The following is a 287,394-nucleotide window of genomic DNA, read 5'->3' on the forward strand; positions in this document are numbered from 1 at the left end:
GTATCAGAGTGACCGCTGTCTGCTGGTGGCCTTACGTCATGTAAGTCTATTTCTCACTCATGTGAAGTTCAGAATGAATGACCCTGATGAACAGGGGGTGTCCGCCTGAGCGGGATTTGGGGACCCCAGGTCCTTCCGTTTCCACTTCGGTTCCAAGGTCCCCTCGCCTGTCTGCTTCCAGCCGCGGAGGGAAGGGTGTGTGGACACGGGGGCTGTTGCACTGGGCCAGGCCCGGGCGCGTCGCCCAACACGTCCCTGCCCGTCCTGCGGGCACAGGCCACACGGAGGAGCAAAGGACGCCGGGAAGTGTCACGTGGCCACGGGCTGTGGGGAAGAGGGGAGGGCAGGGGAGGACCACAGCTGCACTGGCGACTCAGGGTGGCTCCTGAGGGCAGGTCCTCCCACACGGAATTTTCCTTCCGCTCCTTCCCTGTGTTCTTCTCTCCACTTTTGGAAGCACGGCTGGCCTCTAGTCAGAGTTCGAGTCTCCCTACTCTGTAGGACTAGCCCCTCGGACCCCAAGAGGCAAAGAGCAAAGGAGCACCTCCCTTGTGAAGGGGGCTCTGAATGGATCAAACCCTAAAGGAACATGTTGTGGACACGGCCTGAGTGGCTCTGGACAGCCCAGACCGGCAGAGGCACCTGTGGGCCTGGAGATGATCGTCATGTCCTTCACGGTGGCTCTGCCACCAGGGCCCACTGGGAGCTCCGGGACCCTGCGCCTCCGGTGTTGCAGGGAGAAGCTGGTGTGAGGGAGCCGGGGCCCAGGTAACCCAGACAGAGTGCTCAGGACCGCAGCTGGGCAGGGCTGCTCCGAGTAAACTGACTCTCTCACTTGCCTTGCTGGCGGACTTCAAACTGCCACGCAAGGCCAAGTTGAAACCAGCCCTTAAAAATGGAACGAAATAGAACCGAATAGGAAAATACTAGGGTGCGTAGAACATAGTACAAGAACGCATTGTTTCAGGAAACTTCTGTACATATCCATTCCAGGTCGTGATGTAAAACGTTTCTTACCAGGTGTTGCAGTCAAAACCATTTGAAAGCCTGGGGTCTGTGTAGAAGAATTTGAAAGTAGATGATGAAAACACACACCAGGGATGTAATAATGATTTTGTGGGCTTTAGAAATGCTTTGTGCGGCCCGGCAGGAGGGGTGGCGTGATGTGGAGGAAGAGCCTGGCCTGGTTTGAACTGTGGCAGGACCAGTCCCCCACCAGGAGGTGCTTGTGAGGGTTACTTCATTTCCCTGAGCCTCCATCTTCTCATCTGTAAAATGGGCCAAATGACTACCTTGATGAGGAAGAGGAGGTGAATGAAATAACTGCTCACGTTTATTGAGTGCTTCCTGTCCCAGGCCTTGCTCTGAGCATCTTATGTGCGTAACCTCAGCCCTTCTTTACAACAGTCCTCTGATTAAGTGCTGGTACCGTGAGGGCTGTTGGTACAGACAAGGAAACTGCGGCACAGACAGGCCAAGTACCTTGCCCGAATGAGTTGCTGTACATAAAAATGCCTGATACAGTGGTTTGCACGTGGTAATGAACAAATTTTAATCTCCTTACTGTTAATTTTGTTCTAAATGCTTTAAGGGATCCTTAAATATAGTCAGATGGACAAGCTGGTGGAAGGCAGTGTGAGATACTGGCTAGAAACTGCCAGAAAGCCGCTCTCAGAGGGCCCTGGAGGTGTGAGGTTAGACCTCCCTCTCCGTGAGGCATTTGAAACTTCGGCTGCTGGGGCAAGAGGGCAGAGGGTCCCTGCCGCCCTGTTGGGAAACCTGACTTCTCATCATCAGAGGAACCTGATGGAGAATTGGGAGGAGGGGGCCTCCCTTCTGCCCCTTAGGGGAAGACTCAGCAGTGACTCCCAGAAGGAAAGATAATGATGAGCATGGTTGCCAATAAACGCTTTATTACAGGCTTTGAAAGATTAGAGACCCAGGAACCCCCGGCCCTACTCCGTACCCATCACCTGAAATCCACACTGCCTCTAAGAAAAAGCTTGTGATACCAACGCAGCTGCAGAAGGCCCCGCCTCCCGCCCACATGGCCACCCCCTGCCCCTCCAGGGGACAGGAGAGTTGAGTCCCTCCACGGGAGTCAGACAAGTCATTAGACCAAACTGCAAGAGGCAATTACATCTTTGTTTCTCAGAATCTGTGACAGAGAGCAGCAGAGGGTAGCATCACACCACCCTGGGGGCGCTGGGACATTTGCTCTGAACGCAAAAGCAGGGTGTATTAAGTTGGAGTGGAAATGCTTCATCCACGGTTACTGGTGGCGGTCGCGAAGAAGCCTCGCCCAGAGAGATGCTTCCACTCAGACTGGCCCCTCCTGGCCCTGGTCCAACATAGGCTTGTACCGAACAATCTTTCTACATCATCTTTTTTTTTTTTTTTTTTTTTTGCGGTACGTGGGTTGTGGCCTCTCCCATTGCGGAGCACAGCCTCCGGACGCGCAGGCTCAGCGGCCGTGGCTCATGGGCCCAGCCGCTCCGCCGCACGTGGGATCTTCCCGGACCGGGGCACGAACCCATGTGCCCTGCATCGGCAGGCGGACTCTCAACCACTGCGCCACCGGGGAAGCCCTCTACATCATCTTAGTGACATAAGGTACTCATGCCGTTTTTTAGCATAGTTGTTTTTACAGACACCACGACTTGTTTTGATTTCATCAACAAAACGCAATCATTTACCCCTTGCACAGTGCCCGACACATACTGGGTGTGAAATGAACATGGGATAAAACGATAACTTTAATAACATATGCAATTATATAATAATAAAAATAATAAGGTCAGAGCTAACTTGTTAGAGAACTTTCTTCCGCTGCCTGTTGTAACCGTGGAAACAGCCAGTGGGCACTCCTGTCTTTTTTGGGGGGGTTATTATTATTATTATTATTTTTTTGGCTGCACACAGGCTTTCTCTAGCTGTGGCGAGTGGGGGCTACACTTTGTTGTGGTCTGCGTGCTTCTCATTGTTGTGGTTTCTCTTGTTGTGGAGCACAGCCTCTAGGCACTTTAGTAGTTGTGGCACACGGGCTCAGTAGTTGTGGCTCACGGGCTCCAGAGCACAGGCTTAGTAGTTGTGGCGCATGGACTTAGCTGCTCCATGGCATGTGGGATCCTCCCAGACTAGGGCTCGAACCCGTGTCCTCTGCATTGGCAGGCGGACTCTTAACCACTGCGCCACCAGGGAAGCCCGGTGCTCCTGTCTTGAGAGGGCTGCCTCCCCAGTTGACCTGGAAAGAGTATCACCGCAAAGATTACACTCTGGTCCTCAGGGCAGGTGGGGGCAGAGGCTGGGTCAGAGGAGGAGAAATCAAGGACCCTCCTGCATGCACCCTGAGCCTGCATCCCAGGGAAGGGATGCTCCAAGGTGCTGGACCCTGGACCCCCATCTTCTCCCCACCCCAGCCGGAGCAGGTTTGCTCCTAGCCCAAGTGCCCCGCTGGACTCAGCTGCAGCAGAACTGGAGCTCCAGCGCTCGTGGGTGGGTTTGGGGTCCAGAGTCCCCAGAATGTGGGGTGTCAGTGGACACACTTGTCTCTGAGGGGAGTGGGCAGGTCAGAGGGGCCCAGGCTGGGCTGAGGTTGCAGGGGAATCAGCTCTCCCTGACTGCACACTGGGCGTGACACCCCCGTTCTGGCTGTGACTGTCCCCCCGCCTCAGCCTCATCTACCGTCAGATGGGAGCAGAGCCTGAGTGCAAAGAGCTCTTCCCACGGCCTCACTCCCTGTTGAGAAGCCTGTGCGACAGGAGGCCCCGTGTCTGGATGCAGATGGCTTCTCACATCCTATGGGCAGCGTTGCCGCAAAGGCAGTTCCCTAGATCCTCAGGGAGCAGGGGGAGAACAGAGAATGAGGCTATGGGCCCAAGTGATAGTTGGGAACTGTCTTTCTATCCATTGCAGGAGGCATTTTAGTTTGCTCGGGCAAACTAAATACCACAGACTGGGGAGTTTAAACAACAGAAATTTACTTCGCACAGTCTGGAGGCTGGAAGTCCAAGGTCAAGGTGTTGGCAGGGTTGGTTTCTCCGAAGGACTCTCTCCTTCACTTGCAGATGGCCACCTTCTCTCTGTGTCCTCAGGTGACCTTTCCTCCGTGCATGTGTATCCCTGGTGTCTCTTCGCCTTCTTAAAAAGATTTTAGTCATGTTGGATTAGGGCCCCATCTTTATGACCTCATTTAATCTGAATTACTTCCTTAAAGGCCCCATCTTCAAATGCAGTCCCATTGGTTTTAGGGCTTCAACACATGAATTTTGGGGGCACACAATTCAGTCCATAATGAGAGGAAAACAACTTCCAGGTGGCTCCCAAAGGCTTTGGGGCTGTCTTTTGGGTAAAATGTCCAAACTCCATCGCATGCTACGTGGCACATGCATTTAAAGCAGCATGTATGGCTGGAGCACATCTTTCACCAGTTCAGGCCTTTAGGAACCAAGAAAACTTCACTCGTGGCACTGCTGCTTTCTTTACCAAATCAGCCTCTGCCTCACCCTGGGCTGGGGCTAGAGCTCCGGGAGGTGGGTGCTGTGCCTGATGTCCAGGGGCTCGCTGCCAGGCCAGGCATGGTCCGTGCCTCTCTTCCACCCGGGAGGGCTCTAGACAGGAGTGCAGTGGAAGGCTGTGGCCCCTGCATGCTGCTAACAAGCCCCCGCTCCGCCCTTCCCCCTCCGTTCTTTCATACGGATAATTCCTGTGTAAAGTGCTGTGCAGTCTCAGTTGCCAGCTTCTTCCAAAGGGGCCACTGCGTTGGGGGTAGTCCCCAAGTCCACCCTTAGGTTCAGTATTCTCTAGAAGGACTCACAGGACTAAGAAAAGCTATTGTATTTATGCTTGTGGCTTACTACAGTGAAAACACAGATTAAAATCAGCAAAGGGAAAAGGCACATAGGACAGAATCCAGGAGAGAGCAGGGACGAGCTTCCAGCCATCCTGTCCCTTGGATTTACATGCACGGTGCTTAATTCCCCCAGCAATGAAGTGTGACAACGCTCACCAAGCGTTGTCAACCAGAGAAGCTCACCTGAGCCTTGGGGTCTTGGGTTTTTATTGGGGTCAGTCACGTAGGCATGCTGTGCTCCATGACTGACCCAGCTCCTCAAACTCCAGCCCACCAGAGGTTAAACTGATAACAGCATAGCCCACAGCCTCAGGCATAAAATAACAGGTGTTCACCGTAAGGCTCGCCGTTAGCACAAATCATTTGGCAGGGCCCAGGGCCTCCGACGTACCAAGGCGCTGTTATTGGGAAGGATATTCTGAGGGCCCAGAGGTCATCTCCCAGGAGCCAAGCAGGAACCACGTGCAGGGTTTGGGCAAGCCGGGTCTGCTGAGTCACTCCTTTCCTGCAGGGCTCCCCAGCCCCGGGGCCGTGGACCATTACCGGTCCGCAGCCTGTCAGGAACGGGGCTGCCCAGCCGGAGGTGAGCGGCGGACGAGCAAGTGAAGCTTCATGTGCCCGTTCCCCGTCGCTCGCACTTCCCCCTGGACACCCTCTCCTCCCTGCGTCCGTGGAAAAGGTGTCTTCCGCGAAACCGGAACCTGGTGCCAAAAATGTTGGGGACCGCTGCTTTACTGCACAGCCAGCATCCCTGAACCCCTCTGGCTGGGAGATTTAGTACCGTCAGTGCCAGAGGTTATCAATCTGATTCATTTTTGCCGTTATGATCTGGGAAAAATTATATGTTTTTATCCTAATTTTAATTTGTTTGATTATCAGTGAATCAGGTCAACTCTCTACGCATTTCATTGCCACCTGGATTTCTTCTGTACTTTGCTTAGTTAGTTAATTATTTATGTATATGATGGGTCATTTATATTTTTTCTTTATAGGAGCCCCGATGCATTGTGCATATTAGCTTTTTGTCACACGTTGAAAATAGTTTTGTTTTAACTTGTTTTGGGTGAACTACATGGAAATATATAATTTTTAGGTAGTCAGTTGGTCAATCTTTTCTTTCATAATTTTAGACTTTAGTGGTAGGTTGAGAAGGGCTTTCTTCTCCCTGCACTATTCACTCTCCATCATTTCTTCTCATGCTTTATTTTTAAACACTTAAAATATTTGACCTTTTGGAATATTTTAGTGTATATGATGTTAATTTCCTAGGGCTGCTGTAATAAATTACCACAAACTGGTTGGCTCAAAACAGTAACAAATTTATTCTTTCACAGTTCTGGATGCTAGGAGGGTGACTCAAGGGCTTGGTCGACAGGGCTGTGCTTTTTCTGAAGGCTCTGGGGGAGAATCTATTCCACGCCGCTTTCCCAGCTCCCGCATTGTGGGCAATCCTTGGCCTCCCTTGGCTTGTAGACCATCACCCCAATCTTTGCCTCCATCTTCCTGTGTGTTTCTGTCTGTGTCTCTTCTCTTCTTACAAGGACATTGGTCCTCTTGGATTAGAGCTCACCCTAGTGATCTCATCTTAACTTGATAACATCTGCAGAGACACTATTCCCAAATAAGATCGCACTCACAAGTTCCAGGAGTTAGGACTTCAAGGTATGTTTTTAGGAAACACAATTCAAACCATAATACGGTGTCATATCAGGATCTAGGTTCATTTCTTTTCCCAACACTTACCTAATTGCCCCAATGCCATTCATTGAACAATACATCCTTTCTCCATGGATCTATTTCAAGCGCCTTTATTCTGCTCTAGCAATGTATTGCTCAATTTCTACTGAGGTCTTATACTGCTTAACAAGGCATTCGTGTATAACTACCCAGGATAGAGGATTTTAATTGTAAATAGGTTTAAAAAAAAAGCAGCAGTTAACCTCCCATTGTTATTATATTGGGCTATCTTAGTCATTCAATCTGTAATGGAATATCTGTCTGAAGATACTTTCGCTTCTTCCAATTTTCACACCCTTGTTTGGCCTTGGACCCCTGTAGCTCCTGCTTTATAGCTGGTTGTGTTTGACACACACACACAAAAAGCAACTTTTTTTTTTTTTACCTCTTAGCCACTACACTAATAGGATTTGAGTATTAAAAATATATTAATAAAAAAATCTCCATAATGCATTCCTCCAACGCAGGAGTTTATAAATTCTGACACAACACTCCAGAGCTATAAGGAATCAGACCAATACAAGGACTTAATGGCCGAGAGATGCTCATTCAGTCAGTCAACATCTATTTACTGAGTGCCAGGCACTGTTCTAGGCACAGGTGCTACAGCAACAAACAAGACAGACAGACTCTCTGTTTCCATTAAGCTTGTATTTCAGTGGGGAGTGAGAGTGGGGAGGCAACAATTAGACAAGCAAACCTAAAGAGGTACAGAATGCCCCCTCTAAAAACAAAGGAAAGGATCACCGACTTGAATTTCAGGGCAGAATCAAACACTCTGCTAAGCTTTATCTTTCTTGGTGAAAAATAGATTATTGGTGACATCCTCATTTTTCAGATAAGAAAACAGTCACAGAAGTGAAAAACATGTGCAAAATGGAACATACCAATAGTAGCAGAGCTGATACTTGAGTCAATAGACCTACTTAACAACAATCTCCCATTGACAGCTTAGTTCATTAGTTTAAAAAATAGCTTCAGGGACTTCCCTGGTGGCAGAGTGGTTAAGAATCCGCCTGCCAGTGCACGGGACATGGGTTCGAGCCCTGGTCCGGGAAGATCCCACATGCCATGGAGCAACTAAGCCCATGCATCACAACCACTGAGCCTGTGCTCTGGAGCCTGCGTGCCACAACTACCGAGCCCACGTGCCACAACTACTGAAGCCTGCACGCCTAGAGCCCGTGCTCTGCAAGAAGCCACCAAAATGAGAAGCCTGCACACCACAACAAAGAGTAGCCCCTGCTCGCCGCAACTAGAGAAAGCCCATGCACAGCAATGAAGACCCAATGCAGCCAAAAATAAATAAAAAATAAATAAATTTCTAAAAAAAAAAAGGCTTCGTTCCCATTTGTAAGAAGGAGAAACCGAGGCTCAGAAAGAGTACCTGATTATTTGGTTGTCTGCAAGGATAATGCTTATGTAGCAGTTCCTCAAGAAAGCCATCAGAGTCCTCAATATACAACAGATGCACAGTAAATGCTGAATTATGCTGTAAACACCTGAGTTGGTATCAATAATCGGTTGGGTCCCTCTGCATGGGACTGTGAGGTGAAGGAGCTGGATACACACAGGTAACATATTTTCTGATTTGTTTCATTATTTGTGCCAAGAAATCTACATTCCCATGGATATTTTTAACATTTTATTTCAAAATAATTTTAGACAGCGAAATTTGCAAAAAATAATACCCTTCACTACTTCACATAATGTCGTGAGTTTACATACTATGGTACAGTGCCCAACCCCAAGGAAATCAACCTTGGTACAAGACTATTAACTAAGCTACAGACTTATTTGAATTTCACCTGGTTTTTCCCCTGCATAGTAGAGGGTTAGCTCCGCAGGCTTGGAGGTGTTCATGTCCGGAATATTCTGGAGAAGGGATGGGTGCTTGACCAGGATAACATGGTCTTCAGTAGCCCCCATCCCACCCCTCTCACACACACCAAATCTTCCTACAAGCTAGTCCCCCACTTCCCCAGGCTCCTCTTGGAGGACCAGCTCTTCATCCCTCTTCACTACTCAGCTGGGCGGTCAAATCCTGGATGAAACCTTCTGGGTAGCCACTTGGGAGAGAGAAGCACTCATGCTTCCCATTAACAGAGGGCCTTGTGCACGTGGCTGTCATGGCACCCCTCACGTTGCATCCAACTCTCTCCCGAGGTAGGCTGAGAGGTTCCTGGAGCAGGGCTGTGGTGGGCATTGCTCTTGGTCTGCTGAGGGTAGCATCCAACCTTCTTCTGGGATGTGTGCTTTCTCTCCACTGTAACCCCCAGGTGCCATGATCTTACAGACCCCACCCACATGACCACCACTGATTGGTTGGAATTGGGCACCCGACCCCAGCTGGGCCAATCAGAGCCCTTCCCTGAGATTCGTGAACTTGGGAGGGAGCAACAGATGCAGTCACCTTCTGGTGGTGAGCACCCAGCATCCTTGCTGGAGGAAGAGCCTGCCTTGGCGTAGGAGAAAGTGAAGTCAGAGGCTGAGATAAACCCTGGAGAGAGTCAGCTTAGTCCCAGACACCTCGGAGGCCCTATGCCTTCCCTGGATGACATAAGCCTTCCCTCAGGTTTCTTTTACATTCAGCCCAAAGCGTTCGCTAATGTAAAGACCATATTTCATCCTTTCCGCATCGCCAACCGGTGGCAAAAGGCCAGGCGCCCACTACATCTCACATGATTATTGAGTGAATGAAATAGAGGAGTTCCAAGGCCTATGTTGGCTACATCGCAGTGTTCCTCAGGGCCATTGCCGCCTTTCTGTTGCCATATATGGAACTCGATGGACCAGACGCAACTCCAGGCTCTTCCTCGTGGGTCCTTAAACAAACATGTTGAACAGCATTCATTTTACAGGCACCTTCAAGAGACTGTCTAGGTGATTTGCAAAAACAGTCTGCCGGCCTAATGCAATCAGAAGAGCCAGTGTTTTCCATCCTACACTTGGGGATTAGGAGGAAAAGCCGGTGTAAGCAGGGCGTAGGGGTTAGCACAGCTGTGGAGGCGTGGAAAGCAGATTGCACAGCTCAGCATGGCCTGCGTCAGGGAAAGTCAGCCAGGACGCAACCCCAGGTGACAAAAAAAGAAGAAAAGGAAGTCCAGATTTTATTTCCCAAACTCATCTTAATTTTATTCCCTAGCTCATCTTAAAATCGGTGAATAATTCAAGACAGAATGATCTGGTTAGACAACAGCAATATTTCTACTCGGTGGCTACGTCCACAGTAGAAAAAGGAAACTGGTGCATATTTTGGGTAAATAAGAATGTCTTCTCTGTTCATTTGAAGTAAAACTTTTTTCGTCTGCTTATAAAGCAGACAAGTCCGTTTGCAGAAGAGTATAAAGTGCCCAGGGCTGGGGCAGGGGGGGAGGGTCAGGCTCACCTGGCACCCAGCCCTGTGAGGGCCTGTTCAAGGGGCCTGGAAGCCCGGGAAGGAACACGCCCCAGGGAAGAGAGAGCCTCATACAAGATCCTGGTCCTTAATTTCTCTGCCTCTGGAGCAGGAGGCTGGCCGAGGCTGCAGAGCACAGGGCAGCCAGACACCCCTCCTGGGAGGCGCTTTCCGCTCTGGGTGGTGGAGGGCGCTCTGCTGGGACGTGCTCTGCTTTGGTGTGAGCCCGGGCTGCCCTCATGGCGGCAGTGGCCTCGGCGGAGAGAGCTGGGGCGGGGGTTGTTCTCGATGATCACCCGGCTTTGATACCCTGAGGCTCTGGCCTTGACTTGCACAGCATCGGCCTTGGGGTCCCAGACTCTGGTGGCTCCGAAAGGCAGGGTCTGTCCCAGGGGCTGGTTCTGTGGGGACACGGGAGGCGGTGGCTTTGGTGGGGCAGCTCCACGCTGTGTGAAGCCCTCTGTTGGTTGCCAAGGCTTGATACTGTCACTGTCATTCTTGTCAGACTTACAAAAAACAATTCCGTTTAGTTTGCATTTATATACATTTATGTAGACCTTTGTGACTTGCCTCCTTATATCCTGCCCATTATTTTCACTTTTTTTTAAAAACTTGACTTTAGGAACTCTGTATGTATTCTGGATAGTAATCTTTGTCAGTAATGTAAGGTGCAAATTTTTTCCCAGCACTATGTTGCAATTTTAACTTTATTTATGATTTATTTCGTTTTAGGGAGGCTTTAGTTTGTATGAAATAAAACCTGTCGGTCTTTTCCTTTGGAAAAAAAAAACCACACAAAACCCTCTGTTGGATGCCTCACAGCTCTGACAATTCAAAAGCGTAATTAACTGTGAAGTTCATTGTTTAGTATCTGTCTCAGCAATAGGGTGACCAGGTGTCTGCTAAATAGGGTGACCAACCTGTCTAGTTTGTCCAGGATTTCCTCAACGTTAGCACTGAAAACGCTGCGTGCCAGGACCCCCCACCCCCAGTCCTTTGCAAACCAGGACAGTTGGTCACCCTACTTAGCAGACAGATGGAAATCTCCACCAGCAGGGCCCCCGAGTCTGTAATCCACTGTATCTCCTATATTCCTACTCGGACCCGGTGCCTCGCACAGAATGTGCATCCTGTCAACAATCACCGAACAAAAAGGATTATTATTCCTGGAAATGCTCTGCAAATATTTGCTGACGAATGCCCCCCGCTAGTAAACGAATTCTTTTCAATACTATAATATTACCAGTAAATGGGACACACTGGGTTTACAAACTTGTTTAAAAAGGAATAGAGATTTTTGTACACGTAGAGAGTGCCAAGGGGGGGTAAGTTTAGCAGAGCTAAATCCTCTAAAAACAGTTCAGCAAATGACCTCTAGAGGCTTGATTTCTTGAATCAGTCTTAAGTGCAGATTATGGATTTCCAGATCCTCTCAGTTATGAGGGCCCAAAGCAGGAAAGATAGATGCTGGACAAATGTGACAGTTATGCAGAAGAAGAACTTATTACGTGGAAGGTCACCTAACGTAGCAATTTCACAAACATTGCCTTGGATGGGACGCATAGGACTGTGGGCCTGGAGATGTGACACGATTTGAAATCAGGCTGTCTGGTTTTACAGCACATTCTCCCACTTCACCTTGGCCGGGGACGCAGTGACGGAGCCAATGGCCCCGTGGTTTCCTGAGGCTGTCCAAGCCCCAAGCCTCTAGACGCATCTGTAACTGTAGGCTGATGACCACGTGACAGTGTTAAAATGTCGGAAAGACACAGCACAACCACCGCTGGTTGCTTGTTCTTTGCATGTCTCCAAGGCAACCTGGGGCCATGACCAATCCTTGGCCCATCCTTGAGAACAAGGCTCTTGGGAGGTCTGTGATGTCAGTGATTGATGAAGCTGTGTACACCTGGCACGGGGGACCGTGTCCTGCCAGCGTGTCAGGATGGCTTTGCACAAACACCAAGACTAATAACGCACACCTGGTTTCACGGTTGGAGTCCTGAGTTCTGGTTGCTGTGGCTGGCTGATAGCAGGATGTTTCTATGGGACCGACCCCCCCCATTGGCACCTGGACCCTGAGACGTGCGTGGGCTTCCACGCGTGACCCCGTCGTCCTCTGCTGGAGAAAAAGCACATCCCGAGTGGGCGCAGAGGAGGCATGGCCGGGGAGCCTGTGCCGGGCTTCTGGGGATTCCAGCAACACCTAGCTTTCCCTGCCACTTCTGCTCTGCGCCCTCTGCTGTAATAAATCTCAGCCCTGAGTACAGGTCACACTGTGGAGTCCTGTCAGTCTCTCTAGCAAGTCGTCAGCCATAAGGAGGTGTAGGCCCCCCAGCACGGAACAGGAAACAGTGGAGCCCCGTTCCTCTTTATTCTGCTGGATGCTGCCCAGCCCTGAGATCCAGGCCATGCACCTCTCACCCAGCCCTACCCCTTCCAGCTTTGAATGCGGGTGGCGAGAAACAAGGGGCAGAAGAGCTACAGGCCGAGCAGGAGCTCCAACCATAATCCCCCTGGAGGGGTCCTCTGAGGCTCAGAGCCCCAGCGTGCACCCGCCTGGGAAGTGCAGGAGGAAACGTAAGGCCCAGGCAGAAGGGGTACGGAGGGGGGAGGTCCCTGGGAGGCAGATTTCAAGGTTCGTTGCCTTTCGGAATCTCCGGGATTTTTGGACTGCAGTTAATTTACCTAACTGGAGTCAAAGCCACAAGGGCTGCCCTGGGACCTCTGTTATTTATTACGGTTCAGCCAGGCAAGCACTTTGGGTCAAAGTATCCTCCAGCCCTGCAGATCCCCCTCCATGTGTGCATATCTCTGTTTCACGGTCCAGAAGCACATAGCAAATCCATTCTCTCTCTCCTTTTATCCATCTATATCTATCTATCTATCTTTAGTATTTTTATATGTATAAGCTGAAGAAGCACATTTCAAATCCATTCTCTTTTTATCTGTTTATTTACCTATATCTATTTGTCTGCTTGTTTACCTATAATATGTTTATATATATAAACTAAGGAGCACAATCACAGGTGCAAATATCAATTAAACACTTAAAGAGTAAGATAGCTGAACAATTACAAAATACACTTGCTAGTCAAAATATCCCAGCATTTATTTTGCATCCAAAATGAATGCTAATCCAGAATAGCCAAAATAACCTTGTAAAAGCAGAACAAAGTAGGAGGGCTTATACTTCCTGATTACAAAACATACTTCAAAGCAATGGTAATCAAGACAGTGGTACTTGCATAGGAAAAATGTAGAGACCAATAAAATAGAATTATAGAGTTCAGAAATAGACCCATATGTCAAATAATTTTCAACAAGGGTGCCAAGAGCATTCAATGGGAGAAAGAATGTCTTTTCAGCAACTGGAACAGCCACATGCAAAAGAATGAATTTTGACCTTTACCTCAGACCTATACAAAAATTAACTTAAAATGGACCAAAGATTTATATGTAAGGGCTAAAACTATAAAACTTAGAAGAAAACATATAAGAAAACCTTTATGATACTGGATTTGACAACAGTTTCTTAGATATGACACCAAATGTACAAGCAACAAAGGAAAAACATAGGTAAGCTACACTTGATCATGATGAAAACGACATCATCAAAAAAAAAGTGAAAAGACAACCCACAGAATCGGAGAAAATATTTACAAACCATATATCAGAGAAGAGTCCAGTATCCAGAATATATGAAGAACTCTTACAACTCAACAAGAAGACAAACAACCCAATTTAAAAATGAGCAAAGCACTTGCATACACATTTTCTCAAAGACATAGGTATAAATAGCCAACAAGCACATTAAAAAATGAGGCTTAAACTTAAGTCAACATAATCAGTAAAGGGACAAAATTTACATCATGTGCCTCCAGTTGGGAGGCACTGAGAAGGTCCCTTAAGTATATATTCTAACCAAAAATACATCTGAAACCTCAGATAAACCCAAATTTCAGGGCATCTCGGTGAAGGGTATATGAGAGTTTTTTATACTAATCTCTTACAACTCTCCAGGAACAACTTTTATGTCCTTCAGAAATACCATTGTCATTCAAAACAAAAAGAAGGCTAACAAAAGATGTCAGATTAAAAGAGAACAAAGAGAATTGGCAACTAAATATAATGTGTGATCCTGGTTTGGATCCTGGACTGGGAGGAAAATGCTGTAGAGACATCATTGGGGCACTTGGTGATTAGGAATAGTATTCTATCAGTGATGAATTTCCCCACTCTGATAACTGCACTGTGGGTACATGAGAGAATGTAATTGTTTCTAGGAGATATATGTGGGGATATTTAGGGGAGAAGGGGCATGATGTCTGCAACCTACTCTTAAATAGATCAGGGAAAAATTACATATATATTTATCTACAAAAAGAGGGGTGATGTGGGAAAACTGGGCAAAATGTGAATAATGGTTGTGCATCCAGGTGAAGGGTGTGTGGGAATTTTTTGTACTGTTCTTGCAACTCCTCTGTAAGCTGGCAATTATCTAAAGACAAAAAGTTAAAATAAGTTAATATATTAGAGTAAAAATAAAAATCTTATCCGAAAAATATTTATAAGGACTCCCCTGGTGGCGCAGTGGTTAAGAATCTACCTGCCAATTCAGGGGACGCGGGTTCGAGCCCTGGTCCGGGAAGATCCCACATGCCACGGAGCAGCTAAGCCCGTGCGCCACAACTACAGAGCCTGCGCTCTAGAGCCCGCGAACCACAACTACTGACCCCACGCGCCACAACTACTGAAAACCACCTGCCTAGAGCCCGTGCTCTGCAACAAGAGAAGCCACCGCAATGAGAAGCCCGCACACCGCAACGAAGAGTAGTAGCCCCCGCTCGCCGCAACTAGAGAAAGCCCCTGCGCAGCAACGGAGACCCAACGCGGCCAAAAACAAATAGATAAATTTATTTTAAAAAATATATACATTTATAATACAAAGTTAGAAAAACAAGCGTCTCTGCCGTAAAATCTCAGGGGATGAAATCACCTCCAGCCCCCAGGAGGCAGTGCAGCCCCCGTTGTCTCTCAGCCCGGGCGGGTGGGCTGCAAAAGGAGCAAACTTCCAACTTGGCACGGACACCAACGGAGAGTCCCGGAAGCCTGGAGTTTGCCCTCGAGAGAAGAGCATCATTTCCTGGCAGAAGATGAGGAGGAGGAGAAAATCACTTCTGAGACTACAGGAGCTTCTAGAAGAATCCGAGAGTCCAGAGGCTTCACATTGTCCTCAGCGTTAGAGGCCGGGTGCGACTCTCCAAGGCTGCTCCTTCCTGCCGCAGGCGATCAGAGTCACATTACCTCGAGCCAAGGAGCACGGGCTGAGCACCTACTGTGCGTGGAAGCCTGTGAGAGTGAGGCCACCAGGGGCGGCGTGTGTGTGTGTGCGTGCCTGTGTGCGTGTGTGTCTGTGTGCGTGTGTGTCTGTGTCTGTGCGCATGTGTGTCTCTCTCTGTGTGTGTGTTTGTGTGTGCGTGTGTGTCTGTGCGCGTGTGTCTGTGTGTGTCTCTGTGTGTGTGTCTGTGTGTGCGTGTGTGTCTCTGTGTGTGCGTGTGTGCGCGCGCGTGTGTCTGTGTGCGTGTGTGTCTGTGTGCGTGTGTGTCTGTGTGCGTGTGTCTGTGTCTGTGTGCGTGTGTGTCTGTGCGCGTGTGTGTCTCTGTGTGTGTGCGTGTGTGTCTGTGCGCGTGTCTGTGTGTGCGTGTGTGTCTGTGCGCGTGTCTGTGTGTGCGTGTGTGTGTGTGCATGTGTGTCTGTATCTGTCTCTGTGTGTGTGCGTGCGTGTGTCTGTGTGTGTGTGCGTGTGCGTCTGCGTCTGCGTCTGTGCGCGTGTGTCTGTGTCTGTGTGCGCGCATGTGTGTGTGTGGAAACCGGCAGAGCTTTGCAGCAGTGCTGCGTATGGGTTATGACTAATCTGGGGTGCTGTGCTCGCAGACTCATCCCACTGAGGAAGCCATGTCCCGGCCGTGACCATCGCACCACAGCGGGGGGGGGGGGGGGATGCTGAGCACTTCACAGCGCTCACTCCGTGCCAGGGAATGTGTGACTATTTCACCTGCGTTAACTCCTAACCCTCGCAGCAACCCCGGGGGGCAAGGGTCACTATTGTCTCTTATTTTACAGATGAGAGGTCAAGTAACTTGCCCAAGGCCACTCCACCAGGGACAGCTGCTACCAAGACCTGAGGTTCTTAATCAAAACTGAGGTGGCCTTGGGACTTCCCAGGTAGTCCAGTGGCTAAGACTCCAAGTTCCCAATGCAGGGGGCCTGGGTTCGATCCCTGGTCGGAGAACTAGATCTCGCATGCGGCAACTAAGGATCCCTCGTGCCACAACAAAGATCCTACATGCCACAACTAAGATCTGGCTCAGCTACACAACTAAGTAAAAATTTTTTAAAAATACAGAAAACTGAGGAGGCCTCCCTAGCACAGGAACACACATCTCACTCTCTTTTGATCCCGTCCTGGGACGTAAGTTGAAGTGCCTCTAGGAAGCAGCTCTAAGGGAACATGAGGACATTCTTCTTGCTCTGGGAGACAAGTCCACAGTTTTGCAATATGGCGCGTTTGTACACAGAAGGAGTCATTGCCCTAATCCCACTCGGGCAATGGGCTTCTCTTGGCATGGTTTTATGAATAAATTGCTTAAACTGACCTTTGTGAGTTTCACACCAAATTGGAAAAGAAAAAGATTGGTTCAGCCAGTTGGCATTTTAGGAGTATGCAAAATATTTCAGAGCACTGGCTCAAGCTTTTGTGCATTCCCATTAAAAAAAAAAGTTTCCTGGCAAACATTTTGAGCATCATTTGTGAAGTTACCCTGTCCACACTGCCCCAGGCCAGGGAAAGGCAAGTTTATAGGGAGCCTCCTTCTGTCTCCCACTGGAGGGTCATTTTTAAAGGCAAGTAGTCCTTTGGGAAATGCTCTTGGCCCCTGCTCTTGAGTTACGATAAAGAATTAGAGCCACACAGTGAGCCTGCATCTCAGTTCTTTGTCACCACAAAGGAACACAGTAGCGAAACAAGTTGAATCTGCACCATTGTTTTTTCAGCACAGATAGTAATGTGTCCTTGGTCAATGGGCAGGTGACAACCCGGGCACCCAGATTCTTTAAAAAGAGTACGTTGTGTCTAGCAGCCAGTGAAGCTATCACGTACCCACTTGGCTTCTGGAGGTGGAAGGTGGTCTAGCCCAGAGGTCACAGAGGTCTTCATCTAATGCAGGTGTTTTCAGACTCTGGTGCACAACGGCCTTCCCCGGGGACCCTGTAAAAAAACCACCAATGCTACCTGATCCCAGACTGTTTCAACCAGGTCCTGTGGGTGGGCTCCTGGGTGGGAACTGTGTCCTCAACAAGCTCCTCAAGCAACAGAAGTTGGAGGATGGACTTGGGTCAGAGTTGATGAACCAGTAGTACTGTTGCTTTCTGCCACCCAACTCTCAGGAAAGACCCCAGGACACCACAAACAAGAGGCCGCCGTCAGGAGCAGTTGGGTCTCCCTGATCGGGTCTCGCTTTTGTTCCCAGCATTTCCCCTAGATAACCTAGTCCACCAAGAGATGCTCGTATGCTACCCATCACTGCTGGTTTCCCATTCACAAGGACAACAAGGACACAGAAGTGGGAAGTTAGTAGCTTGGGACCAGAGGGTGAATTATAATTGGGACAAAAAAGATTTTGGAGGAGGGAGGCCTGGGCTGGGCAGGCGTGTGGCAGGCTGTGTCTTCCAAAGATGGCCCCAGCGTTCTCTCGCATCTCTCACGTTCTTCTGCAACGTGACCTTGGCACTCTCCCATCAGGAAGCGGAGTCTCCTTCTCCATCCCCTGGGACCTGGGCTGCCTGTGGCAGAATTGATGCTGTGCGACGCCAAGGCTGGGTCAGAACAGGCCCCAAGCTCCTGCCCAGCTCCCTGGGAAAGTCCTTCCTGGGGGGGCTCCTGCTCAGGTCCTAGCCACCACGCTACAAGAAGCCCAAGCGTCACACAGAAGCGCCGTGCAGAAGCGGCTTGCGGGTGCCCCTCAGCTGTCTCAGCTGAACCCGCTCCCAAGTCATCCCACCTCAGGCACTAAGTGTAAAGAAGCCTCCGGGGGAGCCCAGCCCCAAACCATTCGTGCCTTCCCTGCTGAGGCTTCAAACCATCCCTGCTCCACCTGTCCCAATTCCTGACCCACGGAATCCCTGAGCATGATAAAAATGGTTCTCGTCTGATGCCATTATATTGGGAATGCTTGTTACACAGCACGGATCACTGGAAGAGCAGGGCGTATCTGGTGTCCGGGCACGACTGCGTGATGGAGGCCTGAGGATGGGGAACCTGGCTGAGGCAAGGCCCTCCAGGCTCCGGTTAAGAGAGTGGGCTCTAGGGCTGTCTGGGTTTGAATCCAGTTCCTGCCGCTCACCAGCTCTGTGACCTCAAGAAATTTACGTAACCTCTCTGGGGGGGGTGGAGCTAGTAATAGTCCCCAAGTGAGCATGTTGCTCTGTGGATGAGACGTGTTACTGTATGAACAGCGCCTGGCTCACGGGAACGCCCTGTTAGGTGTTGGCAGTCGTTTCCAATTTGCACAGGCCTCGGTCCAAAAGCCATCACGGGAGGATGTAGTTCTGGTCTAGGAGGCACTTATGCTTGGAAAGCAATACTATCTCTGTCTCAGAGTCTGATGGGGGAAGAAAGACAGGCTAGCTGCTCTCATTGTCTGTGTTCTGGGAACTCGAGGCATAAAGAAAGATGCTGTGTTCTGAGGGGGAGGGCCTGGCGGGGTCCTGGGGCAAAGCACGCTAGAACTGAGGATAAAGTCAGGCAGGAGAGAGGCAGGTGAAGAAACTGGAGAGAGAGAGAGCTGGGCCCGGGCCAGTGGGTGGTGGTGTTTTAGTGGTGTGTGCGTGTGCATGTGCGTGTGTGTGCGCGTGTGTGTGTAGGGGGGTCACCCCAGGGAACAGTGGGAGAAGGCCCCAGGGATGTGACCCAAGCTGAGACAGTGAAGGGCCATGTAGAGCAAGCTGCATGTTAGGGGCGACCTCTGGAGCTGAGGCATAAGGGGATTTTAAGTGAGGCTGTGGCTGGAATTATGAGGCGAAGTCCCGCTAGGGAGGGTCTCTGGCAGCGGGGCCGGGGAGACCCGGGAAGGGCCTAGAACCCAGCAGAGGCAGGACACCCCAGCTGGCTCCACATCTTCTGCCGCCACCGGGAGAACCGTCTCCCACGTCCTCTAAGGTGGAGCGACAGAATCCAGTTCTCTGCACCTGAATATACACAGACGCGCGTCCCAGTTCCCGGGTTAATTTTTCTCTTGGCCTCTCTCCTCCTTGGTGAGCGAGCCAGCTTCACTTTTCCTGGCTCCCTCTAGCCAGGTCCCCCTTTAACACCTGCTGAGAGCTAACTGCATTGGACAGAAAGCACCTGTTATTCAGCGTGTGCAGCGCTGCCCCCAGGGGAGCTGTTACAATAGTTTTAAAGACCTTGAAATTACTTTGATGAAAGTGATACTTAAACTCCTATCACGCCCGCAAGTCTGTGTGTGCCATCTGCCTTTATTAAAGACGATGATTTGACGGTTCTCCCGTAAAGGATCCCAGACGCTGCTCTTGGGCTCCGCCAAAGAAGGAGATTTATGTTACAATCACTTCGGGTTCCCGAACGGTTGAGAGTCATTGTATCAGTAGTTGGCACATAGTGGGTACTTCATAAATGTTTGTGGGATGAGAGGGAATGCGTCACTGAATGAAAGACACTGGCAGTGATGATGACCTAATTAAAATCTTGCTAATTTAAAAACCCCAGCCCGGAGCAGCTGTGGTTGCTAATACCACCCGTGCGAGGGGCATGCTTGCTCCGTGCCTGGATTTTGCAAACAGGACGGAGAAATCCAGAACGAGGGGCAGAGGACTGCCTCCTGTGCCCTCAGCAACGGGGCCAGCGTGTCCCGGCAGCACCTGCCACCCGGGCCCGGCTAGCGTCCTTACTGCCAGGTCCCCCACGGGTGGGCCAGGGGCTCCCACGTCTCAGAATGTGATAGTGGAACAACTCGTTCCCCCGGAAACAGCACAAAAGTGGCTGAGTTGGCCTGTTGGGGACAGTTCTGAGGTTGACGTTACCCTGGCAGCTCCCGACACCAGATGTGCCCCGGCGCCCCGCCGGGGAGGGCTTGTCCAGTTTAGCGGGTCAGTACGTCATCCTCCACCTCAACGCGTTCCAGGACCCAGCCAGCCCCTCACTCCTTTCGATTTGCATTTGGGAATTCTTTTGAGCCTCAAGACACCGGCTCGTCCTCTGCGTGCTCCTCCCGTGGGAGTGCAGACTCCACAGGATGGCCAGCCCCGGGCAGGTGCATAGAGTCTCCTCCGCAGCCCGGGAGGATGCATCATGGTCACGCAGCAGATTCCTCCCCCCGTGCAGAATCAGGTACCTCAACAGGAGTCACCTTGAGAAGCGACAGGCATATCTCAGTGTCTCTAACACTTGAACCGCTTTCAAATCTTGTGGCAAATTGTCTAAAATACATTGTTATTGAAAACAACCACACAGGGCTTCCCTGGCGGCGCGGTGGTTGAGAGTCCGCCTGCCGATGCAGGGGACGCGGGTTCGTGCCCCGGTCCGGGAGGATCCCACGTGCCGCGGAGCGGCTGGGCCCGTGAGCCATGGCCGCTGAGCCTGCGCGTCCGGAGCCTGTGCTCCGCAACGGGAGAGGCCACAACAGTGAGAGGCCCGCGTACCACAAAAAAAAAAACAAACAAAAAAATACCCACACAACTTCAAATGCTGAGGGTTGATCTGAATTCTAGAAAAAGGCGAGTCATTCAGAGCAGAGCCTGGGGAGTGATCAAATTTGGGTAAACAAGGCATTTTTAGGTGAAAAATGAGGACTGCTTTTAAAGCGATCAAAGTGGTTTTTCATCTGTGACTCTTAACCTGGATTTTGTAAGCATCAGGTAGATGTCTTGTCAAAGGCAGCTGTATTATTTAAAAGTAACATGGAGCCCATGACAACCGCCATTTAGATGGGCAAATCTAGGCATGTTTCTCAAAAGCTAGTCTAATTCATTTATTGGGACAAGCACTGTTTACAAAACAGATCTGAATATACCAGAATGATCAAGGCAATGCCTCCCTGCAAAACGTTAGACCATATTGTAAAAATGTCCTTGCTTTAAAAATAGATTTTAGTGTGTATGTATATGCTGATCATTTCCCACTTTCTTTTCTTTCCGTCTTCGCAAAAATAACAGAGGCCCCCGAGTAACAAGGCTTCTAATACGGGACTAGCCTTAGTTCCTGTCATTCCAGAAAGGCACCCAGTTAGGTTGTTTACCAGCCTCTCTCCTAAATGGCTGCACTCAGAACATTCTGAGTTTCTATGGCAGACCCATTAACAATCCATCCAAAATCCAACCCTCCCCTCTGCCTTGTTAGCAAAGAACCACCGCTTGGCCCAGCTAAATACATGCCCTTGCAGGGGGAGGGCCACTGAACAAGAGCAGAAGTCACCTGGCTTTTGCAGAATCTTTGGCTTTCCTGATAAAAGACACAGACATGGCCAGAGCCTCCTCTTCTCCTGCTTCTTGCTGTCTTGAAGGAAGACGTGATGTCTAGAGCTGCAGCAGCCCTTTTGAAACCAAGAGGCAACAAGACTGAGGATGAAAAGCCAACCAGGCAAGACAAGGGTAAGCCTGGGTGTCTGATGGCCTTGGCCGATAGCAGGAGAAAGGCCAGCAGTCTTAGACATCTGGGCTTCTCAGCACACGGGAACAAGGCCGTCTGCTCTGGTGGTCAGGCTCTCTGCTCTCAGCAGCAGACACAGCCCGATCTCCACACCGGCCACTCCTTTACTTAAGGAACACATGGCAAGCGCAGCTGTGCGGCCGGCAGGGAGGTAGGAAGGCATGGACATCAGAAGCATTGCCAAACCTGAGCTGAGTCTGTTTGTTTATAGGAAGGGTGAGAAGAACCACAGATCTTCAAGGCTGATAATTCTTGTCTTGACAGAATTCTGGAATCAATAGTTCTAACATAATTATGAGGTTCTCATTTAAAATGCATTATAGAGGTTACACATTAACATTTTATATTTGCAGGTGACTCATGTGCTTGGGAGGCCATACTTTTCTTGTGGGTAACAGGGAGGGGATCGGATGCTGGTTAAGACCCCTGCTCAGGGGAGGGGCAAACAAAAGGGATCTGGTGTTTAGAGTGTGCCTGTTTTCTGCCCACAGTGCCATGCAAGAGACCCCACCTATACCACTTCATTTAATTCCCACATCCACCATGACAAGGAGGTCTTATTCCCTCTTTTTTATACATGTTGAACACAAGTCTCAGAGAGGTTGAGTAATTTGCCCAAAGTCACACAGCTGGTGGAACAGATCTCTCCCACAGCCCCAACCTCATGCCTCATGCCCAGCTAGATTTGAGTCACGAGTTTTTGATGGAAATGTATCAGAGGAGAGCCCAGTCCCAACCTCAGAAGCATAGGATTTCTCTTGCGGGGGGGCGGGGGGGCGGTGGGGAGCAGGGGGCAAAACTGATAACTTTAGAGGCTCCTGAATTTCTCCTTTGGTGTATTAGCTTAAGAAAATTACTGTGTTGCTCTCTGGAATATTTATGGAGAATGTGAATTAGGAACTGTTGAAAGAGACATTAATAGATGTGAGATTTTTATCATGATTAAACTAATGCTATGTTCATAAGGAACAGACTGAAGGGGCCATCTGTCTAATCCTCCTCTCTTCTTGAGAGGATTTAGCAGAATTAGGATTAAGTAACCCCAAAGACAGTTACAGTATAGTCTTTCTCATGTCAGATGTGCAGAAAGATAGCTCAAGGTTGGAGTCTCAAGTATGGTATAGAAATATCCATTACCTTAAAGTTTGTTAAATTAGCTTCATTTCTACCAAAAGAATCATGAAAGGGCTTCCCTGGTGGCGCAGTGGTTGGGAATCTGCCTGCCAATGCAGGGGACATGGGTTCGAGCCCTGGTCTGGGAGGATCCCACATGCTGTGGAGCAACTAAGCCCGTGCACCACAACTACTGAGCCTGCATATTACCACTACTGAGGCCCGCGAGCCTAGAGCCTGTGCCCCACAACTGAGAGAAGCCACCGCAATGAGAGGCCCACACGCTGCAGCGAGGAGTGGCCCCCGCTCGCTGCAACTAGAGAGAGCTGACATGCAGCAACGAAGACCCAACGCAGCCAAACGGGAAAAAAAAAGAATCATGAAAGCTGTATTGTGGCCCAGTGAATGGATTTTTAGGGTGTTTGTAGGAAAGTTGGTGAACAGAGAAGAGGTGAGCAAGTCTACACAGGTGTCTTCTGTGTCATTGTCTCAAATGGCCCAGCCAGGAGGGAACAGCAGAGGAGAAAGAAGGTGAGATGCTCCATGCTATGGGCTGAATTGTGTCCCCCGTCCCACATTCATACGTTGAAGTCCTAACCTCCAGTACCTGAGAATGTGACTTTATTCAGAGATAGGGCTGTTGCAGATGTGATTAGTTAAGATGAGGTGATACTGGAGTAGGGTGTGTCCCTAATCCAATAAGACCAGTGCCCTTATGAAAAGGGAAATCTGGACACAGACACACACATGGGGAGAATGCCATGTGAACGTGAAGACAGATATTGGGGCAAAGTGTCTACAAGCCCAGGAACACCAAAATGGCCAGCAAACCTCCAGAAGCCAGGAGAGAGACATGGACCAGATTCTCCCTCACAGCCTAAGAAGGAACCAACCCTGCCCACTGCTGGATCTTGGACTTCTGCCTCCAGACCTGGAAGATATTACATTTCTGTCGTTCAAGTCATCCGGTCTCTGGTGTTTTGTTACAGCAGCACGAGTTAACTAACACACCCCACGAGGAAACAGGTCTTGGTAACTAAGATGTCACAAGGGGTTTTCTAGGTCTGAGATATGTTTGCTCATTTCTTCACCTTCATCGAAGAACAGCCACTGGGCCCTTTGTGCAAGTCGGGCACCTTGCTGAGAACTTTAGGGAACTGATCACAGCTTCCCTGCCCCCAGAAGTCCTTATTCTTGGGGAGAGAAAGAGCCCCCAAACCCGATGTGCCATCAGGGCTGCCTCCATGCTGAGCGTTGGTTGATTGGAGAAGTGTGTGCGTGTGTGTGTGTGTGTGTGTGTGTGTACATGTGCGAGTGTGTATGGGGGAGCAGGTGAGTATATGCAGGTGTATGTGTGTGTCCGTTTGTGTGTGTGTGTGTGCGCACATACGTGTGACTGTGTGTGAGCAGTGAGAATGGTGAGTGTGCCTGTGTTTGTGAGTGCGTGTGCATATGTGTGTTAGCACGAGAGTGTCACGTGTGCGAATTTGTATGCCCATGCGAATGTGTATGTGTGTGTGTGGGGGGGGGAATGTGTGCCAGTGAGTCGAGTGGCAGCTCTCACAGTGAATGTGTCGCAGGTTTTGTCCCTGTCACTCTAGAGCTAGAGGCTGAATTCACCATTGGAGGAAAAGAAACTCGCACAAGGGTCTCTGGGCTACGCTCAGCCGGGGCTGGGGTCTTGTTCTCTCTGGAGAAGGTCTGGGTCTGCAGAGGGGTGGAGTGTTCCTGAGGCCTCTGCAGCCTGACCCCAGGGGCCTGCTGACGAGGGTGGTTCTTGGGGACGGACCCCCCAGGCCATGTGCCGTGAAGGAAGGAGAGAGGCTGGTTAGTGCATTTCTGGAAGAAAAACATCGAAAATGACCTCATTGTTCCATAACTGGGGATAGTTTAATTAACTTCTGTATGTCCACATGATGGAATATTATGCAGCCACTGGAGTTTCCATTCTGAGGAAGTTTTAACGCCCGGGGAAGCCGCCTGTGGTGGGTGGGAGACACCAGGTGCAAACAGTGGCTGTGGTGTCGTGAGGCTTGGCCGCCCTTCTTGGGGTTAAATTCAGGCTCACCATTTGCTGGCTGTGTGACCTTGGCCGGCACCCCGGCTTCTTCCCGTGTAACACGGGAACAGCAGGTCACCAACCCCACCGGCAGCCGCGTGCGGTGAGGGGGCTCTTGATACCAGGAGCCCTGACCTGTGGCACTTGCTGATTCCCATGCAGGTAGATACTTCTGTGATGACCGATTTCACGCTCCCGATGCTTTAATAACTGACACAAAATTCCTGAGACCTTAATGATCGCCCTGACGAGCCAGTCGGTGTGACGGGGTGCTGGTCAGGCACACCACGGCCGGGGTCACCGTGGGGCTGGCGTGAATGTGTGTACGAAACACCTGGAGCAATGCCCAGCACAAAAGACAAACGTTAGCCATCATTGCCATGCTGTTATGTTTTGTGACACATGGCAAAAATGAAGTAGCAAAAACAACACATGATGGTGATGTGGGATGAACCAAGGGTGATGATTAACTCGACTCTGTACATTCGAGGTCCAAAAACTAATTTTTTGTTTTTAATTTTGATATTTTATTGAAGTATAGTTGATTTATAATGTCCTGTTCATTTCTGCTGTACAGCAATGTGATTCCGTTATACATATATATATTTTTTGATTTATTTATTTTTGGCCGCGTTGGGTCTTCGTTGCCGCTCGCGGCCTTTCTCTGGTTGCGGCGAGCCGGGGTTACTCTTTCTTGCGGTGCGCGGGCTTCTCATTGCGGTGGCTTCTCTTGTTGTGGAGTGTGGGCTCTAGGTGCACAGGCTTCCGTAGTTGTGGCGCACGGGCTCAGCAGTTGGGGTGCACGGGCTCAGCAGCTGTGGAGCGTGGGCTCTAGAGCGCAGCCTCTGTCCGTAGCTGTGGCGCACGGGCTTAGCTGCTCCGCGGCACGTGGGATCTTCCCGGACCAGGGCTCGAACCCGTGTCCCCTGCATTGGCAGGCGGACTCTCAACAACTGCACCACCAGGGAAGCCCCCATATATATATTCTTTTTCATGTTCTTTTCCATTATGGCTTATCTCAGGATATTGAATATAGTTTCTGGTGCTATACAGTAGGACCTTGTCGTTTGTCCGTTCTATGTATATGAGTTTGCATCTGCTAATCCCAAACTCCCACTCCTTCCCTCCCCTCCCCCCCTTGGCAGCCACAAGTCTGTCTTCTATGTCTGTGAGTCTGTTTCTGTTTTGTAGATAGGTTCGTTTGTGTCGTACCAAAAAATAATTTTAAACTATGTATGTGGCTAAAATGGAGCTCACCAAAATGCTGAGTGGTGGGGTTGCAGGCTATGTGTGGAGGTTTGAGAATTTCTCCAAGCTTTGCCCAATGACCACATAGAATGATGCAATCATTTCACTTAATTTAAAGGTGGGAGGAGTTCTGAAGATTCGGATGCCATCTCTTGGGAGGGGGGGACAGGGAATAGAGCCCCGAGGGTGTTGGGGAGGCCCGGTCAGAGGAGGGAGGGCTGCCCAGGGTGTGGGACCTTGGCGGCTGGAGCGCCCAGCCCCTGACACTGGCCTTTAGGCAGCTCAGCTTTCATGACACCTCCCTCTCCTCGGATCTCAAGGGGAGACTTTCTCTGGGCACGTCCTGCCTCTGGGACACATCCTGCAAAAGGAAACCAGCCACCTTTCTGTCTGGGGCGATGGGTGTTCTGTTGGGTGTATGGAGTTGAATCATGTCCTCCCTACCCGAATTCATGTCCACTTGGAACCTCAGAATGTTACCTTATTTGGAAATAGAGTCTTTGCAGATGTAATTAAGTTGAGATCGTCGGAGGTCATGTTGAATTAGGGAGGGCCCCTCACCCAATATGACCGGTGTCTTTGTAAGAAGATGGCCATGTGAAGACAGAGCCACGCAGAAGAGAAGGCCATGTGACGACGGAGGCCGAGATCGGGGTGATGCAGCTGCAAGCCCGGGAACCCCAAGGATTGCCGGCAGCCACCAGAGGCCGGGAAAGAGTCAGGGAACAGGCTCTCCCTCAGAGCCTCCGAAGGGAATCAACCCTGCCGACATCTTCATCTTGGGCTTCTGGCCTCCAGAACTATGAGAAGTCACTTCTGTTCGTTTAAGCCACCCAGTTTGTGGCACTTTGTTACAGCGCTCGGGAAACGTATACACTGGGCCAAGGCCGAGGAAGCTCCCTTGTGGGTGCTGGTCCTGGCCTGGCCCCCAGGGCGGCGCTGGAGAGCAGCGGCCCCAGCTCAAGGCTGCCCTGAAGCAGCCCTATGAGTGCACCCGAGGCCCGGGCAGGGGTGGACCACAGCTTTCTGCGAACATTATCACCGTCTTCAGAAACCTTCTGATTTGCATGGAAAATGAATCGTTGCTGACCAACGCGATGCCCTGCCTGCTTGATCCTAGGTGATCCGCCAACGATGCACAAAAGAGAAAGAGAGGAAGGAAAGATGCCTGAGCGTGAGGACCACGGTGCTGACTCAGCGGGTCTTTCCCTGGGACAGCGAGGGCATGGGGTGCAGGGTGCTCTGGAGCCCAGGCTGGTGGCTGGCAGCGCCTGGCCCGGGTCGCGCCCTTCAGCTGCGCCTTTCCGGCTCCCCCGGGCTCCTCAGAGGCTGGGTGGCACCTCCCTAGGCTCCGGCCCGTACCCCACCCCTCCCCTTCCTCCCCCCTGCCCATCGGGGACTGTCGTCCTCACACAGCAGCTTAATAGTCACTTCAGAACTAGACCAGCGGAAGAGTAAGGGTTGCTAAGTTGGAACCAGGGACTGATGTTCTATAAAAAGCAGAGGCTTTGGGATCTGTTTAGTTTTTTAAAAGTAAGCCATTTTAGAAACTCTTCCTACACAAAAATGATGAAGTCAGTGGAATTTGTCCCTTTCCACACCCGCTTCCTCTGTGCACCCGCCTCTTTTGCAGCTTCTGCAACCCCTTTACATCCCCCCTAGGCCCCTGCCCCAAGCCCTGCCCTCCACACACACCCAGGCCCCTCCAAACAGGGTCAGCGCCTTTGAAGAGAGGCGTCACGTCCTTCCAGGAGTCTAGGGTCAGAGAGTCAGAGAGGGGAGGAGGGGACCCCCGACCGTGCTGGGGTGGGGGGACAGTTGACAGAGGGGGTGACTGTCCCAAGGGCGGTGTGACTCACGGAGGCCCTACCAGGGGTGGCTGCATTTCAGAAACGCGCCGCAGGGAGAGGAACGCTCGGGAAGGAGTCGCTCCTGTTGCGCCCAGGTGAACAGTGCAGGGACGCCGAGGCCTTCCCGGACCCCTTGGATTAGCTGTGGGTCCTGGGAAACAGCCCTGAGTGCTTGCTCAGGGCGGGCACGAGTCATGTCCTTCTCCACGCTGATGCCGGGGTGAGCGGGGCCGGGGTGAGCGGGGACGGGGAGCCGTCACGGCCTCTTGCCTCTCTGCCTGCCGCCCGCATCTAAAGACCAGGCGGCTCTGTGTTGCAAAAATGAAGAATGTGGAAGCTGGCTAGGGAAGGGAACTTGACTTACTTTTCTATGTCTATGCATTAGGGAGCAACTGGGCGAGCAAAGAAACTGCAAAGCAGCTGTGTGAACACACACCCACCCACACGCACACACCCGCACACACCCACGCGTGCGCGCACACCCACCCACACCCGCACACCCGCACACACCCACGCACACCGCACACACCCACACACCCGCACACACCCACCCACACCTGCACACCCGCACACACCCACGCACGCGCACACACACACATCCCCCCCACCCCCCGAACAGAAAATTTCTGGTTTTCTCAGCTCCACAGTGAGCAAGTTATGTAGAATCTGGGAGCCTTGAGTGAACCAATTTCAGCTCCACTCCGGGAGCAGAAAATATGTAGTTCTTTTTTTTTCTTTTTTTTCAGCTGTGCCATGTGACATACAGGATCTTAGTGGACCTTAGTTCCCCAGAGAAGGATCGACCCCACGCCCCCTGCAGTGGAAGCTCGGAGTCTTAACCACTGGACTACCAGGGAAGACCGGCTTTTTATTTTTGAGATTCACCCCCAACTTGTTTTTCTGCCCCATCATAAGCCTTTTAATGCATCAGCCAAGCTGGTCCTCCCTGGAAAGCTCACTCACTGCCAGGAGGCCTCCACTTTCTCCGTGGTAAATTCCAGGACATTCGTTTGGGGGCATAGCATCTGCTGTGTAGCTACTGAGTAAAATTATGATGTTATGAAAAGCCCTTAGGGCAGGAGGAAACCGTGACAGAGCGAGGGAAGCAGAGGTACAGAATTGCCCACAGGTCTGGTAGGGATTAGACGTCCACTGCGTAATTAGGAGCTGGGACTTGTGGGCTGGGGGAGCCTCTTTGCCTGCAGACCTCCTTATGGAGGAAACACAGCCTCGGGACAGCCCTGCCCTGGTCGGCAGAGACTTGAGGCCTCTCTGTCCTCTCAGACACAGGCCTGGGAGGGTCCCCAGCCGGGGGGGGAACAGGAGGGGACAGACCACATGGACACCTTGGCCAGGGAGACACTTGAGGGTATGGTTTTACTCCAACATCCTTTTATTCCAACTGTGGGGGGTCAAGTTGTCCAGAGGCAAGTCCAGGGCTAACGCAGATCGTGTGGGTGGGTAGATGGGCAGCAGCTCCACCTTAAGCGATCCTGCCTCCGCTTCTTTTTCTAAGGCAGTTCGTTGGAGGGTAAAACCATTTCTACTTTACAGAACATAATTTATAGAATTATATAATACTATAATTGTTTTGTCTGTGCTGTCATAATTATCCAGTATAATTTATAAATCCATACTACATATTTATATATAGTATTTTACAGAGTAAAATGTAATTTATAATATTAGGTCATTTATACCACATACTGGTCGATGATTTTGGACAAATGTGTAAAATTATGTAACGACCATCACAGTTAAGATACAGCACAGACCCATCACTCCCTGCATAATGATGCCCCTTTAGAGGGTGGCCTTCCCTGACCCTCAGGACCTCACAACCCCCACCTGTCTTCTGCCCCATCCCGACGTCCTCCCAAGCCTGGCTTCCCTCGGAGCCATTGTTGCAGGCGCTGAGTCACTGGAACTCCGTGTGCAGGTTTCTCAGGGATCCTATCACCCCCCTCCACTGTTGGTTTTTGAAGCTTAAATATATTATTTATACCCAAACCAGACTTTATTTTAACTTTGCTTTCCAGACTTTAAGGGAAGCAAATGCAGCCATAATATTTGAAAATATACTTAGCTTATCTCGTTTCCAGCTGGGAGAATTGCCATGTTTGAAACCCAGTCAAGACCCACTGATGATCTTGAATCGTTTTTAATTCACTTCAGCTTTCTGAAATGTGCTTTGCAGGCCCTCGCTGTGGCTGGCATGATTAAAAACAAAACAAACACAAAATAAATGAATAAATACAACATGAAACAAAACAAAACAAAAATATCGACGTCCACTTCCAAATATAGACCCGATCACCCTAAGCAAAATTCCTGCAGTGTCGACTGCCTTTTCATCCTACAGCTGACCTGGAACCAGCACCGTCGTTACTGAACGGCTGGCTCCCCTCCCCGGAGAAGGGCCCGCGGGCCCCTCAACCACGTGGCCGATGCTCGGCGTCGGAAAGGAATGAGGCTCTCATTACTGCTAATTAAAGATCTCACATGTTCCACCAAACTGTAGCCGGAAAGACTGCACATCCATCCCTGCTGGTGTCTCTCTCTCCTTGACTTTTTTAAGCAAACGCTTACATAACGCAGCGCTGGCTCTGTGCCGGCTCTTCTCACACACAGCCCCCATCAGAGGAGCCGGCTGACGGCTCCCTGGGGCTCCACGAGTGACAGAGGAAGGCAAACGTCTCTGGAAGGACGCCTGGCCACCAGCTACTGCGGTCCCCTACAACGGTCCCAGCAGGAAGTTCTCCTTTCAGTCCAGGGGAAGTCTCCTCCTGGGCGCCCCCCTCCCGCGGCCCCAAGGCCTGGGGGAGTTAACAGTTTTAGGGTGAAGCCAAGTGCCTCCCCTTAGGAGGGCCCAGCCCGGGCTATATTTGCAGGGGTCCTGGAGCCGGCAGGGTGCAGAGGGGGGGGTCCTGGGGGACCCCGGTCTCCGGCTCTGTGCTGCCGCTCTAGGTGAGGACAGCCGCATCCTGGGGACTGTCCCTGAGGCCCTCCCACAGCACCACCCCCATCCCGCCTAGAGGTCCTACTGTCCTTTGCACTGAAACACGTGCAAAGCTGGGCTCAGCTTCCTGTGTCCCCTCGGCGCCCGCCCTGGGCGGTGTGCTCCGGGCTCAGAGGAGGGTGGGATTGGGGGCAGCCAAGCCGAGAAGGAGGAAATTCAAGGTGAGAGGAAGGGCGCCCACCGGGGCAGGAAGAAGAGAGACACGAGCTGTTCAGATGCTTGTGACTCAGGAAACTTGGTTGCGGCGGCACCAGCAGCATCGTGAGGAGATGGAAGGGAGAACAGTTGGGGGTGGGGGTGGGGGCGAGGGAGTGAGGGGAGAGGTGGGGAGAGGAGGGAGGGGAGGGGCGGTGGCCTGGTAGCTGGGCCAGGTTGGAGGAGGTCTGAGGCCCAGCTGAGGCGCTGGGGGGTGACCACGTGTGTCCCAGCCTCCCGTCCCTTCCTTGCATCCTGGCCTGGCCGCCGGAGGACTAGATGAAGATTTCAGGCGGGGGCGGGGTAAGGGGAGGGGGAGGGGGGAGGGAGTACGGACTCCCAGCCCCGCCCGCGAGGAAGCACTGGTTCTAAGACAGGCATAAAGTACTTTCTCGAAGAACGCGCTGTGCGAGTGGAAAGGAGCAAAGCGGCGCTCCCACGCGGCCGCCCGCGCCCCGGGGTGCTGGCAGCGAAAGGGGCTGAGGCGCCGCCGCCGGGGCCGAGGCCGGCTGGGGAAGCCGGTCCGCAGGGCCCTGCACGCTCTTCGTCAGCGTGGCTGCTTGTTACTGTTTACGTCGTGCTGGTTCCAAGGAGTCTCTGTAAACATTAGCTTCAGGATTGCTTGTGTGCCCCGCTCCCCCCCTTAACACACACAAACATGCCAAGCGGCTCCTTTGAAAACAGACTGCGAAGATCCCGTCTGGAGGAGCAGCCGGCTGACAGCTTAGGTGGATTGTATAAAAGCAGATTCTGGTGAAGCAGGTTGAACCCAGGCTAACTCTGCACGGGGAGAGTGAGGGGGGATGGTGCCCAGAGTGGAGGCGTTTGTGGGCAGGGCCTCCTCCTGGACTGGTTGCCCCCCGACCCTTCCAGCTTCTCTGGATGAGTCTGAAACCTTCCTGGTTTCAGCTGCAAATTAGGCCGGGCTGTTTCCAGGTCTTTGGAGGACGTGTGAGCCCCCAGCCCTTTCTTGGGGAACTTGCCCACCTCCCAAGCCCGGCTGGCCGCCGCCTGGGCCTCAGCTGAGCTGGCCACGGATGAGAGGTCTGCTGAGCCGAGAGGAATCCCTATGGCGGCCTGCAAAAGGCCTGGCACGGAGGGCCTGGACAGGGAGGGGAGCCCTGGGCCCATCAGCTCCCTGGTTTCCGGAATCCACCGGGCAGGAGCTAAAGGTCAAGCTAAAGGCATCGCGGGCTGGCGGAGCAGGGGCCATGGTGCCATCAGCGTGCTGTGCTGTGAGTGGGGTGTCGGGGTGACCAGAGAAGGATATGGGGTGCAGGGTGAGGAAGCCAGCACTGCAGACAGCGACGGGGAGACGGGACAGAGGTGGCCTGACCTGTGGCAGACACCCCCCAAGTCCAGTGTCAGTGAAGCCAAGGCCCAGCCCAGCACAGGTCCTGGCCTTGGACTTTCAGAAGATCCTATTGACATAGAACCTCTATGACAATAAACTCCAACCCCTGACTTGAGGGGCCTGAGAGAGCCTCCACCTTGGGGAAAGAAAATAAGTAAATCCCATGTACCTAAATCAGCCTCTTCCAGGTAGGTTGTTTGAATGCAGAATGGAGCGGGGCCAGTCAAGATCAGAGCCCCGTCCCCTGGCCACTCCTGTGCGTGCGTACTCACCAGCCAAGCCGGTCTCAGCTCCTGCAGCTGTTACCCTCACACGCCTGCCAGCACCCCCCGAGTGGTTTTTCTTAACTCTCAGGTGAAACCCAATTCTATTCCAAGCCTTGAAAGATTCATCAAGCGCCTACTGTGTGCAGGGCACTGGGCGGCGCCTGTGAGGGCTGCACGGGTGACGGAGCTATGGTGCTAACCTTCCATCTGGAGAAGCGCAGGAAGGAGGCGGCGGGGGACACAGGCAGCAGGGGGGTTGCTGGAGGCTGTGTTCGCCATCACGGCACGTTATCACTGACAGTTCTCTATCTCTGGAAACAGACTGAATAAGAACCCCGTGGTGCAGAGTGGAGAGGGGGACAGGGGAAGAGTAACATTACAGTAGAAAGACTTGACAGAGGCTTCCTTGGCCGAACAACCAAGGTCCACATCAACAGGGATAAATCATGTTGAGAGTGTGGACCTCTGGATGTAATGAAAATGGAATTTACCTCTATGGCTTTCTTCCCCGAACCCGTCCTCCCTGTCTAATCATGATGAAAACATCAGGCAAATTCTGATAGGAGAGCCTCCTACAGCATGCCTGATGATTCCTCAGAACTGTCAAGGTCATCAAGAACAGCGAAAGTCTGAGAAACCGTCAGAGCCAAGAGGAGCCTGAGGAGACATGACAACTCATTTAAATTTTATTTATTTTTTGACTGCATTGGGTCTTCCTCGCTGTGCGCGGGCTTTCTCTAGTTGCAGCAAGCCGGAGCTACTCTTTGTTGCGGTGGGCGGGCTTCTCATCATGGTGGTTTCTCTTGCTGTGGAGCATGGGCTGTAGGCGCATGGGCTTCAGCAGTGGCAGCACGTGGGCTCACTAGTTGTGGCGCACGGGCTTAGTTGCTCTACGGCATGTGGGATCTTCCTGGACCAGGGATCGAACCCGTGTCCCCTACATTGGCAGGCGGATTCTTAATCACTGTGCCAACAGAAAGTGAATATTAGGTAAAAACTTCAGAAATCTGAATAATCTACAGTCATCAGTTAATAATAATCTACAGTCATCAGTTATCAATATCGGTTCATTATTTGTAACAAATGTACCAGATTAACGTTAGATTTTATTAATAGGGGAAATGGTGCGGGGCTTATCGGAACTCTATACTTTCTGCTCAGCATTTCTATAGATCTAAAACTGTTCTAAAAAATAAAGTCTATTAAAAAGAACCCTGCAGGAATGAGGTTTGGGAGGGCCGGTCTGTGAACCAGGGTCTCTGCTGTCCAGGCATTTTGGTGAGCTATTCAGTATCTTTTAATAAAGCCCTTTTCTGCTTAAACTAGCTGCAGTGGGAGTTGGGTTGTTTGCAACCAACAACCTAGAATAATACACGTTTACCTACTTAACGGCATTTAAGCTGCAGGGAGTTTGACAGTCATTTTACAAAGGCAGGTTAATGTGCATAAAGTGTCTGGGGATAGAATCGGGACTAATGAGATCATATTTGCAAGATGCTTTGAGCTCCCTGGAGCCACTGAAAGGCAAGGTACAGGTATTATCATCGTGAGGGAAAAGGAAGCTTTGAGAACGTTGGCAGGGAGGTGGCTACAAGTGGAAATCAGTTTAGTTACTTTCTCCTTTGAAAATAGACAAGTTCTATAAAAGTTAAAGATAAGTGATTTTTTTTTTTTTTTTTTTTTTTGGTAAATCAAATTCTTCCTGACTTCTTCAGTCAAACATTGCTGCCTGTTCTATGATCTTTCAATTGTTTTTGGTTTGGGGCTCTCTCTGACAATATATGCAAGCAGCTTGAGTTTCTCTGCGTCTAGATTCTCCAGTAGAATATTCTCAAACTTCAAAACCTAGCTCCGTTTTGAGGGGAAAAAAATCATATGCTTTCCTTTAATGGTATTGGAAATTTCAAGACAAATAACATTCTAAAAAAAAAAAAAAAAAACCAACCAATACCAATGGCAATAGTAGAAGAAAATGATATATTTTTTAAAATTTATTTTTATTTATTTATTTTTGGCTGCATTGGGTCTTTGTTGCTGCACGTAGGCTTTCTCTAGTTGTGGTGAGTGGTGGCTTCTCGTTGCAGAGCACGGGCTGTAGGCGCGTGGGCTTCAGTAATTGTGGCACGCAGGCTCATTAGTTGTGGCTCATGGGCTCTAGAGCACGGGCTTAGTTGCTCCGCGGCATGTGGAATCTTCCCAGACCAGGGCTCGAACCCCTGTCCCCTGCGTTGGCAGGCGGATTCTTAACCACTGCGTCCCCAGGGAAGCCGAAAATGATATTTTTGTCTCTAAAGATACATTTAAAAAATTGTCAGCTCTTATAAAACATTGCAGTTTTTGTGCCTCCTACAGAAGAGGAGTCCAGGGGTCAGCATGGCCCTTTCGATATCAGGTCTGTTGTGTTGTTTTGTTTTTAAAGTCCATAGTAAGGAAAAAAATCAGATACGTGCGGGTAAAAAATGAGATCTCAATAGGAATGTTTTCTCCCTTTTTTTAAGGAGAGGTATTTTACCTCCAAATGTTCAAAGTCATCATGTCAGTGCAGACTGTCATGATTAACAGGGATTATTGGCTCTCATTCCTCCTCGGCCACCTTCAACCCAAGTTGTGTTTCTTGTTTTTGTTTTTCCTTCTAAAACCTTACAAGAGGCTACGAAAATTGGCCAACACATTCCAGAACATTCCCTACCAAGTCCCCTGATACTATCTTGGTGGACACATGGCCTGTTTCCCAAGATGTAAATGAGGACAGTTTAACCAGTTTGCAAACATGTAGCAAGAGCTGCTAGTTTCAAAACTGGGCAAAAGACCGCTGCACCCTTCTCCAGGCAGTTTTGGTGTCTTAGGGTTTCTTGATTTACCACACCTCCTGGCACGAGATTCAGATTTAGCAAAGATTCCTTATGTGACAAGTAATTAGAAATCCAACTCAGGCGACAGAGGGGATGCTGTGGCTCCGATAAGGGAAGTCCGGAGATGGACAGATTTCCCAGAAGGTTAATACGGTGACTCAGGTACGTGATGTGGGAACCCCAGCTGTCTTCCTCTCGTAGAGACAGTTTTATCCTGAGGCCTGTCCCCCTTGTGGACCTGTAGAAGTCAAAGCCAGATACTTTCTCCTTCATGTCCAGTAGGAGACAGAGTGGGTCTGTCTGCAAACCCCCAAGAAGTCAGAGGGTCACGTGATTGGACAGTTTCCATTCTATGATCATTGATGGACCCATGATGTGGCCAGGATGCTGTGCTGTGCTGATTGGCAAAAGTCCACCACAGCCCAACCCCTGGAACTAGAAATGGTCCCCACACCCCACTCCCCAACACTGAGCCTCCCCAGGGCAGAGGACGTGCACCCGAATGAAATCTGTTGCCCTTAGAAAGGAGGAAAGGTCAACGGCTGCTCTCAGCAAGCCCCCTGCAAGGACCTCTGTTGTGATTTTCTGGAAATTACCTTTGGCAAAAGCCGGAACTTCAAAATTTCTTCTTGGAGGTGTTTTCCAGCACAGATGGTATATTAGGGGAAAAGGGAGTTTCTTGATAAGCTCTGAAATGAGATTTTTCAGCCATGACATCTAGAAAGTAGATCCTGAATTCAGCATATATACGTACTAGAGACACATTTATTTTGTTCATGGAATACTTTTCAATAACCTTGTCTTTGGAAGTTTTAGGATGAAAAACTATACAAAGACAGTTTTGGCAATGATTCTCAACGTCTATGACTTGGTTTGGCGCTAAGTGTTTTCATAAGGGGAAGTTTACATTCAAGCTTTCAAGTATAATTGTCAAATAGGACAAGATTTGCTGAAAGATAATCATTTTAAGAAGTTTACAGCTGTATGTTTTTACCCTAGTATTCCACAAATACGACACCTCCCCCTCCGGCATGTAAAAATGTTTATTTCCCTTTGCTAATCATCAAACCCCGGTGGAGAACTTTCTGACTGACATTCAGATCTTCATACAGAGCAAAGTGAATCATCTGAGGCAACCCTCAGATGCATAGCTTTCCATGTAGTTGATGACCGTTGGTTGAGGTTTTCTTATCAACTCCTGGGCAGAATTTTGAAAGGTAACACTGATGATGCATGATACAGCACATTCCAGAAATGATGAGTGTTTTCCTTTGAGTTTTGCTCGGTATCTGCAAATCCCAGCATTTCAGGAGCGTCACCAGGGCAGAACGCCATTAATGTTCTTTTTCTGTTTGACTGATTTACTTTGAAGAATTTTCACATGGCTTCAAAACTGTCATCAGCTTTCACGACGATCTGTAAGACCTGGAAAGCCACATTTCTTTTCCAACAGTATCTTGAGCCATGTGCCTAATGAAATCATTAAGCTCAATTTCCTCTATTGGTTTATTCAACACACATAGGGAAAAGAGGGGCATTAAATCAGTCTTTTGCAAAGCTTGAAGTTTGATGTCCTAAGCTAATTCAGTTAATGATTATTTGATTGAAAAATTGGACTGGCTTGAACAGCAATCTGAATTATTTTCTTAGATTCTTCTCCAAAGGAAACTTGGGCAGCTGTCAGAATGCAAATTTTCACATGGGTTTCTCCACTATGAAAGGTTGGCTTTTGTTGTTATTTTAATCTTAGTAATGGAAAAAAACTGAATCATACAAAACCTTCCTCACTTTGTTGATTCCTGATATTATGTTCTAGTTCTGTCCAATCTTATGTGCAGCCGAAAATTCTCCTTTGCAGGAAAAGCAAATGTGTAAACATAAATGTCCTCTTAAAATATTTTGGCTGAAATATCATTTAAATCAATAATTTCTGTCAGGGACTTTCCTTATGGCACAGTGGTTAAGAATCTGCCTGCCAATGCAGAGGACGCGGTTTCAAGCCCTGGTCTGGGGAGATCCCACATGCCGCGGAGCAACTAAGCCCATGAACTACTGAGCCTGCGCTCTAGAGCCCGCGTGCCACAACTACTGAAGCCCACGCGCCTAAAGCCCATGCTCTGCAACAAGAGAAGCCACAGCAATGAGAAGCCCACACACCGCAACGAAGAGCAGCCCCCGCTCACCACAACTAGAGAAAGCCCGCGTGCAGCAACAAAGACCCAGCGCAGCCAAAAATAAATAAATTAAATAAATAAAATTTAAAAATATTAAATGTGTTGGCATCTCTTAAAAAAAAAGAAGAATTTCTGTCATAGTTACACAACAATTCTGGAACTCCAACATACTGGAAAAAAAGTACTCCATTCTGTGTGAATCCATATATGACAATAAACATTGCCACAAATTGTTGATGTCATCTTCAGCCACCCAAAGAAAAAAGAAGAGTAAGCAAAAATGAAAGGTTTTGATGGAAATGCCTGGTCCCATATTTGTAGAGTGATGAGGGGTGTCCAATGGTGGCGGGTCCAGACACCCAGGCATGTCTGAAGTTTGGAATGCCGAGACCACTTTCAGGTTCCAAGACTGTGTCCTTGGTCTAAGGCCACCACATTTAATGGCTCCATGGCAAGATTTAAATAATCCTTCTGGACAGTAGTCTAACGTTGCCAACTCAAGTTCAAGGATAAGCGCTAACTTATACAAACAAAAGACGGTCCCAGAATCTACTTTTATACCTTATTACAGTATCTATAAAATCCAATGTTATTTTAAAAATATATGCATGCTTATATTTAAACAGCAAGCTCACATACTGTGCAGTAGGAAGCAGCAGAAAAAATTGGATTTTATAATCCAGGTGAATAGGACACATTGTGTTAACACGTGAGCTTCCTCTAAAGCCTTTCTTGCTTTATTTTCTGCCTATATGCACCTTTCAGGGGACTTATTTGTTCTCTGTAGTTTGTATTATAAAATAAATATGTGTTTTTGATATTCCAAGTATAACATTAAAATGCTTAATATGTTCCCCCACATTTCCCATACCTGCTGGCCATCTTCTGCCGGACCCCACTCCTACTAAATACTTCCAAAGAAAGAGTGCTTGGGAATTCCCTGGCGATCCAGTGGCTAGGACTCTGTGCCTCCATTGCCGGGGGCCGGGTTCGATCCCTGGTCCGGGAGCTAAGATCCCACGAGCCCTGTGGCGAAGCCAAGAAAAAGAGTGCTTAACATGGAATGACCCGGCAATGAATCCCAGAGAAGCAAGAGTGATTTTGTGAATCTCAACTACTCTGATTTTTTTATATGGACATAAAACCCAATTTTAAAGTAGGCAGCCCTCAGGTTGGGAACAGAGATGTGTATTAGAATGCTATCTGTCAGGCAGGTTTTTTTGGCATATGGAGAATTATGTCTCCATTAAACAAAATGTTATACAGGATGCCTCACCAGTGTCCCATATCTATGTGAAATGAATTATAAGAATCAAGGACTTAGGACATATATGGACTCGGGTAGATTGAAAGCGGGCCCTCCACAGGTTTGGATGCTGAGAGCAAGGAGATTTAATGAGGTGTAGGAAAACATCGTCTACTAACAGTACAACCTTCCAGGTTGTCTGATTCTAGCCTTTCATTGTCTTTTTTTTTTTTTTTTTTTTTTAACATCTTTATTTGAGTATAACTGTTTTACAATAGTGTGTTAGTTTCTCCTTTACAACAAAGTGAATCAGTTATACATATACATATGTTCCCATATCTCTTCCCTCTTGCATCTCCCTCCCTCCCACCCTCCCTATCCCACCCCTCTAGGTGGTCACAAAGCACCGAGCTGATCTCCCCGTGCTATGCGGCAGCTTCCCACTAGCTATCTAGTTTACATTTGGTAGTGTATATATGTCCCTGCCACTCTCTCACTTTGTCACAGCTTACCCTCCCCCCTCCCCATATCCTCAAGTCCATGCTCTAGTAGGTCTGTGTTTTATTCCCGTCCTACCACTAATCTCTTCATGACATTTTTTTTTCTTAGATTCCATATATATGTGTTAGCATACAGTATTTGTTTTTCTCCTTCTGACTTAACTTCACTCTGTATGACAGACTCCAGGTCTATCCACCTCATTACAAATAACTCAGTTTCATTTCTTTTTATGGCTGAGTATGTCTTTGAGCTGTTTTCTGTCTCAGTAAGTTGTAGGTACCTGTGTTAGTGTATTAGGGCTATCGTAACACAGTGCCGCCAGCTAAGTGGTTTAGAACAGAAATGGATTGTTTCACAGCTCTGGAGGCTAGAAGTCTGAAGTCAAGGTGTCAGCAGGTCCATTCTCTCTCTGAAGGCTCTGGGGGATCCCTCCCCACCTCTTCCAGCTTCTCATTCCTGCTGCTAGCCTCACTTGGGCTTCTTGGTTCATAGATGCATCGCTACAATCTCCACTTTTGTCTTCGTGTGATGTTCTCCCCGTGCGTGTGTGTCCGTCCAAACTTCCATCTTCTTCTAAGGACATCAGTCGTATTGGATCTGGGGCTTACCCTCATCCAGGATGACCTCATCTTAACTTGATTACATTGCAAAGGCCAAGGTCCCATTCACAGGTTCTCGGATGGATGTGAATTTTCGGCGGGCGTTATTCAACCAGGTACAGTAACTAATAGCAACGCAAAGATTCATGTTTATAGACATGCACAGTCTGTCCTGTTCAGGAGAGGTGTAATCGCCTTCTCTCTCTCCTGGCACCTGGAACAACCAGTGTTTCCTTCATTTGCACATTCATTTAAATATTCCTGATCTGTAAGTGGGTCTGCTCTCTGGAGTCTCTTTTAAACAGATTGGCATGTGTGCCTGGTTCCTTCATTTGTTGAATAAAATCTTTAACAAGCATTTATTTTTATATGTATGTGAGAGTCATGATTTTACCTTTTTTAAAAAAACTACTTTTTAACAGTGAGACGAGGAGGAAAAAGCAAGGACAAGGGGATTCCCTTCCCCTTCCATGGACCCCTAGCCCTGAGCCAAACGCTGAAGTAGGTCAAGGCTGCCTTGAACACCCTCTATCTTCCACTCAGCACCTGCTGCAGCCTCCCAGAGACATCTCCTCAGGTTCTCTGTCCTGCATCCCAAGTGGGTGGAGCCCTCACCTGGAGCCCGAGCACCTGGTACCAATGCTTCCTCCTGAATCCAACCCACCTCGCCCCATCCAAAGGCCCTGTCCTCAGCGGCTCCCTTGTGCATTGCAACTGGGAGAAGCTGACCCCCTTTCCCCACTGAACTCCCACCTTTTAAAGAGACAGTGCTGGGCTCCCCTGGTGGCACAGCGGTTGAGAGTCCGCCTGCCGATGCAGGGGACGCGGGTTCGTGCCCCGGTCCGGGAAGATCCCACGTGCCGCGGAGCGGCTGGGCCCGTGAGCCGTGGCCGCTGAGCCTGCGCGTCCGGAGCCTGTGCTCCGCAACGGGAGAGGCCACAGCAGTGAGAGGCCCGCGTACCGCAAAAAAAAAAAAAGAAAAAGACAGTGCTTGTTGACCCATTTTCACCAATATTCAGCCTGATTTCAAAGAACGTAATTGAGATTCTGATCCTACTTTTCCCAGTTTCTTCTTTTTTTGCCTCCGAATTCACAAAACGTCTAAATCTGCTTCTTTTTTAAATTTACAATTGCATCCTATGGCATAGCAATGTGTAGATAGCTAGCAAATCAGCTGTTATAAATTGAAGAAGTTTTCAGATACGTTTATTTTTATTTTTAAATTGTTATTTTGGGGGAAATGGACAGTTTGTTCAGAATTGTTCTTATTTATACATTTTTCTGTTTACCTCTTTGGGAGGTGATCTGGTCTAAATATATTTATGGTTGGAGCCAGAGAGGTGGATTTGGGGTCTGGAAGGTTTCTCTCTCACTAGAGACTGGGGAATATCTGTGGTTGTACCTTGGGTAGCTTTTCCATCTTCAGGGTTGGGAAGCAGCCCCTCTGGCGGGAAAGATGAGGTCTGCCCCAGGAAGGGATTGGCGGGGTGTGGAGGAAGGTTCTAGGAGACCAACGTGCCCCACTAAAAGCCAAGAGCAAGAATTCAGTGGGACTTCCGGGTTTCACGGTTGAAGGGAGCTGGTAACTCCAGATCAGTCCTGTGGTTGCAGAAGTCTGTAAGGTTCTGGAAGCTTTTCCATGTTATTTCTGTGCTCCTGTCCTGGGCCGCAAGGAGAGAAGGCAGGTAGACTAGAGGTGACTGCGTCCCACTGCACAGCTGTGGAAGGGCAACTAGGGTTGTGTTAAAGAGGGAACTGCTTAAAGAAGGTGACGCTGCTGCCACAGATGCTGGGTGGTGGCCACGGGCTCCCTGGAGATAAAATAGGGAAGAACTTTTGGATTTTTTTTTGGCTGCTCCACACAGCTTGTGGTATCTTAGTTCCCCAACCAAGGATTGAACCCATGCCTTCGGCAGTGAAAGCCTGGAGTCCTAACCACTGGACCACCAGGGAATTCCTGGGAAGAACCTTTGTTTTCTATTACAAGTTAATCACTAAACGGATATTACCTGTAAGCTTAAGTTATACATAATGGCCTATCTCTGGGAACCCTGCCTCCCAGGTAATTCGTGTTAAGCTACAATACCTTTGTTTAGCTCACAGGAAACAACATGACCAGGCCCACCTGTGAATGACTGCAGGAAGGAAGAAATGAACACATCCCCTCTGGAGGCTGACCGGACCCAGGAAATGTTTGACTTTGTTCCCCCCCCTTTTAGCATAAAAGAAGCCTGAATTCTGACTCAGGGAAGATGGTTCTTTGGGACATAAGTCCACCGTCTTCTTGGTTTCCTAGCTTTCTGAATAAAGTCACTATTCCTTGCCCCAGTGACTTGTCTCCCGGTTTCCTGGCCTGTTGTGCAGCAGGCAGTAGGATCTTGGACTCGGTAACAGAGATGGCCCAAGGTGGGTCCACCTCGGTTTTGTGGCACCTGATGGCACTGGAGGTTTGGAGAGTATGACAATGACATCCCTGCCTAATCTGTTTACCATCTTTCACTGCTTCCGTTTTCAATCTTCCCTAATTATACGTGGGTCTCAGGCGGCTGGAACCCTCGGCGAGCTCCCCTCTGCTTCTCCAACTCCTTCTTCTGGAAGCTGGTATAACTGGAGGTATTGGGAGCAGAGGAAGACCGCAGCTCTCCCTTCAAGACCGTTAAACTGGAGGAACCATGTTCTTGTGTTCTAAAGAACAACAACAGTAATCCCAGTACTAATATATGTAAAGCTTATTATGTGCCAGGTACTGTTTTAAGCATTTTACATAAATTAGCTCCTTTAATGCTCATTAACAAAGCTGTGAAGAAGATGTTCTTACTATTCCCATCTTTACAGACAGAGAGACTGAAGCAGAAAGAGCTTAAACAGTAGCTGAAAGACTATCCTACTTGCCAAGGGAAGCTCATTGCTTTCTTAGGTGGGGTGTTAATAATATCCCCCTGACAAGGCTGATCTTGCAGAACAGTGTTTATTTCTAGTGGGCGTGTTGGGGATTGGTAGCTACTGGGCACATTCTTCACCCTCAGTGTTATCTGGGGGTTAAAATGAGCAGGAGTAGGTCCAAGGGACACACAGGGTGAGCGTCCCCCCATCGCTGATCTGGCCATGGGGAGCTGGGGGTAAACAATGATATGAGTAATGGTTAAGCTTCCAAGCCAAAGAGAAATGCCTGAACCATGAGTAGTACTAGAAACAGTCCTGAATTCCAGATCCCCGAAGATCTGGAGCTGGGAGAGCCCCTCCTCACACCACGGAGTGCGGTGGAAGCAGGAATTCCATTCTCAGCGGGGGGCTAGAGGCGGGTGGGCTCTACCCCAGAGGGTTCCTAGGAGGACTTCTGTAGGGGCACAGCCTCCAGCTACAGGGATAAAAGGAATTTCTGGGGTGGGGAGAGAGCTGGGGCTCTGGGTTCATCCTTCCTTTCACAAACCTTTACTGAGTGCTAATAAGAAGAATATTAGCTAATATTAATGCAGTGCTCACTCAGTTGCACTTTCCACGTTAAACCTTTCCCCTGTATTGCTTTTCTCAATCTTCTCTTACAGCCTTGTAAGGGAGGTGTTACTACCTGTAGAGAGGGATATGTAGCCCCACAGCGATTAAATAACTTGCCCAAGCCAAAAAGAGCTGAGCTTTTAGAAAATTTATTGAGGTATAGCATACATTTGGAAAAACCCTAAGTGGATGAATTATCTCAAAGTGAACTCATCTGTGCAAGCACCTCTCAGGATCACAAATAGGACATGACATTCCAAGGGCCCCAAACACCTCTCTGTACCCTTCCCAGCCACTACCCCCCCTCCTCCCCAAAGGTAAACACTATCCACATTTCATACAACAGAGATTAGTTTTGCCTGATTTTAAGCTTTCTATAAGTGGAATCATATGGCACGTGCTCTTTTTTGTGTTTGCCTTCTTTTGGCCAACATTGTGTTGGTGATATTCACCCACGTTGTTGAGAGCAGCAGAGTTCATCCGTGTTCACTGCAGTATAGTGTTCCATTGTGTGAATACACCCCAACAGATTTATCCAGTCTCCTGTGGGTGAACACTTGTTTTCTTCTAGTTCTTGTTGTTTTGTTTCTCGCCTCCTTCTCCTCCTCCCTCCTCTTTCCCGTGATGAAGGAAGCTACCGTGAAGAGCCCAGTCCTTGTCTTATTGGAAACATATACACCTTTGTGCTGGGTACGTAACCAGGAGTGGAATTACCGAGTCACGGGGTTGATGTTAAGTAGGATTTTGAACACTGACGTGCCAAATCTCAACTTAACAACCATGCCATATGCCCCCACGTGCAGTGGACAGGACCAGGCTGGGGATATGGACCCAAACACCTCAGACAGGCGTCCTGAGGAGACATCTGATGTGGCAGGGGACACAGCCAGAGGGGTGGGGAGCACAAGCAATGCTAGGGGAGGTCTGGAGGTCAGGAGGAGGGCTGAGGCTCGGCCTTGGGTTTCTGGGCAGGTGGTGGTGTCATAACGCATAAGAAGGGAAGGGGAGCCAATCTGTGGGAGAAGAGTGAGAGCTCCGTGTGGTCCAGGAAGAGTCCTAAGATGCCTAAGGGACCTCCAGGAGGCGCTACCCAGAGTACATCAGGCTCTGTGTGTTCGTAAAGCTTACCCCAGGAGCCCTGTGTATGGGGGAAAGCCAGGGAGAAGGTGCGATTGCCCCGGGGAAGATGGGCACGGAGTGAAGAGCTTTGTGGACCGCTGACGCTGGAGAGTCAGGGTGCCTGGTAAGACCAAGCGGGGGCAGAACGTGGTGAGTGTCTAGAGTGGCAGGAACCAAGAATGCACACAGGATTGTTGAGGGGCTCGAAGACTGGCCCCCACTCAGTGTGCTGACCGCACCCACATTGTCAGGAGCCCTGATGGGTGCGGTACTCAACAGCCTCGGTGATGTTCCAGCAGGGGGGTGGTAGGCATGACCCCAGGGAAGGGGTTCTCTTGTTGTGGGTGGTGGAAGGTCAAGGGTGCGTTCTGGAGGCAGAGTCTGATATGAGGAGAATTTAGGTGAGACCTCGCAGAATTAACCTGCAACAGGGAAGGAAGAAAGAGCAGGAGAGAGGGTGCGGTGCTGAGTGGTGGAAGAAGGGGTTGGAGGGTTCTGGGATGTGGCAAGGCCTAGCAACAAGGTCAAGTGAGGCACTGAGAGTCGGGTTAGAGGCGGGGTGGGAAGTGAGGCCGCCAGAGGGTCCGCAGCTAGAACAAAACAAAGGCAGTCTCTCCCAGGTTCGCAGAAAATGCATTCCACTCGATGTGTAGAATTCTACCATCTCAGTGTCAAGGGTCACTTACACAACATTTTAACTCTACTCTCTAGTGTCTGCTTGCGCTGAGGAGCAAGTGTTCACAGATGACCCCAGGGCAGAACTAGTGGAAGTAAATGTTACTAGAAGTATTTGCAAGGGGGCGATCCCGCTTCACTTGAGAGCTCTGAGACCCGAGCATACGTTGGCTGCGGTGGGCGACACGTTTTGATTTTCCGTTGTGTGGGTACCGCCCTGCTTCCTGCTGCCAAGAGGGATCCCGGGCCGTGTGGTGGGGTTCAGTGGATGCTTCATCAGCAGTGTCCCGGTGAGCACACCCGAAGTCTGGAGAGTCAGAGACATAAAGAGCAGGGCCACCGAGCGGCTGCCCAGAGCAAAGAGCCCGAGGAGGGCTGGTGTGGGACAGAAAGACACAAAGTTCAGTTTGAGAAATTTGGGAGATCTTAGGGAAAACATTGTTAAAAATAGACTGGGGGCTTCCCTGGCGGTCCAGTGGTTAGGACTCTGCGCTTTCACTGCAGGGGGCACGGGTTCAGTCCCTGGTTGGGGAACTAAGATCCCACAAGGTGCGCGGTGCAGCCCCAAATAAAGATAAATTTAAATTTAAAAATAGACTGATACAGTTCAGACATCTTCAAAGGCTAGACTATCTGAGATTCTCCAGATGGAGAGCAATTTGGTTTCATTCCTCTGACAATCTAGTGCAGGGCAATCTGGGTCCAAGAAGTGGGGCTCAGAGAGAGAGTGGAGATTGACATGATGAGCAGTGAAAAATCATCCACAATACAGAGCAAGAGAAGCGTTGAGTCAAAACCGCTGTGATCTCTGTCCTCTACGGTGCGTGTGTTCCCTCCAGTTCAGCCCCAGAGCTCTTCTGGTTGAGACTGGAGGGTTTGGGGCAGGGAGTGCGGGCACAGCCGGAGCCCGTCAGCCTACAAAACGAGGAGCCAGGTTCCCTTCAGCGCACCCGGCACCCAGACACACGCACGGTAAGGCTCCACTGAGGTTGAAGTGAGATGAAGTATTGACTTCTTTACATGATCCCGGGTCTAATGCCTGCACATTCAGTCAACTGGTAAGGCAGCCACTGTCTGTCTTCTCTGCCTCTGGCTGGGGTCACAAAGACTCTGGTCGGGCTGCTCCCCTCGAGACAAGTATCCACTGGGCTCCCCTGTCGGAATCCAAGACAGCCTGCGGGAGATTTGCCTTGGTGTCCTTCTTCAGTAGTACTTGCAGCATCTGGCCCTCCTCCCCAACCCCAGCCGGCCCCTCGGAGCCAGATCTCCACCACCTGCTCCCCGGGCCCTCAGACCCCCCAGGCCCCGCTGCCACCTCCAGGACACCTGCATCCCTCCGGCAAAGCCAGCAGGACTCCGGGCAGCCATCAACCTCCAGGTCAACCTGGAGCTCTGTGCCTCGACCTGTCCCTGCCTCGACGACCTTGACCCGACGATGTTGCTTTGAAGAACTTTGCAAAGTCGTTTCTTCACTGATCTCGTGAGGAGAGTGAGAAACTGATGAAGTTGCAGAACCAACGAGGTGGCCGAATCTTCCCTGAGGAGATCAAGAAACCGGGCCGTGACACCTGGGAGAACAGGCTGAATCTGCCAGAGTGTGCATTTTACTTGGAAAAAAGCATGAATCTGTTATTACCAGAACCGCAGCAACTGGCCACTGACAAAATGACCCCCATTTGGGTGACTTCATTGAGAGTCATGACCTGAATGAGCAGGTGAAATCCATCACAGAACTGGGCGACCACAGAACCAACTCGTGCAAGATGGGGGTGCCACTCTGACAAGCGCGTCCTGGGGGACGGTGACGTCAAGAGCTAAGCCTCAGGCTGGCTTCCATAGCCACGGGGGGGACGTCCTGGTCACCGAGGAAGGGCAGGCATGTTGGGGTTACCTTTACCTTTTTCTAGAAGTTGCACCAAAACATCTTCTTAAGTTCCTTTCTTATACCATTCCTTCACATAAAGTAATTTGATACCTCCCCCTGCCCAAAAATAATAAATTCGAGAACTTTATTAAGGTCCTGCTCTCTTTGTGACATTGTTCAGCCCTTCCAATCTGAGTCATCTACAGCCCCAGCGGGTTGGTAGCCGTCAGGGGGACCCTAGCTGCCTATGCCGCGAGCACACGGGCAGGCACAGGCATCTCACCGTCGGGAGCAATTGCCAGCTTGCAGAGCAGTACCGCGCCGAGATGTTTTCTCTTCCACCCATTCCATCAATGCTTACCTCAGAAATTCCGTCAAGGAGAATGTTTGGGAGGGGTGGGAGGGGAAGAGAGAGAGAGGTCTGTGCTAACAGAGAAGAAACCAGAAACCAGGTCTCAAAAGCAAAACCAGATCCCTGAAGCATCCTTGCAGTCTGGTAAGGCGGACTCAGAAGCCAACTGCTGCTGCGGAGACTGTGGGCGTGAGGCGCCAGCAGGGAGGATTCTGGGGAGGGATCTGTGGTACAATGTGCACGTTGAGATGCTGACGGCGCATCTGCTTCCTCCAGGAAACCAAGTGACCGAATAACTGCAGATTAGGGGAGGGAAGAACAGAATTGGGGGGGTTTTTATCATCGTAAACTGGGGACATTTGCGGTCCAAGAATAAAACGCCAAAATGTTCCGGTGAATTCTTGAGAGACAATCTATACCGTGGGACCAGAGGCAATCGTAGTCAGGTGTAAAAATGTGCCAAAGAAACAGTCATACCTGTCGGCTCCACCACAGTTAATGTTGTCAGGGGTGGGTGTAGATCCCGCAATCTCTGTACCCGGGTTGTTTGTCTCTGGAGTTGATGAGCTCATGTCTTGCGGGTCGGGCAGGGTGAGTGAGTTGCTTGAGGTTTAGGATCTTGAGAAAGCTGGGGTTGCTCAGCCATCTCTTTTATGTATTCAACCAGGAACGTTTCCCGAGCATCGTCTGGGCCACGTGCTGCTTTAGGATAGAGCTGGACTGGTCGCTGTTCTTGAAATTCACAAGGTGGTTCACACCCCTTGAGCCCCGCCCCCTCTGCAGTCCTACAAGGGCAAAACTCCCACCTCCCTCCCGTTCCCGGAGCCTCAGGAAGGACAGGGGTTTTGGAAGATGGTGCGGGGGAGGCTTCTCACTTCCCAGCTTTGGACTGGAGAGCTGCGTGACGAGGACGCTGCGAGCAGCCGGAGGGAGTCCAAGCGACGGCGTCTGTGTCTCTGCTCTAGATGGTCACTGTTCAGCAGAGCATGGGGCTCGCGCTGATGTCGGATTTGGGTCAGGCTGGGAACGTCCATTGAATTTAAAAGAAAAGAAGCCCCTGCAGGACCCTTGGAAAAGGAGAGGCGGGGGGGCGGGGCAGAAGCACATGACAGTGATTCAAATAGTAACAGGGAGCACAGAGACGGGAGACATTGTCTTTACTTTATACACTCAGAGTGTTGGGGGTGGAGGCATGGCGTGTTTCCAAAAAGCACATACTACTTTTGCAATTTGCAAAGAAACGTATATATATATTAATGAGTAAATAAAAGATGGAAAGTGGAGCTTGTTGAAGGAGATCTTTCTTGCAGAAGGTTTGGCTGGGACGGTGAGGCAGGTGGGGCTGAGGGGGGCGGAGAAGGGTTGGGGGAAGAAGCAGAGTCTGGTTTAAGATGCAGAGCCGAGCGGGGTTGCGGCTCGCAGAGGACGGTTGTTGCCACAGGATGACATGAGGACCGTTGGGGGTGGGTGGTGGTAGTATGCAGAATCCCCAGGGAGGAAGGCTCCAGGTTTAGCTGTGGGGGAGAGGTCTTTTCCACCGGAAACTGAGAAGTGACAAAGGTCAGGCATGCAGATAAATCTCAGCTGGGAGAGGGGGGTCTGGGGCGCTCCGTCTGGAAGAGATTGCTCCCGTCTCTCTGTAGAGCAGGAGGTGAGAGCTTTGGAGGAAGGTCATGGCTTAGGCCTGGGGGAAGTCGGGGAAGATCTGAGGCCGGATAGGGTGGAGGGCCCAGCACCCTGGGGGGCCCGGATTGCTGGAGCCCGGATTGGGGCAGGGAGAGGACGAGGCTCGAAGCTCCTGGAGCGGGTAGGACAGGGATTACAGGGCCCTCCCCGAGGGGAGGGACATGCAGACAGGAGGCAGGGGTGCATGGGGACCCCACCACCTGCATGGCGCACTCCCCCACTTCCTTTAAGTCTTGGTTCCGAAGCCCCTTCCTCAGCGGGACCTTCTCTAGCCCCCTCAGCTAAAGCTCTAACCCCGGGATCCTTCCCATTCCCTGCTTTATGTTTGTTTCTTGGCACGTAATACTACTTCACGTGCAGTGCATTTCATGTATTTAGGTTGTTTCTCATATGTGTCCCCAATAGAATGGAAGCCCTCCAAGGGCAGGGCTTATGGATTGAAATGTGTACCCCTAAAATTCATATGTTGAAGTCCTAGTCGCCCAGAAGCTCAGACTGTGACCTGACTTAAAAATACTGTTGTGGCAGGTGTAACTAGTTAAGAGGAGGTCATTAGGGTGGGCCCTAATCCAGTGTGGCTGGTGTCCTAAACAAAGGGGGAGATTTGGATACAGAGACACACACAGATGGAGGTAGCGATGGGGTGGTGCTTCTACAAGCCAAAGAAAGCCAAAGATGTCCAGCAAATCAACAGAAGACAGGGGAAGGAGCACCGACCGGATTCTTTCTGAACAGCCTCAAAAGAAACTAACCCTGCTGACACCTTGATCTCAGACCTCTCGCCTCCTGAATCGTGAGGGAACACATTCCTAGTGTTTAAGCCACCCACTTTGTGACGTTTTGTTACAGCGGTACCAGTAAACTAATACGGCAGGGAATTAATTTTTACTTCATTTAAAAAATATTTGCCCAGTGATTCTCTCATCACGAACAGCATGTTCAGCCCCAGTTCCCTCTGCCCTTAGCTTTGACCCCCTGAGCACATTTTGGCATGAAATCCAGCCAAGAGAATTAGGTCAAGGACAGGTGTAAGCCAAACTGAATGATTCATCGTACTAATTTAAAAATTCTGATGTAGTCTTTGCTTTGATTACTGAATTTATGCTCAGGGAGAGCGATGGGGCCTGAAGGCCCTGCCCTAAGGACACGTGGGTCCAGGCTCAGAGCCGTGTGTGTCGCCCCCTCCATCCTGTTGCACAAGGTGCCCCTCTAGAAGCAGGACCACCAGCACTGGGTGAGACCCGAGTCCCCTTAGTGTGTGCCCCCAGCAGTCTCATTGGTGGTTACACACGGCGAGATGTTAATCCGGCTTCATAGGGAGCCACTGATGGTCAGGAGCTGCTACAGAATGCAGGGTCCTGTGTCTTCCTACCTTTGATAATGTGTTTTTTTTTTTTCCTTTTCTTTTGTTTGCTTTTAATTCCTGAAGATCCAAAGACTTAGACGTGCAAGTGGCTAAAGGAAGTTCAGTTTCCTGATCTGTGCTTGATCTTGTCTAAACTCAGAAGGTCCTGAGAGACAGCTGGGGCCTAGTTTAGGATGCCATATCTTCTCTTTCATTTAATAGGGACCTACTGAGCATCAGTCAAGATGGTGAGACACCCTCTTAGATGCTGGAGATTAAATAAATTAATAATAAGCAACAAGGTCCTACTGTAGAGCACAGGGAACTATATTCAATATGCTGTGATAAACCATAATGGAAAAGTATATGAAAAATAATGTATATATATTTGTGTATAACGGAATCACTTTGTAGTACAGTAGAAATTAACACAACACTGCAAATCAACTATACCTCAGTTTAAAAAAATAACCCCCAAACCAATAAGACCTGGTCCTTGAATTTGGTGAATTCTTAGTTTATGAGAAGGAAAATAGTTTTGCAAAAATTTGTTGGAAAACAGGGTAATAGGAACTATTGCAGGTGCATGAACAAAGGGGCGGTGGTGGGGAAAAAGAGCGTTTGCCCTGTACCAGGGTGGGAGGCCGGGGTGGGTCGTGGAGAAGCCTTCTGTTTAGTAGGTCCTTTAATAGCTTTTCACATCACATGTGACTTCCTAAATTGGCCTTAAAAATCCAACCACTTTTATTCAGATGAGGATCCAAGGCCTTTTGTCCTTGGAGTAAACATGGCTTCCCTAGTGATACCCTTTTATCACTAATTCCCATCAAGGGCAGGAAAAAGGCAGAAGAACTGGCACTTAGGTGCACACATGCCTATGCTTCTTCCAAATAGTTAACCACAAAGGCAGAAATCCTCCCTAGAAGACAATGAAGTTCTTAAATGGTTACGCCAATCCAGATTATAATGGGGGGCGGGAATCTCGTAGCTGTCCACTGAATGGAGTTAGCACCAAAGGGCAGCTAATCTCTTTAGCAGGGAGACCCAGAAATACACAGGAGACTTTCCCTTGTATTTCTAAGTAGGTCAGAAGGGGAATCTGGCCCAGCCATTCTGTAGATGGACTTCAGGACGCTCTTAACTGACTTCTATTTACTACAAAAAACTCAAGGAAATTTGCAAAAATTCCCAATCAAATAAGTTTGATTTGCTTAAATTGTTCTTTTAAAAGAGAGGGACTGGGCTTCCCTGGTGGCGCAGCGGTTGAGAGTCCGCCTGCCGATGCAGGGGACACGGGTTCGTGCCCCGGTCCGGGAAGATCCCACGTGCCGCGGAGCGGCTGGGCCCGTGAGCCGTGGCCGCTGAGCCTGCGCGTCCGGAGCCTGTGCTCCGCAACGGGAGAGGCTACGACGGTGAGAGGCCCGTGTACAGCAAAAAAAACAACAACCTGAGACCAGGTAATTAGAGGAGGGCAAGCCCTACACACACCTGAATCTTATCAGCAACCCCACCCTTGAACCTTTGCTATAAAACTCCTCATCAAATCCTTCTGGGTTGGGACACATAGTTTTTTCGGGGCAGGAGCCCGCTGTGTCCTCCTTTGCCTGGCAAAGCTCTTCTTTTCTACTTCAGCCCAAATTCTGTCTCTGGGATTTGATTCGGCACCAGTTCACAAGAGGCCCAGCTTTCAGCATCACCACCCAAAGCAAGAAGCAGCCTTTTGCATTTTGGCGAAAGCTACGTTGCCACTCACCAGAGGACAACAGGGTTAGCAAACCGGATAGGTGTGCCCAGTGCTTTCTTCTCGATCCGCAGGCAATCTCCCTGTACTCCAGCCAGCAACCACTTGTAACACGTGGCACAATGAATGTTTTTCCTACAGTTAATTTTTTCCCCCATTTGGCGTTTTTTGTTGTTTTGTTTATTTTTTTAAATTGAAGTACAGTTGATTTATAGTATTGTGTTAATTTCAGGTGTACAGCAAAGTGATTCAGTTCTACATACATGTATATCTATTCTTTTTCAGATTCTTTTCCCTCATAGGTTATTACAAAATATTGAGCAGAGTTCCCTGTGCTCTACAGTAGGTCCTTGTTGGTTACCTATTTTATATATAGTCGTGTGTATATGTCAGTCCCAAACTCCTAGTTTATCCCTCACCCCTGTTGTTGTTTCTAAATATGCTTTATTTATTTATTTTTGCAGAATTAAAGTGCTTTTAGTTGCTGTTGTGGAAACCAGCTCTGGAAGCTTAAAGAACAACAAAGGAAGTTATTAGATGTGTACTATTTCATGAGAGCTGCTTTAATTTTGTTGTGTCTGCACCACCCCCAGCCCATGAATTTCCACCGTAATTTGGTCGTTTCTAGAACAGTGGGAGACAAGCAGGTTCTGAAGCCAAGCAGGACCCTGTGCAGCTCCCAGGCACAAATCCTATCTGTGTCCCCCATTTCTTGTTTGTACGAAATAGGCTTCATTCAGCCTCCTTGACCTTCCCTGAGTCCCAAAGGGTGGGTTCAGACAGTTGCTAATGAGGGAAGGGAGGGGATGCAGAAACAAAGGAGGAGCGGTCAAGAAACGACAGTGCAGCTTTGGAGCAGGGTCCTAGGAACTCCTCAAGGAATACATGTAACAACACCTCTGAGTTCTTCTGCAGAACAAGGCCCTCACCCAGGTGCAGGATGGCAACTTCAGGCTGAGTGCAAGATTCATGGATAACTGCTCTGTTACCTCACCACCAGCTGATCAGAGAAAGTCACATACCCTTCAGCCCTCACCCCAAGTTTTGCCTATAAAAACTTTTCCCCCCAAACCATCAGGCAGTTCAGGTTTTCTGAGCATGTGCCACCCGTTCTCCTTGCTTGGCCCTGCCGTAAACCTCTCTCTGCTCCAAACTCTGACATTTCGGTTTACTTGGCCTCACTCTGTGCTGGGCACACGAACTTTGTTCAGTAACAATTTTCTTTTCATTCGAGATTTCCCATCTAAGATCATGGTATGGCTCTCCATTGAGTCATGTCTCTTTCCTTGATAACAGTTTTCATACATTTCTTGAATTTTTTTCCCAGTAGCCTAGACTTTGGGTTACCGTTTTGAACACAGCAGTTAAGAAAATATTGAAGTTCAAGATGCTCAAGCCACCTGACGTGGGAGGTTGTCTCAAGAAAATACCAAGTAAGGATGCATTTGGATGTGTTGACTGAAATAAAAACACAGAACATAAAAGTTGCAAGTGAAGTTTTTTATTTTATTTTATTTTTTTGTGGTACGCGGGCCTCTCACTGCTGTGGCCTCTCCCGTTGCGGAGCACAGGCTCCGGACGCGCAGGCTCAGCGGCCACGGCTCACGGGCCCAGCCGCTCCGCGGCACGTGGGATCCTCCCGGACCGGGGCACGAACCCGCGTCCCCTGCATCGGCAGGCGGACTCTCAACCACTGCGCCACCAGGGAAGCCCCGCAAGTGAAGTTTTATTCGGGGATCTTACTGAGGACTACAGTCTGGGAAACAGCCGCTCAGATAACTCCAAGGTACTGCTTTGAAAGAGGTTAAGGGGGGAGCCAGAATATATACGAATTTTTTGCTGGAAAAAAAATGGAGTCGAACACCAAAAGATCAATGCTAATTACAAAGAACAGCCTCCTCAAATTAATGATTTTAGTGCTTTTCTCTGTATGGGAAGGTGCAAGGATCTGGGATCATTGAAATTTTTCCTTAGATGTGTATTTTAACCATCTAGGGGCAGGTATCCAAAGCACAGAATGCTTCCTCTTTTTTTTTTTTTCCCCTCATCCTGAATTTCCCTGTCAGTGGGTGACTGCAGTGGCTTATGACTTGATTTTTGTAGAACTGGAATGGCAGGCAACATTTTTTTTCTTTACAGATACAGTAAGAAAATGCTGGGAATGTCCTAAATATCAAGACTAGGAGATTGGTCAAATACACACTGGTATACCCAGTAATAGTCAAAATTTAGAACGATTATGGTTGCAACTCAGCAGTGGAGGAGACGGAATTGGAAGACAGTTCTGTCTGATATCACAATCTGCTCTTTATCCCCAGCTACACTGCCTTCCAAAAGAAAAAATAAAAAGCATTTCTCATTCACCTCACGTGAGCTAGTTCTCTGGCAAATAGGGCAACACATTTGGAGAAGCAGCTCCTGCAGAGAAGTATATATGATAAGTCGAATGGATACCTTAAATTTAATAATGAAAGTTAACAGTCTTTTGTGTGCTAAATTCCAGACAATGTGAAGTGTTTAAAATCACTCTGCCATTGGATCCGGGGGTGGGGTGTTATTTGGGGAGCAGTGGGGAGGGTTTGAGTTTGCTCCGCCGTTAGGTCCCCCATCTTGCCCCCCCAGCACTTCTAAACATAGTTGCGGGAGGAGGCCATTACAGGTGCATTTGGTTTTCAAGCTTTAAATACACTGCTTGTAATTCTGAAAGATCTTCCTGGTGTTACAGGTGTTACAGTTAGGTGGCCTCTTTGAGAACTATAACTAAAATAGTGAATCTTTTTTTTAATGGCTCAAAGACAAATTATTCAACTAATCAATAAGTTGCTTAATTGCCATACTTATACAACACTTAAAATATCATAAATTAAAATAGTTCATTGAAATTGAACAGTTCTGGATAAAATACAGTTTTGCACAATGTTACTCATTTAAGAGTTATTCTAAAAAAAAAAAAAGTTATCCTGTGTTGGCAGTTTTGATGAGCTACTTTCACCTTATGTAGATTCTGTACATATAATATGCAACGTTGACTTTACAAAAAAATATAAATGCCTAATTTATGTTCTTTTACAACACTGAGAATCTCTTGTCTTTGTGGTAAAAGGGGTGCATTAAAAAATTTATTTATTTTTGGCTGCATTGGGTCTTCGTTGCTGCGCACGAGCTTTCTCCAGTTGTGAGGAGCGGGGGCTTCTCTTTGTCGTGGTGCACGGGCTTCTCATTGCGGTGGCTTCTTGTTGTGGGGCACACGCGGGCTTCAGTTGTGGCATGCGGGCTCGGTAGTTGTGGCTCACGGGCTCTAGAGAGCAGGCTCAGTAGCTGTGGCACAAGGGCTTAGTTGCTCCGCGGCATGTGAGATCGTCCCGGACCGGGGCACGAACCCGCGTCCCCTGCATCGGCAAGCGGATTCTCAACCGCTGCGCCACCAGGGAAGCCCCAAGGGGTGCATTTTTGAAAGAGAAAATAATCCGTGTAGATTTGGAGTCTAATCACTCACAAACGACAGAGTCCTTATTTGGAGCAGGCTGTTTCAGAAGTTTACCTTTAAAGGCTAAACCATTTCGTGCTATTTGCACCCAAGTTTCTGAGGAAGGAAAGGAGGAAGTGGTAAACTCTAAAGATGGAGCTTGAATTTTGTTGCTAAGTGACCAGGGATGAGGGGCTAGGGGCTGCCCGCTCCAGAAGAGGGGGCCCAGTGCCACGCTCCAGGACTGCAGCCAGGAAGGCCACTGCCCCAGCTCCACCGGGGCCCTGTCACAGGCCGCTGGGGTTCTTTCTTTAATATCACACGGTACCCCGCGCCGGCTGCGGGGAGAGGAGGGCCAGCAAACCCAGCCCGCCTTGGGGGTGAGGGGGTGTTGGTCACTTCAACTTGTAAACCCCCTGACTTCATTTAACGGGCCTCTGGAAACACCAAAGCAGCCGTCAACTTTGAAAGGGGGAAATTCCGAGTGGGAATGTACGAAAATACGGCTAGTTACAGAAAAAGGTAAAAAGCAAACAACGATCTGGGGTATTTTGGGCTTCGGAGAGAAAGCCCCGGACTACAGAAGGAGGCCAGTGCACGCAAGTTCACTTCTGGCGCAGGGCTCGCTCAGGCGTCCATCTGTCTTTACCAGAAGTCGCTGTCCTCCGGCTGCGGCCCTCCCTGCCTCGGGAAGCCACGTTCCGAGCCCGCCCCGAGGACACTGGAGGCCGGCGTGATCACCACCGCAGTTCCGGCCCAGCGCAGGGTGACGCCAGGGGCTCAAGATCAAGCGGCCTTCGGCAAGAAGTTCAAAGTTCGCTCTGGCCTCCACCGCCCACCCCGGGTATTTCTGACCGCGTTCTCCACTGTGGCCCTCAGCTTGCCCGCCCGGGGCCTGGGGTCTTCTCGTTTGTCCCCAGTGCCTGCGGCGGCCCGGTTTGCTTCACCTTGGCACCCCGAGGGCCTCTCAGGCGCTGGCACCTGGCAGGCACGCTGTCAAGAGCGGTGGAAAGAAAAGAAGGAAAGGAGGGAGAGGGGGCAGAGAGAAAGAGATGGTGTTTGCCTTGTGGTCTCCGCATCCGCCCCTGGATCTGCGATGCTTTCTGTGAAAGATGCAACACCGCCAACCCAGGACCGGCGCGCCCTCACACCGCGCCTCCACGCAAAGCCTTTTCCACGAGGATTTGGCTCACGGTGCATCCTCCTCCAGGAGGTCAGGGGCTCCCCGCAGCTAATCCTCAACCCCTGCACCGGGACCGATGGGGAGAGGCCAAGCGCCGGCCAGGGAGAGTCCGGGGATGGGACCGCGGGCGTCGCCTGCGGGCCTGCTCTCTGGGGTTGGCGGCCAGTCAGCGCCCCGTCTCGGCTTCACGCGGTTAATCCGTCTCGACTCCGCAGATCCAGGGCATGGTGACATTGGCCAGGGGTGAAGGAGGAGGGAATCCTTCTGGCCTGGAGCCGCCCTGTCCCACCCAAATGTTACCCCCAGAGGCTCCTGGACACCTGCCCAGGGACTCTCTTTTAGGAGTAACGTGAAAGCCACAGCTGGTCCGGGTTCTGAGTGACCTGGGGACTCCGCGAATCCTCCCCCCGCGCCCCACGCCCCGCCCCGGGTTGGGACAACCCCGTGGCAGCACGGAGCTCCAGTTCAAAGGGACACCGGCGTGGACACCACCTCCCACGCATCCACTTGTCCTCCGTGCCCAGTGCGCCCCAGGGATGCCCGGGTCTGAAGCCGGGAGTGAAGTTGGCCCCGGAGCCCAGACTCCTGGGAAGATGCAAAAAAACGGGCTCGGTGCCTCGGACGCTGAGAAACTTACCCCACCCCAGCCCGGAGGCCTGACGCCCAGGGCGGCTCCGGGCCTCGGGGATCTGGGCGTTCCCGACGCCAGAGCAGCCTCAGCCCGCGGCGTCCTCCGACCCCTGCCTTCGTGCTCATCCCCGGGGCCGCCGGAGGGGAGGGGCGGGGCCGCCCGCCACAAGGGCGTTCGGGTTCTGTAGTTACTGCTTCTGGCTCTCCCGCGCGTGCACTTCTCCGGGGTGCGCTGTCCCCGCGGGGCCGAGGAGCCCCTGCTTCGCTCTTAACTTTTGCCAGGATCGGGCCTGCGGGCGCGGGACCCGGGGCGCGCGCCTCCTCCAGCGCGGCCGCCCCGCCCGCCCCCCGCCCCGCGCCGGGTCCCCGCCCCCCCCCTCCCCCCGCCGCCAGCCGGCCGCGCTCGGAAAGCCCCTGCGGCTCCGCCCACCCCTTAGGGGCTTTCTCCAGCCTCCTGCGACTGGAGTCCTGGAGCGCAGCCGCCGGGCGCGCGTTGCCGCCGAGCTGGGGCGCGCAGAGCATTGCTCTTCTGGGGCCGCAAGAGACAAGAGGCAGTGACCTCGGTGCGCGCTCCGCGTCCCCGGCTCCCGGCCAGCTCCCCGGCCCCCGGCCCGCGCCCCGGCCGCCAGCATGGTGCTGCTGGCCGGGCCCGGGCCGGAGGGCGGCGGGGCGCGCCGCGTGTCCCCGCAGTCGCCGTCCCCACCCCGGGACGCGCAGGCCGGGGAGGACCCAGCTGACTTCGAGGAGTACGAGGACTTCTCGAGTCTGCCCGACACCCGCAGCATCGCCTCGGACGACTCCTTCTACCCTTTTGGAGGCGAGGAGGAGTACAGCTCCGTGAGCGCGGAGAGCGTCCCGGAGGCCGTCCCGGAGGCGGCGACCCTCCTGCGCGCCGCCTGCGCCAACGATGTGGGGCTGCTGAGGGCGCTGATACGGCGGGGGCCCAGCGCCGAGGAGGTGCAGGAGACCGACCGCAACGGCCGGGTAAGCGGGCGTCGCCGCAGGTTTCGGGTGCCCTCCGCGTTCCTCCTATTTCCCGCGCCACCCGGATCCTGACTCTGTCCAGCGCCCGCGGTGAACCCTCTTCCTCGCTCTCTGGGCGTGGGGCACGTGTGGAGCCCTGGGTGGCCTGCTCGCCCTGCGCTGGGTGGGGCGGCGCGACCGATCTGCCCGAGGTCACAGCGCCGCGGGGGCCGCCGCTAGTCCCGCGTGCTCACCGCAGCCCCCTCTCGTTTCCCGCCCCCGGCGTCCTTATTCCCGCCTGGGACGGGAGACGCTGTGACCTCTCGCCGGTTCCCTTCACCCTGGGTCCCCTCTGCCCGTCACCCTTGCTCGCCTGCCGGGGAGAGCCCTTCTGCCCAGAGCCCCACTTGCGCCCAGTCCTCGGCCCTCGCGCTGCCCCTGCACTTTGCCTTCCACGCCCGAGCGCGGATCGGCTTGTTCCCGCCCCCCGGGTTCGGAGTTTCCTCCGGGACCCCCGGCTTACCCGTACCCCTCCCCCCTCCCACGCCCGGCCGCTCCTGGTGACCCACGCGGTGACCTGCCAGCGTGATGTCCGACTTGGCCGTCTGCACGGTCACCGCGGAGAGCCAGGCCCCGGGGAGGGCCGCGGAGGGGCGCGCGCCCAGCAGGTAAGGCAGGCGGGCGTGGAGGCGGGAAGAGGCACGGGGTACGCATCAGGCAGGGCGAGACGATGAGAAACACTTAGAAAAAGTTGGCTTGAGAGGAACTGGCTCTCAGAGCACAACCCACCGAAGCAGCTGGAGGGAGAAACCGCAGGGTGACCACGGCGGCCAAGTGCCCGTGGCCTGTGCCGTGTGCACAGCGGCAGAGATCTCACCTGATTGTCACATTCCCCGGTCCCCGGGGGATCCGCAGAATCAGCCTGGCACAGATCGGGAGGGAAAGTGCTTTTGCTCGGGAGCCCAAGCCCACGGCTGATAAGAAAGATGTGCATTTCCTTAGGAACTGGTGGGACCCTGTGCCTTTGGTTTATCTCAGGGGGCCGGCTGGTTCGCCCCTGACTGTGGTCTGGGCCTGCCTTAGGCAGACAGGAGCCGGGGGAGGGTCATTTTCTGCTGCTACACGTATGGTCTAACTTGACACAGCATTTGAACTCGGGGAAGGTTCTACACCTGGTGTGATGTGTCAGGTGGTGTGGGCCCAGAGGCCCCTAGAGCTGGGGGAGCTAACCTGGGGTCCTCGTGGGCAGATCACCCCGGTGGCGCTGGGACACCCGGCAATGACTGCACCTCAGCCCTCCCTCTGGTGGCCAGGCACTGGGTGCTGTTTCTGCAGGCTGTGCTTTCACTTTCACTAAGGTGACTTTTCACAAACAGATGCTTGTGTGAGACCTCACTTTCCTGAAGCAGGTAACCAGGGCTGCTTTAAAGGAAGCCCGAGAAGCATCAGGAAGAACACGGGTAGGGTAGGTCTCTCCCGGTTTCGGGCAGCCTGGGGCCTCCAGTGGGCAGGGGTGGGCCTGGCTCACCCAGCCCCCACTCTGAGGCTCCACTGGGCTGGGCTTTGTTGTTTCCTTTGGGGCCAAAAAAAAAAAAAAAAAAAAAAGTTGGGAAACAGCTGCAGTGGAGACCACTGAGAATAACGTAAACCATCCCCAAGGGGCTTGGGTCTGACGGACTGAGTTTCTGGGCCACTTTGAAAGCCCCTCTCTCAGTGCAGAGTCAGAGGAGGCTGGTCCATCCTCTGAGCGGCCCTCTGCCTCAGTTTACCCGTTGTGATGTTGGGCTGACAGCAGCTCCAACCTCCCGGGATTGTGAGCATGAGATGGCCTAACACACAGCACTCTGACATGGCCGTGTTTACTGTCTTGTCCTGTTTTTCACTCACCTACCTTCTCCTTGCTCGGAAGAACCATCCTCCAGCTTTTTACCTTTTTTCCTTCGGCCAGGCAAAGCTCTTGTTCTCTCTGCTTCCGCCCTTGATTAAAGAGACTCCCTTTGTTTTTGTGCTTTGAGTCTCCTTTCTGCTCCCCGCCAAATCAGGATGGAGAAATGGCGCTCAGCCCACCACCAGCAAGACCCCCGGTTCTTTCATCTTCTGATCAGAAAGAGGGCGTCCTGGCTTCTGGGCTTTGAAGGGGTGAGGCGAGAGCTTCTGTTCTTCCCAGTGGCTTCTTGATGCTATTATCAAACAGCCTCTGTCTATTCTGAAACACTTCGAAAGAATAAAGTGTCTTAAGGTCCAAAACACGACCCTGTAGCGAATGGGAAAATGACTCAACGTCAGTGGTTATTGCAGACCTACTGTGTACAAAGCGCGGTTTGGCGCTGCGGGAGACTGCAAGGTGAATCCAACAGTCTCTGCCTTTTAGTTGAGGAAGAACTCCGAGTAACAACAGTACCCAGTGCTTAGAGAGTAATAGTACTCAGTGCTTATAGCCAGAGGCGGGATGTGAGAGGGGCCCTATAAAAATGCAGAGCAAATGTCTTGGAAGCAGGGAGCTGAGGACAATTCTGGAAGCCCAGCAAGGGGAGCCTTTTGGAGATGGTGGTGGGAGGACATTCTAGCCAGACAGATGGAACGACGGGCCGTGGTGGCAGGTGCCGCGTGGCTGGTCGCAGTGCGCGACGTCGTGGGTGCCAGAGCCCGAGAGGCGTCCCGGGGCTATGGCTGATGAGAGGCTGGCCTGGAGCAGCCGGCTAAGAAACAGGAAGTCGGGAAACAATGTGGTTTCAGCGCTCAGCGCGCCAGGGTCCGGCCTTGGGACTGTGGTGTGCCTCCCCAGATGTCCATTCAACTCATTCACTCACTGCCTTCAGGTTCTGGTCTTAAGGGCATCTCCTCAGGGGGACCTTCCCTCCCATGCCTAGCTCAGCCAGTGGCACTGGAGCTGGGGAGGACGATCCAGGTGTTCAGAGACTAAGGGCTGAAATTGTATACAGGTAGGGGGGTCGTCTGAGAGGACAGGTGACATTCAAGTAAAGGGGTAGAGGAGATAACTGGGGAAGAGCACTCCAGACAGAGGGCACAGCATGTGCAAAGGCCCTGAGGCAGGAGCCCTTTGGGACTGGTCTATGATTAGTAGCAGTAAAAAAGCTTACAGAGAGCCCAAGAGCTTTTGCTGGAGGAGCGAGGTAATTGCATTAACTATAGAATTACAGGTGCTGCCGGCAGCAGCTTCAGCGAAGAAAAATGTCTCTAAAGGTTTTTTTTTGGGGGGGGTGTTTTTGTTGAGCTGTTGATCTCTGGTCAGTTAAGAAGAGAGTTTGCCTGAGCTGACAGAGGTTTCATTTGGTTGGAGTTAACTAGGGATCTTGTTTGTTTTAAGGTGTGTTCTTTCCTGGCTCCTGAGGGTCGTAGAATTTCAGGTGTGGCTCAGCACAGTCTTCTAAAACAGTCATTGCTCTAAAAGGATGGCATAGTTGACTATGCAACCTGTAAATATCTGTCAAACCGTTCTTCAGCAATACTCAAAGTGTGCTCTGCTGTCTCGTACATTTATGCGTGTATTTTCCCCACTGACTCTGGGACAGTGGAAGCTACCACACTTCTTCTCAATTCTTCACTTCTCTCTCCAGGTTCAGCCTTACAGCCCTGACAGCTCTGCAGACGGTACTGATACCAAAGGAAGTGTTTGTGCTGTGTTCACTGTTACAGAATGGCAGTTTGAATGTCAGACAGCTCTTGAACCAAATGAGGCCCAATTATGCTAAATTTAAAATATTGTACTCCTTTCTTTTCTTTTTATTTATTTATTTTTATTTTTGGCCATGCCCCGCGGCTTGCAGGATTTTAGTTTCCCGACCAGGGGTTGAACCCTGGCCCCCGACAGTGGAAGCGCGGAGTCCTAACCACTGGACCGCCAGGGAATTCCCACTCCTTTCTTGATATAATTCTTCTCATGCATGTTTAAATTGCAGGGCCTCTTGCTGAAGTTTTTCAAAGGCCTCTCCAGCCATTTGCTCTATAGCTTAGGAAAGCCCACACTGCATACCCAGTATGGGGGTGTCTCCCTTTGCTCCTGGGGGGCTTAAATGTTTCATAGATTTGTAGCAGTGATTGGGACCTTTATCTTGACATATACATGAGAAATGTTTTTTTTTTTTTTAACATCTGTATTGGTGTTGGGTTTTTTTTGAATGCCATAGTAAGATTTATAAACCTTGGAATCACCGTTCCCTAAAATGAGAGTCAAGTTTGAACTCACACCCCCTTCTGCATTTACCAGGCCTCAGTACTCATGGGCCTGCATGCACTTAGAACTGGCGAGTTGGTACAGAAAGTGAATTCTGGCCTCAGGCCTCCATACGTCTGTCCAGGGTCATGCAGCAGAGAAGGAGTCTGGCTTTGCTGTTTGGGGATGTATCAGCATGTTAGTGTGTTAACTGCACATTCTGAAGTGTGGGAAAGGGAGTGAGAAGGGAGGATGAGCAGATTACACCGGGAGCCCAGGGGGCCAGACCAGAGAAGCTGAAGTGAGCCTGGGAAAGCCTGGGCTTGGCACGGGCAGGCTGACAGGTGTTGGCCTCTTCCTTCTCCACTGACCAAGGCAGGGGCCGCTCTGGGCCCAGAAGCAGTTGAGAGGCTCATTTGTTTTGTTTTTTTCCTTTTTTTAAAAAAAGGACACCATTTTTTAAAGAGCCGTTTTAGGTTCACCGCAAAATTGAGGGGAGGGTACAGAGATATACCCCCTACCCAGCCCCCCGACACATCCTGCCCCGTGCCCCCGTTGTCAACATCCCCCTTCAGTGGTACATTTGTTATAACTGGTGAACCTACACTGACACATCCTAATCAGCCAAAGTCCACAGTTTACATTAGGGTTCACCTCTGGTGCTGGACATTCTGTGGGTTCGAACAAATGTGTAATGATGCTGATCCATCCGTGTGTTCTTCATGTGAGTGTATCAGTTATCTATGGCCACAGCAATGCTGCATAACAAATAACTGTGAAACCTCATGGGGGTGTACAGCAGTCACATTTTGCTAAGGGTGGCCCAGCTCAGCCAGTCTCAGCGGGATTTGCTTTTAGCTGGGGTTGGCTGCAGATGGCAGGACTGGGAAGGTCTCGGCTGGGGTGGCTGGTCTCTGCTCCATGTGGTTTCTTGTCCTCCAGCAGGCTGGCGCAGGCTTGTTCTCCAGGGCAGGGACAGGGCTCCCAGGAAACAAACAGAGCAAATAAGATTCAGCCTCAATTCTGCTGAAGGAAGTTACAAAGCCGAGCCCAGATTTACCCTCTAAGTGTGAATTTGCTTTTGTTTGTACTGAATGCTATTCACTAACCCTAAGCATTTCTATCTAAAATTTATTTTTATTGAAAAACATTTCAGATAGGTGCCCAAGAAGAGGGTATCAAGACCCTCCCATGTCCTAATCATTCAGCGTCAACAAGCGCCAGCCCCTGAAGGCCGGTCTTAATTTTGATGGAAAGGATTATAGGATTTAATGCCGCTTTTGGGGTGTGTGTGTGTGTGTGTGTGTGTGTGTGTGTGTGTGTGTGTGAAGGTTTCAGAAACCTAGGAGGACCATTGTGAGGGGGTTTTGAAGCTGGAATGGATTTTAGTGGTCACCATCATTTTGTAGTAGAAGAAAGTGGGGCTCAGAGAAGAGGGCAGCTAGATGTATCAGGAGAGCTGGGTTCTAGAATGACCCAGAAGCTGTTCATGATCCTCCTTTTGACCCCCCCATGGGCCTCTCCAAGGGGCTTCTGAACCTCCCCCCTTTGCCTCCTGGCTGTCCATGAGGAATGGGCTACCTAGAAATCCTGTGGGGTGGTTTGGGTGATTTTGCATATTTGATTTCTTTTCCAACCTATGCTTGTAAAGGAAGACTAAGGCAGGTGTTATAAAAATCTAAAACAGTAAGAGAGCTGAGGGACTCTTTTGGAATCTCATTTATTCATCTAACATTCAAATCGATATAATATGTGAGCTATTATTCATAGCTATTTTGAATGACAACTTCTAGTAGATATGGCTACAGTATAGGAGAAGCTTTAAATGTTATTTAGCTAATTGTAAGTTACTAAAATTCAATTCCTCCAATCAGACCTTTAGGTCAGTAACTAATGGTTATAGGATTGTTCAGATTTTCTCTTTCTTCCTGAATCCACTATGGTAACCTCTATTTTTCTAGGAAACTGTTCCATTTTTTTTCCCCCTAAGTTTTAAAGGTTAATAATATGAAGTTTTTACAGAGTTCTCTTTTTAATCTCTGCTGTAACATTATTATATCCTGTTTTTCTACATTTTTGAATTTACGCTGTTTCTCTTTTGTGACATATTGTCAAAAATATTTTATTAGTCTTTTCAGAGAATCAACTTTTGTTCTGGATCTGTTTCCTTCCTCACTATTTCGTCAATTTCCGCTTTTCTTTTTATTCCTTCCTTCAGGTTTGTTCTACATATAACTTTCAAAGTATCACTTTCGTTTTTTTCCCCACAAGTTTTGATATGTAATATTTTATTATTGTTGTGTTCTCATTTATGTTATGATTTCCCCTTTTTCTGACCTAGAAGTTATTTAGAATGGTGTTTAAATTTTTAAAATACATATTGTTAAGCTTTATTAAAATATTTATTTATTTATTATTTTGGCTGTGTTGGGTCTTCATTGCTGCACGCAGGCTTCCTCTAGTTGTGTCGAGCGGGGGCTACTCTTTGTTGCGGTGCGCGGGCTTCTCATCGTGGTGGCATCTCTTGTGGAGCACGGGCTCTAGGCGTGCGGGCTTCAGTAGTTGTGGTGTGCGGGCTCAGTAGTTGTGGCTCGTGGGCTCAGTAGTTTTGGCTCGTGGGCCCTAGGGCGCAGGCTCAGTAGCTGTGGCGCACGGGCTTAGTTGCTCCCTGGCATGTGGGATCTTCCCGGACCAGGGATCGAACCCGTGTCCCCTGCAATGGCAGGCGGATTCTTAACCACTGCGCCACCAGGGAAGTCCCTAAAATAATTTTTCAAACCTGATTCAGAGACTATGGTCTGCATGATATTTTTTAATTTCTTGAGACTGGCTTTACAGCCTATTGGGCCAGTAATTCTAAATCATAACCATGTGACATTTTACGATTTCTCCAGATTAACTCAAAACAGTTCCATATGTAAAACAATATGTACTTTTCTTTAATTAAAGGAAATAAGAAGGGCGTAGAGAAGTTGTTAAAATATGCGAACAAAGGAAATGTGTTTCATTCCAGACGGTTGGGAGGTAATTCTTTTAGACAGCCGGTCGAATGAAGGTGTATATGAGGCTCTGTGTGTGTGTGTGTGTGTGTGTGTGTGTGTGTGCTTATGAGGTCAGATTTTATGATGAAGTGGAATGTTAAGAATCCTCGATGTCACTCATTGTGTGTGCACAAGAAGAATAGCGACTGTTTTTAATGGTGTTCCAGAATTTGAAAGACAGTTGAAGGTGGCATTTGCTTATTTATTTCTTCTAAGTCAGGGACACAGAAATTCAGGTAGACGTGAAATGCCGAGTGACAGTTGGCTTGGTGGCAAAATTGGATTGGAGTGGTGGGATTTGAGAGCAATTTCAAAGGAACAGAAAAGCAACGTATGCTTGCAAAGGCACATCTATGTCAGCTCCGAGGAAGTTCACATGCAAAGTAGGCATGTGATACGGCGGAGAGCCAAGCATTTCCCTCTGGCTTCTGCTTCTGAAATTTAACTGACTCTTGGGTTAGAGGCCACCCCTGATGAGGGACATCCAGCGGAGGGGGGTGTGGAGGTGAGGCTGCCGAAGAGACACGAGCCCTGCTCAGGGGCAGTGCCTGCCCAGTAAAGGGTGTTAAATTCACAGTAACACATTTTCCGGAACAAGGGAAGACACGTGAAGTCAGTTTAAAAATAAAGGAAGATGGAGAAATTAGGCTGAGTGAAAAAAAAGTCCATCTCTAAGGATTATATGCTGTATGGTTCCATTTATGTAACCTTCGCAAAGTAATGCAGTTGGAGGGATGGAGAACAGGTTAGAGGTTGCTGAGGTCAGAGCTTTTGGGAGAGGAGTGGGTGGTGCTCTAACTGGGACAGGCCTGCTTCTAGATTGTGTTGGTAGTGGTTATGGGGAGCTGCACGAGGGTTAAAATGGCAGAGATCCCCCCTCCACACACACACACGTGACTGGAGACACCTGAACAAGCTCTGTGTTTTGCAGCCACGGCCATTTCGTGATGTTCGTTTACTTCAGTTATGCAAGGTGTTGGTATCGGGGAAGAACGCCCAAGGGGGCAACTTCCTGCCAGTCTATCACTATTTCAAAATCAAAAGTTTAGTAAAAATGAAGGAAGGCATGCATTACCTTTAACCTGCAGCCCTGTCGCATGAATAGACTGGATTTTGGAAACTCAAGCAGGATCAGAGCTGGTTAGTACGGGGGAAGTGGGACCGACTGGGAATGTTGGGTGTTTGAACCAGTGCTACTCGAGTGTGGTAAAACGAGTTAGCAGCATGGCTTCCTCTGGGCGTTCTCCCCAAACGCAGGATCCCAGGCCCTCCCTAGACGTACAGAACCAGAATCGCCACTCACTTTAAGCTGGTCTTGGTGATTGGTATGTACGCTTGTTGGAAGAGCTCTAGAGCTTTATTCTGAGAGTAGAAAACAAGTATGGTGGCCAAAGATAGCAGGCCTAGGTTGGTCACATGTTCCTGGACAAGTCACATGATCTTTCCATCCTCAATTCCCTCTAGATCCCCATCTAGAAAACGGGGATGCTTTTTATGAGGCCAACAACACCTCACAGAGGTTCTAGGGCCTAAAAAAGTGACTTCCACGTCCAGTGGGTACCACATCATAGGCGCCTAGTGAGTGCGGCTGTTGTTTCTATGGGGGAGTTAACCTCAAGATGGGTTTCCAGTCCTGCTGTTTCAATTTCAGCCAAGGGAAGAGATGGGAGCAAATTAAGCGTCTAACCAAAGAGGAGTGGTCAAGAAAATGGTGTGTCCGCTTGCTAAGGACCCTTTTGTAAATGTAAACATTAGCTAAGAGGGTCCATCTCCTGTTAGGTGTTCATACCGCAAGGAAAATGGCAATCGGAGCCGTGGGTGCAGGCGAAGCAGGGAGGGAGGGGGAGGAGGGGCAGGGCAGGGGCTGGGGCCCCATCTGGGCACATCTGGAGAGCACCTTTGATTATGGGTGGGTGGAGGCAGAGGCTCGGAGGAGAATGAGCGGGGTCCAGACCGCTGACCAACGAGGAAGGAGAGCATCCCAAGGAGGGCAGAGAGAACCTTTGTGCCCGGGCCGCTCACAAGCCCTTTTCCTTTCTTCAGCATCTCCCGTGAGTTCAAGTTAGGGCAGAGCCCCTGACGGGAGCCCTCGTGCCTCCCGGGACCTTCAGGGCCCGATTCTGTCGTGATGTCCTGCCGTGAGCAAGCAGCTGCTGTGGGTTCCCAAAGTTTCCTTCCATTTCTGTTTCTCCTCCACTTTGTCAAGCCAGGCGTCCCCCAGGGGCTGGCCCTGACCACTCCGATCAGGAGGGTCAGGCGGCATCGCTTCCTTCTAGACCTTCCAGCTCTTGTATTTGGAAACACAGTAGCCGTGCGCTAAAAACAGCAGTGGCGACACAGCTGCCGGGAAGGTTTTGCGGAGCTGTGAGTCAGGCCTTCTTTCCTTGGTCATAGGAAATGGGTGGGTTTCTAGGAAATGAATTCCATGTACAGCGGCGCCGGGATGGCCCGATGGCCAGATGGGGGTGCGGAGTCCTTGTGTCACCTGCTGACGCTTCTCCCTGCTGACCGTCGTGCTTCAGATGATCCAGTTCTTTGGGGGGGGGGGCAGTTCATCCGCAGTGAAAAGGGACACAGGAGACACTGTGGAGCAGGGGAAAGAGTGACTCTGGTGTGTCTTGTCACCTACACATCCTCCTCTTTCTTTTGTTTTTTTTTTTTGCGGTATGCGGGCCTCTCACTGTCACGGCCTCTCCCGTTGCAGAGCACAGGCTCCGGACGCGCAGGCTCAGCGGCCACGGCTCACGGGCCCAGCCGCTCCGCGGCATGTGGGATCCTCCCAGACCGGGGCGCGAACCCGCGTCCCCTGCATCGGTGGGCGGACTCCCGACCACTGCGCCACCAGGGAAGCCCCATCCTCCTCCTTTGAGGTCCCCAGGCCCACCCTCCCTGTGCTGTGGCTTGTGGGAGGCATCCACTGGCCCTACAGAGGGATCAACTTGCTCTGGGCCGCCCAGGATTTTCTCATGTTGGCACAGAAAGTCCCACATCCTGGGAAACCCCTGTGCCCCTGGCCAACTGGGGTGGTTGGTCACCCTACCTAGGAAAGCCACTCCCGTGTTGGGGTCACACACAGTGTCACCTCGGAGAAGCTGAAAGGCCCACTGACTGCAGAACTCCTCCTTTAGTGGAATCTGGAAACCCTGCTTTGGAGGAAAGCTGCTGCATTAAGTTATGGTATCTAGGGCACACCCACTGGGAGGGAAGCTTTTGCCTAAACGCCGTGGCTTAGACTGGGTTCTTTGATCACAGGATAGAGCTATCTCCCAAGGGGGACATTATCTTGGGAGGCTTTTGGGAGACAGCAGAGCGCTTGATCGGGGTGGCGGGGGGGGGGGGGGCCCGTGGCGGGAGGGCCTGGAGCGGGGTTAAGTCTCCACTGCTGTACATGAAAAATAGAATAAATACATTTTTCTAAGAAATTCGGCTACTTAAAATGCACCAGGGACTCTCTGGTGAATTTGTTTTTAATAGAAATAATTATTTAAAAATGTTGTTTGGTGTAAACAAATCTAAATCCTTCGGGTTTGTTTAGACTGAGGTACAAGTGTATGGAGTTAACTCATTTCATTTGTGAAAGGCAGTGACTTCCAGTGATTCTGCTAATGATACGATTGGATCCAAGAATACTTACTTAAGATACTGTTACATTGTTATTTAAAAATAACCTAAGGTTAATTTGGTTGAGGGGCCTTTGAAAATAACTGAAAACTCGTCCACATTCTGTTTGCATCTGGCAAGTTCCATCTATCAATCTGCAAATGGCTTGATTTCAGCATAAGTGTTTTAGCAAATGCGTGGAGTCTGTCTTTCCTTATCAATAGCATGCGTACTTTAGAAAAAAGTCAAAGTAAGAAGAAAAAAGACTTGTTTTTCAAAGAAGTGGATATTCCTGAATGTTGAGTATTAAAACAGGTTTTAGTCCATTTGGGCTGCTGTGACAGAACACCACAGACCAGTGGGCTTATGAAAATCAAACATTTATTTCTCACACTTCTGGAGGCCGAAGTCAAAGAGCAGGGCCCTGCGGATTCGGTGTCTGGTGAGGGCCCGTTTCCTGGTTGGTAGACGGCCATCTTCTCTCTGTGTCCTCACCGGACAGAGTGGGGGAAGGAGGTCTGTGGGGTCTCTCTAGGGACAGTCATCCACCCTCATGACCTAATCACCCCCCAAAGGCCCCATCTCCTAGGACCATCACACCTGGGGGTTAGGATTTCAGCATATGAATTTGGGGGGGGGGGAAGCATTTAAAGTGTCTTTCCACTTGCAGAAGAGGTACATAATTTTTCAAAATTTGATATGTGTATGACTTTCATTCAGAAAATTCCAGAGTCTCTATGTGGAAAATTGGATGGGTTTACATGTAGAGAATCTCCATATCTAAAAATAGGGAATCCTGCTATTCTGTGATTTAAAACAAAAGTTCAGATGAATAAAATGAAATCATTGAAAATTAAGTAGTCACAAGATGCTTAGAGATAGAAAAAAAAATCCTCAAAGAAAACAGAGCCTTTGAAGTTCTGCGTGATGGGAAATCCCCAAAATGCAAGATAAAAGGAAGTAATCTAAAAAGGAAAGCGAAGAAAATGGATTGTTTTTTAAAAAGCAGTATTGATATATAATTCACATACTATACAGTTCACCCATTTAAAACCGTACAATTCAGTGATTTTTTTAGTGTATTCACAGATACGGGCAGGCACCACTGTAGTTCATTTTAGGACATTTTCATCACCTCAAAAAGAAACCTTGTACCCTTTGGCTGTCACTCCTCTATTCCCCATTACCTCCAGCCCTAAGCAACCACGAGCTCCTTTCTTTGTTTACATTACTCATAAAAGGGCTTTTATGAAAGATGAACTCTATGCCAACATATCCTGAGAGTTTTCTCAGCAAAGGAGTACAACGCACTTCACCGCAAGAGGTGCCTTACCAGACAGAGTGACGTATGTGGGTTCTGCCTTCAGGGTCTTAACTGTAAGTTTCCTATAAATTACGCTGTATGATAAAAAATTACGTTTTTTACAAAGTCTGCAAAGCCCCCAACTTGAACCATTTCACGGTGAGCCTTGGGCCGAGCTGTCCTTTCGTTCACCTCTGCTTGGGCTTGCTGACCTGTCGCTGAGGTCCTCAAAGTGTGGCCTCCGCTCAGCAGGTGTCGGTGGCACCTGGGGCCTCGTGACTCGGGAACTCTCTGTTCAGCAGCCTCCCCGGGGATTCTGAGGCGCACTTTGGGTACCCCTGGTCGACTGCATTTCCATCTTCTGTTTAATGTTTCTGCCAGCTCCGCCTAGGAGGCTCTCTCTCCACCTGGGCACGGCCTGGCTGTCTATCTAGTTTGAAGAGAGGATGGAGGGCCAGCCTGGCTTTGCCCTTGACCGGGTTTCCGGGGCAGGGGACTTGGGAAGTGCCCAGTGAAGGCCGTGGATGGACTGTCACCGCCGTCCCTGCCCCTCTGAAGTGCAAACCCCTCCCCCAGTGGGCTTGGTCTCCACTTGCCCCTGACCCGGCCGCTGCCCACCGCCGCCTCTCACGGCCTCTCCCATCTCTTTCCCTTCTTACATCTTTGGATCTATCTCTTCTGTCATAAAAAAGAACACACACGCCCAAACTCCAAATCAGGCAAGGCCAAGACTCACTTGCCTGCAGGCTCCTGAAGTCCTCTGCTTCCCAAGGCCAAGGGTGTGCGGGGCTGGCGGGGGCCTGCCCGCTGCCCAGCCTTGACCCGGGGGCTGGGGGCTCTCCTGCCCCAGCTTGCTCTGTTCCGGCACCTTCTCTGGCTGCCCCTGCAGCTCAGTCTTCAGCTGCATTGTTGGGTGTTGTGAGAGCGTCCCTACCTGGGTCCCAGCCTCACCCTCTTGAGCTCTAATTTCTTCCCTCCCAACCCACCCCCGGAACTGCTCATGGCCGTGGCAGGGCTGCCTGCCTCCCCCCCCCCCGCCCCCCACCGTTTGGGGCACTGTTGTCTGCATGATCTTGACTGTGGCTTGCCCGGGGGTGAAAGCATCCATTCCCTGCAGCTGGGATCACGCCCCCAGAAGCCACTTCCTGGGACTCCATAGGCCTCCCGCACATTGCCCACTTCCGGTTTCCCCTGGGCCTTCTGGTTGCCACTTCTTTGCCCTGAGGCTCTCTTAGCTTCTCTGTGTCCTCCCCGTGGTGGTTATATTTAAGTGTCAGCTGGGTCGGGCTATAACACCTAGTTATTCAACCACACTAGTGCCATGGAAGTGTTCTGTGCGTGTGGTTTGCAGCCATTCTCAGTAGACCTGAACTCAAGATGACCACGGACAGCCTGGATGGGCCTCATCCAATCAGTTGAGGGCCTCAAGAGCAAAAGCAGGTTTCTTGGGGAGAAGGAATTCTGCCTCCAGACAGCGGCATCAGCTCCTGCCCGAGTTTCCAGCCTGCCAACCCCTCCATCGTGTGAGCCGGTTCCTTAAGTGTCTGTATCCCCTGTTGGTTCTGTCTCTGCAGAGCCCTGACTCGCGTATTCCTTGGGAATCTCACGTGCTTGGCAGAGCCCCCGGGCTTGTACAGCTGACGCCAGCTCTCAGCCCTCGACTGCCCTCCCAAGAGTCGCACTTGCATTCAAGGTCAGCTGCAGCGTTTCTCCCGCCAACCTCCCAGCATCTTGTACTTTTCTGTGAACTCATCCCAACGCCCCGGCCCCAACTTTTGGGCACCCTTTCTGTTGCCGAGACTTTGTGGGGTTGTAACCTGTGCATCTCCAGCGCTCTGTGTTTGAGAGGGCCTGTGTTTGGTGAGCTGCTCTGCTGTTGCTGTCTTGAAATTCTTAATGATTTTGAACCTGGGGTCCCTTGGTTTCATTTGGCACTGGGGCTACAAATTGCATAGCTGACTCTGATGGCCCCATGCTGCTGGCTGCTCATATTTTCAACCCTGGAGGTGACCCAGCCTCGCTCAGCTCCTATTTCCAGTGGTGTTCTAAGCACTGCACAGTCTCCAGTGACGGTCTCCACTTTTCACTGGAGTCTCACCACCTCTCTCACTTGAGGCTTTGAGACATCTCACTTTAACAAATGTGGTACTTCCTCTCCGGTCTCCCCACTGCATCTCACCACTCTCCGGTCTGTTCTGCGACTACTGGATTTATTTTCACTTGTGTGGCTCGTGTTACAACAGCATCATCTTCAGGAGCCCTTCCTTGAAGGCCCCTGACAATAGTGTTTCAAATGCCTGCCTGCTTTTCCACGGTTTCCTTTTGTGTCACAGAAGCGGGTGGCTTTCTGTCCCCACAGCCATGGTAGATCCTTATTCTCCCTGGGACACACATCGTTCCCTTCTCTCTACTGCAAGACAGTGTCACCTTCCCCGTGAACTCCCGTGCCCCTTGCCGGATGGTTTCTCTCTGACTTTGGAATCTCATCACAATTTGCAATTTGTTTATGAAACTCCTTTCTTTCTTATCAACAAATATAACTATTTGTTGATAATTACTGTCTCTGAGCTTGATGAGCTCCATAAGGGAAAGTCCTCAGCATCATTCATTCAGCTTGTGATCTCTTCAGTCAAACAGAGTTTGTTGCACATAGTAGGTGATTTGTATCTGCTTATCGGATAAAATTGGACTACTGTGTCTTGCTGCCAGTTATATAACCTTGATTTGAAAATACTTAAAACGATAGTTTCAGGTCTTACATTTAAGCCATTAATCATTTTGAGTTGATTTTTGTGGTTGGTGTAAGACAAGGGTCCAATTTCATTCTTTTGCAAATGGATACAGTTTTTCCAATACCATTTACTGAAGAGATTATCCTTTTTCCATTGTGTATTCTTGGTGTCTCTGTCTAAAATTAGTTGACCATACATGGTTGGGTTTATTTCTGGGCTCTCTCTTCTGTTCCATTGATCTATGTGTCTGTTTTTGTGCTAATACTATACTGTTTTGGTTACTATAGATTTGTAATGTAATTTGAAATCAGGAAGTGTGATGCTTTCAACTTTGTTCTTCTTTCTCAAGATTGCTTTGGCTAGTTGGGGTCTTTTGTGGTTCCATATGGATTTTAGGATTCTTTTTCCTATTTCTGTGAAAAATGCCATTAGAATTTTGATAGGGATTGTGTTGAATCTGTATACCTCTTTGGATAGCATGGACATTTTAACAATATTAATTCTTCTATATCTTTCCATTTATTTGTGTCTTCTTCAATTTCTTTCACCAATGTTTTATAGTTTTCAGTGTAAAGATCTTCACCACCTTGGTTAAATTTATTCCTAGGTATTTTATTCTTTTTGATGCCATTGTAAATGGGATTGTTTTCTTGATGTCCTTTTTTGGATAGATCTTGGTTGGTGTAAAGAAATGCAATTGATTTTTGCATGTAGATTTTGTATCCTGCAACTTTACTGGACTTGTTTATTCTAACAGTTTCTTTTTTGGTGGAGTCTTTAGAGGTTTCTCTATATAGGATCATACCATTTGCAAGCAGATAATTTTACTTCTTCCTTTCTTATTTGGATGCCTTTTATTTCTTTTTCTTGTCTGATGGCTCTGGCTAGTACTTCCAGTACTGTGTTGAATAGATATGGTGAGAATGGTCATCCTTGCCTTGTATCAGAAGTTAGAGGAAAGACTTTCAGTTTTACCCCATTGATTATGATGTTAGCTGTGGGCTTGCTATAAATGGCCTTTATTGTGTTGAGACTTCTCAACCTTGGCACTACTGACATTTGGGGCTAAATAATTCTTTGTTGTGGGAGCTGTCCCGTCCACTGTAGGATGTTGAGCAGCTGCCTTGGCCTCCACCCACTAGCTGCCAGTAGCACACCCTCCCTGCCCCAGTGTGACAACCAAAAATGTCCCCAGACATTGCCAAATGTCCCTGAGTGGGTGGGTGGGGGGGGAACAAAACCACCCGCTGCTTGAAAATTACTGAAATAGAGAATAAAGGCAGCAAAATTGTTTGAGTTGTGGACAAGAGTGCCTTTTTACATGGAGAAATTCCCGAGGTTGTAGAAGGATCTAGAGTTTTTGTCAAGCCTGGTTGCTCTCTCCTCCCTCTTCTCAGTGAAAGTTTGGTCAGGTGTTTTTTAAAGTGAAAGAATTTACGTGGCTTAGCAGAAAAATTATTTCCACCAGCTCCTCCAAGTCCACAAAATGAGAGAAACCTATGATTAGAATTCCCAGCACTTGTAAACACTCCTCAGTTTCTTATTTGGAGTATTTCTGGTTAGAATCTTAACATTTGACCGTATTTTCCTTTGGAAAAATACTCATAATTGGACAGGTTGTGCTTTTAAAAATGTAATACGAGGAGATTAGCCCCAGGAGGCATGACACATCCACCCCAAATTTCATTGAGTCTGCCTTTCACGACGATCGCTCCATCTTTATCCAGACCCGGGAGGACCTTGGAGGTGGCCACCACATGCTCAGTGGACATTTAATTGATAATGAAGCTTATGAGGAGCCGGAGATGACCATTTCATGCCTAGCAAGATGGTGTGTGGTGCCTTCTGCCAGGAAAACCATCAAACGCTGTGCAGCGGTTCCTCCTTTGAAAAGAAATATCACAGAAAAGTGTGTGCCCTGCACCAGGCACTGTTGTAGGGAACAGAGGGCTGAGCAAAGGGGTAAATTCCCATTCAAATGGGGCTCACATGCCTTTGGGGAGGAGGAGAGGTAGGCCAGGCAGGGCACAGGCTATGCAGTGTTGGGGAGTTGCCGAAATTCTCCCTGAGGAGAGAATCTTCGAGTAAAGACACCGTGGAGGGGAGAGTCTCCCTGCCTGGTTGTAGAGGAAGATTGGTCCAGGCAGATGGAGCAGCAAGAACAAAGGCTATGAGGTGGAGGACCCAGGATGTTCTGTAACAACCAGGAGGCCAGAGGGGCTAGTGCAGAAAGGAGTGGGGGATCCGGCAGGAGCAGTGGTCTGGTGATACTACTCAGAGACAGACTTGGGCAACCAGTCAGAGCAGAAGGAAAAAGACCCACTTCCACTCAGATGTGAAAGTTTCAGTAATGTCTCGCTGAGATTTGGTGCTCTTTCAGGAGGACAGAGTGTTCCAGGCCAGAGGTATTTTAGGACTGGTGTGGTGAGCTTGCCTCTTGCATCGTACCTAACTGGACTGATGCCTTTTCAATATTCATGTAATTCGATCATCAACTACTTCACGGATGCCCATGGCATTGGAAACTGGGCTCCCCAAACACTGTCCTTAGATGGACAGATCTGTTTTGGGGCTTGTCATCCAGTGTCCTTAAGCTTTGGCTTTTTATTATTTGTTTGTTTGTTTGTTTATATTTTTGGGCCATGCCGCGCAGCATGCAGGATCTTAGTTCCCGGACCAGGGATTGAACCTGCGCTCCTTACAATGGAAGTGCAGTGTCTTAACCACCGGACCTCCAGTGAAGTCCCAGGCTTTGGCTTTTTATTTTTATTTTTATTTTTTTTTTATTTTTTTTTTGCGGTACGCGGGCCTCTCACTGCCGTGGCCTCTCCCGTTGCGGAGCACAGGCTCCGGACACGCAGGCTCAGCGGCCATGGCTCACGGGCCCCGCCGCTCCGCGGCACGTGGGATCTTCGCGGATCGGGGCACGAACCCGTGTCCCCTGCATCGGCAGGCGGACTCTCAACCACTGCGCCACCAGGAAGCCCCGGCTTTGGCGTTTTAGATCCGACTTCAAGTCTGGGGGATCATTTCTTGCACAGGAAATTTAAGAATGTGATTATGTGAGTCTGGAGCACGAGGCTTCCCTCTTAATGAAAGGAAAGCCCGAGAAAAACCCCTAAAGCTAGAAAGCACTTCCTGGGGGCTTGTGGCTTTCCCTGTTGGTCTGTGGCTGGGCTGCCCAGAAGCCTGTCTGTCTGAGAGGTGTGCTGGGTGCCCGGTCGGAAGAGGAGGTGCTGGGCCATGGGGTTTGACAAGTTTCCACCCGGGTTTGACAACACCACACGGGGCGTGCATCAAACAGAGAGATGCGAGGCTCTGGGGTCGGAGATTCAGGACGGCACCTCTGAGCCCTGCTAGGCCCCTCCCACCTCCTTCCTCACCTGCACGGAGGCACCCATCCATCCTCCACCCTTTCCAGATCTTCCCTGATGCCTTCTCAGTGCCCAGGGATGATGCCTTCTGCGTGCCAGGCTCTGCGCCGGAGCCTGGAGGCCCAGAGAGCTACAAGTCCTGGGGCCCCGCCCTCAAGGAACCGACAAATGGCAACATGGTCTTGAGAGTTTCTCCATGAGCTCAGTGCCACGCTGAGTAAGTAGTACAGTAGACCGTTGAACAATGGGGGGTTAGCTGCTCCACCCTCCTGTGCAGTGGAAAATCCACACAACTGCCATCTCTGCCTCATAAGCAAAGGAACTGATAAGTGACTCACCCAAGGGCAAGAAGCGGAAGCAGTTTGGCCAGTCTCGACTCAAACCCTAGTTGTTTTGCTTTCATATGTTGTGATCTCTAATCGGACAGAAACTTTCCCTCACACTTAGTTGATTTCAAGATCTGTAAAATGAAAATACATACTATATTTCTTGAAAAAAGTACATGTGTAAGTAAGTGGACCTGTTCAGACCCATGGTGTTAGAGGGCCGGCTGTATTTCTTTTTTCCATTATGTGATAGTAGGAAAACATGCAACTCTACAGGAAGGAGAAAGAGCCAGGGCGTCTTGACTTGGTTGGAAGTCATTGTTTGAATCTGATACACTGTGAAAACACCATGTGCGTGGGTTCCTGTAATTCACTGTGTTTGTGTGTGTGTGTTTACATATGTGTATAATGTTTTCTTATCTCTATTTTCCATCTAGTTCATTACAACATTAGACAACAGAATGGTTCTTGTCTGGTCTTTTCATGCTTAATTTTTTGGTGTGCTCTCTTTTGTGTGTGTGTGTGTGTGTCTGTGCTCTCTTAATGCATAATTGAGGAAATTGCTGTTGGTCTCCTGTAGTCAGAGCTGATTCAAACGGGAAAAGATTTTTCCAGTGCACATGTGAGCCTTTTCCAATACATTTCTATTTCTCTGGTTATTATCATGTGTTTTCTGGCTCTCAACAGCAGTATGTGCTTGGCTAAGAGGTTGGGAGACTCTTTTGCTTGCTGAATTTCAAGGGGCAATGAAGTTGGGGTACGTGAAGGTTTCATTGGGCAGACGTTTCTGATGTTAGTGATTTGTGAAACTCCTTCTGGATAGAGCTTGATTTTTTGCTGAGAATGAATGATCATACCACCCTCTGATCCTTGCTCCTTTACTCTGACATTTAACAGTCATATTGATTAGATATCTCTTTCTGCTTCCAATAGAAATATTTAGGTGTGGAAAATGGAAAAAAAAAAAAAGTACAAAGGAGAAAATAAAAACAAGTGACCAGTACCTGGAGGTAATGAAGTTAACATTTGATATGATCTGTTCATCTGTTTATCTATCTCTAAAGTTTATCTTATAAATACAATTTTGGATCCTGCTTTTTTCACTTATAAGTATACTCTGACTCATTTCTATATTAAAAGTGCTTTAGAATCTTGATTTGTTCAAAACCCATTTCTGTACACATCATAGTGTAGTTAATCATTTTTGGGCATTTTGGTTGTTTCTGAGATTTTGCTCTGTGAATAATGCTCTGATGAATGGGTGTCTTAGTATATCTTTTATTGGCACTTGGAGCATTCCTTTTCAGATCAATTCTTAGAACGTATATTATTAGCTTTACGAGTATGAGCCTTTTAAAGGCCATTTTACTTTCTAGGAAGATTGTACTAATTTCTCCTTCCACCAGCAGGCAATAAAACTGCCTGTTTTGCTGTATCATGCAGCACATTAATTATTAAAAATGTGGAAATGGCTTATTGGTCTTTGCAACATTAAAAATCATACATGCTTATTGTAAATATTCAGATAACATAGGTAAAATGGCAAATATGAAAATTGTTGATCTAGAGATAATTAAATTTTTTTGATATAAGTTGAGTCGTTTCTTATGCTACATGTAATCTACTTTTTTCCTTAGCAACTTATTGAGGCAATGTTTCCATTTCTGCACACACACATCATTATTTTTAATTACTGCAATATAATTCTGTATTTTGGATATTTTCATTTTTGAAACTTCTGACTTCCTGATGGACACAGGTTATTTCGAGTTTGTCATTTATGAGCACTACAGCAGTTTGCATAGATCTTTGCACATTGATCTAATGATTTTTAAGGAACTGTTGGGTCTTGAGTGCGGATCCACGTGGTGGGTCCTATTATTTTCACAAAGACTTCTGCCTCTCCCCGGAGGAGTAGACTTCTCTCTCTGTAGCGTCATGTTTGGCTGGGCGTCTTGCTCTGGCAGATTCAGTGTGAGAAGTGACTTGAGTAACTTTGCTCGTGATTTTTAAGTCCCAGCATGTGATCTGCCATATACCCTCTTTTCCCTCACTGATGAAACTCATGATATTCCAGGCAGAGGGAAAACAACATGGGAAAGAGCTGCAGCCCACTTACAGTGGACATGTCATGTGGGAAAGTAGACTCGTGTCATAAGCCATTGAAATTTGGGGGTTGCTTGTTACTGCCACGTGACCTACTTATCCTGACTGACTATAATACATGGTAACAAATTGCCCTTTAGGAAGAGTGAACCTGCTTGCGCTTACCAGCAAGATAAGAGAGTGCCTTTCCTTCCACTTTGCCACAGCTAGTTATTTTAACTCTTTTTAATCTTTTCTAACTCATGGTCAAAAAACGATAACTCACTTTTTAACATGTGTGTCTTTGATGACTAGTGAGGTTAAAACATGTTTCCTGTAACATGTTTACTAGCCGTTTAGCTTTCTTCTTTCTTTGATTTACTTCTTCATATCCCTTGCTCTCTTTTTTTTGGGGGGGGGGGTTAATCTGTCTTTTCTTCCTGAGTTCTAAGAACTTAAAAAATATACTTAAGATATTATTCTTTGTCTAGCACATGTTCCACATTGTTTTTCCAGTTGGCATGTATTTTTTAAATCTTATTTGGGGTTTGTAGAATTTCTTGAATTTTTGGCTTGATATCTTCTGTCAGTGTGGGAATATTCTTTGCCCCAATCTTGTCAAATATTGTTTTGTCTCATTCTCCGGCCCCCCATTCTATGCACCACATTCCCATATATTAGACCTTTCTACCATGCTCCATGTATCTCTTAAGGGTTTTTTTTTCCCCCCCTATCTTTTCCATCCTTTTTTTCCCCTGTCTGGGCATTTGTGGTTAACTCATCTTTCAGTTTACTAATTCTCTCTTTAGCTTAATCAGCTTCTTAATTCCTTTTAAAATTCTTAGTTTTAGTTATTATATACTTTATTTCTAAAACTTTTATTTGATTCTTCTTTAGATTTCAGTTCTCTGCTAAAATTCTCCTTTTGTCATTACACGTAAATTATGGTCTCATAACTTCAGTATCTGTGTCTCCTGGAGATGTTTTCTATTGTCTGTTTTTCTCTTGATCCTTTCTCCTGATATCTCTGGTAATTTCTTTTTTTAATGATAGACACTGTATATGAAAAATTGAAGTAGTTCTAGATAGTGTTATCTTTCACTGGAGAAGATTTAATTTGCTTCTGGCAGCCAGAGTGGGGCAGATGATAGTAGGCTACATAGGTCTTTGTAAGGTCTGTCCTGTCTCTGGCTTGCCTTACTTGTGGGCCTAGCCCTTTGGGCTTCCCACAGAAAACGTGGGGTGTTCAACAGGCCTGTCACCCTTGACAAGGCATGAACTCCCATGCTGTCTCCTTAACCCTTGAGACTGTGATCGACTCTGCCTGAGGCCTCTGATCATTGCTGCTGCTCTCTGCTTGGCTTCTCAGTCTCTTAGCCTTTATGAATCAGCAAATACCATGATGGGAAAAGGGATGAGAGTGGAAGCTTATCTCAGGGTGTTCACCTTCTTTCTTGGACATTGGGCCCTCAAGTCCTGGTTGTCTGGGAAGTCTGACGCCTCCAAATAGATTTAAAGACAAATTGTTCAGTCTTACAGTTCTCAGTAGGATAATGGATCAATCAAAGCTGGGTTTTCATGGCTGAACATGGACGTTCCTATCATTTGCCATTTTACTTTCTTTATACTACTTTGCTGAGAAGGAGTAGATTTTTGTTTAGTCAGATTTATCTGTCTTTTTCTTTATGGTTTCTGGCTTTGCTATCATGCTTCGAAATGCTTTTTTAAAGCAAATTTAATAGTTATCTAAATTTTCTTGCAGCATTTTTATGGTTGTAAGTTATTTAATGATTCATTTTGGCATAAGACGTGAGGTAAAGATTCAACCTTATTGTTTCCCAAATGGCTAGGGCATTTGTCCAACACCATTAATTGAGTAATCCATCTTCTGTGAATATCTGAAATACAATCTTTTTTGTTAAGTATGTGGTGTCTCATTACCATTTTAATTTGCTTACTAGTGATTTTTCTGTTATTTATCCATTAAAAATATTGTACTCTTAGTATATTTATACTGATATTTAATATATTTCTGTGATTACTTAAATAATCCTGTATATGTCATTAATTTTGGTTGCTGCTTTTAAATTTCCTTTTAATTTTGCTTATGATTTTTTATATAAATGGAAATTATGTATTCATGTACAGTAAAATTTTTATTTGTTATTTTATTCATTATTATTATGCTATTGAAACCCTTCCTTGTCTCATGATCAGTTAACTATTTTAGGATGTAAATATGTATGTATATATTTATTTTTGCTTATCATTTTCTTTGATCTGTATTTTGATATATGGAATGTGTGTGTGTGTATTTCTCCTGCATAATTGTCAACTTTTCAACAATGTTGGTTAAATAACCCATCCGTTTTCCAGATTCGTCCTTAAACACACCTTGACCTTTAATGACAAGGGTCTTATTTTGGGCCATTTGCTTAATTTTTTCCCATTTAATATACTTTTTTATCCTTCTTTTTTTTGGCGGTACACGGGCCTCTCACTGCCGTGGCCTCTCCTGTTGTGGAGCACAGGCTCCGGACACGCAGGCTCAGTGGCCATGGCTCACGGGCCCAGCCGCTCCGCGGCATGTGAGATCCTCCCAGACCGGGGCACAAACCTGTATCCCCTGCATCGGCAGGTGGACTCTCAATCACTGCGCCACCAGGGAAGCCCCTTTTTTATCCTTCTTAGTATTTTGCTCTCCTCCTCCCATTTTAAAAAAACTGAGGTATAATTGACATATAACATTATATTAGTTTCAGGTGTACAAGATAATGATTAAATATTTGTATATACAGTCGCCCTTCTGTATCCACGGGTTCAGCACCTGCAGATCTGCATCCATAGATCAAAAATATTTGGAAAAAAAAATTCCGGAAAGTTCCCCAAAGTAAAACTTGAACTTGTTGCCAGCTGGCAGCTATTTACATAGCATTTACATTGTATTTATAGCTATTAACATAGCATTTACATTGTGTTAGGTATTATAAGGAATCTAGAGATGATTTAAAGTATATAGGACAATGTGTGTGGGTTACGTGTGAATACCATGCCATTTTATATAAGGGACTTGAGAGTCTGCTGATTTTAGTATCTGTGGGTGTCTTAGAACCGATTCCCTGGGGATACCAGGGGCCGACTGTCTTGTGAAATGACCACCACAGGAAGTCCAGTTAACATCCATCACCACACATTAGCGCATTTTTTTTCCTTCTGATGATAATGTTTAAGATCTTCTCTCTTAGCAACTTTCAAATATAAAATACAGTATCGTTAACTATAGTAAGCGTGCTATACATTACATCCTCACAGCTCATTTATTTCATAACCGGACGTTTGTAGCTTTTGAAACTCTTCCTCCTTTTCAGTTAAAGCCATGCACATACATGGTAGAAAAGAGGCTCTTGAGGGTGGGCTCGTACAAACAGCCGCAGCTACTGACTCCAGCCTGTCCCCTCTCCTGTCTGCTTCCCAGAACTGATAACCTTCCCCACTTCCATTTCTTCTGGCAGCCACTCCCTGCTGATGTACAGCTCGCTCGTAATGGGCATCTTGATGTATCCATTTGGGAGAATACCTTTGACTCCCTGCAGTGACAGATGGAGTTTTTGCTGGACTGCACTCCTATCTCCCCCTCTCTCTAATCAGACACACCCGCCCAGAATTCTTCACATTTATGGTTCTAATGCCGTGTTGTTGTGTGTGTGTTCAGCCTGTTGACAGTGATGCTGTAGGCTAGGCCCGCCGGGGGCACTCACCTGGACCCACTCTACCTGTGGCAGCCTCCACAGGCATTTCCCCACCACAGCCAGGGTCATGCCTGGACCAGCCCTTGTGGTTCTTAATAGGACTGCAAGGTACACGTCAGCCAGAAGCAGCAGCAAACTTTGAAAGAACAAGTTTTATTACTTTCAGGACCCGTAGGGCACGCGGCATGCTTGGGGCCACACAGCAGAGGGGGTGAGGGTCGTGGGGGGGGGGTGTGCGGGGGGGGGGGGAGAGAGAGAGAGAGGGAAAACGAACACCTGGGGTTCCGCCTTTATTGTCAGGGTGAGGGCCTAGGGTTCACTCTTTATGGGTGAATTTAAAACAAAAGAGTGGGAGTTCAAGTGCAGGAAGGGAAGCTGTCCATCCACAGCTATCTAGATCACCTGGAGGTTTCTAAAAAGAGGAACATTATGTGTGGGGCCCGCCCGCCTCTTTTTTGTAGTCGAATAGCTGGCGATGTGGATGTGTTTAATCGAGATGGGTGTCTTTGAAGTGGATGCCTCAGCAATCAAAAGCTTAATGTCAGGCACTTACATTACAAATCACAAAAGCTAACCGTCCGGCACCTACACATGTCTTTTATTTCACCCTTGATTTCCTTTCCATCAGCTCTAGTCAGTATTTCTGGATTTCTCCTTTAGGGAAGGACATTCCTGGCCTTTCCCTACCTCCCCTGCCCCCATCCCCTCTTGTTGTGTCCTCCTTATCTTTCTGCTGACAAGATTAATAACATTTTTTAACCTTTAATCTGTAGTTAAGCTTACGTACACCTCGATTTTATCCGTTGATTGGTTCTAGCAGTTGGAAACAAGTCACATTTATATTACTATTATAACAATGAAACTCTTGTTAATTGAAGAATTGCGTATGCTCAACCACCTTTCCTTTTCTATGCAATCACCCATTTTAAACTACGGCATGTATTTATATTTCTTTTTCATTTCTTTTTCGTAAAGCTTTAGGGTTAACCTGTTATGCTCTTAAAAATATATAATAATAAAATAAATAAAAGGTCAGTCTTAGCTTTTATAGCTGCACTGTTGAAATTTGAATGTAGCATAGGACTTCCGTTGCTCTGAACATCATTTCAGGTATCAAAGCCTTATAGCCAGGGAGGGCTTCCCTGGTGGCGCAGTGGTTGAGAATCCGCCTGCCGATGCAGGGGACAGGGGTTCGAGCCCTGGTCTGGGAGGATCCCACATGCCGCAGAGCGGCTGGGCCCGTGAGCCACAGCTACTGAGCCCGCGCACCTAGAGCCTGTGCTCTGAAGCAGGAGAAGCTACCGCAACGGGAGGCCCGCGCACCGCAATGAAGAGTAGCCCCTGCTCCCCGCAACTGGAGGGAGCCCGCGTGCAGCAGCGAAGACCCAATGCAGTTAAAAATGAATAAATCAAATAAATAAATTTGTTTGAAAAACCAACCAAACAAAAAACAAACGTTATAGACAGGGAAATCTTTGCACCTTCCATTCGGTTTTGCTGTGAACCTAAAACTGCTCTATTTTTATTTTTTTGGCCATGCGGCATGGCCTGTGGGATTTTAGTTCCCTCACCAGAGATGGAACCCGGGCCCTTGGCAGTGAGAGCACAGAGTCCTAACCATTGGGCTGCCAGGGAATTCCCTAAAACTGCTCTAAGAAATAAAGTCTGTTGCAACAACAGCGGCAAAATGTTGAGGGGGTGTGTTTGGAGCGTTTGATCAACTTACATGCTGATGTTGGAAGGACCCGAGGCACATGTCACTCTAAGTAAGAGACCGGGAACCAGAATGAATTAGAGGCGGCAGGGGAGCATCAGTGTTATCTGTTCATTAGTCTGTGACTTACAGGCGTGTTCCACGCCAGGGCACCATCTTCCCGTGGGTAAATAATCCTTGGGAATGTAAAATTCTCCTTAGTTGGGAATTAGGAACTTGGTGGAGTGAGTGGGCCGAAAGCTGGCGGGCTCTGCTCGGAACTCGTGTTCCAGAGAACCGTAAGCTCAGGCAAGGCCTGGGCTCTCCCTGCTGTCGACGTGGGATGATGTGCTTTGATGGTGCCAGTGGCCCAGGTGGTTTCTTTTCTTTGCATTCAGCCACTTTGAAGGAACAGCATTCATGCCACAGGGCTCTAGTTACAGAGTATCCGTGCATTTCCCTAATCAGCCATATGTTTCCGTTTATTACAAGTTGAGGTTACCAGTGGCTGGAGGAATAAAACAACTAAGCAAATTACCAGGCGTTTTGAGTATTTTACTGCACAGCGCGGTTGGATCTTATTTTTTGCAAATGCACCCAACAATACTTGCCTCTACCACAAAGGTGTCTCCGACATTCATGGTACCCTTTCAGGCTGGCGACGGGGGCAGGGCCCAACCTGGGCTTTTCTTCCTGAGGGTAACCAGGGATTTGCAGGAACGGACTCTTCTGAGCTGGGAGAACACAGGAGTGTAGAGGGTGCAGGAGACTGAGGCAGGTGATCTGATGGGGGCTTCTGGCTGCCATTGCGGGCGGGTGAGGCTGGACCCACGGGTGCCATCCTGAGAGGGAGAGGAGGGGAAGGTCCGGAGGAAGAGATGCTCCGAGGATGCAGGCTGGTTGTGGTGCTGGAGCATCCATGTATCAGTTTCCTAGGGCTGTTGTAACAGCTTACCACAAATTGGGTGCTTTAAACAACAGAAATTCATCCTCTCCTAGATCCGAAGGCTAGAAATCCAGAATCAAAGTGACAGCAGGTCCGTGCTCCCTCCGAAGACTCCAGGGGAGGATCCTTCCTCGCCTCTTCCAGCCTCTGACGGCCCCCTGGCATTCTTGGCCTGTATCTGCATCACTCCTGTGTCTGGCCGTCTTCACATGGCCTCTCTCTTCTGTGTGTCTGTGTCTCAAATCTCCAGAATGATCTCATCTCAAGATTCTTAATCTAATTCCATCTGTAAAGACTCTATTTCCAAATGAGGTCACATTCGCAGGTCCCAGGGGATATACTTGGGACCTGTGCTGTACTTGGTATATCTTGGGTATGCTTGGGTATATCTTTTCGGGGGGACACAGTTAACCCCAGGGCAGGCGGTTAGTGAGTAGGTGAGGGGGAGGGAGGCGTCTCAGAAGAGGGCTCTGGGAGGCAGGATGCGCCAAGGGCGGGGGCGTCCTGACGGCCCCTCCGCAGGTGAAAGGGCTCCTCAGAGGTTCGTCATTGCCTGCGATGCTACCTTTCTGGGCCGGTCCCTGTACCGCCAGTGGATATTTTGTCCCGTGTTTTCTAGCTGCCACCATCCAGATGGTTATGACGCTGGAAATATGCCCATTGTTCATTTTTCCCCCTTACTGGGCGGGCAGGTATGAGGTATGAAACGAGGACGGAAGCGGTGGAGGATGCCCGGGCAGGGGAGGAGGGCCCCGAGATCTGTTCCTTGGTACAAAAGAAACTGTGTTCACTGACTCATGGGAGAGTTTGCGGTGATCCTATTTCGCATGTATCTGGGGAACACATTGTTTTCGGCATAAGTCAGGCCACTGGTTTCTGGGCAGAAAAAAACAAATTGAAACACGCCAACAAAACGACTTCATATGCACCAGTACCCTTGGAAATTATACTTTCTACTATGAACCTCTGATTCAAGTTGAATGTATCTTTTTTTTTTTTTCCCCCGGTACGTGGACCCCTCACTGCTGTGGCCTCTCCCATTGCGGAGCACAGCCTCCTGACGCGCAGGTGCAGCGGCCACGGCTCACGGGCCCAGCCGCTCCGCGGCACGTGGGATCTTCCCTGACCGGGGCACGAACCCGCGTCCCCTGTATCGGCAGGCGGACTCTCAACCACTGCGCCACCAGGGAAGCCCAAGTTGAATGTATCTTGTGTGTCCCTGTGATAGTTCTTTTAGTTGGCTGCAGATTTCTGGGCCTTCATTTGTTTACCAAGATTCCTGGATTTTCTTGCTATGTTTCTGTTCTTGGCAGATGACTGATATTTTCTTAGGGCCGCAAGTCAGAAGCCATTCCCCTGTCCTTTCGTCCCCTCCCACATCCATGTATCTATTCTGCCTCATGAGTTCGGGGTTGGCTTCCCTCTCGGCCTCCCGAGGCCCTCACCTTACTCAGTGGAGTCCTGTCTACCTGGGGGACTGAGGGGACGCTTGCAGTTGGTTTCCCACCTCTGGCCGTGCTTTTCCCTCGCCACAGCCTTCCCAGCGCTATCAGTGCCTTCTTGCTTTTTAACCATATTTTGTGGTCATAGCTGTTTAGTGAGGTACCATTTGCATACGGTAAAGCACATAATCGATTCTAAATGGACACCTGGATGATTATTGACAAATTCGTGCACTTGTGCATCATCCCCCAGCTCAAGATAAAAAGCATTTGTGGGCTTCCCTGGTGGCGCAGTGGTTGAGAGTCCGCCTGCCGATGCAGGGGACGCGGGTTCGTGCCCCGGTCCGGGAGGATCCCACGTGCCGCGGAGCGGCTGGGCCCGTGAGCCGTGGCCGCTGCGCCTGCGCGTCCGGAGCCTGTGCTCCGCAACGGGAGAGGCCGCGGCAGTGAGAGGCCCGCGTACCACAAAAAAAAAAAAAAAAAAAGCATTTGTATCACCATGGTTGTTTCCTCTTAGTCCTTTCTCCCCAGGCCCCGCCCTTTAGATTTCTATCACCATGAACTAGTTTAATATGTAAAATATACAACGTAACATCCCTGTTTTAACCATTGTAACCCGCTTACAATTCAGTGGCATGAATTACATTCATGACCTTGTACAATCGTCACTGCTGTCTATTTCCCAAACTTGGTTATCACCCCAAGCAGAAACTCTATAACCATTAAGCAGGATCTCCCATGCCCTCCTCCCCCTAGTTTTGGTAGCCTCTAATCTACTTTCTGTCTATGAATTTTCCTAATCTAGGTATTTCACACAAATGGACCGATACAATATTCGTCCTTTCATGTCTGACTTCTTTCACTTAGCATAATGTCTTCAGGGTTCATCCGTGTTGTAGCCTGTTTCACAATTTCATTACTTAATTGAAAGGAATAATAGTCCCTTATATGGATGTGCTACGTGTCGTTTATCCGCTCATCTGTTAGTGGACACTTGGGTTGTTTCTGACTTTTGGCCATTGTGAATAATGTTGCCACGAACACAGGTGTACAAATATCTGTTTGAGCCCCTGCTTTAAATTCCTTTGGGTGTACACCTAGGAGTGGAGTTGCTGGATCATATGATAATTCTATGTTTAGCTCTCTGAGTAGTGACTGAACTGTTTTTCACGGTGGCTGCACTATTTTACATTCCTATCAGCAGTGCCCAGGGGTTCCGATTTCTCCACGGCTTTCCCTGTGGAGAAATAACACTTGTCATTTTCTGTTTGTTGTTGTTTTATTTTTAATTGTGGCCATCCTAGTAGGCTTCTAAAGTGGTAAAGTGGTATCTCATGGTGGTTTTGACCATTTGTATATCTTTGGCTAAGTTGTGTTTTATGAGGTACAGTTTACGCACGGAGAAATGCGTAACTCTTAAGGGTTCGGCTCAGTGAATTTTGACAGGTGAATATAAACATATAAATATCACCCAGATCAACAGATACGATGTTTCCATTACCCTAGAAATTTCTCACCTATAGTAACCCCCTTCACTGTTTTTTTTTCTGTCGCCATAGATCAATTTTGTCCATCACTGGATTTCATTAAATGGAATCAAATAGCATGTACTTTTTTGTGTCTGGCTTATTTTGTTCCATGTAATAAGTTTGAGATCTGTTTGTATTGTTGTCTGTATCAGGATTTTGTTCTTTTTGGTTGCTGAGTGGTATTTCTAAGTTTGAATACAGCAGAGTTTGCTTATCCAGTCTCTCGATGACGAATATTTGGGTTGTTTGCAATTTAAAGCTTCCCTAAACATTCTTGTACACGCCTTTATGTGGATACAGACTTTATCTGTCTTGGGAATATACCTGTGAGTGGAATTGCTGGATCGTAAGGTAGGCGCGTGGTGCGTTTTATTAGAAACTGCCAGTTTTCCAATATGGTTGTCCCGCTTTACACTCCCACCTGCGGGGAGCCCCTGCCCATCACCAGCATTGGGTATTGTCAGTCTTTTTAATTTTAGTCATTTTGGTGGGTGTATCTCAGTGTGGGTTTAACTTGCATCTCCCTGATGACTAATGATATCAAGAACCTTCACATTTGGAAAGGTTATAATTTAAATTTTTACATTAGAAAGAAAATCAAGTTGCAAGACATTAAGGAACACCTGGATCACAGACATCCCTAAGCCCAGAATGTTCTGCTGAAGCTGTCCGCCCTGACAGCCATGAGTCAGACAGACAGATGTCAGTTTCAATTGCATCTTAAATCACGAAGGAGTTGCCACATCAGTTTAAAAAGGCGAGTGGGGAGGGCACATATTTAATGACTATTTTGGAAATAGAAAGAAGAAAATGGGGAGGCTCCCCCCTCCCACCTCTCCTCTCACCCTAGAAGCAGGATTTTAGAAGGAACATCTGCTCATGACACATCTTGCTTAAGACCTTGAGTGGTTCTCCATTAGCTTCAGGTGCAATTCAGACTCCTTAGCCCATGTCAACCCTTAGGACTTCATGAGCTATCTTCCCCCTCCTGTGTGGGCAGCGGGTGAATCTACTTGTAACTTCCCCAATTCCCCACGAGCGGTCAGCTCCCAGCCTTTGCTTGTCTGACACTTGGACCACCGTCTCCGTCCTCCCTGGCACCCTGGGATTCCTGCCTTTGTTTGGCTAACCAGGCCCAGCTGGGTGGGTGCCTTGCCCCAGCCTGGACCTGTTTCCAATCTTCTGTCCTCTGTCCCCTGGGGCAACGCTTGTCATCACTGTTGACTTTCCTGTCTCTTTCCTCAGGCTGAATTTCCCAAGGGGTAGGACTGTCTGATTCCAAAGTTCATGTTTGTCGGGCTTCCCTGGTGGCACAGTGGTTGAGAGCCCGCCTGCCGATGCAGGGGACGTGGGTTCGTGCCCCGGTCCGGGAAGATCCCACATGCCATGGAGCGGCTGGGCCTGTGAGCCATGGCCGCCGAGCCTGTGCGTCCGGAGCCTGTGCTCCGCAGCGGGAGAGGCCACAACAGTGAGAGGCCCACGTACCGCAAAAAAAATAAAAAAAAAAAAAAAAAAAAAAAAAAGTTCATCTTTGTCTTCTCAACACCCAGCCCAGGTACCTGTGGACCATCAGTACCAGCTTGTTGGATGGGAACCGAATGCCCCTGGTTGGGGGAGAGGGAGTTCTCCCCTGGGAACCTGCTCTCCATTGCGTTTGTTCTATTACATACATTGTAGGGCTAAGAGTCAATCTACAAGGCAAATTACAAACCACAAAACCTTGCTGTCTCACATTCTCTCTGTGACTTCTCCATCCCAGCCCGGACAAGAGGATGCGATTTGCCCTGGTGAGACCAGGGACGACTCAAGGTGAGGCATCCGGGAGCAGGTGGCAGACAAGACCGCTCGGGGGGCATTTGAGAGGGTACTGGTGGCACCTGGGCCGGGACCAGGTGAGAATTTGATACATGTATGACAGGGACTGGGCATGACAAGGAAGTGGACACGCCTCCCCATGAAAAGAAGAACCAATCAAAATTAAAATCAACAGGAAAAGCAAGCTGAGCTCTGTTTCTGAGATCCCGGAAGACGTGACGGGGAAGTCTGTACCCTAGGCTCCCAGGTGTACTGATAGCAACCCTCACTGTCCGTCTGAGAGCCCCAGCCTGTGCCCCGGGGGCCCTCATACTTTATGTCCTGTAGACCAGCTGAGGGCTTGTGAAAATGTAGCCTCTGATTCACTAGGTCTGGGCTGGGGCCCAAGGGTCTGCATTCCTAACAGGCTCCCAGGCGATGCTGCTACTGCTGGTCCAGGGACCCCCGCTTTGAGTGGCCAGGGTCGACCCCGAACCAATCAGAACTCGGTAGGTAGATTGTTTGGGGGAAGAATTACCCAGGTTGTCTATCCTCCGTCGATTGGATAGGATTGCACTAAGTGATGCCACCTTCTGTGGGACCCAACCCAGTATCTGTGCGTTACAGACCTAATATCGGAGCAAGAAATGGCCTTGAAAAACAGTGGTAGAGTTTTATTGCCATGAGTAGAACGTACCGTTGTCTGAGAGCCTGCAGCAGAGCGGCTGGATGGGGCCTTTGAAGTGAGAAGCGCTTGGAGTAAGTTAAACATCAACAAGGACTTCAGTTCTTTGAGGCCAACATAATAGACAACTTGGATTTCTTTTTTTCTTTTTCTTTTTTCTTTTTTTGCGGTACGCGGGCCTCTCACTGTTGTGGCCTCTCCCGTTGCGGAGCGCAGGCTCCGGACGCGCAGGCGCAGCGGCCACGGCTCACGGGCCCAGCCGCTCCGCGGCACGTGGGATCTTCCCGGACCGGGGCACGAACCCGCGTCCCCTGCATCGGCAGGCGGACTCGCAACCACTGCGCCACCAGGGAAGCCTGGATTTCTTTCTTGAAACTTTATGGAGGGTTTTTGTAAGAAATTCATAAAGCTGATCATAATCTACAGATCCTCAAAGGTCCAACTTGTTTTTCATTTATTGATTGCTTGCTGGACGGTCAATTTATTTAAACCCTCCCCAATTCTTTCCGGAATAGGATAAGCAGCAGCTTTCTCTTGTTTGTACTGTTTCCTCCCAGCCTAGGAACTTGCCATTTACTGCAAGCAGGCGATTGGGAAGCTTTATCAGAACTTTTCTTCCTTAAAAAATTAAAATTTTCTGATTATTAAATAGAAGTAAGTTCATGATAGGAAAAATGGGACGTTTTACTACAGAAAAGTATAAAGAAAAAGATGTCACCTATATGTCATCAGCCAAAATCAATCACTACTGAAATCTTGGTGCATTTCTTATTAGCTTTTTTTTTTTTTTTCTCTCTTTTTTTTTTTTTTGTGGTATGCGGGCCTCTCACTGTCGTGGCCTCTCCCGTTGCGGAGCACAGGCTCCGGACACGCAGGCTCAGCGGCCATGGCTCACGGGCCCAGCCTCTCCGCTGCATGTGGGATCCTCCGAACCCGTGTCCCCTGCATGGGCAGGCGGACTCTCCACCACTGCGCCACCAGGGAAGCCCTCTCATGCATTGTTGATGCAGAATTTTGCAGGCTAGTTTATTTAAGTATATGTATTTTTCATTTTTTAAGTTAAGCCTTTCCTCATGACTGAAATTCTTTATATACCTCATTTTTACTAACGTTTGATAACATATAAGATTATATGATAAAAACATGTTCTTTAACTCTTTGAAATTTCAAAATGAGAACATTTTTGAAAGAAGGAAAAAATAGCATTGTTCTCATGTCTTCTGAGAATGTAATGAGTCTTGATTTAAGCCCCAAAGGAAAATTTTCTTAGCTGGTTTGTAGCACTAATTATATCTCTCTTGTAACTAGCATAATATCTAGTAGTAGCTCTTCAATGGCTAATTGTTAATGAAATACTAGTACATTTTATTTAATTATGTATTTCTTTATATAAGCATATATTCAACCTGAATCCAAGGATCCAGTTCTCAGGATGAATTTATTAACATAAATTGTCACAGACCTACTAGAGAATGGGCTTGAGGATACGGGGAGCGGGGAAGGGTAAACTGGGACGAAGTGAGAGAGTGGCATGGACATATATACGCTACCAAACGTAGGATGGATAGCTAGTGGGAAGCAGCCGCATAGCACAGGGAGATCAGCTCTGTGCTCTGTGGCCACCTAGAGGGGTGGGATAGGGAGGGTGGGAGGGAGATGCAAGAGGGAAGAGATACGGGAACATATGTATATGTATAACTGATTCACTTTGTTGTGAAGCAGAAACTAACACACCACTGTAAAGCAATTATACTCCAATAAAGATGCACATCAATCAATCAATCAATCAATCAATAAATAGTCTTAGTGCCTGTGGGCTTCAGAAGACTGTGATTGGATTTTGGATAGTCCCTCCTTAGGACTTGCTGGTGTTTGTATTACTTATCTAATGCGGCATGGCATCACCCCCAAATATAGTGGCTTAAAAGAACAGTTAGCATTTATTTTCACTTACACTTCCCGAGGCTCCGGAATTCAGGGGCAGCTTGGCTGGGCAGTTTTGACCCAGGGTCTCTACGTGAGGTTGCTGTCAGACGTTGGCTGCGGCTGTATGAGCTGAAGGCTTGGCTAGGGTTGGAAGACAGCCAATAACAGCCCAATGACAGGCCCCTGGTGTGTGGACAGGTGCTAGGACGGCACATCCTGTCGGAGCTCGTTCTCACTGGGGAGGGTGGTTTCTGCTCCATTTGGTTTTCTATCTCTTGCTCTTCCAACTCTTCTCTCTCTTTAAAGGTCTCTGTTGAGCTTTGTACATCCATTGTAAAAATTCCAAGGCTAACTTCAAAAAGATTAAGTTAATCAATGGTGAGAGGAGCATGTTATTATTGATGACAATTGACCTGCCTTCAGGTCAGCTGTTAGTGAACAGGTGTGGTTTTCCAACCCTGAACACTTGTAAGAGGACTATCCGAAACTCACCGTCATTATTGGGAAAATTAGACAGTCTTCTGAGATATGTACCCTTTGCATTAGGAGTATATAAATGAATTAGAATTAGAAGTATTTAGAGGGGTGTGTGTGTATAAAAAACTGGATTTGAAAAGAGACTCTAAGCAAAGTAGTTTCCTAAAATCACTAACAATCTAAGATTATAAATCCAGTGATAGTAAAATTCACATTTTATGCAAAATTTAATCCATAGGGAAATGATTTTGCATTATGACAACCTTGAATTTATCCACTTCTAATCTAAAGATAAGCCCTGCTGCTGAAAGAATTCTGCTGATATAATTTTATATGTTTTATCTTTAGTAATGTTTGTTATTTCTTTATTTAAAACAGTTTATTAGGCATCTCTTTATTTAAAGCAGGAAAGCATGAATAAAAATTAAATATCCCCGGTAACCTCACTGCCAGTATTACTTTATTTGTATAATGAAAAAAAGTGGGTGCCTCGAAAGGACATTGAAACAGGTCCCAAATACAGAATACAACTTTGAAGGCTCCTCTCTCACAGTTTGTGGATTGAAGGTGGCCATGTAAATTTCTTATATCCTCTTTCAGAAAAATAAAAGATCTTTTATGAACAGTGCCATTGCAGGAGCCATGCACACATTTTAGAAGTGCACACATTTTAGAAGTTCACACAAAAAGAGGTCATATCATACACAGTTATCCCTTGGTATCTGAGGGGTATTGGTTCCAGGACCGCCCCCCCATACCAAAATCCATGGATGCTCAAGTTCCTTATATGAAATCATGTAGTATTTGCATAGACCCTACACAATCCTCCTATATACTTTATTATTTTTTTAAGTTAATTAATTAATTAACTTACGGCTGCGTCGGGTCATCATTGCTGAGCGCGGGCTTTCTCTAGTTGCAGCAAGCGCGGGGGCAACTCTTCACTGCGGCACACGGGCTTCTCATTGCGGTGGCTTCTCTTGTTGTGGAGCACGGGCTCTAGGCACGTGGGCTTCAGTAGTTGTGGCATGCGGGCTCAGTAGTTGTGGCTCGCGGGCTCTCGAGCTCAGGCTCAGTAATTGTGGTGCACGGGCTTAATTGCTCCGCGGCACGTGGGATCTTCCCGGACCAGGGCTCGAACCCGTGTCCCCTGCATTGGCAGGCGGATTCTTAACCACTGCCCCACCAGGGAAGTCCCCCTTCTCTGTACTTTAAATCATCTCTAGATTATGTATAATATCGAATTCAATGTAAATGCTATGTAAATAGTTGCCAGAATACAGCAATTCAAGTTTTCCTTTTGGAACTTTCTGGAATTTTTTCCCCCAAATGTTTTCCATCCGCAGTTGGTTGAATCCGAGGATGTGGAGCCCGTGGATGCGAAGGGCTGAATGTACACTGTTCTGACCTGTGGTTATTATTATTTTTACTTAATGCTACCCTGTGAAGATCTTTCCACATCAGCTCATGCATTTTAGCCTCATTCCTATTGGGGGTGACACAGTGCCACAGAGAGTGTGTGTTTCATTAGCCCGTCATCTCCGTGTATAATATATTTGGGTTGTTTTCAGGCTTTTGCAGGTACGGATCCCTTGACGTACTTTTGACGTCCCTAAAAGGAATCCTTCCCACCACTTCCGTTTTCTTGGAATGTGGCTGTTGTTTTCATGCCTACTTTATTCAGTCCTGAATCAAAAGCACCAGCTCAGAACGATACTGACCACACCAAAGGCAACTGTCTTCTTTGAGGTTTTCTTGGGACCTCAGGTCATTTCCTTACTTGAAGGTGGAAGTAAGATAAAAAGCCCGGAGCTCATGTCATCGTGTGTCAGCACCTCGGTTCAGAGTAAGTTGAATACTTGCTCGAGGTGGGAGGTGCTGACACATCTCAGGGATGTTTCATGCCTCCAGTAAATGCTTATTGAGTGTCTTGCAGACGTGGGGCGCTGGGGGAAAGTTAAAAAGATGTGGTCTTTCTCCACTTGGAGCTCACCTCCCAGTGAGGAGTGGAGCGTGCAGGGCAGCCCAGTGAGAGCATCAGAAGACGGGTAGACAAGGGCTGAACCAGGATGTGGAGGGGAATCGGACATGCGACAGGCGGGCTGGGTGATGGGGGCTGGAGGGTGGGAGGAAGGGCACCCCAGGCAGAGGTGCCTGCACGACCTGCAGAGGCTCGGAGGCAAGGAAACTGAGGCAGGGGTAGGGACAGGGGATGGCTCTGGAGAGAACCCAACCACGGGGAGTTAGTTCAGAAGCCCTGGGTGGCACCACGCTCAGGCAGTAAATGGTACCCACGGGGCAGTGGTTCCCCGGTTGGCGGACTGGCCTCGTGTAAGATGTTTTTGGAATACGTGGCCTGACATGGTTACCAAAGTTTTGTTTTTCAAGCTAAGAAAGAAATTACAAAGCTAGCCCTAAACTTCCTATCCCTGTCATTTTTATAAAGGAAAGTAAGTTTTATGCCCAATCAAGTAGCAAAGACATAATCTTAAAGAACAGTTCTTTCCAAGGAAAAAATAAAGAGTGAACTATTGACACATTTATAAATATACACTACTATGCATACTATATAGTAAGTTATGTTTGGATAGGGCATGTTAACTGTGATAGCATACAGCCCCAAATCTCTGCGGTTTAAAACAACCAAGTCCTGCTTCTTGTTCATTCACGCTCTTGCGGGTTGGCCGGAGGTGATGGTGGGGCTCTGGGCCCCGGGCCTGCACACACCCAGGCTCAGAGAGAGACATTCCGGCTCTCAGCTTCACGGAGAGTGAAGGCAGAAAAAGAAAAGGGAATGTGGCAGGTCCTGCACTGTCCCTTAAAACTTCTGCCTGGAACTGACACATGCCATTTTGCTTGCATTTCACCAGCCAATCAGAGAGTCCAGTCGGAGGTCACAAAGGAGTGATAAACGCAAATTCTCCCACGTGGCGGAGGAGTAGATGATGTGGGAGCCGTTAGCGACGACCACAACCGATTGTCCTTGCGTTTTTGTTGTGTGTCTAGCTTTTGTTGTGTGCCTTCACCAGCTCCTTCCTGGCCCATCACATGCTTGGGTGAGTATGCACCCTCTACATGCCAAGGACAGCATAAGTGAAAGAGAATGGAGAATGTCCAGAACAACATTTTGGAAGAATCCTAAGCCTTACTCAGGACAGCAAAACACACTAGGTGGTGAGCTTCCAACTATTTATTTTTCTGCTAGACGCTGAGTTCATTTATTATTTACAGCTCGACATTATCGAGGCAGCAGCTCTCCACAGCCGCTCCCTTTGCCCCTTTCTAGGCGACAAAAGCCTATTCCTGGCAATTTAAGCACGTCTTAGGGCATCTTCTTTAGGACCTATTGTCTCGTTAATGTCTCATGAAAAATTTTAACGTCGATTACATGTTAAAATCATAATATTTTGGCCATGTTGGGTTAAATAAAGTATTACATTATTAAAATAAATCTCACCCATTTCTTTTTGCTTTTCTTAACATGGCCACCAGAAAATTTTAAATATGTGGCTTACATTTGTGGCTCCCGTTATATTTCTGCTGGATAGTGCTGACTGCAAATATATAAAGAGCTCAGGCTGATCAATAAGGAAAAGAAGCCAATAGGAAATGGGCAGAGGACATAAATTATTCACTGAAGAGGAAGTGAGGATGGCCAATAGACATATTGATTAGATCTGCAGTCTGACTGCTAGTCAGGAGAATGCAAGTTAAAAACACAATAACAATGTACCCGCCTGCAACTGGTGAAGGTTGAAAGTCGGTGTTTACTCACAGTATCGGGTATTGAGGAGAATGAAGAGAATTGTAACTTTCACTCCCTGAAGGGGGCATTTAAGTAGTTGCAGTCACTTTGGAGAGCATTTTGGTACGTGTTCTACCCACAGCTAGTCCGCTTATCACGGGGGTTCTCACCAGAGAGGGGATTTTGCCCCCCAGGGGACATCTGGCAATGTCTGGAGACATTTTTGGTTGTCATAAATGAGTGTGAGGGATACTACTGGCCTTTCGTGAGTAGAGGCCAGGGATGCAGCTAAACATCCCACAATACAGGGGACCGCCTCTCAAACTCAAGAGCCATCAAAGGCCCCCAAAGGAAAATACTTCTGTGGTCCAGAAACCCTGACCTAGGTGCAGATTCCAAGGTTGCCCTAGCCTAGGTGCATCAGGAGATACAGATCCAAGTTTTCATTCCAGGGCTCCGTATTTACAATTGGGGGAATTTGGAAACAACTTAAATGTCCGAAAGTTTAAGGGATAAATGACTAGTGAGGGACCCAACTGTGGAGGTACTATACTAGTCACAATGTGGAAAAATCTCCCATCCAGCACTGAATAAATCAAGTTGCAGGCTCACATGTACGTGGAAATACTATTTTCCATAAACACTTAAAATACAAAATAGTGCTTTATGTTTTATGTATTGTGTATAGATGCATGCATGCCGAGTAAAAATTCAAAAGCCAGATCAGGTAGGTTAACCCATCAGCACCAAATAGTGGTTGCTTCTGGGAAGAAAGGTACACGAGGGAATTACTTCCGAAATGTTGACTTCGGACAGAAGTTCGAAGAAATTATGACAAAATACTAGCTTTTGTTACTGTAGCCGATGAGACATGGGTGTTTGTTATATTACCTTCTGTTTTAGTTTTTTCAATATTGGATTTTTTTTCCCCGATAAACACGCCTGCGCACTTGCCGAAATGCGCCGCGGGGTCGGTAGCAGCCGGTGCAAGCCGGTGATTAGGCGTTGTGCCTGGTTCTGTTTGGTTCCCCAGTGTCGACACGGGCCCCGGCACAGCTCAGCCCGTGGTAAGTGTTTGCTGCACAAGGGGTACATGGGATGCTCCGTGGGGTTCCTTACTGTGAGCTGTCTGCTGAGAGGTGCGCGATGAGCCCTCGGGACCTGCCTGCTGGCCAAGTGGTCACCCCCAGGCCCAACCCCTCCGCAGCAGACCTGGACATGCCCTTCACCCTCTGAACTTCTAATGGCATATTGCAGGGAGTAATCCAGCTACGAAAAAGCACACCTCCGGTGTCTCGTGCGTGTTCAAAGGGAAATAGATGTCACAGCGTGTAAATTGCATGCAAATCTGAATGCCCGGGGAGACGGCGCAGAGGGCAAGCCTGCTGTTTGGGCTTTGCTGCTGGGTTCATTGGACAGCCCTGACTCGGCTGGGAAGGGTTTCCCAACACCATTTCTTAGTTCAGTGAAGACCAGCAATGGTGGGCTTCCTCACAAGCTGCTCGTTTTGGATTCTCCCCCTTGCAGGGGGCGCCCTCGCTCACGACCATTCCAGGTCAGGCCCATGGGAAGGATTTCCGCCTGGGAGCTGGGCTTGTAGCCCCATTACCCACCTTTTTTTTTTTTCTGTAATACATTGAAATAATGAACTGATGTCATGGGAAAATAGAATTATTAAGGCTTTTATAAGATACCCCTTCCCTTTAGAATCTCGGTGGGAGAATAGCTTAATTAGGTGGTCGGAAGGTGTTTTCAAAAGACTTTCAGAATGGAAAATCCAAGTCAGTCTTGCGCTGGCCTGTGTGTCTGCGTCACTGAGCAAGGCTGAACCAGGAATCCAGTCCCTCATGGGGACCTCATCCCTCTGACTTTGACCACATGGTATAATTGTACCATCGTGCTTGCTGTGATCAGATGGTGTAACTTATTTTCATGCTGGATTCCCATCTTCACCCCCCAGCGGAATATCCTTTCCTTACGTCCCGGTATTAATTTGCATCGTCTTTAATGTTAACAGAGGGAAACTTGACTGCAGTCTTAGTGCTAGAAGGCCAGCCTAGTAGCTGTTTTATTACGTCTGTCTGACAGATTTTCAGGCTCACCAACACTCCTCCTGAGATTATGGGCTTTGCTGACTACCTCCCGTCAGCCCCTCGACCTCATCAGCTATCCCGATTGTAAACATGTTTCAAGGAACCCGGAAACAATCCTCAGAGTAAAACGTCCTGCCACACACATCTGCAAAAGTGTTTTTGTTGGTTTTGTTTGTTTGTTTTGGGGGGTTTTTTTTTGGCCGCACCATGCGGCACTGTGGGATCTCAGTTCCCTGACCAGGGATGGAACCCGGGCCGCCTGCGGTGGAAGCCTGCAGTCCTAACCACTGGACCGCCAGGGGACTCCCCGCAAGTGTTTTATGAGCTACGTCACACCAAAGCCACATTTACAGAGGGATAGTTTCGATGAGAATTATTTATAAAGTGCGCCAGTTCAGGCATTGCTACTGTGATAGTTGCTGGGCTCTTTTGCCTTCCACCAGATGTGCAGGAGTGATGCTCGTTAGTGCACGTGCCAGGCCGGGGTTGGGCGGTGCCTGCTGCCCAGAGGGTCCTGGCCCTGCCCTCGCCATTGAATGCGGCGGTGCAAAGTTCAGATCCACTTACCAGCCAGGAAGAAACTGTACCGAAGCCCTAGTCCTCGTGCATTTACTCAACAAGTATATATCAGCTCAGCTCTGTTCTCAGAGCTGGGGACCTGGCAGTAACCAACATAGATCAAATTTTCATCCCGGAATTTACTTTCTTGTCGTGGTGGTTAATCGTAAATGAGATTATTGAAACAATGGCTAACACATTTTACCCAACAGATTATGCCGACAGTAGCAGTGATGCATGGTCACCTTTTAGAAACATTGTGTAGCTTAAGAAGACCAAAATTCTCAAGTTCTTTCATAAAGGCACATAAAATTTTCCCTGCCCCGGTGGGTGGTATTATTTTGGAGAAAGGCATAGAAATCAGTTTTCAAGTAGCTGAGTGTACGCTCGGTTCTGAACCTAAAAGTTATACAATGAATGGTGGAGTTTTTCCTTACGGTCGGAAATGGGCACTGTCCTGTCTCTTCTGTATGATCGGGGAATTACTCTGTTATTGTGCCATATGGCTGTGGGGTTTGTATGTGCATCTGGGTGCCTCAGTCTCCCCCTTGTTTGCCACATCCTGTTTCTTTTGCCCACTGCCCCCCTCCCCTCTTCACAGATGGTTCTCTTTTTTAGTTGTGCACAGTTGTTGTAAAACGATTTCCTCATGAGACTGTTGTTAAACACCGTGTTTGCTTTCTTGTTTTTCATTGTGAAGTAAAATCGTGTAAGTTCCTCACGAGTATGGCTTTGTTATATAAAGAATTCTAATAGTACTGAAATGGAGTGAAAAGTGAAATTAGTGCTCTGAAGTGTTCCTTCCCCAACTACCCTTTATTAATCAGGGGTCTCCAGAGAGCTAGAACCAGTAGAGAGTGTGTGTGTGTATCTACAGACATATAGAGAGATACACGGTTAGATAGATACATATATACATGTATCGATTTTTAGAGAGATACAGCTATATAGTTAGTGAGATTTATCCATAGCTGTCCATTTATATCTGTATCTCTGTATATGGGGGGGGATAGAGACATTTATTTTAAGGAATTGGTTCACACAATTGTGGAAGATTGGGCGAGTCCAAAATCGGCAGGGTGGCTGGCAGGCTGGAGACCCAGGGGAGAGGTGTAGTTTGAGTCCAAAGGCAGTCTTCCAGGAGAATTCCTTCCTGCTTGCGGGGGGCCGGGGGGGGGTCATTCTTTTTCAGTTCAGGCCTTCAACTGAGTGGATGAGGCCCACCCACTGACATGGAGGGTAATCTGCTTTAGTCAGCACCTACTGATTTAAATGTTCATATCATCCCAAAAATACCGTCACAGAAACACCTAGAGTAACGTTTGACCAAATATCTGGGTACACATAAAATGAACAGACCTCTATTCCCCTTTCTTCTACAGAGGATGCTAATTCAGTATTTTGGTGCAATCCTTCCAGATGTTTTCTGTGCATTTTCGTGTGTGTGTGTGTGTGTGTGTGTGTGTGTGTGTGTGTGTGTGTATTGAGAGCTTTAACATACTTAGAGGATGGTCCTCTTTCTTCTCCCTCCCCTTTAATCTGTTAATGTAATAAACGATGTTGTTAGAATCCTAGTGTTATATTATCCTTTCTTCCTACAAGGAATGGGGTTTTGGTTTGTTTATCTTTGTTTTTTCATGTACAAATGCTTACAATTTTTAAGCAGAAACAGCTCAACTTTATTTTGGTATCATTGCTCTGACTTTTCCACTGTATGTCGGCTTTGAAAATTAGGGTTGTATTTCGTAGGCCTAGAGTTTCTAGCTGACCTCTAAATGGGGGCTTCCACTTGTATGTAGCTTACTTTTTTCCCCCTTAATAATAATATTTTATTCTCATGAATGCTTTGTTTGTAATTAAAAAAATAAGCTGTCTGTGGCTTCAGGGAACCACGTGCCAGTGGGCTTCTGACGATTGGGCGGGTGGACAGTACTTTCCTCTGTGACAAGTCCTTTGTTGAATGGTCTTGGGAGGCCATGGTCAGGGGTTGCTAAAGATTGAGCTCCCCTCCCAGCTTCCTGTCGGGGGCACCGGGATGACTCAGCCAAAACAGAGTTTAAGTTATAGCTAAACACTAGTTTTAAAAATGGAAATGTCAGCCATTTGGGACAGATTCCCAGAAAATAGGTGATAAAGGTAATGATTTTTAGTAGTAATGGAAGTCTCTGTGGAGACTAGAGCTACTACTTCTGTGTTCAATACCATTTTATCCTGAGCCCTTAAATTGCATTATCTATTTTTTTTTCCTGATAATCTTCATTTCTGACCTAAGGTTATGCTAAGATTTCCAAGGCCACCGTCAGAAGGGGCTTACTTCACACTGGAAGGCTTACCTTAGGGGCTGGAAGGGGCTGTGGTTCTAGAACAGACCCCCTTTTGATTGGGGTAGGAAGAAGTGGAGGTGAGGCTGATTTCTAAAGAACCAGGAACTTCAGGAGCCCTGGAAAGCATCCCTTTATTTATTACCTGCCAAAGGGATGTCTTCCTTCCTTTTAACCCGGAATCTTTTTTTTTTTTGGCTATACCACATGGCTTGCAGGACCTTAGTTCCCTGACCAGGCATTGAACCTGGGCCCTCAGCAGTGAGAACGCAGAGTCCTAACCACTGGACCACCAAGGAATTATCTGGAATCTGTAACTAATGGTTGGGTGGCAGGATTGGTGAAAGTAGATGTCCTTTGAGATGTTTCTGAAGGGCGGGTTTGAAATACGTGTTAAAAAACTTTCAGAATAACTCTTTCCTTTAACCGAGAAATACAGCTTCTAAGAATGTCCTCTGAGAAAATAAGAAATGATATGCACACAGCCTCAGCTCCAGGAATTTTCATTGCAGGTTTGACTCAGAGAAAAACAGGAAAAAAATCTCAGAGTCCAAGGGTAGGGGATCCGTTAAATAACTAAGATTCTGCAATATGTATGATACCCCACAGCCGCTGGAAATGTTGACACAGTATTACTTTTATTGGTAGATGTTGCTGTATATTCCTGACAAACATATAGGAAATAATCCTGTGTTTTGGTTTAATTTTTTTTTTTAAGTGTGTGTGTGTGTGTGTGTGTGTGTGAGAGAGAGAGAGAGAGAGAGAGAGAGAGAGATTGTGTGTCTGGACCGAAAATTTTTTTTCTAATCTCTATGTTTCTGGATTTTTTTTTTTTTGGTAGTAAATATGAGCTCCTTGTGGAATTATATAAAAAGGAAGTGGCGATATTTTGTACAACATGCCTCATTTATAAGTCAGGAGATAATTGTAGAATATTTGAGAAATACTGTCATCCAAAGAAACTCAAAGTGAGATTGCAGCATTTACAATGTGGGGAATCGCAAGTTCTCTGGCCATTTATGCAGCAGTGAGCTGGGAGTATGCAGGTGTTGGTGGCAGTGACCTCTGCCTATCAGAGACACTGAAAGCTTAGAAGTAGAGCCTGCCTGGGCTGACTCCATGCTTGTTTCTCCTTAAAATTAAATTATTGTGAAACATTTCATTCTGCAGATAGAGTGACCCATTTCAAAGAATGCACAAGCAGGAAGGTATTATTGGATAGCCTTTGCTATAGTCACAGAATTATACAGTTCACTTTGCGGCAGTATGCATGTCAGTGTTAAAAAATGAATGGTATTCTCTAAAAGTTTAAAAATTCTAATAATTGACATTTAATATATTGGGAGGGCAACTAGGAGCCTTATGGAGATAAGCGTGAGGGGTTGCCCATGCCCTCTCATTCCATGAACAATTACATTCTTACTAAAAATCTGGTAAAAATAGAGCTGGGCCACTGTGGGATTGCCCGAAACTTAAGGTTTGCCTCCCCGAGCGCTGGTGGGTGCAGCTGGCAGGGCTCAGAGTCACTTGATCATTAACTCTGGATCTTGAATTCTTACTCTGGGTTGAATTTTAGGATCTCACTGAATCCTTTGTTACAAGGTGACTTAATCAGCTTGGAATGCTATAACAAGATACCGTAAAATGGGTAGCTTAACAACAGAAATTTATTTCTTACAGTTCTGGAGGCTAGAAATCTGTGGTCAGGGTGCCAGCACGTCGGGTTCTCGTCCTGCTTCCTGGCGCATGATGACCCCTGTCATCACCTGTCCAGCATCTGCAGAAAAAAACACCCTGTGGTGTTTTTTTCCCCTGATGTCAAGCGTTGGGGTTTTCTCTGACACCAAATCCATGTCGTTTTTCCACACCAGTTCTCCAATTCTCCGACACCAGCAGGGTGTCTAACAGTTCAGTTCAATTCTGACACTATCTAGAGTCAGCAAGGACCCCATGGGTTAAGGGCTCAGTCCCCCAAGACTGCCCCCAGCTCAGATGCCAGTTGCAGGACCCACGAGCCACCTTCTGCCTGACCGGCTATAAATTTGGGGTTTCCCGCAGCCCCTCCTCGGGTTCAGTAATCTGCTAGAACGACTCACAGAACTTGGGAAAGTGCTTTACATCCTGCTGCTGCTTCAGTATAAAGTCTGTAACTCAGGAACAGCCAGATGGAGGAGAAGCACGGGGCCAGGCATGGGGGAGGGGTGCGGGGCTTCCACACCCTCTCCCGGCACCTCCGTGTGTTCACCAACCGAGCAGCTTTCTGAACCCCGTTGTTTAGGATGTTATGGGGGTTTCATTTAGTAGGCTTGATTTGCTCAGCTATTAAATCCTTGGCCATTAGTCCTTGGACTCAGTTTTCCACCCTCTCCTCCCCACCCCAGAGGTAGGAGTAGGGGTGGGAGGGGCAGTGGAGCTTAAAGATCTAATCTTCTAATAAGCTCTCCTAGAGACCAGCCCCCTTCCTGAAGCCACCTAGCACCCGCCCTCACCAAGAGTCACCTTGGTGTTGGGTGGTGATCTTCCCCTCTGACCTGCTTCCCTCTTCATTCCTAGACCGGCCTCATTGTCGCCTGCTACCACGGCTTTGTGGATACTGTGGTGGTCTTAGCAGCCTGCCCCCACGTTGACGTCAACTGGCAGGACAGCGAGGGCAACACGGCCCTGATCACGGCTGCACAGGCAGGTAAGACCCAACTTCCCTTCCCTCCCAGGCAGTGGTGCTGGGGGTTGCACTTGACCTTGCTCCTGAGATTGACGTCAGAAGGATGTAGTTGATCAGAGGTCGTGCTTCACTGCTAAGAGGGACAAGGAAAGTGCTGAAGGTGGGTGACATTCTCTGTGTGTGTTTGGGACAGTGTGTTGCTGAGTCCAAGCTCATACTGCTTCTGCATGACAGGCTGGTCAACCCAGAGGTGAGGGGTTAGGGTGAGGAACAGTGACTTTATTCAGAAAACCAGCAAACCAACAGGATGGCGGAGGTGGACTCGTGTCCCAAAGAACCATCTCCTGGGAGTTAGAATTCAGGCTTCTTTTATACTAAAAGGGGGAGGGAGTGTGGCTGGTTGTTGGAAACTTCTTCCTGCCAGAATCCTTTGTTCTTGCAGCTGTCTGAGCAGGTCTGGTCACAATGTTCCTATAAACCTCCAACAAGACAGTTGTTGTTTTCTGTTTTGCAACTTTTTATCTCTATGTGGATGGAAAAGTGTTAACACCTTTAAAGGTCAGGGCCTGGAGAATGAGCTGTCCTGTATATTTCAGGGTCAAGGCAACATTCTTTTACAAAAGGTGTAGAGCCAGCCTGACTAAGCACAGGCGACAGAGCACAAAGGTGAGAGCTAAAGGAATAGACCTCGTAGGGAGTCCGGTCAGCTGTCTGTTCCAAGTGCAGTTTAGGGGCTAGTGCAGGACTCAGTGTGGGGCGGAGCTAGCTCTGGAACAGCCTGAAGTCTTTGAACATGAAGCTGCACCAGAAAGCCAGCTCCACGTCCCCTACCCAAGAGCACTGCACCCCACCCTGTGCTCCTGGGATCCGGGAGATGCTGGTGAACTCATCAGTGGAAGAGACGCTAGTGACAGTTAATGTATAAAAGTGGACATGTTTATGAGGTAACCTTGCACTTGGCCTGGGGATGTAAAGGAAACCAGGGGCTTCTTGCGGAGAGTGTATCTGTGTAACAAGGTGAGGCTGGTAGTGAGAGCGCCTTGTAAAGGGTAAGGGAACTTCGTCCTGGGATGTTCGTCTCCAGAGGTGGTCCTCAGGCCAGCATTGCCAAGTGCCCTGTGCACAGCTCTCCTCTTCTGGAATTGTACTTGGACATTTTGGGGACAAACATGAAACTCTGCTTGTCCCTTCAGAACTGCACTTCCTTTGTAACCGCGGTACTAACCGGGTTTGTAGTAGACCGCTTTCAAAATTCTTGGCCTTCAAGATTACATCTATTGCATCACTCAGGTTCTCAGTTTCCAGCAGAGAAGCTACTTCCGGCTGAGTTAGGAAGAAAAGGCGTTTGTGTATGAAAGAGTGTGGGTCACCGTTGCTGAGAGTTGTTGAGAACCGGACTCAGGGCCGGGACACCGCAGAAAATGCCCCAAACCACACAGCCTGTTGATTCTGGAAAGGGAATTTCTGCCTCTGCCACCCAAGGGGGACTTCCCTGTCCTGTCTTGCATCACAGACCCCTGTGTCTAATCCAGCGTGGGTGACTGATTGCGGAGCCCAGGGCAAGCAGAGACTCGGCGTCTTGCAGTTTTGTTCCCATAACGGGAAGTAGTCTGTGCTCACCTGCTTTTCGAGAAGCCTAAGGCAGAAAACCCGCCAAACTTAACCAGGTGTCAGGGCTGTGCTCACACACGTCCACCTCAGCAGGTGTCAGGGCGTGAAGCTTCCCCTCCGCGCAGGCGCTCCAGACTTCGAAAGCCCAGGTGCACAAAGTCCTGAACAGCAAAAGAGTAAAAGGATATTGTGAGAGGCGGTCAGTGACCGTGACCTTCACTCATTACCTCCGCTGGCCAAGAACCTGGGCAGGGACCAGGGGTGGTGAAGGGAAGGGCACTTCTGCCCTTGAGTAACTGTCCAGCTGAACAGCTGCCTGAGGGAGCTCTGATGAACGGGTGCGCTGGGAGCCTTGGCGTGAGGACACCCCGTCTAGCCTGGTGGTTTGGGACGGGGGTCGTGGAGGGGGTGGGCATTGAGCTGGGCATTGCAGAGGTCAGAGGGAGGCAATGCCAGCCGATGCACTGCAGAGCCTCAGGACCAGTAGGGAGCCCGGCATGTCTTAGGAATAGCCGAGGACCATGTGCGACTAGGGTGGGGGAGGGGTGGCCCCCCGAGGAGGCAGGGGACCAGGTCATCAAGGGTCTAGATACAATGAGAGGGAATGCGTTTGAGTGGCGTGAGGCCGGGGTAGTGGTGGTGACAGGGGCGAGATGACCCTGGTGAGCACAGAGGCTGTTTCAGAGAGCCGAGAAGGAGAACAAGCCGTGTGGTGGAAGGCTCAGGTCCTGGCGGTTGTGATGGTGGGCCATAGGGGAGAGGTGGGTCTGGGCTGGCTTTCAGCCTTCGGAACGCCAACTCAGAGGGGTGTACGTGAAAGGAGCGGTGGTCGGAGAAACGTCGCCTCCGCTCGGTCCCCAGGCCTTTGAAATGCTGAGCCATCTAAGTAAGAGGTCTTCACGGCAGGAGGAAAGTGTTAGCGCCAGACTCCAGTCCCTGCCGGAATACAGAAGCATTGCCAGGCCTTCCCTAGCAGCAGGGCCAAGGCATGGACGAGAGCACGAGTCTCATCCCGGAGTATGAGAAAGTACAGGAAGGCGAGGTTACTCATTGATTTGCGAGAGCTCTTTATGTGTGTAGGGATATTAGTGGTGGTTTAATACCCATGAGGCACTTTCTGAATTCTTGCCTATTTGAAAATGTTTTTATTTTGTTTTCACTCAGAAAATAATGACTTGTCTTTTGCTTTTTAAAATTTGTTTTTTTTTTTAATTTCATGTTGCAGAGGAACAGTCTGAGTCCAGCCTGATTTTTGCCTCTGTTGATACCCTGTTTCTCAGCCTTTAAAGATCTCCTGCTCCTCATCCTTGAGAAGAACCCATCCAACCACCACCAACAAAAAAACCCCCAGCTGTCACTATCGTATATTTCCATTTCTGTTCTCTGTGTTTGACTTATATTAGGCATATTTTTACTTTAGGGAACACTTTTCTGTTATCTCTTTGAACACTGCATCTGCCTTGCTTTGTTTTTGCTTTCTGGGGTTCCCTCTTAGGTGTAGATTAGGTCCTCACGTCACAGCTTTCTCTCATCATTGTTTTTTTCTTTTCTATCTTTTACTCCAGGATCTGTGGAAATGCTTCATATTTCTTCATTAGTTTGTTTTTATGCTATTCAGTGGGTTAAATTTACTTTTTTCTTCATGAGCATACTAACATCTTAGCCCGTTTGGGCTGCTATTACCAAGATACCATAAATTGGGAGCTTAAACAACAGAAATTTATTTCTTACAGTTTTAGAGGCTGGAAGTCCAAGGTCAAGGTGCTGGGCCATTTGGTTCCTGGCATGCATGTGGCATCTTCCTGCTGTGTCCTTGTACGGTGGAGAGAGCAAGATCCAGGTCTCCGGCGTCTCCTTTTATAGGGACACCAGTCCTATTGGATCAGGCACTGCTCTTCTGACCTCATTTAACCTTAAGGTACCCGCACAGAGGCTCCATCTCCAAGTACAGTCACGTTGGGGGCTCGGGGCTTCAACATAGGAACTTGGAGGCATACGACGTTTAGTCCATAACGCTCATCTTTAAGCAGAGCCTGTGCTTCCCTGAACTGGTTTATTTAAGTCAAAGGTGACACAGCTCCTTTCAAGGTTAGAGAGAGGCCCGGCAAGGGGAGAAGGAGAGGGCTCCTTGTGCTTTCCAGGCTTCGGGTCTGCGGCCTGGGGTGCAGAGGGAGAAATCCAGGTGGGGCTGGGGGCAGTCACAGCGGCGGCTCCCGTGCCTGGGCTGCAGGCGTGCGGTGGGGCGGTGGTCTGTGCTGGCCAAGGTTGGGCACCACACCCGGTGTCGTTTCTGCCGCAGGGGTGGGGGTGGGAGCTCCTCGGGTCTCCTGCTTGGCTCGTGCGCCTGGGGCGTTGGAAATGGCATCAGTGGGTCTCCGTGCGTCCCTGCAGCCCCCCCTTTCCCCTGGGGCACTGCTGGAGTTGCCCCAGGTCTACTCAAACACATGTAATGCACAGACTCATAGACTTAGAGAACGAACTTATAGCTACCAGGGGGGAAGGGTGGGGAGGAGGGACAGTTTGGGAGTTTGGGATTGACACGTACACACTGCTATATTTAAGATGGATAACCAGCAAGGACCTACTGCACAGCACAGGGAACTCTGCTCAGTGCTATGGGGTAGCCTGGCTGGGAGGGGAGTTTGGGAGAGAATGGATACATGTATAAGTATGGCTGAGTCACCTGACACTATCACAACATTGTTAATCGGCTCTACCCTAGTACAAAGTGACAAGTTAAAAACAAAACCCTGTAATGCCCCATCCTTCCCTACAGCTGGCTCCTGTCTCCACTGCCTCCAACAGAAATTCCTTTCTGGAGTTCTGGCCAGTGGATGGTGTCTGTCTGTGGTTTCTAGGTCCGGTAAGGCTTCTCCCTATGGCTTTGGTCACAGGCGGGAAACCGGGACAGGGGACAAGACCCCTGTGTTTATGGCCCTCCTGCTGTGACCTCAAGAGCACTGGTGGTCCCCGGTGGAGCCTCCCCTCCAGACAGAGTTAGACTGGAGGCCAGTGTCAGGACCCACATGGCTGGGGTGTGTTTAAGTATATGGGTACCAGAGGTGAGGTTGTGGCAGGGGGACGCGGAGGTGACCCAGACGGGGTCATGCAGGAGGCTGGCGACGTGCTGGCCGTCCTGGGTGCTTTCTCCACTCAGACTTGCTGGTGTTCTTATAAGCTGATTGTAAAAAATGATACACAACCTTTGGAAAAAAAACAGCACATAAGCAACTAAACACGTAAAGCAATTAAACTTAAGGGTGAAGATCTCTTAGTTCTTTCCCATTTCACTTTCTAGAGATAATAACCATTGTTAACGACTGGACGCGTAGATAAGTCCTTTTCCATCTTCTTTTACAGAAACAGTATTGTAGCGTATTTTCTCTTTTTCCTGGCTTCCTCCATCCTCCGCCTATTGACTGATTCGTCCAAGTTCTGTCTGTAGCGTCTGTTTCTTAACCACTCTCACCTCTGCGGGGCAGCTGCTCCCTCCACGGGGGCTCTGAGCCGTGGGGCACCCACCCAGGCCTTCAGGGGTGGGGGAGGCTTCCGGGCTCGGCCCACCAAAGCTTTAGGATTGAATTGTTTAGGGGGAGGGAAAGGAGGGGGAGTATGGTTCTTGTGCTACTTTAAAAGAAGTCCAATTAAAACGCATTTCCTTCTTTCTCTTAATTGCCTCCGTGTAAGGAAGCGATTTTTCCCTAGTTTATTGTGCAGCTGGAGGTCATGACCTCACGGGGCTGCTTCCCTCCCTGACCTTAGAGCACAGCCGGGTCCTCAGCCTTCAGCTTGTTACTGAACCAAACTTGGGTCCACTCGCCCACAGGCGGTAAAGCCGGTGTCCTGACACCAGGTGTGATGGAGGAGAGGGCAGCGTTTATTGCAGGCACCCAGCAAGGAGTCCAGGCAGCTAGTGTTTAAACGGCCCGAACTTCCCAGAGGCCTTCAGGGAGAGGTTTTTAAAGACAGGGTGAGGGAAGGGGCTGTGGGGGTGTGATCAGCTCGTGGACGCTCTTCTGATTGGCTGGTGGGAAGTAACTGGGGGTCAGCGTCATCGACCTTCTGGTTCCGACCCGTCTGGGGGTCTCTACATGCCTGTGGGCAGCATACAGTTAACTTCTCCCACCTGGTGGGGACTTCAGTATCTGCAAAACAGCTTAAAGGACACGCATGGCTCAGCTAAACCATTATTAATTTGTCCTGCTTTTGCCTGTTTTCCTTTGTTTCTGCGTTTTCTCACCACTCTGATTAAATTTGTTCTTTGGAACTCCGGGGAGGCCTGCGAGGCTCAAGTTTTTCTACCAAAAAGAGGCAGGCAGGGGACACGGTCGGGGTGGGGGGGTGGTCTGTCCCGTGAAGGCCGCATAGGGTCCTGCTTGGTTACAGGCGGGATCGCTGTCACCCACGGGTGGATAATCTACGTTTTAACCCAGATCCGGTTAAAGCACAGATTTCTGGGCCCCGCCCCTGGAGTTCTGGATTGTGTAGGTCTGGGGTGGGGCTTGAGACTGTGCCTTTCCGTGAGTTCCCCGGTGACCTGATGCCACTGGTCTGGGGACGTCACCCTGCGAACTGGGGCTTTACACGTTCCTATACCGAACGGTGACCCAGCGTACCTGTCAGTGGGTATAAGAGCCGGGGGTGGGGTGGGGTAGTTCACGGACCCGGGTGAGATGTCGGACACAGAGCTGTCCCTAAATCAAAGGGAGAACAGAGGAAAGCAGCTGAGCATCTGCTCATGACTTTCATGTACTGTTAGACCAAAGAGAGGCTGTTTGGGCTTTCAGCTGGTAGAATCAAATGATGTCCCATTTTAATCCAATTCCATAACCAGCTTTATTTATTTGATGATGTCTTAATTCCAAAAGATATCTAGTAGTACATGCTTGTGGGGCGCGGCAAAGCGTTGCCGCAAAGCAGGATAGAAAAAGCTGAGTCATCCATCCTGTAGCCAGTGCGCATGCGTTGGAATATGCTAACAAGGTTTTGAAGCAGTAACCAATCCGAAGGTGACGCGTGGCCATGCCTCCGATATGAACCAGTCAGAGACTTGCACAGTACCCCGAATCTTATATAGGCAGCTGCCGTTAAGGCTGCGGCGTCTTTCTTCCATCTTTCCATAACCAAGCTGTACTCCAATAAAGTGTGATACGAGAAGAATCTAGCGTGTGGTGACTGTTATTCTGCTGGTCAGACGCAGCTCGCCATACATGCTTACAGTGAAAAATCACCACAGAAGTATTATTATATTAAAAAAAGAAGTCCCTTTTCACTCTCCCCAATTCTCTCATTGACTGACCACGTTCCAGCTGCTTATGTCTCCAGAACTGACTCTCTCTCCTTTTAAACACAAAGGGTGTTGCACGCACGTTTTATTTAGGTGAATGGGGTAATTCTGTAGAGACTGTGATTTTAATTTTTTTCACTCAGTCTGTCTAGGAGATCTTTCCGTGTAGACTTGTGCACACGACATTTCCCTGCCTCTTACAGCGGCACACCCGAGTGACGGTGTGTTCGGGGCCGTGTCCCCCGAGTCCAGTAACTGACACAGTTCGGTAAGCCGTGGGTCATCCATTCTATACAAGATCCTCTTTTAAAACAAATATTTATTCAGCAGTCACTTCATGTCCAAGGGCTGTGCTCAGCGCTGGGTCTACAGGGAGGGCAAGGGCACACGTAACCCCATCTCCCAAATTTAAAGTCTGGTGTGCGTGGGTTTCCGAATGAGGCTGTTTCAGACCACGCTGCAGTGGAGCCCTTTGTGTCGATGGGGTGGGGAGGAGGCGCGCATCTCTGAGGAGGGCGTACCTGTCAGCATCCCGGCGGGAAACAGGTGGAGCTGCAGGTGCGCTCAGAGTCTAAACTGAGGAATGGGTAAGGGGACTGTTAGTAGAGGTGGCGGCAGAGCTCAGGGGCAGGCCCTGGAGAGAGAGAGAGAGCCCGGGAGGGCTGCCCCCAGGAGCTGGGACCTGGAACACCGGAGCCCCTCGAGGAGGGAGGGGGGCAGGGGACAGGGGCTCATACCCGCCCTCCTTGCACGGGGCCCCTGCTCAGTCACACCTGAGACTTCAGGGCTAAGGAACCCGGCAGGTGTGGTCTGTGGCGGTCAGAGCAGGGCGGAGAAGGAAAGAGAAGAAATGCACAGATAGATTCTTAGAACTCAATGCTTCATCAAAGGACGCGCACCTTTTAAGTGTGCACGTTTACGTAGCCCCTGCCTAGTGGCTTTTAGGAAAAGCTGTACCAATGTATATTTCCCACCCCGTTCCCAAGGGCTGAGAGCTTGTCAACTCAAAATGGACTTCGCTTGTTGTTTGTTTCCCTGATTCTTACTGGAGCCCAGGATCTGCTACGGTGCTTTTGGGTGCAATCTACTGAATACCCAACAAAACAAGCTTCAAGGATGAGGAAACAGTCTTCTCTTGCAACATGATGTGTCTGAAGGCAACAGCTGGAGGGTTGCTTCATTGCATGGCTTCCTGATGTCAGGACCTGGAGCTGGCTTCTCAGAAAAGTTCTTGACCTTTTGCCTCATGGTCCCAAGATGGCCCGGCAGCTCCAAGCAGCGTGGCTTCACGTTACAACACAGGAGGCTTCAGGAAGGAGGAACAAATCCCTGTCCATGTTCTGTTCTGTAAGACGGGAAAACATCTCCAGAAGCCTCCAGCACAGCTTCAGTTACATCTGCCGGGGTTGCATCCCACACCCTGCCCCATGCACAACAAATCGCCGGCTAGGGCAGCAGAGTGACCTCAGTCAAGTTTGGCAGCCGCAGCATCCGTGTGGTTAAGGAAAACTGTAAAGCGACCACATGTTTTTATTATTTGATATCGCAGCTGGGTAGCTCGTCTGAGAGTCAGGAGTGTAAATTAGGATTGCAAGTGCCTGGGTCTGCCTGGCCCGTGTTCTCTGCGAAGTCTCACCTCCTCAGATCCTTATGCAGAATAAAGATACAGCTGGGTCTAAATTAGGCCTTTACCATGGAGAGGATATATGAAAATAAAGCCTCAAATAATCCCTAAATCTCATTCAGCCAGTAATTTCAACTTCTACCTGACTTCCCCTAACAAAAGTATAAAGTAGGATAACCGAAGAAATGAATTACACGCCCCGGGGTTGGCATTAGGTGTTTACTTTCTCTCTTTCCTCTTCCCTTTGAACGGAAGAGCAGGAGTAAAACATGAAGTGAGAAGAAACTGCAGGGCTCCTTCTGAACTGGCGATAATATCAAGCCGGTTCAGTACAAGTAACCTCTGGTGCATCCTTAAAACTTGTTATTCCTTGAACGTGTCTTTAAGATTTTGGAGGAAATGCACTGAGAGCCAGCCTGGCATTATCCGTGTCACTTGTTTGCTGGGGACAGGGTGGCAGTGAGGCTCCCAGGAGCGGCTGGCAGGCTCAGGCTGCCTGTGTGTGTTCTGACTTGTGAAGCGGATTTGGGGAGTGCCGCGCTTCAGAGGAGAATGCACGACTTGGCCCGAGGCAGGCCAGCGCCTCTTCATTATATTTATCTTATTATCACTACAGCCGATCACGATTTCTAGTCCGACTTCGTTGTGATTTTTATGGATTTCTGAAGTGTTTTCCTTTTACTCGGTCTCTACTGTTTTAAGTACATTAGAACTTGGCACGTCTCTGAGGGTCCCTAGCATCGCCTCGCCTTTTCCCATGAACTCCATTTTTTGGAGCCTTTCTGATAGAGCACAGCCATGCCACCTCCTTCGCAGCAGCTGGCCCTGCTCTCGGACAGCCAAGAGGAAAGCCGGTCCGTGCTGCCTGCCCCCTGCTCCCCTTGTGCATTTCCCCCTCCTCTGGATGGGGACCAAGAATCTGTTCTCTTCAGCAGTGCTGCTGGGACCTGATATTTCCAATCAACAGTTCCCTCTACTGGCTTGGTTTGGAAGCGCACGTTTCGAGTACCTGGTGTCAGACCAATCCAGTCTAGACGAGCCTAATTCCACTTTTAGGTCTGCACAGGTTTATTGTCTGTTTCCTTTCCTTGAATAAAGGAATAAAGAAGACGTTTAGCCCATCATTGGTACCCAATTACATGTTGAACTAATAATTGTGATGGCCATGTAATCTTAGTTAAGGTGAGTTATGGCTTGAAAATTAGCAACCCTTTTGATAAGTGAATTTTGTCAGGGGAGAAGTAGGAATCCTTCCGCTATCTATCCTCCTAGATACTTATTGAGCTTGCAGTCAGTTGGAAGTTTTATGAGCAAGAGTGGTGGCTGTGGGAATCCACGGCCACATGGAAATGTGGACCATGAGGCATCATGGTTCAGGTGCCTGATCTGGGCTTGGGGGACCAGGGCAGAGCTTCCAGTGGAAGCGAAGGCTCATCAGGTAATTGGGTAGGAAGCAAAGAAAGAGTATACCAGGCGGGGAACTAGTCCGGTGCAAAGGCCACCAGATTAAGAGAAAGTGTGGTACACGGCTGAATTAAAAAGAGAGTTATGATTAAAGAGTCGAGGAGCAGGGCATTGGTGCGAGAGCTGAGGATGAAGAGGGGATATAGGGGAGGAAAAATAACCTTCTTTCTACTCCTCTGGGTCCCCAACTGAGACCCCTGTAATAAAAGACTAACAAGAGAGGACCAGACATCTATAAACACGTGTGTATAAATGGGGGACACCCAGGGAAAAATGAATAACTCAAGGAAGTGGCTTAGAACTCTGACTTATATGTCATCTTCCATAAAGAGCAATACATTTGTGGTGAAATGACAGGACAAGGGAAAGCAGTTTTTGAAGAGTTCTCATGACAAAGAAGAAAAACCATCCGCCCCTCCCCCCCCCCCGATTTTTGGTACCCATATGAGATGATGGATGTTAACTAAACTTACTATGGTAATGTTTCACAATATATGTAAATCAAATCATTATGCTGTACACCTTAATTTCACACAGTGATATATGTTAATTATATCTCAGTAAAACTGGGGAAACGTAAAGGAATACGATAAGAAAATTTATGTCCTGCTTTTAGGCACATGGGGGAGGGCAGGGAACTTTTCTTGTAATCGCTTCTTTTCAGTTGCCTTCAGCTCAAAATAATTATGTCCAAGTTGCATGTTTTGAGGTGGCACATTCTGCTACCCTTCAGAGAGCAGGGTCAGATAAAAAAGGAGCTAGCTGGTTAAAGAGTTGAGACTTCATCTAAAGAGTAGAAGCCATGAAGGGGTTTAAGTGGTAGTTGTGTTGGTCAGAAGAGTTTCTTGCTGAGCATGTAGGGAATGGGGCAGAAACCGGACCAGGAAGTGCAGGTAGGAGAGGGTGGACCCCAGGAAGGATGTGGTGGCCCTCATCCAGGTGAGACGTGGGGATGGAGAAACACGGACAGGTTTGGAAGCTGTTTAAGAGGTGGCATTGGCAGAATTCCGTGATACTTGGATGGGGAGGGGGGAGGGGAGGGCTCAAGAGAAAGCCCAGATCTCTGACCTGGGCGCCTCTGTCAGTTATTGGTGGGGTATATTTTTTATTTTATTTTTTTTAATTTTTATTTTATTTTATTTATTTACTGTAGTACGCGGGTCTCTCACTGTTGTGGCCTCCTCCGCTGCGGAGCACAGGCTCTGGACGCACAGGCTCCGCGGCACGTGGGATCTCCCCAGACCGGGGCACGAACCCGCGTCCCCTGCATCGGCAGGCGGACTCTCAACCACTGCGCCACCAGGGAAGCCCTGGTGGGGTATATTCATCATTGAGCAAGGCATGTGGGTGGGAGGAGAAGGTTTGGAAGAAACATGTTCGGGGTGTGATGTGTTGAGTTTGATTTGTTGGTGGGATGCCCAAGATGAGATATCCAGTAGACAGATATTTAGGTAAGAAACTCAGAAAGAGAGATTAGCGAGCAATAAATGATCGGGAAGTTTTAGGATGATAACTTGATCCATGAGAGGGGGTAGGATCACCAAGGGAGAGTGTAGGGGATGAGAAGAGGACTTAGCCATACATCTGAGGAACAGTGGCATTTCAGAAAGCAGAAAACAGAAGAATTCACAAAGAAAATTGAGTGGCCGGAGAGACAGGAAGAAAAGCAAAAGGGTGAGCTCTCAGGACATTTGCAGAAACTGTTTCGAAAAGGATGGAACAAGCAAGTGGTAAATGCTACAGAGATGTCTAGTAAGATGGGAACTGACTAGTCACCATTGGATATTGCTACAAGACAGTCATTGGGGAATGATGGAAGATGGTTTCAGGAGAATTGGTGGGGGGTATAAGTAGCAAGAGTGAGAGTAGAAGACTCTGGAAGTTAGACCGAAAAGGAGTCAGATGATTGGTGGTAGATGGCGGGAATACAAAGACAGGTCCATAGGGATTATTGTTGGTCACTGCAATGAACTGGATGTTTATGTCTTCCCTCCAAATTAATATGTTGAATCCTAATCCCCAAGTGATGGTAATAGGAGGTGGGGCTTTGGGGAGATAATTAGGTCATGAAGGTGGAGCCTTCATGAATAGAGTTAGTGCTTTAATACAAGAGACTCCAGGGCTTCCCTGGTGGCGCAGTGGTTGAGAGTCTGCCTGCCGATGCAGGGGACATGGGTTCATGCCCCGGTCCAGGAAGATCCCACGTGTCGTGGAGCGGCTGGACCTGTGAGCCGTGGCCGCTGAGCCTGCGCGTCCGGAGCCTGTGCTCCGCAGCGGGAGAGGCCACAACGGTGAGAGGCCCGCGTACCACACAAAAAAAATAAAAATAAAAATAAAATAAAATACAGAAAGAGACTCCAGAGAGCTCCCTCACCCCTTCTTCCATGTGAGGACACAGCAAGAAGACACGCTATGAAGCAGGACGCGGGCTCTCACCAGACACTGAATCTGCTGGCATCTTGACCTTGAACTTCCCAGCCTCCAGAACTGTGAGAAATAAATGTTTGTTGTTTAAGCCACTCAGTCAATGGCAGTTTCTTACAGCAGCTTGAATGGACTAAGACAGTCATATATATTTTAAGATGTGAGACCCTTGAGCATATATACCAGCTTACTGCTGCATGACAACCCCCAAACTCTAGTTTAAAATATGTTTATAGTTGATGTATCTGCGGACGGGCTGGGGATCGGCTGATCTAGACTGCCTTTGCTCATGTGTCTGTGGGTGAGCTGGACCATTCAGCCGGGGCTGCTCAGCTCCGTCATTTCTCATCCTCTACCTGGGACCATTGTCTCAGCCTGGCACGTTCTTCTTAGGGAGATAGCTGAGGCACAAGTGTAGAAGGAGTCCCTTCAGTGAGTGTGTTTCAAGCTTCTGTTGGCATCATGCCTGTAGCTGTCCTGTGAGCCGACGTTCTTCTTGACAGAAGAACTTTGAAGCCACATGGCAGAAGGCAAGGTGAGGACTTTAGGCCATTAATACAATCTGGTGGGAATGAATTTGCAAGGCAGGAGAGGTTGAAGAGAAAGAGGAAGTAGTAGAGAGAAAGAGGAAGTTTGTAGCACAAATATATTCCCCAGAATTAGATGGGGAATGGCTTTAAAGCGCTACAAGGGGAAGAGAGATTGGCATCTTTAAATAGGAGGAGAAACACCCTCCTTTTCACTAGGAGGGAAGTGGGGAAGTTTTGGGGATGATGGGGGAAAGTTGAGGGGTTTCCCTTGTGACTTCAGTTCCCTCTATGAAGTAGGAGATGTGTCATCTCCTGGGAGAGGGGTTTGCTGTGAGGTAGGTGACTTAAGAGTGGGAAAGTTTAAAATTCCCCCCTTGGGGCTTGGGGGATTATTGCCCAGTGGAAATCAAGAGTGGATATGATGCTTCTAAGAACATATAGATACTAACCTTTTTTCTTTAAAACCATGACAATGAACCAAAGGGAGCTTTCCTTTTCTTTGGTAACATAGATAGCTTGAAAGATAGTCCAGCTTGGCTACCACGGACTTCTATCCCCCGTACACTTTCGGAGAAAATGCCATTGGTCATCCAAAGCGAAGCCAGAACCCTAGGGCTGGGGTGGTACCAGGAGTCATCTTTAACTTTTCTCTTTCTGTTACTTGGCTCAGCCGAATAATCACCAAGACCTGTCCATTCACTTTGCTCTGAGTCAACAACTCCTCTCTACCCTCCGGCCCTCCCTGGGGGCTGGCCACCATCTCCTCTGTCCATTGCACACCCACTCGGTGAGCACCCCTCCTCCCCAACCACTGGTGAGGCTTGTGGACAGTGTGGACGGGATCCACACCGGGCAGCCAGTCAAGAACCATCGTCCCTACCTTGCAGTCTTAATCGAGTGGCCCTAGCCTAGATCTCCCTTTCATAAGATGAACTTTTGATTTTAGAATAGTTCAGACTTACAGAAAAACTGTAAAGTTTGTGCAGAGAATTCCTGTATACCCCACACCTGGTTTCCCCTGTCGTTAGGCTCTTACACTAGGATGATACCTTGCACAAAACAAATAAACCCATATCGATGCATTTTTTTGAATTTTATTTTTTTTATATAGCAGGTTCTAATTAGTTATCTATTTTATACGTATTAGCATATACATGTCAATCCCAATCTCCCAATTCAGCACACCCCCACCCCCGCTTCCCCCCTTGGTATCCATACGTTTGTTCTCTACATCTGTGTCTCTATTTCTGCCTTGCAAACCGGTTCATCTGTACCTTTTTTCTAGATTCCACATATATGTGTTAATATATGATATTTGTTTTTCTCTTTCTGACTGACTTCATTCTCTATGTCAGTCTCTAGGTCCATCCACGTCTCTACAAATGACCCAATTTCGTTCCTTTTGATGGCTGAGTAATATTCTGTTGTATATATGTACCACATCTTCTTTACCCATTCATCTGTCGATGGGAATTTAGGTGGCTTCCATGACCTGGCTGTTGTAAATAGTGCTGCAACAAACATTGAGGTGCATGTGTCATTTGGAATTATGGTTTTCTCTGGGTATATGCCTAGTTAGTGGGATTGCTGGGTCATATGGTAGTTCTGTTTTTAGTTTTTTTAGGAACCTCCATACTCTTCTCCATAGTGGCTGTATCAATTTACATTCCCACCAACAGTGCAAGAGGGTTCCCTTTCCTCCACACCCTCTCCAACATCTGTTGTTTGTAGATTTTCTGATGATGCCCATTCTAACCAGTGTGAGGTGATACCTCATTGTAGTTTTGATTTGCATTTTTCTAATAATTAGTGGTGTTGAGCAGCTTTTCATGTGCCTCTGGGCCATCTGTAGGTCTTCTTTGGAGAAATGTCTATTTAGGTCTTCTGCCCATTTTTGGATTGGATTGTTTGTTTTTTTTTAACATTGAGCTGCATGAGCTGTTTATATTTTTTGGAGATTAATCCTTTGTCCATTGATTGGGTTGCAAATATTTTCTCCCATTCTGGGGTTGTCTTTTCATCTTGCTTATAGTTTCCTTTGCTGTGCAAAAGCTTTTAAGTTTCATTAGGTCCCATTTGTTTTTTTTTTGTTTTTACTTCCATTATTCTAGGAGGTGGGTCAAAAAAGATCTTGCTGTGATTTATGTCAGAGTGTTCTTCCTGTGTTTTCCTCTAAAAATTTTATAGCATCCAGTCTTAAATTTAGGTCTCTAATCCATTTTGAGGGTTTTTTTGTGTATGGTGTTAGGGAGTGTTCTAATTTCATTCTTTTACATGTAGCTGTCCAGTTTTCCCAGCACCACTTATTGAAGAGGCTGTCTTTTCTCCATTGTATATTCTTGCCTCCTTTGTCAGATTAGTTGACCATAGGTGTGTGGGTTTATCTCTGGGCTTTCTATCCTGTTCCATTGATCTATATTTCTGTATTTGTGCCAGTACCATACTGTCTTGATTACTGTAGCTTTGTAGTATAGTCTGAAGTCCGGGAGCCTGATTCCTCCAGCTGTCTTTCTTTCTCAAGATTGCTTTGACTGTTCGGGGTCTTTTGTGTTTCTACACAAATTGTAAAATTTTTTGTTCTAGTTCTGTGAAAAATGCCATTGGTAATTTGATAGGGATTGCATTGAATCTGTAGATTGCTTTGGGTAGTATGGTCGTTTTCACAATATTGATTCTTCCAATCCAAGAACGTGGTATATCTCTTCATCTGTTTGTGTCATCTTTGATTTCTTTCATCAGTGTCTTATAGTTTTCTGAGAACAGGTCTTTTACCTCCTTAGGTAGGTTTATTCCTAGGTATTTTATTCTTTTTGTTGCAATGATGAATGGGATTCTTTCCCTAATTTCTCCTTCTGATCTTTTGTTGTTAGTGTATAGGAATGCAAAATATTTCTGTGCATTAATTTTGTATCCTGCAACTTCACCAAATTCATTGATTAGCTCTAGTAGTTTTCTGGTGGCATCTTTAGGATTCTTTATGTATAGTACCATGTCAAACAGTGACAGTCACCAGATAGCACGGTGGGGATGAGGGTGGTTCTCGTTAAACTGACTTATTAGCAGGGTTATTGCTAAAATGAGATTTCACAAGGAAGGGCACAGATGGGCCTGAGGAGAAAGTTCAGGAGCCTGAGTGAAGTTTGATCAGGCAAATAATCTTTGTCGGCAAAGGCTCTGGACATGACCGTTGACCCTGATCACCGGGCTGAGGTCATGATGGCCACACTTCTCTCCTGTGAGATTACTGCTCCACCACCGTCCCCAACATAGTCTCTACTCTTTGGGGGGGGGTCGCTGTGCATAGCCCACAAGAGAAGAGTGCGTGCTTATGTGTCACCTCCTTGGGAGTGGAGCAAGTGCATAAGTTATTTGGAGTTTTTCTGCCCAGAAATTTGTCTGTTAGGCCCTTTTTATACAACACCTCATCTCCTGTCATTTTCACAATTGTGAGGTTGATATTCTCTCCCATTTTCCAGATGTGGAAACAGAGACTCAGTGAAGTTGACCTACCTTCCCAGGCTCACCCAGATTTTAAGTGGCAGGCTGGGAGCTTGAATTTGTGTGTTCTCAGAGCCAGCTCTCTTAAGTACTCACTTCTCTGTCTGCATGGCCATTTAGTTACTCCACTGAAGCTATGTCATCAAGAATTAACTTATTCCCTGGGCCGCTTAAGCCCTTCTCTTAGGCAGGGTAAGGCTCATGGGGTCGGTGGAGGATGTTCTTTAGCTCTGTGTGGTCAGCCCTCTCGTTAAGTCCACTCTGAGGACTTCAGGAACCAAATCCTATTCCATATGGTCAAAGTTGGACTAGGCGCAAACTAGATTTCCATATGGGGCACATTCTGTTGTGCAAGGAAGGCTGTGTTCTTCCTATCTATCTATCTATCTTACTGAAAAAAAAGAAAAAAGCTCTTTTTGGTTAATTGTCATGATTTTAAAGAAGAAAGGTTAATATCTATTCAGGTTAATATCTATTCATTCTTAGCAGCACTGGGTCCATCCTTGATTTCAGTTGAGCGAGGAGGTTGTCTTGTGATAACAGGTATTGTTCTGTCATCCTGGGAAAGCCAGTAGGGAGCTGAGAGTGATTTCATGGGTCACTGACAGCTTGAGCCTGTAGTCAGTAGTCAGAACGAGTGGACTGCACGTTGGTTTTTCTTGTCTCTACATAACATGCAGAACAGATCTGTATAATGGGCCGTTTGTTTTGTGGATTGTCAAGTTTTTTCTCTCGCTGCCTGTTCAGAGTGTTTAGGATATGTCGGTGCAAAGGACATCATGCTGAAAATGCAGTGGCCGCGCTCTTTCACGTTTTTAAAGAAACGGCTCCAAACGAATTGCAATTCGTTTCACTATGACCCTGGCTAAATCTAACTGACAGGTGCTGCAAAGTGTTTAGCTGGACGACAAACCCAACTGAGATCAAAGGACTCCCCTCCCCCGCCCCTGCTCCAACAGTTTAGAGCAGTTAAGCTGCTTTGGGCACCTGACAGCCAGCATCGTCCCCTGGCAGGGGTGTGCTCTGTAAAGGAGAGCAGAAAGCAAAGTGGTGTGAATGACTCAAAAAGTGTCAGCCGCTGGTTAGAACCTGTGAGTCACAGAGCGGGAAGGTCCCACCCATTTGCTTCTGGCTTGTTAACCCCCTGACACGATCGTATTAGTCCGTGCTTATCTCAGAAAGTCAAAAAGCTACATGATTTTTGCGATGAGCTCAGGAGGTGGGCTGAGGTCCATGGTGAGGGGACAACACTGCTCCTGGAGGAGCCCACACTCTAGTTTCTGTTGCTTGTTTCATTTTTAACTTGGAAGTTGAGGAGAAGGATGCACTGTTGCTTGGCCAGCAGCCTGCAGTGTCCGGGTGCCATTCAAGGAGGGTAACTGGGTCCCCGCCTGCACTCTTGTCTGTCTCAGTCGGCGCGCGATGGGCGGGATGGAGCTCCCGCCGTGGGAGGAGTTACTGGTGGGCGTGCACAGCACTGGCAGGACCCGGATGGAGGCCCACGAGACGTTGCTGCGGCAGGGGAGGGGTGGGGTCTCCACGCTGCTGTGCTGGGGGCCTCCGCTCCCTCGGCCTCTCAGTCTGCAGCGCAAGGGGGGCTGCATCTCGGGAGCACCATGGCTGCCCGCCCTCCGGAGGAGGCCTCACCTCCTCTGCCATGTGTCCAGTCTCACCCATTGCGCTTCCTGATAGCAGCCGGGGATGGAGCCTCAGGGGTCCTGGCTTCTCCGTGGTGCAGAGGCCTCCCTGCGAGGAGCTGGTGGTGCCCAGTTAGCAGCAGAAGTCGCAGTGCAGTGTCCAGCAGGCGTCACACCTGCAGCCCTGACAGTGAGGCTTCCGGGGGATATGTATGGGGTGGGGATGACAGCGGGATTTCCGAGCCGGTCCTCGGCGTGTAAGGATGGAGGCTGGGTCCCCAGGCCCTCCATCCAGGCTCAGGTGAGAGCTTCTGCAGACTGCCCACCCTCCCGAGGGGTGTTAGCCGTCACGATTAGGGCCAGGATGGAAATGGCAACCAAGAGGCAGGCTGGCGGGCCAGGGGTCAGGGAGAAGGTGAGCAGGAGAGGAGCCATCTTCCACCTTGGTCCTGAAATCTGAGCCTCTCGGACAGTGGCTCTCAACGGGGGTGATTTTGCCCCCATAGGGGATATTTGGCAACGTCTGGACACATTTTTGGTTGTCATACCTGGGAGGGAGGAGGGGTATGGTAGCTACTGGCATCTAGTGGGTAGAGCCCAGGGGTGCTGCTAACCGCCCCACACTGCACAGAACAGCCCTACAACGAAGAATAATCCGGCCCCAGGTGTCAATAGTGCCAAGGTTGGGACCCTGCTCTAAGGGACTAAAGAGTCTCAGGGGTGGAGGGTGGCGTGTCATTTCACTCCAGGACTTAATAAATGTGGCCAGTGGGCTTCAGGCAGCATGGGCGTTTGACCCCAGAGCCTCTTTATGTGGCACAAGAGTCATTTGAGGATCTTTCTCTGGGTGAGCCAGGAGCATCCTGGGAACACTGCTTGTCACGTGATGTTCTCCTTATTCACCGCTATCCAAGAGTGCGTGGGCTTTTTGAAAACCCTCAGGGAGTGAGCAGAAAATCAGGCCCTTTTTTTGGAAGTGTGAGGCGATAAAGGGGAGAAATCTATATTCTGAAATGAATATTCTTACCTGCTTGGGTTTATGGATAAGGGTCTGGGTAGCAGTACTCCCTGGGTTCCATGCCTCTGTGTGTGTGTGTGTGTGTGTGTGTGTGTGTGTGTGTGTGAGAGAGAGAGAGAGAGAGAGAGAGAGACAGACAGACAGACAGAGAGAGAGAGCGCCTGCCTTCTGAGCGGTGATAGGGTGGCAGTGTGCACTGGCATATCTTGTTGTTATGATGATGAGGTGAAGACTTTCTCCTCCCCGAGGCTCTGGAGTTCTGGGAAATGCCTCCGAGGTTCATCTGATGTTTTGCATTGGCATCTCCTGCTGGGCACCGACAGCATCCAGGGCCTCCCCGCTGACTAGCCAGCGTCTGCATCAGGCCAGCTCGGGTTTGCCCACGCCACCCCCGCAGTGTCCCTGCTCCCCACATCCCCTCCTCAACAGGTTGATGGGACAGCTGGGCTTCCAAGTGGCTTGGCAGGAGGGAATAATGAACCAGAGGCAGCAACGCCGTGGCCGGGGCAGGGCCCTCTGTCTTCTCGTTTCCTGGACTCCTGAGAATTATTTTTTGCGGCCTGAGAGGCGCGCACGCGCGCGCGCACACACACGCGCGCGCGCACACACACGCGCGCGCGCACACACACGCGCACGCGCGCACACACGCGCACGCGCGCACACACGCGCACGCGCGCACACACGCGCACGCGCGCACACACACACACCCCGCCCACCCACCCACCCCCAGGGCGGTGGACCACGCCACGTTTCCCTCTGTCTGTGTAGGAAGGCCGCTGGAATGCCCGCTCTTTGTGGAGTGTGGTCCATACACGTGTGCATTTCTCTTTGCAGGGCACGTCACCATCACCAACTACTTGTTGAACTATTTCCCCGGCCTTGACCTTGAAAGGAGGAACGTGTTTGGGTTCACGGCCCTGATGAAAGCCGCCATGCAGGGCCGAACGGAGTGCATCCGAGCCTTGATGCTAGCAGGTACGTCCCCACCTGGCCCATGCAGTCCCAGGGTCCCGGGAAATGCCGAGTTGGCTCCTTTAAAGAATGTGTGTTGAAGGGATGAATCCCCCCCATAGAAACCAAGCCTAGTGGATGCAGCAAAGAAACGTTTCTTTGTTGAGATGTATGGCTGTCATCATCCGAGCTGAAACAAAAGCTCCGGCCGGCTCCGCGGCGCGCATGCTCCGTGCGGGGCTGCTCCAGCTCCACGGCATGATGAGCGCGGGCCGGAGGGGCTGGCCGAGCCGCGCTGGCTGGGGCCCGGAGCTTGGCGGCGGCCCTGGGGCGCTGTGCGCGGCCGCTGGAGGGGCGGCGGCGGCGGCGGCGGTGGCCAGCACTCTCTCGCGCCCGACGCGCGCGCCCGGTCTGTCCCCAGGGCCCTCTGGAGGTGACTCGGGTGGGCCGGGCAGGGCGGCGTTGCCGCTTGGGAGGGCGGAGATGAGGCGATGAGGAGACAAGCCGCCGCCCTCGCCGCCCTCGCGCGGGAGTCCGAGGAGGGGAGAGGCCAGCTGTACCCGCGCCGGGTTGCGGACCCAGACCGAGGAGGAGGAGGAGCCGCCCGAGAGGCGGGCCAGCGCCGCCGGGAAAGGAGGCCGCCGCTTCGGTCGCAGCCGGGGGCCGCCCGGGTTCACGGGCCGCCGCGCTTCCTCTGCGGACGCCGCACTAGGCGAGGCCGCGGGGCCGAGGAAGCCGCCCCCGGAGCCCCCGCCCGGCCTCCGAGCCGCCTCGGCCGTAGCCGCGGCCCGGGCAGGGGCGGCCGGCGAGGCGAGGCGGCCCGCGCGCGCCCTGCCTCTCAGGCCAGCGGCCCGGCCCGTTTCGGCCCGCGGGCCGCCCCCTATGCGGAGGCGCTGCCGCCGGGGCCGTGCCGCAGGCGCCGCAGCCGTACGAGTTCTTCAGCGAAGAGAACAGTCCGAAATGGCGGGGACTGTTGGTCTCGGCCCTGCGGAAGGTTCAGGAGCAAGTACATCCCAGTCTCTCAGCTAATGAAGAGTCTCTCTATTGAAGAGCCGGTTTTTCAGCTGCTTAATAAATTATGCACGGCCCAGCCAAGGACTGTTCGAGATGTGGAGGAACGAGTTCAAAAGAGCTTTTCACATCCAGTGGATAAATGGGCTATTGCTGATGCGCAGTCCGCCATAGAGAAACGAAAACGAAGAAATCCTCTCTTACTGCCTGTGGACAAAATCCATCCTTCATTGAAGAAAGTTTTAGGGTACAAAGTGGACTACCATGTGTCCCTGTATATTGTGCCTGTACTAGAGTATGTTTCAGCTGATATTTTGAAATTGGCAGGTAATTATGTTTTTAATATCCGACATTATGAAATATCCCAACAGGACATTAAAGTGTCAATGTGTGGGGATACGGTTTTGATGGACATGTTTGATCAGGAGGACATAGGCTTGGTTTCTCTTTGTGAAAGATGAACCTAGTTCATCTAGGTGAACTAAACTACTATGACCTTGTCAGAACTGAAATTGCAGAAGAAAGACAGTATCTACGGGAACTAAATATGATCATAAAAGTGTTTCGAGAAGCTTTTCTTTCTGACAGAAAGCTGTTTAAACCTGCTGATATTGAAAAGATTTTCAGTAACATTTTAGATATTCATGAATTGACTGTGAAACTTTTAGGTTTCATTGAATACACAGTTGAAATGACTGATGAAAGCAGCCCTCATCCCTTAGCTGGAAGCTGTTTTGAAGATTTGGCAGAGGAGCAAGCATTTGATCCTTATGACACATTATCACAGGATATTCTTTCACCAAAATTTAATGAACATTTCAGTAAGTTGATGGCCAGACCTGCAGTGGCTCTACATTTTCAGTCCATTGCTGATGTTTTTTTTTTTTTTTTTTTTGTGGTACGCGGGCCTGTCACTGTTGTGGCCTCTCCCGTTGTGGAGCGCAGGCTCCGGACGCGCAGGCTCAGCGGCCATGGCTCACGGGCCCAGCCGCTCCGCGGCATGTGGGATCTTCCCGGACCGGGGCACGAACCCGTGTCCCCTGCATCGGCAGGCGGATTCTCAACCACTGCGCCACCAGGGAAGCCCGCTGATGGTTTTAAAGAGGCAGTTCATTATGTCCTTCCATGCCTTATGCTGGTGCCAGTATATCATTGTTGGCAGTATTTTGAATTATTAAAGCAATTGAGAGCATGTAGTGAATAGCATGAAGACAGAGAATGTTTGAACCAAGCCATTACTGCTGTCATGAATCTCCAAGGTAGTTTGGACCGAATTTACAAGCAGTATTCACCTAGATGCTGACCTGGGGATCCTGTTTACCCTTTTTATAATCATCAATTAAGAAGCAAGCACCTGGCTATTTAAAAGAATGAATAAAATTCAGAAAAACATAGATGGATGGGAAGGCAAAGATATTGGACAGTGTTGGAATGAGTTTATTATGGAAGGCCCAATGACAAGAATTGGTGCCAAACACGAATGGCATATTTTTCTCTTTGATGGCTTGTTTAATGATTAGCTGCAAACCCAATCGTAGCCAGTCACACCTTCCAGGATACCGTAGTACAGAATACAGATTAAAAGAAAAATTTATCATGAGGAAAATACAATTATGTGATAAAGAAGATACTTGTGAGTGCAAACATGCTTTTGAATTAGTATCCAAAGATGAAAACAGCATATTATTTGCTGCTAGGTCTGCTGAAGAGAAAAATAATTGGATGGCAGCATTTATTTCTCTTCATTATCATAGTACTCTAGATCAAGTGCTAGATTCAGTATTATTGAAGGAAGAAAATGAACAACCACTTAAATTACCGAGTCCTGAAGTGTATGGTTTTGTGGTAAAAGACTCTGAGGAAAACATTGTTTTTGAAGACAACTTGCAAAGTAGAAGTGGAATCCTCATTATTAAAGGAGGAACTGTGGTGAAATTAATTGAAAGGTTAATGTATCAAATGTATGCAGATCCCAATTTTGTTCAGACTTTTCTTACTATGTATCGTTCATTTTGTAAACCACAGGAATTGCTAAGCTTACTGATTGAACGATTTGAAATTCCAGAGCCAGAACCTACTGAAGCAGATAAATTGGCAGTAGAGAAAGGCGAGCAGCCGATCAGTGCAGACCTTAAAAGGTTTCGCAAGGAACACGTCCAGCCAGTACACCTTAGGATCTTAAATGTGTTTTGGCACTGGGTTGAACACCATTATTATGACTTGGAAAGAGACTTGGAGTTGCTTGAAAGACTAGAATCCTTCATTTCAAGTGTAAAGAGGGAAAGCTATGAAGAAATGGGTAGAGTCAATTGCTAAGATCATCAAGAGGAAGAAACAAGCTCAGGCAAATGGAATAAGCCATAATATTACCTTTCAAAGTCTGCCACCACCAACTGAATGGCATATCAGCAGACCAGGACAGTTGGAAACGTTTGATCTCATGACACTTCATCCAATAGAAATTGCATGTCAGCTGACACTTTTGGAATCTGATCTCTACAGGAAAGTTCAACCTTCTGAACTTGTAGGGCATGTATGGACCAAAGAAGATAAAGAAATAAATTCTCCAAATTTATTAAAAATGATTCACCACCCCACAAATCTCACTCTCTGGTTTGAAAAGTGCATTGTGGAAGCAGAAACTTTGAGGAACGGGTGGCAGTACTAAGTAGAATTATAGAAATTCTGCAAGTTTTTCAAGATTTGAATAATTTCAATGGTATATTAGAGATTGTCAGTGCAGTAAATTCAGTATCAGTCTATAGACTAGATCATACCTCTGAGGAAAGAAAAAGGAAAATTTTGGATAAAGCTGTGGAATTAAGTCAAGAACATTAAAAACAAATCTAGTGAAACTTAAGTCAATCAATCCACCTTGTGTACCTTTTTTTGGAATATATTTAACAAATATTCTGAAGACTGAAGAAGGGAATAATGATTTTTTAAAAATGAAAGGGAAAATTTAATCAATTTCAGTAAGAGGAGGAAAGTACCTGAAATTACTGGAGAAATTCAGTAATATCAGAATCAACCTTACCGTTTATGGATAGAACCAGAAATGAGGAAGTTCTTTGAAAACCTTAACCCCATGGGAAATGCTTCTGAAAAAGAGTTTACAGATTATTTGTTCAACAAGTCACTAGAAATTGAACCCAGAAACTGCAAACAGCCACCTCGATTTCCTAGGAAATCAACTTTCTCTTTAAAATCTCCTGGAATAAGGCCTAATACAGGCTGACATGGCTCTACCTCAGGTACTTTATGGGGTCATCCAACACCATTAGAAAGAGAACTGTGTAAAATAAGCTTTAGTCGGATTGCTGAAACAGAGCTTGAATCAACAGTGTCAGCACCAACCTCTCCAAATACACCATCTATTCCACCAGTATCTGCTTCTTCAGACCTTAGTGTGTTTTTAGATGTGGATTTCAGCAGTTCCTGTGGAAGCAATAGCATCTTTGCTCCAGTCCTCTTGCCTCATTCAAAGTCTTTCTTTAGTTCGTGTGGTAGTTTACATAAACTAAGTGAAGAGCCACTGATTCCTCCTGCACTTCCTCGAAACAAATTTGATCATGATGCTTCAAATTCCAAGGGAACTATGAAATCTGATGATGACCCCCCCCTGCTATTCTGCCAGGACAGCCTCCTCCTCCAAAGGTAAAACCCAGAGTTCCTGCGCCTACTGGTGCATTTGACGGGCCTCTGCCTAGTCCACCGCTGCCGCCGCCGAGAGATCCTCTTCCCAGTACCCCTCCACCAGTTCCCCTTCGGCCTCCAGAACACTTTATAAACTGTCCGTTTACTCTTCAACCACCTCCACTGGGACATCTCCACAGAGATCCAGACTGGTTCAGAGACGTTAGTACATGTCCAAATTCTCCAAACACTCCTCCTAGCACACCCTCTCCAAGGGTACCACGTCGATGCTATGTGCTCAGTTCTAGTCAAAATAATCTTGCTCATTCTCAAGCTCCCCCTGTTCCACCAAGGCAGAATTCAAGCCCTCACCTACCAAAACTGCCACCAAAGACTTACAAACGGGAGCTTTTGCAACCCCCATTGTATAGACTGCCTTTGCTAGAAAATGCAGAAACTCCTCAATGACCTTAGCCATATGTAGTCATTGACACTGGAATGGTATTTGTACAGTTTTTAAAAATTTTTTCAAAAAAGGCATAGTATGGGCTTCCCTGGTGGCGCAGTGGTTGAGAATCCGCCTGCCGATGCAGGAGACACGGGTTCGTGCCCTGGTCCGGGAGGATCCCACATGCCGCAGAGTGGCTGGGCCCGTGAGCCATGGCCGCTGCGCCTGCGCGTCCGGAGCCTGTGCTCCGCAACGGGAGAGGCCACAGCAGTGAGAGGCCCGCATACCGCAAAAAAAAAAAAAAAAAAAAAAAAAGGCATAGTATTGTGGTACTTTTTAAAAACAATGTTCTTACAAAAATGCTACTGATCAACTAAGCTTTTAAAAATTGGAAAAATAAAAATACAGAAGGCCTTTACCATTATCCTCAGGTGATCAGTAGCATTGCCTTGTCTTGGATCCTCAGTGCTGCCCAAAGGCCAGTATAAAGAATTTATATTTGCACTGTAGACTCTGCTAAAATATGGTTTAAAGTGACATTGATTGCACTGAAAGGGGATAGTGCATTTGTGGAATTTTTCAAATTTGAGTAACAGATGACTTTTTAAGGCAGTGAATTTATACACATATAGGGGGTGTGTGGTGATACTGATTTTTAAGCCTCTTTGACCATCTTCTAGTTTTTACGTCTAGTTTTTACATTTAGGAAGATCGTGAATAACACCCACTGTTCTTAAACTCTTTAATGCCATGTCTTAAAAGCCAGAATTTGCTGCTGAAGACAAAAGTGAAAAATAGAACAAAAATAATAGAATGCACTGTGTTTGTTGTTTTGTCAAAATGTAAACAGCTACCTAACCCAATCATAGAGGAAAAAAGGGCATATATGTTATACAGATGTGCCTTTTTGTTTTTGCAGACTGCGGTGTCTTTAGCTAACGAGTTGCCTATTGTTTTGGAAAACAAAGTTAATATGCCATACGTGTACAGTTTTGTTTATGTTGTACATTTAAATATAATGCTAATAACCTATATAAATTTATGTGACTCAAGGCCTATAATACAGTCTGCTACTTTACTAATTCATAAAGCCAGAGGATAAGTTCTTATGGCATGGGAACCAACTGCATTGCCTTTAAAACCAAGTAACTTTCTCTATAAATCTCGTGTTAACTAAAAATTTTTGAAGTATTTTTTTAGATTGGTAATATTTAAACCAGCAGACACTTAAAGCTTTATTAAACTTTTTAATCAGAGACTTGATTAAAACTTTTATTTGCCATTTGTACTCCTTCATTCTAAGTGAAGAAAAAGCATATTTTCCTCTTAGTGCTGTAGCAGCAGTTGTAAAGTAGCCAAAAGCCACATTGTTTATTTGCTGGTCTGTGGCCTTTTACTGTGCTTTGTATCAGAGTTCCTAACAAGATTAATAAATCACCCCAGTCTTAGTTTTTAAAAGAAAACCCAAAAAAACCCCCCAAAAACACAAAAACTCCTGCTTTCAGGGTGGGTGGGAGGTCACGGCACTGGTCACCCCGTAGGCCAGACCTCCTGTTTCCTCACTCCCCAGCCTCCTCCTACCTGCATCTGTTCTTCACAAACGTGTGCTCTGGTCTTGACGCCGGCAAGGTGGTGCTATTGAAGGTGGGCAGAGGGATGGCAGGGTCTCCCCAGGAGCCGTCCCGGGTGTCTGCTTGCTGCTGGGTGGAGTCACGTGGTCATGTGGTGTTGTAACGGAGCAAGGGCTCGTGTGTCCACAGTGCAGAAAGCCATACTCTGACGGTGGGTATTCACAGCAAAGTAAGGGTTTATTTGCAGGGCACCAAGCAAGGAGTACCGGCAGCTTATGCTCAGAAGACCTGAACCTCCCGATGGCTTTTAGGCAACGGTTTTCAGAGACAGTGTTAGGGGAGAGGGTCGTAGGTTGCCTGACCAGCTTGTTGACCTTCTGATCAGCTGGTGGTGAGGTAACAGGGTGATGCTTCAGGAATCTCAATCATCAACCTTCGGGTTGCAGCTGGTCTGGGATCTAGTGCTTGTGGTCAGCGTAGAGTCACCATCCTCCACTGGGAAGGGGTCTTAGTTTCTGCAGAACACCTCAAAGATATGCACCAGATTGTCACCCATATCCCTTCAGGAGGAACTAGGAGTCCTGTGACTCTGTTGTCCTGGTCATTAACTGCTTAAGTCTGCTCTTTGGAACTCGAGGAAGGCCTAGGAGACTAAAGCCTTTTTTCTACAAACAAGAAACGGGACACGGATGGGCTTTTGCACCCAGGAAGCCCTCACAGGGTCCTGCTCGGTTTCAATGCCCCCTTTTCTTTGATGTGCATCAATCCTGAGGAGAACAGGAGTGGGACAAGAAAGGGATTAAAGTTTTGGGTAGAGAGGTTCATCATAAATTGCAGGAGTGGGACTCGGTTTGGGGGGTCTTGGTCTCCGTATGGCGCAGTTTCTTTCTGTCCGGCATCACAGTGGAATGTTCTCAGGCTGGGCCACCACGGCAGCCCCCCCTTTGCCCTTTTGGCCTCATCATCTTGAGGGAAGCCCCTCCTCTGAGCCTCTCTGTCCTCATCTGTGAAATGGGAGTAATGACTTCTTCCCCACCTCCCTGAGGATGAAATACATCACTTTGTAAACTCTCTGGGGCTATACGTATTTAAGGAATTACTGAGCTGAATTCCTTGCGACTGATCTCTGGTGGTTTTCCCCCTCACTCTAAAATGGAATTAATGATCATCGTTAGGGCACAACCTCATTGGGTTATTCTGATAATAAAATGAGAAAATGTATGTGAAGCACACACCCAGGGTCAGGCGCAGAGGGAGCATCTCAAACAGTGGGAGATGCTGTTGTCGCCGTTATTTTATTTTTTTTTTTGCGGTACGCGGGCCTCTCACTGTTGTGGCCTCTCCCATTGCGGAGCACAGGCTCTGGACGCGCAGGCTCAGTAGCCATGGCTCACCGGCCCAGCCGCTCCGCGGCATGTGGGATCTTCCCAGACCAGGGCACGAACCCGCGTCCCCTGCATCGGCAGGCGGATTCTCAATTGCTGCGCCACCAGGGAAGCCCCTGTCGCCGTTATTTCATTTCATTATCTTAGTTTGTTTTGTTTTTGTTTTTGGCACTGGGTTCAGCCGGTCTTGCTTGGCCCTACGAGCTCCCAGAGAGGCGGCATCCACTCCTGTCTCCGTACCTTGAGGACCACGTTAAAATTCTTCCAGGCATCAGCCTGGACTAGTAGCTCTGTTTAGACAACTTGCTTCTTTTTGTAAATAAACCTTCATTTGGGGATAATTTTAGGTGTATGGAAAAGCGACAGAGATAGTAGAGAGAGCACCCACAGAGCCCCGACTCAGCACCCCACCCCCACCCCCACCATGTTAGCATCTTTCCGAGAGGCAGAAACTGCACAATACAAGTCACTAAAGTCCCAACTTGATCCAGATGTCACCAGTTCTTCCACAGATGGCCCCTTTCTGTTCCAGTATCCCAGCCAGGCTCCCACACTGAGTTGTCACATGTCCCTGGTCTACTCTGGTCCCCGGAAGTTGCTCAGTCTTCATGCCTTGTTCGTGACTTGGTCTTGACACTGGCCATTGAACGCTGGTTCCGCAACCTGAGCCCATCTGTCTTTTTCCTTGTGATTAGATTGGGGTTACAGGATTTGTTACAAACCTGCTTTGGATTGCTTTTTCTCCTGCTTTAACTGAAGTGTTTTAGGGGATGCTGTAAGAAAAATAAATTCAGTAAGCAAAGACAGAGGCTTCGAAGAGGAAAACCGTCTTAGAATTTAAAAAGATCCTAATTAAAATTAATCTCATTGGTTGTGCTTTTGACTCAGTGACAGTTTCATTTTTTTAAAGTGAGATAGCCGTTTCCACAGGGTTTATCAGTGACATCAGGGAGGGATGGTTCCTCCTAAGTTAATGGTGATTAGGATGCTTTTGTGTTTTGGGGGGAGCTTCATCTGTTTTTGCTGCTTCTGGATCTAGTTATAATTGAGTGTCAATTAGCAATTCACTTTTACAACCAAAAACTTTCTATGTCAATACAGGCATTTTCCCCAGTGAATTAATTTGAATTACAAACCCTCTTGTTTTCAGATTAATTGCCTTCTAATCAGTCTGGACTGTGCATGGGATTTGCTGTCATTTTTTTCCTGGAGTCTGGTAGAGGTTTCAGGCATTTTCAGATCACAGAACCTTTCAGATCTCGCGGGAGATGGGCCTGCTTAAGGGCAGGGTGTTCAATGCTAATGTGTTTTTTTTCTTTTCCCTTAGTTATTTGGATCACAAATTTGGCATTAGATTTTATATACCCTCCCTTTCCTGTTCCCGTCAACGTGAGCACAGCCCCATCAAAGTCTAGAATAATCCACACGAGTGCAGACCTCTAGTGCCTCCGTTCCTGAACTGTACCTGGTCAGAGCAGAGTGGCCAATAGAAGCAACCTGGAAATCAGGACCCCTGGTTTCAAATCCCAGCCCCACCTTTCAGCCTCTCTATACCCGGGGCCAGTCACCTCCTGCTATGGGCCTGTTTCTTCTATAAAATGCAGTGAATGTCGGTAGTTACTGCAGGAGGTCATGATGTGGATTGAGTGAGTTCACACTTGACAGCTCTCAGGGGCTCGCCTGGCATGGAGGAAGCCATCAGTCATTGTGGGTTGTCATTGGTGACTTTATGTGTTCACTGTTATTTGTTAAATGAAGTAAAAACTGTGGTATATTTTTCCCTTTGAAAATATCCTTGTGATCGAGTACTTAAACTTTCTTATGGAGGGTAACTCGGATTTCTTAATCTTGGCACTGTTGCTGTTTGGGGCCAGATAATTCTGTGTGGTCGGGCTGTCCTGGGGGTTGTAGGATGTTGAGCAGCGTCCCTGGCCCCTGCCCACTAGACTGTAGCACCCCCCAGTTTTGATGACCAAAAACATCTCCAGACATTGCCAGACGTCCCCTAGTGGGAAAGTGGCCTCTTGCTGAAAACCACTGACATAACTAATGTAAATGGGAAATGAAGGGAAAAGTGAAAAGAAAATCTGACACCTTTTTCAGGGAGCTTTTGAGCTGCCCTCTAAGGCTTTTATTGTTTAACTTACAGAATATTTTCATTTTTTATTATTGCCAGTAAGTTACCGTATACTTTTTTCCAGGAAAGTGGGTCACATTTTCTTCTTACAGATGAGTGTGTATGTTTTAAAAGAAAAAACAATACGTGATTGAACGCCTTTCCTGGGTTTGGTACATAGCAATAGGATACTTGTTGAAATGTTTAAACAGTTTGCAACAATATTTTAAAGTCTTCTTATTTCTGTTTGAATTTATCAGTATTAACAAAAACTAAGCCTGTAAAGATCCTAAAATCTGGGTATTTCTTTTGGATTGATGTTTACAGAATCAGGTCATCCTGTGATCATTTTAAAAGCAAAAGGCACGAGCATTACTACATATTAATAGTTAGGATAAAACTGTGGATCTCATTCTCCTTTTTTCAAGTGCCGTGTTCTTCTGAACCAAAGTGTCTTTCTGTACCTGGGTTGAATTTCCGGGTTGCAATTTCATAATATTTAATAAGAACTATTTCTTTTGGAAATAATGGATCTTTGAATTGAATGCCCCCCTAGACTCTTTAGATTTTTCCAATAGTTCATAACCTATAGGTGCATATCAGCTCTTATTTTACCTTGTTGGGCAGAACAAAATAGTGTCAGAATTACCAGAACTCAGGCTTTTGATTAAAATATAACCAAGTTCTCGGGCCTCTCTGGTGGTGCAGTGGTTAAGAATCCACCTGCCAGGGCTTCGCTGGTGGTGCAGTGGTGGAGAGTCCGCCTGCCGATGCAGGGGACGCGGGTTCGTGCCCCGGTCCGGGAAGATCCCACGTGCCGCGGAGCGACTGGGCCCGTGAGCCATGGCCGCTGAGCCTGCACGTCCGGAGCCTGTGCTCCTCAACGGGAGAGGCCCGCGTACTGCCAAAAAAATTAAAAAAAGAATCCACCTGCCAGTGCAGGGGACACGGGTTCGAGCCCTGGTCCTGGAAGATCCCACATGCTGCGGAGCAACTAAGCCCATGGGCCACAACTACTGAGCCCATGTACTACAACTACGGAAGCCCACACGCCTAGAACCCGTGCTCCGCAACAGAAGCCATGGCACCGAGCAGCCCGCGCACCGCAACGAAGAGTAGCCTCCGCTCGCCGCAACTAGAGAAAGCCCGCGCGCAGCAACGAAGACCCAACGCAGCCAAAAATAAAGAAATAAATTAAATAAATTTAAAATATATATATATATAACCAAGTTCTGAACAGCTGATATATTGACTCTTTGGTTTTTGGCATCCCGAGGAGTAACGTCAGCTCTGCTGATGAGATCCCAGGGCTTGGGGATAGGGCTGCAGAGCCTGTTAATTCAGTGGAATATTGGTGCCCCCCACGTGACAGGTGTATTTAATAAATGGCTCTTAGAAGCCGCGTGAGGGAAGCCGTGATTATCTCCGAAGAGAAGCGGAACCCGGTCGAGGTTGGCAGGCTCCAGACTGGCTTAAGAGAGCTGGCTTTCGTACCTGAGGTGTTGGTGTCATTGCTGCGGCCCCGGAGGAGCAAAAACAAGCACACAGAGGCCTTGAATCTGCCTGGGATTCCGGGCAGCAAAGCAGACAGAAAGGAAGGCATAGGAGGCTCGATTCATGGACGGAGAGCAGGGCACGCCCGCCGCACATCGTGTGCCCATCCGGGTCTCAGGCGAGCCCTGGCTGTGTGTTTCTGGGAAGCCGAAGGATATGCTGTCACCAGAGAGGTTTCTTTCTGTTTATAGAGGAAAACATGAAGTTTCTGTGACTCCGTTGGAATAGTGTCGAGTTATCAGGCAGAGAAAGGGCTAAAAATCAGGCATTTCATGTCACCAAGGGCATGTCTTAGCTTGGGCACCCACGAGAGCCAGCCGTGAGACAAGGGGGCAAGTGGTCGTTCTGGAAAGTCACCCTTGGAAGCCGGTCAGGGATGAGGAAGCGAGATTGGGAAGACTGGAAGACGAACCAGTGTGAACTCGTTAGCCGGCTGCCCTTCGGGCTGTGGGCTTGGGCCCTGCTGAGACCCTCTGAAAGACTGAAATGCCTGAGGGGAGGGTGGGATCGCCCCCCGCACCCCCTTCAAGGGCTCTTCCCTGAGACCCTGCATCCCGATTATCCCCCAAAAGCGCCCAAGATACAGGCCACAGACAGCCCAGGGGGAGGCCTGCAAGGACCCGTCCACAGTGGTCTTGTGTGACTGTCACCGGCGGAAAGTGGCGATTCCCTCGGCTCTCGTCCTCTCGAAGAGAAAGAATTCAGCCCGGAGACATAGAGCAGTTTTAAGGAGCCAGAGTTTTTTTATGAAGCAGAGCAAAAGTACACTCCGGAGAGAGAGAAGCGGGGCGTGGGGTTGTTCGGGAACTGGAAGCAGCCCCGCGGTGGGGCGGGGTTGCTTTTTCAGGGTGGTGGAAAGCCGCTCAGGTCCTGCGCCATGTGACTGCCAAGTTGATGGACAGCTTAAGGTTACGTAACTCCTTCCTTCTGCGCAGGCGCTTACCCACAGGCACCCGAGCAAAAGCCACAGAAGGGTGATGGACGCAGAAACCGCAGTGCTAGCTTATAACAAACACAGCGTAACGAACCCCGGCTTACTCTGAGTCACCTTTTAGGGCTTGGTATTCCTGCACCGACCCGTGCTGGCGGTTTTATCTTGTTTGGGCTTGATAAGGCTGGTGGCTTAACGGCCCTTGACCACAAACGGGAGGCTCTCGGGGCCTGTTCGAATCACCAGTGTCCCGGTGGGGGAGGGAAAGATGACCCCCGTCCGGGACGGGGCAGGGCCCCGCTCAGCTCTAACTATCTGACGTGACCAGAGGGGTCGCTGAGCAGGAGGGGGGCCGGATTGGGGCTCTGAAGGGTAGATAACATGGGGATGGGGGCCTACAGACAATAGGAAAGGAAGTGATGCGCCCCGGGCTCTGCCTGCCTCCTGCTGGTCTCATGCGCCTGGCCTTGACTGTTGGGGGAAAGCGTCCTACGAACGAGCAACGGAAGGTAGGTGGTTTTCCTTTAGTCCCTTTTAGAAGGCTTTCTGCTTCCAGTAACAGAAATCCTGACTTGACGGTGGCTTGAAGAAAGCAAGTGTGTGTCTGTCTCACCCCACTGGAAGTCACCATGCAGAGCTTGGCCCTGGACTCCGTGAGGACATCACAGACCCGGGTTTCTTCGTCTTGTCCACTCGGCCCCACCCGGCCCCCCGGCCACCTGCCAGCGTGTTGACTGGTCACCTCACGATTGCACGATGGTCACCAGAGCTCCAGGCCTCAGATCCATCGGTCCCTTCGATCAGGGCGCACCAGCCTTCTCCTTGGGGCTCGCTGACCAGCTGTCAGGGAGGCTGGGAGACTGGGGAACAAGCTGGCAGGTCATCGAGGTTAGAACTGTCATCCCCAACGGGGTGGGAATGTGTGCGATACCCCAGGGGACATTTTTGGTTGCCACAACTGGTGGAGTGCTACTGGCATCCAGTGCACAGAGAACAGGGATGCTGTTAAAAGCCCCACGACCCCCCAAACAGATCGTCATCTGGCCCCAAATGTCAGTATTTCCCAGTTTTGAAACTCACGGTTAGACCAGTCATGATGCATTTGCCTCGAACCGAGTGGTTGCTGCGTTGAATAAAATAGAGGATTCCGGATAGACAGCTCACAGCACTCAGCGTGGCAGCAAATGGACTCCTTGGCAGGAGCCCAGCCTTTGCGCGGCTGGAGCCCCTGGCGAAACGACACGGGGTGGGGAGGTGAGGGAGCCGATCGTCTCTTGGGCAAGCGACGGGTACTTTGGCCTTTCAGAGGTGCTCCGTATTCTCAGAAAGATATAACGTGCTAATCGTCAGCACTTGCCTTTCATGATTTAATGACTGTGCCCAGACCTTTAATGTTACCCTTAATAGTACTTTCTTAAGGAAGTGAATCCCTCATTTATAGCGTGACGCAGATTCTTGAGCTGCATTACAGTCAGAATGGCCTCTGTTCTTTACAGTGTGTGTATTTTCCAAGATGATTTTGAAAAGGAAGAGGCAGGCGCACTCAACTTTTGACGCCTGCTCCTTTAGTTTTCCATTAGCATTTGAAAAATGTCTCTTTCAAGCTGCGTTCATTAAGATTTTAATTTTTCAGTTTGCTCCTTTTTTTAAGTGACATGCAATGACTTAAGGTTTAGTGTGTCATCTATTTTTTGCAATGACATTTTTACTGCCCCCCTTTCGTTTGAGTCCGTTTATAAATTGTACGGTAGCTAATGAGTTCCATCCTGATTTCCAGTTCCCAATAATTACCACTCTTCTGATATGTTCTTTAACGTGTCACAGAATTGAGAGCATTACCGGGCGAGCTCAGGTGAGCTGGGTCTGCCTTGGCCATGGGGCCACTGAGGGCCATGGGGCAGGGAAGTCGCTGAGACCCCCTGCTGCTCTCGTTGGCATTCACCAGCCATCGCATGTGGGACATCCCGGTCTGTGTGGGATGTAAATGCAGAAGCTTCTGCCGGGCCTGGTCCCTGGGTAGACTAGATAATTGCCTTACTTCCCACATTGCGTTGCCAGTGGAAATGATGACTAATGGGACTTGAAATCCTGAACGATTTTTAACTGGATGTTCGGCTGAGATTGGACCAAGATTAATTGAACAGCAGTCCCTGATTAACTTCTATTTTACTACCAATCTGAAACTTATGAACATTTCATCAAGTTGAGCCGAAGTTTAACTTTGCAGTATTAAGAGGGGGCAGTGGCTGGTATGGAGGAGGTTTATTAAGGAAGTGGCCAGTGTAAGGGAGACCGTGAGGATGTAGGAGATGCAGCCTCTGTCCTGCAGAAAGACAGAACCGATGGACGATATATATTAAGAGATTTATCTTAGGGAATTGGCTCACGTGATCTGCGGGGTTGGTAAGCCCGGAATCTGTAGGACAGGCCAGCGGGCTGGAGGCTTGGGCAGGAGTGGATGCTGCAGTCTTCAGGCTGAATTCTTTCTTCTCCAGGAAACTTCAACTTCTGCTCCTAAGACCTTGGACGAGGCTCACCCACATTTTGGGTGGTAATCTGGACTTAAAGTCAACCAGTTGTGGATGCTAACCGCGCCTGCAAAACACCTTCACAGCGCACCTACGTTCGTGTTGGATTAAGTCCCTGAGTACTAGACCCTGGCCCTGTTGACACAGAAAAGTGTCACAGAGGAAGAGCCCCCCTGCAGGGGGGTGGGAAGTGCAGGCAGCTGAGGGTCAGGACCCAGGTCTGAGCACTTCTCTCTTACCAGCTTCGAGGTCTCCAGCAGTGCCCTCAGCCACTGGGAGCACCATCCATTCTGTAACAAACATTTATTAAACGCATGCCTCCTACCAGCCAGAACTGTATGTGTTAAGGAAGCAAAAATGACGAAGTTTTTGCTTCAACTGCCTCTGTCCTGGAGAAGCCCACGACCCACGACCAACTAACCACCAGCACGAAAAGTGAAGGACCACACGTTTCATGTAAGATAAGAGCCATAATCGTCCCCACAAGAGATCTCGGAGGAAAAAGGGGGATGACAAATAAATAGGACACTGAATGCTTCGCCCGTGAGTTACTGTTAGTGTTTTTAGAACGTTCTAGTATCATCCGCCAAGTCTTACAAAGCACCTTTGTGGTCTGATTGTGTCTCCATTGCTGGAAAGCCATGAAATCTTATTTCTATAAAAAATACTCCACGATTTAGGTGCTGCGTTTAGGGGGTTTTATTTAGGAAAGAGAAACCATTAGGTGGAGCACTTAAAGGTCGGTCGTGTTACAATATAGTAAATGCAAGAGGTGGTGGTCAGGTGCGGGGTCATCCAGGTGGCCCAGCTCCAGGGTAGAGTCTGCTAGAAGGTTTTGGAGGTTTCGCCTTGGATCCATTTCACTGTCTTTTCGTTTTCCGCCTGTGCAAGGGGGGTCTTATTGCATCCACCCATTCCTGTTTCTACTTTGCGGTTTTCAGGGGCAGATGTCCACGCCAGGGACCCTCACCGCGGGATGTCGTCCCAGGAGTGGGCTACTTACACGGGGCGGTTTGAAGCGGTCCACGTCATCCAGAGGCTGCTGGAGCGACCCTGCCCAGAGCAGTTCGGGGAAACGTACAAGCCAGAGCTGCCGCTGACCCCCGAGGCAGCTCCGAAGGCTGCGGGCTCCAAGAACTGCTTGCAGAGGCTCGCCGGGTTTGTGCGGTCCGTGCTGACCTCCCGCGTGCGCTCGGGCCTGGAGGATGGGGGCGTCCTGGACCACATGGTCAGGATGACCACGAGCCTCTATAGCCCCGCCGTGGCCGTCGTCTGCCAGACCATGTGCCCCGAGAACCCCCCCTGTGTGGGGAAAAGGCGGCTGGCGGTGCAGGAAATCCTGGCGGCACGGGGGGACCCGGACACGCAAGCCCAAGAGAGGGACAGAGCGGAGGGCACCGGGCAGCGATTCCGGACCTCCCGGGCCGCGGGGGTCTCCAGAGAGGGGGCCCCCAGAGCCAGCTCCACGCCTTCCCAGCGGCCAGCCGCCCCGCGGAAGGCCAGCCTGCTGTCCCTGCAGCTGCTGCGGCGGAGCAGCGTGCGGCCGGGCGCGGGCACCCCGAAGGTGCGCGTCAGCAAGGCGCCCGCGCCCACCTTCCAGCCCGAGCGGGCGGCCAAGGGCAACACCAAGGACAGCAGCCACCTGCAGCTCCCCAAGTGGCGGTACAAGGAGGCCAAGGAGGAAAGAAGGAAGGCGGAAGAGGCAGAGAAGCAGCGGCTGGCCAGGGCACAGAAGGAGAAGCGGGCACCGTCCTGGAGGAAAAGGACGTGAGGCGGGGGCGGGGGGGGGGGTTGTCTGGCGCGGGGGGGAAGGACGCAGAGCCCGGCCAGGGCTGAGATGCTGCCCGGAGCCCCAGACGAGGTGGCGGGGAGGCTGGGTGGGCTCCTCCCTGGGAGGGAAGCGCCTCCGCCCGGCCCTTGCCTTGGACGCGCCACATGTCCCCGTGCCCGCGGGCTCCTTCGGCCCGAGAAAACGTTTGTGTTTGTTCAGGCTGCACCCAAGAGTGCATGGGGCCCAGTGCTCCTCGATTTGCCTAAAACCAGTTCCCCTAGCAGTCAGTACACGTAGTGGGCGTTTTGCCTAAAAGTTTATCTTTAGAACCTCGGTTAAGAAATTTTTAAGACCAGTTTATCAGAAGGGCGTTTTCTGTATAATTCTGTATTTTTAATCACAGTCAAATGTGCAGCACTTTACCAGCGCCATACAAAGATGGGGCTCTTTGTACTTAGGATGGTTTTAATGCATTTGTCTGAAGACCCTTTGTTGAAAGTACCGTTTCTAGCAATGATTACTTGTGATATCTCTGATTTCATACAGAATTTGTGGCATTCTCCCCCCTTTTGCTATTTGTTTGGGTCTTTGCCTTTCCATCTCACGTGGGTGCCCGGGAGCACTGCATGTTCTTAATTGGATTAAGTGATGCAGAATGTTTCTTTGCATTTGATGGAGGCGTTTACTTTACAGCAAAATGATCAAGTAAGATGGAGGAATCAGATTTCCTTGTATCTTACTTTTTAAGCCCTCTTGTCCATCCAGTGCTAGAACATGAAGAAAACCCAGGTATCGAAGTATGAGACTGCGTAGAGAAGCACGGGTTTATTGCTAGAACTAAACTCGTTTTAAGCAAGGGATTTTAGATAAACTGTATACAAAGTCTTGAACATGTTCAAAAATAGATATTGACATAAGAAAAAAGTATTTAAGAAAATAGGGGCAAATCTAATAAATTATTACTAGAAATACAAAAGTAAGTTATGTGCTCTTAGATAAATTGAATTCCGATATCCTTAAGATGTAAGAAAGATGCAAAAAGCATAAGGAACCCAGAGTTCTGCAGACTGTCTGAAATGGGGGCAGGAGTAGATTTTTGGAGAAATAGGGATTAGAATTGAATACTTAAGCAAACGTGTTTTAGGCACATTTGCCTGGAGTGAGCTGGGTTGCTTCCTCCTCCTGACTCAATTCCAAGGAATCCCTGGTGTGGAATTACTTTCATGTTTCCTTTGATGACTGCCCCTGATCTTTAGTTTACCCTTATGCCGACTTTGTAGAATTTCCAAGATGTCGGGACTTTGGCAGACCGTGTATGTTGTGATTTGCCCCGGGCCCTGAGCTCTCTGAGGGAGTTATCTCCAAAGCACTGAGAAATTCTAATGAATCTCTGGCCATCTGGGGTGCAGAGTCTGTCTCACATATGCACTACCAATAGCACTTTATTTAAATAGTATTCTGCTCAGAAGCCATAGATTTAAAATATTACAGACCAGTTTGGAAGCTCTTTATTATAACCCTAGATTCGCAGGGCAAATCGTGCTCCCTGGCTATGCGGTCATGAGCACCTGTCTGTCCCACTACGTGGGCGGGGCGGCGCCAGCTCGCCCTCTCCTGCCCCATCCTTCAGAATTGAGCGTCTCACACTCACCTTCCCCCAAATCTCAATAAACAGACCATCAGGCTGCACCCAGACTGGTGGGTGACAGGCGTGACGATAATACAGCTCTTAAAGTCAGATTTTAGCGAGTTCCTCCCTCATCCCAGAAGGGCACAGGAAGAACGGCACAGAGGTCTGGACCCACTTTGAGCATCACTGATACAGTTGGCTGTTGGGTCACTTTCGTGCCTAAGAGCTGAGGTTGGCTGAGTCCCCTTGGATGAGATGTAAGCTGGTCCCCGCCGTGGAGAGAAACACCCGTTTCCCTGACAGTCCAATCCATATCCTTTGAGATCAGTTTTGTGTTTCTGTATTTTCGTTGCTTTGAATGGTTGGCTGCATTTTTCTCACCAAGGGGTCAGCCCTCCTCCCTCCTCTCCAGTGTCGGTCAGGGATGGGGCACTGAGGAGCAGTGTCCCCCCGCCCCCAGCTCTGTCACCACATACATTCACCGCTGACCCCTTTGCCTCCTTTTCCCCCGTCTTTGCTTTTTCTTCGTTTTGCCTATTTTCTGCTCCAGCTTTAGCTAAATGCCTTGATCATCCCTGGCACCACTGCTCTGAGATCTACACAGGGTGGAAAAGCAAGGCAATGCTGAGAGATCAACCGTGTCCCCGGGCAGTTATCATGTCGTGCCCTCCAAACACCCAAGGGTGACTGCACGGCAGATTCCGCCCGCTGCTTCTGTGCAGAAGGCTGGCACAGTTCCCCCGCCTCCACCCTGCACTTGCCCCCTTTTTCTTCTTTAGGGAGGGAGACTTGGTTTGCTCTCCTCACGGGTGATGGCAGCGCCCTGCTGCACAGGGCGGGGAGGATCCGGGGTCTGCCTCCACTCCTGATGTCTAGTAGCTGTAAATAGTGAATTTCAACTTGACAGGTACCCTCTCAGGGATTTATATATAAACACAGTTAGGGGAAACGTTGAAGTATATTTTAATACTTTTTAACATCTGAGTGAGTTAAGATTAAACTAGATAGAAGAACTATTTCTAAGACAATGTCCGTGCTGCTGTTTTCTGGGGAGATGCCTGGGAATCACCCCTCGTGTTGAGATTTCTTGATTATTAGAAACTCGGGACTCTGGCAGCTGAAATGGCTTTGGAGTGGAGGTGAAGTCACTTCACTGCCTCTCAGTTGCCTCTTGTGGATGTGAACCCTTGTATTAACAAAGAAAAGTCAGCCTTTATGTACGTACAGATGGCTGTGACAACACAGGTGGACCATCCATCGCTTTTACCTCTACGACTGTTTCCTCCCCGTCTGATCCGGGGGCGTGTGGTGTGACAGTGACAGTGTTTTCTGTCTGCTTATGTGAATTGTGTTCTGCAGTCAGCCGAGCGCCAAGCTCACCGCTGGGGGGAGGGGGGAGGGAAAAGCTGGAATGACCACGGCGTTCAGAGACTTGGCACGTCTTTGGCTACCTTTGAGAAATGCAACACGTGACGTTATGGACCTTCGTGACTTTTTCTGCAGCACCTCCCCACGAGCTCCTGGCGGCACTAGATGCCTCAGAAATAGGATCGGGAATTGCAGTAGTTCGTCATCTCGACTTCGGGCACCCTGCTACTCACCCATTCTGCAGTGGAGGATAGAGTTCGTGAGGTCAGTTGGAAAGTGGGATCTGTGGGCTGCCTCTGCCTGCTTCCTTCTGTGCTGTGGGCGACCAGGTCTCTGGAAGTCCGCTGAGTGGAGATGAGGCTGTGAAACAATCCCGTGAGGTGGACCGCACCCCAATCCTGAAGTGGATGCAGAGCCTGCTGTCTCCAGGGAAGGATCATGGGTACCGGGTTATTATGAAGAAAAGCACCCCTGAGGGGTCAATAAATGAGCTAAGACTCAGTAGGGACGATTTGACCCTTGCAGCCTCTGGCAGCATCACCGTATGCCCCGCTTATCCACGCTACGTTAAGACGGAAGACTGTCTTTTCATCCTTCACTTGAGCTTGCTCCGCGAAATGAGTTCCAGCCCTAACGGATGTCAGGTTCAGTGCTCACCCCCAGGTTCACTGGAGACCTGTGCTCGCTCATTTCCCGTCCTGATACAATGCAGGCATTCGCTGCAGTGCTACGATTTATCAGGAACTATTGGAAGCTGCTAGTTGCAATCCATCTTTTATAGGATGAAGTGCTGACACTTTTTCTTTTTCACAGTGTTGGGGGAAATCCTAGCGCGCCACCCAGGTATTCCCTTGCGAGCCTTTTTGTTCCACGTGGGTGACTCTTTGGATTCCGCGTTTGGCTGTGGGTGCCCGGCTCACAGGATCCCTCCGGGCCCTGGTGTGTGTCTGGTCCTCGGTTTCCTCGGCGGCAGGCTCACGCTGGGCCCCTTTCAGCTGGGCCTGGTGGACAGTGGCCTTCTAGGGAAGGAATGGCAGATCCATCACGACTGAGCCTTATAAAACAGTCCCCTTTGCCACAACAGCTGGCATTGGGTACAAAATCATGGCAGCGGGAGGGAGGGCTGTTGCCGGGAAGAACTTACAACCAAACAGCTCTTCCTGAAAACGCTGGTTGCTGCCCTCTCCATGCATTTAGACTTTGTTTCAAACGTCCGTGTAACCCTTGAATCAGCTACTCGTGGCTGTGCCCTTGAATTCATGTTTCTTCATTAACATTTAAAATAAGCGGCTAAAAAAATTCCTCTGGGGGTTTTTTGTTTTATTTTAAAGAAATAGAAAAAAAAAAAACAAAAACAAACCACCACTGCCTGGTTTGATTTAGCTCATTTTTGAGGGACTCAGTTGAATGCCAGGACTGCGTGCAAAATCTCTCCTTACCCCGACCCAGCCTGAAATAAGGCTCACGTGAAAGGCACAGCCATGCAGCGCTCTGATGGCCCTCAGCTGCAAGTGGGGGTGTGACGTGATGACGTGATGTGACGTGAGCGCGTGCGCGCGCACACACACGCACGCGCGTGCACGCGCACGCGCACACACACACACACGAAGGAGTTCCGGGTTTTGTGCTCACAAAGGGGACTGCCATCATGGCTCCCAGGTAACGTCTGGTGTGACCTGATCTGACGGCGTGTAGTGGAGGGTGGGACAGCCCAAGACCCCCACCAGGAGCACCCCAGCGTGTCCACTGTGGCACGGAACATAGCCAGTGTGTCAGAACGCGGGTCTTCTTGTCGAAAGGTGGTGTCGGCCTGGGCGGCTCATATAGGAGCTCCTGGGCGGGGTTGTGTAGCCGGGCCTGGGCCATCGCTCTGCTGCTGGCTGCATCCTCGGCATGGAGGGGCAGAGTCCAGAGGGGATGCTTGGGGAGCTCCACCCCACTCACCCCATGGCACCAGGCTAACCACAGAATCAGCATCTGAACCCCGCGGAGGCGCTGAGATGTCCCCAAGTCTGCCCAGGTGTCTGTACTCTAATTCATCAACGCCGGCACAGTTCAGTTTTTGAGAGAATCATTTCGTCGTAATGGGGCACCTTTTATGTTGTTTTTGAAGAAAATGAAGACGAGATACAAAATGAAGCCAGCGGTTGCAGGCGCGGCAGTGGCCTGCGTTGATTTGTTGCTTTATAAAATTTGCGGAGGTCGCATTGAAGCACTTTAACACCAGTTTTTGAGCAGAAGTTCTAGAAGCTGGTTTGGAACCTCATAGCTCTGTCAAACAGGGTGAAAACCGGAAAAGGATGCTGTAAACCCGGCCATGTTACCAGCAGCCCTGTGAGCCTCTCGGCCTTCCTAAGGAATTTGAATAATAGACCCCATTCAGACAGGCAAAGCTAATCTCATTGGAATTCTCTTCATTCAAATCCGTTTTCTGCCTCACATGTGTTGGGTGTCTGAGACTGTGTTTTTAACAAGGCTGACTTAAGGACTGTATGGACTCTGCACAGGTGCCAGCTTTCAGGTTATGTCATGTTGGTATAAGCTTTGTTTTCTGAATGTAAAACTGTTTTCACTGTCATTTCTAAAAATCCCGTAGATTTCCGGATATTGTAAAGACGTTGAATGAGGATATATAGTTGTGTAAATTTCATAGTGTTTTATTTTGAGGTGAGAGTTTTGTTACAGTTTATAAAAGATATTTTTCTATTTAGACCTCAGGGCTATTTGGGGACCCACAAATAAATGTGACCCCAGCAGTTTCAATTCTTGATATCCAAAAGGTTAATAATCATCTTTAAGTTGAATAGGATATGTTATTCAGCAGAAAGAATGTGTCTTTCCCGTTTAGCTTCTCTTTTAACAAACTCTGTATCTAAAGTTTAAAACATACAGCACAACGGATGTGGGTCATGTAAAACTGTGGGGAAGTTGTGGCTACGGAATTTAAAATCACTTGTGAAATAAAGTCTTACGGTACAACGGTGTGATACTTGGATAAACCTAAGTGTGTGTAAATTAGAAAATGATACCAGTGTTTTTAATCTTACTTATTTTGATCGAAATAGATGTGCACTTCCTTCATCTGACACACTTTTATTTTTCACATTTCAAAAGTAAGACTTTTAAATTCATGAGCTATCTGTGAGGACCTCTGCACGTGTTAAAATAATCTCTTTACATTCTCCCTCTTCTCGGAAGTACCCACTGGTAGGGAGGCATCCTTCAGCTGTGTCTCTGTGGATTAATTTACCTGTGTATATAGAAACAAATTTAGTTTTGTTATTTATTATCATTATATATAGTATATAATATATAATATACATTATATCATATAATATATATTTTTTGTTCATTTAGTTTTTTATTAGTTGATTTACAATGTTGTATTAGTTTCAGGTGTACAGCAAAGTGATTCAGATATAGATATACTTTTCAGCATAAAGTATATATATATATACTTTTTCAGATTCTCTTCCATTTTAGGTTATTACAAGATAACTGAGTAGAGTTCCCTGTGCTAAACAGTAGGTCCATGTTCATCTGTTTTATTTTGTTTTGTTTTTTGTGGTACGCGGGCCTCTCACTGTTGTGGCCTCTCCCGTTGCGGAGCACAGGCTCCGGACGTGCGGGCTCAGAGGCCATGGCTCACGGGCCCAGCCGCTCCGCGGCACGCGGGATCCTCCCGGACCGGGGCACAAACCCGCGTCCCCTGCATCGGCAGGCGGATTCTCAACCACTGCGCCACCAGGGTAGCCCTGTTCGTCTGTTTTATATGTAGTAGTGTGCATCCGTTAATCCCAAGCTCCTAATTTCTTCCTCTGCTCCTTCCCATTTAGTAACCATAAGTTTGTCTTCCATGTCTGTGGGTCTATTTCTGTTTTGTAAATAAGTTCATTTGTATCATTTTTTTTAGGTTCCACATATAAGTGATATCATGATATTTGTCTTTTCTCTGTTTGACTTAGAAATATATTTTTAATGTTTTCTCCCCTTCGTGTGATGTACAGGTGAGATAGTGTGGTGTATACAGGTGAGACAGTGTGGTGTATACAGGTGACAGTGTGGTGTATACAGCCTCACCCAGTGTTCTTGTTGATTACTGTGCAGTATTCCTCGGGAGAGCTGCACTGTGGTACATTTAACCATGACCTCATGACGGACTATTACAGTATTTTCAGTTCTTACCACTTGTAAGTAATGAAGAGCCTTCATCTGACTTACCTATTTGTACACACAAGTGAATGTTTCTCTACGACAAGCGTGTAGAAGTGGGACGTGCCGGGAGAAGGGAGAACGAATTTTATTTCAGTAGTCCCTGCTGTGTTGCCCTTTTCAAAGCCTGCTGAACAGTCACCTGTCGGCAATGGACAAAAGAGGCCCCTTTCCCCCTGCAGCAGCACTTGTTTGCCAGTCTGACGGTTAAGAAATTGTATCTCCTTTTAATTGCCTGAGTTACTGGTGAAGTAGAGCATCTTTTCATGTGTCTTTTGACCATTTTTATTTCCTGTTTTAAAAATTTGTTATATATATGTTTCTCATTTTAAAAAAAATTACCCTTTGGTGTCATTTTTGCTGATTTATAGGAGTTTGCTATAAATTTTGAGTCAGTTCTTTGACACATACTGCATTTTTTTCTCCCATTTTATCACTTATCTTTAAGGTATCGTGTGTAAGTCTTAAATTTTGATTAGTCAAACTTGCCCAACTTTTTAGCTTGTATTTGCATTTCTTATTTAAGAAGCTCTTTCCTACCCCAAATCAACATTTTTCTTCTATAGTTTTATCTCATGATTTGTAGCTACTTTTTAAAAAGACATTCATACACAATTCGTCTTTTCAGTAACTTTTGATGGGACTGAAGACAAACAGCTCCTATTTATTTGGGAAGTTCTGTTCAGCGTTTGAAAAATCTGAAGTCTGACGCGGGAAAAACCATAATTTTAGTCATTCATTCTGCTCATCCAGAATCATCATTATTAAGGACCTACATAGGAAGTCAAATTTTAAATAAAGTTTTGTTCTAGGCCAAGATTGTTATTGGAGATTGTTTGTATTTATTGTTGTGAAAGACCGAATGACGTGAAGGTAATATACAAGGAACTGTCCTTATTAGAAAATCTGAGAACTGGGGACGTCCCTGTCGGTCCAGTGGTTAGGGCTCCGCACTTTCACAAGCAGGGGGCCCAGGTTCGATCCCTGGTCGGGGAGCTAAGATCCTGCAGCCCGAGAGGCACGGCCAAAAAAAAAGAAAATCTGAGAAGTGACATGAAAAGTGAGGGAGGTGGTCTTTAGCCCCCCGACTGAGCCTGCGTCAAGCACCCTGAGGCTCTGAGGAGCACAGATGGACGGATGCTGTTCCCGTCGGGCGGCCCGGCCCCGAGAGCAGTGCATCTGCGCTGGGCAGTCGTGCGGTCAAGAGCGTTGCCCCTTGAGGACCTCGCGGGCTTCTGCAAGCAGCCCTTCACGTGCTCGCTGGCTCCCAACAGGTCACTCCGGCTGTCTCCCTTGATGGTAAGCTGGCTGGTTTCCAGCCAGGGACGTGGAAGGTGGTCCGAAAACCCCCAGTCTGCTGACACGACCAAGCCTGGTGTGCAGATTGCCCAGGTCAGTCGTTAGCTCGGCCGCAGCTCCCGGGGCGGCAGGGGCAGCCGACCGCAAGCCCGGGGCAGCCGCCCTGCCGGCTCGGCATCATCCGCCTGGTCACCCGGCCCAAGCTCACCGCGGCCCTCACGTAAAAACCCCCAGACCTAACACGCCGTTCATACATGTTCCTGGATACAAGAAATTGTAAGTACAAAAATGAAACTCAAAGCCACCTTGCTATTTCAAAAGCGTGACACAAAATCAAGAAGTCAGGCACTAGAGCATGGCCTTGAGGACACGGGGAGGGGTAAGCGGGGACGAAGTGAGACAGTGGCAGGGACATATATACACTACCAAACGTAGGGTGGAGAGCTAGTGGAAAGCAGCCGCATAGCACAGGGACATCAGCTAGGTGCTCTGTGACCACCTAGAGGGGTGGGATAGGGAGGGTGGGAGGGAGGGAGACGCAAGAGGGAAGAGATATGGGAACCTATGTGTATGTATAACTGATTCACTTTGTTGTGAAGCAGAAACTAACACACCACTGTAAAGCAATTATACTCCAATAAAGATGTTAACAATAAATAAATAAAAGAAGTCAGGTAGCTGCAAGGATATGACATCAGTTTTTCATGAGCTCTTAGAAGCTTTATTAGGACCAAGAGCTGAGTTGAGAAGCTGGACCAGGAGGGCCCCTCCCCGGGCCATCAGAGACGAGGGTTCGGGAACACGGGTTGTGATGGCGAAGCTGTCACCCTACAGTGAGGAAGGTTGCAGGATGTCCCCGCTCCCCGGCAAAGGGGTCCCTTTGCCATCCCATGGCCCCTTCGTGCCCTGCCCCTGGGGGTTGGGGGACCAGCTTCTGCCTTCTAACCTGAGAGATCATTGAAAGGTGCAGACTCGATGTCCTTCCCGACCAAACTCCATGGGAATGGGCCTCCCTTGGTTGAAGTGTCTGATGCCCTCTGTAGGGTGAAAGGTCATAGGTTGGGGGTCGAGAAGGCCAGCCCTGCCTGCCTTCCCTCCCACTGCTGTGCAGGCGCTGGGCCCATCCTGAGCCCCAGCCTGTGGTTCTCTAACTCTACACATTCCTGGTCCTGGACTCCGGCCAGGTGACTCTAGAGATATCTGGGCAGCCCTCGTGTTCTCCCTGAGCTGGCCGAGAGCCTCTGCGGTTGCATAAAGCAACGGTGCTTGCAGGGCGGGCGTTCCCGGGACAGGCCTCAGCAGCACCACTTGGAAAGTTTTCAGAAATACACCCGCTCAGGCCGGACCTGTATTCGTTTCGCGTGCTTTGCTGTAACAAATTACCTGGGTGCCTCAAGCAACTGACGTGTATTCCCTCGCAGTTCGGGCGGCCGGACGCCTGAAATCGCTGTGTCAGCAGGGCTCCCTCTGAAGCCCCCAAGGGAGGATGCTTCCTCACCTCTTCCAGCTCCTGGTGGTTGCCAGCAACCCTTGGCGTTCCTTGGCTCGTGGCAGCCTCCGTCGGCCTCTGTCACCACGTGGCCGGCTTCCTTGCGTGTGTCTGTGTCCACACCTCCCACTTTTTATAAGGCCACCAGTCATTGGATTAGCGCCCGCCCGTCACTGGATTAGCGCCCGCCCACCCTAACCGAGTATGGCCCTTGTTTTAACTTAATTCCATACGCAAAGAGACCCTGTCTCCAAATAAGGTCACGTTCACAGGGACTTAGAGTAAAAACCTTTGCGGGGACACAATTCCACCTCCAACACCACGCCAAGCTACTGAGCCAGAGAGGCTGCGAGTCTGGGGGTGCCCCCTCCCTAACTCTGCACGCCTGCCGGGCTTGCTCCCACCTTGCTGACCACAGGGATCGTGTCATTACCATCCCTTCCCCCACACCCAGGCCCCACCCTACCCCTGAAGGCTAGAAGCCGGTTCCATCCTGGGGACCCTTCTCGGCCCCCCTGCCCGGGCCATCTCTACAGCTCATGGCTTTAAATGCCAGCTAGAGGCTTCCGACCTTCAGCTGTGCCCTTGACCACCACCTCTAGGCCGGGGGCCCACAGCCCTCAGTTCAAATCCAGCCACTGCCTGTTTCCGTCAATGCGATTGTATTGAAACACAGCCCTGCTCACTCAGTGACACATTGTCTCTGGTGGTTTTCACTCTCCGAGGGCCCAGTGGAGTAGCTGTAACAGAGGCCGTATGCTCACAAGGCCTAAAGTACTGACTGTCTGAACCTTTACGGAGAAAGCTTGCTGACACCTGCCTGGGCACCAGTTCCACAGGCGGTGGATGTTTCCATCTGCTGTGGAGCAGGCGCTGAAGACCTAACGTGCCCAGACAGCTCTTTCGTTTTTTTCTTTTTTAATAATTGAGATATAATGGACATAAAACATTATATTGGTTTCAGGTGTCCAACGTAATGATTTGCTGTTTGTAGGTATCGCAAAACAATGACCACGATGTCTCGTTCACACCCATCACTACACATAGTTACAATGTTTTTTCTTGGGATGAGAAGTTTTACGATCTACTCTCCTTAGCAACTTTCAAATACGCAGCATAGGATTATTAACTATAGTTCCCATGCTGTCCGTCACATCCCATGACTGATTATTTTATAACGGGAAGTTTGTGGCTTTTGGACGCCTTCACCTGTTTCACACCCTGCTCCACGTCTTGCCTCTGGGAACCACCAGTCTGTTCTCTGTACCTGTGAGCTGGGTTTTTTGCTCTTCGTTTGTTGTCTTGAATTCCACATACAAGTGCGATTATACAGTATTCGTTTTTCTCTGACTTACTTCACTTAGCGTAATGGGTGGGACGCCCAGGTAAGTGAGTGGAGCTCTGAACACGGCCCCTTCCCCCGCCCCATCCCCACCCACCCAGCTGCTTCCCCTCGGCTCTGAAAGCTCCTCGGCTTTACAGAGGCCACACCCACGACCTGCCAAGCCTTTTCATCCTGAGACTGAAAGTATGGTTACCGCTGGTTCCTGCACCAAGTGTACTTAGTGTCCTCCAGACCAAAGCCCCTACACCCCACGGAGGCAGGACCAGAGAGAGAAGAGCCTCACTTCACTCTCCGTTTCCGCCCCGGGACGGCCTTGACGGCTGAGGCTGGGCCTCCATCCACGGGTCATCCAGGGTATCGAGGGCCTCCCCATTTGGGCTGTGCTGCCTTCCCAGCGGCTCTCCGTGCGTCTCTGGAGCTCGTTCCCGGGGCCCGAGCTCTGTTCCTGGAGGAAGCTTGAAACACGCCTGGGACAGCTGTCCGGCCCTCACTTCGTCTGCCCGGGAGTCGCGGAACTGACCGGCCATCAGCTGCTTCCCGCTGGCTGCGGGGGGTGATGGTGGCTCTCCTGCTACCAGATGCCTCTCGGGACATTGCTGCTTGGATCCTGTTGATGAGGGTGCTGGTGTTTAACTAGGAGAATGTTAAATGACGGCAGAAACGAGCTAGATCGGCTCGGGGGAAGCAGCAATGTGGAAAATACTCTGCTTTATGAGACGCAGCCTCTCCTCCCAGAAAAGCATACGGGGCAGGAGAGGCTCGGCTTGCTTACTTAAACCAAATGACAGGAGGCATATTCAAAGCTGTGTGGAGAAGGGTCTCCGGAGACAGACAGACAGACAAAGGTCTGGTCCTGGCTTTGCTACGTGTTTTCTTTGTGATCCTGGCAGGGTGGTCATTTCCTTACAGAAGAATGGGTCTCCGTGTGAGTGCTACACACCTTGCCTGGCGCCCGTCCCAGGAAGAGGGATGCTGGGGGCCACTCTGAGCACAGACTCCGAGCTCATGACCTTGACTGACAGTCCTCAAGGGCTCTCCGGCTCTTCTCTGCCTCCACGCCCAGCAGGTGATCGGGAATGTCTCTCAAGAACCCCAGTGACTCCCCATGGAAGGTAGATCAGCCTAATATGGCCTGCAGTGGGGATGAGGCGAGATGCGTGTTTGAAAGGGTGCTAGCATCCTCCCCAGGGAGAATCAGGCCAGAGCCCTTCAGCCCCAGGCCCTGTGTGAGCCCCAGTCCTGGTGGGGTGCCTCCGACCACACATGGTCTCCGAGCAGGTGGAGAGGTGATCTCAGCTCACACTGCAGTCGTGGTCTAGTGGACTCTATGACTTGTGCTTGACTTAGTTGCCGTGGTGTCCTCAGTGCCCAGAACAGTGTCCCAGACTGGGTCCAGATCTTTCCCACCACGGTGAGAAGGAAGAAGGGCAGCCCCAAGGCTATGTAATGGATTTCTCCCCGGAGCGTAAGTGAAGCCTCGCTAACAGGTCCATCCTCAGGAGGAGAACGTAGAGCTGGATTTCCATGCAGTGAAAGTGAAATCTAGTCTCTCAAGATACTTACCCTTTCCTACTCTGGCCCAATGAAGACCTTCAAGAGGAATGGGTTTCAAATGTGTCCTGTCCTGGGGTTACCCATCCTGAGAGCAGCACCTAGACGTCTCTGAGGTGCCAATCAGGGTTTGACAACCAGAGCACCTTACTGTTCCTCCAACTCTGGGGGCCCTACTGTCACCTGCGGTGACATTTGCTGGTTGATGGGAAGTGTGTAAGCAGAGGGACATCTGAACTCTTCTGTAAGGAGACAGAGGACACCAGAGATGGCCTGGTGGTCAGAGGGCGGTGATGGAAATTAGATGGGTGGGGGATGGATTAAGAGTGGAAATGACAGTGGAGTGCTCTGGTCTTTAAAGACTGGTGGTGGAAAGCATACGAGTTGGCGTCAGATTGATCTTAGCTTTGCCATCTACTACTTATATAAATTATTTTTACCACACTAGGCCTTAGTTTCCTCACCTGTATAAGAGCAATAATAACAATGTCTACTAAGTAGGGTTGCTATGAGTTCCTGGTACATAGTAAATGCTCAGTAAGGTGAGAAGGATGGCAGTGGTGGTGCTGATGGTGATGATGGCAGTGATATGATGACGTTGCTGGTCATGATGATGGTGATGATGGTGATGATGATGGTGGTGATGGTGATGATGGTGATGATGGTGATGGTGATGATGGTGATGGTGATGATGGTGATGATGGTGATGATGGTGATGATGGTGATGGTGATGATGGTGATGATGGTGATGGTGGTGATGATGGTGATGATGGTGATGGTGATGATGGTGATGATGGTGATGATGGTGATGATGGTGATTTAGGTTCAGAATCTCCTCCTGTGGGTAATCTGTCTACTTGGATGCTTTTGTGATTCATGAAAATAGTCACTGTGGTTAAGTTTATATGGTTTAAACAAAGTGTTAATTAGTAAATGCCCATTTATCATGTCTTCTTATGTTCAGGTTTTCTAATTGTCCTTGAAAACTACTTGTTTATCAAACTAATGCCAGTTCTCATTCTTAGATGTTGCAGTTTTGTGCCTGCAAATTAATAATCTTTGGTTTTGTTGTTGTTTCATAGGAAAGCTTTTTTTGGGAGATCCTTTTGATATGTTAAGAGCCTTTATGAGGATAGTTAAATGACTTACCCTATTAAGTTGAAAAAAATTAGTATTAAGTCAGAAAAAGCTTTAGCTGTGAAACCAAAACAATAAATATATGAGGGGCTTTATTACTTATTTAACTGGCATGGTGGGCTAAGGGCTGTTAAGTATACATGACGTGACATTATATGTAATTTGAGGGGGTTCCCTTATTATGCTGTATGGAAACCTCACTATGGTTACCCCAGACACTGTTTCTTAGGTTTTGTTTATGGTTTTGGGGGCTTTTTTGGTTATTGTTGTTTTTGTTCAGAGATCCTTTCTACTCTTTTTTTTTTTTTTTTTTTGTGGTACGCGGGCCTCTCACTGCTGTGGCCTCTCCCATTGCGGAGCACAGGCTCCGGACGCGCAGGCTCAGCGGCCACGGCTCACGGGCCCAGCCGCTCCGCGGCACGTGGGATCCTCCCGGACCGGGACACGAACCCGCGTCCCCTGCATCGGCAGGCGGACTCTCAACCACTGCGCCACCAGGGAAGCCCCCTTTCTACTCTTAAAATGTCCCTTCTTAGGTCCAATGTGTATTTGGCTGAGAGGTGGCACTTGTCAGGATGTGGGTTTCTCACACTGGTCCCATTAGGTGAGGATGGATGTTCGCCCACAGCACTCCTGTTTCCAGTTTTCAGATAGACTGAGAAGGTCCGGGAACCACCAACACTTTAATAGCCTTTCCGCTTCGGATATGATACATCTGATGCTTGTTAACTTTGGTGACCGGGGTTGAGATGAGTCTCCCTGCAACTGAAAGTACTGCTCATTTACACTGAATGACTTGGGCAGTCAGTCCCACGCGGCTTCCCCCGTTAGTAACGGCGCCCTGACAAGCCGTGCTCTCGGGAAGTGACTGAACCTGACGGTGCCTAGCCAACTGCCTTGGCACCCAAGGTAGAGAATTTTGTGACAAAGCATGTGACTTTTGCAAACTTTTGTTCCATGAAATTTGTTTTTCATATGCCTTGTGATGTAGTCTAGTGGTACATGGTGCAGCTAAAAGTAGAACCAAGTCACTGAACATTTTCAGTACCGAGGGATGTCAGCCTCCCAGGTCTACAATCTAGGTAGTGTGAAGTTATGTGTAAGTTCCAGGGGTAAGAAATGGCCACATTCCCAAGAGTTCACAGCTAGCCTCAGTCCTACTGAGATAGAAACAAGGATTTGAGGAGGGGCTGCGGAGGGGTGGGAGTCGGAGCTGTGCTAGGGGACAGGGGTACAGGATGAGGACACAGGCCCGGGCTGAAGGCAAGCTCCACCCACGCGAGGTTCCCCTCCCCCCAGTCAGACTTAGCTGCTACTCTGCAGAGACTCATTTTCCTCTTCTGCTTCCTGCTCCGCCGCGCTTACTGATAGCTCTGAGGTTAATCAGCTTGAGACGCACTCAGTCCATTTTGGAAAATAGGCTGCAATTGTTTGGAGTGGAGTTTCTATATAGACCTTCTCTGGAGAGCATTAAAGTAGCTGAGCCACAAGGCCGAGTGTTTGTCCCGCCTGTCCTGGGTGAGTGAAGCCAGCCAGGGAAACTCATCTCTGCTCCTCTTTGTGTCGGTGTCTGAGAAAACAATCATTATGCTGTAGAGCTGTTGCACGCTCTCACTGGAGGAAAAGGCTTGCTTTATCTAGAATTTTCCATTGCATCCAGGAGCAAATCTGCATCATAGCAATTTGTTGTTTTCTGCTCCAGGGACTGAAAAGCATACACAAGCTTGAGCTACTTTAGCAGCTTCCACGAAATGTGCCCTTGTCACTGACACACATGTAAAACTTTTTTCAAGATTCAAGATGAGGGGAATTTGCCTTTAATTGTTTAATTGCATTACTATAAGACCAATAAGAGTTGGTCTATTGGTCTATAAGGACCAATAGAGTTCCTCAACCTCGGTACTGCTGATGTTTTGGTCTGGATACTTCTTTGTTGCAGGGGCAGTCCTGCACATGGTGGGATTTTTATGAGCATCCCTGGCCTCCACTCACTAGATGCTACCTGCTAGCGTCCCCCTCCTCTCTAATCCCCAGTTGTGACAACCAGAGATGTCTTCAGACATCACCCGGTGTTCTCTGGGGCTAACATTGCACCCCACCCTTCTGGTGGAAATCACTGCCTTCGAGATAATGAAGATCCTTACTAATGCTTCAAGGGCATCGAATGCTCTCAGTGCATCTCTATTTAAAGAATGACACAAATGGATTTCTGGTTAATTTGCACAGAACCTGAGCCCTTGTGCTATAAAAGGTTGAACTCTCTTTTTTAGGTGACCCTTGGCAGCGCAGAATGACAGCTGAAATGTAATCAAAAAGCTCGTTCAAGCTTCCTGGGTAGAGTCCCGAATCCTCCAGATTATATCAGTTCATTATATTAGATCATGTGGGGTCTTTTCTAGTGGACAAATTGGATTTTTTTTAAAGCATGGCAGTTGGAATTATAATAACATTTAGGACTAAAAGGGAGGATGAGGGAAAAATTATTTTCTCTTGTCATGAATGCCCTTAATCGAATTTTAGAATGTCTGCTTGGAAGAGCAAGTTAAATGTTAGACAGAATGGAGTAAAGATGGGGACTTCCCCGGTGGCGCAGTGGTTAAGAATCCGCCTGCCAATGCTGGGGACACGGGTTCGAGCCCTGGTCCAGGAAGATTCCACGTGCCACGGAGCAACTAAGCCCGTGTGCCACAACTCCTGAGCCTGCGCCCTAGAGCCCGGGCGCCACAGCTACTGAAGCCCGCGCACCTAGTGCCCGTGCTTCGCAACAAGAGAAGCCACCGCAATGAGAAGCCTGCCCACCGCAATGAAGAGTAGCCCCCGCTCGCCACAACTAGAGAAAGCCCACGTGCAGCAACGAAGACACAACACAGTCAAACATTTTAAAAGATTAAACAAAAATTTCAAAAAAGAATGTAGTGAACACGTGCAGTTGCTTCCACGTGGTCAAAGTAAAAACAGATCCAAGATGCTCAAGGATCCCAAGAAAAATGAGCTACAGTGAACGCCCGTGGTGGTTCATTTTGTGTCAGCTTGGCTGGGCCATGATGTCTAGATATTTGGTCAAACGCTATTCTGGATGTGTCTGTGAGGGTGTTTTTGGTTGAGATTCACATTTAAATCAGTGAACTCTGAGTGAAGCAGTTTACCTTCCATAATGTAGGTGGGCCTCATCCAATCACTTGAAGGCCTGAAGAGAACACAAGACTGTCCTCCTCAGAGAAGAGTGAACGCTGCCAGCAGAATGCCTTTGGACTTGAACTGCATTGGCTCTTCTCCCTGCTGGCCAATCCTGAAGATTTTGGACTTGTGAGCTTCCATAATCACATGAACCAATTCTTTAAATCTCTTTATCTATCTATCTATTATCTACCTATTTCTTTATATCTATTCTATCTATCCATCTACCTGTTTCTTTGTATCTATTATATCTATCCATCTATCATCTACTTAGTTCTTTACATCTATCTATATCTATCTATCATCTATCATCTACCTATCAATCTACCTATGTATCTATCACCTATCACCTATCTATCCATCTATCTATCCATCTATCCATCCATCCATCTATCCATCCATCCATCACCCATCCCCTGTTGCTCTGTCTCTCTGGAGAACCCCGGCTAATACAACTGCTGAGGCTACTTCCAGTGCCCAGCATTTCCTGTTAACCGCTACCATCCCCTCACCTTCTCTTGGCTCTTCAGGAGCGTAAGGCTGTAGACGCCTCCTGGGAGGGTTACGAAATGCTTGGTTTTTGGTTCTCTTTTTGTTTTTATACTGCAGAGGCAGCAGGATGCCAAGTCTTGGGGAAGAAAGGTTTACTTTGGGGTTTGCAGAGGGCAGCATTGAACCAGCATGGCAGCTGTGAAGTTAGAAAAAGCTGCAGGACCACAGAAGAACCCCAGAGACCGCAGAGGCAAGAGGCAGATGTTTCAAAAAGAATTCATTGATTAAAAACCCGACCCCAGGCCCTCCCCGCTGCCCTGCCCTTTCTCGGGGTGCCTGAGCCCGCTGCCCATAGGGGTCGGGCAGTCCCTCCACGTCACGTGGGCCTGTCACACCTGCAGCCTTGCTCCTGAGCACACACGGGCTCACGGCCTCCACACCCGGCTTGTGGACGAGCCAGAACCAGGTGCGGGAGCGGGCTCGTTCCGGGCTGGCGTGCGCGGGTGCACTGGAGTCGGCGTAAGCTGTTAGCGTGCGCACAACGCTCATCTCAGGGCCGGGGTTCCTCCGCGCCTGCCCCTTGGCCCCCCGCCATTTGCGTTAATCAGGTGGAGTCTCATGGTGTCTCTGGTCCTACATCATAAACGAACAACCACCACAATCATGATGAGAAGTTAACATCAGCCGAATGTTCACGCAGCCCCATCAGGGAGGTTCTGGAGGGTTCCTCTTGCTGGCGATGAGCTGAGCGCCGAGAAGAAGACCCAGCCGCCCAGGTCCTGCAGGTACCGAGCGGGGACGTGGGACGCGGAGGGCGCTGAGGGCGCATTGCTTGCTCCCAGGCTGCGCCGCTGGCTCACGCAGCTCCATCGGGGGCTGACTCCGGTTTGAGGATGCAGCTGAGGCCGTCCTCTGAGGCCGGCGGGCATCGATGCCGCAGGCGTGGACCTGAAGGCCAGTGCAAGTCCCTTCTCCCCGGGCCCGGGGAGGAAACATCCCAGGGCTTCTCAGCCCCCCGGGAGGGCACATGCCAAGAAGGGAGCTGGTCTCCCCAGATCTGGCCAGGGCAGCCGTGGGCCTCACACATGGCCCACCAGGGGCTTGGCAGGGGGGTGTCTGCTGCCCGGGTGACCCTGGGCGAGCACGGGGCTCTGGGTTCCAGGGGCGGCAGCCAGGTGAGGCGGTGGCACGGGAAGATGATGTCCTCCGCTCCAGAACCTCTCGAGGCTGCACTTGCTCCAGTAACGCTGGTAAGCTGTGAGGGGACTTCTTGCCGAAACCATTCAAGGGCTGAGCTTTGTACCGGGGTGACATGAGCCCAGAGACGGGGGGCACAGCGTGCAGGAGCCGGGGCAAAAGCCAGCCTTGTCGACCTCTGGGTCACACGGGGTCCCCAGAGCGTCCTTTGGCCCTCAGGATGGCCGGCCCCGCTCCGCTGATCACTAACTGGGCCTCCGGCCTCCTCTGTGCTTTCTTGCTGCTGTTCTGGCACACAGTCTAGATGGGCATCGATCCAACCATCCCCTTCTGGAATCTTCTCTCCCTGCTAACCCACAGTCTCTGCACCATCCCAGCATGTTGTCCACGTTGGAAGCCCTGTTCTACTGATACTGGTTTCCTTATTAACCAGGAGGTTAATGTCCGCAATTTTCTTTTCATGTTACAAAACGCTGCGTACAAAATGGCCCATTCAGACAGGCGGAGAAATGAGGTCCAGAGATGCTAATTGAGGAACTTCTCGCTCCAGCAGGGGCCAGGTGTGAACCAGGCAGGTGTGAGGCTGCCGCAGTGCAAAGCCCACCACCCCACACCCTTCCTCAAGCCCCCCCCGCATCACTTTACGGTTACTGGTGTGTCTGCTTACTGTTACCGGGGCCCTCCTTATGGCTGCCGTAAGGAGGTGTACGATTCCGTGGCTCTAGCATATTCACAGACATGTGCGAGCATCCTCTCAGTTGATTTTAGAACATTTCCATCACCTGAAAAAGAAACCCTGTTTCCTTTAGCTCTCATCCCCTGTATCCTCCCTGCCCCCTCACCAGCTCTGAGCAGCTGCTGTCTCTAGATATTTCCCTAGTCTGGACATTTCACATAAATGGAATCATATAATACGTGGTCTTCCGTGGCTGGCTTCTTTCACCGAGCATAATGTTTTCAAGGTTCACTCGTATTGCGCCGTATTATCATTTTTCTTTTTTTTTTTTTTGTGGTACGTGGGCCTCTCACTGCTGTGGCCTCTCCCGTTGCGGAGCACAGGCTCCGGACGCGCAGGCTTAGCAGCCATGGATCATGGACCTAGCCGCTCCGCGGCATGTGGGATCTTCCCGGACCGGGGCACGAACCCGCGTCCCCTGCATCGGCAGGCGGACTCTCAACCACTGCGCCACCAGGGAAGCCCTGCGCCGTATTATCAGTACTGCATTCCTCTGTATGGCCAAATAATGGAATATTTTACAGTGGAATAATGTTCCATTTGTGTGTGTGTGTGTGTGTGTGTGTGTGTGTGTGTGTGTATGTATATATACAACATTTTGTTTATTCATTCCTCAGTTGAGGGACCTATTTGGGTTGTTTCTACCTTTTGGCTGTTATATATAATGCTGTCCTAAACATCTGTGTACAAGTTTTTGCACAGACATTCGTTTTCATTTCTTTCAGGTACATACCTAGCAATAGATATTCTAGGTCACATGGTAACTCTGTTTAATTGTTTGAAGAACTGCCAGACTGTTTTCCCAAGGGCTGCACCGTTTTACATTCTCTGTGTGAGGCACGGTATGAGCGTTCTGAATTCTCCATATCTTCATCCACGCTTGTTATTATTTGGATTTTTGATCCTAGCCGTCTTCGTGGGTGTGAAGTGGTATCTCACTGTGATTTCGATTTGCATCTCTCTGGTGCCTCATGATATCGAGCATCTTTCAGGTAATTATTGGCCGTTTGTGTATCTTCCCTGGACAGATGTCGGCTAACAATGACTCTGGACCCTGGGCACCGAGCTTCAGTCTTCCCATCTGTAAAATGGGACGACCACTGCCCATGCAGCACTCTTACAAAAGACAAGATGTAGGCTGTAGAAACACTGTGACTCTGATCTGAGGAGGCGTGCAGTTGACAGCTGCTGTCTCAGGAGCTACTGAAACCGGGGGTAGACAGCCGCTCATAGCCTGGGGGCACCCATCCCTTGGCACGTCTGCCCTGCTCTCCTCCCCTTACCCCTGCACACAGGCTTTGACTGCTCCATGGCCAGCAAGCAACACTGTAACAAAATCTGTGGCGGATGAAGCCTTGTCACAGTAAAGCTCTTTCAGGAAAGCAATTTACCAAATGAACAGCTGTTCAAATGGTGTGAGCCGGCAGCTAGGTTTCTGGCTTTTCAGCATATGGTTGATGTCCTGAGTAGAACAGTGTCTGTCCCAGAAGACATACGACCTCATTTGGAAACAGCGTCCTTGCAGATCTAATTTGTTGAGATGAGGTCACACTGGATCAGGGTGGGCACTGGCCCAGCGACCGTTGTCCTTAGAAGAGGAAGGAAATTTGGACACAGATGCACAAGAAGACGTCCACGTGACAACAGAAGCAGCGATTGGATTTATGCTGCGACAAGTCGATGGTCGCCAAGCAGTGCCAGCAGCTGCCAGAAGCGGAAGGGGCCGAGAATGACCGTCACCTGCAGCCTTCTGGGGGCATAGGGCCCTGCCCCCACCTTGATGGCAAACTTCTGGCACCCAGAGCTGTGAGGTTACACGTCGCCATTGCTTTAGGCCGCCCAGCGTGTGGTGCTTTGTTACGGCGGCAACGGGGAACTAACACAGGTGACAATGGCGTTAGTAACGATGAGCAAAAGCCCTGGGGTGGAGGGGCGATTCTGCTCCGCGGTGAGTGTGTGTCTGGCATTTCTCTTCAGATTTATGTACCGAGAACGACCCTCTAGCCAGTGACACTAAATGCGTCAGACCCCCGTTCCAGCCTCAAGTTGTTGGTTTGGCCAAAAAGTTCGTTCGGGTGCTCCTGTAAGATGTTACAGGGAAAAAACCTGAACGAACTTCTTGGCCAAACCCAACAGTAAGGGAGACGGACACGTGCATACAAGCTGCAGGGCCCAGGGGTGACCCTAAGGGCTGAGGAGGGGCAAGGGCTATCGGGAGATGCAGACTCTGGCCAGGTTCAGGGCTGCCCGGCTGCCCCCCAGGTCCTCATCAGGGGAAGACACCTCCAAGTCTCTCCCAACTCAAATCTGTCGTCTGATGCTGGATCTTGAGGTTTAATGATTGCGATTGTTTTCTCATCCTGCTCATAAAGGTTCCGGAAGACCTTTGGATAAATTAGCTCATTTATCAAAAGCTGCTCACAGCCATGCCTGGGCTTTACTACTCATCACGCCTTCGAAGTCTGTGCCCAGAGGGCCTTCCCAGCGCGGGGCCAGCGGCTGAACCCAACGAGTGTGTCTTAATCAACTTCATTAAGCTTTTCCATTTTATGACATTTTAAAGTAGACGATGAGACTCAAGGTGCCTGCCGTCCAATAGTTTGGCTTTGTGTCTGGGAAACAGTTTGTGAAAATACCCCTCATTTTTGCATGTTCGTATTTCTATTGAAACCATCTGGCAACTCTAGTAAAGTGAAAAGGAAAAGTCTCTGAGATGTAAGAAAAAACACACCATGAGAAGAAAAGCAGGAGCTTTATTATAATCATTATTATTCTTGAGGTTAACCACTGATAAACTCATTCAGAAGAACATTTTGCTTTCAGTGATCTACAGATACATGCCAGATGTAGCCAAAAGGACAAGAAAAATGCACCTTGGGAAACAGCACGGCAGTCCTGGCCGCCACACTAAAAAGTATCAAGGATGCGTCTTCATTTCTGCAGCGGAGGGTGCAGTGGTCCCCACAGACTGACCCAGCGCCGCCTGCTCTCAGCATCCTTCTGAGATGCCGGCTCCAGGGGACGGCCGGGAGGAGGCCGCCCACCCTGTCTGCATCTCTAAAAGCCAGCCTCAGTCTTTAGCAACATCTCAGCGATTAAGAACTATGAGAGGTGACCACACGGTGCCCTGAGGGTGAGACCCCGGCTGCCGCCGCAAGTCAGTGAGATGGGAAACCAAATGTTGCCTTTAGGGTGTGAAGCAGGGCTGGCTTTTTCCTTAGGGAAGGGTGAGGGCTGGGTCGGCTAGGTCTGTGTCGCGGATGTGGAGCTGGAAAGGGCGTCGGAGAGGCTGCGGTGTGCCCACTGCTGAGCCCGCGGCGAACACCGGGCTGGCAAGCGTGCCCGCTGGGCTGCCCCCTCTCCCAAAGCATCTGCTCCGGGAGGTTTGAACATCTGGGTAAACGAGCCCACTGGCTTTCCAGAGAAGCAGGGCACCCAATAGCCATCAGCCAGCGAGAGGTCTAAGGCAGCTCCGGGTAGGAAACCTGGACAGACAGCGTAGGATAATTGGAGAGGCCCCAGTGAACACGGGCCCAGGTCCGTGGGCCCTTGAGCAGAGGGAGTCCCTGACACTTGGACTGATGGACAGACAGGCTTTTCTAACTCCAATGGCGCGTGGCAGGTCTACTTTTCCCTAGGGAGACAAAGGGCAGGTTCTCGCCTGGTCTTTCCACGTGGTCAGTGCTTTTGCTCTCGTGTTCCAGGATTAGCTATGCATCTCTTCCTCCACCTGGTCAGCGATCAGGCCCCAAACTCAAGCCTGTCTGGATGGTGGGGCAGTGCAGGACTTGGGACCCTCATTCTGGAAGGTATTCCCTCTGGGCAAGTTTTTCAGCAAGATGACGCCTGGAATGAAAGCGCCGTTTCAAAGCTGTAAGCTTTTCCCCGGCTCTCCTGGGAGCGCTTGGTGTCGTCCTGTGCTGTGACCCCTCATCACGCAAAGGAGAGAAATGCAGTGATGCTGTTGCCTGTGTCAAAAGTCCCCCCTGCTCAGTTTTTCTGTAATTAATGCTCTCATCTCTTTCTCTCCCACTAGGTATTAAGACTTTATTGTCCTCTTACCGAGAAGCATGAAATGATTGAGTTTTCCCCTGACCTGATCTAACCCTCCCAAATTTGTGCCCGCTTGTTTTTGAGACCAGGGCAATTGATGAACCGGAACTGAAGCTAAACTCTGAACAATTAATTCCATTTCACTCAAGTCTTGGCAACTTCTGCTAATGGCACTTGTAGCGCCACAGTGATTCGCAGACAACACCTGCCAGGACTCCCTGGAAACAAGCTTTGGGGTCTGATTCTAGCTTTAGATACGGAATTTCAAGGCAAAGGAAGGGGCGCTCTGCTCTGTCTTAAATCTCCCAGTGGAGCTTGTCTTGAAGAAATGCCAGTTCTCTTTGCTGGGGAAATACCAGGTGTCGGGGAACGGAGGCAGGGCTGGTGAGGGCGCGGGGTCCTCGCCACTCATTTGCGAGGCTGCTGGATGTGCTGTGTCCTCGGGGAAGCGTGCTTGTCCATGGAGGCGTGGGGCTTCTGGTGGGCCACCTGGGCGGCCGCCGGGGGGAAGTCCTTGTCGCCCTGGCGGGAGACATGGAAAGCACTGGCTCATCAACCGTGAACAGCTGAGTGAGTACGTGAGCGACACCCAAGCCCAGCATCTTCTGGCTGCCCTCTGGGGACGGGGCGGGTGGGTGGTGGAGTGGGGAACCTGTGGGCAGGTAGAAGCCTGTCTCCTGGGACTGCTGGGGGTCCTGAAGCTCTCTGGAGAGCCCAAGCAGGCACCAACGCCCGCGTCCCTTCCAGAAGGTGAGAAAGCTCGCTGTCTCTGCCGCCACGCCACGGGATCAGGTACCACGTGACTCACTCAGAACTAAGCTGGGCGTTGGATGGCTTTCTTCTGCTAGAACACTTCTTGTGATTTTTTTTTTTTTTTTTAATTGAGGGGCAAGACAGAACCAAATCCAGGGTCTTAAATTCAGATTTGCTGCCACAGCTGCGAGCTGGGCCTGGAGCACTCGTTGGGAAGGAAACACACAGGGCAGGGCTGGAAGCTGTGAGATAGGCCAGATTCAACCAGCCGGGTCTCAGAGAAGGTACCCGGCTGTTTGTCAGGGAGGAATTGCCTTCTTGTGCATTTGTGACAGGGGCTGGGGTCCAGCCCACCCCGGGCAGGATAGAGCCATGGTGAGCTCCTGGCTGAGCTGTGGGGTGACCTCAGATTTGTGTGGGCATTTAATTTCCTCGCGTGTAGCAGATGTGCCATCCGTCTGTCCCACGGTCCCTGGACGGCTGTGCTGAGCTGTCCCCAGCAGTGGCGTTTTCTTTACACATCATCATATGCCAAGGGCTCGAATGGGCTGTGAACCGCAGACAGATGGATGGAACTAGTGCAGTCCCCATATGGGGGCTTGCTGGGGGGGGGGGGTCTGCGGTTACAAAAACGTTAGGTCTCACGAGAAGAGGGGGCTCTTGAAAGGCAAAGAGAGTGACCAAAACCCATTCGTTTGGTTCAGAGGGCAGAAACTATCTTCTGTGATGGGCCACGTGGTGACTATTTTAGGCTTTTCAGGTCATACTCTCCACGCTCTGCCAGTGCGGTATGAAAGGACCGTAGATGATATACATCCACGAACAGCAAGGCTGTGTGCCACCGAAACTTTATCCATGGACACAGAAGTTTAAATTCCACGTAACTTTCACGTCACGCCATATCGTTCTTATTTCAAGTGTTCAACCATTTAAAATTTAAAAACAGTCTCAGCTCACAGATCAGCCTGGAACCCTGTGCCGACCCTGGCTGAGTCTAAAGAGAAGGGAGGCGGGCGAGGACAGCGGAGAGGCAGCTGCACCAGCTCAGGCTGTGGGCTCCGCGTCACCACCGTCCCACCCGCCCTGATGCTCCATGGACAGGGCGCGACTGAGTAAGTGACCTCCGGACCTGGGTGGACAAGTGGGGTTGAATGAGGACAGGAGGAATCAGGACATTGCGGGCCGAGGCCCCGAGTTGATGAAAGGGCTCTTACCCGGGCGATAACGCCGGAGATGAACACGGTCGGTTTGGGCGGACTGGAAGACAAGAAGGAAAAGACATTGACCATCGCGACTCACAAAAGAGGAACACGCCGGTGACGCGAATGTGGAGGCTGGTTTCAGGGCCGTGTGACAAACAAGGACCCTCTGGAGGGAACAGGAAGCGGGAGGCACGCCTCTTCCTGTTATTTCATCACATGGACCCCGCTGGCTGCTGCACTCAGGACACTTGCCGCTTCTCCTCCTCCGCAGGCTGAGAGAGGAGATCGGTCGTAGCAGACGGCGGGCGCGTCACCAAAGAGCCCTCTTTCGGTTTTTGGTTAAACCTTAAACTGTAACTATGCGCAAGCACAGTAGTTTTGGTCTCAAGAGATACGGACCTGGGCGCTCCCCGGAGCAGGGCAGGAGCGGGGGCATGCTGGATAAACGGGAGACTCCAACCAGGGAGCTTCCTGTCCTATAGGCTGAGGGGCTACCCTTTCAGAGCCCTCGCAGAGTCCACGGCTTCCAGAAGCTTCTAACGGGTGAGATCCCAGAGCCGATGCAAAGCTCCTGGCCCCTACAGGACCCCAAGTATTAAAAACATTTGGTCCTTTGTGTATATGTACCACATCTTCTTTATCCAGTCTTCCACTGATGGACACTTAGGTTGCCTCTATGGCCTGGCTATTGTAAAGAGTACTGCAGTGAACATTGGGGTGCATGTGTCTTTTTGAATTACGGTTTTCTCCAGATATATATACAGTGGAATATTACTCAGCCATAAAAAAGAATGAAATAATGCCATTTGCAGCAGCATGGAGGGACCTGGAGATTCTCATACTGAGTGAAGTCAGAGAAAGACAAATACATGATTTCACTTATATGTGGAATGTGAAAAAAGGGTACAAATGAACTTATCTACAAAATAGAAATAGAGTCACAGATGTAGAAAACAAACTTATGGTTAGAAGCAGGTAAGGGGAGCTAGAGATAAACTGGGAGACTGGGATTGACATATACACACTACTATGTATAAAATAGATAAGTGATAAGGACGTACTACTGTAGAGCACAGGGAACTCTACTCAATGCTCTGTAATGGCCTACATGGGAAAAGAATCTGAAAAAGAGTGGGTATATGTATATGTAAAATTGATTCACTTTGCTGTACACCTGAAACAAACACAACATTGTAAATCAACTATAATCCAATATAAATTAAAAAAAAGAAAAGTAAGGTCCTTGTGAAGCTCTTACCACTTCTTAACCTCTTTCACGGTACTCAGGTGGCCCACCTTGTCACCAATCCCGAGGGGACGGAATATAGGACCAAAGCAGTACATGTTCATTGTCGAAAAGCAACAAGCCAAGCACGTTAGAACCACTTGTCGTTCTACCACATGGAGAAAACCACTGTTAACCCGTGCAATGTGCTTCCAGCCTTCCTTTCTATGGATAGACAGATGCCCTTGTTTTCTTCTTAAATTTCCATTTTTCTTAGCAAAAGAATCACCTTGTTTTGTCGTCTGCTTTCTGCACTTAGTATCTGGCGAGCTTACTTCTATGGTGCTAACAGACTCTTCTATGCCTTTAAAAAAATAACTGCATGTGTCATAGTTCAAAAGCGTCAGAACACAGTTCCATGTGGTACACAGGTGTGCACACCACCTCTGAAATGCCTCAGTCGGGGGTAAGGGGACCCGGGAGCTGTAGATGAGTGCAAGGCCGGCCAGTGGGGAGAGGGAGATCCTCCCGGAAGTGGCCAGTTTTGCTTAGGGCTGGTCTTGTGCGCGGGAAGAGCGGAATCCATGCCTGACCTGCCCAGCTCGCCTTCCACTGGCTCTGTCCTTCCGCCCTGCCGCAGGGGTCCTTGTTTTAGCTTTCTTCTGCTGCAGGCAGAAGTCTCACGATTCAGAAAGTTCACTATTTGCATCCTAAAGAGTTTAACAAAAACACCCCAAATCCCCCCAAGTAACTTGTTACTCCACGAGACTAAGAAACTTCAAGTCTCACTAAGCAGCACAGAAATGTTCCCTAGTCAGCCAGGGGTGAGTAAGTTTGGCTCAAGTGTTAAGTCCCTGATGTAGGACGTTTGGATTTGTTTGGAGTCCAAGGAATCCTGCTTTCACTGGTCCAAATCACCCACAGCCTCTGTCTCCAGGGATTTCACGGCCAAGGGTTTCGCATCTGAAGCTTGAGAACCATGCTCTAGATTCTAATATTGTAGAGGAACCAAGAAACGGCATTCCACAGCATTTCCAGCAATTGAGATTCCCACCAGCAATGCATAAGGGTTCAATTTCTCCACATCCTCACCACTTATTATTTTTTGGTGTTTTTTTTTTTTTTTTTTTTTTGGATAGTAGCCATCCTAATGGGTGTGAAGTGGTATCTCACTGGGATTCAATTTAGCAACTAATTTTAAGAGTAAGCTTTTTGCAGCAAGGAATAATAAATGTCAATCTGTATTGATCATTCAAGGTCTTTAGGACATAACCCCACCCCCACCCCACCCCGCCTCGCAGCAACAAAGTTCTCTCTCCTCTAAAAAACTGAAAAGGCCATAATTGACCATAAGGACATATAACAGCTGCCTGTGCAAAGATGACAGAAGCCTGGCCTCTCGCGCCATACTTAGGAGCGGTATCTGTTTTCACACAGCTCTTTGTCAGGGTGTGCAATGCTGGCTTTCATCAGGCTTGCCCAAAAAGCCCCAAGCTCGATGCCTTTTCCATCTACAATTAATAGCATCTCAAATTGGTAAATGATTGTCTATTACATTTACATAGTAAAAACGCTTTGTAAACTCTTTGAGACATGGTAGCTTAAATTCACAAACCCCAGGAACTAGAGTCTGCTCTCGAAGCTGTGTTTGCAAAAACACACACATTTTAAATTCCATTGGGGTTCCACGCGAAGCATAAACTACGTTTCCAAGATTCTATAAACTGTGATAGCAGCTTTGAGGATTTATTTAATCTGATGAAAATCATTCTGACAGATGTTGTTTTGAAGAGGCAACAGTACTTTCTCCCAGGAAACAGAGACAGTGAAAAATATCATTCCTGTCCTCCCCACATCCTCGGGCCTTTCCAGTTTTTGAAAACCCTATTTATTTAAATTTAAAGAAACTGCGAACCTGATGCAATTAGCAGGGATTAGAGCGCCGGTAACCCTCCTACACATCAACAGAAACTGCAACTTCACCACACCTGGCCTGTGCACACGCCAGATGTTTGATGCACGTAGGTTTCCAGTATTCACCTGTCAAGGACCACATCATATTCTTAACGGGGTCGTTTGTCCTAAACAAAAGTATCCTATTCTTTATTTTATAAATTTCCTTGATGAACAGGGTTTATGCCTTATTGACATCCTCAGAAAAGGCAGAAGGCAGGACAAAATGCCAGAAATGCTTAGTGAATGCATGACCCTGTGGAAAGCAGACGCCTTCAGGACTGAGTTTTCATGGTCTCATCTTTAAATGAAAGTCCCGAGGGCTGAGAAAACTGAGTTCATATCTTAAAAACTCTGCTGAGGGCTCCCCTGGTGGCACAGTGGTTGAGAGTCCGCCTGCCGATGCAGGGGACACGGGTTCGTGCCCCGGTCCGGGAAGATCCCACGTGCCGCGGAGCAGCTGGGCCCGTGAGCCATGGCCGCTGAGCCTGCGCGTCCGGAGCCTGTGCTCCACGATGGGAGAGGCCGCAACAGTGAGAGGCCCACATACCGCAAAAACCAAAAAAACCCACAAAAACCAAAAAACTCTAAAACAGCGCGAATATGGAAATAAATTTCTATATATTTATTTCACTCATATCCAAAACACCACGTAAAAAAAATAATTGAGATCACATTCTTTTTTCCGTCCTAAGACTTCACAACCTGGACCGTCAGCGCAGGCCCCGGGCAATGTGGACGTTTTCTGTCCAGCCCTGAGAGGTGTGAGTGCACTGGCTGGTGGGTGAGTCGGCCTGGACGGGGGTCTAATGGTGACCTCGTCCAGCTTCCCGCCCATGTGGAGCACGGCCCCAGCCGAGGACTTCGTGCCTCTGCAGATGAGGAGCTCATGGCCCTCTGGGTGGCCTCACGGTGACACGGTCTCTGGCTCCCTGCCCTTCGCCCAGTGGCCCCCAACCCAAGTCCACGACCTCCCCTGTGGGACAGGCCCTGCATGTTTGAGGGAGGTTAGCAGGGCTCTTTCCCAGACTCACGGGCATGACCGCAAATTCCCTCACAACCTCAGGCCCCTCCCTGCCTCCGTTCTGCTGCGGCTTCGAGGGTTTTCCCCGAGACGCAGTGGACGCTGAAGATAAGCTCCTCTGGCCCAGCCCGGCCTTCTGCAGGACACCCGTGTGCCCGGTCCAGGCACACTGACGCTACCCTTCTCGGGGACTACGGAGAGCAGTTCAGCCTGGGGAAGCGACTCTGGGCGCCCTGATGAGAATCAAAATGCTGCCCACCTTCCCTGCATTGCTGTTGATAAGCAACGTGGTCAGAGTGACTAGTGCCCGCTCCCCTACACTGGCCCACGTTCCCAGCTAGTGATAGGGAGTCATTTCCCTTCTTTCCTGGAACCCCAGGGGCTTCAGCCCTTAGAAATCCTTTTTAAGGGGGGATTCCACCCTCAGAAAAGTGCAGGGCCTCTTCTTCATCTAAAAATAGGCTTCCCTGAAGTGGGACGGTCAGGTGTGGGTAGGGTTCCCGCTTGGCTGGCCAGCCTACGCCTTCCCAAGCATCCTGGCGAGGACTGGGGTCGAGGGTTCTAGCTCACAGACCCCTTTTCATGTTAGCAGTTCTGGTCTGGGCTCAAGGCAATCCACCAAGTCATCCTCTGCAAATGCTTTCTCCTCTTCATGTAAATACACTCTGGAAGAATCAGTGGGCATTGTTTACAGGAGATGGGGACACACAGCTTTTAATGAGTTGTTTGTTCTCTATTTTCTCTGCAGGATGGGAATGATCTTAGATGGTTACAGCTACTACTTACTGATGACTTACCGTGGGCCGGGCACTGAGTTAAGGGCTTTACACAGAACTGTGGTATCTAACCTTTCAACCCTACAAAGTAGAAACTATTATCTGCATTTTACAGATGAGGGAACCGTGAATCAGAAAGATTCAGTAACTGGCCAGACAGCTGCACAGTAGACAAGTGTTCCAAGCCACACTTGGAACAAGGGCAGCCCAGGGCATTAGCCTGATGCCCTCATTTTAGGGCTGAGAGTTGGGTCGTGGAGCAGCCTCTATTTTTAGGTTCTGGCTGCTATACATGATTTAGAGATGTAGATTTTTAAAGTAAGTAATCTAAATGCAATCAGAGGATCCCTTGTTCAACCAGACAGTACAAGGTATTCAAATCTGCCTAAGCATTTACTTTCTGACTTGATAATGGATTTTTTTTTTCTTGAACACTATCATTTATGTCTGTAGCACTTAAGTAGGGTACAGAGCGCTTCCACATAAATTATTAATGCAACTGATTCTCTTCAGCAGGTGTTATCCCAATTTTATGGGTGGCTGGAGGAGGCTGAACCTTGTTTCTGGTCCCAGAGGCACAGCCTGGAGGACGTGGGTCTGGAGCTCTCGGCTTCGCGTTCTTTGTTGGGTCGCGGGTCCCACCATCACCCACATCTCAGCTCCCGAGCTTCAGGAACAAAGCCCGGTGGGGGTTTCAAACTATCCATCAAGTCAAGATGCAGTCAGCACAGTCTAAGAAGGAGGCCCAGAGGAAAGGTGGCAGGTGGACGCCAGCGAGTGTGGGTTCTGATGTCAGACCGTCCTGGCTCTGCCAATGATTGGCTGGGAGGCTGGCATTTGACCTTCTGAGGCTCGGTTTCCTCATCTGTAAAACGGGAGGCAGTGGACTCTCCCTCGCCAGGTGACTCTACGTACACATGCTCCTAGGCGCACCGCAAGCACTCAGCAAATGGTAGGTGTCCTTATGGCTCCACTGCTAATTCACAACTGGGTCAGCTCTGCCTCATCTTCAGATCCCCTAGCCATGCAGAATAACCCGGCTCATCTGGGACAGAAAAGCTCCCAAGTAAGCAAAAGGAGGGTCTGGGATGCACAAAACAGGTGTCACCAAACTGAAGAAAAACTCTCTAGGCCCTCGATCTATCTGAGTCCCATTTTGACCTGATGGGAACGGCCTGGGCTTGCTTGTTAGTTTCCCAGCCCACTGAAGACAGGAAGAAAGCCTGAAAGTGATGAGGCCTCGGGAGCTCACAGCGAGGCTGCTGCGCTGCGGCGAGAGGCTCCACCCAGACCACTGGTCCTCCTCCATCCACAGCACAGGAAGCAAGCACGGAAGGAAGCTGGCGGGGACACTGGCAGGAACACCGCGCCATCCAGGCTACATCAGGACCTGGGAGCGGTCATCACGTGACGCTCCCTCCCTTCCCGGTGAGAAAGCACATGGGCGCTCAGAAAGGGATTTTCCCCTGAGACTCTCCCTCAAAGTCAAAGCCACCTGGTGAGTCAGGGAGCACCGTTCTCATGAACACTCAAGCCCAGAAAGCCGGGTCAGGGTTTCAATTTCGTTTTCTGACCAGCGGCTAACACACTGGGGGCGGGGCGGGGCGAAGGGGCGGGGCGAAGGGGCGGGGCGAGGCGGGGGAGGTACTTCGTAGCGGGGAGTCTGGGCGGAGCCTGAGAAGGCGGAGTTTAGGCTGAGATCCGTGCGTGTGAGTGTGCACGCGCGTGTGTAACGCGAAGGACACGATGCCACAGCACAGCGAGCGGAAGGAAGGGGCACGGTTTAACCTGCTGCTGTCAGCAGAGCGAATGGGGCCTAAGGCCCCCTCTTCTCTTAGTGATGGAGGCGGGATGGTCTGGGTCCGGCTCCCAGGACAGACTCCTGGGAAAAGGCACCTCCTGGGTGACCCTCCTCAAGAAAGGACAGAGCCGTGAGGTGATCTAGAAGCAGATGCCGCGGCTATATTTGGACTTTAATACCTATGGCTTTGTGTTTTCATAGAGTTTACGGAAAAACATATTCCCACCAGGGGTGATTTTAAATACATTTCCTAGTAAACGGAAGGAAAACAAAATCCTTCCTAACCTCTGTAGTTCTTGAAATATCTTTCTGCCTTGGTGTTCATTTATTTGGGCTGTTAATTTTCTGGACACCAAAATACTAATTAGCATGGCTGGTGACCAGAGGGGACCATCTCACTTGACCGCACCCATACATTTCTTCGTGTGTCATTCTTCAAAGCGCGACAGTCAAGGTTGTCTCCCGCCTTCCGCCTGATTTTAGGAGCTTCGAGAACTCCCACAAGATGGCACTGCTGGCCCTCTTAGCTGGTGGCTCTTGGGCCAGCAAGGTTTTGGCCGGCTCAGCCAGGACCAGGGTAACGGGGAACTGGGGGTCCGCGGTGGGCAGGGGCTGCTGGCACCTTAGGACAAGTGTGTTCCCTTCTCCCTATGGGTTAGGTCATTGTCCGGGGAGTCTCACTAAAGGGCAATGAAACACGTCTCAAGGGCTTTAGGTGAAATTCTAAATCTAGAGAAAATAATCAGGGACCCAACTCCTTGTAGGAATTGGAATGCAGAGTTTGCAATATCTTTTTAAAGGGCATGAGCAAAGATGCTCTTCTGGGGGACAACGTCTGCGCTCGTGTTTACACCTTTGTTTCAACGAGAAGGCCAAGGTTCAGCATCGGCTGTGGTGCCTCTAGTTCCCTGACTCAGGCCTGCTGATCCCAGGATGCCATGACTCTGGGACAAAGCCCAACCCAGCCTGTGCCTCTGAGTCTGTCCTAGAGATGTGTGGGGTCCGGTCTCCAGCGGGAGGCTGCTCTTCTTTGGGATTCTGAAAAGACTGCTCTCCAGATGACACTCCACCCACAGATGCTTGGCTGATTGTCGACCCAGAGGCCAACACTTCACCACCTGCTTGTTTCGAGAAGGCTGCCACCCCAAGTACTGAGTGTGTAGGGCGAGGATGGCCTACGTGTAAACGATGTGTCCCACAGACACACAAGGTACAGTGACGGCTGCCTTACCAGGGCCCGGGAAGCCCCATCTTCCCTCTAGACACGTATTTCCAGAAAGGCACTCTAAGTTTCGTACCAATGCCCTTTACACACAAGACCGTCTCGTCGTGTGACCTATGGCTTTCCCTCCTCTGTCTTCCCTCTGCTCTTAGCTTATTCCCTCTCCTGTGCTGGATGCAAAGAAGATATGATAAATACAGCCATGATTCTAATCGTTAGCTTGCATCTTATGGATTTCATACAGGGGGGCCTTTCTGGACCAGTATGTGTGTCTGCATTCATCACAATACAGAGTGGTCACCGTTTCTGATGAGAGAAACACGGCCAGGCCTCCCGACAGTGCGGGGTTGAGCCGAGCATCTGTTTGGAAATTCACCGCATTCTGCCCCTGTCTCTACAGAGCCCAGAGGGGACCCGGCATCACAGAGGAAAGCTGTGAAATGCAGCGTTTGAGGGCTAGGCTTTGGAGACAGATGGCTCCCGGTTCAAACCTTACTTCGGATGAGTAGGCTCCTTGGGCCTCAATGTCCATCTGTGAAATGGGAACAATCCCTACTTTATGGAACAGTTGTGAGCTCAAATGAAATAATGTAGATAAACTGTGCTTAGAAGAGCACACTGCCTCCACTGGCAAAATCAGCTCATTACAACAGGGACATGCTCTGGGCATAACCGGAGAATACTTTGTATAACTATCAGATAATCTGTGTAACTATCACACATATGTATTAAACATTCTAATGTTATGTCATTTCAGTAAGTAGCACTTACACTTAAAAACATCCCATCTTTGATTCTGAATACATCTGTTTCAGTGTCATTCTTCGGAATTCCAATATAGGGAAGTACCAGTGAATAGTTAATGCTGACTAGACAGGTGCTAAAAACCAGGGTATTTATTGTCTATAGCTTAAAATCAGATCTTGTCGGCTGTCTTCAGGGTCAAGGTTATGTTTTATAATGGTACGATTTGGGGGAGGACAGTATCTATGGTTCAAAGTACAAAGTATGTATTTTCTGGAGGACAGCTATTATGGCTTTAAAAAGGAAAATGATCGTGTAAATAAGATGTATAACAGTAAAACGACTGTTAATAGAATTCCTATTAGAAAGAAGTACATGCTGATATTAAATAAAATACAGACATCAAAACACTCGTCTGGTCTGGGTCTACTCCCATCTTGAGAGGTGCAGGGGGCTGGCTTTACGTGGGACCAGCTCTCACTAGGCTGGCTCTGGGAGACCCTAGCAAGGAAAGAGGAGACCCAGATTAACTTTCTCTCAGGAGACTGCCAGGCAGGTCTCTCTTGGCCGTGGGAGCTTCGCCTCTTGCAAAAGTCAAGACATGCCCTGGGGGGACCAAACACAGCTCAGGTTAAAGGCAAGTACCTGGAATGAAGGACAAGAGCATCTGGATTTCTCGGCTGCTGGATCCACCAGTAATTACATCCTTAATCCACCCTCCAAACTCACGGCGCAGAGGGATTTGGTGAGCTGCTAGCGGCTGTCACTCCCTCCCTGGGCATCCGAGTACACCTGATAAGTGATAAGCTGCGGTCCTCAGTGGTCTCTGGCTTTGCACATTCAGCTGCAGCCTGATTAAAACGCTGCCTCTGTGGACCCTCTTCAGATCATACCACGCCCTCATGCCTTTATCCACAACTAACAGAAAAAGAGCAGGTACGCAGAAAAGTAAACCCACCGCCAATTCTGCTTACTTAAAAAAAAGCCAGCTAGTGAGTTAGGACAACTTCCATTCAATCCAGTAGCTCCCACCCTCGCCCACGTGTTTAGAGCAAGCACTTGCGAATATCCTAACAGCCCAGAGCGCAGCCGGACAGACCTTGTCAAGGTCACTAAATTTGTGGGGCACGCACATGGGGCGCTGATTGGTCTTCCTTCTCTACCTGATAGTGAATAGTCTGAGAAGATCTGATCCTCTCCCCTGCCCAGGTTCCCGCCTGGGCAATCACTGCTCAGGGTCCTAAGGTTTATTTTTGATCCACCAGTTTCATTTGTTGGGTTATTTGTTGATTCATCAGTGTCATTTATTTATCCACTCAACAGAAATATACATACGTATACACACTGAGTACCAAACAAGCCTCAGAATTAGGAAGTGCTGCACCACTTATTGAAGAGGCTGTCTTTTCTCCACTGTATATTCTTGCCTCCTTTATCAAAGATAAGGTGACCATATATGCATGGGTTTATCTCTGGGCTTTCTATCCTGTTCCATTAATCTACATTTCTGTTTTTGTGCCAGTACCATACTGTCTTGATTACTGTAGCTTTGTAGTATAGTCTGAAGTCAGGGAGCCTGATTCCTCCAGCTCCATTTTTCGTTCTCCAGATTGATTTGGCTATTCAGGGTCTTTTGTGTTTCCATACAAATTGTGAAATTTTTTGTTCTAGTTCTGTGAAAAATGCCAGTGGTAGTTTGATAGGGACTGCACTGAATCTGTAGATTGCTTTGGGTAGTAGAGTCATTTTCACAATGTTGATTCTTCCAATTCAAGAACATGGTATATCTCTCCATCGATTTGTATCATCTTTAATTTCTTTAATCAGTGTCTTATAATTTTCTGCATACAGGTCTTTTGTCTCCTTAGGTAGGTTTATTCCTAGATATTTTACTCTTTTTGTTGCAATGGTAAATGGGAGTGTTTTCTTAATTTCACTTTCAGATTTTTCATCATCAGTGTATAAGAATGCCAGAAATTTCTGTGCATTAATTTTGTATCCTGCTACTTTACCAAATTCATTGATTAGCTCTAGATTTCTGGTAGCATCTTTAGGATTCTCTATGTATAGTATCATGTCATCTGCAAACAGTGACAGCTTTATTTCTTCTTTTCCGATTTGGATTCCTTTTATTTCTTTTTCTTCTCTGACTGCTGTGGCTAGAACTTCCAAAACTATGTTGAATAAGAGTGGTGAGAGTGGGCAACCTTATCTTGTTCCCGATCTTAGTGGAAATGGTTTCAGTTTTTGACCATTGAGAATGATGTTGGCCCTGGGTTTGTCATAAAAGGCCTTTACTATGTTGAGCTAAGTTCCCTCTATGCCTCCTTTCTGGAGAGTTTTTATCATAAATGGGTGTTGAATTTTGTCAAAACTTTCTGTGCATCTATTGAGATGATCATATGGTTTTTCTCCGGCAATTTGTTAATATGGTGTATCACACTGATTGATTTGTGTATACTGAAGAATCCTTGCATTCCTGGAATAAACCCCATTTAATCATGGTGTATGATCCTTTTAATGTGCTGTTGGATTCTGTTTGCTAGTATTTTGTTGAGGATTTTTGCATCTATGTTCATCAGTGATATTACCCTGTAGTTTTCTTTCTTTGTGACATCTTTGTCTGGTTTTGGTATCAGGGTGATGGTGGCCTCGTAGAATGAGACTGGGAGTGTTCCTCCCTCTGCTATATTTTGTAAGAGTTTGAGAAGGATAGGTGTTAGCTCTTCTCTAAATGTCTGATAGAATTCTCCTGTGAAGCCATCTGGTCCTGGGCTTTTGTTTGTTGGAAGATTTTTAATCACAGTTTCAATTTCAATGCTTGTGATTGGTCTGTTCATATTTTCTATTTCTTCCTGGTTCAGTCTCGGCAGGTTGTGCACTTCTAAGGATTTGTCCATTTCTTCTAGGTTGTCCATTTTATTGGCATAGAGTTGCTTGTAGTAATCTCTCATGATCTTTTGTATCTCTGCAGTGTCAGTTGTTACTTCTCCTTTTTCATTTCTAATTCTATTGATTTGAGTCTTCTCCCTTTTTTTCTTGATGAGTCTGACTAATGGCTTATCAATTTTGTTTATCTTCTCAAAGAACCAGCTTTTAGTTTTATTGATCTTTGCTATTGTTTCCTTCATTTCTTTTTCATTTATTTCTGATCTGATCTTTATGATTTCTTTCCTTTTGCTAAATTTGGGGTTTTTTTGGTTCTTCTTTCTCTAATTGCTCTAGGTGCAAGCAATTAGAGAAAGAAGAACAAAAAAATGTTTTTTTTTCTGGAAATGTTTCCTGTTTCTTAAGGTAGGATTGTATTGCTATAAACTTCCCTCTTAGAACTGCTTTTGCTGCATCCCATAGGTTCTGGGTGGTTGTGTCTCCATGTAAAAGTATGAAATTAGAACACTGCCTAACACCATACACAAAAATAAATTCAAAATGAATTAAAGACCTAAATGTAAGGCCAGACACTATCAAACTCTTCGAGGAAAACATAGGCATAACATTCTATGACATAAGTCACAGCAAGATCCTTTTTGACCCACCTCCTAGAGAAATGGAAATAAAAACAAAAATAAACAAATGGGATGTAACGAAACTTAAAAGCTTTTGTTACAGCAAAGGAAACCATAAACAAGACCAAAAGACAACCCTCAGAATGGGAGAAAATATTTGCAAACGAAGCAACTGACAAAGGATTAATCTCCAAAATTTATAAGCAACTCATGCAGCTCAATAACAAAAAAACAAACAACCCAATCCAAAAATGGGCAGAAGAACTAAATAGACATTTCTCCAAAGAAGATATACAGATTGCCAACAAACACATGAAAGAATGCTCAACATCATTAATCATCAGAGAAATGCAAATCAAAACTACAATGAGATATCATCTCACACCAGTCAGAATGGCCATCATCAAAAAATCTAGAAACAATAAATGCTGGAGAGGGTGTGGAGAAAAGGGAACCCTCTTGTACTGCTGGTGGGAATGTGAATTAATACAGCCATTATGGAGAACAGTATGGAGGTTCCTTAAAAAACTACAAATAGAACTACCATATGACCCAGCAATCCCACTACTGGGCATATACCCTGAAAAACCATAATTCAAAAGGAGTCATGTAACAAAATGTTCATTGCAGCTCTGTTTACAATAGCCAGGACATGGAAGCAACCTAAGTGTCCATCAACAGATGAATGGATAAAGAAGATGTGGCACATATATACAATGGACTATTACTCAGCCATAAAAAGAAACGAAATTGAGTTATTTGTAGTGAGGTGGATGGACCTGGAGTCTGTCATACAGAGTGAAGTAAGGCAGAAGGAGAAAAACAAATACCGTATGCTAACACATATATATGGAATCTAAGAAAAAAGAAATGTCATGAAGAGCCTAGGGGTAGGATGGGAATAAAGACACAGGCCTACTAGAGCATGGCCTTGAGGATATGGGGAGGGGGAAGGGTAAGCTGTGACGAAGTGAGAGAGTGGCATGGACGTCTATACACTACCAAACGTAGGATGGATAGCTAGTGGGAAGCAGCCACATAGCACAGGGAGATCAGCTCGGTGCTCTGTGACCACCTAGAGGGGTGGCATAGGGAGGGTGGGAGGGAGGGAGACACAAGAGGGAAGAGATATGGGAACATATGTATATGTATAACTGATTCACTTTGTTGTAAAGCAGAAACTAACACACCATTGTAAAGCAGTTATACCCCAATAAAGATGTTTAGAAAAAAAAAGAATTAGGAAGTGCTTACGCTACATCAGGCCTGCCTCCCGCCTCCTGCCTGTGTAGTAGCTGGAGGACCTGCCCCTCCTCTCGCTGCGGTCCTCCTCTTCCTGCTGCACGGCAGGGCTCTGGGTTAGGGGCCAGGTGACAACGAAAGTCCTCAGCGAGCTGGCCCTAGAGGCTCCTCGAATGTCATCAGGAGGCCGACGCAGCACACCTGTGAGGTTTACCAGCCGCTCAACTGGAAAACAGGTCGTCGTGATTTTCCAGAAATGGGTTTTCCTTCTCTCAATGTGGCCAGCTTCCATGACAACCACAAGAAAACCAAGCTTGTCCTTATGGACAGGAGGCACCTGCACGGCCCGATCCTCCCTCCGACGGGGATGCGAATTCTCCGGGGCTGCTCCAGAGCACGTGCGGGGACGCAGAGACTCTCTCGGAACTTGGCAAATAAGGGTTCCGAGTGGAGAATGAAGAGCAGGAGTGGGCGTGCTGCCCCGCGCCCCCCCCCCACATCTCTCATCAGCACCCTCCCTTCCAAATGCTCCCTTTGGGGGTCTCCTCCCTTAGGGCCCTTCGCTCTCCTTGGGGGCAGCCAGATAATTTGCCTTTGTCGCCAATGAAGCGTTAACAACCAAGACGGATGCATGGGGCTGAGAGAGATGGGCTGGCAGACAGAAGACATTCTCACTGATGGCCAGGTGGCCAGGGGCACCTGAGCCTCAGCTTCCTCGTCTGAGGTGAGGGGCTCATTACCCCTGGATCTCACGGGCGTTTGGGGGAGATCAGGAGAGCACCATGCATCAGGCACGCTGCGTGCAAGGCGTGACTCCAGGAGAGAGCTGTCGTGAGGGTAGCGTGTAAACAAAAGCAGATTTATCCCCACATTGCAGTAGGGAGGGAGGACTGCAGGATGGTCGTCGTCCTTGTAAAAATTAGAGCAGAGAAGCCCATCCTTGTGTCTGGAGGACAGCGCCAATCCGAAACCGGAGGCAGCGCTCAGGGACCACAGCGTGGATCGTGCGAGGGCTTTGGGGGAAGAACCGAACAAGCCATCAGCTGGAGTTTCCTAGCAAACCCGGTCACACCTGGAGACTCGGTCCCATGGCCACGCCGAGGGCAGCTGGTATGAGGCACCCTGGGCTGACCTCTTAGCAGGCCGGTCACGATGAGCTCCTAGGGGTATTAGGGCTAAACGTAAACTCAGTGTTTGAGAGATCAAAGGAGAACCTACATGTTACATTGAGACGGCAGGCGTGAACACACCCTACCCCACAGCCCGCCTTCCGTCCTCGCTGGGCAAGTAAATCCACACCGCAGGCCCACCTCTTCCGAGGGAGTGACGGAAAGTGTGACAATAGCAGGGCCACGTTTCAGAGGCGCCCAAGGACACCCTCAGTCAAGGACAGTGATGGATCACTGCCACAAAGGTAAAGGATTTGAGATGCAAACTAAGGCTGGGGCGGAGGAAGAGCTGGGGGCCTTTTTCACTTCTCTCCTTTTTAACACCCACTGGCCCTGCAAGAAGGGGAGTTTTATTAGGGTCGGGAGAGGAGGATGTTTCAGGTGAAGAGCAGGTTCTGGCTGGGGAGCTCAACCTGGCGCCGTTGGGAGCCAGGGCAGCACGGATGCCCGAGGCACGGCGGGTCCAGGAATGCGAGTCTGCTTACCACCACCTGTGCCTGGACCCATGCGTTAAATGAACACTGAGCCACTGCCGGTGCAGCCACGGGGCTGGGTACCGGAGACCCAGCGGCACCAGCACAGCCTGACTGTGCCAGGCTCTGAGCTCCTCAGGATGGACTGGGGCTCGAGACGGACTACGTGCAAGTGGACCCAGGGCCCTGCTTCCTCTGGGTTTCTCTGGGTCACGTGCCACAGGTAATAGGACCCCATTGTTTTGCATTTTGTTATTGCAAACAAGAACACACTGCCTGACACGTAGAAGCCCTTATGTGGACAGTGGAAGATGGTATTTGAAACGAGAGCTCTTCCAGGGCATCTGGGCCACGTGGTCTCTGGGGTGGAGGGTTTGCACAGGGTTTGCCTGGGTTTGCACAGCCTCGGTTAATACATCCGATGGCGGAGCTGTCACCTTGGAAACCAGAGGGGAGGACCCTAAGGAACGGTGACAGCCAAGAGGCAACCTGGCAAGGCGTGGAGCGCGGAGTCTGCCGGGCAGTGGGTGCCTGCCTGAGACTGGCCCGGAGGCTTTCCCGCGGAATCCGAGGGCAGTGTTCCACGTGAGACACGTGACCAAGCACCCGGATGAAAAGCACCTGCATCTATCTGTGCTGCTTCTTTCACGCGGGCAGGTGAGGATGGAATGGGAGTACTAACTTGAAACACTGTTTTAAAAGAAGTAATTTCTATTCCCTTCAGAGAACCCCAGTCAAAGAGGAATTCTGAAGCTCAAGATGCCATGTGTTGCTTTTCCTCAGCATTTGCTTCAAAAAGGTGCTGCTTTGAATATAGAAAAAAAAGCAACATCTTTATGGTTCAGTAACAGGGCTGTGAGATCCTAAAACGATTATTGGTGACGTAAGTACAAACATTTTCTGCATCGCAGTCTTTAAAAACGATCGTAAGGGCAGATGGCATTGTATTTGTCTTCCTATCCTTTCCTGGAAGAAAAAAAAAAGCAGCCAACCCCCTCCTGCCTCTTCCCTGACCGACAGAGGTAAGACGGAATTGGCCCAGACTCTCTGAGACAGTCCAGCTTTAGGCCTCGGTCACGGTGTCATTTCTCATCGCGCCTCTTTTCACTCCCCAAAACATACCAGTCTAAACATGTTGCTCAGCCGCTCCAAGCCGGGACACAGAATTCTAGAAAGCTCCTCAACATTACTGGGGCTCTTAGGAGTTTCATCATGCGTGTTAGAAATGCTGGAACTCCTGACTGTATGACCTGAAAACCTGAGCCAGCTTCAAAGGCGGCTCACATGTTATCTTTCCATTGCTTTCCCTGAGCTGACTCTCGCCCAGCTGTGTTCCCTCGAGGACTTCCCACGTATCACGATGTAGTGGAGGCTCTAGCACGCCTAACACTGCTTCAAGGTCAAGGTCAACGGTTCAATTTATTGTGTCCCCAGCACCTGACATAGTGTTTGGTGCACACAGAGGCTCAACGTATGCCGTCAGCACCAAATGAGCAGCATGTCCTGTAGCAGCTGCAGGGAGTGAGTTAACCAGGGTGACTCCCTGGAGGCTGTTTGTGGCTCATGTCTTAGGAATGCATGAAACTCCTCTTGCACCAGAGCCTCAAAGGCTTGCAAAGGGGCGATTCAAAATGTGGATTTGTTTCTGTTACCTACCAGTCTGGCTGGGCCCGATCCGCTGGCCATGGGGGCATAACCTGGAGTGTTCCCAAGCAAAGGGGCTCTTCCTCCAGCTTCTACCAGAATGAACTTGAAGAATAGTAAAGAGTCTGTCTCCCTATTAAGAGAGGGCTCAGGCTAAGAGGTACGTTTTCAAATCATCTCAAGTCAAAACCTAGAGAGTGCTGATGGAACCGTGCTTGGAGTCTTGGATGATAAGAACAGTTAGCCAGGGGCAGATGGAAGAGAGAGGGAGGGGGAGTGCCTTACTGACACCACTTTCAAGAGTCTGAATTAAATTTAACAGGAGAAAAATCCATCAACTTTCTATATGGCAGTTCCTGGCAGAGGCCAACAAGGGTTGGGTTTCTTTGCAGGACTCTTGCCATATTTCCCTAAAAGTCTCAAAAAATACAGGTGACAGACTAAGGCCCAGGCTTAAAGGCAGCCAACCTTATAAAGAAACCGGAGTCTTTTTTTTATAAAGTGTGACTTCACTTAATGCAAGAGGGACCAGAATATCCAAGGCATTTTCTCCGGAGCTTGGAGGAGATAAAAACGGGCGGCTGCTATTCTGACCCTCAACATGGACAGTTCTTAAGCTCCCTTTGCCTCTTCAGCTGGATTCTCAATATGGGTGTCAGCAAGGGTTGAGCGGGATTCTGGTTTGAGAATTTTGGAAGCATCATCAAGGGAGTCACCCCGAAAAGTAGCTCTAAAAGGACTCTCTCCTCTAACAACTACAACAAATATACCAAAGGACCCATACGGGATGCGTAAACCATTAAACTATTAAGAAGTTGCTGTAAATAGGCAGTGTTAAGTTGATAATTCAGAACGGGCTGGCACAGCGAGATTTCCAAGGCTCAGAAAGCGCTGCTGGCTTTTGGCGGCAGCCGGCACCTGGGCTGCACGTTAACTGCTTCTTTACCTGGCCGCCAGGCGCGGGGCCACCCGGGAGCCTTCTCGGTAGCTGGTCCCCCAAGGCGCCCCGGTGCAGCAGAGAGCAGGGGCCTTGGGTGCGGTGTGCCTCCCCTTCTGTGGCTTTCAGGGGAGGGAAGGGAGGAAGGAGACAGGGAGGGGCTTCCAAAGCACCGATGAGGCTTCTCCTCGCCAGGTGCCCAGCCGCGCGACGCTGAAGAGCAGCCACGAGGGTGCGGCAGCCTCTCTCCTGAATCCAGTAACAGGGCAGCCTGCTCCGCCAAGCCGGGAGCCCACGTGGATGATATGCATCTCCACGTGCGCCTTTGAGCCTCAGTTTCCGTTGTGGCCCCTGATCTCGTACCCCAAATCCTTGGGGCCAGATAGGCTTCAGAATTCATGTTGTTTGCAAATATTATAAAGGCACCACGTTGCATAAATCACATACAGTGAATATTCCTGAAGGGGTCTGGGGCAGCACCCCACAGTCAAAACCATTACTATTTTCTACAGCAAAACATATAGAGATTACACTAAGTAGGATAAATAAAGAGTATAAATAGCTGCATATCGGTTCAGTTTCTGCCACCACATGAGTTTTAGTGTGAAAATACGAAAACCTTTGCAGTTTTCCGAACCCTCCGGACTGTGCATTTTGCTTGCTCTGGGGACACGGAGGCGCTTTCTGCTCACCACCTCCTACGAGGCCCTGGCTATCACGCCCTCCACCACCAAGCAAGAGAAATGGATTTGGAATAAAGAAGACAGTACAGCTGTCAAGGGGTAAAAAGAATCATTGTCGTCAGTCTGGGATTACACAGAGAAGCTGCGGTCAGCTCTGTACATTTATCTACAGAGAGTAAAATTTGATTCATGCGTTTAAGCAAAACCTTTGGCAAGGCAGGATAAAACGACCGCAACCAGGGAATTCCTCCCAAATTGGCAGCCTGACTCAGCCTTTTCTGGGTTCAGAGAACTTGTACGCATAACCCCGTCTCACATTTGCAGCTGAGCTCACAGCCCGCTTTCCCGCGTTCCAGCCACGTCACTGCGAGGTGTGCAGGGCGGCTGGCACACGGGGACCTCGGCCTCCTTTCGTACAGATGAGGAAGCCACTTGTGACAGAGGAGGGCATGTCGCCTGTGGTCACTGGTCTGGGAGGGAGTGGAGCCCCGACAAGAACGCAGGTCCTGAGATTCTCTGGCCAACCGTCCCCCTTATATCGGTCACATGCACAGCCCTCAGGACGGTAGCCCCCAAAGACGTTCCAACCAGCTCCAGTCCTGCGACATGATTTGAGGAACCTTGCTCGACTAATTTTTGGAAACGCTGCTGACTGTCTCCTCCTCTCAGAGATTTAAATGCCCCTGGCACATGAGGGCCCTGAGACGTCATGAGGAAACCAGGGAAACTTCATTTAACCCACGTTTCCTAAGTGCATTTGAACGTGGAACCCTTTGCGGCGGAACTCCTGTCAGCACTGACACGCTCAGACTCTGATTAAAGGCAGTTGCAGTTGTGTTCCTGACTGCGCACAGAGTTGAAAGTGGCGGATCCACTTGGAAAGCCTTTTACCTCCAAGGTTGGAAGAGAAACTACAGCGATATACCTGGAGACCCACGTCTAGGGCGTCCATTTTTCTATCCTCCTCCTTTTCCTCCCCATGGCCGGTCAACCCCCCTCACGTGCTGCTGGGGTCACTGGATGGACAAGCGTGGCTCGCTCCACTGCTGACAGGGAGCAAGGCTGTGAACGGGGCTCACAGACGCTGGGGCACCTTGTCACTTGTGGTGAAACAAAGCGCCCCCATTGAGGGCTGAATGCCCCCAGCGGCACATGCTGTCTGTGCAAAACCTGGTGGACAGCGGGCATTTTTAATGGAGAAAGGGGAAACCATCTTGGGTCTAAGGCTCTGCCCTCCTCCAGTCTTCCTTTCCATGCCAGTATACCCTTTCCTGAGCAAGGTGACAAGGGGACAGCAGCAAATGTACAAGCAAAGTGAAGTCATACCTTTGAGCTTTGATTTCTCCCTTGGAATTTATTCGATATATCCACATGTTGGGAAATTCTAGATATTATGCAGTCAGGTGGGAAAGCTGGACCAAGTATCGTTGGTGGAACATTTGTTCCTGGGGCCATAACGAAGCGACATTCATTTGGGCAATAAGGATTTTGCCTTCCTTTGGGTAATAGTAAAACTGCCCTCGAAATCATGTGAGATCCCTAGAAACAAAGCATTTTTCAAACATGCGTTATTAGGTGGGATGAGAAAGCCACAGTAATCTCCAAACTCTGGACGGGGAAATTTGAGCTTCACTCAGCATCGGCACTTGTATCAGACAGTGGGACACTGAAAAGATGCCCCCAGACCTGAGAGCCAGGCAGCCTCCTGAGCACCCTGTGGCTTCAATGTTCAGGAACAACCAGAGTGATCCACTTAAGAGGGTGAGGGTTGCTTTCCGCCTGTTAGGATTTTGACTGTAAAATGACGGAGGTGAAGAGTCCGTTACGAACATACTGCTAACAAGAGCTAATATTTCTCTTGCTCTGTGCCAGGAACCTAATCCAGGTGCTGGAGATGCATTAACTCATGTAATCCACACAAGGGCCTGATCAGGTAAGATCTGTCATCAACCACAACTTATTTACAGATGAGGACACTGAGGCACAGAGAGGTTTAGTAAGCTGCCCGAGGCTACACAGCTAGTAAGAGGAGGAGCCAGGATCCAAACCCACAAGCCTGGGGCCCTAACGGTAGCCAGTGCTTTTCAAAGTGCAAACCTCAAAATACTTTAAGGTCTTCTGTAGCTGCGGCACAATTTTGTGAATTTACCCAAATGTCCCTTATTTTTATAAGAAAATCAGACAGTGACAGACAGTCTAGTTAAGACTAACTCACTTTACTAATCAATGACCAGGCAGCTGAGAAACATTTTAATAGGAGGAATTTCTTGCAACAGTTTCTGAGAGAAAAATTACCATGGGATTTGATCAAGGACGCACTTTTTCCTAACTTCAAAACAGGACCTGAGGTCAGAAAATGCTTATCCAAATGTAATACATTAAATTACACTCAGGTCGTCCGGCGGGTTTATGTACACCTACGCTGTAGGTCAGAGAGCGGCCGTGGAGAAAGCAGGTAAGGCTCTGACTGCTCAGAGGTCAGCGTGCCCGGTGCACGTGGACTGTTCTGCTCCTGCTTCGGGAACAATGCAAACCACCCCTGTCTCTCCCTAAGCTCGGGCAAGTGAGTTCTCCTTTCTGGATCTGGATTCCCACGATCGTGAGACACAAGGTGGACAGCTAGTTCCAAAACCCACACGGAGAAGTCAGAGCGGAGCGGCTTTAAAGGGAAGCCGGTGATCTGCCTCCGAGGCAGGCCAGGCTGCACGAGTCTGAGGCCGGTAAAATGAGTGATGAGAAATTAATCGAGGGCGTACATTTAGGCAGAGAGCGGTGATGGAGAAGCCAAGGCGTGATGGGAGAGCACAGAGCGCGGGATTTGGTTTGCAGGACCCGTGCGGTTTCAGCTGCGCTCTGAGGGTGAGCGGTGCTGAGCACGGATGACACCTGTCGGGCGGAGGCTCTGAAACAGACAAGCGCCTGCCCCGCGGTGGGGCGGGGGACCGGGGAGAAAGGACCAGGGGCGGTTCCCATATTTTCTCGACCGCAAGACGCTGGTTATCCCTGAATAAAGTTTCACATTCACAGTACTTCACAACGTAGCACCCGGCACTGATCAAGGCGTGGGGGACACTGGTGGCGCCAGGGCTGCTAACAGTCCTGTTTCTCGCTTTACCGCTCCACGATCACACCGGTTTGGTGCCTCACCGCGGTGTCATCACTTCTTCCGAGGGGCTCCAACTCTTCTTCGTCAGCGCTAAGAGCTGGACGGTACCCCCAAGGAGCCGAATCGTCCTTTAACGACGCAAAGGAATCCCACCAGTGATACAAACTTGCGCTTCGCGGCAACTCCATTTAGCAGGCGGCCGCTAGAGGGCGTAGGCTGCCCGAGCACGGAAATGACTTGGGGGGCACATACGACCAAATTAAAACTTGAAGGAGAAAAAGCTTAATCTTCAGTTCTTAATTCTTCTCTAGTCTGGAACTGCTTTAACTGTTCTCTGTCAGATGGCTCTGATCATGACCCACAATAAAAACCTGGGTCATTAATAACACTTGTGACCCAGTGTGCGCATACAGACGCACCTAAAACAAGCAGTTCTGACTCTTAGCAGCCTGGGATGCACTCTCGTATTTTCTGCTTGATCTTATTCCATTTAAGAAAAAAAAAAAATGCTGGTCTGTCTCCAGCTGAACGGACCTCAGGATCTACCAGTGGACCACAGCCTACAGTCTACTCTGAGGAAACGCATGAAATGATAAACTTTCCCGAGCCTCCATTTTTCTCCGTAATTATAATAATGCATGAAAGTTACTGTAGGGTTTTGCAGGTAAACTCCTGCACCACAGGGCGATTACGGGAAAGGATGTGGAGACTAACAGCTAAGCCTGTGATCAGGACACAACGTCCTTGGACCAGATGGCAAGGCACTGGCGGGCAGCTTGGGTGTGTTATCAGGTGAATGATTTTTCCATTAGAGTAAAACCTTATTTAGTCAGATTTCACTAATTTGAAGTTTCTATCCCTTAGGAGAAAGGTTGGACAAGTAGGCAACATAAACAGAAGCACAGGAAGAATATTAAAACCCCTTAAGAAAATCAGGTTTGGGGAAGAAACCCCAAAACCCTACGGTGAAAATATTATTTGTGTATTATCTGTAGACACAAACAGTTGATATGTTTATTACAAAGAATTCTTACTTATGCATGAAATCACATCTCCTCTGTGAGGAATTTTACTGGCAACACTCTAATTAGACAAGTCTGAGTTACAGTAGGATCACAAAAGCGACAATACCACATTTCTTTATATCTTCTAACTTGGAATTCCAGGAAGTACATCACACTGTTATTGAGAAGTAACACGAATTAGTAAAGTTCTACTGCATGAGGTTATACTTTACAAGAGCTGTTAAGTTTGCTATTCAGAATATATACGCACATTCCTATAAAGAGTCAGGCAAATTACTTGGGATGGCAGATAACAAATGAAAGTCCAATTAATTCCACACGATCCCACATCAGTCTACTTGAGGCAGCGTAGCTGTTGCCCAGGGGTACCAGAGCCAAACAGAACGGGCCCCAGAGAGGAATGAGCTCAACAGGTCGAATGCTAAAGACATTGCACCGTCGGAGAAGGTTTCCTATCCCACCTCACTGCAAACCCCCCGCTGCGCTTTGCGGAGGGCTGCAGACGGGTTTGGCTAATGCTGGGTTGCACGGGGTTTTCTCTGCGGCTGGGCCTCCCCAGCTGGGTCATAGGCTCAGGTGTGCTGGGAATTCCCAAGAGGGGACCACCGGAGATGTTGGCGAGACTTCTCAGACTATGGGACTCTTAAAATTTTTCTTTTAAATTTTAACTTTTTATTTAAAATTTGCAAACATGAACAAGAGGAGAAAGCGTAGTATACGCTGGCACCGAGCTCCAGCAACAGACCCACATTCCTCTCATCTGTTCCTCCTACCTCTACTTTGTTTTGTTGGTGGCTTTTAAAGCAAATGCCTGATGTCACATCATCCCATCCATAAACATTTGAGCAGGTATCTCTAACAGACAAGGACTTTTGACAGAACAAAATAATACCATCTTAGCACACCCAATACAATTAACAGTCATTTAAAAAAATCTCACATAATTGATAATGTGTTCAATTTTCCTTGTTGACTGAAAATTAAATCCTTTTTTCCCTGGTTTGTTTGAAGCAGTAAAAGAATGCTCGGAGCTTTAACAAATATTTTTAAAAAATATGTAAATAAACGCTGTCCTGATTGTAGCCCCTGAGTTGTGCTGCCCGAAGGTCATTTCCTGGGCCCACCCTGTCCTGTGCGGTGCCCAGCGGCTGGTGCGTGACCCGTGGATGTGGAGCGTGAGGCCACACAGCGGCCACCTCGTTCCCAGCCAGCGGCCTCTTGGGAGGGGCCGCACAGGAACCCCGAGGCCACAGGAGGACAAAGTGGGGGGAACTGGGGCCACAGGACTCTTTTTTATCAGGGTATTTTACAGGGCTGAACTGCTGGGAAGCAGGCTTTGCAAAACGCTACAGAAGGAAGGCACCCACCTCTCACAATGTCATCGAAAAACGTGGCTACTGTGAAATACGCTGACATTCAGCTCCTTGTAACATGTCCCGGGGCAGGTCCTCAAAAGGGAAGGATGGTTGTCAGTACTCAACCAGGTTTGTCACCTTTCTCTCATGTTCTTCAGGGCAGTGGCTCAAACTGTGGTCCCCGTACGGCAGCATCAATTCATCGGGAGCCGGCTGGAAAGGCACATCCTTGGCCCCGGCCCCCCCAGACACGCTCAACCAGCAACCTGGGGGCGGGGCTGGCGATCTGTGCTTCATCCAGTCCCAGGAGATGGTGCCATGACTCAGGCCGAGGGCCAAGCCGCCCCCAAGGTCACCGTGCTCGCGGGGAGAGGGCGGGTGCTGGAGGTCACAAACAACTGGGGGAAAATTCGCCACCGCGTCCGCATGTCCCGGCAATGATACAGAGCAGGAAACAGCTTTTAATCTGTATTAACACACACACACACACATGCACACAAGAAACACACAAACAAAATGTAAACGCTATGCCCCCGGCCCATGCCCATCCAGAGTAACCCCACCCTCAGGCTGCTCTTTTCTGCGTGACGCTGTTGGCCAGGCAGCATGCAGAAGCCTCAACCAGCGTCGTCACGTACAATCCTCTGAACAAGATATAACCACCCCATTGCCCGGACGGTAAACTGAGGCTCGGGGCGCTGCAGGCAGGCACGCGGCCAAGGCACGTGGCCGAACCGGGTTTAACTAGCACCCTCCCATCCTGCGCCCACGGCACCAAGATGCCCTGCAGGAAACATCGCCACGGCACAGACGGCACACGGAGAGTCACGGAGGTCCGCAAGGCGGTCAGGGGCAAGTCAGGCGCCTCGGGTCTTAAAGCCTAGGAGGGGCGGGGACGCTCGGGAGGGGAGAGGGGAGCAAGGACCAGACCCAGCGGTGGGTGCAGAGGAAAGGGCATCAGGTGGGGATGTGGGCGGAGGAAGGTGCACTGCTAGGTGCCTCCTGTAGGCGATGGCCCGGGACTGGAGGGGTGTGTGTGTGTGTGTGTGTGTCTGCGGTGATGGCGGGGCTATAGATGCTCCCCCGTGAGGGCTGTAAGGTACGAGGGGTGGGGTGAAAGGGAAGCGGGCATGGAGGGCAGGGCAAAGGAGATTTAGCTCGCCTTGGACCCGCAGACGGAGAGGCCTGGCCGGCGGTGAGCCGTTCCAGCCTGGACTGGAGAAGTGCAGAGGGCTCGAGATGCGGCCCTGGGGTTATCTGCACCCGCAGGCCATGGCTCGGGGGTTATCTGCACATGCATGGTGCGAAAACTGTGAGTGGAAATGAGATTACCCCGGGAGGACACTGAATGGGAGAAGAAGGGATGGAGAAAACCCGTGATGTAGCTGAAACAATGACAACTGAGGGCTTTACGTGAAACCCGAGTGAATGTAAAACTTGAGCTCTTGAACTATTTGGAATTGTCAGACATGACACAAATCCTGCCCCGGGGTACCTGCTTCCCGGTTTAGGCGCGAGGGGAGAGCAGAGGATTCTGCCCTTCTGCACACCGCAGGGGAAAGTTGAGGGCAGGCAGCACCGGGGAATCGGCATGGCCAACGGTGATTGGCAGCTCCCAGCTGGCTGCGTGGCCGGCCTGCACCCGGCGTGGGCCTGACCCTTGCCCTTCGCTAGACACCATTAGAGTTTCACCTGCCAAGCCAAAGCTCCGCGCCTGTGTCTGTCCTCTAGCGAGGGCCAGCCCCACGGGGGTGGGGCTGGGGACATGATTACCACGGTTTGAGAAAAGCATCCTGATGGGATCCTCCCCACTGGTGCTCTGGGGTCACACGGGCCCCCTGAGTGTCACTCTTGTGGCTTTAAAGTCCTCTGGGCTCCTACAGTGCTGTGTCTCCTCTTTCACTCAGTTGGTGTTTCTCACTGTCCTGTCCACAGGTGTGTACACCCTGTGTCCCTGACTAGACCGTGACCAGCGGATTCAGGCAGAGGCCCCTCACTCGCCCTCCGAGTGAGTCCTCAAGCACCGCAGGGGGTCAGAGGGACAGTAGATGGTGCTTCCCGCCACACGGAGACCATCTCGGTGCAAACACAGCTCACGGGCAGCCCGGGAAGGACTCCAGCAGGTGGCGGCCCTGTGCTGAGGGAGGGGCTGTTACAGGCTGAACCGTGTCCCCCAAATTCCTAGGTTGAAGTCCTAACCCCCAGAACCTCAGAGTGTGACCTTATTTGGAGACAGGGTCTTAAAGCAGTCATTAAATTAAAATGAGGTGATTAGGGTGGGCCCTAATCCAATACGACTGGTGTGTCCGCAAGGAGAGAGAATTCGAACACAGATGCGCACAGAGGGAAGATCATAGGGAGACACAGAAGATGGCCGTCTACAAGGCCAGGAAAGAGGCCTCAGAAATCCACCCTGACGACACCTTGAGCTTGGACTTCCGGCTCCCAGAACTGTGAGAAAACACATGTCCATGGTCTACGCCGCCCCGTCCGTGGCACTTTGTCCCGGCAGCCCCGGCAAAGTGATACAGGGGCACATGCAGCTGCACGTGTAGAAGGAATTCAGAGCGGAGAAGCCCCCGGGGGCTGCAGGAATGCGGGAACAGCTGATGGGGGGCCTTGAGGTGAGTTGAGAGAACCTTCCAGATGGGAGGAGGGGCTGGGCGCTGTGTGCTCTCTGCTCAGGCCTGGATTCGTGGTAGAGCGTGGGACCTGAGGTCTGCAGCGAAGGTTGGACGGAGTGGCGCTGGGTAGGGCCTTCAATGACAGGTTATAAAGAGCAGGGGCCCCAGAGCCCGACGCGGCACAGTGGAAAGTTGTGGCCCGGCGCCGGGCGAGCGTGCGGTCTGTAAAGAAGCCCTGAAGCCCCGGCTGAGGAAGCCCTTGGCTTCCCGATGAGCAGTGTCTTGTACAGAGCTGGTGTCTTCTCACCCTGTGAGGGGTTATTATTTTACACCAATTTTATACCCCCAGAAGCCCAGGCTCTAAGAATTACGACATATTCCTACCACCACACAGGCAGCAGGTCACAAGGCTGAGACTGACACCCAAGTTTTCTGCCCCTAACTCCTTTCCACTGCAGAGGTCGAGAGAAGGCCAGAGCCCCCCAGCATGCTGTCCCTGCAACCGCGGGCAGGTCTGGGGCGCCCTGAGAAGCCACAGAGCTGGGCAAGCAGTGGGCACCCCCCCCCCACCCGAGGTGAGGACCAAAGGGCAGGAAGATACGCAGGTTCTGGACTGGACGCTGAAGAGCAAACAGCACAGAGGCGTCTGAGAGCTGAGCTGAGCTGAGGGCACGTGCACGGGGTGAGAGGAAGTCTCGTCAGTCTGCCTGGGGGTGTTTTTGTTATATCTGAAAATGGAAAAGGTACTTAGGGCCGGCAGGCATGCAGACTTGCTGTCCAATCACTTACACTAAGCTGGGGGCCCTTCACACACTGAATGAAGGTACATGTCGGGTGTAGAACCCTGAAAATCATGCCGGAATCTAGACCTTTGAAAAGTCTGATGTGGTGGAAAATTAGAGGAAACCTGTCATACAAGTTTAGACATGTATGTTTTGATACAATACGGCTCGTAGAGGACAAGGGTTCTTAACCCAAGGGGCCCAGAACTAAAAATCAGGGCCCCCATGAACTAGGCTAGGGGAAAACAAACAAAACCCAAACCCTGTATCTTTATTCCCATTCTCTTTTGTTATGAACTCAGGGAGCAAGCCGCCGTAGTATCAGCAGAGCCTGCCTGTAACTCTTAGGTCACGCTCCTGCTGTCGCAGACACCTCAAACTACAGTTTACATTCATCACCACTACAAAGTGACAGCAGTGATCGTGAAGTCTTGTGATTAAATCTCTAAATAAGTATAGCATAGTTTAAAGTACTATTTTGATAACTGCATTTCACACCTCTTGTGGTGAGAAAACCTGTATTACAAGGAGTAAACAAAAACAAAATCAGGAAAAATTTACAGGAAAAAAAATTCAAAAGCATTTGAAAAACGAGGAAACACAGATGGGCAGGTGTAGGCTCTCCTGTTAGAAGAGTAGGGACTTCCTGTGTAGGTCCTTCCTATAGTTTGAGCCTCAAATGTGGCTGTAAGCTTCCCAGCACCCACCGTGGAGGGAAATACAGTTGCCGAGCTGCTACTTTTAGAGGCGAGAGAAGGGAGGACCCACCCACACGCGGAATGCTGCAGAGGTTTAGATGTTGTAGCCTGACGTCCTGGGTCTGCCCCTGGGAAGGACGTTGCTGCACCTGATACTACAGAGTATTCGTGACACGATGGGAACGGCGCTAAGGAACTTGGGGCGTGACTTCCCAGGCCGCGGGCTGCTGACGCCCCCGCCCACCCGCAGGTGTCACTCAGGTAGCTGAGTGCCCCGCCCCCTCCCCGACGGACACCAGTAGCCGCCTGTCCCCCAACCCGGAGAAACCCGGGCGAGTGGCGGTCAAAACCCGGGCGAGTGGTGGTCATCTGCCTGCCCCCTGGGGCCACTTAACAGGCAGTTCCTGAGGACCCCGCTGGGGGTCTTATAAAACAGCTGCCGGGTCGCTTCTGGGGAGTGAAGAGCCCCCCTGCGAGGCGGTTCACAGGAGTTTACCTGGGGAGGAAGCAAAAGACAAAGGCGAAGAATTCACACAGTTTGGGAAAGGAGTGGGTTCATGGGGGTTTTGAGGCCAACGGGGTCATTTTCCTGATGCCCTGGGGAGGGCAGAGTAGCCGCGGGAGGAAGGGGGCGCTCCGGGCTGCCTCATCCATCATCCGGGCCCCGGGGCCGTGGACCCTCACGTGGAACTTTCGCAGGGAGGCTGCACCAAGGCATTTATCACTTTCTTTACGTGTCAGCTTGTCACATGTAACAATTAATTTGATGGTCCCCAATCGGAGCTGACAAGAAGCCTCTTGATGATACGGCACGCCTGGATTTGGCAGAGACGGGCGCCGTTTTGTACTGTCGCCGGCAGAGATGCAAAGCATCAACGGGGCTGCGTTTCTAACTCCCACGGCACTCAGCTCGGCGCGCAGCTCCCAGCCGCGTAGCCCCGTGTCCTCGAACAGCTGTGGCCGATTTTAGGAGGCGCGGCGTCCCGGGCTTGCTCGCCGATCAGTTACAGGTTTCAGAGGTGAACAGGGTGTGAGGGGGAGAAGCAGAAAGTGCGTGCCATCAGTGGAGACTCAGTGGGAAAACAGGGTGAATCAGCTCTGAAATTATGTCAGGAAGAGATGAACATTTGATTGGGGAAACCGGTTTATGATGAATTTCTCAGGAGCTCATTAACGGTGCCAAGCAAACCCCCTTTGGACTAGACGTTGTGAGCAGCCAGAAGAAGAAATCTTTTCATCTCTACCCCTCCACCCCTCCTACAGGCAGCTGCTAACTAAACCTTGTCCCAGTGGCACGCGAGGCAGCTGCTGGCTTCCACCCGGCCCTCCCCACCCCCGCCAGGTCCAGATGCCCCAGAATGTCCCCGTCATCCTAAGAAAGACCATCTGGGGGAAAGTGTTGGCATCTAAATGAAGACGCTTAGCCACTGACAGTGAGGTCCTCCCAGCTCACGCTCACCACCCAGCAACGGACCCTCACACAGAGTCTTTCTGGAAATTACTATTCCTGACCACCCTTTAAGGGACGCAGTTAGGAAGGAGCCCACAGAATATCAATCAAAGAAGCTGCACAGCAGGACATTCAGTGGTCGAGGCACTGAAAAATCCTCTTCACACGTCTTCATGCTCCTGGCCGCTGCAGCCGCAAAGTCCCGGCTGGGAGAGGGGACGCCATCCTTCAGAGCCACGTCCCTTGGTGAAATGTCAACGCCAGAGAAATACAGACAGACATGCCTCCCATTTCTGGGGCCTCACCTTCTTGCTATCAGGCTCTCCTCTAAAGAGTAAGCAGTTTACGAAAGAAAAAAAGGGAACCACTTCCTCCTTCTAAAACAGTACTTATGGAAACAAACTTTTAAGTTGATAGAAGAGGGAAGATACCATATTACTAGCCCATTAGAGGGACTCCCCTGGCGGTCCAGTGGTTAAGATTTCGCCTTCCAATGCAAAGGGTATGGGTTCAATTTCTGGTTGGGGAGCTAAGATCCCACATGCCTCGTGGCCCAAAAAACCAACAACCAAAAAAACACCCCCAAACAGAGTCAACATTGTAACAAGTTCAGTACTTTAGAAAAATAACCCATTAGATTAAAAAATAGATGAATGTAAAAAACCACGGAAATGAATTCAATTCCCCGTGTGTGTGTGTGTGTGTGTGTGTGTGTATCCATCCTATACATATAATTTTTTTTTTTTTAATATAAGATTATGCCATTTGAAAACAGGGACAGTTTTGCCGCCAGCCGTGGCAGGTCCTCAAAGTGCAGCAACAATCGACGAGAGGGGGTAGGGAACTGAACGCACCAAGGTACGGGATCAGAAGGGCACAAGCAACTGATGGTTGCAAGGCCTATACATATAATTTGAGTTGCATGAGGTCACTGAGCCGGGTAGTGGCACAGCTGGCCCAACTCAGGCCTTCCAACTGAGTCCTTCTACTCCACCTGATGCTTTGTCAGAACAATTCAGTGGCTGCAGAACTGTGGAAACAACACTAAGCTCCTCTGGATCACCCTAACATACCTATTGTGTTTTGTTGTTGTTGTTGTTGTTTTGCGTTGCGCGGGCCTCTCCCGTCACGGAGCACAGGCTCCGGACGCGCAGGCTCAGCGGCCATGGCTCACGGGCCCAGCCGCTCCGCGGCACGTGGGATCCTCCCGGACCGGGGCACGAACCCGCGTCCCTCGCATCGGCAGGCAGACTCTCAACCGCCGCGCCACCGGGGAAGCCCTGACATGCCTATTGTTAAGCCCACTTCCTTGGGACACTTGGGGAGAAATAACAGATGAGAGACGGCGGCACATATAGGAACGCTCATTAAGAATACCCAGGCAAGAGAGAAAACAAAACAGTTTGGGGCATTTTTAGTAAAGGAAAAGACAGCATGCTACGGTCCCTAATTACCACATGGCACTTTGCGAGGAGAGATTATTTTGCAGGCTCTGGGCCAGATACTAAAGCAAAAGAAGAAATGTGTGAAACCAAGCTCCTGCCTTATTAAAAACCTGGGTCTGGGTTGGCTCTACCTTTTACTACATGTCATCATCTTCATCCTCATTATGCTGACTCACGACACCTGCAGTGTGGACAGGGCTCCTGAGGATATAAGAGAAGGAGGCTCGTCCATCTTGCCCTACATCTTCAGGGGCCTGGGTGCCATCGAGGGCACCTGCCAGGCGTCCATTTGGAAGATTACTGAAGAAATGCTAATATACAAATGGTGCATCATTCGGGGGCAGAAAGGCACATATAGCACAAAAGTAAACTTGAGAGACTTGCTTCATGAGCCATTGGGCACAGAGTCCGTTTCACCTGTGCTACCCTAAAAATGTCATACAATAATTTTTTAGTAAAACCTTTAAAAAAGATTTAAGAACACAGCACGTTTCATCCTGTTTAAGCCTGACATGGCTTTTATGAACACCTACCAAGAACTACTCTACCACCGAAGAGATGCAGAGGAGCCCAGGGAGGACTGAGCGCCTCCCCAAGTTTCTGGAGGACAAACTCAGGTTTTCTCATCTCCTCCTGAGTCTAGCGGAGTGCCCGCCACACGGCAGAGTCTCCACAGCCAGGTGAGACTGTCGTCAATTCACACCGTGCCGTTAGCACTCTTCGAAGCCTGCAGATGCTCACCGCCCTCGTTCTGTTTTCACTATGAAAGTTCTGTACTGGTCTGCAAGTCTTGTGCTACAGATGAGGAGACAGGCCCCAAAGGTTAGCGTTCTACCTGGGACCACCCAGGGGCCACGGGCCAGGACTCACGGAGCCGGCTCCGTCCCCCGGCCCGGGCCTTTCCCAGGCCAAGCTGCTTTACGCACACTTCAGGCAGACGCGGAAAGCTGGTTCTTGAGGATGACGTGTACCTAAGTTGCCTGATTTCATGGTCATAAGGGTGGTCTAGGATTAAAAAGGAAGCTGAGAAGACCAAGAGATAAACTAACAGATGAAAGGCCTGAGTGGGTCACACTCACGCTTCAAGGAGAAACATTTCTATTTTCTGGTTCTGTGTCCCCGTAAGGAGACCTTGTGTTCACCCCCAGGCCTGGGTTTTCAGCGCCTCTCATCCAGGATGATAGCCGTCTGGACACGAAGCCATAAGCTCTGAATGCCCAGAGATGCTCGGGGTAGAGTTCCCTCATCTTCCCTGGAGGAGAGGAGGGGGTCGATATGAGATAGGAGGGGGCAGGAAACAAACGTTAAGAGAATGACAGCCATTGAGGACATGACATAAACTAGTTAGAACCAACTAGGTCCAAGATGGCAGACGAGCTGACTTCCACTAGACCTTGAGCCTCAGTATACACTTCATTGTAGCACATCAACATGCTAAATGACGCACCACTGGTGCCATGACAGTTCCAGGGCTGACCATAAAGGTCAAAACGTGGGTGTTGGCCCAATTCCTGAAAACCCCTTCCCCCAAATAGTTGGAATAATTCTCCCACTCACTAGCCTATGAAGTTACCCACCCCTATAAAAACTGACAACCCCATACCCTGGTGCCACTCTCGCCTCTGAGAGGGCCCACACTCTGTCTGTGGAGTGTGTACCTCCCCGCATAAACCTTCTTTCACTTTACTATGGCTCGCTCTTGAATTCTTTCCTGCATGAAACCAAGAACCCACACCTGGCAGCTGTCCCAGGGACCCGCCTAAGACCTGGGATGTGACCGTCCTCTTGCGCTCCGCTCCGCTCTCCTTCCTGCAACACTTCCACCCTGCAGACCCGAGCCTCCCTCCCCCTCAGGCTCCTCTCTGACCCAACGAAGGAAACCAAGGCATTTCTCACAGAAATCCACCTTTCATCCTTGCTGAAGGTGGGAAGGGTTTGCATTCGTTTACATATAGTCACATCTGGAACCTCTGGCAAAATGAAAACAGACGCTTCCATTCTTTCAGCAGTATTTGTCTTGGGTCCACGTGACACCACCCTTGTAATTTAAGCCCTTGTTTCTTTTTTTTCCCACTTAAAGTCACAAGGAATTTAGTAGCCGTGAGGCATCGGTTTTACCTTGCTGCCAACTTCCTCTTATTTGCACTTTCCTGCTCTGATTTCCTTTCCTTGCAGCCGACTTTGCGGACCTCAGAGCTTCTTAAATTGAGTCTTGGGCCCCGTGTCCCCCATACTCGGGGCTGGCGCTTCCTAAGGGGATGGTCGTTTTCAGGGCTCTGGGGCTCTGGCCGGAGCAGCAGCTGACGTCACTCAGGCCGAGGGGGCGTGTCTGGGGTGGGGTGGGGGAACGTGCCCTCGTGGGAGGGGCCCGGGTCACTGCAGGGCTCCTTCAGCAGAACCCCGTGGAACAGCAAAGCCTGTTGACAACTGGGGTGGAAAGAAAATGACAGAATCTCTTCCATCTTAAATGAGCTTAGCTGGAAACCGGTATCTATTAATACAATCCTAGTGCTGAAAATAGGTCTCCGGACTTTCAAACTCTTAAGTAGAGATTTAGGCTCTCTTTTCAATAATTTCTCTCTGACTCCTTGTGAAAAGAGGGCTGGTCGCCAGAATACAAGGGCCGGGCAACAGAGCAGCAAGTCTCTGTTGTTGCTTTTTAATAATAGTAAAGGACATTTTTTTTTTAAAGGACATTTTTTAAAAACTTTTAAATTTTACATTGGAGTCTAGTTGATTAACAATGTTGTGATAGTTTCAGGTGTACAGCAAAATGATTCAGTTATACATAAACATGTATCTATTCTTTCTCAAATTATCTTCCCATTTAGATGGTTACATAATATTGAGCAGAGTTCCCTGTGCTATCTAGTAGGTCCTTCTTGTTGGTTATCCATTTTAAATATAGCTGCGTGTGTTTGGAATCATAGATTTGGGTTCAAATCCTACTTCCGTCAGTTCCTATCAGAATGACCTTGGGCATGTCACTGGCCTTTCTGAGCAAATTTCTTCACTCATAAAATAAGCATCCACCATCTTCCTTGCAGACTGGGAAGACATAATAAGACTAAGTATATAAAGCACCTAGTCTATCAGTGGCTTGGGTTTGTCATTATTTGGCTATTAGACTTCTGAATGATGTGGAATTGCTTGTTTGATAGCTGGGACAATCTAAACTTCTCATTCCCCGAGGCCCGATTAAGATGAGACACAGTCATAAACTCAACCAGCTGAGTGATAGATACTTTCTCAAAAGATTTAAGTCCCATAGAAAAAAGGTTCAATCCTGCTCAGTGGACAGTTCTCACAGTGTCTGCCTCCTTCTCTCTGGAGTACTTATAAATATGTTGGTTAATTAGGAAGTTGTAATTACTAACGAACAGCTAAAAGGTAAATTATTCATGTAACATTTTCTACCTTTTACATAGTGTCGATACATTTCTGAAAAGCACACGGACTTTGTTAGCATTAGAGAGAATGGGATGGAGTCTCACTGCTCACAGTGTGGGAGGAACATGCAGCACCATGCCCGCCTCCCCTCGCTGCACCCCCCAGCCCCAAGCCTCACCCCCGGAACCGAGGAGAAGTGCAGGCTCAGGCCCCGCCCCAGACCATGGCATCTTGGCAAGATTCCCAGGTGAGGTGCAAGTGCACTGAAATCTGAGAGGCTCGGCCACTCAGAGGGGACTGGTTGGCCGAGCACCACTGGTCAAGTCACACACTGTCCACGACTCCTCCCTCCATCCCTCCTGGTGAATCGGCATCTGTGAAGGGTCGGGTTTTGCCTTACTTGTCAGCTAACCAGGCATTCAGCCACAGTGTGTGTGTGTGTGTGTGTGTGTGTGTGTGTGCGTGTGTGTGTGTGTATGCTTGCAAGTCTGTACGGACAGAAGACACAGATCTTTGGGACAAACCCACAACCAATATTTTACTCAATGATGAAAAGTTGAAAACTTTCCCACTAAGATCAGGAACAAGGCAAGGACACCCATTCTCAAAGCCTCTGTTCAACATAGGCTGGAAGCCCTAGCCTGAACAATTAGGCCAGAGAAAGAAATGACAGCCACCTAAATCAGAAAGGAAGAAGTAAAACAGTTTAGAGATGACATGATCTTAGAGAATCCTCAAGGCTCCACCAAGAAACGATTAGAACTAATAAAGTAATTCAGTAAAGACGCAGGATACAAAACCAGCACACCCAGAAATCAGCTGCATTTTTATACAATAACAGTGAACTATCTGAAAAAGAAATAAAAGAAATAATCCCATTTACAATAGAATTGAAAATAGTAAAATACTTAGGCACAACTTTAACCAAGTAGGTAAAAGATCTGTGCACTGAAAACTATAAAATGTTGATGAAAGAAATGGAAGAAGACACAAATAATAGAAAGATACCCTGTGTTCACGGACTGGATGAATTAATATTGTTAAAATGTTCCTACTACCCTAAGTCATCCACAGATTCAATGCAATCACTATCAAAAGTCCAGTGACACTTTTCACTTTGCTGCACAGCAGAAATTAACACAACGCTGTAAATCAACTACATTTGAGTTAAAAGAAAAAAACAAACAACCGTCAAAACGACTCCATGTGCTCAGCTTTCTACTGAATCCACATGTGGCAAAGTTAACTTTAGCTGCAAAGGTCAAGCTCTTCCGTAGGAAGGAATGTTGTTAAAGAAAGGGAACGAATTAGCGCTCCTATAATCGAACTTAAACATTACCCTTGACTGCTATCTTCGAAAATGGGCACCCAAACCACAAACTGGCCGTTTCCACTCTGTCATCTTGGCTTTCCGTCCCTTCGTTCTCATGCTTCCCGTGACACCACCCAAAAGCGTAAACAGCAATTACTTCTCTAAATTTACTTAGCCTGGCCGGAGATGCTCTAAATCTCACTATCATCACACTGAGGGACCTGGCTACGAAGGAACTCGTAACAGATGTCATTTAGAACCTTCGCCACCTGCCCACCCCCGCCCCGCCCCGCAGTTTTCATCTTTAAGTCTTGACTTACATAAGTTCAAAGTTAGCCAGAATAAAAAGTTCGTGGTAGCAGCCCAACTTCTGGACAGATTCATGGGGGCCCATGGGCACGGCCTTCTCTAGTGCTCTGGGGTGCCCTCACCAGGCTCTGCTCACCTCGAGTGCCTGGGAAGCAGCTGCCAACCATCTCCCACCAGCAGACTAACCAGCCCATAATGACTGTACTCTATTTGCAAAATCCTTAGCCTCAGGCTTGACCACTATTCTTTTTTTTTTTTTTTCGATATACGTGGGCCTCTCACCGCTGTGGCCTCTCCCGTTGCGGAGCACAGGCTCCGGACGCGCAGGCTCAGCGGCCACGGCTCACGGGCCCAGCAGCTCCGCGGCACGTGGGATCCTCCCGGACCGGGGCTCGAACCCGCGTCCCCTGCATCGGCAGGCGGACTCTCAACCACTGCGCCACCAGGGAAGCCCTTGACCACTATTCTTGAAGCCATTTCCCCCAAGATCCTATTCTCGCTTCCCCTTAGCAGAAAACTCACCTTTGCGGTGACCCCATGGCAACAGTGGAGCACAAGTGGTCAGTGATCCTGGTGATCAGCTAATGTGTGACACTCGTGGGCTCAGGACACTGACAGCTGTGTCCTAGGACAGTGGCACCAGCAGCCATCCTCATTTCCTCTCTAGCCCACCCTCTCGGGTGACTGCCTCAGGCCACCTCATTCCCGGGGGCCTTGGCTGTGTTAACAGAGGTGAAGAACATTCAGCTGGCATCCCCCATGGGTAGCTCTCCTACATGAAGAACCTTCCCGCTAGCTGCCGCACATATATCCAATTGTCTACCCGTGGATCTGGTGCCCACACCTGATTGCAAGCTCTGTGAGAAGAGGGGTTTCGGTTTGTTCACTAACATGTCCCAGCTGTAGAGCATGGGGCCAGCGCACGGCAGGTGCTTACAGAGGTGGGGGGAGTAAATGAAAGGCGTCGAGCAGGGAGGACATGGATGTGTGAACCCTGGGAAATCACTACAGGCTGCCACGTGGAAAAACAGTGAGGCACAAAAACGCTTTGTCCCATAAAGATGGAGGAGAACAGGGCACGGTGCAATTCTAGTAACTGAGCCAGTGGTCTTTGGTCAGTTTTGATGGTGTCAGCAGGGAATAACCTTTAAGCGGATTTGGCCTAACTCACAAATCCCTCAGTTTTTTATCCTAAATGGGTATGGGTTCCAACATGCACTCTGTGGGGAGTCTGTGAGTGCCCTTGGGAGGGGAATCTTCTTGCAGAGTTGGCTAGGTGCCACCTCTCAATTCAGACCCTGGTCTGAATTGAGACCCTGCGGTTCCCAAACCTTGTTCCCTAGGCTGTAGGCTGAGGTTCCGACCTCTGCTTCCACTGCCCTCCCTGGACTTCCCTCCTCTCCTGTGTAGACCTGGGGCCTGTCAAATCCCCCTCCCAGGCCCCTCCCCCAGCTCCAGGAACCCCCCTCCGCGGACGACGCGCACGACCCAGGTCTTTGCGCCTGACTTTTCGACATCCACAACGTGCACGTTACTGCAAACCACAGGGTACGAGTTAGGAAGAGTCCTGGGACCCAGTTCTGGCCAATGAGTTTGCTAGGGAGCTTCTGGCAAAGCTTTTCTTGCTCCTAAAACGGATGCAAGAAGAGATGCCCGTTTCCCCCTCTGGGTACCATACATCGGGATGTGAAGACGGGACCTGCTGCGGCTGACCCACCACCGGAGAGAGCTGCTGCAGGACCAGCCAGAGACGCCAGTGGGGCAGGGCCGTCCTGGAAGAAAGACCCACCTCCCCTGCAGCCAGACCTACTCTGGGCCTTCTGCATGGGAGGCAGCACATGTCCCTGATGCCTGGGCCCATTTGCGCCGGGGTCATCTGCTGCTGGCGGCGGATGGCACCAACTAATGCCTCTCTCCTCACCTCCCCGAGCTGTCCTGCCGTCCTCGACTAGTGCAGCCGTGGCCCTCCAGAGTCATTTCAGCGTGCATCTGCTTCCCCAGCTACGGGAATGCGGGGGCTGGATTACAGCCATCGTTCCCAACCTTTTGTGCCTGAGGACTTCTTTTTTTTTTCTTTAACCTGAGGTAACATTCACACATCATAATATTCACCATTTTAACCATTTAAGAACACAATTTGGTGGCTCTTTTAACATGGACTTTGTTATACAACCATCACCTCTATCTAATTTCAGAATACTTCCCTCATCCCAAAACCAAAGCCCAGACCCAGTAAGCAGCCACTTCCTATTCTGCCCAGGTCCTTGGCAACCAGGAATCTGCTATATGTAATCTGCATGTAACGCTGTACGTAATCTTCTCTTTGGATTCGCTTATGCTGGACATGTCGTATACATGACATCATATCACGTGTGGTCTTTTGTGTCTGGCTTCTTACACTTTGCATCATGTTTTCAAGGTTCATCCAATGTCGTAACATGCATCTGCACTTCATTTTTTTATGGCTGAATGATGTTGCACTATATGGATATACCATATGGTGTATATGGCAGTGTTTGGTTGTTTCCACTTTTGGGCTATTGTGAATAATGATGTGATAAGTTCACATACAAGTTTTTGTATGAACTTCTGTATTCAATCCTCTTAGATACACACCTGGGAGTAGAACTGCTGGGTCTCACGGCAATGCCGTGTTTACTTTTTGAGGAGCCAAAAACTACTTTCCACAGCAGCAGGGCTTCTTTTGTTTGTTTCTGAAAAAAAATTTTTTTTTATTGTGGTAAAAAATGCATATCATAAAATTTAGCATCATAACCATTTTAAAGTGTACAGTTCAGTAGTGTTAAGTACATTTATGTGTATAAGTAGAATCATATAATATTTGTCCTTTTGTGACTGCCTTATTTCACTTAGCATAAGGTCCATCCATGTTGTAGCGGTGACAGGATCTCCTTCCTCTCTAAGGCTGCGCCGTAGTCCATTATTGTATGTATATCCCGCAAGCACTGTGTTTATCCATCCATCAATGGACGTTTGGGTTGCTTCCACCTCTTGGCTGTTGTTAATCATGCTGCCATATAAACATGGGTGTGCAAATAACTCCTAGAGACACTGCTTTCAATTCTTTTGGATATATACCCATAAGTGGGCAAGGGCTTCTTTTTAATGTAAAAATCTCTGTTGATGTCTACCCAATAGGTGTTTTTGCTCATGGTATCTAGACCCTGCCAGATCTTGAGTGAGATCTGCCATCTGACTTCTCAAGAGCTCCACCTGGGAACACCTGGATTAGGTGACCTCTCAGGTATGTCCAGCTCTAAATCCAACGATTCTGTGAGGATTTCTTGAGTATAATACCATCCTCATGACCCTAGTCCACATGAACGAGTGTATCTCTGCCCCTGAGGATGTGCACAGCCAGAAATCGAAGTCACTATCTTCCCTAGAGAGAGCTGAGGGCCCAAGAGAATATGCCCACAAGGAGGGAGAATTTTCAACCTCAACACTGACCTTACCTAGCTCACCTCTTTCACCAGCTGGAAAATAAGAAGTAATCAAGTTAATAAGTTAAGTAACTACATACCTTTAAAGAATCAAATTCTAAGCTAATTATTACTGATTCACCAAGTATTTTCTGAGCGCTATGCATTCTGACCCAGTTTGAGTCAAGGGAGTTTATTTAAAGAGAGGGTTTAAAAATTTCAGGCATAGTCATTGTAATGTAATCAACTCAATAAAGGGCTCTTGTTTCTATGCAGTTATTCTTCTATGCAGCATTATTCTGTGTAGTTATTCTTACATAGTGCATCCTGTAAAATCCAACTGCTGGAGAGTTGATTTAAATTCAGTTTCTATGTTTACGTAATAAGGAAACACTCCTGATAAACAGCACAACCCTTTGAGGAACACCATAAAAACAAAAGAGTTATCTGTTCCAAGAGGCTGGCTCCGGGACAGATGAACAGGGCTGCGTCTGGAGAGGACTGCGGATTGCTCCATTTCCTTTCTTCCCTCTTTCTATCTCATAAAAGGTAGAGGGGAGCGTGGCAGTCTCATAAGGAGGCTGGAGGCCTGTGGAGGGAGGGGGAGGGACCGGGAACGGGGGCGCTCAGAAGCTCATCCATCCCACCTCATTTCTGCATCCGCATCCGCATCCGTTACAGAACCAGAGGTCGGGCGAATACTGCCTCTGAGCCCATGACCAACAGCACCAGGCGCTGGAGGGCAGCCGAGCCTTCCGTACTTTCCTTCTCATCCTCACCCTGGTGGAGTCCAGCCAGGCTCCCGCAACACAGGGCGGCCCATATTCTCCTCCCTCCGTGGAGCGGTGAGGTTTTGATTCGCTACCCGCCAGGCCCGAGTCTTCCTTGGGGCCCATCTACGTGAAAGGGGAGCTCAGACACCGAGTTCCTGGCAACGCTGTTGCCCGTGACTCCTGGGACACAAATCATCCGCGTCCCACACCAGCTGCTCTGTGTTCACTGGACAATTCTGGGCAAAACTTCTTAATGGACACAGTTGCACTCTTACTGATCATACTAAAATACAGATAGCCACAGGTTTTGCAAGACGTGTTTAATTTATACTACGTACAACCACAGAACTGGTATTGGACCCACCACCAATCAATCAGTGAGGAAGGCAGTCCTTGCACTTCAGAAGGCCACAGCGTCAATGGGAAAGTGAGACAAATGTGCAAATTTTTCTATTTGCATTTATCTTTTACTTAAAGAACGAAAACACAACGAACTAAGCTTTACCACTCTTTACTACAGTCTGCAGGCTGACTGTCCATCACCCAGCCTCATGGCCCTTAAGGCTTTGGAGGAAGGAGGAGGTCACCACCCACAGGTCCCTGAGCCCCTTCCTTTGCTTCCTATGTCTTGCAACATATATAGGACACTGCCTGGTTAACGGGCTAACGAATTAAATTCTCTAGTTCTATCTTTGATATATCCCAAGCACCTGGATCTGTGCTCAAATGTATAGTGAATGAATTTAAACTAACTGTGACAAAATGCACATGTGGCTTCAAAAGATTCCTGCAAAAAATATCCTCCAGAGGCTGAAATTAACATCCATACAAGCACAAATGAACAATAATAAAAGAAAAGAGCTCTCGCTTCTTGCCCTGGCACAAGTATTTCGTGAACCACATTACAAATACCAAAGATCTCATCAGATGTGACAGGAAGCCCCCTTTCTCCATAAAACCTGAAATCACCAGGAAAGACATTAGAAATTTAGATTTACATCGGAATCATTAATGAGAAACACTACCTCGAGGGTCTTTGGACCTTCAGATGTTAGCTAATGATAATAAAAAGTCATATGGTTAGCAAGACATTTAAAATATTGCTTATTTCACCTTGATCTAATACATTAATACCATTTTGTATACCTTTCACAATGTATAGAATGGTAGCAAAATATGCATGTATAATTTTAAAATGAATATATACATATGGAGGGTGCAGGCAAAAAGCGTTGTTTTAAATTGATGGAGTGCATGATCCAAGTTTGGGGCCACAGCCCTGGTACAAGGCATCCACCTGGACGGGAAGGCAGGCTGCTGCAGTGCTCAGCCCCGGCAACCGGAACGGATCGCACAGAAGCAACAGTCATTCGCCACGTAGGTCTCACGGTTCACAAGTTATTGAGCCACCACGGCTGTTGGGATGTCACACTGGAGCTGGGCGCCACCCACCGATGCCTCGTGGCATTGAGGTGCTGCCTGCTTGTTATGGTTTGAATTGCGTCCCCACCCTTCACCCAAGTTTCTTATGTTAAAGCCCTAACTTCCAGTACCTCAGAATGTGACCTTAGTTGGAAATAGGGTTGCTGCATAACTAGTTAAGGTGAGGTCATTAGGGTGGGCCCTGATCCCATGTGACTGGCGTCCTTATGAAAAGGGGACATTGGACACAGACACGCACACGGCAAGAATGCCATGTGAACACCGGAGTTCCGCTACCACCAGCCGAGGAACCAGGGGGCGGGTCTGGAACCCATCCTTCCCTCCTGCTTTCAGAGAGGCCAGGGTCTTGCTGAAACCTTCATCTCAAACATCCAGCCCCCACGTGTGAGGCAAACCTGACGGGGAGAGCTGCCGAAGAGCAGCTAGACTCTCCCCGTTTTCCTCACCAAGGCGGACGGGGCCGTCCGTTACTACTTCACGCTGCTACGGCATCCCTCCTCCTGTGCTTTCTGGTCTGAGGACCTTGCTGTACCTTTAAGGCGGCTTTTGCCTGGAGGTGGACTCTCAGTCCACAAGCAGGTGACACCAGTCGCCCCCGTCACAAGGACATCCCTCCCATGTCACTCAATGTTCCCACCACATCGAGACTCTGCCTTCGGCGGAGGGCAGGGGTCTGTGGCCCACGGTGCTCCAGCACCCGGGTCAGCTGTCGCTGCCACGTCACGGGTCCTGCCTGCCGACACGGGCCATCCAAAGAGCACAGGATTTGGGAGCTGGCTGGCACTCAGCACTCCTAGCCCAATGGCATCTCCACACATCATAGGGAGAAAGGTGCATCCCTTTTAAAAGGCAGCTGACAACTAGCTTGGATATACAAGATGATATTGTTGCAAAGGAAGGATGGCGTTGAAATTGGCTCGCAAGCCACACGGTTTAGTTCAAGTTCAAACATGCAGATAATGGCTTAGATTAAAATTCCCAGGCATATAGGCTGTGCCATCTTTTAACTTCAGCATTTTCAATCTTCTGTTTCTTATCTTCAGAATTAACTTTAACTGAGAGAACCATTTTAAAATGGCCATAGATTACTATCTGACATCCCTTAGGCACTGAATTGTTCCCCGCCCCCAAATATATGAAATCCTTACGCCCAGTACCTCAGAGTTCAACCTTTTATGGAAATAGGGTCTTACAGAAGTAACTGAGTTAAAATGATGCTTTTAGGGATTCGTCCAAATCAGATATGACTGATGTCCTTACAAAAAGAGGGAATTTGAACACAGAGACAGACATATACAGAGGGACGGTGAAGTGACACAGGGAGAAGATCACGTGAAGACGGAGATCAAGGTGACACAGCTACAAGCCAAGGGATGCCAACGATTGCCGGCGAAGGAGCCAATCCAGGGGACACCTGGATCTTGGACCTCCAGTCTCCAGATCTGTGAGACCATACAGTTCAGTTATTTTAAGCCACCCAGTTTGCGGTATTTGTGACGGCAGCCCCATGGTAACAGAGCCCGCATCTGGTAATAACTGTTTCAGGCAGGAGTAAGCAGTGACGGCTAAAAGCAGGTGAAAGTCTGATGAGAAACAAATGCTCGCGGCACTTTCGCGGTCACTCCCAGACGTGCACAGGGCAACACAAAGGACCGTCACGGATATGCAGGTGCCCATCTGAGGTCCAACAGGATGAGTCCCTGCCTTCTTATTTCAGCGCTTATGCTGTGAAAGAGCGTCCTTTTCATGGTCTCCATGTAAAGACATTCCTTGTTTTGCCATTAATAAATACACTGGAGGAAACTGACACTGTAAAATTATCCTGTTTCTCCTTAAATTTTTGCCCACTAATCGTAGCATCCGTCAGTGGGTCTTGCTGGCAACCACTGTGCTGTCTGCCTATTGGTGATATTCTCATCCCCGCCTTCCTTATACCAATATTAATTGGAATTCTCCTATAAAGAAGAGCTGTCCCTTCTCATTTATGTATTCAACTTATTTATATCAGTATGGACTCACGGATATCTATTTTACTCTATGGGTTATAGTCCAATACTGTCATTATTTATTTTATCACAGATTGTTCCATCTTTGCCATTAGGTGTGCCTTCAGGTTGGTTTCCGTGCTGTTTGGACATGTGCCATCCTTTTTGGAATTTTCCTTATGTTCTGGCACTACAAGTTGTTCCAGGCTCATCTGGTATTTTTCCAGCCCTGGTCCTGGAATTAACTACTTCTCCAAAACACCCTAGTTCACTCGACTGGGGAATGGTGTTTAGAAACCAAGATCCTGGCCCTAGGGAGTCTCATGGCTACATGGTGCCAGTTCTTTTATGCCCTGTCCGTGAGCACAGCTGGGAAGCACTGGTGTGTACACAAATCCTCCCCCATGTATATTTATGTATGTACGCATGTACATGTCTGTATGTATCTACTATCCATCCAACCATCCATCTATTAAAAACTATGGGTTCATACTAATACCTCCAATCCCAATGAAACACCACAAAGCCATTTGAGTCTTCGCCCTTTCCTATTTGTAAGCTTCTTTCTCTAACGGTGAGAAATGTGGCTCTTCATTAGCCACAAGATATTTACTTATTTGTTCAACTGTAATATACACATAAAGCAATTTCAGAATTGCTAACCCAAACCCCTGAAGACATATTTACTAACTGGAGTGTAGCATTTATGCACAGTTTTTTGCATTTTTTGTCTTTAGCCTTATAGCATCCAGTCAGAATACTGTTTCCCAAAATACTATTATTGTACTTAGGTTAGGTCGCTCTCCCACCCACGCCTTTCAGTTGGTGATAGCAGCCTTTGTATTACAATGAGGTCCATCTGTTACCGTGTGTATTCCACCTTGGATCTCTCCCACATTCTGGATTGGAATTGTTGGCTTATTTGGGGGGTATGTGAACACAGAACAGCACCACAGCCCTGAGTCAGAGCTGCACTGATTGCCGAGCTCAGAGAAGGGCTGCTCCCTTCGTACCCTTACTGCCCCATCCCCATTTCCCTCTTGCTTCCACCCCTTTCCTACCCACCCCCAGTCCACACACAAACCCTTCCATTTCTACTTCACTCTTCCTGTCACCTACCTTTTAAACTATTTCTTTTTACCAAGCTCGATTCGTGGTAGGACCTCCGTCCATGTTCACCACTACACTGTTTTTTAGTGACTCCTACTGACCATTGAAGTCCATTCTATGCTGCAATTTCTCTTTTATATAATGAAACTGGGCACTTCATCTTAATATGCTCAACAGAAAGCTTTGAGGAAGATCAGAGCTTTCCTTGACTGGGTCAGTTCTGAGATGGAATCTAGCAGCCACTCCGGAAAGTATCAGCTCGTAACAATGAAGTCTCTTACTCTGTCTGGATATGAAGAGCCACAGGTAACTAGAACTCAGCTTCACGGAATTCTTGGGAAACAGTTTCAAATTTGCGCTACATTATTATTTTTTCTTTTTTTAAAATGGAGCATTTCAAAACAATTTGGTGGCAGAAGAAATTGTTTTATTATTATATCTGAAAAATTACAAGATTATGGGGAGTAAGAGTAACAAAGACTTGCAAAAGAAGATTTACAGGCAAAAGTGTTGGGGGGTTTGGGGGTCACATAACAACCTCTTTAACCCTCCAGTTGTTCGTTTTCTCTGTAATCAGTACTTGATTTACTGATTGTGGAAGGAAGCCACCAGAGATGAGTCAGTAAATATAAAGCCAGTTTTAAATATCTGGGAAGGAAAGCAAAGAGTTTTGCAAATGCAGATCTAAGGAGGAAATTGGCATCTGAGCACTTATTTTCATATCTGGAGAACACTTGGATCAAAACATGAAAGAATATAGAACTTTAGGATTAGGGTAATAGGAATGTGGAAGTCACATGCCATGACATTTCCAAGGGAAATTCATGTAAAACATTAAATGTCTGACAAATTCTGGAAATAAAGAGGTCTTTCCACATGTAAAGTAAAACCAGCCCAGCGCCCTGAAACCCTGCTGTGAGCTGGAATTAGGCCGTGTACTGATGGCAGGGCTGCATGGGTGGGATTATGGGCTTGAGGAATATGGAATAGGTTATGGGCAACCCCAGAATCCATACGTTTATTTTATAGAGGGATTTGGATTTACAGTCTGTTGATCCTAAAAATATTTTGTCAGTTCAGGGGGCTCCTGTAGCCTATTAAGGACATAGGCTTCCAAGTCAAGACAGGGTCAGGACTGAATCCTGGCCAGACCATTGACTGGCTACATATCCTTGGGTCAGACAACCTCACTGGGCCTTGGTTTCTTCATCTGTGTAATGGGCACAGTGATACCAGCTTTTAGGTGGCGTGCACATTAAACCCAGTGGGAAGCACTTAGTAAGTGCCCAGCACAAAACAGGCACTCAGTTGGTACACACACCCCAGGGGCTAAGAGTCGGGGACTATAGACCCAGCTGCCACTCTGGAATGCTGGCTCTGCCACGCCCCCGCCATGTGCCCTTGGAAAAGTCACTTAACCACTCTGAGCCGTGGACGTGGGAGCAGTGATCTGGAATGAGGATAATAATCAAGAACCAACTCTCAAAGAGGGATGAGAATAGAGCAGTTGCAAGTAGTTCAAATGAATAAACATGGGCAGAGCACTTAGAACAGGGCCAGGCTCGCTGCATTCTGTAACATTATCGATGACCGTTATTAACTATGACTATTCAATTAGCCCACCAGAAAAACGGGGAGGACATGGTGATGGAAGTGATCTGTTACACAGAGTTACCAGGTCTGGTGTAGGGGTTTGGAAGAAATTGTATTGGCAACATATGCCGAGAGCTTCAGAGTCTGCAGGGGCTTACCCCTTCTGTCAATGGTGTGTCCGGGGGTTGAACCCACAGAAGTAAAGAGAAGCCGAAGTCCAGAGGACAAGAGCTAACACACCCACGAGGAACACAGTACGACAATTTGACTGCAGGGAACAAACATACCCTTGGCTCATATGCAAACCCTGCCCTGCAGTCTGCCTGCTTCAAAACACTTCATTCCAACCAACCTTCAAGGTGGGTAAGATGCTAAAATCTAGAGGGCTGGGCGCTCTCTCCTTTCTCATGCGATCATTCATCCTCTAGCACATATATTTAAAGGGTACATCTTCCATAAATGCTGTATTTCACCTCATGAGAAAAAAATCAATAGAAAGAAAACTAGTGGGCTGTTCTGTCCTTATTTCTAAACACGCTAATAAATTACCATCTCTCACTGTACTGACATTGTGTTATGCAGAGAAAAAGCTGTTTGTCCCTTATTCCACTTTAAACTCATGCAGAAAAGCACATTTCATTAACTTTCCAGGATTTTTTTCCAGGCATGGCCCTCTGTCCCATCCCCTCTTCCTTAGGGAACCAGTGGGTATGGAGGGAAGTGACATCCTGGGTTTCCTCGAGGAGGAAATGACTACAGGCCACATGCTCTTATCTTCGGTTCCAACTCCAAGAATGTTCTCACACACTGAGCTAAAGTTTTGTTACAACTCTTATGCAGGCGAAACTTAACCTGGACTGATCCAAGTCTGTAAATTTTTAAAATGCATCTCTGCTGGTGTGGACATCATACACAGATGAGGCTGCCCGAGACCCCACTACGGGTGCTGTACGCAATGTGTATGGTCTTATACTCCTGAAACCTGCTTCCTCTCCTGAAACATCAGAATCTCTCAATTCTGAAATAAATTAGGCTCCAAGGTTTTCAGACACAGGACTGTGGACTGTAGGAGAATTCCTGATGTTGTTACGTGCCAAACACAGCTTTGTGAAGAGGGCCAGTGGAAAGAAAATTCTAGAATTTTCCTTAAACTACCTTCTTCTTATATAAAACCAGAACTTAGGCAGAACCTTCCCGTTGCTGACCTCACGATTTACGACGGGCAAGAATCACTCAGAAGCTTCACCTCAAATTTTGTCCTCCCCTCCAGGGACTTCAGCCCGGTAAGTCGTGTCACGTGAGGTTTTACAGAAAACACCCAACGGTGCAGCACCTGCGGAAGCAGACGTGTGGGGCCACCGAGCACATGCCCGTCCCCCTGAGGGGCTGCGCGCTGTCGGCAGCCACTCTTACGGAAGCCGGCCCTGCTCTGGACCCCAGACTTGGGTGTAGCTCCTGCTCGGCGTGGCAGGCGTACGGCCCCTGTGGACTTCAGTCTCCCGTGTGTGACCCGGGGAGCGTGCCACGTGCTGCTCAGGACGGGTGGGATGAAGTACAGAAACACAGGTTGCCTGCCCTCCACACCTGCTAACGTTTCCTCTGACTGAGACTTGTCTGGGGGCGAGTTGTAAGGCGGAAAGCTTAGGGTCCACTTTCCTTTACACGGACAAGCTCACAGACAGGTGGGCATTGGCGGTGCATGTCTGTATGTTACCAGGTGGAAGGAGGTGGACTCGTATCAAGGCCGTTGGGCCAAACTTGACATCAGAATCACCAAGGGAGACAGGTGTACGCAGGGACGGTGGTGTCGTAGGAAGACAAACTGTCGGGGACCCGGGAAGCTGGGGGCAGAGAGGTCGTGTAAGGGCACTCGGTCACTCCTAACGGTGTGGCCTCGGTGATTCTGCCTGGCTGAAACGGGCAAAGCCCTAACGTGTGTAAACGTTATTTAAATCAGTAGTTCTCTGCCCTCACTGCACAGAATGCCAGGCCCAGCCCAGAGATTCAACTAGCATGGCATTTTCAAAGGTCTGTGGGCGATTTCGGTACGGTAGTGGAGGTTCCGGGCTTTTCTGCCCAGCGACAGACGCACCCGCTCGGATTTATGCGGGCAAAAGGCGCGCTCTCGGTGCCCTGTTTCTCCCATCTGGGAACAGAAGCCCCACCCCACTGCTCAGGAGAGGAAAAGCACCCAGCACAGGGCCCACGAAGCCCAGGGGCGAACAGAAGCACGGAGCAAACGTAAGTGTGTAACCGAGTAACGGTGATTTGCGAGACGTCTCGAGGCCCCCAGAAGTCCCCTACCTGGGGCTTTCCCACTCCTGGTCACCCTTGTCCTTCTCCTCTCTGGGGTCTCCAGAATGCGGGTGTTTCTGCACAATTCGCATCCCACCGGCTTTCACTGCAGTGAAGACAAAGAGGGCGTCATCAGTGTGGACACGGAACCGCGGGACGGCAGGGGAACTAGCTCGAGCGTGTGTGTGTGTCCCACGGCCCCAGTTAGTCCGGATCGGCCGGCGGCGACAGTGGCTAACCACAGAGGTTGGGGCTGCCAGAGGGAGACTCAATATGACGTGACACTCGACGCTGTCTCTTAACGTCAGATCCACTTAGGAAGTTTCCGAGGCTCCTCTGTCTGCCTGGTCTCCTTTCAAGTACTTGGTGAGAGCAGCAGTGCCAGCAGAGTATAAACCGTGTGGACACAGTGGCTGCTTCCTTTCGGTTATACTCGGCTTCTCGATGCAAAAAAAGACCCACTTAATCGCTGCCTGTAATATTTTCTCAAACGCCGATGGCGCTTTCAAAGGGGCGATACAGCCACAGGTGACACAGGGCAGCTGCTGGGCTCACAGCCAGAGTCCACTCCGGTGGCAACCTTTCCCACACTGTGCTGTGAAACCCTAAAGTTGGCAGAAGTTTATCTGGTTTTTAAAAACAGCCTTAGTGACATATAATTCACATACAATATAGTCCACCCATTTCGAGTGTACAGTTCTCTGGTTTGGAGTGTGTTCAGAGTTGCACACGATCCTTTTCAAACATGTTCATCACCCTACGCAGAAACCCATCACCGGTCACTCTCCCATCCCTCCTCTCCCTCCTCTCCCTCAGCTCCTAGCAACCAGTCACCTGCATTTGCCTCTTCTGGACATTTGACGTAAACAGAATCATAAAATACATAGTCTTTGGTGACAGGCTTTTTCACTTGGCATAACGTTTCCAAGGTGCATCCATGTCACAGCCTGTGTCAGTACCTCACTCGTTTTCGTGGCTAAATCATACTCCACGGCACGCATGGTGGACCACATTTTGTCATCCACTCATCTGTGGTGGTCATTCGCATTGTTTCCACTTTTTGGCTACTGTGAGTAATGCAGGGATAAGTAACTGTGCATGTACAAGTTTTTATGTGGACACATGGACATATACCTTCATTTCCCTGGTACATATGTAGGAATGCAATGGCTGGGTCACATGGTAACCCCATATTCACCCTTTTGAAGGATCCCCAAATGCTTTCCAAAGCCATGGAACTGTTTACATTCCAACCAGTAGGGATTCCAATTTCTCCATGTGCTCGCCGACTCTTGTTATTGTCTATCTTTTTACAGTTATTCTCGTGGGTGTGAAGTGGTGTCTTATGGTAGTTTGATCTGTATTCCCTTAATGGCTAATATGTTAATGATGTTTTGCAAGAGAAAGAAATGACAACGGAAGTGGGGGTTCTAGGATCTATTAAGTGTGGGAAATGCGAGGTTGAACACATTAAATGTGTTTCCTCAAGACAGATTTTCTGCCTTCAGTGTGCACTGTAAGCTTTATATGGGGCATATAATGTGCCATCTTTCCCAAGTGAATTTCACCGCAGAACTCCTCCCACAGGTAATGCTGGTTATCGTTCTTCAGGACTCTAGTGTTCCATGGGATAAAGTATGGAAATGCTGGCCTCATATCCAAAAAGCCAGCCCCACGGGGCAGTTGCCTGTGCGTGTTTGAGGGTCAGCAAGTCCCTCCATGTCCTCAGCTATGTGGTCTTAGTCAGCCACTCAAAGCCTCAAAGCTTCATCTCCAGAAAGGGGATAAGAGGCACGTCCTAAGATGGAAAAGTTTAGATGAGAAGGGAGGCTGTTGAATCCTAACTCCCAAAGTGATGCTGTTTGGAGGTGGGGACTTTGGAAGGTGCTTAGGTCATGAGGGTGGAGCCCTCATGAATGGGATTAGTGCCCTTACACAGAGACCCCAGAGAGCTCCCTCACCTTTCTGCCAGGTGAGGACAGAGCATACAGCCATCTGTGAACTAGGAAGCAGGACATCACCGGACACCGAATCCGCTGGTGCCCTGACCTTGGACTCCTAGCCTTCAGAACAGTGAAGGCTGTTGTCTGTTGTTTACAAGCCACCCAGTCTGTGGTATTCAGTTATAGCAGCCCCAAAGGACGAAGACAGAGGTGCTCAGCAGCTTCTCGGCACTTGATAGAAAGCAGAGTGTATTAACTGAGCTCACTGGCCCCAGGTTCAGGTGTGGGCCTCAGGGTGTTCACTTTCCCTCCTCAGGACAGCCACTCCGTGTCCTGCCACAGCCCTGCTCTGACCACACAGTACAACCAGCTTGCCAGGCCACAGCCTCCGGTGTTTCAAATTACACTGGACCCTGCGGAATTACCAAAGCCCAGGACTGGTTTCTTTATGATGCTGCGAACAGGAAGGAGAATGTGAAGCACTCTGAGGCTTACGCACTTCGGGTTTATTAGTTTTCAGTTTCCCTGGGAGGATTCAGGAAGCTAACAATGCCTGTTGCACGGCCAGCGGTACCCAGCTGCAGTCTGTCAGAGGAAGGCAAAGCAGAGGGCATGTGAAATGAAGGACCGTGTTTAATGATGCATCTGCTGGTCTGGTTTTGGAACGAGAATCTTTCTTTTCAGTGGGGAGGGGACATTTACTTTGTTAAGAAGGAAATATAACCCTGTCCAGTAATTCTCTCAAAAATCCGCTGTTATCCCTTTATCCCGACCAATTTTTATTCCAATCGTTTTTATTTTTCATTTCTAGAGCTTTTCCCCCCTCAAATCTGTCTGGTCTTTATTTGATAGCGCATTACTCATATCTTGTGTTTTTAATTCTTTTATGTATTTAATCATTTTAGGCATACTTGTCTTATGGTTGTAGATCTAATTATTTTATTTAGCTGAGGTCCTCGGGAGTCTCATTCACTGTCCGTTTTTCTCTGATTCTGGCTCTTGTTTGGGGTGAGTGTGGGCCATGGGCTTGTCTTCAGTAAGCCTTTATCTGTGGGGATCCTCTGGGGTGTGGGGTGCGGGCGGCATCCCTTTGGAGAGACGCTGTACACGGTTCTGTCAAACCTGGAAATCCTTTTTACATTAACTGAGAACAGGAATGGCCAAACAGTGTAAATTTGAACTCATCGCCCATGTAAAGACAGGCCTGCAGTTTCAAATTCTCCAGGAGCCTTTGTTTGCCATCCAGAGGCCAGGCTGAAACACACCAGCTTCCCCACCACCCCCACTGTGTTGCTGGACACAGTTTTTTTCCTGAGTTTGGCCTCTCCATGAGTTTTTTGGCCTCTGAGCACCAGCTTTCAGCTGGGGTCTTGGGTTAAATGAGGCCATAAAGGTGGGGCCCTAATCCAGTATGACTGGTGCTCTTATAAAAAGAGGAAGAGACACCAGGTCACTTCCCGCCTCATGTGGGCCCAAGGTTCAGGCTAACTGTTCTGAATTTAGCTACTTTTTTGGGTGTGATTCCTACAGATTTCCCTCACTTTGGGTTCAAATTTAAAAAAAAAATAAGAAAACAAAAATACCACTTGCAGGTGGCTTATCAAGATCTCCCAGGTTATGTAGCCTGCCAAACCTTAAGAAATGGAGATTGAAAATAAAATTCTGTAATATATTTAAGGTAATTATCTACTCACTCTCTTGAAATATAAGATTATGAATGTTTTTGGCCAACAGAGGAGGCTAGAAAAACTGTCCCACTAAATTTTTTTAAAATTCATTTTCCTCCCCCATTTATCCCACCCCTATCCCATGCCCATGAGAAACTGATTAAAGGTGCTGTTATGAGCTGAACTGTGATCTCCCTAAATTCACAGGCTGGAGCCCTTATCTCCAGAATTTCAGACCTGACTGGATTTGGAGACAGGGTCTCTAAAGAGGCAATTAAGTTAAAATTAAGCTGTTATGGTGGGGCCGTAATCTGATAGGACTGATGCTCTTATCAGAAGAGGAAGAGACGCCAGGGATGCACATGTGCAGGGGAAAGGCCATGTGAGGATGCAGTGAGAAGGCGGCCGTCTGCAAGCCCAGGAGAGAGGCCTCAGGAGAAACTACACCTGCTGGCACCTTGATCTTAGACTTCTGGCCTCCAGAACTGCGAGAAAATAAATTTCTGTTGTTGAAACCACCCAGTCTGTGGAATTTTGTAATAGCAGCCTTAGCAAACTAATACAGATGCCCATTTAAAAATAACTTCTGAATCATTTCAACCTGGTAGACACAAAAACCTTAAAACTATAAATCCCAGGTGTGTTCTATAAACTGGCTAACAGTAAAAAGAGTGTACAACTCACTACAAAAGGAATGGAGGATGAATGTCAAGGTGACGTTCGAAATAATCACATCTCGGGAAGCTCGCAGGGAGCCTGTCCACTTCTCTGTTGACGTAAGTACACACATCCAAACCCAGTCACCCCACATTAGCACTTCATTTAATCTACTTTATAAAAACAATTAACTTCATCGATCTCTCACAGTATGTGTGGTGATTAATGCAGCAATAAAAAGCGGCAATAATAATAATAACTCAAGGCTGAGACAGATTCATTCTAACTTGCACGACTGCCAAAAAATACAACAGCACATATTTATCGAATGTTTTATTACTGTCTCTAGGACTTAGTAAAAAGTGTAAAGGCAGAGTTCTGCAGAAATCTTTGCAGAATTCTTTATGAATGTAAGTACTTTTCTGAGACATTAGTAAAAAAAAAAACAACTCAGATTTTTGTTGTGGTGCTTATTATTCGAATGTGAGCTTCAAATTTCAAGAATAACAAGCTGTGCAGTGGTTAAGAATCCACCTGCCAGGGGCTTCCCTGGTGGCGCAGCGGTTGAGAGTCCACCTGCCGACGCAGGGAACAGGGGTTCGTGCCCCGGTCCGGGAGGATCCCACGTGCCGCGGAGCGGCTGGGCCCGTGAGCCGTGGCCGCTGAGCCTGCGCGTCCGGAGCCTGTGCTCCGCAACAAGAGAGGCCACAACAGTGAGAGGCCCGCGTACCGCAAAAAAAAAAAAAAAAAGAATCCACCTGCCAATGCAGGGGACATGGGTTCACTCCACAGTCCAGGAAGATCCTACAGGCCGCGGAGCAACCAAGCCCGTGCACCACACTACTGAGCCTGTGAGCTAGAGCCCGCGAGCCACAACTACTGAGCCCATGCGCTGCAACTACTGATGTCCGAGTGCCTAGAGCCCATGCTCCTCAACAAGGAGTAGCCCCCGCTCACTGCAACTAGAGAAAGCCGGTGTGCAGCAACGAAGACCCAACGCTGCCAAAAATAAATAAATAAATAAATAAATAAATAAATTTAAGGGGGGGTGGGGGAAGAATAACAAGCTTCCTCTTAACAGGAGTGCCAAGCTGAAGTTAAGGGCATGGATACTGGAGCTAGATCCCTGGGTTCAAATCCCAGCTCTGCTTGTGTGTGTGTGTGTGTGTGTGCGTGTGTGCGTGTGCACGCGCACGTGTGTGTGTGTGCGCGCGTGCGCGTGCTGGCAAGTTGCTGGCACTGTCTCAGGGCTCTGCCTGTGAAGAAAGGGTGGCAGTGCTCTCCCCGCAGGGCTTCTCTGAGGACTGAGCCCATGTGAAACACCTCCGCCAGGGCCTGGTTCCCATGAATGCTCAACTCTCAGCTACTCTTAGGAGACGGGTTTTCACAACTAGCATCTAGCCCTTAGAAAACCCTCCAGTGTGCGAGTCCTTGGTGGTTTATCACCTCCTCCCCACAGCTCCCTCACGTGTAAAGTGGGGATGGCAGGACCGATGTACCGGGTTGCTGGGGGGTGAGTGACACACGCTGCAAAGTGCTCGCCCACCAGGGGGCGCCCCACTGCCCCGGCCAACCGACCACCTCCAGGACTGTGGTCAGTATCTCACCACATCAAAGTGAGTTCTGGAGACCCGCAGACCCTGGAGAATCCTCCCACTCTTCATGCCACCACATGCCGGGCCCTGTTGTAACCACTGGCCAGGCGGCCCTCCACCCCCTGACTTTCCAATCACCCTATGGTGTAGACGCCCCCACGAGGAGGGGAAGCCAGTGGCCCCCGTCGCACAGGTAGCAAGCTTCTGACCCCGGCGCCCTTACTCACAACCCGCAGGCCTTGCTCTGCTTGAACATTCCAGGAAACAGAGAGACACTCCTCCTCAGAGAGACAAGAGTGATGGCCTATGGAGAGGGTCTAGGCCAGGAAAGAAAGTGTGTTTGATGTGGAAAGATCTCTGCAGAGCAGCTTCCTACCCAAGGAGCAAAGGGGGAAGACGAAGCAACCTGCAGGTCAGACTTTGTCAGGTGGGCAAATATTGAGGAGGCAGCTGGTGACACATTCCGCCGGGGCCGGGGATCCCCTCAGGCATCTGGGGGCCTGACTGTGAGATGTTCCCCGACAGCTGGCTCTGGGCCCACACTCAACAGCAGGCTAGGAAGACGCCCCAGCTGCACGCCGGGCAGGGGGGTAAGAAGGGTGTCCCTAGATGGACAGTCACTGCACCCTGCCCCGGGGAGCAGCCTGAGCTCGGGCTGCCGTGCCGAGCAGGACTCGTGAGCGGATGCTTTCTTTGTTCTTGCCCAAGAAGAGCTACTGAAATGTGATTCAAAGGAAACCAAATCCACCCCCCCCCCAAAAAAAAGAGATGAAAGGCTCCGGTGAGAACAAAAGGTAGCAAAGCAGAAACAGCCAGAGCTGCAGGTTAGCCGAGAACTTAATCATCTCTGGGAGGGCAGCACTGGGGCCGGCAAGCAAAGTGGACACGGGAGCAGACAGCCCCGGGTACGGGGGCCAGTGGTGGGCTCAGGGCAAAGGAATGTGGTCCCTCTTGGTTAAGAGGAAGGGCTCCACCAGGCGAGGAGGCTCCCTGGCCAGCAGAAGAGCCACGCCCGTCTGGGGAGGCTGGTGGCCCCGAGGTGGGGAGCCCCGTGAAGGGAGAGCGCAGGATGAAGGGTGAAAGGCAGTGAGTCGTGGGGACCCCGGGAGCCCCGGCACCCCTCACCCCCGAGGCCAAGTGCAGTTCCCCCCACGGGAGCTTTCTGGCCTGAGGCAGCGGGGGAAAGTGATGCTTGCGCTAAAAAGGGAGTCCCAGATAAACTGCTGAACTTGCAGCCCTGACGGTTTCCTCTCTAAGAAAACTGAGGACCAAACACGGGAAACTGCTATTCTGAGCTCAAAGTCGGAAGGTCTTAAGGTGGGAAGGCCCTTCAATGACGGGGCGGCAGCCCCGCTCAGCCCGCTGGGGAGGAGGCGTGGCGTTCAGAGGCGTGGGGCACGGGGCAGGGCCGCGGCGCTGTGGACCCGGACTGGACAGGCCGGCCCGTCTTCCACGCAGCGCCCGCTCCATCCCCTGACAGGCCGCCGCAGAGGGCAGACTGCGTGGCGAGCAGGCCAAGACAAGGAGCTGCCCGACGGCGACTGGGCCAAACCCGAGGAGGGGCTGCGCAGCCGCCGGAGAACACCTTGCGTTCAGGGCGGCGGATTTCAGAAAGTCCACGGAGAAGTAGCATCCCTGCCTGGAGGTACCTGGGGACAGGCAGTGAGGCAGCGTTCATCAACCCTAAGCCCAGCCTCCATTTACCTGGGTCGTGGCCCTAATAGAGCAAGAAGAGGCAGAGTAATGCGCCCTCCCCAGAGGGCCACGCCCTAGTCCCTGGAACCCGTTTATGTGTTGGACTGCATGGCAAAGGGGAAGGAATGTCGCAGATGGAACTGAGGTTGTGGATGGCCTCTGGAAGAGGCAAGAAAATGGATTCTCCCCTACAGCTTCCAGAAGGAAGCTGCAAACACCATGACTTCTGCCCAGTGAGGCCCAATTTCGCACCTCCAGAACTGTAAGATAATAAAGTTGTGTTGTTTTAAGCCATTCAATGTATGGCGCTTTGCTACCAAAGCTGGGCTCCAGTCCTGACGGATGGCGACAGGAACAGCACAAGGGCAGCCCTGCCCTGCTACTTTCTCAGGGACCATCTGGCCCAAACCTCCCATTTCATGGATTAGGAAAACTGAACCCTAGAGAAGTGACAGGCCTCAAAACTTAAAACCCAAGTGCACTGCTACAGCAGCACAAATACACTGGCTCCCCTTTCCTTGGGCATAAATAAGATGTTTAACTTGTAACTCACACAGCCTAGCTGTTTACAATTCAAAGAAAATCAGAGTCCTTCATGAAGTTTCTCCCAGGGAGTTAATATAGACACTTTATACATCTGATCTTAAAACTCACCATATGGCTGTCTCTATGTGCAATTTCATTACTGCTACTTTGCTTTGGTATCATTCCAACACATACATCTAATGCCACTCATTGCCCGGGGACAGGGGAGCCCTGTGCAGACTGCTGCTGTGAGGTCCATGGCCACGCGTGTAGATGAGCGTGTTTGCTCCTGCCGTGCTGCCAAGGTCATCAGGCAGGAATGATGGACATGAACCCGCAGTGGCAGGAATTAAAAGTCAGAGTTATCATTAAAGGAAATGTCTTTGAAGTTCTTTTTTAATTTTAAACTAATTCAACACAGGGACCCCCGAAGTCTATTTTGCATTACAGTGGAACTGTTTTCTAAAATCCCATGCTCTTACATCCCCACGCATCGCTTAGCCAGTTTTCTTTCCTAGTGCCAGTCAGCCTTCTTGTTCAGGGCTTGCTTCACTAGTGAAAAGCATTCCCTACTCTGGAATGCAACATATGTAAAGAACTTCTCTACTCACCGTGTTGAGGCAGAGAATTAGCGCCCTATGTTGGGGGGCGGCAGACAGAAATCAAGGGAAGTCTTTCCTCTAACAAGAAGAGGGCACAAATGTTCCATAAAAAGCAGCCATGTTTGGCTAAGGCTTCTGTGATTAGCAAACGGAGTTGATACTTTAACCAACGTGTGCAACTCAGGCCCTACAAACCCCCCACACTGAAGTGACTCGCATCCTGGGACCCAGTCACCTTTGAATCCCTCCCAGTGTCCTTCCATTAGGATCGATCGTCATTCCAAAGGAAAGGAGAAAAAGCAATGCACCAGTTTGGGCAGATTCGAAAGAGCAAACAGGAACTGGGCTCAGAAAGGGGAGGAGACGGTTTGAACATGAAGGCTGGTTAGAGACACATTTTCTAAGAAAGATGACTCTTTCTTGAATTTAACTTCCTTGGCTCGGAAGTGTAGGATGTGCAAAAGCAAAAAGCAAAAAACAAAACCACTTCTGAGGAAAAGCAGAATGCGACAGAAACTGGAGGGGGGAAAAAGTCATATTGAGTGATTAATGACAAAAATGATTTCCGCTCCTTTGGTTCTTTTGTAATGCTGTCAGCCTACGATTTATCATCATGACGTTAAAAACACTGATTTGTCGTTGTTTCGGCTACTCGTTTTTCTAAAACATCTGTACATTCTAAGTTAAGTATTCACCGCCCAAACTTCTGGGAGCAAGTTGTGCATCTGGGCTTGTTCAAGTTACTCTAATTTGCATGCAACTCGCACAGGCTTGCGATATTTCGCATAAAGAAACAGGTCTCACCAGCGCGGGGCTGAGTTTAACTTAGACCCCACGAGCGGACACGTCCCAGGCTGGCCGGCTGCCTCCCCCGCCCGGCGCCCCGCCGCGCCCCGTGCCCGCGGGTTCGAGCCCGCCCTCCGGGCCCGCGAGAGGAGAGAAAGTGGGAACGAGTCAGTACCGGCGGGCGGGTGTCCAGCTTTCGTCTCTAGCTTCCCCTCGGGAGGCGAAGACATGGTGCGACCGGGTTTCACAGGGACCTGGACGTTGGTCGTCGAGGGCTCGCGGGTGGAGAGAAGTGCGCGCGAGCGTGACCGCCGGGAGCGAGGGCGCGTGCGTGGGGCTCCGGGGCCGCGCGCAGGCGGACCGACCGCGGCCTGGAGAGGGCGCGGCCGCCGCGCGCCTACGTGGCGCGGCCCCGCCAGCCCGCGGCTGCGCGATGGCGTCACTGCGCCCGCCCCGCCCCACCCCGCCGGCGCCCGCGCGCCCCGGGTACTGAGCATGCGCAGTCGGCGGCGCCACGTTGGACGCCTCGGCCAAGGGCGGAGGAGGAAGAAGGGGAGTGGGGGCGTGGTGTTGGCGGTTAGAAGAGGCGGGCGTTGGTGCTGGTGGGGACAGTCGCCCGGGGTTGAAGAGAGCCCAGCAAGAGGGTGGCACCCCCGTGCACGGTGCTCCACCAACCCTCCAGATAGACGGTGACGGTGGTGGGGATACAGCTTCAACAGTGGGGCACCCAGGGGTGCTGCGTGCCGTCGGGGAACCGGCCCGTCTGCCAGATGGCCTCACCCGGCTCACGCTCGGAGCGACCGGTGAAGTGCGGAAATGAGACCCCAGGTGGGACCGACCGGGGGCCCAAGAATAGCGGGGATTTGTTCAAAGATGCTGCAAATGGGAGCGCCTTCCCCCCGGGAGAGAAAGGCAGAGCTGTGAAGCCTGGAAACCTGGACAGAGGTCTTGCAAGTTTGCGTCTGTGTCCCCTGTCTCGGCCGTCTTCCTGTTGCATTGGGTCTTGATTCTGTCCAAAGCGGACCCGTTGACCTTGTGCCTCGGGTTGCAACCTTCTCGCCTTCTCAAGCGCTTTGTAACTGCAGGTATCCTCTACTGACGATCAATCCCGCCTTGCTGAATTAGCGTTCAGACATGTCCAGTGTCTTTAGGAAAGGAAACACCATCGGCTCTCTTGGCTGTGTGTCTCCCTTTGACAGCACAGCTGCTTGAAGAGCATCTCAACCCCGCCACCCCACCCCACCCCGTCTCCTCAACCCAGTCCAGTACATCTCTTGTCATCAGCACCCCCAAAGGCTGCCGCCAGCCAGGAAAGTCCTTTTGTCATGGTCACTCGTGACCTCCACGCTGCCCAATCCAGTGTTCACTGTTCCGCTCTCATCCTGCTTGACCTGTCAGCAGCACTTGACCTCGCTGACCGTCCCCTTCCTCCTTAGCTTCAGGGTTGCCACATCGAGGCGCTGACATCCAGTGCTTGGGCTGGAGGCTTGGCTGCTAACTGTCAGTTGGGTTGGTTGGCTCCTCTTCTAGATTTCTGAACACTTGAGCCTCTCAAGGCTCAGCACCAGCCCTCTTCCGTGTCTAGACTTGGCTTCAGTGGTCACATGAGGCCCACTATCATCCATATGCTTACGGATCCCAAATCTGCAAACCCATTTCTCTATGCCTGCCTCTCCATTAAGCTCCAGACTCACATTCCGCTGCGCCCTTGACCTCCCTTACCCAGATGTCTAACTCAGCGCTGCCCAGCTCTTTGCATCACGGCAACAGAGAAATGCACATACTCTACGTCGATCTGGGACTTTCCCCCTCGACGTTTCAGTAGCACTCCCAGCAGGACAGCCGTTGGCCAGGCAGCAGTCATGATATAGTTGTCTTTGTCTTGCATTCACATCAAAACTTGCAGACAGGTGTCAGCAGCTTAGAAGAAAATCTGAAATCAATAGTGAAACACTCTTAGGAGATTCTCCATCAGTAACACTATTCATAGAACAGAGTGAGGAAATCCACAGACACTGATGATTTGATTCTAAATAGAAAGAAGCTTTAAGGATACCTAACCAAATTAATTGTATGAATATTTTCTTCTTTATGTGTGTTTAAGAGTGCTATATGGTTAAAAACTCATGCCTTAAGTCTAAAAGAACCATTTCTAAGGAGTATGAAATAAAAATTCTAGGTTAGAAAACATTGTGTTATAGTTCAGTTGGCAGCATTGTTTCCTCTTAGTGGTACCTAAAGTCATGTTAAGAGCGATGGCATCTTCGATTCAGTGACCCATGGTATCGCTAGGGAACCCTGGGGGTAAAAGAAGGAGCATGCTGAGGAAGGAATTAAGCTACCCAAGGGCTCTGGAGGCTCCGGTCACCTCTGGGCTGCACCAAAGCCTGAGAGGATCCTTATCTTTGCCTGAGACCTGTTCTGGAGCCACACTGATCAAGACACTCTAGTGTTAACAGCCATGCCTAGTTTTACATGTGGAAGCAGAACTCCTGACTCACCCACCTACCCATAGATACCTTCCCATCTAGAGGAGAATCCAAACTATTCCTTACGGTGTGAGTACCTGCCTAATCCATAGCGTTCCTACTGAAGAAAATACGGTTGTTTAAGGAATTTAGCTTGAAAACGAACACCCATATTTCCCAGCCTCCCTTACAGCTAGGGGTGGCCAAGAGGCAGTTCTGGCCATGGAAGTGGAAGTGGAAGTCGACTGGGAATTTCTGGGGAAGTTTCCGCATTCTTGATACGAGGACCACCCTTCCTCCTGGTGACTTCATTGTTCACACCGCCCTGAATTCAGACAGACGGTGGGAAGCAGAGCAATTGTATTGCAACCACGAGGAAACCAAAGGCATGAAAGCCGCCTGCTGAAGGTGGCGGAACAGCAAGACCAAAGGAGGCGGGGCTTCGGGGTGCTGTGGTGTCTCTGCAGAGCAGTGGGCCCTGCCTCCAAACTGTTTGGTTGTGTGGAAAACAAAACCCTAGTAGATGCAGTCCCTATGGTTGGTGTCTTTACATGCAGCCAAGTGCAACCCCTACCAGGCCCTGGGTGATGGGGGCCCTGCCTGCTTCTAGGAGCTCATCTCTCACAGCTCCTCTGGCCACAGTGGCCTTTCTGATGCTCCTCAGATGTGACAAACCAACCCTTCCCTTTGGGCCTCAGCATTAGCCCTTCCCTCCACCTGGGACCATCTCCCCCAGATTCGTGCGTGGCTAAGTCCTTTGCATTCTGGAATCAGCTTTTGAAAGGGTCTCTTCCTGACCACCAGATCTGAAGAAGGCAGTCCAGGCGCTCGACTCTCAGAACTTTGTCTTCATTGTCATCCATCATTATCTCCCTGGACGTTACTGTCTTTCTCCTCCGATTGGCGTGGTCGGCTGACAGCCCACTGAGGACAGAGATCTTGTCCATCTTGCTCGCTGTATTTCCACCACCCAAAACTGGGGGGGGCACAGAAGAAGCATTCGATAGATACTATCCCACATCATTCTGGAGCATAGATACATTTAATTTCTCGCAACTTACGTAAATGAAGAACAGCAAATGAGGTCTACACAGAGTGAAAAATATACACAGTATGATAGATAATTAATTAATACAGATCGGCCACTAATACATTAATACAGATGACCACTAATCTTTTCTGATACTTACTTTCACTCACAAGTATATTCGTGTGTGTGTCTGTGTGTGTGTGTGTCCAGCCCCACAAGTCCTGCTTGCTGAGGATATATGTCAGACAGCACCCTTTGGAAGCTTTTTATGTGGACATGCACATTCCACAGATATTATTAGAATTCGGAGTGAATAATCTTATAAGCTCACTATAACTCTGGCAGTAAGGCAGGTTGACCCGTTTGTACCAAGAAAGACAAAAGCAAACAGACAAAAAGAAGAAAGGATGGTTGAACTTTCGTGAGACACAACCCTGTTGAGTGCGTACTGGAATCAGAAGCCGGGTCTTTAAACCCCAATCCCATTTCTCCCCACCGTTGGCTGCCTTCTAAAGCAGAGATTTTTTTTGTTTTGTTTTGTTTTTGCGGTACGCGGGCCTCTCCCGTTGCGGAGCACAGGCTCCGGACGCGCAGGCGCAGCGGCCATGGCTCACGGGCCCAGCCGCTCCGCGGCACGTGGGATCCTCCCGGACCGGGGCACGAACCCGCGTCCCCTGCATCGGCAGGCGGACTCTCAACCGCTGCGCCACCAGGGAAGCCCTAAAGTAGAGTTTTGGGAGCCGTTTCCCCTTCTTCTCTAAGCAGGCCCTTTTGTAATCCCAAGTGGTGCCGGAAAGAATGGCACTGAGTCTGAGACACTACTTAATGGGAATGCTGTGAACACTGGAAACATTTTTCAAAGAAGAAACAGAAAATGCAGATTCTCTCCTCCATGTGTATATTTTGGAACCTTGACTATGTCACTGAAACATTCTGAGTCTCAGTTTCTTATCTGCAAGTTGGAGGTGTGAACACTGACCTCCCGCAGGACTGGTGTGAGAATCCAGGGCCGTCTCAGTGCCGCCTGCAAGCCCCTACAGCTTAGCATTGTCCCATCTGCTCTCCATAAGATCCTGAGACGTGAGGGCTTCTGTGCCCTCATTTGCAGAGGAATCGAGCTTGTGAAAGGCCAAGCACAGGGCTTGGTAGCTAATGTGGGGAAACCCGGGAGAGCCCGCTCTCACCACCATCCTGGTTGCACGTTTGGAAGTGCTTTGTAAACCACAATATACTGCAGAATATACTGTTATTACTGCAGACGGAGTTTTCGTTAGCATTCATGAAATACAAGAATTGTCCCATGCTGTATTAAAATAACTCCGCCTATCAATCAGTTTGATGAACAGTGCTTTCTTATTCCCATCTGGCCCATATGTTCTGTCTCCTTGTGCTGTTGTCTGATGGATGAGAATTCTAATTCACTTCACAGGATTTCTCTTCCATTGTTGATATTGCTGGGAAGGGGAGGGCAGCAGCCATTCTCAACTTTGCTTTGTAACATCCAGGATGTTTCTCATTGTCTTATGTTATGGGGGGTTTAAATAACGCTTATTTAAATATAATTTCTTTGACACCCACAAGTACACATACAATACTTGAAGAAGATAGGCGTGTCCCAAAATAAAAATGATGGACTACCCCTGTCTCTGTCTCTGTCTCTCTCTCGTGTATACACACACACACACACACACACACACACACACACACTCACACATATGGGGAATCCTTCAGGGTTTCATTGGGCTCCAACTTGTCAGTCAGTCACGGGGTAATTGAGAAACATTTTAAGGCATTTTGCAGAAGTGATTCAACAGCTGGTGAAGGACGTGCAGGTCACTTTTCATCGCATCTGAGGTCATCCTTTAGCTAAGGATATTTGAAGGAAAAAATAACCAGCCTGAATCTCAGCAAAATATTCCTCTTATCTTTATTTGGAAGTTAGAAAATAGAAACTGCAAAAAAGATGGGAGTACTACAACCACGAATACTGATTTCCCACAGAATTGCAAATGCTATGTAAGTTATTTATGAAAAATGTGTTTTAGCAGAGAAATGGGGGTGGAGGGTAGGGATCATTTTATTTCTGGCTCTTTCACTGAGTCATTGTTTGACCTTGCGCAAGCTACTTCCACATTCTGTGATCATAGTTCCATAGTAGAGGCAGTAATACCCATCTTACACAAGGATTCAAATAGTTATTCAATATTATGTCCTAGCATTTATCTCCCTCTATACAATTTCTTACAAGGGTATACGAATTGCTATAAGTACAAAAAATAAACATGACAAAGACATCAAGAATAAAGAGGCTTTCGAAGGCACGATAAAATCATCTCAAGGGGGCTTCCCTGGTGGAGCAGTGGTTGAGAATCTGCCTGCCGATGCAGGGGACACGGGTTCGAGCCCTGGTCTGGGAAGATCCCACATGCCGTGGAGCAACTAGGCCCGTGAGCCACAACTACTGAGCCTGCGCGTCTGGAGCCTGTGCTCCGCAACGAGAGAGGCCGCGATAGTGAGAGGCCCGCGCACTGCGATGAAGAGTGGCCCCCCGCTTGCCACAACTAGAGAAAGCCCTCGCACAGAAACGAAGACCCAACACAGCCAAAATAAATAAATAAAATTAATAAACTCCTACCCCCAACATCTTCTTTAAAAAAAAAATCATCTCAAGGGAGTCTGAAATCTGAAATTGAAGAACATGTACTTTTGTTAGCTTTTTTTTTTTTTTAACCCATCTATCCAGGATATGTAGTGGTACTAGAACATGAGGACATTATTTGACCCTTTCTCCTTAAATTTCTTTTTTGTGGGTGTGAAAGGCTTTTCAGAGAGCTTAAGTGACAGATGAATAGCTATAGTACATTGAGGCTTTACTCCTGTCTTTTCAGGCCCATGAGCCTCTGCTCAGCTTTCCATGTGGAATCAGTCTGAGCAGGAAAATCTATAAATGACTGAGCACAGGTCCTGGGGTCTCTAGACTGAGGTTTGAGACTCAGCCTGATCACACATTAAATGTGCAACATCAGAGAAACTCCACAGCATCAGAAGCTCTCCATCAGAGAGCTCTGAGTCTCAGCACCCTCACCAAAAAGTGGGGAACATGACACACCCCTCTACAATATTCACAGGAAGTATACGTGATAGTGTATTGAAAATGCTTGGTAAACAGTAAATGACTAAACACAAGTCTACCCAAAGCACATTATTTCTTAGAGATTTTAGAGCAACAGCAAAGTAAACATTTATTTTAAAACACAAAACCGGGCTTCCCTGGTGGCGCAGTGGTTGAGAATCCGCCTGCCGATGCAGGAGACACGGGTTCGTGCCCTGGTCCGGGAAGATCCCACGTGCCGCGGAGCGGCTGGGCCCGTGAGCCGTGGCCGCCACGCCTGCGCGTCTGGAGCCTGTGCTCCGCAACGGGAGAGGCCGCAACAGTGAGAGGCCCGCGTACCGCAAAAAAAAAAAAAAACCGACGATGAATGTTATAGGACAGAAAGGAGATTCCCGCTGGTTTGTGGGTGGGTAGGCATGGTGATAATGAACAGGTTTCAGGGGACGGGATGTGGAACTGAGTGCTTCCGGTTGACAGGAGGCAGGAGGAGGGCGTTCCACCGGGGAAAGGGCGGAGGAGAAGCGCGGAGCTGGGGCAGCAGTGCACGTGCCCAAGACGGTGATTGGTCCAGTCTGAGCTGAGGGTGGAATGAGCGTGGAAAGGTAACCGCGGACCAGAAGGTCCTGGTTTAAGGTCTGGTTGGAGAAAGACAGCTGGATTCTCATCTCTGTCTCTGCATTCAGTCTTGCAATATCATGTCATGTAGCCTCTGGAAAACTTCCTTGTACACTTGAGAGGGAATAAGACTGGAAAACAGTAAGTAACATTTCAGTATTATTAAAAAAAAAAAAATTAGTTTCAACCTCACAGACCACGTGGATGGGTCTAGAAAACCTCCAGGGGTCAGTGTACCACACTCTGAAAATTGCTATTCTTGATCATTCTTTAGACACTTATTGATCTAAGAATAAGAAAAATATATGTTTGGATTAAAATACAACCACCACACTGTAGTCAGTGGTGATGTCAGCTCTACAATTGTCTAGGACTACAGTGCCAGGTGGCATCGCCCCAGCAGTGGCCGAGGCATCAGGGGGACTCTCAGGGGCTCCCCTGTTCTAGGCTGACTCACTGGCACTGGGCCAGCTGGGTCAGCTGGGATGGAGGTGTGAGGCTGGCCTCCAGAATGACAGCATCAGTCCCCACTGTCTGGGCTTCCCCACTCACCACAGCTCTTTCTGGATCCACAAAATCCACCTGCTGTGCTGTTTGCCTTTGAAAAGGTGGTTTGAGCAATCTTAGAGTTTTGATAACTTTGTTGACATCATCTTTCAAAAGCTCTGCTTTCACAGGCTTAAAAAATTGAGATATGATTGACATATCACATTGTGTAAGTTTAACATGTACAATGTATTGATTTCATACATTTATATATTGCAATATGATTACCACCTTAGCGTTAGCTAACACCTCTATCATGTCACATAATTATAATTTCTTTTTTGTGGTGAGAACAATTAAAATGCAGTCTCTTAGCAGCTCTGAAGTTTATAATATGTTATTGTTGACTATAATCACTATCTTGTGCATTATATCTCCAGGACTTATTTATCTACTAGTTCCAAATTTGTACATTAAACAACATCTCTCCCATTCCCCATACCCCACACCGTCACCATTCTACTCTTTGTTTTTATGAGTTCAGCTCTTTTAGATTCCACATGTAAGCAATTTTATACAATATTTATCTTTCTCTGTTTGACTTACCTTACTTAGTATAATAACCTTAAGGTCCATCCCGTTCACAATACCATCAAAAACAATAAAATAGTTAGGAATAAGTGTAACCAAGGAAGTGAAAGATCTGTACTTTGAAAACTACAAGACTTTGATGAAAGAAATTGAAGAAGAAACAAACAAATGGAAAGATATCCCATGTTCATGGATTGGAACAATCAATATTGTTAAAATGTCCATACTGCCCAAAGCTGTCTTTGGATTCAGTGCAATCCATATCAAAATTCTAATGAACTAGAAAAAACAATTCACAGGCTTTTAAGTGAGGAATGGCAGAAGTCTCAAACATGAAGCTCTTGGCCATACTTTTCCCTCCAGAGCTGCATATTGTGCCTTCCCTCAATAGGCCATATGAATGTTTTGACTACTTTTTTTTTTGCACAGGCTCCGGACGCACAGGCTCAGCGGCCATGGCTCACGGGCCCAGCCGCTCCGCGGCATGTGGGATCTTCCCAGACCGGGGCACGAACCCATGTCCCCTGCATCGGCAGGCGGATTCTCAACCACTGCACCACCAGGGAAGCCCTGTTTTGACTACTTTTAAGAAATACTTTCTATGAATACATTTTGAAAAAATACAAAAGCAGTATACTTTGGAAAACCTAAATAATGGTATTCTTTATTTCCAAAGGAGAAAGTAAGTCAATGCTTCTCAATAATCCTACCAGTATTAGAGTCTACCACTTATACTTTGTATGTCCCTCTAGGCTTCCAGAAAAAAAATAGATAAGGATTCTTTTTAATTATCTCATCTTGTAGATTGTCCCTCAATCTATGTCTGTCTGATGTTTCTTTCATTTTTTTGGCTGCATCATGTGGCTTGCAAGATCTTAGTTCCCCAACCAGGGATTGAACCCCTGCCCATGGCAGTGAAAGCCCCAAGTCCTAACCACTGGACCACCAGAGAATTCCCATCTCATTGTTAAACAGGGGTTATGGGTTTTGGAAAGGAAGGCCATATAAGTGAAGTGCCATTTTCATCACATGGTATCAAGGGTACATGTTATCAATATGACTTACCATTGATAATTTTCACCTAGATCACCTCTCTGATAGAAAGTGTTTTAAATATGGTTGTTTTATAGATTTAGATTAATTTATTCGTGAATTAAGCTGTCTACTAGGAATCAGTGTGAACACAGGCTAAATTTTTTATATCATAACTTTGAAGTTGCCTAATAATTGAAAAGAGTCTATATTAATAAGCACACACCTGACCACGATTCTGGAAGATAACCATTGGGCTCTTCCCATCTCAGTTTTCTTCTCTCTCACAATTCTGGAGTTAGAGATGGCAAATACTTTCCCTCACAAATTTAAATTTTATTTATTTATTTATTTATTTTGGCTGCGTTTAGTCTTTGTTGCTGCACACGGGCTTTCTCTAGTTGTGGCGAGCGGGAGCTACTCTTTGTCGTGGTGCGCAGGCTTCTCATTGCAGTGGCTTCTCTTGTTGTGGAGCACGGGCTTTAGGCACATAGGCTTCAGTAGCTGTGGCACATGGGCTCAGTAGTTGTGGCTCGTGGGCTCTAGAGCACAGGCTCAGTAGATGTGGCGCATGGGCTTAGTTGCTCCGCAGCATGTGGGATCTTCCCGGACCAGGGCTCGAAACCGTGTCCCCTGCATTGGCAGGAGGATTCTTAACCATTACGCCACCAGGGAAGCCCTGGGTTTCTTTTTAAAGCCATCTTTTTTTCTCAGCCACGTGATTTCACATAATTGATTAATTATTCCATTCAGGCTGAAGTATCTGTGTGTGACTTTGCAGACTAGAGAAGGCTGTAAATAATGACTTCAGTCAGCATCCTAGTTCTTACCATGTTTGCAGAAAAGCCACCTCCTTTCTTGCTCAGTTTTTAGAAAAACGTCCAAGCTTGGGAAATATGATTGCTGTTAATCCAGATAAGAACAAATCCTGAGCCCATTCTTCAGCTTTGCAGGGACCCTCTAGGACACTGTTCATAGCTTTTCACTGACATAAATTAGTAAACTGCCACTGACCATGGAAAAGATAAGAGAAAATATACAAGCTTCAGGAGCTTGCTGGAAACTTCCTACATAACGGTTCATCTCCTTAACAAAGAACCATGGAGTGTTCGGGTAAAGAAAAGCTACACTTAAGCTATTCCTTGCAGGGCCCACAGAAAAGGTAAAACCTGATGTGATATCATTCCCACAGTATGGGAGAGTAACTGCTGGGCTAGCTTGGATTTGGCTTATTCACTTCTCCCCTATCATTTAAGGATCTTATTCTTCTTTCATCTCCTCTCCTCTCCTCCCCTTCCCTCTCCTTTCCCCTCTCCTCTTCTCTTCTTTTTTCTTTTCAGAAAGAGAAACCAACTCTGAGTATTTATTGGAATATTGTAGAATACTGGAAGAATTCATGAAATTAAGGAGAGGATTCCTGCAGCTTCAGGAACAAACATGGAAGCCCTAGGAATACCAATAACTGAGCTTCTATCTCTAAAATGCTGTCAGAGGATGACTCCAGGCAATGGTTCATTTTATGTGTCTACTTGGCTAGGCCACAGTACCCAGGTATTTGGTCAAACATTATTCTAGATGATTTCGTGAAGGCATTTTAAAAATGAGATTACCACTTAAATCAGTGAACTTTGAGTAAAGCAGGTTACCCTCCATAATGGGAGTGGGCCTCATCCAACTAGCTGAAGGTCTTAACAGGTAAAAGACTGACCTCCCAGAGGAAGAGGGAATTCTGCCAGCAGACTGCCTGCAAACTTGAACTGCAATTTTTCCCTGCGTCTCCAGCCTGCTGGCTTACCCTGCAGACTTTCAACTAATCAACGTCCATAATTTCATGAGCCACTTCCTTAAAATAAATCTCTCTGTCTCTCTCTCAATCTATCTAGATAGATATGGATACACATATAGATGTGGATATAGATATAGATATATTTCCTCTTGGTTCTGTTTCCCTGGAGAACCCTGACTAATACACTAGCTACAACTGTTTTCACTCTTCTGGCTCTCCATTCAAGATCAGATTCAGAGAACATGAAACATCCTCGGGCCTCAAATGACTTTAATTCAGGTGCTGTGCTCCTGTTGACTGACAGAAAAATGCACAATGTAAAAGTGGTGAGTTTCAGTTTTCTTCAGGGACCTTACTGAGGACTATAGCATGGGAAACAGCCTCTGAGTAGCTCTGAGGGGACCGCTCCAAAGAAGTATGGGGAGAAGCCAGTTTATACATGATTTTTGGCTCGGGAGTACGTGCAGTCAAGCACACATCTCAGTGAAGGGTAACTGATAGGCATAAGGAACAGATATCTCAGTTAATGATTTTAGTGTTTTTCTACGTATGAGAAGATGAAAGAATGCGGGTTCATTAAAATTCTTCCTAAAATATACATCTAACTATTTGAGGGGGTCTGTTTTTCTAACGCACAAGGTGCCTCACCCTGTTTTTTGTCCTGAATTCCTTTCAGGGTGCACCGTCGGTCAGTAACGATAGTGGCTAATAACTAGATCCTTGTAGAACTGGATGGTGGGCAAAATTCTTTGTTTTATAGTTCCCCCTTTTGGTTATACATTCAACCAAGGTTTGGGAGGCATTTCATGACCAGTTTGTCTCACAGGGCTAGGAAGGCTCATACCTAGGTCAGGTGAGGATTCCATTGATGGGCCACTTAATTTTCTAGACCCTGTTAATGGTAGCAATAAAAGTCTCTGGACCACATGACTTACTACTCTGTTATGGTCCATGAAATGATTCTCCCTTGTTGCTTCTTCCCATATGTAGAGTTACACTATTACGATCATTTCAGTCTTATGTAAAACTATATATTTGGTCAACCATTTCAAGTTGCGTAGTCATCATTATTTTCGTTAGAGACTCTGTTACACATTGGGTAGTACAAAAAACAACAATCTTGTAAAATAGATAAAATACAGATAATAGAGCTAGTAGCATTAATAAAGTCATAAGTAAGAATTTAAGGGGCTTCCCTGGTAGCTCAGCGGTTAAGAATCCGCCTGCCAATGCAGAGGACGTGGGTGCAATCCCTGGTCACGGAAGATGCCACATGCCGCGGAGCAACTAAGCCAGTGTGCCACAGCTACTAAAGTCCGCACACCTAGGGCCCAAGCTCGCAACAAAGAGAAGCCACCGCAATGAGAAGCCCGCGCACCGCAGCGAAGAGTAGCCCCCAGTCGCGGCAACTAGAGAAAGCCCGCGCGCAGCAATGAAGACCCAACGCAGCCAAAAAATGTTAAATAAATAAATAAACAGAAAAGAAATTTAAGCCAAGAATTTCCATTACCAACCCAGTTCTTTAAGAGACCACCAAGACTAAGGAGTGGATTGTTCAAGACAGAAATCTGATTTTTCATGTGGGTCATTAAATGTGTTATATTAAAGGATTAATCTGGTATAAAGACACAACATTCAGTTTGAATCTGGGTTCAGGTGCCTCCCTGAGATACTAGGGCCATGTGATTTTGTAATACCGCTTTTCTCAACATAGAGACTTCAGAATTCCATAGCATAATTGCCTGATAACTATCACTTAAGGCTTGTTGAGTGAATTTTGTTAAGGATTCGACGTGGGTGATTACATTTTCCAATCCTATTGAAGGTACAAAGATAGCTGCTAAATGGTTATACCCATGAGATACCAGTGATCGATCAGGCTCATACCAACGGTAAATTATCTGGAGTCCTATCTAAATTGGCACACAAGTGGCCTTGAGCCCAAGGGAATCGTAGGGTACATCTTCTTATCTATCCTGGATAGTTTTCATTTTAAAACTTAATCATGAATCAGGTATTACAATATAAAACTCACTAGTTTATAAATAATAGTTGGAATGAATTATCTATTCATTTGAGTTTTAAAAGGCTTCTTTTCTCTCTTTTCCTCAGTCTCAGGAACTGGGGATGGTCTAGAAAATAAGTTTCCTGAGAGCCCTGCTAGAACATTTGTATCTGAATTCCTTTCAGGGTGCTCTGTCACTCAGTGACTGCAGTGGCTAATGACTTGATCCTTATAGAACTGGATGGTGGGAAAATTCTTTGTTTTACACTCTAAATGACTTTTCTGGGGGCTGCTAAATAAGCTGAAGTGGATAGAACATTTACAACCCAGTGAACTAAGTAAACAAGGAGCTCTGTTAACTGACTAATCAGGCTTAGAAGATTTCAAGTAACATAAATTTGACGAGGCTCTGTTATCTATCATAAAATGTTACTGATCCTCTCTGTCAGGTTTTTCTGGAATTTGATGTCAAGGCATAAGGACACTCCTGTTATCCACTGTTTACTCATTGGGGAATGTAATCCTTTAACCCCCTTCCTTGTGTAACACCAAGTTGTAAAATACATTTAAGAGAATTACATCAAGTCCTAAACCTACACCTAGTGAGGGATAGTGTTACTTCACAAATCATGCCTAATGTTAATAACTCAAGCTGCAAAATGACCTCCCTGGCTTTGTTTCAGTTTAACTCACCACCATAGATTATATATCTTATGTCATATCTCTTGTTTGTTGGAAGATTCTCAGACCTCGAGGTCTAGTTTTTCTCATTTCACACTTGCAAATTGCACGTAAATAAAAAGCATTTCCTCTAATGGATTCATGACACACGTAGAAGTTTTGTTCTCCACCCCTCCTACCCCCAGTCACCCCCCTTTCTGATACTACCTTGCTGACCTTTCTGATACTAAAATCTCCCCTGTCGCATGAGACACAGCATTCGTTCCAGGCTCTCCATCAGCTGCCCTAGGTTCTCTGCTTTTATCCCAGGCTCCTCCTTGGTGTTCTATCCCAACTTTTCCAACGTTCACTTACATGGTTGGAGAACTGAGTGGTCCTTGAGATTCCAGCAGCTCCTACAGTAGCTGAAAGATAGAGAGGAACCCTGTCCTCATCACCTACTCACAGGAGGTGGTCTTGATAGACATATGCTTGTCCCAAGCCTCCCTCCTGGAGGCCCTGTCCTTCCTACTGAAACTGAAGGGAAGGGGGCAGGACACAACCTTTAAATGAATGATATAACCGTTGACATTAACTGGTTAGAACCAGGTAGGTCCAAGATGGTGGAAGATTTGACTTCCAGTAGATGGTGAGCTTTATTATGCACTCATTATAATACATTAGCATATGCTAAATGACACACCAACAGGCGCCATGACAGTTCTGAGGCCAACCCTAAAAGGCCAAAAAGTGGGTGGTGGCCCAATTCCTGGAAAGCTCCACCTCTTCTCCAAAATAGTTTGAATAATCCTCCCACTCATTAGCCTGTGACATTATCCAGCCCATAAAAACGAACCACCGCATACTTTGGAGGCTCTCGCCTTCTGAGATGGCCCGCACTCTGCCTGTGGAGTGTGTCTCTCCCAGGGCCACTCTTGCCTTTTCGAGACGGACTGCATTCTGTCTATGGCGTGTGTATCTCTCCACTTCTCACCTATCACTTTGCCTCTCGCTGAATTCCTTCTGTGCTGAGACATAAAGAAGAACCTGAGCTTCATTAAGTCTGGAGACCAGGTGTGCAATTTTAATTAAAAGGCAGTGGGTTTGAGTCCCAGCTCATGGGTTCAGGTTCCCATCTGGGTTTCGGCTGAGTCTGCGTCTCATCTGAGTTGTGCAGTTTCACCACCATCCCAGGGTTATAATGAAAGGACCAGGGAGGCACAGCTGGCTACCAGGCTCTGAGGATAAATCTAGAAATCTCAAGACTAGAAACGGGTTAATGGACGTCAGAGACTTTATTTGATTCAACAGACACTTTCGAGGACCCACCCTCAAAAGTGCCAGGCACTTTTCTACAAATTGAAGATAATTCTCAGCTTTTTTAGAGCTTTTATTCTGGACGACTGGAGGCTGAAATGATGCATGACGACACGTGGCAGAGGTAGGCCTCTGATATTCTCCTCCAAACCAGCTGAGACGCTGGCTAACTCCCCAGGTTCTGAAGCTTCGTGATGGTAATATGCTGTGTTGTTTCTGCACAAATACTGAACAAAGGGTTCCTTGGGACATGTTTTAAAAGATGAAATTCTGGGCTTCCCTGGTGGCACAGTGGTTGGGAGTCCGCCTGCCGATGCAGGGGACGCGGGTTCGAGCCCCGGTCCGGGAGGATCCCACGTGCCGCAGAGCGGCTGGGCCCGTGAGCCGTGGCCGCTGCGCCTGCGCGTCCGGCGCCTGTGCTCCGCAACGGGAGAGGCCACGACAGTGAGAGGCCCGCGTACCGCAAAAAAAAAAAAAATTCTGGTGTCATGGTATTCCTGGTTCTCTGTTCATGTCAGGCAAGACCCTTCAGGAAGAAACTGTGGGTGTGGAGGGATTGTCTTGCATACCCTTTATTCTTTTTGTTGACTTAAAAAAATACACCGGGCTTCCCTGGTGGCGCAGTGGTTGAGAGTCCGCCTGCCGATGCAGGGGTCACGGGTTCGTGCCCCGGTCCGGGAGGATCCCACGTGCCGCGGAGCGGCTGGGCCCGTGAGCCATAGCCACTGAGCCTGCGTGTCCGGAGCCTGTGCCCCTCAACGCGAGAGGCCACAACAGTGAGAGGCCCGCGTATCACAAAAAAAAAAAAAAAAAAAAAAAAAAAAAAAATACACCACGTGAGAGTTGCGAGTTAAGTTTTATTGGGGGCAAAATGAGAACTGCAGCCCGGGAGACAGCATTTCAGAGAGCTCTGAGAGACTTCTCTGAGGGGGCGAGGGGAGACGCCAGGATACAGGGGAGTTTTGCAACAAAGGGCAGGTAGTTGAGAACGTCAAAGGATTATTGTTAATTAAAGAAAACCAGATAACTCAAGTGAAGGAGCTTAGCGCTTTTCTCTGTACGGGAAGATGCAAGAGTCTGGGCTCACGGAAATCACTGCTTTGAGATGCACCTCAGCTCCCTGGGGCCAGCATCCTGTGCTTTCTCATCCTCAGTCTCCTCAGGGGGCACTATTGGGGGTGGCTGCAGCCTCCGGGCTGCTAGATGGTAGGTATTCTTTTCGGCCCTGAGTTTCCTCAGGGCTCACCAGCTCACGTTGGAGGGCTGCAATCACCGATGATTGGGACATCCTTTGTTTACTGATATGGCAGGAAATATTCCATTTATAAATATTCCATTCATCACTGTCAGGTGTGGCTCAGGCCCTGGGATCCAGGGTAGGTCTGATGGGGAGAGACCCTCCTCCTCTGGACCTGTTGTGGGCAAACTGCAGCCCGTGAACCAACCCCAGCCGGCCACTGGTTTCTAATAAAATTGTACAGACACGTAGCTATGTGCGTTCATCTCTGTATTGTCTATGGCTGCTTTTCATGCCGCAACAGCAGAGCTGAGCAGCTACAGCAGATATGGTATATGGGCTGCAGAACCTAAATATTTATTATTGGACCCTTCACAGAAACTTTGCCCACTCCTTTAGAATAATGGTGCTGTGGATGAAAAATGCTGCCTGCCTATCAGAAAACGAAGGATGTGGCAGCCATCAAGCCCCTACAGCAGCCCCCAACGGTGAGCCCTGAGGGAACTCAGGATGGAGCCCAGCAGGCTGCCTGTTTGCCGAGGCCTCAGCCACTGCGACCACCCCCAACGGTGCCCCCGAGGACACTCGGGATGGAAGAGCACAGGATACTAGCCCTAGAGAGCTGAGGTGCACATCAAAGGGACGATTTCAATGAGCCCAGACTCCTGTATCTCTCCATACACGGAAAAGCACTAAATTCATTAACTTGCGGTGTCTGGTTTTCTTTATTTAACAGTAACCTTTTGGTGTTCCTACCACGTGGACTTTGTTGCAAAAACCCCTATAAATCCTGGCTCCCCCCCTTATCTCTTCAGAGGCATCTGAGAGGCTGCTTCCTGGGCTTAAGTCCTCAGTTTTGGCCACCAGATAAACACAATTCTCAACTTGTAGGCTGTGGATTTTTTTTCAGTCGACAGTTCTCAAGGTGTGGTCCCCGTGTTACCGAGTACAAGCCCGCTCTGTTGGCTACACGACAGGCCGATAAGTCAGAGACGAGGCGTTGAGGCAGGGAGTACGCCTTTCTTCGGAAAGCCTGCAGACCGAGAAGATGGCAGACGAAAGCCTCAAAATGACCATCTTTTCAGGGTTTGGATGCCAGTTTCTTCTTCTTGTTGTTTTTAACATCTTTACTGGAGTATAACTGCTTTACAGTGTTGTTTTTAGTTTTGTAAGGAACTCCATACTGTTCTCCATAGAGGCTGTACCAATTTACACTCTCAGCAACAGTGCAAGAGGGTTCCCTTTTCTCCACACCCTCTCCAGCATTTATTGATTGTAGATTTTTTGATGATGGACATTCTGACTGGTGTGAGGTGATACCACATTGTAGTTAATTTTTTTTTAACATCTTTATTGGAGTATAATTGCTTTACAATGGTGGGTTAGTTTCTGCTTTATAACAGAGTGAATCAGCTATATGTATACATATATCCCCATATCCCCTCCCTCTTGTGTCTCCCTCCCACCCTCCCTATCCCACCCCTCTAGGTGGTCACAAAGCACCGAGCTGATCTCCCTGTGCTATGCGGCTGCTTCCCACTAGCTATCTGTTTTACGTTTGGTAGTGTATATATGTCCCTGCCACTCTCTCACTTCATCCCAGCTTACCCTTCCCCTTCCCCGTGTCCTCAAGTCCATTCTCTACAACTACGTCTTTATTCCTGTCCTGCCTCTAGCCTCTTCAGAACCATTTTTGTTTGTTTGTTTTTTAGATTCCATATATATGTGTTAGCATACGGTATTTGTTTTTCTCTTTCTGACTTATTTCACTCTGTATGACAGTCTCTGGGTCCTACCACCTCACTACAAATAACTCAATTTCGTTTCCTTTCATGACTGAGTAATATTCCATTGTGTATATATGTGCCACATCTTCTTTACCCATTCACCTGTCAGTGGACACGTAGGTTGCTTCCATGTCCTGGCTATTGTAAATACTGCTGCAGTGAACATTGTGGTACATGTCTCCTTTTGAATTATGGTTTTCTCAGGGTATATGCCCAGAAGTGGGATTGCTGGGTCATATGGTAGTTCTATTTGTAGTTTTTTAAGGAACCTCCATACTATTCTCCATAGTGTCTGTGTCTGTATCAATTTACATTCTCACCAGCAGTGCAAGAGGGTTCCCTTTTCTCCACACCCTCTCCAGCATTTATTGTTTGTAGATTTTTTGATGATGGCCATTCTGACTGGTGTCAGGTGATACGTCATTGTAGTTTTGATTTGAATTTCTCTAATGATTAGTGATGTTGAACATCTTTTCATGTGTTTGTTGGCAATCTGTATATCTTCTTTGGAGAAATGTCTATTTAGGTCTTCTGCCCATTTCTGGATTGGGTTGTTTGTTTTTTTGTTATTGAGCTGCATGAGCTGCTTGTAAATTTTGGAGATTAATCCTTTATCAGTTGCTCTGTTTGCAAATATTTTCTCCCATTTTGAGGGTTGTCTTTTCATCTTGTTTATGTTTTCCTTTACTGTGCAAAAGCTTTTAAGTTTCCTTAGGTCCCGTTTGTTTATTTTTGTTTTTATTTCCATTTCTCTAAGAGGTGGATCAAAAAGGATCTTGCTGTGATTTATGTCATAGAGTGTTCTGCCTATGTTTTCCTCTAAGAGTTTTATAGTATCTGGCCTTACATTTAGGTCTTTAATCCATTTTGAGTTTCTTTTTGTGTATGGTATTAGGGAGAGTTCTAATTTCATTCTTTTACATGTAGCTGTCCAGTTTTCCCAGCACCACTTATTGAAGAGGCTGTCTTTTCTTCATTGTACACTCTTGCCTCCTTTATCAAAGATAAGGTGACCATATGTGCATGGGTTTATCTCTGACCTTTCTTTCCTGTTCATTGATTTATATTTCTGTTTTTGTGCCACTACGATACTGTCTTGATTACTGTTGCTTTGTAGTATGGTCTGAAGTCCAGGAGCCTGATGCCTCCAGCTCTGTTTTTCTTTCTGAAGCTTTTTTTTGCTATTCGGGGTCTTTTGTGTTTGCATACAAATTGTGCAATTTTTTTGTTCTAGTTCTGTGAAAAATGCCATCGGTATTTTGATAAGGATTGTATTAAATCTGCAGATTGCTTTGGGTAGTATAGTCATTTTCACAATGTTGATTCTTCCAATCCAAGAACATGGTATATCTCTCCGTCTGTTTGTATCATCTTTAATTTCTTTCATCAGTGTCATCGTTTTCTACATACAGGTCTTTTGTCTCCTTAGGTAGGTTTATTCCTAGGCATTTTATTCTTGTTGTTGCAATGGTAAATGGGAGTGTTTCCTCAATTCCTCTTTCAGATTTTTCATCGTTGGTGTATAGGAATGCAAGAGATTTCCATGCATTAATTCTGTATTCTGCTACTCTACCCAATTCATTGATTAGCTCTAGTAGTTTTCTGGTAGCATCTTTAGGATTCTATATGTATAGTACTATGCCATTTGCAAAGAGTGACAGCTTTACTTCTTCTTTTCCAATTTGGATTCCTTTTATTTCTTTTTCTTCTCTGATTGCTGTGGCTTAAACTTCCAAAACTATGTTGAATAATAGTGAGAGTGGGCAACCTTGTCTTGTTCCTGATCTTAGTGGAAATGGTTTCAGTTTTTCACCATTGAGGATGATGTTGTCTGTGGGTTTGTCAGATATGGCCTTTATTACGTTGAGGAAAGTTCCCTCTATGCCTACTTTCTGGAGGGTTTTTATCATATATGGGTGTTGAATTTTGTCGAAAGCTTTCTTTGCATCTATTGAGTTGATCATATGGTTTTTCTCCTTCAATTTGTTAATATGGTGTATCACATTGATTGATTTCTATATATTGGAGAATCCTTGCATTCCTGGGATAAACCCCACTTGATCATAGTGTGTGATCCTTTTAATATGCTGTTGGATTCTGTTTGCTAGTATTATGTTGAGAATTTTTGCATCTATGTTCATCAGTGATATTGGGCTGTAGTCTTCTTTCTTTGTGACATCTTTGTCTGGTTTGGGTATCAGGGTTATGGTGGCCTAGTAGAATGAGTTTGGGAGTGTTTCTCCTTCTGCTATAGTTTGGAAGAGTTTGAGAAGGATAGGTGTTAGCTCTTCTCTAAATGTTTGGTGGAATTCGCCTGTAAAGCCATCTGGTCCTGGGCTTTTGTTTGTTGGAAGATTTTTAATCACAGTTTCAATTTCAATGCTTGTGATTGGTCTGTTCATATTTTCTATTTCTTCCTGGTTCAGTCTCGGAATGTTGTGCATTTCTAAGCATGTGTCCATTTCTTCCAGGTTGTCCATTTTATTGGCATATAGTTGCTTGTAGTAATCGCTCATGATCCTTTGTATTTCTGCAGTGTCAGTTATTAGTTCTCCTTTTTCATTTCTAATTCTTTTGATTTGAGACTTCTCCCTTTTTTTCTTGATGAGTCTGGCTAATGGTTTATCAATTTTGTTTATCTGCTCAAAGAACCAGCTTTTAGTTCTATTGATCTTTGCTATCATTTCCTTCATTTCTTTTTCATTTATTTCTGATCTGATCTTTATGATTTCTTTCCTTCTGCTGACTTTGGGGTTTTTTTGTTCTTCTTTCTCTAATTGCTTTAGGTGCAAGGTTAGGTTGTTTATTTGAGCTGTTTCTTGTTTCTTAAGGTAGGATTATATTGCTATAAACTTCCCTCTTAGAACTGCTTTTGCTGCATTCCATAGGTTTTGGGTCGTTGTGTTTTCATTGTCATTTTTTTCTAGGTATTTTTTTATTTCCTCTTTGATTTCTGCAGTGATCTCTTGGTTATTAAGTAGTGTATTGTTTAGCCTCCATGTGTCTGTATTTTTTACAGATTTTTTCCTGTAATTGAGATCTAGTCTCATAGCATTGTGGTCGGAAAAGATACTTGATACAATTTCAATTTTCTTAAATTTACCAAGGCTTGATTTGTGACCCAAGATATGATCTATCCTGGAGAATGTTCCATGAGCACTTGAGAAGAATGTGTATTCTGTTGTTTTTGGATAGAATGTCCTATAAATATCAATTAAGTCCATCTTGTTTAATGTATCATTTAAAGCTTGTGTTTCCTTATTTATTTTCATTTTGGATGATCTGTCCATTGGTGAAAGTGGGGTGTTAAAGTCCCCTACTATGATTGTGTTACTGTCGATTTCCCCTTTTATGGCTGTTAGTATTTGCCTTATGTATTGAGGTGCTCCTATGTTGGGTGCATAAATATTTACAATTGTTATATCTTCTTCTTGGATTGATCCTTTGATCATTATGTAGTGTCCTTCCTTGTCTCTTGTAACATTCTTTGTTATTCTTTATTCTTCTCCTTTGGATCTGAATGAGATCCTTGCCCGGTAGAGTAATCTTGGTTGTATGTTCTTCCCTTTCATCACTTTAAGTATGTCCTGCCACTCCCCTCTGGTTTGCAGAATTTCTGCTGAAAGCTTAGCTGTTAACCTTATGGAGATTCCCTTGTATGTTATTTGTTGCTTTTCCCTTGCTGCTTTCAATATTTTTTCTTTGTACTTAATTTTTGAATGTTTGATTAATATGTGTCTCAGCATATTTCTCTTTGGGTTTATCCTGTATGGGACTCTTTGTGCTTCCTGGACTTGATTGACTATTTCCTTTCCATTGTTAGGTTAGTTTTCGACTATAATCTCTCTTCAAATATTTTCTCAGTTCCTTTCTTTTTCTCTTTTTCTTCTGGGACCCCTGTAATTTGAATGTTGTTGCATTTAATGTTGTCCCAGAGGTCTCTGAGATTGTCATCAATTCTTTTCATTCCTTTTTCTTTATTCTGCTCCCTGGCAGTTATTTCCACCATTTTATCTTCCAGCCCACTTATCCGTTCTTCTGCCTCAGTTATTCTGTTATTGATTCCTTCTAGAGTATTTTTAATTGCAGTAAGTGTGTTGTTCATCACTGTTTGTTTGTGCTTTAGTTCTTCTAGATCCTTGTTAAATGTTTCTTGTATTTTCTGCATTCTGTTTCCGAGATTTTGGATCATCATTACTATCATTACTCTGAATTCTTTTTCAGGTAGGTTGCCTATTTTGTCTTCATTTATTTGTTCTTGTAGGTTTTTACCTTGTTCCGTTGTTTGTTAAATTTTTTTGTCATTTCATTTTTTTGGGGGGAATGGGTATTGCTACATTCCTGTCTTACTGGTTGTTTGCCCTGAGATGTCCATCAGTGGGGTTTCCAGGCTGTTGGCTAGAGCTGGGTCTTGGTGCTGAGATGAGGACCTCCGGGAGGCCTCACTCCAATTGATATTCACTGGGGTCTGAGGTTCTCTGTTAGTCCAGCTGTTTGGACTCAGAGCTCCCACCACTGGAGCTCAGGCCTGACCTTCAGCCTGGGAACGGAGATACCGCCAGCTTCGTTGTGTGGTTAAAAAATAGAAATATTTAAAAAAGGAAGAAAGAAAGAAAAAAGGAGCAGTACAATATCAAAGAATAAAAAACAAAATAAAATTAGAAAGATAAAAAATATATTAGGAAAAATAAAACTATAATTGAAACAACAGCAACAGGGTAAAATAAAACTACAGAAGAAAAAAGAAAAAAAAGGGGGGTGGGGTGGGCAAACAAACCAAAAGGAGAGATCACTAACAAAGTATAAAGAATAAAATCAAATAAAATTAGAAAAATAAAAGATTTATCAGGAAAAATAAATATATAAAAGAATCAAAACAATGAATCAACAAGGTAAAACAGTACCCCAACCTGTTACAGCCACTATGGAGAACAGTATGGAGGTTCCTTAAAAAACTAAAAATAGAATTACCATATGATCTAGCAACCCCACTACTGGCATATACCCAGAGAAAACCATAATTCAAAAAGAAACATGCACCCTAATGTTCATTGTAGCACTATTTACAATAGCCAGGTCATGGAAGCAACCTAAATGCCCATCGACAGATGAATGGATAAAGAAGTTGTGGTACATATATACAGTGGAATATTACTCAGCCATAAAAAGGAACGAAATTGGGTCATTTGTTGAGTCGTGGATGGATGTAGAAACTGTCATACAGAGTGAAGTAAGTCAGAAAGAGAAAAACAAATATCATCTATTAACGCATGTTTGTGGAACCTAGAAAAATGGTACAGATGAACCGGTTTGCAGGGCAGAAGTTCAGACACAGATGTAGAGAACAAACGTATGGATACCAAGGGGGGAAAGACATGGGGTGGTGGGGCTGGTGGTGTGATGAACTGGGCAAATGGAAATGACATGTATACACTGATGTGTATAAAACTGATCACTAATAAGAACCTGCTACATAAAAAAAAATTTTTTTTAATTAAAAATTCAAAAAAAAAAAGCCTTTGCTAAGGGGCAGAGTTTAGGCAGGGGTGGAACTTAGACAGGGTCGAGGTTTTGGGTGGGGCAGGACCTAGGCGGGTGGGGGGGGGCACGTTCAAGTGTGGGGCAGGGCCTCTGTTTAGGACCTCCGTGGAAGGGGAGAGGCAGCACGTGGAAAGGAGGGCCTCTGGCATGTGGAGTTCTGGAGTTTGGAGGAAAGGCCCTGGGTCGGGGTGTGTGGGTGGGGTTTAGGCCCAGTGCGTTGGAGGGGGTATCAGAAGGGGTCTCCGAGTGTAGAGGTGGGGCCCTGGGTGGGGGTGTAGGGGCGGGGATTGGGCTCTGCGTGGCAGGAGGGAGGCCCCGAGGGCAGAGGATTAGGCCCCGGAGCCCAACAGGCTCCCTGGTGCCTAAGTGGACAGGGAAAGCGCTGGCTCCATTCCCTTCCATTCCTTTGCACCCCTCCCCCACAATCTCCCCCAGGGTCTCCCCCATCACCGCTGGACCCCTAACTGTGGGTGGGTCCCAATGGGTGTAGGAACCTCTCCTCTCCCCTAGCTGCCCTTCAGGGGTGCTGGTCCCAGAGGTCCAGCCTTTACTTTTGCTCCCCCTTCCCTCCCTCCCTCAGGACCCATGTGGCTGAAGGGGGCCTCGGGGAGCAGAGGATCAAGCCTGGGATCGCAGCAGGTTCCTGGGGTCCCAAGTGGGCAGGGGAAACCTGGCCAAGCTCCCTTCTGATCCTCTGCCCTCCCAGTGGCTCCTCAATTTCCCCCTTTGGGCAAGGGATCTCTTCCCCTCACCCAGCCGCCCCTCAGGGGCGCCAATCCCGTTCCACCTCCACTTCTCCGCCTCCTTCACTCCCTCCATGCCCCATGTCCTACCCAGTCACTGGGGGTTCCTCCCGTCCCCTTAGGTGTCCATGGTCCCCCATCGATGCCTGGTACATGCCGTAGTTGTGAGGAAACACAAAGTCCGCGTCCTCCTAGTACGCCATCTTTATTCAGAAAGCCGGCAGGCTGAGAAGATGGCGGACTAAAGTCTCAAAATAACCATCTTATTGGGATTTGGATGCCAGTTTCTTTTATAGCACGGAGAGGGGGAGGAGATGAGGAAGTAAAGTAAGAAGGCCGTAAGTTTTGCAAATGTCCCCTGGAATGGCCAGCCTCGGGGAGGGGATGAGTTCATTTCTTCTTTCCTGTAGCCGTCCACAGGTGGACAGGGTCTGGATGCTTCCCTGAACAAAGGCACTTTGGTTTAACATTTAGGCAGAGGGGCAGTGTTCCCCGACGCAGGCCATTATGTATAGACTGTATCCTTTTAGTGAACCAAAGCAGCGGGAAGCAAAGGTTAAAGTAAAAGAAACAGATCCAACTTGTAGTCAAATTTGGCTCTTCCCTGTTACACCTAGACCAGTAGCACCTGCATCAACTGAGACCTTGTGAAGAAATGGAAGTTCTTTCCCTACCCTAGATCTGCTCCATCAGGAACTCTGGGGTGGGGCCCGGCAACCTGTAGTTTAGTAAGCCTTCCAGGTGATGCTGTTTCATGCTAAAGTTTGAGAACCACCGAATATATGACTTTTTTCTTATAATATTTAGGGACCTACCAGGAAGTCAAAACCCTGAAGCAGTTTTTGAATTCCTGATATATCCTTATTTTTTCACATGATTGCTAAGTGAATGTTGCATGTTGAGATGCATTGGCTGAGGCATTTTAAGAGAGGCATGACATACAGCAGTGGCATTAATGATTAAGAGCTGTATTCACCGCAGAAGGGATCAACTGATTTTATAACACTTATGAGGGCTAATATTTAGCTCACTGATTTATGACCATCACATCAATGTCCCTTTTAAAAGTTAAATCTCTTTACATTTTTGATCACAGTTGAGGAGAAGACATTGACTGATTACGTGTATTAGCGCTCTGTGATTACAAACAACTCCCTTGCTGTCCCAGGAGGCTGTGAAGGAGTCTGATTTACAGATTCCCGTGTAAGGTAGGAGAAGGGGAGGGACACGGCTGTGCCCTTCTTGCCCGGGTAAGTGTGATGCTGCCTCCGAGGCTGCTGACTCTTGCTCACCATTGCCCTCCTCTAAAGAGGAAAAAAATCTGTATTGGGGACACTGAGTTTCAATGTTTGGGATTTCCCAAATGCAGTCTACATGATGAAATTAAAGGGTAAGCACTGGGAGACTTTAGTCCATTGTTTGGAATATGTTTCCCCGGTTACGTGGATGAATGGTGAGCGAAAACGTTGCAGTAAGGGTGACCCCCCCTTCCAGGGCCCGAGAGCGGGCTCTTGTCTGACACTCGGAAATGAACTGTCCGAGGGGACACACGTGCTGACGAAGCAAGACACCTTATGGGGAAGGGGCGGCCGGGCGGGGAGTAGCGGGGTAAGGGAACCCAGGAGAACCGCTCTCCACGTGGCTCGCAGTCTCGGGTTTTACGGTGATGGGGTGAGTTTCCGGGTTGTCTCTGGCCAATCATTCCGACTCAGGGTCCTTCCTGGTGGCGCGCGCATCGGTCAGCCAAGATGGATTCCAGCGAGAAGGATTCTGGGAGGTTGGTGGGATACGTGGACCGGCACGTCCTCTCTCCTTTTGACCTTTCTCGAATTCTTGCAGTTGGTGGTAGCTGGTTAGTTCCATATTCCTTACCAGGACCTCCTGTTGTAAGATAACTCGTGCAAGTGGTGACTATAGTTCCTGGCCAGGGCGGGCGGTTTCGGTCAGCGGTTCCCCTCACAGAAAGATTGCATCAGACTTCCTCGATATTGCGATGATGGGCCTGACGCCTGTTTCCAGGTGCTCAGACTTAAAAAATCGCCATGACCAAGCCTCTTCCTCTATCTTCACTTTAGGCTTAGTACTGTAATTATTATCATGAACTTTTTCTTTCATTTACATGTCCTGTATCCTCCAATCAGATGGGAGTTTCACAGTCAGCACAATGTTTCTTTTGTTGTATCATCAACTAAAAGAAATGAATGGTACTCCTGTTCTAGTTGATTAGGTAGAAATTCATTATTAGGGTGGCAAAGGGAAAATATCAGGTAATTTCAGGCCTTCCTACACTCACACCATTGATTGAATTGTCACACAACTTCTAACGTGATTGCAGGCAACAAGAATTCACAGGTCATATGTCCGCTACTTGGCTGGTGATTATCAATACGGACTCAATATAATTTGCACGTGTTTGTGATGAAACATTTTATACATGTGACCTGAAGGCCTTTGTTAGAAATAGTAACATACTATTGTACATAGTGCTACTGTACCTTTATTGCTAATTTTTATTTTATTCACAAATAGAATACAGGCTATTCTCAATTGTGGTTTTGGCAAACTATGCCTGTGAATGAAATTTTGCCTGATGCCTGTTCTATAAATAAAGTTTTATTGGAACATGGCCATGCCTGTTCTTTTTTTTTTTTTGGTGCTAGGCGGGCCTCTCATTGTTGTGGCCTCTCCCGTTGCGGAGCACAGGCTCGGGACGCGCAGGCTCAGCGGCCATGGCTCACGGGCCCAGCCGCTCCGCGGCACGCGGGATCTTCCCCGACCGGGGCACGAACCCGTGTCGCCTGCATCGGCAGGCGGATTCTCAACCACTGCGCCACCAGGGAAGCCCAGCCATGCCTGTTCTTTTACGTATTACTTAATGCTGCTTTTGTGCTGTCATGGTAATGATGAATAGTTGTGACAGAGCCTTTAAAGCGAAAAATATTTACTGTCTGATCCTATGTAAGAAGTCTGCCCACCCCTGTCGACTGCATCACTTAATGGCACCAAAAGAGGCAACGTCTCAGGGGTGGGCACAGTCTGACTTCCTTATGACACTATATCAGGTAAAGGATGTTTTTTTCCACATTTAAGCTCTGCTGTAGGTATTGGGGAAAAAAAGTGGAAGCAAAGCATTTTGTACTCAGTAAATATTTTGATAATTGACCACTTTAGGATTTTCTGTGACTTAATTTTAACCCTTTCTTTTCTTTTCTTTTAATTTTTATTGGAGTATAGTTGATTTACAATGTTGTGTGAGCCCCTTATTTCTTACGTCTATTCCAACAGACATCAGTAGATCCTTCCCAAGTGCACCACCTTTCCTATCTGCGACATGGGTTGTGAGGAACAGTTTTTGGTAGAGTGTCCTAGAGAGACATGATGATGTTTATGTTGATGTCATGTTTCACGACATGAAACTTTACTTTGATTCAGAATGTCGGAGGCAGCCTGGCAGGTTACTCCCCCAAATCCCCTTTTCCTCCTCATCATGTCCTTGAATCAGCCCCTCTCCTTGTGTGTGGGCTGGATCTAGTGACTGGCTTCTAATGGACAGAATATGGTAAAGTGATGGATGTTGCTTCTGAGATTCGGCTGTAAGAAGACTGTGACTTCTGTCCTGGGTTCTCTCTTGCTCTCTCATGCTCTCCTGTGTTGCTTGCCCTGGGGGACATCAGCCTGTGAAGCAGCCCTGTGAAGAGATGTGTGTGCCAAGAGACCAAGCCCCACCAACAACCATGTGAGTGAGCTTGGAAGCAGGTCCATGACCCCAGCCCCCCAAGTCAGCTTTAAGATGAGATCCCAGCCTTGACTGATGATTTGACTGAAACCTCCTGAGAAACTCCAAGACAGAGGCTCCCAGCTAAGCGCCCCTGCATTCCCAACCCACAGAGACTGTGAGATAATACATGTGTGTCATTTTTTATTTTATTTTATTGAAGTACAGTTGATTTACAATGTTGCATTCGTTTCAGGTGTACAGCATAGTGATTCAGTTATACATATACATCTGTTCATTCTTTTTCTGATTCTTTTCCCATATAGGTTATTACAAAGGATTGAGTAGAGTTCCCTGTGTTATACAGTAGGTCCTTATTAGTTATCTATTTTATGTATAGTAGTGTGTGTATGTTAATCCCAAGCTCCTAATTTATCCCTCCCTCTCGTGTTTCCCCTTTGGTAACCATAAATTTTGTTTTCGAAATCTGTAAGTCTATTTCTGTTCTGTAAATAGATTCATTTATATCATTTAAAAAAATTAGATTCCACATGTGAGTGATAGCATATGATATTTGTCTTTCTCTGTCTGACTTACTTCACTTAGTATGATAATTTCTAGGTCCATCCATGTTGCTGCAAATAGCATTATTTCATTCTTTTTTATGGCCTAGTAATATTCCATTGTGTATATATACCACATCTTCTTTATCCATTTATCTGTCGATAAGCTGTTACATTTGGGGGGTAATTTGTTATGCAGCTATAGATAACCATTACACAGGACCTGAATGAGGGAATAATACAGCTCTCAGGCTGATAGAACTTGTTCAGTCTGCTTTATTTAAGTTAAATGAAATTGGAAAATACTACACAGCTGAAGTATCCCTCTTTGGAAGTAGACTGTTATTTGACACAAGTTCAGATGTCCCCACCTATTTTCAAACACGCACCAGGCCTGTCTGTCTTCTCGTAGGTTCGCATCCTGCTCGGGGGCTGGTTCTTCACCTATCTTTATGCACAGACCTAATATCTTAGCTCATGTGGGAAAACGGTCTTTTATATCTGAATTGGCTAATATTTATATAAAAGAAAATACCAGAAGATGCCCACTTTGTATTGAGCCGCTATTTCTCTCTTTGAAAATGAAACTATGGCCTATCACAAAGACAAGTTTGGACTTTGCAAAAACTCCCCCTGTGCGCTCGGTGGAGCAGCCCTCGCGCTCAGGCAGCTCCCAGCACCTGCGGTCTGCAGAGGCGCCGTGAGCAGCTGCAGCTGCCCCAGCCGGGTCTGCTCACCCCCCTGCCCCTCGAACTCGCGACAGCTGCTGGGGTGGCCATCAGCCAGAACTGTGGAGGCAGCAGGAGACATAACTCTGCTGCCAGGGCTACTTGGACCGAGATGGGAGCTGCGTGTGGAAAAGGCAAATCAATTCAGCTTGCATTCTTTACCTTTCTTCTCTCATTTTCATCTGTAGAATCTTGAAATGGAGAGCCTTTCTGAACACAGGCATATGCTTTGAATGACCCAGACGTGGACACGTGGACATACACGCAGACACACACGTGTGCACACACACCTTCCTTCTCATATTTGCTTCACATGGACAGCAAACGGAGCTGAAGAATACTTTGAAGTTTGTGCGTCCAGTGGCTTTAAACCAACCATCACTTGCTGTACTTTGGGCATGTTTTTAAATGCAGATTTGGGGTCCAGTCCAGACCTAGTTGAACCGGTTCTCTGGTGGTGATGCCCAGGGCTCTCTATTAATGACACATGGTCAATTGGTCATGACCGTCTCCACCCCCAACAAGAGGCCGCACGATTTTGGTGAGTGGGGACCCGTTCTAGTTTGCTTGTGCTTCTGTAACAAGGTACCACGGACTCGGGGGTTTAAACAACAGACTTTTATTGTCTCATAGCTCTGAAGGCCAGAAGTGCAAACTCAAGAGGCCTTCAGGGTTGGTTCCTTCTGAGGCTGTGAGGGAGAATCTTGTTGCAGGCCTCTCTCTTTGGCTTGTAGACGGCTGTCTTCTCCTGTGTCTCCTCACATTGTCTTCCCCCCATCTGTGTCCAAATGTCCCTCTTTTTTTTTTTTTTTTTGCGGTATGCGGGCCTCTCACTGTTGTGGCCTCTCCCGTTGCGGAGCACAGGCTCCGGACGCACAGGCTCAGCGGCCATGGCTCACGGGCTTAGTTGCTCCGCGGCATGTGGGATCTTCCCGGACCAGGGCACGAACCCGTGTCTCCTGCATCGGCAGGCGGATTCTCAACCACTGCGCCACCAGGGAAGCCCCAAATGTCCCCTTTTTATGGGGACACTAGGCTTATTGGATTGGGACCCACCCTAATGAACTCATTTTAATTGGGTTACTGATGTAAAAATCCTGTCTCCAAATAAAGTCACAGTCTGAGGTCCTGGGGGTTAGGACCCTAACATATCTTTTTGGGGGGACACAATTCAACCTATAACAGGACTCCTTCATGTAATAGGTGGCTATGTCCTGAATCTTCTACAATAATAAAATGATCATAGCTAATGTTTATGGGGTACTTACTATCTGTGTTACCTGTTTTACATGAATTATTAAATTTTAACTTTCACAGAAAACTTGGAAGAAGTTGGTGTCATGTTTCCCAATTGAGAGATGATAAAACTGAGGCTTAAAGAAATTGGGTAACTTGCCCAAGACCTCACAATTAGTAGCTGGAGGGGAAGGGCCCCAGTCCCGGTTAGAACAATTCCAGAAGCCATGCTGCACATTTAATTGTCATAAACTTCTAATTGTTACCAAAGTCCATTTGCATTTAGTCAGTCTCTGCTTTCCTATCTCATTGGTCTAACTTTTTTGTCTTCCATCTGTAGCCAGAGTAACTGTATTCTTTCCTCTTTGTCACATGCTTCCCGAAGGTTTCTAGGAACTTTCGAGCCCTCATTTTTCCAGGGTACACACCCCTGTTCTTTCTTTGGGTGACATGCCTGGCGTCCTCGGACCACAGTGGCCCATCTCCTTGGACCCTCCAGTTTGCTGATGAGCACCTTAACATGTTGTCCCCAGTATAGACTGGAACTGGCTTTGCACACAATCTCGCTCTAAATGTGCTGGCTTATCATGCTCAGGGTACACAAAAATCTCCCAGTCACCTGTGCTTGGTGTCCCATCCGGACGCAACCACACAGTTTCTGTTCCTTCCACGTAAATACATCGGAATATGGGCTAAGCACAGATTCTAGGCCACACAGACTGTAGACTCTATGTATATGTCACCCTAAAGAACTCATTCCCACTATCTCGACCAGGGCAAAGTTATAAACTGAGGCAAGTAAACCCCAGTGTTCCAGGGACAGGGCCCCTACTGTTGGGACCCTGCCCGGGGTTTCCAGCTCACTGGACAGAGCCAACCCCAAACTCTCCTCTTACGTGGGATTGTCACAGCAGGCAAGCCAGCAGCTAGGTTTTCTGTTGGCGTGTTGGTTTTTTCCCTCCCCTCCTGTGTGTCTGGCACCGGGAAAGACTTTCTTTCTCTCCATGTTACTCTCTTTAGTTTACGGAGCTGCCCTTTGCCTAACAGTAGAATTCAAGAGATGGTCATTATCCCACATCTGTGGTTTCATGCTTCGCCTGCTGACTGTGGAGGAGATTGACATGACCAGCTTGTGTGGGTCCGTTCAGCCCGGTTGGTTTCAGCATCTGTTATGGGACAAGTGCCCGGTTGCCTGCCCCCCCTCCTCTCCTCTCTTCCAAACAGTGATGAGCTCTGGTTCCAGGCACTGTTCTACATCCCGGGGACCCTAGAGTCGGACGAGACACACAAGGTTCCTGCTTTCAGGGGTGCTCCTATGGGGGGCTGACGGGTGCAGACAGGTAAATCCATGAAGTGTGTTCAGGTTGAGAGAACAGCAGTGATGGAGATAAGACAGGATAACAAGGTGTGTGTATGTGTGTGTGCCCCCTTCTCCGGTTCCTCCAGTGCTAAACTCTCCAGCTTCTAATTTATGCTTTCTCAGTAGACCTACATTCTCTTGACGCATCTCATGTCAGTACCAGCTCGCACGCTTCAGCCCCTTTCTTTGCCGGGTGAGGCTCTGCAAAGTGATTTTTCAATTCACCCCAATGGTGGAATTAAGAAATATGCAATCAACCGACTTCAGACTACAAGTGGTTCCTGCCACTGTGTTCACTGAGCCAGGCACGATTCTGGACGTCGGACATGATCTGACCTCCTTGAAACCACCTCTGTTTCGTGAGAGTCGGTGGAAGCAAAGCAGAGCCCTGGAGAAACTGCACAGTCCAGCAAGATGGTCTTTGTTTTCTGTTCCTCTGCCCTTTCATCTCCTCAGCAGTGCCCCCATCCACCTCTCAGGCCTTTCCTCCTTGGGTCCTCTCCACTTACCGAAACACGAAAAGAGTGGCTATCATTTATTCATGGTTCGATGGGAAATCAGGGTACCAGGGGTACCAGGGGTACCAGGCCTGGGGCCCTCTATTCAGGAATAATGATGCTGCATTTTTCTGTCACCTCAGCAGTTCTCATCCCTGCAGACCCTGAGCTTGGCTGAGCGAGCGGTAGGCCGGGGACCCCAGTACGTCCATTGCACAAGGGAAAAGGAGCTGTGAGGCTAGCCCTGGCCCTGCCTACGTCAGAGAGGCCTGGACGAGGCAGCCGGGGATGGCGTCCACACCAGAATCAACACTGTCCTTGCAAGGCAGGCAGAGGGCTCTCAAATCCGGGCAAAGAGAGAAAGCACTTACCTGGCCTTTTTTTTCCCTGAGGCCCAATAGGACAAAGCTGATAGCTGAACTGAATGTCCTAGATCCCCTACTCAGAGCTATAACGAAGTGGAAATTCTCTCAGGCTGTCGTTTTTCTCTTTAATGAACATTTTAGGCCACCATTCTCCTATTGTGGACTGAGAGATCCTGCCCCCTTTAAACGATATTTCAGACATCAGCCAACTAACCTGCCTGTCTCCTGGGCAGTGAGTGGGGAGGAGGTCTGCGTGCGTCTCTGAACCCAGCCTCCGGGTCACCCTGAAATCCTGCTCTGGGTTGACGCAGTCCTCGGGGCGACCTCCCAGCCTGCTCCTGAGCAGCCAGCCACCCAGTCAGGCTAACCGGTGGGCCATCCCTGCTACTTGCAGGCTACTGACCGCATGACCCAAGCATCAGCTGGGGCTTCTGGGCTCCCCCCGCTGCAGCCCCAGGCCGGAGTCCCCCACTTCCTTGGAGCTCTGCCCTGTGAGGTGGCCCCCCCTTCTTGGCTTTCCCCACTGGCTCCCTCCCTTTGCCGCCTTCGCAGAGGCTGGGGCTTCTCCCCCCCCTCCCGTCACCCCTCCCCTTTCTTTCGGCTGGATTCTTTCCTTCTGTGCAAAGATTTCCGACTCTGCAGAGCTCCTCTCCTGAGCGCCTTCTTCCATCGGTGGACCAAGCCTCTGCCTGGCTTCCTCCTTGTATTCTGAGGCAGAGGCAGCAGGAACCCATCATTCCCGCTGCTTTGGCCAAAACTAGAAGCTGGAAGCAGGAAGTAATTGTTTGTGCTGTTTCCGGGTTCCTTCCTTTGGGGCCCAGGAAACTTCAGCCTGGCCGTGGCTAGCGAGATAGGGATACAGAGGATCCCAGCCTTGGGGCTAACCTGTAGAGAACATTCAGGAAAACTGTTAACCAGGATGCTGATTTCAGCTCCATAACAAGGTGAGTTGAGACAAAATATCAGGGAGCCATTGCAGAAATGTTTTCAATAACTATTATTTGAATGAACTATTTATCATCCATGCCTACGTGTCACGGGGTGGATAAACACTTATGCACATTCAGAAAAAATGTCTGCTTAACTTTGAGGCACGTTTTCTTCAATTACAAAAGCCAAATCCAGCTCATATACTTCCCAACTTCCCGGTGAGTTACTCGGGTAGCGAGGTGTAAGAAACAGCTAGAGACACTGACCTGTAATGGACACGGCTTGGACACCCCACTATGGACATTTTATCAAGTACGCTACTTGGGTTTCCTCCTCTCCAGCCTTGACATGTCGTGGAAAAATTAACTTGCCCAGGATTGCACAGCTTTAAAACGGTGCAAGAAGAAATCAGCCTGGGGACCCCAGGACCCTCATACCTCGGTCTTCTGAGGAACAGGAGGCTGTGTCTTTCCCTGTTCTAGCCCCCTGTTACATGGAAAAGCAGATTCACTTCTGTTCACTCAACGTATGAGTTTCTGGAAAAGTTGTACAAAGTAGAATGCTTGTATCTTTCAAATTCACGAGGGGGAAGTTATTTTTTAAAGGAATGTTATGGAAAGAATGCTTTGATAAGGTGGCATCCCCAGGCCTTCCTGACCTAATTCACCTTGGACTTGGCCTTGGTTCTCACTGTTCCACGCCCCTGCAGAGGGACTGTGGCTGCTCGTTCACCTTTCTGAGTCCTGGTGTCCGGGTGTCACTTCTGAAGTCTGTGCTGCATAAATCCAGGCGCTAATAGTCCAACAGCTTCATTACTAAACGCCTGATGGGTGAGATGTTAAACCCACACTACTAATAGGTTTAGAGCTTTCCCCTTGGGGTTACTGTCTGGGGGAGGTGTTCTATTTTTATCTCTTCTTTGCCTTTGTGCAGATTGCTGCTCTGTAAGGGATCTGGGCTACCCAGAGTATGTTTAGTTCATTTGGCTGGGACACTTTCTTAGCGGTATAGAGATAACCAATTGTATAGTTTATATTGGAATTGAGGGGTTTGCCTCCCTCAAGAGTATTATAATGTTAACTTATTGTTTGAGGCTCCATTTCCTTTCGATAAATACAGAAATGTGTTTCCTCTCCCCACTCTCGTCCCCTATTCCAGTGAGCAGTTTTTCCACAGGCTGTAGCAGAAGGTGTCTCTGTCTGCACTGGCAGTTACGTCAGGTTTACGTTCAGAAAAGCTACTAGCAATGTGAGGTGCAAACAACTGGGCAAAAGCAGAGGAACGAAAAGAAGTTGTTTGATGAGGACTTTGCAGAACGACGGGCCGAGGCTGGCTCTTGCAGAAGTGCTTCGCTTTTTCTTAGGAGGGGGGAGTTTGCTTCCGCCCACCCCAGGTGGTCACTCTAGAAGGTTCACGTGACCCTTCATCCTTCATGCAAGGGGATCCTACGCATCTGAGGCAGAGAATCCTTCCACGTGACCTCAGTTAGATTGGGGTGCCTTTCTAGTGAGTTCTTTTCTGACTTCGGATGATATAAAGCTGCCTGACGTTATTTTGCACCCAAATAAACAAAAATTTCATAAGTGGTGAGGTCTCCCTGAGCTTACCCAGTAATGTTTATTCTGCCCATTTTGGGGGCAGGAAAACATTCCACCTATGTTAACCGTGCACTGTGGCAAAAGTGACAAGGAAATTTCTTCCCCCCAGTCCTTCTCCGTGGTTTTCTCTTACGCAGGTAAATATCGTCAGTTGAACGCGTCAGCTTTAGCCAGCAGCTCGGCTGGTGTTTCAGTTCTGTTTCTTGCTGGGGTTGAGCGGCGTGGTCTTTTAGCTGGGCAGCCTTTCCTGCCTTCACACGACCCATGACTCCCTGGTACCCGCGAGGTGTGCTGCTCACCACAGCTGACCACAGCTGCCTCTTCCCAGTCACGCTCTCAGGAGGTCACGTCAGAGCTTGAAACCGGCCTCAATGGAGTATTTACACCATAGAAATTGGCAAGGTCGGGGCTTCCCTGGTGGCGCAGTGGTTGAGAATCCGCCTCCGGATGCAGGGGACACGGGTTCGTGCCCCGGTCCGGGAAGATCCCACATGCCATGGAGCAGCTGGGCCCGTGAGCCATGGCCACTGGGCCTGCGCGTCCGGAGCCTGTGCTCCACAAAGGGAGAGGCCACAACAGTGAGAGGTCCGCATACCACGAAAAAAAAAAAAAAAAAAAAAAAAAGAAATTGGCAAAGCCTACAGATCACGGCCTCCCCGACGCTCCTTAAGAGCCTGCTGTTAAATGTTGATATAGCTCTCCAGTGCCTGCAGCCATCACGTCTCAGTGACTCAAGCCCTAGAAGACATGGTACAAGTGTTGGACAAAGAGTCGCTGTGTAGGAACTTAGTCCGGGGCTTCACCAGCAGAGGAGGACACTGGAGGGCCCTACTGCCACTGCCTTAGCCATCACGCAGCTGGAAGTGTGTGTGTGTGCGTGTGTGTGCGTGTGTGTGCCTCTGTGTGTGTGCGCGTGTGAACACACGTGTGAGCCTCTTTATGAGCGAGGGCCCAAACAGCCCCTCCCTCCCGCACGGTTTCCTCCTCACCATCTTCCCTTCCTACCTGAGCCCATCAGACCCACCTGGGCATTCGTTAGCTGGGCAAAGAGCTGCTCGGGAGCTGAACATGGCCTGTGAGAGTGAAGAGTGACCCCCCAGGGGAATATGAGGCCGGGGTGACTCTGATCACATCTCTCCCCTTCTCTCGTCCACTCCTCCTTCCTGCCCTTTAAACTTAACATTCGGGGCCCTTTAACGAGAAGAAGATGCCCTGGCTGGGAAGCTGGTGGGGGGTGAGGAGGGAGGGAGAGCTGATTTGGCCTGTTTGCCTGGCTGGTGGGGCGTGGAGGTGGGAGTCTGGACTGGTCACGTGTCAGAGCCTCCCGGCTTCCCTAGAATCCTCTGGCCTCCGGCTATGCCTCCTTCTCCTCACCACTAAAATCTGAGTCTGATCTCAGGGACCTGAAACTTTTTGCAGGTCTTGGCTCTTGTCTGACCTCTGTAGCTACTGCTTAGGCTATTTGGGGTGGAGGCCTGAGTGACCACCCAGAGTGAGAGATGTGGGCAGGAGCCCTGGCCTCCACCTTGTGCCCTGAGGCTGGGCTGCTCTGGCCATTATATGCGCTTACAGTTTGCTTGCATTGCCCTACAATCTTTATGCATCATAGAAGCCTTAGACCTCACAAGGATCCACTGGGGCAGGAAACTCCTATTCCCCTTTCACTGGTGGGGAGACAGATTCCAAGACATGAGGTAACTTGTCCAAAATCTCACAGCCAGCAAGTGACAGAAGCAGAACTGGAGGCCAAAGTTCCAGCCCCTCATCTCCATTCAGTCTCTCAAGGGCCAAAGGTAGCTGTTGAGTTTAGTTGCCAGTTTCTGAGACTCTCTCCTCCACCAATTTTCTATCTCAGATGTAACCGTAGCAATGCTGCCTTCCCAGGCCGGGTGAGGAATCTGTTTCTACAGGGGCCTTTAACTCTCGCTGCATGCCACGCCCTGACTTTGCTGCACCCAGGAGACGGTCCCTGTTCAGACTCAGCAGGCAAGGCCCGAGGAGGGGGGTCCATCCCTGGACCCAGCCCCTGGCTCTGCTCTGCGGGGGAGCTAGAGCCCAGGGAGTAGAGGTTCTCCCGAGGCAGCATGTGGACTTTACGCTCAGCGAGGCCAGCTCAGGCCCGTCCTGGGTGCTTCCCTGCACCTGAGGGTGTCCCCTGGGCTCTGCTGGGGCTGGGGTTGGGTGCATGAGAACCCTTGGATGGTGGCGGGAGATCACTGCCCTCGTCCACCGGGAGGAACTGCGGAAGGACAGGGCCCATCTGAGAAGAGATGCAAGAATGTCCCCGGTGCCTGGTGGGACCACGTAAGGCCATATAAGTGTGGGTGTTGGTGAAGTGACCCAAAAGCCCATGGCTGCTGGGGCCAGGACTTTTGTCCCCCTGTCCTCCACCCCTCAAACCTCTCAGAACCATTGCAGGGCTAGAGGGAGATTTTTACCTCTGAGGTGATGCCCTTCTAAAAGCAGGTGCTCAAAACATCCGGTGACTGATGGATAAAGCAAAGGAGAATAAACAGCGGCGGTGTTGATGGTTCATCTGCTTGGCCGTCTTCTCTGGCTTCTTTTCCAGATCGTGCTTCTTCTAACGAGTTTAAACTCAGCCATGATCAAACAAAGCCTCGGTTATATTCCTCTCCTTCACTGGAATCACTTGCTCGTCTGAGCACAGCTGTCATTTGGCTGCCTGCCTGTGAAAGGGAATATGCTCAAATTTTGCAAGTTTATTAATTTCATGTATTTTCGATTTTTAGCAGGGTCTCCAGGCTGATTCCACATGTCCTTTAGAACATGTCCACAGTTGTTCTCAAGGTAGCAGTTCTTATTTTCAAAACACTCTTTATAATAGAACAAGGGCACTGACATGTCTGGATTCATGGAGAGATATGCTTTTGTCCCACCTGGTTACTGTTGGAAGGTGTTAGATCAAGTCTGATCTTCAGCAGGCCATTAAAAAGTTCACTACTGATATTTAGATAATTACAGAAACATATATTTCAGATGTTGTATTTTCCTAACAGTTAATTTTAGTTTCAAATAGAAGAATTCAAGTCTTAAAATATTCTATAGCTCCGAGGGGCCTGGTTGGAAATAAAGATGTTGCTTTTGTGTAACACAAATTGTAGACGAGAGAGTCTCTTTTCCTTTGCTTCCGTCAAAGAGATGTTCTTGTCCACTACACCTCAGATGAAACTGACATCTGCTGTCTGCCTCGGGGGTCTCAAAAGTGTGCCGAATAAAACTCAACAACAAATCTCAGAAAATTCCTTACTCTTAGCTGCTGTGGGGCTGACACGTAACAATGTGCGTAGAGCCCTCTTCACACGGCAAGCATGAGCCACATCTGGATGTGCTGAGCATTCCAACCTCCCCAAATGGCACTGCCCCAGGAGGTGCTAATATCCCTGACCTTGACCAAAGATGCCGTTCTTGGTCTGCTCTTTCGTCTTTTAGACGCAGGGACTGCTACTCTCTGTCATGCAAAAATAGTCCCTTGACCTTGCAATCATCAAAGAAGCCTCAGCTGATGCTTTTCTAAGTGATCCTACAGGTCTTAGGATTGAGCTGTAATTATTTTCCATGTTGAAGGACTAAGACAATCTTACAGATTTCTCTCAGCCCTCAAACTTCAACACATATAATGGGCCTCTATTCTGCACCCATCCCTCTTTCCAAACCTCTTATCAGGTGACTTTGCATCTCTGCTTATCTAGAGGTGACATCTATTTCCCCAACTCTTGCGTTGGCTCAAAGAATGCAGCGGATGTGACCTTGCCGTGGGGCAGGTCTGAGCCTGGGCCTCAAGAGACCCTGTGCACTTCTGGTCTCTCTCTCGTGCCTCTCGGTTTTGCTATAAGAACGTGGCCAGGCTAGCCTGTTTGAGGATGAAAGACCATGTGCTACGGTAAAGCCAAGTTGTCCCAGCCCAAGGCCATCGTAGACCAGCCCGTCCCCAGCCACCCCGCCCACTAACTGCAGACTCATGAATATGGCAGCCGAGGACCCCCAAGCCCAGTCCAGCCAATTCAGAAATGATACGTGGCTGTAGTTTTAAGGCACACGGTTTGGGGGGCTTTTTGTTACTCGTCAATAATGAATTGATACCCCTGGAGCATAATAAGTGTTTGTGAACGTAGCTAATATTTATAGGTTATTATCCAGCTCATCAAATAAGTCCTGGCTCCACCACTGTGAGCCCCCTTCCTGTGGGACTCTCCTTTCCAGTCCCCGTTTGCCTCTTCTCGCTGTGCTAAGTACATGCTTCGGTCAGCTTTGTAGATAATGGACATCCTCCACTCCCTGCATTTCATTTCCCGATATAGCGTTCAAGAAAAGAAACAAACCAAAGGGCTTCTTCCTAGTGGGAGCAAGTTTAGAGTATATGCAATTAGGTGGCATGTTGGAAATGCTTTGTGAACTGTTGAGAACTCTGTCGTGCAACGTAAGGCATTGTTGTGGTTGTTACTATTTCGGGTCCAGCAGGGGAGATTGGATCTGGGGAGAATGGCAGACAGCCCAGGGTGGTGGGGCGGGGAGGCTGACTTGTTTCTTTATCCGCAGATAACGTAGGCAAAGCATTGTGACTCATATCAGAAAAGAAGCCTGGCAGACACAAAGGAAATAGTCTGGAGAAAGCTGACGAGCCCACAGTTGGAATTCTGCATTGGGGTTTAGGATGCTGAGAGCATTGGAAGGAGTCCAGGGCAAAGCAATGCGAGTCACTTCAGAACAGAAGGTCCAACTTGGGGGGAGTCGGAGTGAAATGTGTGAGCTTTGGCTACCAGGAAATTGCACTTGTTTTCCCAGGTTCTTCCAAGAGGTGGCTGTTTCTGGGATGTGTGCCTTGCTGGTGTAGCGGATGCTGGTGTACAGAGCCCCACACAGGGACGCCCAAACTCCACCCCTAGTCTGGGTGAGGAAGGCAGACATGCACCAGAGGAAAAGGAATCGAACTTTTCCACGTGGACCAAAGGGAGTTATACTAATTAGGGTACTTTGGGCTGCAAGTAACAGATGACGAGGTTAAGGTCATCCATTGCCCTTTAAAAAGAAGTCCCGAGGTGGGCCAGTGCCAGGACTGGTTAAGTCAGCAGCTCAACAAAACCATCTAGGACTCAGTTTTCTCCCCCTTCTCTCTCTGGTACCCTCGGTGGCTTGGTTTGTCCTTTTAGGCTGGCTTCTCTCATAGTCCAGAGATAGCTGCTACAGTTCCCATCACACCACCCAGATGACACCATCTCTACCCCTTTGTAAGAGCAGGAAATAATTTTGCAGGTATTTCCCAGCAGATTCCTCCTTCCATTGCACTTGACCGTGACTGCATCCCCTTTCCCAACCTAAATCCATCACCCACAAGGAGAATAAAATGGCAGTGACTGGCTTAGACCAATCAAGATTCTCACTGGAACTACAGAGAGCCTGGTCCACAGGAGCACAAGGCCTTCCAGTCCCTGAACAGAGATGGGATTCCGATGGCAGGCCAGGAGGGAAGCTGCAAGGAGAGAGATGGTCAGGCATCAGCCAAGAGCCACTGCTTCCCTCTGGTCCACGTGACTCATAGACGATGCTCTTCAGAACGGGATACATAACAGACAGGATGTTATCAGTGCCTTGATAATAGCTAACACGTTGGGTAGTTACCCTGCACCGGGTGGTGTGCTCAGCACTTTATAGGTGTCATCTCTATCAACCATGTCAACAGCCTGAGGCCCCCTTGTAATGAGACTTTTGGAGGAAGAGGGGTAGAACTTGAGTAACTGAATCTCCTTGGAAGAGTCCAAGGTTAATCCTTCTTACACCAGATTGCTCTCTCTAAATAACTGTTTTGTTGTGGTTCTGGTGAATTTCGTCTTCTCTTTCTAGCAGCTGACCTCATCTTTGACTACTATAGTTTCTTCCCTGGGATGTTTTCTTGGATGATGTCCTCAACATACATGCCCGGGAGTAAGGGGGAGAGTCCAGTGATATAAAAAGCCAGCCCAGAAGGGCTTTGAAATTACACAGTTATTTATTTTTGTGTTCGATTTCTTGAACTGGCATGTATTTTTTTTTAAAGCCAATCAGTACAAAAGTACTGTTAAAAGCAAATTTGATACACAACAAGGTCCTACTGTAGAGCACAGGCAACTATATTCAATATCCTGTGATAAACTGTAATGGAAAAGAATATGAAAAAGAATGTCTATATATATGTATAACTGAATCACTTTGCTGTATAGCAGAAATTAACATAACATCGTAAAGCAACTATATGTCAATAAAATAAATTTTTAAAATTACAGGAAAAAAAAGCAAATATGCCTCCCACACTAGTCCCTGCCCAAATCTTCTCTCCCGCTCTTCCATCCCTTCCTTCCTGTTTACTGATGAGCTATTTTACGCAAAGGTCCGTGCCAATGTCAAGCCGGCCCATGGAGTTTCATGAAGCTATCTTTGATTCCTTCCCCCGCAACATTTCCAACATCCATCAGGGCCAAGTCCTAAGCATTCATCTTCACAAAACCTCCTCATTCCTGTCCATTCATTGTTTCTCCCTGGACACATAGCGCCAGCCTCCAGTGGCCTCCCAGACGCCACTGCCTCCATCCTCTTTAAGGGTATTTTTTTACATACACTACATTATGGGCTGAATTGTGTCTCCCCACCCCCCATTCACATGGGGAAGTCCTGACCCCTAGTACCTCTGAATGCGACTGTATTTGGAGACAGGGCCTTTAAAGAAGTGACTAAGTTAAGATGAGGTCATTAAGGTAGGCCCTAATCCAGTATGACTGGTGTCCTTGTAGGAAGAGGAGATCCGGGCACAGACATGTGCACACAGGGGAGACCATGTGAAGAAACCTAAGAGAAGGTGACCATCTGGGGCTAGAGAGAGGCCCAGGGGAGAAGCCAGCCCTGCTGCCACCTTGATCTTGGACTTCCACCCTCCAGAAATGTGAGAAGATAAATTTCTTTTGTTTAAGGCATCCATCCAGTCTGTGGTACTTTGCTACGGAAGCCCTAGGAAATGAACACAGACCACTTACGATCAAGTCGAAAACTTTGTAATGGATTCTAGTTTCTCAGCATTAAGCAGACTTCCTCCCCCAAGGCCTTCATGGGACCTTACGATCTGGAGCTGCTCTGCCTTTACTATCTTCACTGCTTATCTACTCACGCTGGGCTGGCTTCCACGCAGTGAACATGGCCTGACATCTCCTGCCTCTGTGCCTTGGCACGCACACGTTGTTCCTTCTATGGAAAATAGTTCTGCGTTTCCGTGCCATGCCCCTCCCACCTCTAACTGTTGAAACCAATGTATTAAAGCCCTGTGCTCTCCCACACCCACGACTCAGTGCCATCACGCTTTCCTTTCCCTGCACCACCGTGTAAAATCCTCATGACAGGCACTGTATTCTGCCCTGTGATCAACTGAAGAGTATTTTTTATTGCCTTAATATTTTTTAAAATAAATTTATTTATTTATTTTATTTATCTTTGGCCGCATCGGGTCTTCGTTGCTGCGCGCAGGCTGGGCTTTCTCTAGTTGAGGCGAGCGGGGGCTACTCTTCGTTGCAGTGCGTGGGCTTTTCACTGTGGTGGCTTCTCTTGCTGTGGAGCTCGGGCTCTAGGCACGTGGGCTTCAGTAGTTGTGGCACGCAGGCTCAGTAGTTGTGGCGCACAGGCTTAGTTGCTCCGCGGCATGTGGAATCTTCTCAGACCAGGGCTCGAACCCGTGTCCCTGGCATTGGCCGGCAGATTCTTAACCACTGTGCCACCAGGAAAGTCCCTTGCCTTAATATTTGACTGTAAAATTCTTGAGCACAGCTTCTGCATCTCGCTCATCTTTCCATCTTCAATCTAGGAAGAGTAGACAAATAACACATTTTCACAAAGATGAGTGGGATAAAATAACATTGTTGTAAATGTTGTTGCTCTATATTTTGATCCTGTTTTTAAATTAGGAGCAAAAAATTAAAACAATACCCACTAAAAAAAATAAGAAATGGGAAACGCGAATTTGAATTGTGTCACTTCTGGGATGACCCAGAGGAAGATGTGAAACTCTAGGTGGGAGAAGCCCTGAATAGAAGAAAGACTTAACTACTTCACCTGCTATTGCAGCTGTATTTTAAAATATAGGCTACTTAGGGTAGAATTTTGCCTGAATATTCTGGAATTTTTTCTTAAAGAAAAACATTTGATCTCTGGAGACAGCTTTACAGAAGCTTTACATCGGGAAGCTGGCCGGAAGTGGGGGGGACCCTGAATTCTTTTTCCTCTGGAATTACCTTGCCTTTGAGATGCTTTGTAGCGTGTGGGAGCAGCAGTTTTCAGCAGGGAGCAGGCTTCTGAGTGCAAACCTACACCCTTAACACCATCTGCTCTGCGTGTACATGGAAACCATGTGTAAGTGTGGGTTGGCTTGGACTCGCTGAAACATGATCAAAGGGAAAGTGATTTACATAATCTGTCCCTTCCTATTTGCTTTTTGGGCCATCATTAGAGTGAGGAACCCAATTAGAGGTTAAAAAAAAAAAAAAAAACCTAAAAAACAAAACCAAAAATATTACCTCTCCTCCAAAATGCCTGCAAAATGAGGGGAAAAATACTTTCTTTTCATTACTGCAAGAGAAAACTGAGAGATGAAACCATTAGTGACGTGAAATCTAATGGGAAAACAGGTGGATTTTTTTTTCCCTTAGTGAATCTTAAAACACTAAGATTTCCCTCCCTTTCTTTTTCTTTTCCCCCCTCGTCTTGTCTCTCACATTGGGAGGCCTGCTGACAAGGACTTGAATAGGCTCTGTAATGATCCGCAGGCATCCCTAACACGGTGGCACATTAAATGCATTGAGAAGCCATGTAAGTGGGGAAGGAGCCATGGCAACAGAGGAATAAAATGTGCTGGTCTCCCTGGGGCTCTGCAATGCTGCTCAGTGGAGGCGAGGGGGCCTTGGTATCCCTGGAGTCTCCCTGATTGGGTTGGATTTCTGGGGTGCCCCAGGGCCCTAGCTATCAGAGCCATGAGGTTTCAGGGAGGAAGGATATCAAGCTGGAGATGTGGAGATGGGGTTGGACCTGCCTCTGTGCTGAGAAGGGGTGGTGGGTACCTCCCACCCAGATACTCTCTTACTTAGATGCTGAGTGTCTTACATCAGGCTCCCAGAAGCAGGGACATTATGCAAGGGGTTCACCGAGGAAGAGCTCTCAGGACAAGGGCCGGAGGGGTCAGGAGAGGATGGGTAGGGGAGATGTGTTTTGGGGGAGAACAAGGTGAGAATGTGGGCTCCACTGGAGACCAGATTCAGCCTGATCCCACGGGGAGCTCTGGAGCAGGAATCGTACCGCATGGTTGGTCCCTTTAGAGGCAAGAAGGCCGGCCCTTGATATCACGTTTCGTCACTGGTCACTGGCCATGGGGTGAGCTGCAGCAACTTCCTCTAGGACAAGGAGAATGCTCAGGAGATGGGGCCAGTAGTGCGTTACCAGCTGTTTTTGTCCACGCAGGCTTCAGTGACAAAGTATTACAGACGGGGTGGGGGGGAGCTTAAACAACAGAAATTGATTGACTCACAGTCTGGAGGCCAGAAGTCCAAAATCAAGATCCCTAATGTTCATTGCAGCACTATTTACAACAGCCAAGACATGGAAGCAAACTAAATGTCCATTGATGGACGAATGGATAAAGAAGATGTGGTACATATATACAATGGAATATTACTCAGCCATTAAAATGAATGAAACAATGCCATTTGCAGCAACACGGATGGACCTACAGATTATCATACTAAGTGAAGTAAGTCAGAAAGAGAAAGACAAATATCATATGATGTCACTTATTGTGGAATCTAAAAAAAGTTATTCACACTGCTATATATATATATTTTTTTCATATTTATTTATTTATTTATTTTGCGGTACACGGGCCTCTCACTGCTGCGGCCTCTCCCGTTGCGGAGCACAGGCTCCGGACGTGCAGGCTCAGCGGCCACGGCTCACGGGCCCAGTCGCTCCGCGGCACGTGGGATCTTCCCGGACCGGGGCACGAACCCGCGTCCCCTGCATCGGCAGGCGGACTCCCAACCACTGCGCCACCAGGGAAGCCCCACACTGCTATATTTAAAATGGAAAACCAACAAGGACCTACTATATAACACAGGGAACTCTGCTCAGTATTCCGTAATAACCTAGTTGGGAAAAGAATTTGAAAAAGAATAGATATCTGTATATGTATGACTGAATCAGTTTGTTGTACACCTGAAACTAACACAACATTGTTAATCGACTATACTCCAATATAAAATAAAAAGTTAAAAAAATTAAAACATAATAAAAAAATTATAAAAATGATTCGAATGAACTTATTTACAAAACAGAAAGAGACTCACAGATATAGAAATCAAAGTTATGGTTACCAAAGGGGAAAGGTGATAGAGGAGGGATAAATTAGGAGTTTGGGATTAACAGATACATGCTACTATATGTAAAAGAGACAAACAACAAGGACCTACTGTGTAGCACAGGGAAGTCTATTCGATATCTTATAACAACCTATAATGGAAAAGAATTTGAAAAAGAATATTCTCCATGTATCCCCTCATGTTGCCTTCCCCCTGTAAGTGTCCAAATGAAAGGGGACTTTTGTATAAGGACACCAGTCATATTGGGTTAACTGGCCTTCCCATGACTTCATTAGCACAGACCCTATTTCGAATAAAGTCACTGTATAAGGTGCTGGGGGCTAGAACTTCAACGCAGGAATTTCTGGGGGGCACGATGCAATCCTTAACACCAGTCAACATTTTTCAGCAGCCCGGAGGCGGAGGCACCTACCTGATGGTAAAGAGGACCCAAGCCAGGCACCACCAGCCTCCCCGCCGCGTAGAACCGAAAAGCAAGTGCCCGTGTTGGGTCATCTGAGTCGTCACCACTGGTTTCTTCTGGCACCTTCTCAGATGAAACAGCCTCTGGGGTAGACAATTCTCAAAAAGCACTAAAGGCTGTTAAACACGAATATCCTAGCACAGATTCGTTTTGGAAAAGCACTTTTCTCCACCATAATACTGTGCCACTGAGAAGAGTGGAAAAGCTGGGGAGGAGGCGAAAGCCGGGGGGAGGGGGAGAGATTTTCTGGAATCCCTGGGGCCTTAGGCCGGGCCGGCAAGAGGGAGCGTGGTCAGGGCAGCGGCCCCGGCCAGTGATGCGCCCCACCTCTGATAGGACGGGGACAGGAAAGTCTCCGATTAGGGAGAAGCAGTGTCCTTGGGGAAACGGAAAGGTGAAGAAAGGCAATGTACGACCAGCATTAGAAGTGTCTCGAAATGGGAAGTATGACTGCACTGGAGTCTGGATCACAAACAGCAGCTTCTCCGTGTCGTGGGGGAGGGGACAGGATTGGGGCAGCCTCCCCACCCCCAGCTGTCCCCGTTGCGGAGGCCTCCCCCTTCCCTCTCGGGCCACCGTCCTGTGTCCAGCCATCTCAGACCCCAAGGGCAGGACTCAAGGTCATTGCAGAGGTCCTTTCCATCGCCACTTAAAGACCAGCACACTTTCTGGAAGGCTTTGCACAGGGGGCGGTTTGTAAAAGTGGGACCCCCCAGAACTGCAGTCATTTCTGAGGTTCTGAGGGAGGTTCTTGGGAGGCAAATGGGTTTTCCCAACCTCCCTGTTTGATGTTGATGGGGGAGAAACTGCTTTCCTCTTCGTGAAGAATAAAAAGAAGCAGCATCTCTTTCCGACTGAAGGCGCTTTAGTCTTGGGGGTTGGTTGGTAAAGACACCCGTGGGAGGCACCTTTCTCTGTTCCTACTTGGTGAAAATGATCGAGGGACGTGGACTCGGGTGCCAGGAGGCAAGCTAGAGATGAACGGAAAAAGAATAAGGTAGTATACCGGGTAGATGGCTACACAAGCTGGTTTTAGAGCAACTTTATTTAAAATAAAGTATATGTATGTGTTATATATTATGCATCATCACATCCAAACAAAAGTAATAGGAATGCCTTCATTTTGTTAAATACCCAGGCGGGGCTTCCCCTTTTCTGGTTGTCTTGTACATTTCTATGGTTTTGTTCCATCTGTTTGAATCACGATGCAAACATGGCCCTGGCAGGGCATTGGATGACAGCTCTCTTATGTCTGTCTTCATCCTTTGTTTTCCCTGCACTGGCTTGCGTACGTGACTGGGTGTTTATCCTGTAGGGGTTCCAGCAGTCTAGATTTTGCTGATTTTTCCCCCTTGTGACATTTATCCTGTCCCTCTGTCTACTGTCTTTCCTATGAAGTCATAGGTAGATGGATGATCAGATTCAGATTTGGTTTATTTGGCAAGGCTGCTATTTGGGTGTTGGGTTCGATCCCTGGTCTTGGAGGACCCCACGTGCTGCGGAGCAACCAAGCCCATGCACCACAACTACTGAGCCTGCACTCCTAGGGCCCGTGCTCCATAATGAGAAGCCACCGCAATGAGAAGCCCCCCTACCGCAACAAAGAGTAGCCCCTGCTCGCCGCAACTAGAGAAAGCCCGCATGCAACAATGAAGACCCAACGCACCCAAAAATAAATTAAAAAAAAAAAAACAGTGCTGTGAAGAACAGCCTTTTGAATACGGGTTTTCAAATCTTTGCCAGTGTATCATTGGATTAGATCCGGAAGTGGGATAGATAGGGTAAATGAGAAGCACATGTGTCAAATTTTAGATTTTTTTTTTTTTTTTTGCCAATCCATTAATTTATGAGGGGTTGCAAAATGGTGAAATATAAATTCCATAATTCCTCATTCATTAGCTGGAATGGTTCTGTTAAGCGAAAGTTCCCTTTATCACCTGTTTGACTAGACTGAAGGACAGTCACTTAAGGAAGGCAGGATAAATGCTTGATCCTTTCTCTTTGCTTACTAATTTACTAATTTTCACATTAATGAATTGGTTCACAGACATCGTTAAGAATGAAAACTTTTTATATATATATCATTATGAACATAGGGATTTCATCATATTTGAGGTGTTTCAATTTGATGGCATGGCAGAATAATTTTTTAATTTGAAGTAAAGTTGATTTACAATTTTGTATTAATTTCTGGTGTACAGCAAAGTGATTCAGATGTATCTGTCTACCTATATATATAGGTAGATAGATATACTTTTTCAGATCCTTTTCCATTTAGTTTATATTGAATTGAATATAGTTCTCTGTGCTATACAGTAGGCCCTTGTTTACCTATTTTATATATAGTAGTTTGTATCTGCTAATCCTAAACTCCTAAGTTATCCCTCCCCACCGTTTCCCCTTTAGTAAACAGAAGTCTGTTCTCTATGTCTGTGAGTCTGTTTCTGTTTTATAAATAAGTTCATTTTTATCATTTTTTAGATTCCACATATAAGTGATATCATATGATATTTGTCTTTCTCTGTCTCAGAATAATTTTAATTTGTATTTCCCTTACTGAGAGTAATCTTGAGCATGTTTTCATTTGTTTAAGAGTGAGTCCATTTATTTTTCCATAAACTATTCATATTTCTACATTACTTTTTGGTGGTGTTTTTTCTTCTTTATTTGTAGAACCTCTTTATAAATTAGGTTTATTGACTGTCTGATGCATGAATATTTCCCTTAGTGTCATTTTTCTTTTTACTTTGCTTATGCTTTATTTTGGCTATAAAAAGTGTTTTCCTTATAATCAAATTAATCATTTTGCTTATGCTTTTAGGTTTCAAGTCATAACTAGGAAAGTTTTACTCACTCTAAGATTTAAAAAGTATTCACCCATATTTTCTTCTAGTATCTTATTTTTTTTTAAACATTTAAACATACACCATTTGCAATGTATCCTGGTGTACAGCATGAGTAAAGATTTAAGTTTTAATTTTCTATATGCTTATGCAGTTATCCCAATACCACCTATGAAAAAGTTCATCTTTTCCCTACTGACTTAAGATGTAGTTTTTACTATATATGAAATTTTCATATTCATGTGAGTTTGTTTCTGGATTTTAAAAAATCCTGTATCATGTTTGTCTATTCAAGTACCAATACAAAACCTCTTAAATTATAGAAGCTTTGTAGTGTGTTTTAATATCTGATAGGTCTACCCACCCTCCCTTCTCTCTCATTCCTTTTATTTTCCAGGGTGTTATGCTTTCTTGCTTGTTATTCCAAATGAGCTCTATAATCAACCTCTCTGGCCCAGAGGGGAAAAAAACCTGATAAATTTTAAAATTTAGATCACATTAAATTCATATATTGGCTTAGCGAGAACTGATACCTTTTTGATCTCAAGTCTTCCAGCCCAAGAAAGTGGAGTGTCCTCCCATTTGTTTGGCTATTTTTGTGTCTTTTCAGGAGTGTTTTACAGTTTTCTTCATATGGGTTTCAGACGCTCCTTTGTAAGATTGATGCCTAAAAGATGTATGTCTTCTCTTTTTCACTATCATAAATATGATCTTTTTAAACATCTCACTAGTTTTTTGTTTATTATATATAACGAGTATTTTTTTTCTTTGTTAAAAAATTGCTAACTTACTAAATTCTTTTATTATCATAGTAGATTTTCCTGTGATTCATTTGGGTTTTCCAGATGTGTAATCATGAAGAGAAGATTTTTTTATATTAGCAACTCTGAAAAAATGTTTGAAATCTGAATCTCTGAGAAAGTATGCCTCTTCAGAACCACTGTATGGAATCAATGCAGTTGCCACGCTGGCAATGTGCTGGGGGAAATCTCTTCAAGGAAAGAAAATAGAGCTTTTTAAATCCTTAAACTGGCATCTCAAAGTTATAAAGGTGGAGACAGCTTTGCAAAAATGTGTAATTAATAGTCTCTGTCTCTCTCTCCTTTCTCTGAGCCTCTTCCTTCTCTGTCTTCTTTACTCCATTTTCTTGTATACGAACTCTTCCCAGTGCAGAGCCTTACCTCTTTCTACCTTTTAAGGTTCTTCTTGCAGCTGCTCTTTACTCTGTGGTCTGTGTCTCCTATTCGTTTTATTGTTTTTTGTTGGGGGGGGGGTCTTAAAAATATTATATTAAAAAATTTCACTGTATATGTTTATGGTTTTGTTCTCAGAAGACTGATTTTTGTGTCTAATGTAAAGCACACAGTACATAGCATTAGTTCCTCCTGAGAGCCTAGATAATAAGAATACAGTTGTTCCTCGGTATCTGTGCGGGGGGTTGGTTCCAGGAGCCCTGAGAATACCAGAATCTCCGGATGCTCTAGTCCCTTGTGTAAAATGGTCCAGTGAAAAGAATACAGTTGGTTCTCTGTATGCTCGCGTTTCACATCTGCAGATTTAACAATCAGCAAGAGGGCCAACTCATGGTGAAAATCTCCATTTAGTGCTCCTATGTGCCAGATACTGTGCTAGAAACTCATCCATTCATCCAATACATATTTATTGAGTTTCAGGTACCATTCAAAGTGTTGTGGATAAAGTCTATGAATTCTCAGTCCTCACTGAGCTTATGTTCTAGGAGGAAAACAGGACATAAATGAAAGAAATGAACAAAATATATAGGATCTGTCTTAGTTCTTCTCCCACAGAAAGTCGAGGTTGAGGCCAGAGTAGGCAGAATGTTCTTGCCAGGACTTTGGCTTTTACCTGGCATGAGACGGGAAGCCACTGGAGGGAGGTCTTGGGGCAGAGGGGTGACATAGTCTGACTTTATGTCTTCACAGGATCATGACAAGCCTGCGAAGTCAGTAATTCAGGCTCAAGAAATAAGATAATTTCTGTACATATAGTTGAATCACTTTGCCGTACACCCGAATTATTGTAAATCAACTATACTTCAACTTCTTTAAAAGCAAAAAATAAAAAAGTTTGAAAACAGAATGAGGTGATTTCCTGATGGTCACACAGAAGGAGGTGGAGCCAGCATTTGCCCTGGTGCTCTTACCCTTAAGTCCTTGCTTTATCTACTAGGAGTGTTTCCTTCCAAATATACTAGCTGCGGAGGTTTTTATCCTCTGTGTGTTTTTTGTGTGTCTCCTTTCAGGCCTACACACTTCTGCCTGATGGAGATTTCAGCTCTGTGGAGTCTGTATTCTTTCATTCATTCCCAAAAGATTTATTCACTCCCTGCTTGGTGCATGGCACCGTAAATTGTACTGTGGGACACAAAAGAGGGGGAAGACAAGGTCCCTACTCTCAAGAAGTTTATAGACAAGCTATTAAGAGAAGACAGGATTTGTATTTAAATTATTTAAATCCAATGACTTGTACTTCTTTTCGGGGCAGGCGGGGTTCCCTGTTTCATTTAACTCACCTAAAAGAACACTGCTCTTTCTTTTGAAAGAACAGCCCCATCTGGGAACTGGAAGAGGACAAAATATGGGAACCTCTCTTCAATTTTATAGATTTTGACTTCCAGTCTGACTGTTCAGGTAGTGAATTAAAAGATGACTCTCTCCCTCCCCAACCCTAAGCCCTGCAAACCCGACCTGTGATCATAAGATCCAGCTGTGCCTTTGCTGTTTCTCGCCTCATTGCCAGAAATAAAGGTTCAGCAGCCATCCCTGCTCAACTGACAGTGTTGCCAGTGACACCTGAGGCGAAGTAAAACCCAGCTCAGCAGTTCTGCTGCCCCTGAGCTGCTGTGGTTTAGAATTAGTCAAAGCAAGGTGGCTCCTGGCTGCATCCTCCTCCCACCCCTCACTGGGGGACGGGGGAGGGGTTCTGCAGCAGACGGCAGAAATGTTCAACGTCAGACTCTGCCCTCTTGCTTTTTTTTTTTTTTAAAAAAAGATTTATTTATTTTTGACTGTGTTGGGTCTTCGTTTCTGTGCGATGGCTTTCTCTAGTTGCAGCAAGCGGGGGCCACTCTTCGTCGCGGTGCGCGGGCCTCTCACTATCGCGGCCTATCTTGTTGCAGAGCACAGGCTCCAGACGCGCAGGCTCAGTAGTTGTGGCTCACGGGCCCAGTTGCTCGGCGGCATGTGGGATCTTCCCAGGCCAGGGCTCGAACCCCTGTCCCCTGAATTGGCAGGCAGATTCCCAACCACTGCGCCACCAGGGAAGCCCTGCCCTCTTGCTTTGATTAGGACACGTGACAAGGCTAATGGCAAGTATGGAGTCAAATGACTGTTCTGTTTACCCTTGGCCACCAAATCAGTTATTTTCAGGACTCAAGAAGAGTCCATCCGTCAAACCTTTGGCCTTCTTGCTAGAGACTCAGGAAAGCATTACGTTTTAGAAGAGCCAGCTCTGGGTGCAGACTGAGAACTCAAGGATTTGGTATCTACCTCCGCTGTAATTCATCTACGGAGTGTTCAATCTCCAAGAAATGATACACGAAATCATCTAGCTTTCTAAATAACCAGCATGAACTCTATTTGGGTCTTTCAGAGTCCACAGTGGGCAGCCAACAGAGCAGTAACTGGGCTCTGAAGCTCTTTAAATATCCCACTTTAGAGAGCCTGTCCATATTCTGCTGGACTTTGCCTCCCTGCTCTGTGTGAACACGCAGAATCTCTCTAGCCCTAGGGGATAGAATTAATCGATGACTCATTCTGGAAATAAAGAACGACCTCCATCTTCGCTAACTTGATCTCAGATAATGCATCCTGTTAAGCCAGTGGATCCCCTCACTGGTTTCTTGTAGCTGTTCGTTAATGCTCTATAGTCCCGGAACTATTATCCTTTGCTTATTATATAGCTTCTTCTTACGTGGTGATGCAAGCCATTCATCCACCCTTCTGTCCATCCATTCATTCAAAAACTAAATCTTTATTAAAAGCCTATTATATGGGCTTCCCTGGTGGCGCAGTGGTTGAGAGTCCGCCTGCCGATGCAGGGGACGCGGGTTCGTGCCCCGGTCCGGGAAGATCCCACGTGCCGCGGAGCGGCTGGGCCCGTGAGCCATGGCCGCTGAGCCTGCGCGTCCGGAGCCTGTGCTCCACAACGGGAGGGGCCACAACAGTGAGAGGCCCGCGTACCGCAAAAAAAAAAAAAAAAAAAAAAAAAAGCCTATTGTAGGCCAGGTGCTATGAAACTCTGCACCCATCCTTTCCCTTTGGGAGGCTGTTGGTTCAGGGACTTCATATTTATGCCTTTTGCTTTTCTGTTTGAGTGTGTTTGCTGTGATAAATTTACAGAAGGGAACATTTCCAGGGAACTATGGTTACTTTGCTAATCAAGTTTCTGTATATTAAAAATTCTTCAAGATTCAACATTAGAAATCATGATGATTAGGAAGTCTTGATTTATTTGTATGGAAAACTCTACTTAGTAATGGAAAACTCACCCTCTCCACCAAAGGAACTGGGGAGAGAAATGGTTTTAAGGAAAATTACTGTTACTTTCTTTTTTTAAAAAATAAGTTGTTTGGGCAAGTTCCTCTGGGCTACAAAAACATAAGATACTGGTGTCAGTTTCTGGAGTAAGACACTGGATATGTCTGTTATATGAACCCATTGAAAATTTCTACCGAGAATAAAGTACTTGAAGCATGCAGATTTTAGCCTGCCAAATCGTTTTGCACTAATTATGAAAAAAATCAGAATTCTTTTTTTAATCAGTGGCAGTTGAATTTAAATATGGATCTACCAAAGAGTATACAAGCATAAGAATCTAGTTTTTTTCAAATCTTATGTCACTTTACTTTGCCACTAAAAATGTATTTTTACTGTCAATTCCCGTTTAGATTAAATTCTGTGTGTTTGCAAAATGTGTATTCAGATGAAAGTGATATAGTAGATTGTGGTAATAGAAGGACATTGAGGCTTGGAATAGAGTTCAATGGGTAGTCTATTTACTACAACATCTGTTACAATGAGAAGAGCCCCATTTCCACCCTAAACCATCATGCACTTTCAGAATTCTTCGTTCCTATGTGTGGGTCAGTGGTAACACAACGATAGAAGACAGATCAGAGCAGAACTAAATGCAGGGAGAGGTAAAAATACCATTTTTCACATTATACCATCTCTGAAATCAAGATGTTTCGTACATTTAACATATCTTAGATTTGATGAAATATAGTTACCAGTGGGCTGGCATGAAGGAGTCTTAATGCTGGCCAGTGGTCAACTGCGGCCATGTCTGTTTCAGTTTGTAAAACCCACTGTCCCTGGTAGAGTGTGTAACATACACATAGCAGACTCTCAAGTATTTATTACTGAAGACAAATATTGAAGAATACTGGATGACCAGTAACTTTAGAGAACAGTGTTAGCTAATTTAATCAGTGAAGGTGGAGGTCCCCTTTCAAGATTAGATTGTCTCGGGGCTTCCCTGGTGGCGCAGTGGTTGAGAATCCGCCTGCCAATGCAGGGGACACGGGTTCGTGCCCCGGTCCGGGAAGATCCCACGTGCCACGGAGCAGCTGGGTCCGTGAGCCATGGCCGCTGAGCCTGTGCTTCCGGAGCCTGCGCTCTGCAACGGGAGAGGCCACAACAGTGTGAGGCCCGCATACCGGAAAAAAAAAAAAAAAAAAAAAAGATTAGATTGTCTCATTCAAATATTTTTATCCACATGTGGTCATTCAGGCACTATTCACTATGGCCTCTGCACTGAACAGTGAATCAAAGGTATCCATGAAAATGTTTCCAAGTTCTTTTAACTCTGAAAGTCTCGGAGTTACTACCTTCAAGCTTTCAGAGGATTCCTAGGTGTGATGACTGCTGAGAAGCCAGCTGGTTTCCCGGACCACCGACAGTGAGAAGATATTTGCATTGGATCCTACCAAACACAAGGGTGGAGATGACTCCTAGAGGTGTTCAGGCTGCTCCCCCTAACAAATATTCTTTGGGTGCCTCTCATATGTACTGGGGATACAGTAGTGGGCAAAGCAGATGAGGTCGGTCCGATGGAACCGACGTTCTAGACCACTGGCATAATGCTTGTGAAAGCATAAGCGCAATGCCCAGCATTCAGTAGGTGTGCCATGAGTGTTCGTTTTCTTTCTTTCCGTGTAGATTTTACCAGCTAGAAATGGAAGTAAGACCCTGCTTCTCCCCATCCACACCCTCAGCTGGCTCTTCAATTCCCTGGTATCGTTTTCTTGCAACAAAGCTTTTGCCTTGGTGTGCTAGGAAAAGACATGTGGTTGCTACAACTGGGAGCCTGGCTGAAAGAAGCCGGGGCAGATGCCCGTGCATATTAGAGTCTAAGAAAGTGTTCCCAATCCTTTAAGAAAACCATTACTTGGCTCACTGCAAGCTAATTGCATTTGTTCAGTCATTGTGAAAATGGATGCAGATGGGATGCGGAAGCTAAGAAATACCCCACTGTTAAATCAGAAATAAAGCCACTTGCTCAGGAGAAACTATTGCCTGGGATGAAGTTTTCACCAAGAAGTGGGAAATTGCTCAGTAGATTTCTCTTTTCTGCTTAAGTAGGTCTTTTAATTAATTTTTACTGACCTGTTCCTCCTTTAACACAAAAAGTGTGAACATAGAAAGTATTGGGCTTGTTGATGGTTCCTTCCGAAGTCACAAAGCAAAAGTGAGGGAGACAAATTTGTTCTGGGACAAAGCTTTGTTGCCTTGGGATCTGCAACACTGACACCGAGCTGCAATGAAAACAGTGTCGTCTTCTTGTTTCTATGTTGGTGTGGTGAGAGCTTACTTTTTTAATAAAATGCCATGATGGGGTTAATAACCCCCCAATGAGAATCAAATTGTAATGGGAAGAAGTATACAACATTATGATAAAGCTATGGATGATCTCTCTATTTTAAGGTTAAAACCCCAGTATAGTTCTTCTATGGTTTTGATTAAATGATGCCATATTGTTCTCTTTTCACTAGTAATTAAACACAAAGGTGTAGTGACATTTAGTAACTGGCTTCCATGTGGTAGAAATTCTAATTGGTTTCAGCATCTGGGGAGAAATGTTAATCCTGATTATTAGAGGAGTAAATGTTTTAGAAAACTGTTGTTCCCTAACATTACCACCCCTACGGAAACTTATTGGTAGCCTGAAGAAACGTGTCCTATTGAAGGTCTATATCTTTGCCTCAAGTTGCCCGATCGCTGGGACACACAAGCATAAGGAGATTTTTAGAGAGGGGCAGGGTTAATATCATGTAACTGGCAAGGGGTAACAATGAGAGTCAGACGTCTGGGAAGAGAACCCCCAGCCCAACCTGCCAGCTGACGGGTCAACCAGTCAGTCGGTGAGTCAACCATGTAGGCGAAGAGACCTACTCAACGTTTACACAGCTAGTCAGAGCAGCACCAGGTTAAGAACCTAGGTCTCCTGAACTGGCCAGGGCTGCTTCCGCCCTTCTGAGGGAATATTATAGTCCCTCCTCTTAAATATCCTGCAGGGCTTGTGAAGAAAGAACCCTTGGAAGTCTTGGTAATCCCTAGGCTTGTTTGCAGGACAGTTTTTACAAACTACATATTCCTTCTCCAATGATTTGGTTTCCAGCTCCAAATGGAAACTAAGGCAGATGCCAAGTTCCTTACGTTAGGATCAGGGTTTAAATGGGTTCTCACAGCTTCCTTAAGGCGCCAGGCCCTTCCTTCAAGAAAAAGGCTCTTTGCTATGATTAACACAAAAGATAAACAGGGGAGTGCAGGGACCTCAGATATCCTGTTTTCATTTCCTTTGGATATGCACCCAGAAGTGGGATTGCTGGAGCATATACATGGCAGTTCCGGTTTTAATATTTTGAGGGCAGTATGGATGGTCCTAGTGGACATTATGCTGAGTGAAATAAATCAGACAGAGAAAGACAAATACTGTATGATTTTGTTTATATGTGGAATATAAAAAAGCCAAACTCATAGAAACAGAATTGAATGGTGGTTACCAGAGTCTAGGGCGTGGCGGAAACAGGGAGATGTTGGTCAAAAAGCACAAACTTCCCTTTAGAAAATGAATAAGTTCTGGGGATCTCATGCACAGCTTTGTGATTATAGATAGCAATATTGTACCACATACTTGAAAGTTACTAAGAGAGTCGATCTTAAATGTTCTCATCACAGGAAAAAAAAAAAAAAGAAATAGCAATTATGTGATGTGATAGAGGTACGTATTAGCTAACACTCTGGTGGTGATCACATTGCAGTATATAAATGTATCAAATCAACATGTTGTACGCTTGAAACTTACACAATATTATGTATCGATTATATTTCCAAAAAGTTGAAAAGGAAAGGAAAATAGACCCTACAGCAATTTATATTAGCATCTGACAGCACTGAGGTAAAGTCTCCTGTGACTAGGGTAAATAACAGTCCTGGTTTGCTTAGGATAGAGGAATTTCCCAGGAAACTGGAACTTTCCACGGCTAAAACTGGAAAAATTCTGGACATCCTGCAAGGAGATGCCCACCCTCTCTGTGGCAGGAAGGAAATCTATACCTTGCGTAGCTGAAATACACACACACACTCATGCATACACATGTGGGCGCACGTTTGTGCGTGCCCACACACATATTGTATTCATAGGTCTGACGTTGAAATATTAGCTATTTTGTTAGCATCCTGAATATTCGATCCAAAAAATAATTAAAAGCCTTTTTTCCATGCCAACGGTGTTCACGGAAACATGGTGAACGTTCCTGAAACCTGTCAGACTTTCTGTAAGAAGTAGGGCCAGCACCAATCCTCCAGAACAGGAAGGGCAAGGACTCCCTGTGTGCCCAGGGAAGCAGCATTATAACAAGAAGCAGAGTGGCTACGGTGGGCAGACGAAACTGGTTTTCCAGAAAGAGCCTAAATTACCAAGAAGATTGTGCTGAGGCTTGGATGCATTGAGCCCAACTGCAGGTCTAGGAGAATGCTGGCTATTAAGAGAGGCAAGCATTCTGAACTGGGAAGAGATAAGAAGAGAAAGGACCAAGTGATCCCGTTCTCAGCTTCGTATCTTGTTTCATTCCAAAGACAATAAAGTCTTGAGATTCTGGTTTTTTTAAAAAAAAAAAAAAAGATGAAAAGATTGTAAAAAAATACTTTAGCTAAAATCCTATTCAAAGTCTGCAAATATATAACTGTCTGTTCTCTGTATAATAATGTGAAAATGATGACAATGTTATACAATGTGGACCACATGAAACATACAGCACCAAAGTTTCTGAAGTGAAATGGAGATTGTATCATTATTTCTGCTTTTCAGAGTTTTAATGATTCAGTAAAGGGCGATGACAGACTCTCCAAATCTCAGCACTTAGAAAAATTCTTTCTTCCTGAGTAGCAAAGCCCATCTGTTTTTAAACTGTGAGGGAGCTGCTGACACTTTATTAAGCGGTTGTTTTGCTTAAATTGCAGTTATTTAAAGTGACACTTCCCTCCACTCCTGCTTTCCAAAGTGCAGTAACCATAACTACTTCTTATTTGGGAAATTGCATGTGGCTGTTCCTCCTTGATTAATACACAGAGTCAATATTTTTGCTTTATTTTAAGGCATCACAACATGTGGATGTTTTCTTGGATATTCACTTTTTCTTCCTTTATTTTTTTCCCCCTCCTCCCCTGCTGTAAGAGTAGATGCACTGACTATTCTATTTCTAGCAGGAGGAAGAAACCCATGTTTGAAGGAAGTCTTGTTTGCTGGTTAAAATGTTCTGATCACAGCCTGTAGCATCTGTGGACATATGTGTTGTTAAGCTGGATTTGATTACTTGACTTTTTAGTGAAGAAAGCTCCTTCCTGAAATTTCAGCTCCTTTCTCCTTTTTTCCAGCTTCCTGGTTTTCCTGCAGATCAATCTACCTTGATCTGGGCTGTAACTTGCATCCTCTCCTCCCCTCCTTATGGCGATGAACATTTCATACACAGCGAGAGGTGCTTTAAATGTCATGGTGTGTCGGAACTTCTGGATCTCAAAGGAACATCTGTTAGAAACAATTTTCCAAGGAATCATCAGATTCTAGAGTTGGAGTCCCAGTTTCATGTTCTTGGTACTTATTCATGTGTTTTTATTTTACATATTTTCTCAGTTTACTTCTAGCCACTGTATTCAGAAGAAAAATAAGAGATGTCAGAGTGGAGTGGCCTTGAGAAGATCAGAGAAGATAAGCCCTCTGCATCTCTGAATGTTTGGAGACTTTGTTTCTCTCCCTTTCTTGAGCTTCCTTATTTCCTTTTCATTTATCTACTAGTCAAAGCCCACACTCACTGTGCTCGTGGTGGAGACCTTACCCGAGGTGGCGATTAGGGATACTACAGGTAAAAGGATGAAGAGGAAGTGCGTGAAAGCAGAGTTCTGGGAATCTGGGCATGTGAAGGGTGAAACTGGGGGGTCTGGGACAGAACCCAGGAAATCTCTCATGGAGCAGGAGACACAGATTTCCAAGAGAATGAAACTCTTGTCGCACAGAGTTAAATTCCCTGAGTGTGTTTGGGGGTGTGAGAGTGAATGCGGGCAAGGTACTAGAACTCAATAGTACAAAAGAGCAAGGAAGACTGTCACCCGGAGAAACCAGGGGCCGGCAAAGGGAAAAGCCCCCAGACACAACTGTGTCGACTTGGGGGGAAAATGCACAACCTAACAGTTGAGAATTGTATTTTATTTGGCAGACAAAACTGAGGACTTAAGCCTGGGAGCCAGCATCTCAGATCACTCTGAGGGACTGCTCCAGAGAGGTAAGAGGGCGGCCAGGATACACAGGAGTTTCTGCAACGAAGACCAGGTAGCCGGAACATCAAAAGGTGACTGCTAATTGAGGAAAACCAGACATCTCAAGTGAAGGAGCTTAGCGCTTTTCTGTGTACGGGAAGATGCGAGAGTCTGGGCTCACGGAAATCATTGCTTTGATGTGCACCTCAGCTCCCCGGGGCCAGCATCCTGTGCTTTCTCATCCTCAGTCTCCTCAGGGGTCACTATCGGGGGTGGCTGCAGCGGGCCGACTGCTTTAGATGCTGGGCATCCTGATTGCATCCTGCGTTCCCTCAGGGCTCACCATCGGGAAGGCTGTAATGTGATGGCTTGATGGCTGCAACACCCTTTGCTTACGGATATAGCAGGCAATAGGTTTCATTCACAAACCAGACCAATGGACTTCTTATTGTTTATTCCTAATTATCATGAAGCCCCAATAACCCTTAGGTAGAGTATGTCAGATCTACCTTGCCACAGGTTTTACTCGTCTGCAGTGGAACATTCTACACACGATTGGCTCCTGTGTGTGGTGAGAGGTGTGCAGAGTTTCCCAAATGTGTGGACCCCGGGGATGATGTACTTTGCAGGCTCAGGGTCCAATGGCAAGAAGACCCCAAGACCTCTGCCCACACGTGCTATCCTCCCTCTTTTGACCCAAACTCCCAGACTTTCTGAAATGACTCTAGCCAGGTTATCCACAGGGCAAGGCTTAGCGAGAGCTGAAAGGACAGTCTTGTTACATGTTCAATCTCTCCTCTTGGCTTTGGCTGCAACTCCATTCATCTGGGCTACTGCAGACTCAGAGACTTGTTATATAAATACAACGGGAGACAACAGGTTGGTATAAAATGCTTTCTGACAAAGTGCAAATGCTGGAATCAGCTCCACTCTATTTTAATGGGGAAATGGGAACTGAAGGCACTGCTTGGACAGAAACGGGGAGAAAAGAAAAGCTAGAGATTCTAGTGATCTTAGTTAAACGTCAGGGATTTAACTATTGTCTCTTCATCTGGACTGGCTTATAGAAGTTCAAGACAAAAAGTGACATTAAAGCCGCTAGTTCGATACAGTCAGTCCACAAGGGAGAGTCGCTGCCCCCAGGGGTTTAACGCCTTATCAAGGGTCATCACGCTGGTCAATAGTGGAAGTGGGTCTAGGACTAGGTCTCCTGATTTCCAATCCTGACTTTGTTTTAATTGCAACAGGTTATTTCCAATGTCCACAAGGGCAAAATGAAAACTGCGGGCCAGATTCCCTGCCGGAGCTCTGTACAGAGAGTAACTTAGCGGAGATGAGAGGGCGGAGGGTAGTGATTTGGGAAGCTTTAAACAAGGACTGGAGATTATCAGCTGTCATCAGCTGTCTCCTACTTCTACCTTGCCCTGTGAATCCACCCCAGGATCCTGCATCTGCAGCTCCGCAGGGGGCTTAATGGGACCTTATTTGCAAACTTTCAGGTTTTCATTGCTTTAATTCAGGTCTAAATTGGATTAATTCTAGTTGGATTTTTAAAAAATTCTGATTTTGTATGAACAATTGTATTCTGCCTGGTCTTCCCCATTCCTCTTTTTTCCAAGTTTCCTCTGTTAGGTTCCATTTTTCAAATTCAGGTGGAGTCCATTGCTTTTGAACTTTTCCCAAGCCTTTTATTTTCCCCTATCTCTGTTGAGTTGCAGAGCCTCAAAACTTGACATAAAATGAATGGGGACCAGACCGCCATGGAATGTGTGGAGAAGTTGCCCTTTCAGGTCAACATGTGTTCTTTGTTGGGTAATGGACACCACTGAAATGAGAACCCCGATATGGAAGGACCTCAGCACTATTCTGTCATGTAATCTGTGGCAATTAGCGGTCTGTGCCTAAATCTC

The 287,394-nt window shown here is 48.3% G+C and overlaps 2 protein-coding genes, 3 long non-coding RNA genes and 3 pseudogenes across 5 annotated transcripts; 6 read left to right on the forward strand and 2 right to left on the reverse strand.

Annotated features, from left to right (window-relative positions):
* The first annotated feature begins 2,510 nt into the window (after positions 1–2,510).
* On the forward strand, positions 2,511–42,513 carry LOC136793970 (uncharacterized). Its single transcript, XR_010840080.1, has 2 exons — positions 2,511–2,613; positions 42,281–42,513. It is a non-coding gene; the product is annotated as an uncharacterized lncRNA (long non-coding RNA).
* An 11,433-nt stretch (positions 42,514–53,946) lies between these two features.
* On the reverse strand, positions 53,947–58,070 carry LOC136794152 (uncharacterized). Its single transcript, XR_010840516.1, has 2 exons — positions 57,748–58,070; positions 53,947–56,920 (listed from the first exon to the last, which is right to left on the reverse strand). It is a non-coding gene; the product is annotated as an uncharacterized lncRNA (long non-coding RNA).
* Positions 58,071–58,367: 297 nt separating this feature from the next.
* Positions 58,368–147,974, forward strand: ANKRD33B (ankyrin repeat domain 33B). Its single transcript, XM_059059898.2, has 4 exons — positions 58,368–58,724; positions 104,850–104,979; positions 124,886–125,026; positions 141,124–147,974. The coding sequence occupies exons 1-4, from the start codon at positions 58,371–58,373 to the stop codon at positions 141,951–141,953; spliced, it is 1,455 nt and encodes a 484-aa protein (XP_058915881.1). The 5' UTR covers positions 58,368–58,370; the 3' UTR covers positions 141,954–147,974.
* On the forward strand, positions 125,494–127,191 carry LOC131754380 (son of sevenless homolog 2 pseudogene; annotated as a pseudogene).
* On the forward strand, positions 127,022–128,879 carry LOC131754379 (son of sevenless homolog 2 pseudogene; annotated as a pseudogene).
* A 16,345-nt stretch (positions 147,975–164,319) lies between the features above and the next one.
* On the reverse strand, positions 164,320–226,023 carry DAP (death associated protein). The gene is made up of 4 exons (XM_059060289.2): positions 225,777–226,023; positions 216,141–216,237; positions 167,607–167,649; positions 164,320–166,161 (listed from the first exon to the last, which is right to left on the reverse strand). The coding sequence occupies exons 1-4, from the start codon at positions 225,829–225,831 to the stop codon at positions 166,048–166,050; spliced, it is 309 nt and encodes a 102-aa protein (XP_058916272.1). The 5' UTR covers positions 225,832–226,023; the 3' UTR covers positions 164,320–166,047.
* LOC136794153 (uncharacterized) lies at positions 173,891–176,396 on the forward strand. The gene is made up of 2 exons (XR_010840517.1): positions 173,891–174,070; positions 175,174–176,396. It is a non-coding gene; the product is annotated as an uncharacterized lncRNA (long non-coding RNA).
* A 57,452-nt stretch (positions 226,024–283,475) lies between the features above and the next one.
* LOC131754937 (large ribosomal subunit protein eL42-like) lies at positions 283,476–283,817 on the forward strand (annotated as a pseudogene).
* Positions 283,818–287,394: the final 3,577 nt, after the last annotated feature.

This window comes from Kogia breviceps, chromosome 4 (assembly GCF_026419965.1).
Source record: "Kogia breviceps isolate mKogBre1 chromosome 4, mKogBre1 haplotype 1, whole genome shotgun sequence".
NCBI classification, from domain to species: Eukaryota; Metazoa; Chordata; class Mammalia; order Artiodactyla; family Physeteridae; genus Kogia; species Kogia breviceps.

What these genes read in the sequence shown, in the direction of transcription:
- ANKRD33B (XM_059059898.2), top strand. Translation starts at nt 58,371, where the DNA reads ATGGTGCTGCTGGCCGGGCCCGGGCCGGAGGGCGGCGGGGCGCGCCGC. An exon ending in AGACCGACCGCAACGGCCGG is followed by an intron (nt 58,725 to 104,849) that starts GTAAGCGGGCGT and finishes CTTCATTCCTAG; the next exon opens with ACCGGCCTCATTGTCGCCTG. An exon ending in GATCACGGCTGCACAGGCAG is followed by an intron (nt 104,980 to 124,885) that starts GTAAGACCCAAC and finishes TTCTCTTTGCAG; the next exon opens with GGCACGTCACCATCACCAAC.
- DAP (XM_059060289.2), bottom strand. Translation starts at nt 225,831, where the DNA reads ATGTCTTCGCCTCCCGAGGGGAAGCTAGAGACGAAAGCTGGACACCCG. An exon ending in AGCTGGACACCCGCCCGCCG is followed by an intron (nt 216,238 to 225,776) that starts GTACTGACTCGT and finishes TCTTCACTGCAG; the next exon opens with TGAAAGCCGGTGGGATGCGA. An exon ending in TCTCCGGCGTTATCGCCCGG is followed by an intron (nt 166,162 to 167,606) that starts GTAAGAGCCCTT and finishes GTCTCCCGCCAG; the next exon opens with GGCGACAAGGACTTCCCCCC.